The sequence below is a fragment of the Aphelocoma coerulescens genome, chromosome 1 (genome assembly GCF_041296385.1).
Source record: "Aphelocoma coerulescens isolate FSJ_1873_10779 chromosome 1, UR_Acoe_1.0, whole genome shotgun sequence".
Taxonomy (NCBI): domain Eukaryota; kingdom Metazoa; phylum Chordata; class Aves; order Passeriformes; family Corvidae; genus Aphelocoma; species Aphelocoma coerulescens.
The window spans coordinates 82,943,014-83,186,806 of record NC_091013.1 but is presented as its reverse complement, the minus strand read 5'-3'; the positions used below and the strand labels follow the sequence as shown (position 1 = coordinate 83,186,806).

General features: G+C 44.1%; 8 protein-coding genes and 1 long non-coding RNA gene across 12 annotated transcripts; 7 read left to right on the top strand and 2 right to left on the bottom strand.

The window, feature by feature from the left end:
- Window positions 1–2,602: 2,602 nt before the first annotated feature.
- On the top strand, window positions 2,603–37,513 carry HEPHL1 (hephaestin like 1). 2 transcript variants are annotated; one of them, XM_069030874.1, is made up of 20 exons: window positions 2,603–2,772; window positions 11,219–11,463; window positions 12,242–12,454; window positions 14,230–14,409; window positions 15,393–15,647; window positions 16,630–16,798; window positions 17,469–17,605; window positions 17,761–17,892; window positions 21,015–21,226; window positions 21,635–21,785; window positions 22,972–23,184; window positions 25,721–25,934; window positions 27,496–27,635; window positions 28,697–28,837; window positions 31,803–31,909; window positions 32,402–32,624; window positions 33,372–33,511; window positions 34,133–34,292; window positions 35,605–35,694; window positions 35,773–37,513. In XM_069030874.1, exons 1-20 carry the CDS (start codon window positions 2,603–2,605, stop codon window positions 35,973–35,975), a joined length of 3,495 nt encoding a protein of 1,164 aa, XP_068886975.1. In that variant the 3' UTR covers window positions 35,976–37,513. The 2 variants fall into 2 exon arrangements, with proteins under 2 accessions (XP_068886975.1, XP_068886983.1); XM_069030882.1 differs by lacking the exons at window positions 2,603–2,772; window positions 11,219–11,463; window positions 12,242–12,454 and adding an exon at window positions 12,528–12,612.
- A 1,633-nt stretch (window positions 37,514–39,146) lies between these two features.
- PANX1 (pannexin 1) lies at window positions 39,147–64,647 on the top strand. The gene is made up of 5 exons (XM_069015260.1): window positions 39,147–39,398; window positions 48,847–48,986; window positions 58,226–58,449; window positions 59,948–60,618; window positions 62,280–64,647. The coding sequence occupies exons 1-5, from the start codon at window positions 39,218–39,220 to the stop codon at window positions 62,363–62,365; spliced, it is 1,302 nt and encodes a 433-aa protein (XP_068871361.1). The 5' UTR covers window positions 39,147–39,217; the 3' UTR covers window positions 62,366–64,647.
- Window positions 64,648–73,920: 9,273 nt separating this feature from the next.
- On the bottom strand, window positions 73,921–78,306 carry GPR83 (G protein-coupled receptor 83). Of its 2 annotated transcripts, XM_069030854.1 has the most exons (4): window positions 77,758–78,306; window positions 76,772–76,897; window positions 75,626–75,759; window positions 73,921–74,866 (listed from the first exon to the last, which is right to left on the bottom strand). In XM_069030854.1, the coding sequence occupies exons 1-4, from the start codon at window positions 78,142–78,144 to the stop codon at window positions 74,242–74,244; spliced, it is 1,272 nt and encodes a 423-aa protein (XP_068886955.1). In that variant the 5' UTR covers window positions 78,145–78,306; the 3' UTR covers window positions 73,921–74,241. The 2 variants fall into 2 exon arrangements, with proteins under 2 accessions (XP_068886955.1, XP_068886963.1); XM_069030862.1 differs by lacking the exon at window positions 76,772–76,897.
- Window positions 78,307–80,584: 2,278 nt separating this feature from the next.
- MRE11 (MRE11 homolog, double strand break repair nuclease) lies at window positions 80,585–101,315 on the bottom strand. The gene is made up of 19 exons (XM_069015217.1): window positions 101,103–101,315; window positions 100,465–100,597; window positions 97,904–98,064; window positions 97,207–97,294; window positions 96,145–96,286; window positions 94,617–94,731; window positions 93,404–93,589; window positions 92,770–92,941; window positions 91,967–92,047; window positions 91,244–91,370; window positions 89,236–89,336; window positions 87,918–88,091; window positions 86,703–86,765; window positions 85,492–85,708; window positions 84,508–84,591; window positions 83,920–83,975; window positions 83,360–83,430; window positions 82,906–82,984; window positions 80,585–81,790 (listed from the first exon to the last, which is right to left on the bottom strand). Exons 1-19 carry the CDS (start codon window positions 101,120–101,122, stop codon window positions 81,746–81,748), a joined length of 2,115 nt encoding a protein of 704 aa, XP_068871318.1. The 5' UTR covers window positions 101,123–101,315; the 3' UTR covers window positions 80,585–81,745.
- Window positions 101,316–101,333: 18 nt separating this feature from the next.
- On the top strand, window positions 101,334–103,994 carry ANKRD49 (ankyrin repeat domain 49). The gene is made up of 3 exons (XM_069015231.1): window positions 101,334–101,420; window positions 101,927–102,197; window positions 103,029–103,994. Exons 2-3 carry the CDS (start codon window positions 101,940–101,942, stop codon window positions 103,485–103,487), a joined length of 717 nt encoding a protein of 238 aa, XP_068871332.1. The 5' UTR covers window positions 101,334–101,420; window positions 101,927–101,939; the 3' UTR covers window positions 103,488–103,994.
- A 1,283-nt stretch (window positions 103,995–105,277) lies between these two features.
- C1H11orf97 (chromosome 1 C11orf97 homolog) lies at window positions 105,278–109,534 on the top strand. Its single transcript, XM_069015246.1, has 4 exons — window positions 105,278–105,356; window positions 105,913–106,017; window positions 107,632–107,757; window positions 109,447–109,534. Exons 1-4 carry the CDS (start codon window positions 105,281–105,283, stop codon window positions 109,452–109,454), a joined length of 315 nt encoding a protein of 104 aa, XP_068871347.1. The 5' UTR covers window positions 105,278–105,280; the 3' UTR covers window positions 109,455–109,534.
- Window positions 109,535–116,518: 6,984 nt separating this feature from the next.
- On the top strand, window positions 116,519–122,268 carry FUT4 (fucosyltransferase 4). Its single transcript, XM_069015203.1, has one exon. The coding sequence runs from the start codon at window positions 116,519–116,521 to the stop codon at window positions 117,746–117,748; it is 1,230 nt and encodes a 409-aa protein (XP_068871304.1). The 3' UTR covers window positions 117,749–122,268.
- A 43,491-nt stretch (window positions 122,269–165,759) lies between these two features.
- Window positions 165,760–177,614, top strand: LOC138110388 (uncharacterized). The gene is made up of 4 exons (XR_011150909.1): window positions 165,760–165,843; window positions 170,167–170,302; window positions 172,847–172,897; window positions 177,559–177,614. It is a non-coding gene; the product is annotated as an uncharacterized lncRNA (long non-coding RNA).
- Window positions 177,615–182,615: 5,001 nt separating this feature from the next.
- Window positions 182,616–241,316, top strand: AMOTL1 (angiomotin like 1). Of its 2 annotated transcripts, XM_069015173.1 has the most exons (13): window positions 182,616–182,701; window positions 193,716–193,862; window positions 196,328–197,213; window positions 207,226–207,502; window positions 211,525–211,669; window positions 212,735–212,824; window positions 223,148–223,293; window positions 229,699–229,848; window positions 233,330–233,520; window positions 234,806–234,931; window positions 236,171–236,397; window positions 237,087–237,356; window positions 238,314–241,316. In XM_069015173.1, the coding sequence occupies exons 1-13, from the start codon at window positions 182,659–182,661 to the stop codon at window positions 238,415–238,417; spliced, it is 2,802 nt and encodes a 933-aa protein (XP_068871274.1). In that variant the 5' UTR covers window positions 182,616–182,658; the 3' UTR covers window positions 238,418–241,316. The 2 variants fall into 2 exon arrangements, with proteins under 2 accessions (XP_068871274.1, XP_068871282.1); XM_069015181.1 differs by lacking the exons at window positions 182,616–182,701; window positions 193,716–193,862 and having other exon boundaries at window positions 196,374–196,451; window positions 196,556–197,213.
- Window positions 241,317–243,793: the final 2,477 nt, after the last annotated feature.

Here is a 243,793-nt window from a genome sequence, read left to right as displayed (position 1 = left end):
ACATAGCACTAATACTATTTAAATGACTGTAATGCAGTCAGATGCCAGCTCAGAATTGGACACTCCCCCTTCCTATTCCCTATTAGCTTGATGCACTTGTGTTATATGAGTTCACATCTACAGAGACTTAAACATATAACAGAATTCTTAACTTATAAAAAAGCACACGAACAGGAAGTCATAGCAACACTGTCTAAATTAAATTGGCCATGTACCCAGTCCTTAAATATTTCTAATGGCATGCAAATGGCTGATTTAAGCAATTGAACTCCACACAATCTCATTCAAAGTGCAGCAGTGCCCTATAAATAAACATATTTCCTACTCAAATGCAAATGCTTGCTACATTGTGACAATGAATATTTGCATAACAGGCATGAGTTCTTGTAAATGCAGGCGCTTGAGTGACAGGAGATGAAGTTTGTAACTCCCCCGGGCTCAGGAGAGCTCCTCTGGGCAGTGGAAGTATTCCTAGGCCCTGTGCAAAGACGACAGTGGGATCCTGTTAACCTCCAAGTGTCACCTTGGCCTTTTCACAGGTTTGTAGCCCACCAGCTGGCCTGCTGTCCCACCCCAGGGGCATGTTCCAGGGCTGTACCACGGGCTGGCAAAGCTCTGTCCCACAGTCATTGTGTTTTCTTTTGCTTTCTAACTACGCCTTTTAGAATCACAGTACTTTTAGTCATCATCATTTGAGTAACGCAACAAAGTGACACAATAAAGCAGTGGAAAAGGAAGATGATTTTTAAGTGTCAGTATTTTGGAAGAGAGGGTACAGGTTGACATGAGAAGCCAAGAGGCTGGGCGGTGTGAGGTTTGCAGCAGAAGAGTGAAGAGATCAGCAAGGTCTCCAAGGATATTAGGAAGTCTGTAGGTGCTGGCTTTGAGGATCAGGATCTCTGTACAACAGCTCTATTGTCCTATCGTACAACACCTGTGTTGTCCTATCAGCTCTCCTCTTTCTCATTGTTCATCGATTAACTGACATGAGAAAATGAACATCAGCATGTATCAGAGATAATTTGGGAGCTGAGGGACTCCTGCTTTTACAGCTATGTCAAGCTGACCAATTGTAGTTGTCTGACTGTATCCTTAACCCACATATACTGGACTTTCAGTCCTCATAGCTAAAGAGATGCAAAGCATAGCCTAAAACCACCAAAAGCTTCTTTAGCACAATACTGCATGTGTCTGTGTACCTTGTCTCTTAATTTAGATGAGATCTATCAAGGTCCAGGCAGCTGCAGCTCAGCTGCTGTGAACAGCACCTGTTTTTTGAGTTATTCTCTGTGACTTCAGAGACACCTGCACACCAGCGAGGAGAGGGGAGCTCAGCACAGCTGACTGTACGTGTAGCCATCTCTGCCACATACCAGAGGGTGAACCTCACATGACTGCCACATAAAACCTCATTCACATCACTGAGCTATGTCTTGGCGGACAGCATTAAACCTGTGACTTACAAGTCCACTTCTGAAGCTTTTTGCAGCCCTAGTCACAGATAACCATTAGCTTCCACAGGAAGAGATCCCATGGTTCTGGACCTGAAAGGGGAATTTCACAACTGTTTGAGCTTGCAATGGGTCTCAAGAACTGTATTCCAGAACTGCAAATTTTTAATGCCTGTAGTCAGTTAAAAATTAGGAGCAGAGCAGTATGCTTTTGCAAAATGTCTTGTCACCTAGATGATATTTTTGGGGATGTTTCCTAAGTGGTTTAAAATATCCTATCCTATCCTATCCTATCCTATCCTATCCTATCCTATCCTATCCTATATACATTTACACTGGGCTTTGCCAAGATGGTTACATAGATATCCTCTTAGAGGAGGTTAAGCTATAAAGGGAGGGAGTGATTTTCTAGAGAGCTACGTGGGCATGTTAATTACCAAGGTTAATAAAAGGGTGATCTTTGTGAGCCTCAATTCTTAGGTGTCCAAATGGAAAGACTATTATAAGGGCTCTAATTTCCAGGGATGCTTGTAAAAAGGTACCTCATTTTGGGCACCCTAAAACTGAATATATTCAGATCAATTACAGTCTTAATAAATAGATCCAAAAAGGCTAGAAATTGGAGAGGTACTGGCCAATTCTTTTGCTCCCTCTCATAATGCTGGATTATAACTTAGTGTTATGTCATTGAAAAAAAAATAAGGAAGGCAACAAGATGCTATTTTTAGAAATCTCAGACATGACAAAGAAGTTAAAATAAAAATTTTTTAAAAAGGGGTTTTACAAGGATGTCAAAAACACCAACCCCTCTTCTGCCCCAATATGCAACATCACCTAGTTTGGCAAAAGGAGGACTAAAAAGCATTCAAACTTCTAAAAACCACCAACTGGCTCTAGCCTGGACAGGTAAGTGAGTAATTCACTCACTAACCAAAGGATTGGCATAAGTCCTGCCACGACAGCAACCTTCTCCCTGCTCTGCATAGCCCGGCTCTCTGCCTATCCCAGTCCTAACCTCCTGAAAAGGAGGAGCTTTGCTCTGTCCTTCCTTATTTATAACTTGTCGAGAGCTGGGAGGGAGGGACGGGTGAGCTCCCTGTGGTACATCCTGCTGCTGCCTGCCCGTGCCAGCCTCGCAGTCACCACCACAAATGCCTCCCGCGCAGCGCGGTGGCCGCCTCCGCGCCCTGGGGTTCCTCTGCCTGTGGGCAGTGGTGGAAGCAAGGACCAGAACTTACTACCTCGGGATTGTGGAAGAGAACTGGGACTATGCACCATCTGGGAAAAATCTGATCACGGGGCAAAGCCTCTTAGAGGACAAGTAAGTGACCGGGGACTTTGATAAGCTGGAGGTGTACCAACAGCTCCAAACCAAAACTGGTTAATGTGGTAACTTTGCTGCAAATGTCTTAAGACGGGCTTTTCCTTGCTCTTATTCTGATGATGTTGTCACAGGTGGGAATTCAGGTTCAAGGCAGGAGTAGACTTTGATTGATTTCTCTTCCAGTGTGGTTGATTAAGCAAGGTGATAGTTAACATGTATTTGAAGAGGATGTTAATGAATTAATATTGGCCAAGAAAGCAACAGGTATGGGCTCAATATCCCCCACATGAATTTCATAGAGATGCAGGCATCTCTGGGACTTGGTATCAAAAAGCAAACTGCAACTTTGCTGTAACCAAGCACTGCTCTTTTCAGTAAGACACAAAACTGTTTAACTGGCAAAAGGTTTTAAGTATTCTCCCTGGTTAAAATCGGGGAACTTGGTATGATATTGTGAAATTCAGATGTGTATAATACCTACGAATGAGATACAAGTCCCTATATCCATGCAATCCATACCACTGTGGGGACCTCCATTTGGGAAATGCATTTAAATAAGTGCTTAGATACACAATAGTGAATGGTCAGACAGAATTCCTGGTGCTCTCTGAAACTGGGACGTGTAGGTGAGCACTGGGATGAATCGTGCCTTGGCCAGTGAAAACAGGTGTGTCTGTTCTCATGTCCACACTGCTGGGGCTGGCTGTGTTCCTCCCACAGCAGGAGAGCTGGCCTGACATCGGACGGAGATGGCTCCGATCCCTGGTGCCTCTCTAAAGAATGATTTGGGTTGGAAGGAACCTTTAAAAGTCATCTCGTTCACCTCCCCTGCCGTGTTCAGGGACATCTTCAACTGGGTCAGGTTGCTCAGAGGCACATCCAAGCTGAATTTGAATGCTTCCAGGGATGGGGCATCCACCACCTCTCTGGGCAATGTGTGCTGGTGTTTTATCACCTTCATTGTTAAAAACTTTTTTCTTACATCTGAATTGACTCTGTTTTGTTTAAAACCATTACTTCTTACATCATGGGATTCAACTGTGTGGGAATATTTTTAACATTTCATTGATATTTTTGACACACTAGAGGTATTTTGGGAATCCTTCCTCTGAGTCTAGGCTTGGGATTGGAGTGGGAGCTGTAAGTGAAGTCCTGGTCTCTGTACAAGGTTTGGAGGCTCACTGGGAGCTAGATACTGCATCCCAGAAGTTAGAAATGGAAATGTACTTTCTGACTTTTCAGGAAATCCCAAGCCATGCTGGACATGTCTCTAGTGGTCAGTAATTTCAGAATCACTCTCAAATGAATTTCATAAAAGAAATTATTTTGTCACAAGAAGGAGATGAGAAAGAGTTTTATTTTTCAACACAAATTTATGCTTAAGCTTTTAACAGCTAGGGGTCCCAGATAGCATCCAAGTCAATAGGTGTTACCTTTATAGATAGAATTAAGGGTAATAGTTTGTTCCCAGCCCATGAAAACAAGGTTTACTGGCAAAGTTATTCTTCATTTATGTTAAATATTTGAATTTCTCACTTTCCTAGTCTTAATAGAGCAGATAACTTTCTCCACTCACTAAACTAGAATATCTCTCACTGTAGAGTAGTTCAGCTTTAACTGAAGAGCAGCTACTTACAAATCCACTTCAATGGAGAGATATTCAATAGAGAGATACCATAGAGAGATTGGAATCTGTTCTGTAAATTGTACTTTTAAGGCTGTCTGCACTTTGTGCTCCCTGAACACCAAGTGGCACATTTGCTTTTAAGTCTGTGACATAAATGCAATTCATTTTACAAAATGGCAGGACAAGGACAGAAGATAGCTTACATCTTCAGTCACCATGGCAATGTAATAATTACAGAATGCTAATTCCAAAAGGTTTACCCACAGCGGATTTTAATGTAGATGGTACATTCAAAGCTGGGAAGATGTTTGCCATGACTTCCCTACATGCAGCATAATTAAGAGATTTTTGTTATCTTACTCAATTTTTAAACTGTATTGAGTTGAGCCAGGATAAAATGCTGTATTCTGGAATAATAGGGTGTCTGCATAAGCATGTGGGTTAAATAGTGAATCAGTAATAGCTATTTTGACTATTCAGCTCTTTAGGATAATCTCTAATGTAAATTTAAAGCAGTATAATAATGGGCTACTTTTCAGCTAATTGATTGGTTCCTACGGATATTATTAAAAAAGTAGTTCCATAAGCAAAGTTTAAGGATCAGTTTCCAGGTAGGGATAGGAATGCATTTTGAGCCGGCTCTGTTCTGCAAGCAGCAACACTCAGGCTCGCTGAGCCTAGCACTTCTCACCTTGTGAAGCATCCTCACAGCACCCATCTGATGAGGCACTAACCCACTTTTATTGAGAGGGAAGTGAAGATAAAGAGGTTGCAGACAAGCTGATTATCTTTAAAGGAATTGGTGCTTATACAAAAAGGAATGTTCCCTTTGATTCCAGCTAGCCCACAGAGATATAATCAAAACCACTTAGTCTTCAGTACTTAATGAAAATCCTGAATTAGCAAGTGTGCAATGGAAAGTGTTACATTACCTGGATCAGATAGTGACATTTAAGAGATGATTTTCAGTGTTGCTTGCCAAAGTAAAGAATATCTTCCTCAACCTTTAGGTTTTGATAGTAAAGAGGATAAAGGAGGCTTTGGTAGCTGAGGCATGGGGCTGGAAATCAGGTGAGCCGATCCTGGCACCAGACACAGCTATGCTGCTCAGACCCTGCTGTGCTGGTGCTGAGCGAGATGCCTCTGGAGCCAGGAATCCTAGGGCTGCATCAGAACCTGCCTGGGTGTGAGCTGAAAAGACTGCCTCTCATCAGAGCTGATTAGCCCAAATGAGCCCTGAATTAGCAGAACTATTCTGCTTGGTTGATAATTTTTTTGATGCCTTGTCTTACTGCAGTGCTCCAGAGCCAGCCTACTGCTTGCAGAGAATAAGTGTCTTGCTGTACATCAGTACTTTTAAAGTAAAAAGACTAATGAGGCTGTTCACCTCTGCCCTTTGTCTTGTCTAAGCTTGAGGCCTCAAGCTGTTCTAATTCTCTTAATTTGGAGTGTTATGAGTGCAACCAAGATATTTCACTCTCTCTTCTCCCTTCAGAAATTAAACTCAGATTTTCTGAAGCACACGGGGCTTTGGAAATCACAGATCCAAATTATGGCCACTGAGATAGGTGAGCTGTGAAGGTGGTCAGCATCCCTTCCCATCTTATATAATTGGTGGAAGAGCTGACCATTAAACCGTGCTGGACTAGACACACAGGGTGGAAGGTGCTATCAATGCTTCTGGATGTGATGCAGATCCCAGGAAGATTTTGTGAGTTATTGCTGCTGTAGGAGGGTGAGCTTGGATGTTTTCTGCTTTCTTTAATGGTCACATGGGAAATGGCCTTTCAAGCGGAAAATACACCTAGGTGTTGTGGCTTGACATCCACCAGTCATTATTTCCCCACTGTAGCTCAGCCCTCAGGATTAAAGTTTAGTTGATAATCCCTTGAAATTAGCTTGATACTAGTTTATATGATGGACACTTAAATCTTGCTTTGCTGGTGGTAAACGTTAGTAAGTTTTGCCTGATGTAGTAGCTCATCCCTTCTCTTTAGGCCACCAATCCTACATTTATCTGGGCCAAGTCTTGCACCCACCAACACTAACGGGTGTTTTTTGCTACCACAGCATCAAACATGGTTTGTGCAATTTGCCTACGAGGAGATCCCACCCAGAGAAATGACGGTGAAACTGTCGTCACAAATGCTACACTAATGGCTGAGTCATTGTGCGGCCAAATAACCCAATTGCAACAGCAGAGGTGATCATTGTGGGAAGGGTCAACATCAAAAGGGTATTTGAGTTGAAATCCTGGCTCTAATAAAGCCTGAGAGGAGCTTTGTTACTGACTTCAGGGGCAAGTTTATTGCAGGAGGGAAACCATCATACCACACCTGTGACACCTCAGAGCCTCATCTAAGATTTTATGGATTTTATTGACCTCTGTGGCTCATGTGGGTCAGAAAAAGCCTAAAACATCCTTTGAGAGCTTTGTGTCTCTGTCTTTTGAGGACAGTCAACTTTGTTGCTTGACGCTTTGTGGTCAAGGCACCTTTTAGAAAGGTGAGTTGGCACCACTGGTCCCCCTTCACTGGCCATCCCTCAGGCACAGACATTGCACTGGCCTGAGCATGGGAGTCATGGTTTGGTGGAGGGTTACCCTGAACAGGTGACATGACCCAGGGGTTAAAACAATTGCGACATCTGGAGCCCTGTCCTGGCACTGTCCTGGCTTACTTCAGCCACAGGAAAAATCAGGAACTTTGAGGAAATAAAATGGTTATAAACCCAAACACAGAGTATGTAAAGAGGATGGAAAGTAAGGAAGGTTTCATCATCTACAGATTTTAGGGAATAAACCCATAAAGATGGTTGTTTAAATGGTTATGAGTGTAAAGTCTATGGGACTTTAGTGGAATAATGACAACAAAAAGAAGTTTTGCATTTGCATACAGTTGCACCCAGGAGTGTACAGTAGCTATTGGGAATGTCAACCACAGGAGAAAATGTGGGACTCCACATCTAGTAGTTATTCTGAGTGCTGTTTTTTGGCACTTAGTGGTGATTACAGCAGCAAACAAACTCAGGAGGCTTAGAAATTTTATCAGTGAGGATCTGTCTCCAGGCTACTGAAGAGCTGTTTGCTTGGTCATGCACAAGGTGTCTTCCCATTTCCTACTGCTCGCTGTAACACAGTGCTCATGTAAGCACCTCTTGGAAAACATAACCTCTGTTAGGTTGTAGCCTTGAGAGCAAAGATAACAAACACAGTAAAAATTATGGCAAAACACTTCTGTGTGATAAAAGAAATGGGTGTAGAAATTACTCTTCACTCATGGTCCTATCCTAACTCATGGATCTACCTGGAAATGGCAGATTATCTGCATGTCTAGACTTGATTTGAAGTAGAATCTACATGACACTCTTGTTTGACTCTTTCTCTCTGTGGAAGAGTTGTATTACTCATCTTTGCAGGGAACTCGATGTCTGTAATTATGCTTACACTTATTTTAAAGAATGAGAGTTAATTCCCTGCTAATAACTCCCTGTTCCACCCAGGTGCATTGCCAGTCTTTCTTGGAGCTTTGCTACTGCTGACAGGGGTCAAGCACTAAAATGAAATCAGACACAGAAATGAAGGCAAGATTTGCATGGCTTTCTTAGTCTGAACAAGATTTTTTATGCCCTGATTTGCAAGCCTGCTTATCTCTATATGTAACCTCGAGACTGGCCTGACTGCAAGAGATGTAGGAGGAAATTTAGGAAGCTTGCATGGGTACTGCGCCAGAGGATGGAGTATTCCCTATTACTGTAGGAAGAAAGGCTGTCTGAGCATCATGACAGTATGCACATGAAGTGCAGGCTGACAACTGAGTTGGAGAGAAATAGTTAAAATTTAGTGGAGCGGTTCTTACATCTGCACAAGATCAGGAAGATGAAAGAGGTTCAGACAGCAACATCACAAAGCCACCAGGAGGATGAAGCAGTTTGAAGTGAGCAGGAGAGTATGAAGAGGCAGGGAGAAGCTTTGTCTTCTTGTGATAAGAGAGGAATGACAGATAGGAAGCATTTTGGCATTAGGTCCAGTGTGGGTATTCCTTCTGCAAAAGGACTTGAAGAGCTGTAATGTGAAGCACACCAACACTCGTAAAGAGGCATGGAGCTACCAGCTACTTGGGAAGGCTGAGGTGGGCCCCCAAAATTCTCCTGGATGAAATGTGGCAACCTGGGCACCTAGAATGGGACTCACAACAACCAGAGTGCTCTGTTTTCAGGTACTGAGGGCAACCGAAAGGATGTGTGGGAAATATATCTCTGTACACACAGAGCATCACCTAGACTGTGACTGGCTGCAGCTGATACCCATTGCTCCCATTTGAATAGTCCTCCTTTCAGAAAGCTGCCACTAAAAAGACTTCTTTTCCTGACTTCTAGATAGCTTTAAGTAGGAGGCAAGCACAGATCCAGATATTATAGCATAGCTTTAGGCACTGAGAAAGTCTCCAATGCCTAAGCCAAGAGGGTTTTCTCACAGTAATTTCTTGAACTTCTATAACTGGATGTTGGGATCTTGATCTATGCATTTAAAGGAGCTAGGCTCATGTGAAGCATTTAACAAAGCCTGACTAAAACTAGCATTTTTCTGGGGTACAATTATCCTTCTTCAGAAGAGGCAGTGTATCCCAGGGGTGTTATGGGAGAGTGTGCAGTGTTGTCTGGACATAAAGACACTGTCATCATGGCAAAAGCATGGTGCCACTGCACCAAAATATTTGGTGGATGGTGAAATTGGAAAAAAACTGATGAAAAATATCTTCTGAAAATAGAGAATTTCTGAAAAATCTATTGGATATTCTTCTAGAGAATATTTCTTACAAACCATTTTTAAAAATCAACTCATAATTCGAATTAGGGCATAGCCACACAAATACATTGCCATGAGGTAAGGAAGCACGTGCATTTAGATTGCACTCCTATTGACATCACCTCCTACTCTGTGGTAAAGACTCTGGTGGCAGCTCTTCCCCCAGGCAATAGAAGGTATCTTCTCCTAGGTGAATGTGGTAAGACTTGCCAGGTATTGCTATGTGCACAGACAGCTACCACAGACCTGCCAATCCACTGAAAATCCAGATTTCTTGGCAACTCATTCCTTAACCCTGCTTTTGGGGTGTGTTTATCCAGTATACATTATTCTCTGAAGGAGCAGAATGAGAAGCTTCTGTCCCTTCCCCCCATCCTACCCCACTGTTTCTGCCACAGCAGTATTATCGGCAATGCTTTAATTTGTGCCAAAACTTGTGGCTTCTTATAGAGCACACATTTAAAATGAAAAAATGTACTTTTTGGAGACTTTTGTATCTGGATCACATCAGAGGTCTGTGTTAGACAGTGATCATTGAGGTGCAATGACCACAGGTGGGGAGATGTTCTGGGTTATGGTGTCATAGAAATCACAGAATCATAGTAAGGTTTGGGTGGAGAGAGAAGTGGATCTTGTGGTGAAGAACTTAAAGCAAATCATACCTTTCAACTTATGTGACATCCAACACTTTGGTTGCTTGCACTTCACAAAAGAATCTAAATGAAATCTGTTAAGCAAGTGAACTGACCAGTCAAAAACCTCACAATAAATATGAAATTGCTATATTTCTGCCAGTGATATTTCAGGAAAATGTAGTTCAACTTTTGAATGAGTTTTTTAGGAAGCATGAAAGTTCCAACAGTCTTCAGGGGATGAAAAAGATCATGGAGCAGTCAATTACAGTGAAATTGGTCATAAAATCCCCTACTTGCTATGTAGCAAAGGGTTTGATTTCTGCCTTCATTGAGTGTTATAATTAGGGATGAAGATTGTATATCATATTTACCAGCTGTGATATGAAGATAATTAAAAAATGGATTTTATATCATCACAGATAGGATGGACATGGGTCATCAGTATGATGTTATAGTTACAAGGGCAAAACTGATTCCCAGTTATGTAAGAAATATTGACTGGGAGCATCTCTGGCCCTAGGTGGAATATTACTTGCCTATTGTGTGAGTTCTTGTGTTCAGACTTCAACAGAGATAGAGAAGTATTTGCCTTCAAAAGAGAGCTTTGTGAAAGATTTGTGGTGTAAAGAATGTCAGTGTGCTTGGTTTGTCCAGAAGAAGGGTAGGAGGCAATTTAGTCAATTAATTAAAACTTATGCAAGTGTCTGCATAGAAAAGAAGTTTCTGATGGTATGTGGCTCCTTTGATCTGAGACAAAACTTGGCTGGAACCAGTGGTTGGAGTGCGGAGCTGGATGATATTAGACTGCAAATGCAATTTAGGCTTCGAAGGGAGCAGGTGTTTAAAAGCTATAATATCTTAACCACTGACCATATGGTGGGTTCTCCATCACTTGAAGTTGCTATAAACATAGACTCTGGAATGTGGAAGTTATACATTTCATGCAAAACACATTTAATGCTACTCTTCCAGGGAGTTGAACTGGTTGATTAGAATCTCTTTTATTGGCTTTTGAAAAACCTTAATTTGGTTTTATTTTCCTTCTGAACAGTCATGCTTTCAGAGGTGAGGTTTCAAACCTTCAAAAGAGGGAGAAGCTGTTAAAATTGAGCAGCTTGAGGCTTGAGTGGCTGGTCCTCAATGAAGACTTGTAGCAACTGTGCTAAAGACCGGACCTGCAAGTGGGATGGTTGTAACTGTACAGAAAGGGGCTTAGGCCCCTGCTAGTCCTGTCCTGATGTACTCCTGAGCTTTAATTCCACCAGCTCTTTGATGTGTCCCAGGGAACTATTTATCTGCACTGCAAGCACCAGTTATTTGATCAGTTCTTAAGGCAGGTTTACTGTCTCTCAAATTTTCCCTTCCCAACACTAGGTTTGCAAGAGTGTATGCAACAAGAGGAGCCAACCGGATAGGACGTGTGTACAAAAAGGCTATTTTTAGGCAATTCACAGATGACACTTACTCCCAGGAGATCCCCAAAGCAGCATGGCTGGGGTTCCTTGGGCCAGTCCTGAAGGCTGAAGAAGAGGATGTCTTTATCATCCATCTAAAAAACTTTGGTTCCCGCCCATACTCTGTGCATCCGCATGGAGTCTTCTATGACAAGGACTCTGAAGGTAAAAGCTGGTTTGCCTTTTCCTCTCTTTTTTCCCCTGGAGTAACTAATATCATGGCTACAAGTCTGTCCAAGTATTTATTGTTATTGACATTGACATCAGAGGACTGTAGATCACCCTCTCATAAACCCGTCAGTAATTGCAGCTGATGACTAAAACCAGGAACAGCCTCATCTCAAAACTTTTTGCCACAAACTTTCGACACCTGGGATAAATCCAGTACTGAAACAGGTTAGATGGGTCTATTTGCCTGAATTATTGTTCTGAATCATAAGTCATCAAAACATCTTCCCTCCTTCCTTCTACCTCTATTTGAATATATGGAGTTCTTGAAACTAAATGTTTTCCTCTCTTTTGGCCTGTAACAGATATGATCTAATTTTCAGAATCCTGCACCTATGCATATGTATTTTTGTTAGAGGACTGTGTGGATGTGCCTACAGTCAGTACCCTCATCAGTCTTCTGTGAAAAAATACACACTCTTAGATGACAAAATTCTAGATGACTGATAAGAGTAAAGAGACTAGGAAGAAACAGAGCTTGTTAATACATTTTTAAAGCTTTGTCTACCAATAAAAAATGGATTTTAACTCACAATACATTTGTGGTGAGATTGACAGAAATTCTGAGTTTTTTCATAATTTCTCAGTAATTCTGTCTTTGTGAGTGCTGTTATTATTTTATAAATACACATTAAAATAGAATAAATGACACATTTATTTAACAAAAACAACTAAGGGATGGCTAAAATCTTCCTTTTTCCTTTTTATGCATTAGGAGCACTTTACCCTGATGGAACTGGCGGTAAAAGCAAGGAGGACGACTTTGTTGTTCCTGGTGGAAATTACACATACACATGGCCAGTAAGGAAAGATTATTCCCCAACTTTGGCAGACTCAAACTGCTTGACTTGGATTTACCATTCTCACATTGACACACCAAGAGATATTGCATCTGGTTTAATTGGGCCTCTGCTGGTGTGTAAAAAAGGTACTGAGCTAGAAACACTGAGCAAGCCCCTCTGCCAAGCTTGGCATCTTAACAGTCATTTTTGCTTACAGGTATAAACATGATGGTCTAGAGTCTATCCCTACATAGCCCATAAAAAGGGGCAAGGAATAGATGGGCCATTCCAGGAGCATCCCAGGGTAGGTATTGTAGCTCTGGGACAACCCCCTTCCTGCTCCCCTTTGGCTTCACGATAGATTTGCCTCGGCTGGTGGAGGGACTGCAGCATGCTCTGTGACCATCCCGTCGTGGCCAAGACCAAAAATAATACGTTCCCAAACTGGGGAAGTTTCAGGATGAACAAAGGACTCGTTGCTCAGGAAATGAAATTAGAGCTGGGTGGATGACTTTGGCATTAGTGTTTACATATTTGAAGGCCCAATGTTTGTAATTTTTTCCACATACAGAGTATGTATCTATTTTTGTTTACAAGTTATATCTCACAACCATATGGGGATGTCACTGAACAGCCTGTCCTGTGTACTTTATAGCCTGCTAATGTCATGCTGGAGCCATCATGAACCAGCCCTCTCCTCTTTATCAGCTGAGTAATTACCACCTCTCCCCCTGGGCTCATGTAACTCTGCCACCTCTTTTCAGTAACTTTCAGAGTATAAAATCAGCCCTGATTTTATATACAGTACTTCTAAGTGAAGCAAGTTTTACATATGAAGAAGAGAATGACTTCAATGCGGAAAGGACAAGCCTGGTTTCCAGCTTATCTCACACAATTAAAATGTCTCACTTATATTCTCCTCAAGAGCCTTTGAAATCTGCAGAACTGAATATGTGACCCTGAGCTGATAACTATGTGACAACACATGAAGCTAGGAGATAGCATATTCCAAACAATCCTAGCCTGAAAGGCCAAGTTATCTGCATGTTTGGCCTTGAATTCATGAAGGCAGGTATCTACACGATGTTACTTCTCTAGTCCTCCAGCCAGTGCTGGTGGACACAGGACTGACAGCAACGCTCTGAGCTCCCTCCTGTAGAAGGCAGAAGAAGCAAAGGTTTTCATGGGATCAGAGATAGACTGGACAATTGGATGAAGTCTATGCCTGGCAGTGGATAATAACAGACTACTCAGTATCACTGGTCTTATAGTCTCAGGTTCCTCCCCAAACAGACACTAGGATAATGATATTGAACTTGGCTGAAATAGATTCTGTTCATCCTGTCTTCAGCCTTTTTAAATTTACATATCTAGTCCTAGATAACTCTCATGGATTCCTTGTTAGTCTGTGGAGAGTGAGCCACATTTAGAGGGCCACTCTGGGGTTGTGGTTCAGCATTTGCTTCAGTGCAACAGAAGTGCAGGCTACCTCTCACCCCTCCTTAATTCCTTGTCAAAAAAACATGAGTCACTGGTTTCTGGATAGATCCAACTTACGACCTGGCTCACTGTGCCAGAACACAGATGCTAACACTGGCTAAGGGACAGGGTTGGGCTCAATGAGCCAAAGAGGGGGGAAATGGGACAACAGATATTGGCAGGTACTTGTGCTCATATCAGATCAAAAAGATACCAAAAATATCAGCTTGACTTAGATGAACTACCTTCTGGAGGCACTCATCTGTTCAAAGTCTGTTGGAGGGGGGTCAAAATGCCTTAGAAAATCAGGTGAAATTCATCCTGCCCTGCAGACTGTGGGCAAAGAACTGTATTACCTCGAGTGCTCCAAGGTTATTGTCATTTTTAAATTCAATCCTCTCCAAGGCTTTTTTTATCACTTTCCTTTTCGTTTGCGATTTAGGAACTGCAGATGAGACCACAATAGAAGGGACTGGTGCTGCTAATGCTTTTGCCCTGATGTTTAGCATTGTAGATGAAAACTTCAGCTGGTACCTTGATGAGAATATAAATACCTTCTGCTTAGAACCAGACACTGTTGACAAAGAGGATGAAGGTTTCCAGACCAGCAACCGAATGCATGGTGAGAAGGACTTTTGAGTAAATGGTGACCTACAGCAGTGACCAGGCTCTTTTCCCTTCAGCCAGACTTTCTGTCCCCTGTGATGTCTCTCCTTTATCTGTGTGAGCAAGGAATGTGTCAGAATGTTGAAGTACTGTGTTGATAAAAACCTCTCCCTAAATACATCATGACACACTGGTTTGCAGAAAGGAGATTTGGCTTTCATGCCCAGCTCTGACATTTGTTTAGCATTTTATCTTAGGCAACAGATATAAGCCATTTTTTTTGTCCAGTTTTGAAAAGAGCAAAAAAAGCTGCAGAGCACTTTGAGATGTGTGTACTGAAAGAATTCTCAAAGGGCTTGTGGATGATGGGCTGGCTGGTACAACCACTGCTGACCTTCAGAGATATATTGGCCAATGGTACTTTGTGTTATTTGGACATTTGGTGTAAGAAGTTAATTCCAGATATTTCTGTATATTTTGGTTGTTCTGGGGAGCCTAGGAAATAAAATACTGTGCAACATATGAGTCTCATTCTCCTAGCATCCTGATACATTATCAGATGTGGAAGCTGAGGAAGACAGAGCTGACTACATTGATTTGGCTGATATAATTTTCAAATCTAAATTGCTTGAGCCTGGCATATAATGGTATATTTATGACTTAGAATAAGAGGAAATAGATTTCAGCCTTGCTGAATAGCTGCAGAACAAGTTAACTTCATTATCAGGCCTTTTTGGTGATGACTTGGCCTTTGCAACACCTTGATATTACCCAGGAAGTTTTTCACAGACACAGAGAGAGAATTTGGGGCATTTGATCATCCAGAGCAGTAAGATGTATGTTCGAAATGCTGCTCTTCATCAAGAAGCCTGTGAGGGCCTTATTCAGTGTGAACATCCAGGTGGTTTCTTTCCTGGGCCAGGAAAGGATCATCCTTAGAAATGGGATCAGAGGCACTTTTCTTTCACCTCTCATAAAGTCTCATGCTTTTGTTTTTAGCTATTAACGGTTATATATATGGCAATCTCCCCGGCTTGGAGATGTGTGCTGACACTCCCATGTCCTGGCACTTGTTTGGCATGGGAAGCGAGATAGATATCCATGCTGCTTATTTCTACGGCCACACGTTCACTAGCAGAGACCAGAGAGCAGATGTCATCGGTCTCTTCCCAGCAACTTTCATCACGGCGGAGATGACTCCTGGGAGCCCCGGCAGGTGGCTGATAACGTGCCAGGTTAATGAGCACTTACGAGGTACGCTGCTATAGATCTCCCTCATCAGCCTCTACTGTGTTTGGAAGAGAAAACTGGGAGAGGCTTCCAGAGAAAGCAGGATTTGACACCTCTTTGTGACTTTGGAACAATTTGTGACTGTTTCACCAAATAAACATCATGAACATGAGTTTAGTCACCAGCAGAAATTGGTTGGGCCATGACTTGGCCATGTAACTCATGTGAGGAAGACTTGCTAGACTCAGCTCTGTCCCCATGCTTTGTAGGCAAACCTGAGATCTTGATGAGCAGTGAGAGGAGCTTTCATCACCAATTTTTGTTGTAGACAAGTACTTACACATTAAAAAAGTCATGCCAGCTGAACACTTAATAGCTTTTTGCTTTATGGAAATCAGGCAAAACTTGGCAGTGTTTTCAGAAACCATTATGTAGAGGAATTTGATGGTGATTTTGTAATACTTGTGTGGTGCGAGACCCCAAAAGCATGTATCATGAACTAGGTGTCATGGCAGCAGGCAATGTATAATTATCAAAGCAGAGATGAGTTGGGAGAATTCTTACACACTGATTTCAGTGGGATCTGCATCAGGCAAAACAGACTCGATTCTGGCAAAGAACAAATACTTTCAGCAGAAATAACCCATCCGTATTTTAATGAAGTCAGGGGGAGATGATGCCATTTTGCAGATTTCTGGAGGCACTCTGACCTCCAAAATCATTCTACCATCCTTATGCAGATTAAGAAATTGAGTAAATAAGTCCACTCAAGAGTGTCATTGATGTCAGTGGGTTTCACCTGTTGCATAAAGTACCACCTTGCAAAGGAAGGGTGTTGGTATCTGGCCTATTGTAGGCAGAGAATGTCTTTTGAAATAGAAATTTACTGTAGTAATTGTTTCCAATCCACGTAACTCCCAGAGAATTTTGAATGTGCATTTGTATCCATAAGATTGCTGACTCTGCAGCTGGTCAGGGACTGTCTCCAGACTCTTTCTCCTCCCAGGTGGCATGGAGGCACTATATGATGTTCAGATCTGCCAAAAAAACCTGTCTCACTCTTCACCAATCAGTCACAAGAGAAGATATTACATCGCTGCTGAAGAAGTGCTCTGGAATTATGGACCTGACGGTTATGATAAATTCACTGGGCAGGGTTTGAACACCACTGGCAGGTAAGGTTTCTTGTTGTGTTTTAATTTCAGGAGTCTGTGTGACACTGCCCCAGTGATTCACCAGGGCTAGGTCCTGCACTGTCATTAATTTTAATTGAAAGGGTCAGGGAGGAATGGATTTAAACAACCTTGTCAGGAAGCTAGATGCGTAAGTGCGATGCTTCAAGGTGCGTTCTGGAAGCACTTATCTTACTCCATTAAATCCATGGGGAAAGTGAGGCATGCCAAGTTCAACACAGTTAATGACCCTTCATCGAGACTTTTCAGGCAGCTTTCACATTTATAATCAGTGGAGTTCAGAGGTGCCATAGTGGCAGAACTTTCCCCCCTGTTATTACTGATGGAGAGAGACAAATTTCATTATAGTGTCTCCCAGAAAAGCCAACAAGGATTAGAGACACACTGTGCACTGTTCTTGCCCTACGGTAAGTTGATACAGATGTCTCCCTAAGTAAATCAGGGTTAAACATAAAAGTCTAATGCACAATGAATGCCCATTTGTTAACTATTTCAAACCAGTAATATCTTTATTCGTGTGCTAGAAAAGTGTATGCAGATTAGTAACTTGGGGGGTCATTTCTCCTGTGTCTGGAGTAATAACTTCATCTGAAATGAAGGGTTCTGCTTGAACCTTCAATTATTTAACCAGTCCAATTTGCTAATTCCACAGTGAGTCTGCAACATATTTCACACAAGGGACTGACAGAATAGGAGGGCAATACTGGAAAGTTCGCTATGTGGGATATACTGACGCAACGTTCAGTAAGAAGACTTGGTCAGAGGACATGAAGCACCTGGGAATACTTGGTACAGTGAATATTTTCCCCTCCTGTCATTACATCAGGTTTGAATGTAGAACCAGCTGGACTGAGAGGGGAATTTAATGCAGACAGCTCTGTCTTCTTTTGGTGGAAGTATGCTGGAGAGTAGTCCTAATACCTTCCCTCACTCTGTTTATTAAGGCCCTGTTATAAAAGCTGAAGTGGGAGATACGGTGCTTGTCACTTTTGCCAACAAAGCCAGAAGAAGTTATAGCATCATGGCCCATGGTGTAAGCTTCAGCAAGCTGTCAGAAGGTGCTCCCTACTTAGATGGTAAGTTTTGGCTGCACTGCTGCATCCAGAATACTTGAGTCCAAAAATCTGCTGCTGAGCTCTGCAGGTTTGCCCTTTTGGGAGGGGTGCTAAGGCACAAAAGGGATCATTTGATTAGTTGTATCTACCCTTCATGACACAATCCATAGGACTCCACAGTGTGCAAATGTGATGGTTCTTCTCCTTGGGTATGTGCCAGACAAGATATCTATAACAGCTGAGGTCCACATTGAACAAAAGTCACAAGCACAATCCAATTTCTATTCATTCTAATCTAATATTGCTCCATTGCAACCAGCGGATCTCCTCTGGACCTGCTCCAGAATTACGAATCTTAGGATCTGGCATGATGGCCCTGCTGAATCTTTGGCTATAGATATCCATGTGGTCCCAGTTGCTTCACTCCCAATTCTCTAATCCAGGCTGGGCATTGCCCTTGCTTTACTTCAGGATAGTCAGTGTCAAAGGCAGCTTTTATCTGATTGCCCTGGAACATGAAGCACTGATAATCCTTATTAATTCTTATAAATACATAAATGCCGAAATGGAGCATATATTAAATTCTTCCTCTCGTTTTGTGGAAGAACAGGGTCCTTTCACCTAAATTTAACTATTTAATGTTAAATTTCATGTTCAATTGGTAGGCACCTTTTACAGTCAGTCACAAGAAGACCCTTGGGAGATGTGATTCTCCCTCCACCAACAACAGAAGTCTAGAGATTGGGTTAGGGACTAAGCTTGAGATGGCCCAATTAAGGTGAGATGAATCCAATTCATAGCACCAACAGAGATAATGCTGCGGTCTCCAAAAAAGTCTTTGCTGCATTTTCGGCACTGAAAAGTGTTGCTATGACCCAGCCCCCTACTGGGGGCTTCGAGTTCCCCGAAGAGGCAGACTCAGAAGGTGGGTCGAGGGGCGGCTCAGAAGCCTAAGCTGCATCCCCTGGGCGGTGCCCGGGTCCAAGCCGCCTCCCCCTGTTTGGGAAGATTCCTGATTACTCGGTTGTTCACTGGTTCTCTGTTATAACTCCCGCCTCTCGGTTTCCTCCAGTGGTTCTTGTTAAATTGTATCCTCCCCCTGGCTTGTAATTCATTGGTTGTTTTCCCCTTTCGCCGTGGTTTTCAAACTCTCTATAAAACTGAGGACAGTTATAAAGCCTCGGGGAAGGATCCCATCGCATTCCATCCCTTCTGAGCCCGTTCGGGTTGTGAAACTTCTAACAATAAACCTGTTAGGAGCCAGACCAGAACAGCCTCTCTCTTCCTTTGTCTCCGAGCTAACGTGAGCCGATCCCATCGGCTCCTGCCATTTCCCTCTGCAGAGAAGCCAGCTAGCCAGCCCAGCCAGCAGCTCCTTTCCTGATGCCGAAGTCGCTTCAGCGACGCAGAGAAGTAAGGCAGCTGGACTGTCTCTGACCTGCGGCATGCCAGAGCTCATGCCTCGAGCACAAGTACTGCGTTAGGTTGCCATCCAATGTGAGGCAAGAAATGTAGTTTTCTTGTTGCCTAAATTGCTTTGTTTCCACTACAACACATCAAAAGAAACTCATGGGACATAATCCCTCTTTTGACAATTGTGCTGAGAGAGAATTAGGTCAACATGTAAAACTCATCATATAATAAAATCAATGAAAAAGGCTTTATTAAATTGTTGTCTCTTGTTGCTGACCTTGCAACTAAACAAATTCACCAGGAGACAAAACATGAAAAAAACAACTGGCTTGAGTTCAGCCTTGAAGTTATCTGCACAGATCCTAATGCCACCCATGTCAGAGACAGTTCTCCAATGGAAGTGCTTCTTCCCTCTGCTTGCAGAGCTGTTGTGCTTTCATTTAACACTCCCTGGTAATAGCACCCTTCAGCACTGCATACTTCAGTGCGTAGCAAAATCAGCCCAAAATCATGTTCAGCAGCCATGTGAGCTGGCACACCTCTGGGTCTTTGGAGAGGAACCTGACTCCAGATTCATCAATAATCTTTCTGCCCCTTCTTCTCTCCTTTTAACTCTTGTGCCTTGGATTTCCATTACATCTATCTACAAGTGTATACATGCAGGAATCCTGTAGGTATACATGAGGAGGCTGTAGGTTTACGCTGAGGGTAAATAATTTTTCAGAAGTTGTGTATTGTCTGAATGCAGCTTATTCATGGGAAAATTCTGTAAATAAACATACCTGCATCTAGAGATGTCTGCAGACATATGTTTTTTCCAGTTGTGCTCTCAGGAAATACCTTTGCATATTGCATTTGGCACTTGTCGGTCGCAGAGGGTTTTTGACTCCAAATCAATGTTTTTGTTATTGAGCACTGTTGCAGGATGAGTCCAGTAGTATCAGATACTGTGGAAGCCATACTCTGCTTTGTACTGCAGTTTGCAGCAAATAGCTGTGTTCAGATGTAATATTGCTATTTTCACTTGTGTCTAAGTTTCTAAGAAGATTTTCTTGGAGTATTAGAGACTGACTGTGCTGAGAAAATCTAGACAATGGATGCTTAAGTGTTAAACAAAATCTAAATCCACCCTTTGCATGACAGCAGACAATGGCCCAAATCCTTTAAAAGTAGCCTTCAACAAAGAGCAATATCATCCACTCTCTGGAGATGCTGACAGAGGCTTCTGTGCATTGCTACAAAATTGAAAATAAACAATTACCAGGGTCAGATTTGTTCTGAATTTCTAAAGAGCCACAGTTCCAGATCTACTCACTAATGTAATTGATTTGTTGGTGCTTAATGAAAAGCAGAGTCTGAGTTTGTGCCACAGATAAACTCCATGATAGGGCAGATAAGCTACAAACATTTGAGGAAGCCATTTAAGCACCAAGATGAGCTCTGCATCCCTTGTCTGATTGAATCAAGATAATCCAACTTAGAGTTGGATGGTGTCTGAGTGGAGCAGTTGAACTTGTTCTGCGGGGAATGGGCTTGGTTGTTGCCGTGGCACGGGACTCAGGTGAGATGTCCCCATGGCATAACTGCCCAGGCTATGGGATGGTGCTGTGGTGGCAAGGGGGAGCTTCTCCACAGAAATCAGCAGCTATGCCTGACTTCCATCCAACTCTTGTAGTCAGGAAGACAAAGCCTTCCTGTAATCTTGGTGCATCTCAACTTTCTCTCTACAGGCTACCTGAAGCCAGGAGCCCATGTTAAGCCAGGTGAAACCTTCACGTACAAGTGGAGGGTGCCTGAGAATGGAGGTCCAACAGAGAGTGACCCCCCGTGCCTGACCTATCTTTACTATTCAGCCACTGATGCTGTCAAGGACACCAACTCTGGCCTCGTGGGACCTTTGCTGGTCTGCCGGAAGAACACTCTGAATCACGACGGGACACAGGTGCCCAACGTGAATATCTGCTTGTCCCTAACAGCAGGGTGGTGCACTGGGGATTCCCATATGGGCAATTTGCCCAGTTTCCAGGCTCAGTTTACAGAGATTAAACAAATGTCACTCCTCGGGGTAAAAGCTGAGCTAAAGGTGTGGTTAATAAGACAAAATCGTAATTTCCTAATATTCTGGCTCTTCCCTAGCTTTTCTGTCTTTTCCGTGCAATGAATACTTCTTTTCACACCAGGTAATGGACACTTTATTTATCCTTCTGGCTGCTGAAAAAGGTGCCAATCCTTGTCTCCATGTAGACTTAGTGAGAAGGTGGCTTCAGGGAAAAGAAGGCTTTGTTATAAAAACCTCTTCATTTTTATTGAATAGACTTTTTTTATGTCTTGTCCTCCTTCTTGTCTACAGAAAGGAATAGACAGAGAATTTTACCTCCTTTTTTCAATCTTTGATGAGAATGACAGCTGGTATCTGAACAAGAATATTGAGGCATTCACTGGAGACCCTTCAAAAGTAGATGAAAATGATGCTGATTTCATGGAATCCAACAAAATGCATGGTATGAAATACCTAATATCTCTTAATGATACCTTTTTTTCAATCATATTAGGAAGATGGGTTGGCAGGTTTTATCATCATTCACAGCTCACTGCACTGCACGGGAGAGTGAGCTGGAAAGCTGTCAGTCAGATTATATTCAGCTCCTGATGCCCTCAGAAAGCATGTTGAAACCCCAGTCACAGTAGCAACAAATGCATCCACCTACCAACTACACCTGGAGAAAGGGAACAGAGCATTGGTTTTAGATACAACAGTTCTGTAAAAAGGCACAATGCCAGAGACAGGCATCAGCTGCAGAAGAAGCCAATGTTCACTAGTGTTTTAAATTTCACTGCTGGTCTTAGCACTGACTTAGGCAGTAAAGTCCACCTGCTCTGCTCTGCTCTACCATTTGGGCAGTGACCACCTCTGGAAGAGAAGAGGCGAAAACTAGGGGAATGGCCAAAAAGATTTTAAAACATCATTTCTGGATGAAAGTATCTGACTTCAGCATAGATCTCCTCGAAGGTATCCCTGGGATGACAGACTTGAGCAAATCACATAACCTTATCTTTGCTTTAGATACATGTTGTTAGAGAACCCTGGGGCTTTCTGGACCCATCTATTTTATTCTTCCACTATGAGATGGATCTTGTACTGAAGTTTTGTGCTTTAATAGCATCTTTCATACATTGAACACAGAGAACATTTGAGGACTAGGGAGTTTAGCCTCCTAACACCCTTGTAAAAGAAAGATATACATTTAGGAAGTAAAGGTGGAAATCAAAGGTCAAAATCACATAAAAAGGCTCCACCAGAACTGAATTTGTAACTCAGACTCTTTATGACCCTCTCCATAGCCTTAATGACCTAGTTATACATTTTCCAGGCTGAAAGGAGGTACCTAATTTGTACACTTGGCTGGTGCTTGGGAGGCACACTGAAAAGCTTGGAGGAGGAGTGCTCCATCCCTGCAAAGGGCTATTACAAGATTTTACAGGCTAAAACCCAAGAGGTAGAAGTTCTGAGTTTATAGGAATAGCATTTAGATGTTAATTTGGTGTCCTCCAGTGCTACCCTTGCTTCACAAAATGCCCCTTTAGTGACTTGCTGAGTTATGAGTCTCTGGCCAGGGAGGTGTTAGGAGGCTGTCTAATGGGTTTCTGTGGACCTGCTGCTAACCAAGATTTTTCCTTCTCCTCCAGCTGTCAACGGCTACTTGTATGGCAATCTGCCAGGCTTGACCATGTGCAAGAATGACAGGGTCTCCTGGCACCTCATTGGGCTGGGCAGTCACTACGACATGCACGGGGTCCATTTTCAAGGAAACACCATTGACTTGAGAGGGACGACGAGGGACGGGCTGGCCTTGTTTCCTCATTTATCAGGGACAGCACTAATGCAGCCAGACCGTGTGGGTATGTTCATGAACTGATCTTGGTTGTGTGGCACTTGCAGATACCAGTCAGTCAAAATGACAGTCAGTGAGATACTCTGCTCTGCACAAGGAGCATGCTTCCTGAAAGCATGGAGGCTGTGGGGACCTGGCATAGCTGAGAATTCAGGCTGGGTTACTTTTCTGGGAAGGTGTGTAAATCAAATATGCATGTGCACCAAAGACTAGAGGCTCTAATGACCTTGGGACAAGTAGAGCAGCAGGCAGAGAGATAGTTAACAGGATGCTTACAGAATTTCTGGAATTCTCCAAACAGACTTTTTTAGAAAAGCAAATCCACTGCCAGGTGGATAGTCAGCATCATTTAAGGTATTTTAGGACTTCAACAAAAGCTTTTCAATAATAGTCAGTCTTTAGGAGTTTCTTCAGAAGCTTATACATTAAAGGTACTTTTAAATCTCATGGGTGATCCAGTGATTCATACTTCAAACTAGGAGAGTATGAGTTGTTTGCTGGAGACACCAAATAAGCTTCATAATACAGAGTACAACATGACTTTGCTTTACACTGGTGCAACTCTGTTTAGATCAACAGAATCATCAGGGTTGTATAAGGCTGTGCCAAGGGCCGTTCTTGGCCAGAGCACCTGATAGAAATGTACACTGGAGTTGTATTTGTGCCAGGTTAGACCTCTGTTGCAGGTGCCTGTAAGACAGCTGAAAATTTTCTTGCGCAAATCCAAAACATTTCCACCATCTGTCATGAAACTGCACTGTAGAACTCACACAAAACAACTATTCTAAGGGATTACTAATTTTTGGCTAAGCTTCTACCAGCAATAAAGGAAATTGAATGAATTACCAGATCTTTACAATCACTAATGCATGTGATTTTTTAAAATTACATGTTATTTTATCATTTTCATCACTTTTTCCCCTGAAGCACAGGAAATGGATTGAGATCGAGTCTGGACAGAGCTATGCTTCTAATTTTAGTTCTATCACATGCAAAGCAGCTGTGAAAGTGCTTTCCTCCTTCACAGAGTGCTAGCAGGTGGACAGCATCATGGTCAACTTCTGCTTGAGTAAATGGGAAGGAGAGAAGGAGAGTATAAGTACTAAAATCTGCCCATGAATATGCCAAGATATGCTCCCACAATCACTACTGTCTTTGACCACCAGAGCTACCAAAGGAAAAAAAGGCCCATGGTGGCTTGGCCTTTTGTGAAGGGAATGCAAAGGGTCAGAAAGTTGCAGTTTATCTCAACTGTGCATATAAACAAATGGTTATAAGCAGGTATTCTTGTGTAGTGGGTCTGTATCGCTATTGCAAAGAGGCCTCCATTATCCTGATTACAATGGACAAACTGCAGGGGATGAGTGGAGAATCTCTTGCACTGAAGGCTGGTACAGTGGCTCTGTGCTCAGGGACAAGGAACCAGCAGCTCTGAAACACACCCCTTGTTTTTCCATGCTTTTATTGAGCTTTGCAATGAATGCTTCCTTCTACGTCTTCTTGTGTTCCTTATGGGCATGTCTGCAGCACTGGCTTGCTGGCAGTGGAGACTCACTGGCAAGCTTGTTCCTGCTGCCAGACATCTAAGTGCTCTTCAGAGTTTCCTTGGCAAAGCTAATCTAACTCAAATAGTTAGAAGTAATTTACAGTGATTTTTTGAGCAAAGATGGCTAGTGTTTCCTGTGGAGCAAAACAAGGTCAGGTCCTGCTGGGTCCTGCACTTGGTTCACAGTAACCCCATGCAATGCCAAGGGCTGGCGGCAGAGTGTCTGGAAAACTTCTCAGCTGAAAAGGCTCTGGGGGTGCTGGTGACAGCAGCTGAATATGAGCCAGGGTGTGCCCAGGGGGCCAAGAAGGCCAATGGCATCTTGGCCTGGATCAGCAATTGTGTGTGTGGCCAGCAGGACCAGGGCAGTGACTGTCCCCCTGTACTCAGCACTGGTGAGGCCACACCTCCAATCCTGTGCCCAGTTTTGGGCGCCTTGCTACAAGAAGGACATTGAGGGGCTGGAGTGTGTCCAGAGAAGGGCAGTGGAGCTGGGGAAGGGTCTGGAGCACATGTCTGGTGAGGAGTGGCTGAGGGAGTATTAAGCCTGGAGAAAAGGAGGCTCAGAGGGGATCTTCTCACTCTCTATAAGTACCTGGGTGTTGATCTTCTCTCCCAAGTAGTAACAAGTGACAGGAAAAGAGGGAATAACCTCAGGTTGCATTGGTGAGTTTTAGTTCATTGGAGCAGGCTGCCCAGGAAGTGGTGGAGTCACCATCCCTGGAGGTATTTAAAGATTGTAGATAGGGCATTTAGGGACATGGTTTAGTGGTGGACTTGGCAGTGCTGGGTTAAGGGCTGGCTTGATAATCTTGGAGGTCTTTTCCAGCCTGGTATATTCTATCATTCTCTGTAAACATCCCCTTGCTTGACTTTCCATACAGCATCATAGATTAGGTTTGTCTGAGGACAGATCAGAGATGAACATAGGACCTAATTTGCCTACATGCTCTTCAGGTTTTTTAATTGCTTAAATCTCGTGCGTTTTTCTTTCCAGGCACATTCAAAGTGGTTTGCAGGACTTTCGATCACTTTGTTGGTGGGATGAAACATCTCTACGAGGTCAGCAGCTGCCGCAACACCACCCAGGCCCAGCAGCAGCGTGGAGCCATGAGGCTCTACTACATTGCTGCAGAGGAAGTTGAGTGGGACTATGCCTCAAATAAGAGCTCGGCACCAAAGATTTACAACGTCAGCAGCAATGAGGAAAGGTACCCAAACCAAAAAACAGTTGTGGGCACAGGGCACACTTACAGTGGAGGGGAAACTTTGAAGCACCTTTTCATGACACCAGCCTGGTATTTTTTAGGAGGAACTCTTCCCCAAACATAATACAAGAAAATGTATTTATAAAGTCACAGCCTCTCAGACTAGACTAGTTCACACGCACCAGTTTCAAATGCTGTTGAATTCAAGAAGGCTTCCAAGTTTGTGTTCCAGCCCTGGCTCAACCTTACCACGATGCCCCCTGACCCCCTCCTCTCCCGTACTCTCCCCAGCCTTGCCATTCCAGTGCTCTGGTTTTCATAGAGGAGAAACCTACGTACCTGTTCCAGATGTGAGGTCCTCTAGGCAATATAGATGCGTGAAGGGCATGCTGAGCCTGCTTTTCTGCAGCATAGTAGTCCCTGGATCCCCTGAAAAGATCAGAACATAAGTAACCTTGCAAGTGAATCACTGTACTGCGTTAAGGAATAAAAAAGTTGTGAAAAAAAATACACATTCCAGATCATATTGCATAGACTGGCCTGTGAGGACACTTTGGTGAAAGCAAAAAGGAAAATACATCAAAAATAAACCTTAGAAAAGCATGTGGGAAACTGCTTCTTGAACAGAGGAAGAGGAGTCTGTAAAAAATACACCTGAAGAGTCACAGGTGATGATGTGAGTTTAAAGAAAACATAAACTCTAGTACTGTCAAAGGCTGCTGTTGCACACACAGTTCGCTACTACAACAAGCAGTATCCCTGGGGTGTTTTTTGATTTTATTTAGTGTATTGTGGGCCAAACTTACAACTCCCCTGCCAGGGGCACCTTGGAGATGAGCGGCCAGGAGACAGCTGCTCCCGGAAGAGGGTGAACACTCTGCTGCACAGTGGGTTGAGAGTGTCCTCTGCCGGCGACTCAGCCCTCTGGGATCCCATGGGAGCAGCAACAAACTGCGGGTAAACCTGGAAAGCATCCCCTTCCAGGTGCAGAAGGGAAAACACATTTCTCCCTTTATCGTCATGCTGGGAAAGCATCCAACCTGTGCCGTACACAGCAGCAAGAGGGAAGGGTAAAGCAGCTCCCTTTTATCTCAGATGATGGCATTTGTTTGAGAAGGTCAAGCTTTGATTATCATCTTCCCGTGGCTGACTGATAGCCAAGATAGGGAAAGCTGCCATCATGATAAGAGGATTCAGGTTTCCAGGGACAGGCAGTATCTTTTATTGGAGTGAATGATGCAGCTGGAGAGAGCAACTGAAACCACTCTTACCCTGCACTTCATCTCTGCTCTGACAGCTTTGGTGAAGAATTTGTGTTCACAAAGTTTCTTGGAGAGGGAAATTTATCCTCAGCTTTACCTGTTTGAAGAGGGTGTGCATTCAGTGAGGATTATCACTCTTCCTATTTGCTGCTTAAAACCTCTGGCATCTCTCGAGGCCTTCACATTAATCAGAACGTTGGATCAAGCTGTACATTCTCATTAAATCTATTGTGAATAACACAACAGTTACTAGCTCTTAGATATATAAGGTTTAGTGCTTTTATTGCCTTTTTATTTTGCAGCTATGGGCATGTTTTTCTGAGCCAAGCAGAAGACCTGATCGGTTCAAAATACAAGAAGGTGGTTTACAGGGAGTACACAAGTGGCGACTTCACACAGCGCAAAGTGAGGACAGAAGAGGAGGAACACTTGGAAATCCTGGGCAAGTAGATCTCATGTCTCCAGACCAAGCCTGTCATCAGTGAGAGGACTGCTTTCCAAAAACTAAGATGTTTTCCAGCTTTTTTAAGATGGAAAATAAGGAACACTGATGCCTCTTCCGAGTTATCAGTAACTTTAAAAACTATTTATTAAATTGCTGAGTGTAAAGATGCTTTTCCAATTAAAGAATTCATTCTTGAATGTGAATAAGGAATATCCTAGGGAGTGCTATAATGGCAGTTCCAGGATTCACCTTAGCTTCAGAGCTTGTAACATGGGGGAGACTCTTGTAAACAGATTAAGACAATATTAAGGAGCTGGATTTGTATCTGCAATTGGGCAAGGCGTAATTTTACCCATCATAAAATAACCATCAACTCATGTTTTTAATGGGGTGAAAAGCAGGCAACAACTGGTCATAAAATAGTCATAGAATTACAGAATATCATGAGTTGGAAGATCATTGAAGTCCAACTCCTGGCCCTGCACGTGTCACACCCTGTGCCTGAGAGCATTGTCCAAGCGCTTCTTGGACTCTGTCAGGCTGGTGCTGTGACTGCTTCCCTGGGGAGCCTGTTCCAGTGCCCAACCACCTTCTGGGGGAAGAACCTTTTCCTAATATTGAAACTAAGCCTCCCCTGACACAGTTTCATACGGTTCCCCCAAGATAACCTTCCCTAGGAAAATATTCACCATTTCCTTTTTTAAAGGACAAGAGTAAAAAAAAAAAAAAAGTTTACAAAAAAAGGTGGCAATTACCAGCTTAAGAAATAAAACTTTGAAATATTCAAAAACCATCCTCAGGAATTTTCCTTAAAAACCAGCTGTCCAAAGATCTGTCTTCAGAGTGAACAATTCTCTTAATTGACTGAAAAGGCATTATTTATACATATGGAGCTTTTCATCAGCTGAGATAAACCAATTTTGATGGCTTTCCTGGAAGAATAGAAAAGCCCAAGGGTTTTGATAGAGACCTTGGCTCCACTCCTAGGCCAAGCGATTGAAAGGCTGTTGAATTCAGAAAAGCATCATGAATCACTGGCATCTTCTGATTGAATTTAGGGCCGTTACTCCATGCTGAGGTTGGTGACTCTGTACTGATTGTATTTAAGAACAAAGCCAGCAGGCCTTACTCAATAAGTGCACATGGTATAGAAGAAGTGGGTTGTGAAGAAGAGCCTGAGACACCAATTACCCTCCCTGGTAAGGCTCCCTTTTTTTCCCCCCCTTCTTTTCTTTGAGCTACAAATGCTGTATATAAAAGCTTTTTAGCACATGATTGATACTCCCTCTTTCAAGATTGCCCATGTCTGTATGTTCTCCCAGGCATAATACGCTCAACATTTATTCAGCTACAGTTCTGAGTTGTTATATATGTAGGTTCTTGATCAAGTGAGCATGTTTGGGCAGAGAATGAGCCTTTGTTCCTATCATGGGTAGAAAGAGGAATGTAATATCACTGGACAACCTCCAAAAGAGAGAGAAGCAGGCCCATAATCATGGCAAGAGAAATGTGAGCCTGTGCTGCATTTGGCTCCAGACAGACACTCTAAAAATGTTTTAGAAACTTTCAAACTTGGAGGTAAGAATTGCAGATGGTAATATTAACTCTGCCTCTCTGAAGCTACACAGAATTGGCATTTGCATTCAGAGTCACTCATAAAATGCAAAATGTAGCTGTCATGCAAATTAGCAATCTTTGGAAAAGTGTACCAAGTATGCCTCAGTCTCTAATGAGGGAAATAGTTTTTCATACACAAAAATACCTGTTAAACTTTTTGAACATCAATCTTTTTTGTTGAAAATTGAACAATTGTTTTTGTTTCTAAATCCCTTGCAACTTTTTTCACAGTATTTGTGAACTTCAGTGTGAAACCAAATGAAAAGACATTTTGATGTAATAAAGCTCTTTGCAAGCTGAAATTCCTTTCCTGTGAGCAGCTGTATCAGTACAGTAAAGTTACACAGAAACTCATGTCCAAATATGAGCCACCATCTGCCTTGCTGGAGTTTGATGAATGTATACCTGTGGTTAATACATGGGCGGGGGGGGGGGGGGGGGGGGAAGGAGCTGATTTATACATGATTCAGTTGTTTTGTTATTTGCTCCATGATGTCGTTGAAGCTGTTAGGCTGGCAGTTGAAGTGTAACAACGGGAACACACCTGTCATGTCTCCTGTGTCCACATGGGAGCAGGCTCGGGATGAGTTAGATGAGGGAAGGTGTCTGTGAGAGTAAGCCAAAAGCGTTCTTCAGCAAGATCTAAGAAGAGACTTTTCCTTAGGAGTTTGGAAAAAGCAGTTAACATAGAAAACAAATCCCTGAAAACAAGAAAAATTTCTGGGCACCTCAGTCCCCACCACCATCATCTGGAAATCCTCACTGTCTGTCTTCCTAGGCCAGGCTGGAATGCTCACCCCAAACTAGCCAAAGACTGTCTAATTCTACTAAATCCTAAATCACTCATCAGACAAATTTGCATCCTGACAAACTGTACTCCTGAGAGCTCTGCCAGCTCCTAAAGAAACTGTGGGGGACATGGTAAATAGATGCAGAGAGCATATCCATAGCAGCCTAAGTTAAATCAGCTCTCATCTGCCACAGCTTTGTTCCCTCCCTGTCCATTCTTCCATTCATCCATAGGAAGAAAAGGGAGAAAGCATCAGTTTTCCTCATATTTCTCTCTCACTTCAGGGGTTATGCCATATTTGCACTTCAAAGATGGGTCTCCAATGCCTTCTGAAATGTGTCAGCTTTTAAATAAGGTGGAGATTTTTTCCATCTACAGCCTCCAAATATCCTGAGGTGAGGAGTAAAAAGCAAGGAAGGGGAGGAGGACCATGACCAGCCTCCCTTCTCAGATCACACCCTCTAAAAAGAGGTGATGATATGTAGGTTAGATACAGGTGGATGAGAAACTTCCCTGGCCTATGTCTCCATGACAGACTTACTGTCTCCATGACATGGTGCTTATCCTGTAAGAGTAAATGACTGCAGTACTTACATGAGACCCATCTCATACTGTATGAGAGTTGAGAGTCACCATTTTTTTGTTTTTGTAGTTACTGCTGTACAATAAAACCCACTGCTGCATGATGCATGAACAGTGTAGTGGCTCAGTGACACAAAACTGGGCTCAGTCACTTCCCAACCCTTTAGGCTTGAAAACTCTCCTTGTCTAGATGCCCACAGCTATTGGCAGCTGTTGGGTTGTAGCTGTACTAAAACCGTGGTTCTGTGATTTCCTTGTTTTCACCTGACTCGTAGCATGTCCCATGATGCTCTTGGCTGTTGTCACCCTGAAAGACTTTTGGGACAGAGATTGCCTGGTTCAACACTTCTCCACCACTTAAAAGGGCAAGGTGTTGACCACGTCTTGGTCTCCTACCCTTTCCTGCAGTACCAGCAAAAAAACAAAGCAGGGAAACACAGCACAGGCAGTTCATCTGAACACAGATGTTTGTGTTCAGTGGAGAGAACTGATTGTCACCCAAATAGATAATTTCCTCATCCATTCGTTAGGGGTTTTTTAAAATCAGAGGTCAGGGAATTTCTGCTCAGGGAGGATGTGGAAGAGATTATGACATTTGGCAAGGGACAGAGGTTGCTCTGGGGAGCAAGTTCTTATCTGGAAGATGAAAGAACACCCCTGTGTCTCCCAGACAGCAGGTTGGTATATATTCAGCTCTCCTGTCTGGGCCCCCCCCGACACACTTCTGCAGCACCCTCTGCAAAATCCCAATGGCAACTGCCACTTCTTTTTGCCCTTTTCAATTGAGAAGGTCCAAGAAACATTTTATGGGCTTGTCTCCCAATGTCTCAACTGACCTTAAGCACCAGCAGCTAAGATCATCTAATCACTACAAGTTTTGCCAAGGGGAAAGATGAAGAGTCCTGTCTATAAACTTCCTTCTGTGGGATGCCACTTTTGTCAGTATCATTTGCAGATCTTCTTTTCCCAGGCAATCTGCCCTCATTTACACCACTGGAACCTCACTGACCACCTGGAAGGCAGAATTATATCCCTATCCCATTGCTGCATGCTTCCACAGGTAGTTTTGGTGCAGACAACTCTTTGATGAGGAGGGTAGCAGTTCTGAGTTAGATACTATTCAAAGCCTCTAATACCCAGCTGCTCAAGGTAAAATTGTTCTCTCTCTGTTTCAGGGGAAATAAACACCTACAGGTGGAACGTCCCAGAACAATCCGGTCCTGGCAAAACAGATCCAAACTGTATCACTTGGGTTTATTACTCAACAGCAAATTTTGTTAAGGTAACCGTGAAATGGCCATTAAAGCTTGCATTGCTTTGGCTAACACGTCCTGCCTTGTGTAATGTTTCTGAAAGGATCCTGCTTCTTAGCTGGGAGAAGACCACAGGCTAGAGAAACCATTTACAGAGCCAGATGCTTTGTCCTCTGATAACAGTTGTACATGCTTGGGTAATTTAATCTACTTAAATCCCAAGGGATACACCACAGTAATGTGATTTCCTCCTTAAAGGATAGTTGAAGGGATTTGGGGTGAAGACAAAACATTACACAAGATCACAGAATCACAGAATGAGTAAGGTTGAAAGGGACCACTGGAGATCATTGCTTTGGTAAATTAACAGAGAGACACACAGAGAAAGAAATTTTTAATCAGACTGGGGTTTTTTTTCATCTGATAGGAAAAAGCAATTTAAACTTTAGTTAATCTGTATCTATCTATTTCACAACTGGATGAACTGAAAATCTGTAACACATGTATTTATTTTATTTCAGGACACATACAGTGGTCTGGTTGGGCCTCTTGTGGTTTGCAGAAAAGGAACTTTAGATGAAAGAGGTCTAAGGAAAGACATCGATCGTGAATTTACTCTTCTGTTTATGGTGTTCGATGAAAATGAATCCTGGTATTTGAAAGAAAATATTGAAACATACCTTCATAAGGATCCTGATGGTTTTAATTCCACTAAGAATTTTGTAGAAGGCAACTGCATGCATGGTATGTGGGACTTGGTGGCAGCAGGCAAGAGGAAAGAGGTTTATTTTTCACAGCCCTTTTAGGAAGACATTGGACTTAGCCTGCAGTTACCCAACCACGCGACAACTTCATAAACGGCGATGGTGGAAACAAAAAGATTTCACGAGGCCCAGCCAAGATATTTTTCTAACAAGATAGTTTACTCTTACACTCTTGGGAAGAGGCTGCCCTGCCAGAATTCCCCTGTCATTTGGGAGCCGTGTTCCTCCAAGGCTTTTTTTTTAGGAGCATAAGGATGATATTGTAGAACTGCAGCTGTAGTAGCAGCCAGCCCAGGAGCCAGGCAGAACAGACTGGACGGGGACACACACAGCCCTGGCAAAACAAACTTTTCTTTTGCAGCTGGTACACATTTTAGGCAACAATTTTATTCTCTCTTTTTCCATGTGGCTTCTTTTGCCATGTGTCTTCTCAACATAAATCCAATTTGTTCAGGAGTTCAATCTCAACCAGTAAAAGTCCAATTTGATGCTTTTCAAGGCATGATGATGTATAGTTACATGATTTGGAAACTGAAACAAAAGCATGACTGTCTCCTGCAGTGGCAGTGGTCACTATGGACAGCACTTGTTCTGACCACACACGCCTGTCCTCTCTCTGCCCAAACACTCCTTCTCCCCTGAAAGTGCAAAGGGTGCCTGAAGTGGAGGTTATCATCACCCATACCATGGTCAGTTATTAATCATTCCTATTTTGTCATTCTTCCAGCAATCAATGGGAAGATTTACAACAGTCTCTTGGGTCTAACGATGAATGAAGGTGATAGGACAAACTGGTATTTGATAGGAATGGGCAATGAAGTGGATATCCACACAGTTCACTTCCATGCACAGACCTTCATCTTCAAGGTTGGTAAAATAAATCAAAGTAAAACTTTTACAGTGTGATGGGAAATTTATAAGAGAAAAAAAAAATTCTAGATTTCCAGCCTGGTTTTGTCTCTTGGGCACAGAGCCCTGGGCTGATGCTGAGGTTGGTGGGAGTTTTGCATTTGAAGGGAATATGAAATTAATGAGATCCTTGCAAAGCCTCTATTACTCTGAGCCTGTTATAAAATATGAATACAGGGCACTATTAGAGGACATGGTTAGGTGGGTTAGAATATGTGTTTACCCATTGGTATAAGGGAAGATACAGGGAGAAAATTAGAGAGAGTTATGCCAGCTTAGAGTATGGTTTTACACTGTGACAGTTTGCCACCGGCAGGACTACCTGAAAAATCTATCTTTCAAAGAAACACCTTTGTTCAAACAGCAGTTAGAGTCATCAGGAGGGGTCAGCTTTTGTTATTTAATTGAATAAATGAGAGCTGTCCACAGACCTCAGTTTCCCTGGATGATGCTCACTAGAAATGTATGAGAAGCATCTGATCTGCCTTAAGGAGCTGGAAGTCTAACTGGAATATTTCAGTGCCCATGGAGGGGTATTTGAGGCATGACTCTCACAATTCTGGTTTTGCTTTGCCACAGACAGATAAGGACCACAGAGGAGACGTATATGACCTTTTCCCTGGGACTTTCCAGACAGTTGAACTGATAGCAGAAAACCCTGGAACGTGGCTTCTGCACTGTCACGTGGCCGATCACATCCATGCTGGCATGGAGACAACCTACACCATCAATCAATCAGGTGCAGTATCAGCAACATCCTAGGACTCAGAGGTGGTATTGCAGCACAACTGGATGGAAGGCAAGGTGGAAAGGAAGAGAGCTCACCTGTGCACTGGTGGGAAGCACCTATAGTGCCATGGCCAGTTAGCAGTGATAAGAGACAGGACAAACACCCCTAATGACATGGCAAAGGCAGCAATCTTTGGTGCACTTTGCTGCAACTTGAAAGCAGTTGGTGCTTCATAAGTGCCCTTCTGAGACAATGGCAGCCTAGGGACCATTTGTCATTTAAACGTGGTGCAGCAAACATCTGCAAAGCTGTTTTTTAGCCTTTTCACCACAGTGTGTGGGAGTTCCTACAGCCTGGCATGGTGCTGGTTTCTTCCTGTGACCCCTGACTACTCACAGAGCTTTTGGGGCTCCTCCCTGCATAGGCAGACACCAGCTGAGATAAAAGGAGCTCCAGAAAACCTTTGTTCATCTTGTTCAAGAAATAGGTGATCTCTGGAGTAAGAAAAGTTGGCAAACTTTTTGAGTGGTGCTTGTTTCTTCCAGCAAATGTGAGTGAAGCCAAAAGTGTTTTGTGAGCCTCTTCACATCACATAACTTCACTAAACATCTGGATCCAGCATCTCCTGCCTAGGTCCCCACTGTGCTGGCTACACTCCTCTACAAGGGTTGGAGCAGTGCCAGCAGGCACACCTCATACCTCTAACCCTGTAGCAGCATGGTGACAAATGTAGATGCCAAATGTAGCCAAAGTACTCCTTCCTTGGATATGATGAATTTATTTGATTCCACATATTCATGTGGGCTGTGAGATTTCAAATGGACAAGCAAATGCAGAAGTGTATCATGGAATGGTTTGTTTTGGAAGGGACCTCAGAGATCCTCTAGTTCCAACCCCCTTGCCATGGACAGGGACACTTTCCGCTATACCAGGTTGTTCAAGGCCCCATCCAGCCTGGCCTTGAAACGCTGCCAGGGATGGGGCATCCACAACTTCCCTGAGCAACCTGTGCCAGTGCCTCTCCACCCTCATAATAAAAAATGTATTCCTTATGTCCCATCTAAATCTACCCTCTTTCTCTTGAAAAGTTACTCCTTGTCCTATCACTACAGTAAGTAGTGGAGTAACAGAGATGCCTACAGAAAAGGGGGATGTTGCCCATGGAGCTGCCCAGAGGAACAGCTGTGATGATCTAATCACAATTTCTGTTCAGATCAACAAGGTAGAAATAATGAAATAAAGTCAACTCTACTTTTTCAAAAGAGAAAGAATTATTTATTAAGGCTTTCAACTTAACTATGCTTTTTTCATCTCTGAGAAGAGAGGAGAGAGTGGGAAGTTCCTTCAGAAGGAGGACACACAACTGGAGCATACAATACAACTACTGCAACAAATGGAACCACTGCAAAGGGTAAGGGTTTTTTAAAATGCTGTTTAAAACTCTTCAGATTCATGCATAGATTTCTCATTAACGACTCTCTTTTAACAGATTATGACAACAAAGTGGGCAACTTTTTCGGCAAAACTTTGAGTCCTGGAGAAGCCAGCCTGATACTTGCAGCTTTTTTTTTCATTGGACTTGTTCTACTGTCAACAGCATTAATCTTCTTCTGCTTCATCACCCACCAAGGAAGTAGAATCCATTACACAGCTCTGCATGACAAAAGTGCATTTCTGACAGATTCCCCGTAAATCCCCACTTTTAATATCGTTCACAGGGACTCACTGGATTTCACGACATAGAATCATAAAATCATTAAGGTTGGAAAATACCTCTAAGATCACTGAGTCCAACCATTAACCTAATACTGCCAGGCAACATGCTGCTAATAAAACTGGAGCAGGGCATATGCTGACAGTCCTACCCCATGGCCAGTGCTCACAAGAATGAACATGAGCTGTAGGGTTCAGCTCCAAGAGCCATCTACCACCCATCACCATTTCCACTCCTCTGGAGTTCAGCTGAGCTTTGTCAAAGATCCAATCTGGCAGCTGAGCAGAGCAGCATACATCTTGGCATCCATAAGGTTTCCACAGGAGTAAGGAGCAGGCAGCATGACATCCACATGCTCTGTGCAGAAAAATTGGGGTCACACTAGGAAATAAACACCACCAGGGACTGGCTTAAGTTGTCAGCTTCTGAAGGAGCAGGTGCTAATCTCCAAGTCCCTGCAGTTTCTCAAAGTCTGGCTCAATGAATTCACCATCATTCAAGTGATTCTCCCCTTTTTTTTGCTGTTAAATGAGGAAACTGTGTACCGGGGACAGATTTTTGAAGACCTACAAATAAATCTTAGAACCTGATGGGTTCAGCAGTGCCCCTGCTGTTAGTTTCTAACAGATTTTATTTATCTCTAAAAATCTAGCCCTGAGCAACCTCCAAGAGATTAATTGACTTTGTAATTGCTGCTTGTTATGGTCCTGATTCTGTACCTCTTCTTTGCACTGAGCAGCACCTCTCTCCCTACCTGTAATGAAGCCATCAGGAGGGTGATCTTTGTGCTCTGCGAGGCAGACAGACAGAATCAGGCCATGTTTAGTGATACTTGAATGTTTATAGCTCATTTTTAGTTAGATTTTGTTCATTCTTGCCTGCTCATGCCTGCTATAGCTCTTGCAGAGGAATTCCAGAACAAACGCCTTTGTAAAACTGTTTACACAAATTTGATTTTGAATGTAAATTCAAGTTGCTCTTTTGTTTTTTTCTAATTTTATTTTTTCCACTTCTGTATTTTAAAGTATTCAAAGGTAGGAAATTTTACTGTGCAACACTCTTACTGTAGCTTAAATGTGTCCTGCATTGATGTCCAGTCAAACAATATGTTAAAGTTTCTTGGATGTTTCTCAGTAATTTCTTTGTTTTCCTCAGTCATTTGAAAGCACACACATGAAGTAGAAATGCAGGACTGAGCCCTAATAGAATTTACATCATAGCAACAAACAAAACTTCCTTCTCAAAATCTTCCATTTGAGCTGGCAAAAACAGACACTCTAAACTCTTTCATCTTCCTGTTCTGTAAACATTAGAATTGGGGTCTCCTGTTCTGTGCAAAAACACTGACTGTCTGTGCAGAACATTTTTTCTCTGTATACATATAAAATTAAAGCCTTTCACTTAAACATGCACTATTAAGAAAAGATATTATTTGGTACTTCCCTTCTAGGGTAGCTAATGTGCCTGATGTTTTAGAAACAGAGTCGTAAGTATCTTTTGACTGTAGAAACTGGGCCACCAAAGTGATTACATTGATAATAAAAAACCCAGCTATTTGTATGAACCTCTTGGCACAGTTCATTTCCTCTGGCCCTCTCCTCAGCTGGACAATGGCTATGAAACGAGAACAAAGGCTCCAAAGGGCCCCAGGACATCACTGCTACCAAACCAGGTGACACAGCCTGCCACAGAGATCATGAAACATCACAGAAAGGGTAAAGCAATGAGTTTGCCATTGTCTGCCTGGTGCAGGCAGCCCTGTGCCAGCTGTGCCCTGACACCTGTGTTGAAGGACAGCATCTGTGTTGGGCTGAAGCACTGGCAGGAACAGAGTTAAGCAACAAAATGAACAGAAGATCAAGTCACCAAGGCAGGCATGTTCTCCACGGAATGCTGCAGGCCCTCAAATATGAAAAATTTGGACTATAAACTGGGATAGCAGTTGGAAACTGTCCTAAAACCAAAAGCTTTAAAGGTGACAAATGCAAGACCAGTCTTTAAAAATGTTCCAGAGGACTAAGCAGCTCTGTCAGCCATACAATGGGATCTGGCCGAAACTGTTCTAAAAACCAAACCAGGAAAGTGTCCAAAGGAACAGAAGAGAACATGAAAGAATTGATATTTTTTTATTTCCCCCAAAGTAAATTGTGCCTTAGGAAGGTTTTTGAAGGACTCTGCATAGGTAAGAGATGTGGATGAAATAACGTGCTTACATTTCCATGAGATCTTTGAGAAGGTCTTCAGTTAAAGCTTCTTAAGGAAATGAAATCACCATGGGATGAGGAGTCCATGGAGGTTAAATAACTGGTTAAAGGACAGTGAAAAAGCAGTCAGATTTAATGTTGAAAGTCACTCATAGGGTGCTACAAGGACCCTTGCTCTTCATTGTTTTATCTAAATGTTGTGAAAAAGAATGGACAATTTGAGTGACAGTCTTAAGCACACATAGCATGAAAAATCAGTGAAAAAAAGGACAAAATTTATTACTGATACATTTACAGTACTGTGTGTGGAAAAAAGCAATCCTAACCTTATGTGTATCATACTGTCTAAGCATCTCAGAAATGGGATCTTATTTGTAATACTTTAATGACAACATTAGCTCCATTGTTTTTTAGTGGGCAGGAAGGCAATTAAATATTAGGAATCAGCCCAGAGAAGACAAGGCTCTAGAGAGACCTCACTATGGCCTTCTAGTACCTAAGGGGGCTTATAAAAAAGAGAGAGAATGACACTCTACAAGAATATTGCAGTGATAGGAGAAAGAGGAATAGCTTTGAACTGAACGAGGGTGGGTTTAGAATAGATTTTATGAAGAAAATCTTTATTGTGAGGATGGTAGTACAGGTGACACAGGTTGCCCAGAGAACCTGTGGACGCCCCATCCCCGGTGGCGTTTAAGGCCAGGCTGAATATGGTCTAGTGGAAGGTGTCCCTGCCCACAGCACGGGGGCTGGAACTAGATGATCTTTAAAGTACCTTCTGACCCAAGCCATTCTGTGATTCTTTGACCCCGGCACGGCCCTTAGTCCCTCCCCCGAACTGCAAGACACGACTCGTCGCCGCCGCCCCTTCGCCGGGCGGGGCCGGGCTGGGCTGGGGGGGGGCGTTCCCGAGCCGCGCCGGGCGGGGCCCAGCACAGCCTAACCCAGCACAGCCTAACCCAGCACAGCACGGGCCGCCCCGGAGCCCAGCCCAGGCGTGCCGAGCCGTGCCCGCCATGGCCATCGCACACATCGCCACCGAGTACGTCTTCTCCGACTTCCTGCTGAAGGAGCCGCCGGAGACGCGCTACAAGGGGCTGCGGCTGGAGCTGGCGCTCGACAAGATCGTCACCTGCATCGCCGTGGGGCTGCCGCTGCTCCTCATCTCCCTCGCTTTCGCCCAGGAGGTCTCCATCGGTAACTCCGGCAGCACCCCTCTCCCGGTTCCCGGCGGCGAACAAAGGGCTCGGCGGGGCGGGGGGCGGCGGAGCGGGGCTCGGGGCGGGAACAGCGCTCGGCGGGGCTCAGCTGCCGGGAGGGGTTCCCGCTTGGGGCAGGGCGGAGGGCGCCTTTGGGCCGCGGGAGGGAAAGCTGCCTTCCCGGAAAACATTCTTCCGGAGAGCATCCCTAGCAGCAGGCTCATCCAGGTGTGCTGGGCTTCCCGGACAGCCCTCCCCGCGCCTCCCCGTGCCCTCCTTCTCGCTGGGGCATTCCCTGGCCGCTGCCGTTCTCTCAACACCTCCTGAGCAGGAGCCTTGTCCGCCCAGCCGACGCATCTTCTCCCGTGGGGGTGATGGGGAGCGCTGAAGCCTTGCCGCCCTTTGTTTCCCAGTGCAGTTCAGCCTGGAGCAGCCAGCCGGGATGTGCCTCGGAACTGCATGTCTGCTGCCGCTCCCGGCGCTCGGGGTGTTCGGTAGTAGGATCTCGGTGTCGCTCAGCAGCTGTCAGGGACAGGTGCCACGGAGAAGGGCTGTCAGAGCTCTGCCTTTGCACTGCAGGCGGCTCCGTGGGGCTGGTCACCCACAGGACGGGCAGTGGGGAGAGCTCTCTAAAGCTTCCACTGCTCCTCTGCCCTCCTGCAACTGTTCCAGTTCAGTTTTCAATTTCTGCTGTGACTCGGTAGATGAAACTATACTTTACAGGTAAAGGGCCAAGTTTCCTAATTATTTGACTACCTCTTTTTTACCCACCTCCCCAAGTTACAGAAGTGATCATGCAGCAGCCCGTGGCATGAGGAGTGGAACTAAAGGATCTTTAAGGTCCCTTCCAACCTAAGCGTTTCTTTTATTCTGTAAGAATAGTACTACTTGGATGAAGATTTTAATGGTCAATAAGCAGTACTGTCCATTTTGAGACAGGGGTGAATCCTAGGATTTCCAGCCTTTCAGAGATCGTTCGATTTACTGCATATGCCTGTTTATTGGCATTCAGTGTTATATACCTGATCTCTATCATCTACAGGATTGAGTCAGGTGAATGCCAGCAGAATGGAAACTGGACTGGGACTTTGAATTAGTGGTGAATCTGTGCAAAGCCATCATGAATAGCATTGGTCAGATACCAGACTGCTTAAGAGATAAGATTCTCCAGACTGCTGTATTTACAAACAGCTACACACCTATTGCACTGGATGTGGGTTTGACCCAGATCAACGTGGCCTGCAATACCTGAGCAGAGGAGTGAAGGATAAGCAGACTGCAAATGCTGAGACAAGATCTGAGTCCTAGATCTGCTAGATCCTAGATCTGGCAGCTCTGTTCATCCAGAAACTGGATGGATACATCCATATTTCTGTACTCTAACCTGCTTCTTTTAGTTTTAGATCTGCTACTGATAACGTGCAAATTTCTTTCTCTTAAAGTGATGAAAAAGAGGGTTTGCATTTCCATACACTAACTTGTATATGGTCCCCTTAATTCTTCTTTCTACTTCTACTCTAGAAGGGCTGGATCCAGTTTGAAACAGTGCCTGTGTACCAATGTTTCTTTCATTTGTTTCATTTTCCTTCCTTACACAAAGATCAAACACACCGTTGAACTGCAGAGTTCAGTAAAGTGTGCCTTTCTTTCAGATGAGTTAAGTTCTTATCTTTCAATTATTTCAATATTAAAACTATTTTGAATTGAATCTGTGAGTGCAGTAGATTCATAAAGCAAGAATAAAAAGTGGGCTGCATCTTGCTAGTGTTTCTTTTTGCTTATAATCCTGAGCACCTGTTAGAAGAAAACATTGGGTTGAAAACTGAGCTTTTTTTAGTTGAAAAATAGATATGAAAATAGGCCCCGGGCATGGGTGAAACTGCACCACGTGGTATCCATACAGAAAGTGATAGTAAATCAGCCGTGCTGCTGTTACAGCTGTCACCTATTTCCCACACAGTCCTTGCAGCTCAACAGGCTGGATGCTTATGGGACAGTCCAAAACTGCTTCCATTAAAGCATTTGGGGAAACACAGAGGATTTTAGGGGCTGGAAATTCCTGGTTGTCTGAGCTGTGGTGTTCAGCCAGTGATAAAATAGACAGCAAGGTTTGTTTTCAAACACTTCCTGATACAGTCGGGCTCTGAAAAAGCTCAGGAGTGCTAAACTGAGGGAAAATGTTGGGGTCCATTTTTAGGTCTGAAAAAGAGCAACTTGGAGGTGGATGTGAAAGTGTTTGGTGGAAATACCTGCCTCAGAGTACAAGAACTGAACACCCTTTCCAAAAATGAATGCTCAGCTCCTATTTCTGTTGTGATAATTGCATTCTTCCCACATCAGATTCTCTTGGCATCTCATCCTGTCATCTTCCCTTCCTGCTCTTCTTTCCTGTTCTGTTGCAGTGTGGTGTCAGACACCTGCAATTTTCTCCTACACGTGGTTGCTCTTAATTGTGTGCAGTTATTAAAACGTTTACAAAGACTATGGAAGTTTTCTGAAGCTGCCAAGTAACTTTTAGTTTTGGCGGGAGTTTCAGGAAAGAAATGAGATTCCAGTGGAATCACAGAGGATTTGTCTGCTGGAGGTGAGGAAAACCCAGCTGCAGCACCCAGCCAGGAAGCACTGCTGAAACTGTGGGGTTAGTGTCTGCACCCCACTTTGGCATCCTTCAGGGGCAGGAGGAGAACTGGCGTGATTAGAAATCTGTGGTCAGCTGTAGTTTTGTGAGGATTTTAAGCTGGTTCTGGTAGTGCTTAGCAGTGACTGAGCTGTTCTCTGCTGTCCCTGGGAATCTTTGGTGCTTGAAATCCTGCACCTGTTATCTCTTTGCAGCTAGACCTTGTTTTATACAATTTTACATAATTTTATGTAATTTTATATATACTGGGAAAGTGGAAATAGTAATAGGATTGTGAGGATTGTGTTGTACATATATATAACATAGTATGGCTTGGTATTATTATTTTCTTACATTACTTGGCAGTTCTTGGGTGAATATGCTACAGGTGGTCAGGTAGTGTGGTAATAGAAACCATCTAAATATAGCCCATTCTTCTTATAAAGGGGAAATAAACCTCTGAAAGATGGGTCACCCTCAGCAATTTGTGAGCCACAAATTAATAGAATTTTATCTGTGCCATTTTTAGTAAGAAGAGCTCTGAGTCAGGATTGAGATTCCAGTTTCTGAATTCAGTTTGGGTGTATTGCAAGATGTGCTTGCTTACTGTAAACAGCCTGGCTGAAAACATAGATATTTATTCCCAAGGCTCTGCTTGGAGCAGGATACTGCAGATGTAAGCAGGTACAGTTAGATGAGAAGAGAGGAAATTGAAACAAGCTGCTTCATTTTGGCATCTGCCAAAATTCAGCTTAGTTCTGGGTAAAGTATCAATAGCTGTCAGTTGCAGCTGAAAGAAAAGCAGATGTGAGAGCTGTCCACTCAACATCAAATATTTTCATCTTTTTCCATAGGAAGGCAACTGTGAACTGCTCATCTGTGCTTGTCACCAAATGATGTTGTTTGACCTCCTGCATACAACAGCTTCCAGGCACAGCTGTGCAATGGGCAGCCTGTGCTGGCTGCATTCACTGCAGCCTCGTGTGGGAGGTGATGGCTGGGAGGGGATACAAGGAGGGAAGGAGAGAGTGGAGAAGAAGGGAATTTTGTGGTGGCCCCAGCAGCCCTTACTACATGTTCAGTTCAAGTGTTGGTTATGCATGGCTCATCCGAAGCTGGGATGAAGTAATCCACGTGTTTTAGCATCTCTGTTTTATTGTAAAAGAAAACACCTTGTAAACCTTTCCAGGACACAGAAACCATCACATGTTGAGTAAAGAGGGCTGAGAAACTTGGTTGTAATCGTCATGAAGGCTCCATCTGTCAAAATGGAGATTAGCTGCACTAAAACCATCTTACTTCCCACCGGTGCACCTTACTATGCTGGGGGGTGCTCAGAGGTGGCAAGGTGGAGCCTTGCCTTATGCTCTACACACCATGGGGTTAATGTCCTCATTGACCACTTTGGACTTTGCCGGTGGTGACAATCCTTGCTTGCCCTGCTCGTTTTCCACCTAATTTCTGGGCACTTTTTTCACCCAGTTTGGTTTTTTTTAGTTTCTATCCTTGCAGTTGGCTGCCTGTGGGCTTTGAGATGCTTTGGCTGGCAGAAAACACAGAGTGAAGGGTATTAGTGGGGAGCTCTGGGTGCTGCATCCCAGAAGCTTCTGTGGGTGCCATGATGGCAGTAGTGCCCATCTGCAGTGCCCCTTACTGCATGTCCAGCTGGGCCTGTATCTCTCTATATAAGTTCATTATGTGTCTGAAGCAGTCATGAGAATAAAATATATAGAAAGGGGAAAACCCCCCAATATAAATCACAACAAATATACTGAAAAAAACAGTCCTAACTCTTGAATTGGACTCCTTTCCTCTCTTTCTACCCCCTGTCTGGTCCTCCCTGCTGGTGTCTCTCTCCTTTCATGTTCACAAGTTCCTGGGGAGGCTTTTGGGAAATAATCTTATCTTGTGACTTCACGAGAGCTGGGGGCTAAAGTTAGGTTGGGTGTGATTAGGCCAAAGACTATTACTGTGGCAGCTGCTGGCTGAGAGCTGGAAAAACCCCTCCCAGTGCGCTGAAGCCAGCTGTATGCTAATAGTTGACATTTGCACACCTTGCATTTAATTCAGCAGGATGCTGTGAAACCCAGGGCATTAATGAAGAGCTGAGACAACAAGTGTGTGAGTAGCTTCAGTTCAAAGCAGCCAGACAGGCTGAGAACTGCTGTCAGCAGAGGTGCAGATCCCAGAAGGACACACTGTGCTGCTCTTTGGCATGCAAGAAGTGCTCAGGAAAGAGCAGAATTTCCAGCATCAGGCACAGGCCTGCCTGGGCAGTCAGGGCAAACTTGTAAAAACATTTACTTTGGTATCAAGTCTGAACTGTCATTGGGTGAACATCTTCAGCTGTTGGTAAGATTTTTTTTTTCTGTTTAATTCCTGTAGAGCCAGCTTTACATTTCCCGTGGAAATGATGGTAAGCTGCTTTTGCTGCCAAAGTAAATGTAAAAAGCATCATAGGCCTCTGGTATTGCCTGAGATTTGGGGTACCACCCATGTTGACAATGAAGCTAGATGGTCATTGCCAGTGTTTTGTAATGCTTCTCCTTCAGATGAAGGAAAACTTCTTTCGTCTTCCTTAAATCTCAGTGGTGGAAATTTAATTCACGATTCTTCTTCCCCATGAATCAAAAAACTTACCACTGTGAAGGCAATGCTTGATAAATACCCAGCTCTTTTCCCACTGCATGATTTTGAGACTTCTCTGAGGGATAACTTGCAGCCCCATGGAGAGAGAAATATACTTCGTTACTCCTCTGACCCACTCCACTTAACATTGAATCACCCGAGCTTTACATTTTGCTAGCACTCCATTGCCAAAGTACCTTAGGGAAGAGGTTCTTTTTTCCAGTGCACCCATTTGCTCCATACTTCCTTCTTCAACAGGGTGTCTATTCTGTTTCACCCAACCTGCCACTTCAGTCATTCCTTCAGGTGTGCCCCTAATGCATGTGTGTACACCTGTACACCCACATGTACATTTGTTTCTTCTTTGGTATTCATTGGGATTTCTTTTTTCATTTTAAAAAATATTTTTTAATGTTGGTGTGGAGGATGTGACTTGGATGGTGCCTGGCAGTCTGTATCTTGTCTATGTGTGCCTTGATTTTCTTGTTTAGGTATTTCTTTAGTGGCTACTAAAGAGCATAATTCTTGCTAGATAAAATCAGATGTTTGGGTATCATGGCAAGTTCATTTTGCCTTGTGGAAAATTATGGTAATAATTAATGGCCAGGTTTTCCTCCAAGCATATGCAAATCTTTTTGCAGTGACTGCATGTATTAGAATCCAAATAATTACTTACTGAAGGTTTAATCCTGTCAACTGCAATCATTTGATCCTGGTTCAAGAAAAATAGTTAAGCCTATGATTAGCATTGATTCTTGGAAGTCCTCTCTGTTAGTTGCAGTTTCTTAAGTAGATGTGTAAGTCAACAGAGAGGTTTTGAGCCACTGAAGAGGAAACCAGTCTGGCTTGCTGGCTTTACTCTCTCTTTTGTAAAGGATGCAGCCAGAGGGTGCTGATCTCTCAGCACATCCTGCCTCACACACAGCAAAACAGTCCAGTACTGAACAGGGACTCTCCTTTGAACTTGAGATTTCCTTGGGGTTCTGAGAGTTTCTTCTCATATGTAGATTTCCTGTGTAGGAGCTGCAGAAGAGCCACTTGCAGGAAAAAAAGGGTATTCCTGGTACACATGTGGAGGCAATAGCTGGAAGTTTGTTGGCAAAGCACCCATGAAGACGTGCCACAGCTGGGTGGGGTGGCAGCTTGTCCTCACTGTGCACTGGCTGCAGTGACTCAGGCTTGTACTCTGCACTCAGTTGCATGCCTGCAAGTAATTCCTGCTGCCAACGACCAGCTCCATCTGGTAATCTTGGCACTCTTGGAAAAGTGTCATTTTATCATATGTAGCTGCATACCTGTTGCTGCCTTAGTTTTCTGCAGCTCTTTTGGGTGGTCTCTCTTTAGGACAACCATAGTAAATGGCATTTTTTTTATCCTCATTTGTTTGCAAAAGTGTAAGTCAAATCCCTATTACTCCTTCTCCAAAGCTAATTTAGTATCCAGAAATTATTACACAAAAAAGTGCATTGCCAAGTGCAATGATAAATTGGCCAGACTGTTGTGACAACTGCTTAACAAATGCAGTCATTTGTTATTCCTCAGCCTTCTTCTGTATATTTTATCTCCCTTTGTTATGGCCTTGTTTGCTGCTTTTCTCTTTCCCAAGCTATTACTTGCAGGAGGAAAGGGCAGGAATGGCTTCATGTCACCAAGCCAGGAGGCTGTTCCTTTTGTAGCAGAGGACTGTTAGCCTCTCATAAACTAGCCCTGTGCATAGCTATGTACACAGCGGGTCTGTGGAAGGCATGTAGCCCTGTGCCAAATTTCTCTAATAGAAGCTACAGATTTTCTTCTCCACTTCTTCCAAAATAGTCCAACACGAAGTAAATTATCTCTTTATATATACTGCTATTACTGCTAGGAAGGAAGGAAGGAAGGATAGAAAATGATGACCATTTTCTGAGGCATTTAATGATCTGTGTTTTGTATGGATGATGCACTAAAACATCTTCCCTGTACAAGTCTTAACATTACTGCTGTTACTGCATAGTTGTAATTTCAATTAACAAGTGTTTACAAAGAAGACTGCAATCAGTTAAAAACAGTACAACAACTGGAGTGTCCCCCTGCTTGAGGCTGAGCTCTGTCTGCTTGGCTCCCAAGTCAGGTTTCCAGTGTCCCTACTGAAACACTGGGGATTGTAAGGGATGTTCACTGCTCTGCTGCAGCACTGGCATCACTGTAGCTGTTCTGGTATGAAGTTGTGCCCATGACATTTCGGAGAAGGGGGCTGGCTGCCTTTTTCATCCCTAGTATTGGTGAAGGGGCCTGGCTGCCTTCTTCCTCACTCGTGCCTTTTAAACACTCCATCACTTTAAGTGGTGTTCCACCCGTTAATGAGAATGAACACATGGAATGTGTTTCTTTTTGTGGATACACAAACATGAATAAGACAAAGCATCTTTCTGAACAGTCCATTGCTCTTCCTTTGAAAGGGTCACTTGTTTGCTGCTCCACACTGGGCACAGCCACCAGCAGGAGATTGGTTAAATGATGAGAGCAGGGCATGAATGGTCCCTATCCAGTGGAGAGCAGACATTAAATGCCTGCTTTTTTTCTTTGCTTTTTCTCCCCCTCTTTTTTTTTTTTTTTTTCTGCAATATATTATTTCTTGGGTTTCCACAACTAATGGAAATCATCTGGAAAACAAAAACTCCCAAAGCTTTGGGGGAGTGCAAGTGCTTGTCTGGTGCCAACTTTGCTAAATCACATGAGCTCTACTCTGATAAACAGTAACTTGTTTTCCATAAGGGAGGCTTGTGACAGGTCAAACCACGATGATCAAACCATGTCCTTACGATACTACAGCCTTAGAAATAATTATAATAGTGACATATGGAAAGGCTTTTATTCATAAAGCTCCTTGACTATGCTGCATTGTAAAGAGGCCGTACAAGTTACAAGGCAAATGCAGTTGACTCTTTTTCCAAAACTAGTTCTTGTTCTCTGAAAGCTAAACTAGCAAAAAGGCATGACAAATGATACAATCTTATATTAAATACTTATTCCCATAAAACACACAGCAATGCTATTAGCATAACTTAGATGAATATATTAAGGAAAAAATATAGCAATATTTTCCCCCTGTTGGTCTTCTGATATTTGTCTAAGTGTTGGAAGCTGCTTAGAAGAAATGTTCATGGAAGAGCCATCTCCACTCTGTGTATTTATTTGGCGAAATGACTTCCTGTTTCAACATTTATGAAAGTCTGGTGGAAAGGTATGTGTGTTGAGGGGATGTTGCTTTCCTTATCAAAGCTTCAGAAAGATAGTTGAACCGCCTCATCCTGTTTTACTGGCGTTATCTGAGGAGCCACTGATGCTCCATGTCCCATAAGCACTCTTCCCAGTTGAGGTATGCTGTGGGAGGAGTCCCATGGTGCCTGTGGCTGGTCAGAGCAGAATTTAACCTTAAGGCTGAGGCTGGCCAAATAGCTGCTCTCACTGTCACTTAGGGCCTTGATCTTAATTTGAAGCTCCTGAGCAGCTGAAGAGGCCCTGGGAATGAATGGGGATGACAGTGTTATGCATAATCTTGGACACTGGTGAGGAGGGGCCTGGCACGCTTTGGGGGTGTCTGAGGCCACAATTTCTCAGCCAAAAGTTACAGGGAAATCCTTGTTTCTACAGATATAACTTGAACCCCTCAAAATAGTTTGCACTCAGAGGCAGAAGAAGTGGCAGCACCCTGAGAAAACGTGCCCTTCCATCACTGCAAGGACTGCTGGGCTGCAAGAATGGTGTTTGAGATCTTGTTACAACAGACATGTGAGCTGTAGGTTGTGCTTTTGGGAAATTGTGACACAATGGTATGTGATGGCATTTGTTGCCTCAGGCCTGATCCGGTCACACTGTTAGTTCCCCTTTGGCCAACCTGAGTTAAGTGCATGTGAGAAAGGTCTTTAAGGTCACATTCCCCACAAAACTTACGGAAATTGGCCAAAAAGATAGGTGCTTTTAATATGCTGTCTCAACCCTTAGGAGACATCCTTAGATGGATCCCTGTGGGAGTTACGGCCTTTGGGTGCAGTGGGACCTCAGTGACCCTCCTTCCTGCAGAAGTGCTGTGCTTTGTCTGATCACTTAACCTGAGAACTTTGGATACCATAACATCTTAAGTGTGTGCTTTTTTTCCTAAATTTGTTTTCTTCTTTTTTTTAAATCTTTCAAGGGTGCAATAACTTTTGCTTTGTTTTCCCAGGTGCTCAGATAAGCTGTTTTGCACCCAGCTCTTTCTCCTGGCGACAAGCTGCTTATGTGGACTCCTACTGCTGGGCAGCTGTGCAGCAGAAGCAACCATCCCACAACAACTTAGAAAACATACCCCTGTGGCTGCATAAAGTATGTATAGGTCTCCATCACCTGGCAAAGTTATTCCCACACAGAAACCTACCTTTGCCTCACTTGCTCCTCTGCTCTGCTGTAGTCCTTGGCTTTGACTTAACTCTCTATTTTTAGAATGTTTTCTTTCCCTTACTTCCAAAGAGTAGTACTAGAGAAGGTATTTTCTCCTTTTAAATAAAAGGTCACCAGTTATCTCACACAAGAGTAATGTTAATGTTGCCCTGGAGTGATTGTTTCACTTGGCTTTAGCCAGGAACTATTTTAAACCTGGAATACAGGACACAAAACTGCCTTGAAGCTTGTATCAAAATCTTATTTTAGGAAAACAGGGTAATAAAAACATTCTATATTTTGACTGTGTTATTCTTGGCCAGTTGTGCATGCAGGGAGACTTATGGCAGATAGACATTTTGGGAGAGGTGATATTAATCACTGGTACCAACAGGTTTAACCCCTGTCTTCAGCGTGCTCTCCTGCATGTCACAGGCAAACTATGAGCTGGCTTTCACTGCTTCAGGTAAAGCAGCATCATACTGAATGCACAGAAAGAGACTCATTTTATGGGTTAAAAGTGCAGTAGTTTTAAGATACTTGAGCTGGCTCAAAGCAGTTAGCTGAGGTTTGGCAGGAGTTACAAACTGAATTAATGCCATGCCTGGAGCTGACTCAACTCGAGAGGCAGCTTGAGCCTGCTTGAGCAGTGCTGATGCCAAAGTAAGAAATGCTGTTGGGCTCTGCAAATTTGTGTTCTGCCTTCCTCAGCCCTTTTATTACTTGTCCCAGCAAATAAACCCCTGGCATGGGGGCAGAGGAGAATCTGGTGCTAGAGGGAGCTCAGGTATGGGACCTGCAGCACCTGTATTTCTGGCTTTTGCTGCTGTATCCTAAGCCTCAGGTTTTATTATAAAGTCATCTGGTGGTATTTTCTCTGAGAGACTATTCAAGGCTGTCTCTGATTTGTTTTCTGACTCAAATCACTAACTGAGGATTTACTGCTGGCTTCTCCTGTTATCTCCACTAATAACCTTGACCTATTACTAGGTGTGTGTTTCATGAATGTTAAAGCCAGACTTGTTGGTTTCTAGTCCGAACTCTTCCTTGCACAATTAGGGCTCCACTTCAGACCTTCTACACAGGCCAGTTGAAGCTGCTGGAGCATCTCATGGTGCAGGTAGCTTGCATGGCTGGAAACTCCACCTGCAAACCTGGATAGTTTGCTGTCTCTTTCTCTTGAGGGAATGAGTTCATTACCGAAATTCTTTCTGTTGAATTTCATGTGAGAGTCACCTGCTGATAGCACTAAGTCTGCTTGTTTGCCAGCCACAAATAGCTTAAGCACTCATACTTTTATGATGCAACCCATGTTAATTTGCTAACTAGTGCTGTATCAGAAATTGCTGCAGTTCCTCCCATGACAGCTTAATGGTATATGATGTTTCCTTGTAAATGCCCTGCAAACTGTGGGAGTGCATCTGAACAGCTGAGCCAGAGGCTGTAACAGAGGCTGGTGCCTCATCTTAGCCTCCTAGACCCATGATTAGCCACCCACCCTTCTGATCCAGACACTGGGAGCTGCAGATGCTCTTCGGAGGTCAGTGTTAGCTAATATACTTCTGGTTGCTCATCAGCCTCCATGCTTTAAAAGTTTACAGGGAAGGAGGGACGTTACAGCTGTTTAACAGTGAACTTTGGCTCCCACTGTGATATCTGAAGGCTATTCTTTGCATCCAGGGCCAACAGCTGCTGGGTGGCTTGGGATCACTTCTGCAGGAAAACAGGGCTTGCTTGGGTGGTCTTTCCAACCTTGCACTGCAAAGTATGTACAAGCTCATTGCTCTGCGGATTTTGGGTAGATAATAATTTTAAAAATGAGCAGAGCCTTTTGGTAGCACAGTGATGTTAAGGAGAAAAGGGAGACTTCCTATGCTCAGGTCAGTGGAGATCTGACTCTGCAGTGTCAGGGACAGGGATGCACACAGAGGGACAGCAGGGATCATTAACAACACTTAAAACTTTTCTCCTGCTTCCTGGGAAGCAGAGCTTTTATTTGCAGGTTCTTTCCAAAGCTTTGACTCACTTAGTATCTCACTGTATTGGCATGCAGGAAGGCTCCATAAAAAACGCTTAAGGAGGCATTATATTATGGATTTGGGAGAATGAGATTGTAAGCCCATTCCTGATTAAAGTGGATGGATTTCCTTTTGGCATGCTCTCTGTGCTCTGTCAGAAGTACTGTCTCCTGGGACAGTGCTCAGTGTGGTACAGAGAGGAAGCAGGAGCAGGTAGCTCTTTGGTGAAGAAGCCAACTTGTAGCAACCTGCACTGCTTTTGTTCTCAGCATCTGGTTGCTCTGGAGGATTATCAAACCCCGGCTGCATTACAGAAAAACTGAAACCTTCCCATTTCCCTCCTTCCCTCCTATTTCAGAGTTCAAGTTTGCTCTGGGATTTTTGGTTTTTTGAACAGTAAAATGTAAGTTTCAGTTCTGGGCACTCCCCAAAGCTTGGCACCTTTACTGGTTGTCCTTTCTGCACTAGGAGATCTCTCCCAGAGGTTGAATTTATCAGTTTGGAAACTGAGAAAGAGCATACTGCAACCTTCTGGCTTCGCTGACTCTCTGGTAGTCAGTGTGCTCCTAGAGGGTGCCCAGGGTCCCTCTCCATGGAGAACAGGAGTTCTGAAATTTACAGTGATCCTGGAAACTCTTCACACTGGATAACCCTTAGCAGGAAGCAAAAATGAGTTGTGTACTAAAATGCACAATTCAATAAACAAAATACCTGCAGATAGATAAATATAAAGAAGAGACTGTGGTAGGTCCTGCCTGCATTCTTAGTTTAATGCTAAGATTTCCTTCTCTTTGTCAGTGAAAGATCTGTCAAAATGATTATATTGTTGAGTCCTCTGACAAACCTCTTCAGGTTTGTCACTGATGAAACTTACTCTGGTCAGGCTTTACTCTTTTGTTGCTTCTGTTTTCTTATGGCATTTTCCACTCTGGTTTTATTCCCTTAAGAGGTTTATTGTGTCTGTCTGAAGAGTCAGAACAGAGATAGAGGTTTTAGAGGTGAGTGGTAAAGACAAACAGACAGTGGTGATGGGGGATGGAGCAGTTTTGCATTTGCCCACCTGGTGCAGACAGTTTGCTCTCTGAAGATGAGTGCTCCACCTGCCAAGTTACTTTGGTAAAACTTGTCTTGATCCTTAACTGGAAGGAGAAGAGAAGCTTTTGGCCATTGTGTGTGGGCAGACCTTGCAGTCTAGTTGAGAAGGAGAGGGGGAGACTGCACTGTGAAGCCTTTTTAATCCATAGTGCACAGAAAAAATTATAAAAATTCAAGTAGGAGAACAGTGAGCATCATCTTACTGGTTCTTGATAGCAACCAAGCAAGTTGAGGGGTAGTTGAACACTGAGAGACTGACCACTTTATAGTCCTGAAATTTGAATTGCTAGGATGGAGCTGCCTATAATCAAGAATCTTCTAAAGATTTTTTAAATTACTGTATTTTCTAATCTGCTGTTAACTGGGGAGAAGCAAAGAAGATATAGGTAAGCAAAGTAGAAGTTAAGGGAGCAGATGGTTTCTCCGAAGAAGGGGATTTGTACTTGTATGAAATGCAGGGAAACAACTCATCTGAGTGTTGAAAGAAGAGGTCTGCACATGTGGCACAGCCATACAGGAGAAGTTGGTTGCCTGGCTCAGATATCAAAGTGCAGGACGAGTGCTTTGGGACCTGCTGAAAGCATTGCATACAGAGAGTGGGTCTGCAGTCTTTGTATGCGTGAAGTGAAATTACGTCATTGAAAACCCTCACTTTTTGTAAAAGAGGTAAGATTTACCATGAGTTGTTCTTTGAATCACTTGTCTGAGTACACAAAAACAAGCCTTGAGGTTATTCATTATGTTGATGGTACAGTTATAGTCATGATTGTTACCTGGTTCTAGTTACTCATTGTTTGTACAATTTCTTAATTGACTGAGGGCTCCTCATGTTTCACCTGTAAACCCTACCCAGAGAGATTAAGGGCTGTCAGAGCAAGGAAACTCATATGCAGATGCATTTATAAATAAATCTTTGAAAATGTAGTGTTAGAGCTACTTAAGTTTGTTGCAGATGTAGTCATCCACTTCACTCATGAGAGAGAGGCAACAATGTGTTGATATAAAACAGTGAACTAACCAGTTCAGTGGTAAATGTTACAGTGGTTTAACAAGATTTAGTGGGAAGGTACCCTTCATTATTTAGTACATGGAGGATAGAATGAGAGTTGCTAGGGAGACTCTCCTGTTGAGTCATGACGTTCAGAAAGGACTCCTCTGTGTTCTAAACCCCTTCTCAGAGGGGAGTTCAGGTGTGGCTGGGTTCCAGCTTAGTCCCAGACTTGCCAGCAGTTTATGTGTAAAGGATTATATGTGCACTGTCAATCCTTTATATCACTTAGCTAAGATTTCAAGGTTTATCATGCTGTTAATCACTTACAGACAGCGTGCTACAGTAAGGAATCTCTCAGCCTTGAGGAGTAACCTTGAGAGGTATCCCAGCTCAAGGGGAGAACCTGACATGCAGCCTGCAGCTATGCTGGAAAGCTTAGCAGGCCCTGGGCTGCCCACTGCTTTTAGAGTATGATGATTGACTTGTAGTCATCTTTGTACATCAGCAAGAGGTCTGGGTCACTGTTCCAGGCAGTCCTTGACTACCACATTGCCATCTGCCACCCAAAGTCCAGAATAAACTGGATACAGCCATCACAGCCTCCACTGGTGATTATGGCTTGAGACGATTTAAACTGGAGAAATACAGTTTTGAAGCTATATCAAAACAGGAAGTATGTAACAGGTGGGATGAAGGTCACATAGGGTTTGAGATTCACTTGTAGGTTTGGAGATAGGATAGGATCTCAGTCAGAATGATGAGTCACTCATAGCTGTTTCTGCTGAACACCAATGAGACATCTCCCATTGCTGCAAACAGGAATAGAGTCATATCCAAAGGGATTTTAATGCATTTGCTTCTGGAAACATGTAATTACTGTCATTAGGCCTGTTAGGGGCTTATTGCCTTTGCCTGGGCTCTTTCCAGAGACAGGTAGAAAATTGGAGCTGGAGAGGGAGACATGTCACCATGTTCATGTATTTTAAAGTCAAATGAATGAAGGCACTTCAGTGCTTCGTTCTTTGTTGAATATTGTGTGCCAGTTAATTTTCTCAAGGCTGTTATCCAGACCTGTGCAGCTAAAGTTTTCTGCTATTGTACTTAAAGTTACTCTTTGAGTATGGTCAGGTGTGTGGAAGTCAGAATGCTTTCAGTCACTTGTATAGTGCTTGCCCAGAGGAAATAAGGACTTCAGATGCAATAAATTAGAAAACTGTTGTTTTCTAAATGCCATTAAAGTTACATTTATCTTCTTCCAGCCATTTTTATCCAGACCCTGGTAAGCTTTCTGTAGATTAGGTCCTTTAAAATGCCCTTTGCGTCACTCCACCAATTCCAGCTCTATTTGTTTTTGCACGATAAAAGCATATTTGAGGTTATAAAACAGTTATTTTAAATGGCCTTTTAACTTATTTGCTGTGTATTTACTTCATCTTAGCACAGTTGAAGCTGGTAATGACAGACTATTTTGTGTTTTAGTCTGATTTTATCTTTCACCTTTGGGAGAGTGTGCTGCTCATGCATCTTTGATAGAAAGTTTTGTGATTCCAGCACCTTATGTGCTTCTGCAAATGGGCTACTCAAACACCTCTTCTTCTGTACCCATGCACGTGTTCTTGCTGAACAGTAGCTGAGTACTATCAAATTTACTTCGATGGCCTGGAATGTGCACAGGGCTCAAAGGCTACTGCAGCAGTACAGAACAAGGGGCAGCCTCTTGGCTTCCAAATGCTCTGCTTCCTTGGGACCAGTGTGACATCAGACTAAGAGCCAAGCAAGGCAGAAGAACCTGCTTCCATCATCCTTAGCTTTCAGGAGCTCAGCAATACTTAGCAGAAAACATACAGGGCACTGCAGTTTGAGTTCCTGCTTCACCCACCACCCGTTTTGTCAGTCTCGTACTGAATATGTTGAAAAGGAGCTTGATAACTACACAGCAAAGGAAAAACTTGAGTTTTACTTGTGGGCTAGTATCTTTCTCTGGCATAGCTTTGACAATGCAGTTCTTGGGATCGTGACACTTCCTTTTACTTCAATGCTACAAACTATCCAAGACTGAGGTAGCATTTCCTCCTTGCCTATTCGGCACCTTGGGAGCAAATAAACCGTCAAGCCATAAACCGTAAAAGAAAGGCAGATGGCACATGCTCATCTGTGCACAAATACCACAGAGTCCTCTTCTAAACATGGGAAGTCATTATGTTTGACTGTCAAATGTAGTCAGAGGAGCTGGCCAACCCAAGTTTGTTGTTCTGAAACCTAGGACTCATGCCAGATGACTTTGCATTTTCACTTCTGCCTGTCATTCAAGGCCTTACATTTTAATGATTCAAAACAATTTGCTGGTTATCTAAGCCTACTGTTAACAAATAGAACAAGCATATCTTTCATTTTTAAAAAACCCAGGGTCTGAGAAGGATGGAGTTGTGCATCAAGTGCTGTGGAGGAGCTGACAAATACAGGCTTTTGTTTGCAAACAAAAAGAGCTGGACTAATGATCATGTTGCTGCTCTGGTTTTGAGACCATTCAGAAAAGAGTTGCACAGTGTTTGCTTATGCTGCCATAAGCTACGGCTTTGGGAGTGATGAGAGCCTGGCAAGGGAAAGCCCAGCAAATGCATAACAAACATGCCTTTTCCCCAGCAGTGTGATGCTTCCAGGTGAGGACGCAGTGGTGAGGGAGCTGGGGAGAGGAGGAGGTGCAAGGGAAGATGGCAGAGGCTGGTTTCTGTAAGGCAACAGCCTAACAAGGTTGGGGAGAGGGGGACATTGGAGGACATCTGGGACAGAGCAAGAGAGCTGATGCCAGCGTGCTACACAAGTGCAGAATTTTTTTAAGGTATAAAGGAAGACATGGAGACTAACAGTGGAGGTTTTGGGCTGTGACTTCAGTGTGACAACTATCTTGCCTCTTGCCGTGTGTCACATGGGACGCAGGGTAAAGAGATCTTTAGGAATATATGCGATACTGCTGATGACAGTTCCAGTTTTGAGGGTCACAAAGGGAATTCATAAATCTTCTTATGCCTGTAAAATTTGAAATGAGTGAGTATTAAAGCCAAGAGGTATAAACCAATGTAACGAGCTTTGGTTGCTCCTTACTAAATCAGATGTGTCTTTGTTTCTTTTCCCACCTGGCACCAGTGGAAGGTAGCTCAGAGGTGTGTGACACAGGTGTAAGTGAAATCAAACAGGCTTTGCAGCTATACAGGCAGTCTTAAGCATTTGGTAAGACCTACAGAAAATGTGTTGCAGCAGCTTAGATGAGTTTAAGATGGGTTCGAAGACAGATCGTTTCTACTTCTACATAATACAGAATTCAGAGTACTGATAGAGCCTGGATATGAAACCATGAAGTTTTGGGTAAACCAAGGCATCAGGAGTCAGACCTGTGAGGCCTAGTGGCATTGTCCACAGTGATAAATAAGAAGAACAAATTCTTGTGCTGTTGATGAGATGTCCAAAACACGTTGGACATGCCAGAGCTTTCCATCTCAATTGGAAAGGCTAGACCTGGAGGAAGGAAGATGATCTGACAATATCTGTTGTGTGCAAAGAGGAAAGAGAGGCAGTAGTGAGGGCAGAGCTCTGCACAGTTTTTATGGGCTGTTGTGGGTAGGGGAAGTCAGTCATTTAAGATTTAATACATCATATGCATTCCTACTGCCAGTAATAACACAGGATTTTGCTTTAATGGTAGGTGATATTAGAAGTAATTTTCCTGAATAAAATGTTCCATAACAACAAATTATTTACTTTGTGCATGCAGACATTTGATCTCTCTTGATTAATGCAAACACAAGTTAACATAGTAATATTAGGTCCAGATTTTCATCTTGTTAAATACCTACAAATGTACGTGTAGCTTTTCCACTTGCACTGATTAATGACTTCAGTTCAAGCTTGCTCTAAAAATCTCCACTGGCTTTGCCAGTGAGTGTGCATATGCACATGGCTGTAATACTTGTGATGTCTTACATCTGTTTCATATTTGTTCACCTCAACTAATTTAAATTTCCTTAGGAACTGATGCTGGACTTGAGTTTAGTCTGCTTGCTATCAAAAGCTGAATGTGATGAATTAGAGGTTGTCTGAATTTGCAGCACATTTCACTAAGTGCTTATCTAACCAGGTCTTACATCATGTCTCTGTAAGGGTAATGTTATGTATGATTTTATACTTTGAATATCATGTCAGAGTAGATAGAAAACACCATCTTTCCTGCAGCTGGGAGGAATTAGAGTTAAAATTGCATGACAAAAACTACTTGTTGATAAGTAGAAGAAAGAAAGAAAAACTTCAAACTTGTATTTTACACCTGCTTCAGCCCTTTCCCTAAGCAGTGGTGACCATGTAAGGGCTGACTTCTTAGTGCTGCATTAACACCAGACCATTCTGATGCTGGGTGTTGGTTTCCACGTAGATGTTACCTGAAAATATTTCAATACCCTGAAGTACTACAGCCACATTTACATCCTTAACAGTCACTGTATATCACGCACTCTGAACATGTGTGTTTGCAGGCATGGAGAGCCTGTAACAGCTCCATTATTAACCTCCTGACAGCTAATGGAGAGCAGGAGAGATTTTGCTGGTGGCTGGAGTGTTTTAGTTGCTATGAGCAATAGTGACACATCGGGCAGGGAGAGTTAGGCAACGGTATCCTCTTCTTTTGGTCAGCCCCTCTGATAGCTGCTTTGCTTTGCTCTTTGTTTGTTTTTCCCCAGGTTAATGCTGTCTTTCTCAATGTCAGGTCCAGCAGTTATGAATATGCAGAAATTGTTATCAGGATTGAAAATGTTTTCAGGATCATGGCACCTTTATTCTGTGGGCTTTTGTTTTTCCTTCGGTGGGGGGAAGCTCTAAGCAGCAGCAAGGTTACTGGAGCTGTCGGAAAAGAGATTTTGCTTCCCTGTATATCCCAAGTAATCAAAAAATTGGGTTTTACTAGAAGGATTTAAATAAAATTATAGGGATTTGATAGGCTTATAGGAAACCTAGTACTTATGGAGAATGATGATGTTTGACTGACTTACTTCTTATGCAGGTAAAGCCTAATCAGGGTTTTTTTCCCCCTGCAGTTCTTCCCATACATCCTTCTGCTCGTTGCTATCCTGCTGTATTTACCGTGTTTGTTCTGGCGCTTCACTGCAGCACCTCACCTTTCCTCAGACCTGAAATTTATTATGGAAGAACTTGACAAAGCCTATAACAGGGCAATCAAAGCTGCTAATAGCATTCGAAGTGGAGACCCCAGGGACCCTACTGACTTGATTCCAGCTGCTAATGAGAACTTGACACAGAGGTAAGATGTTAGGGCTTGGCTTTCTTTGCTCTTCTCTTCATGTTCTTAACAGATACGATGTCTGTACTCACTTAGAAATTTATTGCAGAGGTTTGAATGGTGACCTGACACACTTTTAAGTTTGGTTAAAAAAAGATGATACCTGAAATGATTACTTTGGCACTTGGAGCTGGAACTTACCGTGTTCCTTTTTCAAAGAAAACATGTAATGAGCTCTTCAGATTACTTACTACCAGAGGTGTTCCAATTTCTTTAGTTGCAGTAGGTGTTAAATAGTTTTGCCCACCACACTGTAATAAAATAGAGATACTGCAGTCCTCATTTCTCAATGTTCTTGACAGTTGCTTGCACACTGTCAAGTTACTTGTCATACTTGTTACTTTAAGATCTAGGTCTGCAAAGCTTCTGATAAAAAAAAAGTATTAAAAAACCCAAACATCAAATGCAACAAAAGCGACCCCCTCCCCCTCTGATCAAGTTGGTGCACTGTTCCAACCAGATCTAGTTTCTGCTTTCTTCTAGGTCAGAATACATGTTTCTCTCTGTATGTGGGGATACAAATAGTGCAGTGGGGACTTAGGTCTCTGCTTTGAAATGTGGAGTTAGGTCTTGACAAGTAAAAAGCCTTCTAGCGTTCTATTATTGAACGATTGCTTGGGGAATCTGCTTTTCCACATGGATTTGCTTACTCTACTTGTTTTGTACTGGAAAAGAACAAAAATATTTTGTTGCCATGAGGGCTATACTTTTTTTTCCATTTTCCAGTGTCTAAACTCTCTCGTTTCTTAAGGAACTTTTCTGTATTAGAATGTTGATATTTTTCATTTATCTGCTATTCTGTTGGTTTTCTATTGACTTCAATAAAACTACCCTTAATTTACCTCAATAAGAGGATGTGAACATGTTGGAGTGGGTCCAGAGGAGGATTATCAAGATGTTTACAGGGATGGAACACCTCTCCTGCAGATGCGGGCTGAGAAAGCTGGGGTTGATCAGCCTGGAGAAGAGAAGGGTCCAGCGAGACCTTAAAGCACCTTCTGGTACCTAAAAGGGATATACAAAGAAACTGAAGAGGGAGTTTTTAGAGGGGCATGTAGTGATAGGACAAGGGGGAATGGCTGAAAACTGAAAAAAAGTAGGTTTAGATTAGGTATTAGGAAAAAATTCTTCCCTGGGAGGGTGGTGAGGCTGGCGCAGGTTGCCCAGGGAAGTTGGGGATGCCTCATCTCTGGAAGTGCTCAAGGCTGGGTTAGGTGGGGCTTTGAGCAACGTGGTCTGGTGAAAAGTGTCCCTGTACATGGCAGAGCACGGGTATTGGTTGGAAATAGATGATGTTTAAAGAACCCTTCTAATGCAAACCTTATTGTGATTCTATGATTTTAAGAGGGTTTCCAATCTTGTATTTCTTTTCAAGTGCTGGGTTTTGTTGATATTTGGGGTACGTGAATGTTGCAGCATCTGATCTACATGATTTGGTGGTTTTTTCTCTCTTTTTCAGTTTGTGGGAAATATCTGAAAGCTTCTTTAAATACCCAATTGTGGAGCAGTACCTGAAGACAAAAAAGAATTCCAAGTGCTTAATAATTAAATACATTACCTGCCGTTTACTCACACTAGTAATTATTTTCATTGCATGCCTCTATCTGGGCTACTACATCAGTCTCTCCTCGTTGAGTGATGAGTTTCTCTGCACTATCAAAACTGGGATCTTAAAGAATGACACAACTGTTCCAGAAGTGGTTCAGTGCAAGCTTATTACTGTTGGTGTCTTCAAGGTACTCAGCTATATTAACCTGATAGTCTATCTGCTGGTGATGCCCCTGGTAGTGTATGCAATGTTTGTTCCATGGAGGTGGAATTCAGGTATTCTCAAAGTGTATGAAATCTTGCCAACTTTCGATGTTCTGAAACTTAAGTCAAAGCATTTTGATGACTTAAGCCTTTACCTCCTCTTTCTTGAAGAAAATGTGAGTGAACTTAAATCATTTAAATGCCTTAAAGTGCTGGAGAACATTGCAGTTTCTGAGAAGTTTGATGTCATGCAGCTTTTGGTAAACCTTGGTACTATTAAGACTGATACCATAGATGGGAAGCCAGGGACCGCTGAGTTGGAGAAGCCTGAAGAAACAACTACAGAAGAGCGGGAAAAAGATGCAACAGAGTTACGAGGTAAGCTGATCTAGATGTGTATCCCTACCAAACACTTAGTCATATATTCTGTAAGATAATGGACCTGCTTAGTCCTTGCTGTGTTGCCTGCTGTGTAAGTGCTATAACCTCAGAAGACTGTGGTGGTGTAGCGGCACAGCTAAACGCTGGAGCGTCTGTTAGGTTGGTGGTCCCTGCTGACATCTCTGCTCTGGCACTAAGGGGCTTCAGCTGTTTGGACTTTTAACTGCTTAAGACCCCCTGCACAGTAGGAGAGCTCTAGGTTGGTCCTACAGTAGGTTGTGCTTGAAGGAGCTCTGGTGAGAAAGCTGGTGTTTTCAGGACTTTCTTCAGAAATTAGCTCTGAAGTGTAGTAACTGCTGCTTCTGCTTCTATTCAGGCTTTGGCAGAAGTCTTCGGTGAATATAAAAATGTCTGGTGCTTAGAAATGCTGCTGGCAGAGGAACAGAAAATGACAAAAGAAGGGAAGTGGGACTGGGGCCAGTGAACGTGCTCCTGTTTCCGCTTTCACAGAGAGCAAGGAAGATTGACTGTAAAGTGATTTTTGCCAAAATGGTCTGAGTCAATCTGGATTGGTGCAATGGTTCTCTAGATATCTCATCAGTCTGCAGACATGGTCAGCTTGAGCAATCACTCTTACATAAGATATAATCTAGGGTTCTGTCCTAAAAGATGTGGCATATCTTAATTGTGAAACCAGTTCCTTCCTCAAGTACAGAATTAGAGAAGCCAAATATCCAGGGTGAGGTATAAACCAAAAGTGATGATGCTTTAAAACATTTAGAAGCTTACCTGAGTATGTGAGCACAATGCTGAGGGCAAGTTAAAGAGCTATTTCAAAGGCAGGAAAAGAATAAATCTATTTTCTCTTCAGAAAGCTATGCCCTGTAATTAATAAAAAAGAAGCATCAGTACCCAGGGGTTAGCTGTTCCTCTGTAACTGGGTCTAGCAGTTGTGGTAGGCTGAGATTTGGAGAAGTCAACAGGAGAATTCAGAACTAGCAAGCAGAATTATTTTTGAACCAGAAGAAGCCCTTTTGGCAGCCACCTCGTGCAGCAGCTTGGAGTAATTCTGACAGAATATAGTTTTCCTCTCAAATTTGTCCCTTTTTCAAATGACAGGTGGGTTTGGAAGTAAAATATAAGAATCTAAGGTGGACATCTGGGCTCAAGGAGCTGAAAAAGTTAATTGAAAATCTGACTCATTTTTATCTGAAAGAGTTTTGGAGATTGTTTTCATCTCACAAAAACACTACAAAGACTTATTTTTGTCCAGAGCAGAACAAACTCATGCTTGAAGTTCTGTTAAGATGCGTTGCAGAAAGAAGCTGCTGTTTTCATGACCAGCTCTGGCTGGTGCAGCCCCTGTCCTTCTGCCTGGGGACAGCTGCAGGCTCCACCACCCATCAGCAAAGCTTTGCCCACAGCTCATCATCTTTTCCTCTGTCTGTAGTGGTGTCAGCATGTTTTAATTAGGGACTGTGTTAACAAGTGGTAGATGCTGGCTCTGGGAGAGAGATGTGCTGCCGGGTGTGGGGCAGTGGAGGCAGCACAGGACAGCCGGCAGTGCAGCACGGCCTTGGCGGCAGTTCCTTTGTACACCACAAGTTGTCGAGTGGTTTGATGGCCCTTTCTCTTCTAAAGCTTTACCTTCTCTTCAGTTCTGACAGACCATGATGCAAGTGGCAGTGTGAATACGAGGGAAGACAAGAGACTTCGCCAAAGACTCATAGATTCTTCATGCTGATGACTCCCAGCTGCAGGAGCCAGCAGCCCCGTTCTGTGGGAAGGCTCCTCCTCTGCCTCTGCTGCGCTCGGCGCAAGGTGCTGCTCTTTGAATGCAACCATCCTCAATCGCCTGACAGTTCCCCAGAGGCCAAACTGGTTTACAGACTACTTGTTATATAATAATCAGGAGTCATGTGCCTGAAAAAGCGTGTTGTACACTTCCATTATTGATCAGAAAAATCAAACCACACACAAGGAGGAACAAGAACAAAAAAATTCGGTTGTAACAAAGTGATGTGCACTGAATGCAGTTGAAGCTGGCAGCTGGACAGAGTTTGCTGCATGCTGTACAGGGATGGGAAATATAACCCCTTAGGTAGCAAAAAGATATGGCCACATTGCATCCTGAAGTGTTGCTCTGCAGCAGTGGCCATCTCAGTTCTGGGGTTTAAGTAACGTAACTTTGGTCTCTCTGTCCTGGAAAAGGTGGGGCAGGGATGGGGTTTTACAATGAATCTGGTTAATCTGTACCAGATGGTGGCTGACACTGATACTGGCTGTGTCTTCGTGGGAAAAATAGAGGTTACTCTGTTCAGCTTGAGATGTCTTGGTTAGTCATCCCAACATTCATGTCTGGGATAAAGTACTTGACACTGGTGGAAAAGAAACTACGAACAGTTTTAGTGTTAAGAAGGTACTGTAAATACTAGGGATTTTGAATTTTCTATGTATTAATAAATTAAAAATGTCTTCACACTTTTTTTACAAAATGGAATGATGTCAAAGCTAAATGTTGGTTTAATTTCTATCTCTCAGTTGTTTTGGTCAGAGTGTCTAACAAATCCACCTTGGAATTTTGGACTGAAGATCAGTGAAGTTGCTTCTGTTTTTGTAATGGTTTGTCGAAGTTATTTCGTAATGTTTTTATGTGTGGAATGTTTCTCAACGTGCTTGTAGTATCAAATGCAATATTAGTTGTGCTGTTTTTTCCAAACCACACTTGAGAAGACAAACTAACTTGTATTACAGTAGCACCCAAATGCCTCAGCAGAGCCAAACACCCAACAGCCAAGGTGAAGTAGATGTAAATGCTGTGAAAGGTCATTCTCCCCCACACACATTGTGACTCTATTTTAATTAAAGATGCTTGGTGTATTGGAACAGACAAAGTAAGGGGGAGTGTTTGTACGTTGGAAAACTGTTGTGGTTCGTTATCAGACCATGTGGGGAAGAGTAGAATTCAGCTTTAATGTTGACCCCCCTGCCCAAGACCTCAACCTTCATTGAGTATTAAAATGACCTTTGTCTTGAAATGGTAGGTGCAGGATGAGGTGGGTGGGGAGTGAAGAACTGCAGTGGTGGTGTATATCTTTCACAAATGTCATATACTGACTTATTTTTCTGTATCGTCCATGTAAGTGAAATGATTTGCCTGTCACCTCCTCCAAGTTGGCTTTTTAAACAAAGGAGGACTTCTTTTATAGCTAGGTAGGACTTCCAGTTTTGTAAGACTTCCATTTGGCAGTTCCTTTGTGTCATCCACTTTTGTGCTCTTGTCTGCTAGCATTCTCCGTATGGTTGTGGATGAGGGGCAAACAGGAGTGGGTGGTGTTACCATTTTTGCACAGAACTCTTTATGCAGCAGATTTCAGAGATTGTGTCCCTATTTGAATCTGGCTGCTGTTGAACAAGTGGATCTGAAAGTGCTGCTGTGCTACGCTTAGGGCTAGTACTACAAGAACTCTTCAGTTTTTATATGGCTTTCAGCTAGGACAAGCCTTATTTTAAAAGAAGTTTTTAAAGCCGTATTTTATGCTACCTCTGCACAGCACAGCTGCAATCCTAATGTCTCTTGCATTACCAGCACAGAACAGGGCTTATATTGGACACTGGTAGTCCAAACTGTTGAATTTTACTGCCATACTTCTGCCACCAAGCCTATGAACCCTCTCACCTTTCCTAGATTCTGTCTGGCTATGCTGATGTGTTGCTGATGGGCCTTTATATGTAGGCAGCGCAGGTACACATTGTGCATTGTGCGTCTTGGACAAGGAGCTATAGTGCAATACTAAGATTTTGTGATGTGGATGTATTTGAACTGTTTGATGTAAGTAGAGTTCTCAGTCTTTAAAATTCAAAGCTCCTGGAAGCCACATGTTCATGTTTCGTGTTGGATATGTACCTAACTTTTTACTTATTCCCCTTTTGTATTTAAAAATGACTTGCTGCAGTGAATCTGTTGTTGTCTTTTAAAGTGTTTAATAAAATTCCTATCAATCCTCCTCGGTTATTAAAATAAAACCAGTTTTGTCAACTACAATAGCATAAGTGTCTGAAGGTTCCAGGAACAGTCATGTGTTGCCATAGTGCAATACATGTGGGCTGATGCTAAACCCTAAGGAAACATTTTGGACAGTGGTTATAATTCTGCTCTTTTAATTTTTGTTCTCCTAAAATTGTCAGAGCAACACGAATTGGTTCAAAATCTGTTTAAATTTGAAAAGCTGTTCAGAAAGTGTCAGCACATGATAAATAGCATATCCATTATGTGATTTACTATCTACAAATTGGCCAGTCTCAGCACATTTGAACTTTTCAGCTGTATCTTCCTGTTTTAAGATGTGTTTCTTAACTGCCCAGCTTTAGTGGCACTGCTCCTGCTGTGTTTTGCCATTTTCAAAAGATGGGCTGAATTCCAGGTTCAGCCTTATGGAAAAGAGTCCATCTTCAGCCTCTTCATCACTACACTCTTTCTAGAAACAGCTACATTTGTCTGTCCTCTTTTAAATACCCCAGAAAATAAAATGGCAGTGTCAAAATTCAGGTTTGGTCCCTGGCATTCTTTCTCTCTCCTTGTCTCTCCACCACTTGGGTGTTAATAATCCTCCAACTGCAGGAGAGTTTCAATTAGCTCCTCTGCACACTCTTTGCCTTAAAGTGGCTCTTGAGAGATTTGAAACTTGTGATTTAAACTTCAGAGAGCAAGTAAAAATGTTTATTCCAGTAGCAGATTGTGTGCCTCTAAAAGCAGTTGTTTCCCACTGGTTTTCTGCCTCTGGATGTTGTCAGTCACTTTTAGAATAAAGGATGAGTTTTGTGTCCATTTTTTTCCCCTTACTGGGAACAGTGGATGTTTTAATAGCAGGTTTGGTGACTATTTTAGTGCCTAAGCCTAGAGCCCCATTAACAAAGGTTGTCCTGCCTGCACTTTGTGAACAGGAAGACAGAAACTGGGTCGTGAGAGGTTTTCTGAAAATGGAGGTGGTAAGAGGGATTTAACCCCCATATCCTCCACCACCACTGTCTGCTGTCTATGGTGGCTTCTGTCTGTCTCAGTTAAAACTTTCGAGGAAGGAAGCCCCTTGGTGTAAATCTTTATTTTTCAGTAATGAATGTCATGTGGCTGATATGAATAATTGAAGTTAAACCGTTGTGCCCTAGTGAATAATTAGTTATCTAATCTAATCATTTCTGTATCATCTGGATTTCCTCTGTAGTATGCACAGCCCACAGGAAGCTTGTCATTCATTATTCTTTGCTGAGTTCCCATTAAGAAGTGTAAGCTGGTTTTATGCTGCTGGATACTGGCTGGATTTTTAGATTGCCTGGAGGGGAAGAGAGCCTTGAAGTCATGCACAGCCCCCCATTTTAGAAGGGACAGCGGTGAAGCCAAGGGACTGCCATGGAGACAGGAGTGGGGCAGCTCAGCCATGAGCTAGGGGTGGATGGGGGCACCAGCAGGAGCATGGAGGTGGATGTGGGAATTCAGGAACACTATGCCACAGGAACCTGGGGGAATGAGCTGGATCACCAGTCTCTAACTGCTCAGTCCCTTATCACCCTTTTGAGCATGTCCATATTGCATCCAATAGCTCATGGAACGGCACTGCACACAGTCTGGCACACTGGCTTCCTGCATGTCTGTGTTTGCAAAATAATCCCTCATTCACAGAAAAAAGGAGCTGCTGGTTGAATAAAATACTGCTGAAAGACAAATAATAGATTGTGTCCCAGTGGCTTGGTTCAGTAAAGGCACAGGTGAGACTGTCACAGAAGCGGGGAAGAGTAAAAGCTGTGTCATTGGAATCAACTTTTCTAGAAATCTTTTCTATGAGCATGACTTTGCACAGACCACATGAGTGTGGCACAAATCAAAATCTAGCTGTATGTCAGGGGCAGTTTGTGTGTTTCTGTCATGCACGCTGCATGGCCAGAAACTCCAGAAGAGTGCTTTCCTGATCATGGAATATTTGACTTAATATACTAAGTTATTAGTATAATGATAAAAAATAATTACTCCTACTAAACATTAAAAAAGTATATTTCTGAAGTGACACAATGTAACGAAAATATTATGGTTTTATATCATTAAATATTCAAACATCTATTTGGTTCATGTCATGTTACCAACCCTCCCCTGAAGGACCATGACAAAGAACTTGCACTATAACACTATTTAATCTTTTTAAGTAGTAAAATTTGTATCCTGTCTTTTGCTTTTTCAGATTCTTTGATGTGAGTCATCTCAAACTTTTTATAATCATTGAGATTAACCAAACACTTTCATGCAAACAAAATTCCTTACCTACAAATGTGCTCTCACCCAACCCAGGGGTTGCTGAGTTAGTCCCCTTAAGTGAGATTCTCGAATCCCCACAGAGTACAGGGAAAGTGCAAGGTGCCCTTGAAGGCATTTGAATGGGTCAGCACTACCTAAAACAACAGCAGTGAAATCTCTCAATCAGCAACAAAAGAATTGGGGGTTTTGTTTGCTTTTTCCCCTCTTATCTGAGCTAAATTGGGATGAGAGAAATACGTGCTGCTGCACAGCTCAGAACAATGCCTCAGTGCTGGGAATCTGAGCTGCAGGAGGAGAAACGGAGCCTAGGGCTACTGTCTGCTTGCCTTGGAATGTGTTTGCACTGCCGAACAGGAATGCCAGGGACCCAGCTCAAGGGTTTGGTCCCTGCTGTCCTCCTCGTTCAAGTATCAGATCATTCTAAGCCCTGTCTCAGGACTTCTTCAAGACAAATTCTGGGCAAATCACTTCTAGAGCAAAAGGCAGTAGGGATGAGACAATAACAACGTGGTTACCACCACCCTATATGTCCCTCCAACATATCCCACCAAGTTTTGTACCTTCAGAGGTTGATGATGTGCTTTTAGAACATCTGATACATGTCCTTAACTTCACGTTATTAAAAACTGGTGACCTCTGACAGACCTGTCACATCATAGTGTTTTTAACTGAAAAAAAGCCCACAAAAATTGTAATTACGTCTTAAATCCTCATACTCCTGTGACCTTAGGGGCTGAGTCAAGCGCTGTGTTCCACCACATAACTGGTCTGCTCTAGCTGGACCTAACCCTACATGCTGCGGAAATAAGGGAGCTGACACCTTAGAGCCAGGAATCATTTGTTAGACCTTCAGTTAATTAATTAACTGGGATACAGTTACTTTTTTCTTAGTAGCTGGCACAGTGCTGTGGACTCAGTATGAAAATAATATCGATAACACACTGATGTTTTGGTTGTTGCTTGATCAGTGCTTACCCTAAGCCAAGGAGTTTCCAGTTTCCCAAGCTCTTCCAAAGAACAGGTGCCCAGGAAGCTGGGAGGAAGCATGGCCTGGACAGCTGACCCAAACTGGCCAAAGGGATATTCCATACCATAGAATGCCATGCTCAGTTTATAAACTGTGGCAGATGGCCAGGAGGTGCTGATTTGTTTTGTAGATAAAAGCAATTTTTCCACAGGATATTGTGATGATGACTGGATTCACCTCTGCCTCTCTAAGTATCATTAAATGACTTTGAGCCTAAGGCAAGAGGCAGGAAGTTTCACCCCACCATGACTCAGAAATCCTTGAAACTTGCAAGCCAGAGGACAGGCTGTGGGGGACATTGTACCCAGAAGAAGAAAGGATGGGCCAAAGAATTTCCCTTTTTCTTTAATTCCAGTCCAAACCTTCTCCCAGGCCCACTGTGTCAACCCCAGGAAGAGCAGGGACTGCCCTTCTGTTGGGCTGTGCAGGATGGGGAAAGCAGGGGAGGATCCCATCCTCATTCCCCTTTGGTGGCACAAGGAACACCGGGAATAAGAGAGCAAACCACCAACCACCAGCACTGGACACCGAGGCTGTGGGAAGGCATGGCACTCCCAGCCAAGCCTCCAAGAGCTGTTAGGTGGTGTAGGTGCCTTCTCAGGTGCAGACTTCTCACAGCCCGGTGGCTTCGACACAATGCTGGCAGACTGTGTCAGCAGGGAGCTGGCTGCGCTCTCTCACCAGCACTCAAGAGCTTTAGGAATAAGGCAGATATGAATAATAGTTAGTCTCCTGGGAAACTGCTATTCTGAATCTCTCTCTGCATGTCCACATGCAGTTTCTAGGTCAGTCTACTTAGAGGAGTAAGACATCACTGGAGCTCTTGAAACAGCTAAGTGCATGCACGGGTCATGGCTCAGTGCTGTGCAGATGGATCTGTTCACATCCAAGAACTGTACAGCTTCATCCAGCTATTGCTGAGCCCAGCACAAGCTCCCTACTCAGTAGCTTCACTGCACAAATGTAGCCTGAAATTTGGAACAAGCAGACAAGTCTGCAGCTGGCAATCATGGTCTTGTAGAGTGATCTGTTAATGACTTCTGTGCAGTTCATGGCCAGACTGTTTTAATCGTGGTCTACTCAAACTGCATCAAACTACATCTTGAAGTTTCACATTCAATATGCAAGTATTTAAGACTCCCTATAACAGAATATTCATAAGATATCCTGAGTTGGAAGGGACCCATCAGGATCATTCTGGCCCTGCACAGGACACTCCAAGAATCACACCATGTGCCTGAATGCTTCTTGAACTCTGTCAGGTTGGTGCTGTGACCACTTCCCTGGGGAGCCTGTTCCAGTGGCCGACCACCCTGTGGGTGAAGAACCTTTTCCTGATATCCAGCCTGAACCACCCTGGACTCAACTTCATACCGTTCCCTTAGGTCCTGTCACTTGTCACCAGAGAGAAGAGATCAGTGCCTGTCTCTCCTCCTCATGAGGAAGCTGTAACTGCAATGAGGTCTCCCTTCTCTAGGCTGAAGAAACCGAATGACCTCAGGATAATGGAGTTCAGTGATTTCTCTCCCTTTGTGGTATCAAAACATAGACAATGGTATCAACCTTTGTCAAGGGCTTTCAGCTCTAGAGATAAAAACCATGTTTGTAACAGCTAGTGGTGGCTAGTTAATCTATTCATTAAAGAAATTGGAGGTTTATGCTTCTCAGAAAACTGTGATTTTGAAATCTCTGGAATCTCCCAGCACTTTTCCTATAAAAAGGGTGGAAGTAAATAAAGATAGCTTGGAGATGGTGTCTGATATCCTTTGAAAATGCCAGACAGACAATGGAATTAATATTCCTGAAGTTACAGGATATTGCTATGTTTTAAGCAGCTGCCTTCTCATCTCCGTCAGCTGAGAGGAGAAATTCATCCCCCACTGACAGGAGAATAGGTGGGCTGCCCTGCAGTCAGAACCAAAACCAACCAAAGCTGAGGTTCCTTTCTTCTGTGCAAGAGAAATTTGTCATCTTTTCCTTGTGTGATCTCAGCGTGCTTCAAAGAGTTTTCTTCCTTTGTAAGAGCAAGAGGCTTTGACTCTGCTAAGCACTCTTAGTTTTGCCTGTACTCTATGAAATTTCCTCTAATGGATGCAGGTACAAGCTTGAGCTATTTGTTGCTTTCCTTTGGATGAAAGAGTCTCGGACTTGGGCTACAGCTTATTATGGCAGGGAAAGCAAAGCATGTGACCCTCCATTTATCTCAGCTCAGGTGGTGGCCCTTGCCATCTTTTTTTGCTACAACAAACTTCTCTGTCACAAAAAAACCCTATGTAGTGGAATATAGTAGTAGATTTTTCCTGCTGAGCACCACAATGTCTGACAGCAGTGGCTGCTGAGACTTTTCAGACTTACACTGAGGCTGATTGTACCTCCCATACTTTGCTCTTGTGAGACCCCACTTGGAGTGCTGTGTCCAGCTCTGGGGTCCCCAACATGAGAAGGATACGGGCATGTTGGAGCAAGTCCGAAGGAGTCCATAAACATGATCAGAGTGCTGGAGCACCTCTCGTATGAAAACAAGCTGAGAGAGTTGGTGCTGTTCAGCCTGGAGAAGAGAAGGCTCGAGGGAGACATTAGAGCACCTTCCAGTACTAAAAGGGGGCTTATAAGAAACACTGAGATAGACTTTTGACATGGTTGTGTACTGATAGCACAAGGGATAATGGCTTTAAACTGAAAGAGAGCAGGTTTAGATTAGATATCAGGAAGAAATTCTGCGAGGGTGGTGAGGCACTGGCACAGGTTGCCCAGAGAAGCTGTGGATGGCCCATGCCTGAAATTTTTAAAGGCCAGGCTGGATGGAGCTCTGAGCAATCTGGTCTAGTGGAAGATGACCCTTCCCATGGCAGGGGGTTGGACTGGGGAGTCAATCTTTAAGGTCTTTTTCAACCCAAACCATTCCATGATTCTATGAAAGAGGCAGGAATGAAAGCTGGAAGCTAAAATCCCGATCCAACATCAAGAAGTGCCAGAAAGGTTTCAAGGATTTGTTTTCCCCTGAGTGCTATTCAGAATAGCACAAGCTGCAACATACAGAGTAGCAGTGCCTTTGTTCCCTTGTGAGGTCTCTGCATAATTCTACACAGAGAAAATGAATAAAACACTAGGAATATTTTTAGAAACTGAGACTTAATATTCATTAATTCCTAGCACTTGTAAGTTAATTTTCTTAGGCCTGTTACAATATTTTTCAAGGAAACAGAAAAATAAGAAAGCAGTATTGTCAATACAAATAACAATTCGCTTTTGAGTAGAAAAACCCAAAACACACTAAACCATAGAAGTTGTAGAGCCAACCACTCAAAATTTTGGAGATGTCAGCATTAACTTTACCTTTGTAACCCTGAGTTCCTTTATTTGTATGCCAGATGATGTATTCTCTAAATGCAGTTCATTTTCCCACAAAATGTCTGTTCTTGGGCTGTGCAGATCCCCTGAACAGCTGTTCAGTGCCTTGTGCCACACCTCCCAAATTCAAAAGATAGCAAAAACTCCAGCTACAGTAGGCAAACACGCACAAAATGGAAAATTAATCTCCACCCTGTACACATTGTGTCTCATTTTATCAACACTCAGATCCTCCCTTTACACCCACCAAGATGGCACCTGAATGCAGTTTGTGCACCAATGGCTGTATTAGCATTTTAAAAGAACCCTTTGGTCTGCAAGAGAGATGGGGTAGAATGAAAAAATACCCATGAAGCCTGGATGCCCAAGTTAAATTGCCCAGGGCAAATATTTTTGGAGTACTTTGTTTCATACTGCACTTTGTGTGTGCAGAGCACAACCCCCCACTGATTTCAGCAGCACTGGTGAATGCAAAATGTCTGTCCAGAATCCCAAATCAGATATGAAGAAAATGAAAAATAGCTAATTATTGGAAATTACCCTGTACCATGCTAAGCACATTGTAGCACACCCAGTGAATGATGTACAGTTTCCAAGGACACCATTTCTAGTGCTTCAACCACGTTCCCCTCTTCCATGCTGTCCGAGTCTCTCTGAGACTTGGACCTCTGCTGGCCACCTGTTCGTTCCTGAACAGGCTCCTAAAGTTCACTGTCCAATCTGCCTCTTCTTTTCCTTTTATCCAGTCCATCCCTCCTGTTCTTTTTAATTAAATCAAACAGCTTCAACTTCTTGCATCCCCCCTTGTGCCCGGATTCAGGATTGATCAGAGCCTGGAGGAGAAAGTTTTGCCACCCAGTGCAGGATTGTAGCATCTGTAGGTGATCTGTAACTGCAGGAGTCCCGCTCAGACCCACCAGGAGCATTTGAGTGGGCATCTGAGGATTTTGTCTACTGGAGTTACAGCAACATTCTATATATGTAGCAGGATGACAACTACACTCAAAAATGGTGAATCTTAAGATGTTTCCTTCAGCTTCAGAAAGAACATCTCACTGAGGTACTCAGCATTCTCAGAGACTTATTTGCTAGTAAAGTGCTGGATTCTGCTGCCACTGGAATAGGGAGCATGGTTCACAAATTCTGCACAACTGGAAAATTAGAACAGAATAGAATAAAATAGAATTAGAATAGAATAGATTAGAATAGAATAGTTCATTTGGAAGTGACCTACAATGATCATCCATAATGACGCCCTGAACAATTCAGGGCTGATGTATTGTAAATGTTGAGGGAGGGAGTTGGCATAAGGGGTCAAAGAAGGCAGGAGGAAAGGTTTGACTCTGCAGATCAGTGATACAAAATACTCCGACTCCAGGGACCTTGATAAAGGGCAGTAAAATAGCACTGGATTCACAGTGAGAGACTGATAACTGCTTGTGCAAGGGCAGGTTAGCTGCAAAGAGTGGTAGATATTTCACTCTTGTTAAATGCTGAGGTGTGAAAACCCTGCACGAGGCTTAAAATTATTTCAGAACTGTAAGTTTATTACAGGACACTGAGAAAAACAGTTTCACTTTTTTTTTTCCATTTATAAGAAAATTTTTCTCACTTCACTGCTGAATGCTGCAAGTTAAATGTGGAATGGGGCACGCTGATGTGATGGTCAAGCTAATTTCCACAGCACAAGGAAATACTGCTCCTCTGTGCAATATAAAGTAGAGGTTTTGGAACAACATTTTTTTTGTTATTTGAACCCGTATTTTCTTCTGCTAAGAACTTTAAGTTCTGAAATCTACTTCAGACACTTGCAGTTGTGAATTTTCTTAGCCACTCCAAATAGGACGCATCTCAGCTTAAATGCACCAAAATTGTGCAGTCATCAGAGGATAACTTGCAGACAAATGTTCTGCTTTTATTACTTTCCATCAGAGAGATTATCTCTTTTCTCAAAGCAGTTCATTTATGAACTGATTCCAGAGAGCTAACTTCTTAGTTGGGATGAAATGTCCCAGATGTCTGAAGTGACAAGTATGCAGATGCTTTACAGGGTAAGAGAGCAACATTCAAAGGCAAGTTAAAAGTCAAACTGTGGGATCTTTTAGCTGCAACTTGACAATGATGCAAAGATACTCTGATAAAAGGTTCTAGTCCAAATCCACAGTAGCACTTAATTATCCATACTCCAGCTGTGAATGGCATGTCCAACTTTTTGTATATTTTTTGGGGTTAGTTATCTATTTGAAGAAAAACTATTTTTCTACTTGAAGAATAGGCATCCGCTTTTCTTCAGATCTTTCTTAGAAAAAGTGCCTGTGATGTAAGAGACTCCTATTTATCAGTGTCTATCATATCCTCCACTTCTCTAAGGGTATTTCCACCAAAAAAAAACCCAAAAGGCTTTGTGGAATACATCTGTTCATTCATTCTGAACAGGTCTTGACTTTTCAGATCCCAGTTCAGAAAGGATGCTTTCCTACCCAGTTGCACTGGATATTAGATAGCAACCTAAAAGTCTACCTCTCAACCATTTCCATGTTGCTACAAGGAGAGTCAGAAGAGGTGAAGGGAGGCCTGATGTGATGAGACTGTTGTTTAAGTACCATCAAAACACACCCACAATCCTAGTAACTAACAAGGCTCAGTCATGCAGGTAACAGCAACACACATGCAGAGAATCCCATCCTGCAAGCCAGTCCAAAGTCACCTTGACAAAGGCAAAAGTTCCTTCCTGGGAAGAGTTTACTTTGTCCCCTCTAGGGGCTCCACACCATTGTCATCAGCCTGTATTAGACATGCAACTCTTTCATACTGCCCCCTGCAGAACCTCCTTTCTTGGTTTTATCACCTGTTGTGTGGCCAGGACTCCACATCTTCCCACCATTTTAGCTCTTGCTAAGTCTATGTGCAGTCCTGTAAGATTTCCCAAGGTCACCGTTTAGCTCACAGCTACTACTGGCTCAACTGCAGAGATGTCTGTCTTTCCTGACTGGATGTTGGAGGATGGTGGAAGGACATGGGAGGCCTGTAACCTCTTGAGGTTGCCATTTTCTGGCCAAGCCAGTCGGTAGGATGGGACAGTGGAGGGAAGCCTCTGTTCCATGGGCCTGGGGGCTTTTCTGCACATATTGAGCAAAGCCTTCAGCTCCGATCGGAAGCTGTCATTGAGCCAGCAGTAGATGAAGGGGTTGTAGCAGGTGCTGCTCATTGCAAACCAGTGGAAGGCGAAGTACAGGGCATTGTTGGTGTGGATGGTCTGGCTGGAGAGGAGGAGGACATAGCAATTCAAGGGGAACCAGCAAACTGCGAAGAGGATGACAACGAGCATCAGCATCTTGATGGTCTTCTTATTCTTTTTGCGAAGGACAAAGTACTGCTCAGTGGTGACGTCCCCGATGACATTGCGCAGCCAGAGTTTCTTTGCCACTGTCACGTAGGCAGCAGAGATGATCAGAAGGGGCAGCACATAGAGCAAAATGAAGGTTGTTAAATCAAGGTACTTCCAAAAGAGGTCGGCAGGTTCAGGGAAATCTGGCAGACACAGGCACCGGGTAACATCCTCACTGCAAATGGAGAGATGGCACAGGATGAGAACACATATGGCCAGAGATGGCACGATAAGTACATCAGAAACAAGGAGGCAGGTGGGAGAGGGCTTCTGCCACGTGGCCTGAAAACAAGCACTGTGTTTATCTGTGACAAATGTTACAGCTGAACAGAGCTCTGCTCTTCAAGGATCTGAGCCATGGAGCAGCCAGTGAGCAATGTGGTGATAATTTCTTATGGGCATTCATGACCTTATCACAATTTTATGAATTTCATCAATTACAAAATTTCCAGCTGCACATACGCAGGTTTTTATTTTCTGTCCTTTGGCAAACAGGTACACAGTCTCTGCACATATTAAGGACCTTTCCCTCATTGAAGCACTTTCCAAATATTAAGGCTCTTGACAGCTGAGGCAGATTTATCTACTTTCCGAGGGCTAAAGAGTAGATTAAAACCTGTTGGGTTTTAGTGAGTTTTTGGTTGGTTGGTTGGTTGGTTTGTTTGTTTCGTTTCTCATTTCTGGTTTGCCCAAAGAGGTCAGATTAATATATGGCATAAAATGCCAGTGTGCAGAGGTAAAGGGTCCAGGCCAGATCCTCTAACTTCTTAGCCTATTTTGTGTGATTAGAGGGGCAGAATAAAGATAAAATATTTAAAAATAAAAAGGACAGGATATCAGACATTGCTAAAGGCTTTCAGTGGAATATACCAAAGTATGACTGCTCAGAGTTTGGCCTCAAGGGAGACTGGAGGAAAGCAAAGCACATCCTTACCTGTATTCAAAGGTAAAGAGCTTTTGGTAGATAGCATGTGGTAGGGAAAAACAAGTTGCCATGATCCAGATTAGAGAGATGTAGATAACACCTTTTCCAGCAGATATGCGAGGTTTCAGAGGGTGCATTATAACCTGCACAAAATAAACCAAAATCTAGGCTTATTACATTTCTGGAAAAAAATACACTTTTTTTCATACAATCTTCCAGCCTTAAATTTATTATTCAATATGGTAATTTAGCATGCAAGCAGTACAGTCTTCACCCAGCTCCCAAGGACTGTAAGCTGTATATGAAAACCTGAATTTTAACACCATGAAATATGGTTCAAGTCAGACCTTAGTCCTACCCCCAAATTTCAGTATTTGCATCTAGGTGGGAAAAACACCAGGAGGTGTTAATACATGTTCATTACCAGGTTCAATTTCCTTAATTGAAAAAAAAGAAAAAAAGAAAAAAAAGAGGAGAAAAAAGTTTCAAACTCTTCAGTATCAGTGACCCAAAGAACTAAAGGGTTTGTGATTTAACCAGACCTCCATGGGAATGCTTGTGATAGCCAGTGCATTTTCTGGAAACAATCTTTCTAGCAGAAAATGCCAGATGTAAATGGTTTTGTGTGGTTGTTGGATGACTCCAAACTGATAATACCCAACTGTCCCCAGTTTTGAGCCCATTATCAACAGCAAGCCACAGCTCTGTGACAAGCACCAGTGTACTATAGTCAGATCTCCAGTATTCAGGGTAACAGGAGGTGGGACATCCCAGAACATCAAGAGATAGAGCTGAGAAAGCTAACTAGGATGTCCCTTACAACCCTAGTGCTGGCCAAGCCACCCCAAAGGAGAACTGTCCACATAAATTCCTATCAAGATCTTGAACTTTCTCCTTGTTTGAGAGCTACTGAATTATCTACTGCATAAAAGATCCCTTTACCCAGCTGGAAGAGATAGCAAGGTGATGGATACCTCCTACCTTGCTGTGGGCTCGAAACTATTCTGACAGCAGGAACTGCCCCCCTACCCTGTCAGCTCCTCGTGCATCTTATGATACTCTGGGAACTGAGGGGGAAAGGGCATGGGATCATCCTTTCTCAGTTTACTTATGCTCTCCCAAGCTTTCCATCCCTCTGCTTCAAAGAGGTCTCACCTGGTGCCTGTCCACAGCAATGGCTGTAAGGGTCAAGGCAGAGACGTGGAGGGAGCAGTACTGTGCAAATCTACTGACATGGCACATCCCCTTCCCAAAGATCCAGGTACTGTTCACAAAACGAGCCTAAAATAAGATGAGCATTAGTTTTGTGCACCCCACAACTGCTTATAAGCATAGCTCCAGTACACAATTCCTTGTGCTGTGTAAAAGATACTTTTAAGATACCAGTTTTTTTGTATAATTGTATAAATTTCTGGCTTCTGAACCCTGAAGAGGCAGGCTACTGCTGCTCAGTGGCCTGGCAATATCCTCCAGGACAACAAAGCAGTCCAGTATCAAAGATATTTGTTCTCTTTTATTTACAGTGAGTGCTTCTGCAGCCTCACTATTGAGTCAATATATTTGCTTTTCCTTTTAAGCCCTCCTTTATGTGATACGGTGACCTGTACATCTTATCTCACTTCAAGCAAACTACAGCTTTTCAAAACAGCTTGTTAAACAATGGTGAGCAGTAATCTTTTTCAAGAGTTTTATAGCATTACTTTGGGAATACTTTAGAAAAGAGAAGGGCAAAATGGATCAGATGCTACTAAAATACTAAGCAATCACTGCAAGGTTATTATTGTTCAAGTACTATCAGGGCCACATTTAACAAATGGGTAATTTCCAATCTTCAACTAGATAGCTGGAATCAGAGAAGAAAAATACATGCGGAGTTTTCCAAAGGCAACTCCAATGGCTGTAATTTGGAGTGGACAGATATCTGCAGAACACCTGCACACTGCCTATAGCAGTGTAAAGCAGGAAAAGCCACCAGAGCACCTTTATAGCACTGTAGGGGCCCAGAGAAATTGACTTCAGTTATGGGGTGGACTGTGGTGGTGCATCCCCCCACCTCCCAGGCTGCACCATGTCTGTGAAGTGCTTAGGTGCTTCCTTTCCCTCAGGGGTGGGTCGTCCCAGGCATCTGTGCCCCCTCTTACCAGCGTGAAAGGTGTGTTGAGGAGCGTGATCATGATATCGGCTACAGCCAGGTTCACAATGAACAAGCTGGTGGCAGAGTGGACGCGCTTCGTCTTGATGACAACATGACAGACCAGGACGTTGCCGAAGAGGGAGAAGACAATGATGAAGGAGTACGCCGCGATGAGCAGGGCTTTCACCGTCGTGCTCTGAGACTCTGCTCCGTACCGGCTCCTGTTCACAAAGCTCTGCCAGTCGGCCAGGCTGTCATTATCCCAGGAAAAGAAACCCGACACGTTCGGGATTACAAAAGTCTTCTCCAGGCTCCCATTGAGGGGCAACTTTCCTGGGGTCACAAAGGCGATAACCAAGTCGGGGAGGCTGAGCCAGACAAAACAGGACAACATCTCTGGAACGCCGCTCTGCTCCCCCAATTTGGGAAGAGCTCATTTGGGAGAGCAGAGCTCGCTCCGTGCGCCGGGAGAGCCGCTCTCCCCTCGCTCAGCCCCGGCGCGCTCGGGGGCTGCAAACACGGCACACGAGCAGCGGGAGCGGAGGGATGCTCCTGCCTCCCGCAACGTGCTTCTCTCCCGCTCGGCTCGCCGCTACTTTTGCGCCTCCAGCCAGCTTTATATCCTCAGGCGAGCCCCGAGCCGGGATCTTCTGCAGTCATTGGGCTGCATGACATAATTTGTGCGCTGACGTGCTGCTTTCCCACGCAGCTGCGCTCCCCCGGGCGCTACTCCGAGGTAAGTACATCTGCGAGAAAGGCAAAATCAATCTCTTCAGATGTCAGAATCCTTTTTCTCTATCATAGCCCAGCTCAGGCAAATTCTGTGCTGTTTATACACCGGCAGCACATGTGTCAGCTCTGCTCTCTCCCAGGACAGGGCAAATCTGAGCGGTTTTACAGGTCTGGCAGGCAAGTTTAAGCCTATTTCTTAGCATGATTAGAACAGAACAGAATGTAACAGATGAACTGTAAATAACAAGCTGCCTTATTGTACTCACACTATTTTTCCAAAGACCTTTTTTCTCTGAGACATGGAATACTCAAGTTTTCCCTTGGCAGGTGTTTCCTCTCAACCAAAGGAATAAAAAATCAGATGTGAAACTGCTTTCTAAGGTTTGTAGAAATAGAGGTAGTTACAAAGATGTTGATTATACAGGACAGAGAACAGGAACTGTCCCAGCACAGTGAGTCCAGCATCCAAAGCAAAAGGCAGCTATATGCAGGTCCCAAGCACTGATGAGATGGCAGCATGTGTTCCCTCTGCCTTCCCCCCAAAACACAGCAGGAAATAGAAAATCAGGACCAGGAGACAAAGACCCACAAATCTTACACAGAAAGATGTGCCACTTCCCAAATGCACAGGTACAGTGCTGCACCTCTGCTGGGGACAGATCTGCTTGGGCAGTGTCAACTATCCCCAGCCAGAGCTAGTTTTGTACATAAAAGGCTTTATTTAATCATTAATTAAATGACCACCACCTGAAAAGCTTGTATTATAAGCTGGTCACTCACTGATGAAAGTAACTCTTCCAAAAGATGTCTGTGACAGCCTCAGTGAACTGCTTGGGCTGCCTTCTCTTCGCCACTCCTCAGGAGATGGACAGAGTAGGACAAGCAGAATGGACAGCCCACAGTGCTACCCTGCACTGTCTGTTTCTTCCACAAAATTGTCCAACTTGAGCTCTTTAGGCAATTTACCTGTTTCAGAGAAAGCTTTCCAGTGAACCTGCTGGAGTTGCTAAGGCGGCAGTCACCCCTGACCACTCAGAGAGAAGAAACGTGCTGTCAGGAAACAAGTCTCAAATAAAGGCCCAAGAAAATAGTACAAAGTAGGACAGAACAGCATTAGAGGTTTGGGATAAGAACAGAGGGTCAGTGGCATATGTTCCCCTTCTTGCTATGCTGCTCCAGCAGCTCCCAAGTACCCCTCCTTTCCAGTGTTGCTGGCCAGAGCATAAGGGCATTCTGTCTTCTGACACTCAGACTCTTATCTCGTTTCATATCTACCAAATTCTGTTCCCCTGTACTATAATCCGTATTCCAGCAAAAATTATAAGCTTGGTTTATTTATGCTCCTTGATCTAATTCTTAATTTCTAGCAGGGTACCCTTGCATACGTAGTTAGAGCTGCCATTGCCTTTGAAGACCAGGTGTATCCAGGAGACCGGGATATCTTCTCACCTCCTAAGCCAGGCTGCTGGTAGGATGGGAATCTTCTCCCACTCAGCTCAAGACCACACTTCTCTGAGCTGGATTCTGTGTCTTGTGATCCAGAGGAGGTGGTCCAACCACACACTGGGCAGGCCCACCCAAAATACACACAAAGGGTCACGGAAAAGCCTAGTGGAAGCTCTCTGTCAGGTTTCTCCCATGTTGCTGGTGTGCCTTTCTCTGCTTCACAACACCTTTCTGATTTAGTTTGTATTTGAACATGCTCCAATAAGAGCTGTTTAAGCAGCTCACCTACTTGTAGTTGTTCCTGAAGAACAGGCTATGGTAGATTTGGCAGCTTGGCACCTGCTCCTGCCAACTTCACCCTTGCTCCACAATCCCCAGTACCCCGCTGACAGCAAAAGAAGCAGCTGCACAGGAATGTCAGGATTTAGCATGCTGAATCTGTTTCTTGTAAAAGGTATCTGTGACATGATGCAATTTCTTAAGTGAAAGGTAATGTTTGAAATAAAGCTATATGGATGGACCATGAATTCAGGTAATAAAAAAAAGTCATCAAAAGCCCTTGTGCAAGAGTACTCTTAACAGGATAATAATAAAGTAGAAAACAGGCCTGGTGGGAATAAAAGATTATAAGAAGAATATTTATTAAAAGTCAGCTAGACATGCCAAAAAGTTTGGAAGCATTCAAAAAGAGGTAAAATGCCTTTTTTTCTTTTTAAACACACAACAGAGTGTGCTTTTCTCCCTGCCTCCTGCTCCTGGGAACAATCTTTCACTACCATAGCTTTAATGAAATTTTGAGCTTTGCTGAATTTCTGAGCTTTTCTGGGGCAGGGGAACTGAAGTTACATGGGTGAGAAGTGATTTTTCAAAAACTAGCCAGTGTGATCTCTGAGAAATAATGTTGATTTTCTGAGCATCCTACCCCCTCATCTAACCAATCCCATTAATGTTCAGGACAAACACCTCTTTACAGCAGAGTCTTTCTCCACAGTTACAAGTTTTCCCCTGAAGTGAGGGCTGCTATTATTTATCTTCCATACAAGTCAATTTTAACACAAAGCCACTGTGAATTTGACAGCTGACAGAAAAAAAAATTGTGAAAAGGGAGAAAGAGCCTTTGATATGATTCCTATTATTGTTATATACTTGGCTTAAATATTTTCCTAGGATGTGTGTGTAACATCAAAATAGAGAGTCCCCTTTGGTACTTCCTGAATTACAGAGCTGAATCCACTCCCATATACTATGATGTTTAATAACAGTGCAATACTGGGTTTAAGTTCTCTTGGTAGAGTTGAAAGCATTAAGATATTTTACAGCTTCAATACTGAAAACTGTATTCTTGCGTCCAACCATGACTCCGAATTCAGAGTTTTCAACTGTATCCACAGCAAACTGTAAGTACAACTGCCACTGTGCTGAGACTGTGTCCATATTCATATCTGCATACCACTATAAATTTACTTCTCTGCAAAATTCAAACCAAAGAGATGGAGTTTTCTACAAAAGACATAACTCATTTTTATTATCATCTCAAAAAGAAAACAGAGTTTGAGAGTTTTAGAAAGAACTTGCACTTTCAGGCAGTATTTTAAAATATCAGACCCTCTAGTCTAGTGCATCAAGCAAGGTAACAGACATATTATACCAAATTTGGTGCTGCTGGAAAAAAAAAACCAAACCAAACCATTTCACAGAAGTGAAAATAGAAGGCAAGCCATCATTTACAGAGAAATATCATATAGAGAAAGCCTTGCAAACTGCTTTCCATTTTCTTCACAAACTTCCATGGTCTCTCTTGCATAGTGAGCCAGAAATCACTTAGTTCTTCTTGATGTTACAGGGCTTATGAATGGATCATCCTGCAATTTGCAAAGAGATACACGTCACTAAAACCAGCAGGCATTTCAAGTCATAAACAAGTAAAGTCACTTTTAGATGAAACTAGAAAGCCTGGCCATATGATTCCATGCTTTCTGACAGACCTGGTTTTGTTGGTTTTGATATGCAAAGGTCATCTATTGACTTAAAACACCCTGTGACATATGTGCAGAGAATAGAAGTTTATGTCAGTATGACCAGAACAGCTACTCTGGAATAAGTAATAATCTATATTTCAGTTGTTAATAAGCAGCACATATCTCAATAAAATTATGTCCACATACACACTGCACATCATAATTTACTGATATTTGCATGAATCAAAAATACTGTTTCTTTTTGCATATTCAAGCAAACATGTAGTATTTTATTTCGGGTACAAGAAGAGATAGCACAGTGGGGAGAAGGGACAAGAATGTAGTATTTTCTCTGAAGTGGCCAACGTCTGACATTGTTAAGGAATGGATTCTGACCATGCATGTCAGCCTATAAAAACAAACTGCACAATGCTTGACAAAATACAGTGTATTCTATTCAGTGCTAACCTTTGTAAAAATTTCTACTTGTTTACTTGTGGAAGAAACCATTTCCTAGCAGTTCAAAGATATACTGCAAGAACAGACATACTAGACTCGAAGACAGTGTTTTATATTTTTTAAGAAGTGTACTTAGATAATTTACAACAATAAAATGCCCTGGAAAAGAGCTGTTTCTAACTGCAACAACAACAAAAAACCTTCCTTTCTAAAAGAATAAAATATATAATTAAATGAAAGGATATAGCTAAGCACACTAGAAGAGATTGTAATGACTTTCTCTCCCAGGCAGTTCCAGGTCCACATTTCAGTAATGACAATTCACTGAATAAAAATTGAAGGGAAAAAGGATTGGATATTTTCCTGAGGTCCCTTCTAGTCTTATTTTTGATAATTATGCAGGTAGTCTAATTAAAGTTGGTTGCAATAATCTAGCCCTGTTAGTGAAAAAAATAATAAACTCAATTTTACTCTGAAATGATTTATTGAAATAGCCGTAAAACAGTGAGATATAGAAACTTATATGAAATAAAACTAAAAAATAGTACTATACACCATACCTCATCTGACTCAAAATCAACTCCTCTAGATGCTTGGCTTTGTGAACCTCTTTTACTAAGTGAAGACTTAGTTGGCAACCTTGAAACATATGAAGAGAAGAAAAATGGCATCAGCATGTTCTCAGTTACCAGACATTCCAATAACTTCCCCCTTAACTTAAGAGTTGGACCACCAATACACAGAGTAAAAATAAATAGAAATAAGTAAAACAATACAAATTCTTAAAATAACATATTAAAACTAAACCTCTGATCAAGTTTACTTCAATCAGTAATCTAATTTTTTTTGTTACAGAAAGATAACCCACATTAACAAGTAAAAATTTATATAAATTTTCTAAGGAGTGCTATGACTTTCCTAAAAATCTGGTAGTCAATCAGATCCTCGGGCTCTGCTGACTGCCAGTCAGAAATAAGGCACTCATGGTTGCATTCATGAAGCAAACATACTGACCTTTGATTTACTTTGGATGAAGGAGGAACAAAAGAAGTATCTTCTGGATCAGAATCAACATCTATAATATCCTGAAAAAGAAGTGTATTAAGGTCTTCCATGGAATTTATTCTTACAGAGAGAGTGCATAATGCTTCAGTACTATAGCACAGAACCCCTGATTTTTTCCAACTATACACCTATTTAGTTAGAATAATATACATTTGAGAGAGCTCCAGGCTAGAACTGCACAAATTTGCAAATACAGCACAAGTTTATTCTTTACATCTTTGAACCTGCAGAACCCACCAAAACACTCATGTGTTATATACATGATATATATGTGATATATACACCTCGTATCTTAGACTATGGTCACAAATAAAACCTGGCTTTTCTCAGGCAAACACCATAAAAAAAAAAGGATACAAAAGGTCTCCAAATTAACATGCAGAAACTTCATGCTGGAACCGATCGCTTGGGAACATCTGCTGATTTAGGCTAACATTTTTACTGTGCATTTATTTTTCAAATCAACAGTAAAAGACAGCACAACTTCACTCTTACAAGAAGCTGCTTACCTCAGAGTAAGACTGGAATGAATTTAAAGAGTGGTCTGTTTTTGAAGACCTAAAGGCTGGAATAAAACATATGCAATATTTTTTAAATGCTCACACAATTAAATGCAAACAACATTATATAGTTCTTTTTATTTAAGACCTGCCTAGCACGCATTTCCACTGCAAAATACTGTAAAACAAACAAACAAACCAGCCCAAAACATAAATTAAAGTTTACTAACTTGTAAACATCAGTCAAATTTAACTTTTTATCCCCTGAGGAATATTCTGCCTAAAATGTTCTTTCTATACTTATTCCTTAAGAAACTGCACACAATAAAATGCTTCCTATTTCCAGTTCTAGCCAGAAGTTCCTAACACATTTCATTTTACCCCATGACAAAAGAATATTACTATTCTTTTTTTCCTTTTCTTTTTTCTTTCTCTCATCACTGTTAGTTATTCTACTTCATTAGCACTGAAAGAATCTCTCACAGCTGAAATGGACTAATAGGAAAAAAAGGCAATTAAGACACTTCATCATTAAACAAACACCTTCACTACAATTTGAGAGAGCAGATTAGAGTAACAGACAGATCATGGGCCTACCATCCACGATGGACATATTCTTGGCAGGCACAGATACAGGCTTGTAGGATCTGCTGCTAGAAGCTGATTCTTGGCTAGTGGTTCCTGTAGAGATAAACAAAATGCAAATCTGTTCAGCAGTTATTTTTTCTCCTCTTTAGTCTACCATTACTGAGTGGGAAGTCACTTTAAAAAAATCTATATACAATCCTCTTTCCTCCTCACTTTCTCCTTGAATCAAAGGCCTCCTTACATGCAGAAGAACTGCTCTGGGTCAAGTACTCAAAGACAGACACAACCTCTTAACACACAGGGCCCTGCTCTGATGGGATCACAACAGTGTTGGAGTACAGGTTCACAGAACTAGTTTAAAAGCACTAACCAAACCAGACCCAAGATGACAGCCTTTGCTTCAACTCAACGTGCTCTAAGACCTTTGGGCATATTACTGAGACAAGTCAAAGGAGTTATTTATTTATATATATATATACACACAATGAAAGTACATCTATAATGGAAGTACGACTACCACTGTAAAGTGCACAACCACACATAGTCAAGAAGCTATTTAACTCGTTTTGGTTAGGAAACACTCCCCATTGTTTCAGTCACTAGAAACATTAAAGTCTCTTGCAAATTACATTAGGAGAGAGAATCTGTACCTCCTCTTTACACTGATCAAATGCATTACCTTTAGCAATGACAAAGGGCTATCCATGCACTTCATTGCACAGACCATCCCAATAATGCATCTTTTAGGAGTCTACTATGTTTCCATAGCTGGGAGGCAAGATATTTTTCTATTAATGACAGTGAAAAAGACACAACTTAAGCCTTGTAAGGCAGTCAACTGTATGTAATAGGATACCACAAGTATTTGAGAAGAGTTTTTATTCCAGTAGTTCTTAAGCAACAAATTCCCACTTGATGGAAGCATCAGAAGAGTCATCTTTTAAAGAAAAAAGGCCAGGAACTGCAGTACAAAGACTCTGAAGTTTTTCTTACCTCTTCCTCTTCGAGACGAACCTCTTGCTGTTGAATTTTGTCCTCTTGCACCTCTTGCCCTACCTCTTGCCCGACCCCTTCCTCGGCTCAGTGTTGAAGAGAGGCCATCACTTGGATTACCAGTGCCTATCATCTCCATGTCCATGGAATCTTCATCACTGGAGGCTGCGACCAGAACTTCATCCTCAGATCTGTGGGCTCTGGCCCTGATCATTGCCTGAAATGGAACAGTAATTACTACAGGAAAAAGAATCCTAACTCATGACACACACCATTGTTAAATCCTAGTTGTGTACAATAAATATACAATATAACTATAAATAAAAATGTATAGTTCTAAACCAGTGAGGCTTAGAAGACACAAATCCAGTGTTATGGAAGGCAAGGACATCTGTGAAAATGCTGAGTCTATTTAATTAGATGTGTGCATATTCAGTAGTTAGCTAAGCTCTGATAACAGAATGGAACTTGTTAATGTGACACACTGTCAGTGGAGTTTGGTGAACAGCTCAGGTCATCCATCCTGTGTCAGCTGCATACATCTGCTCAGAGCAAGCACCCTAAGGGCTTCACTGACTTGAACTTTACTGATGACAGTGGGTGCTTAAGATAACTAGTTCAGGTGATGATATCCCAGATTAGCAGAACTGAATCTCACCCCAGGTGTCCTTTCTCTCAAAATTTCATTCCAGTCCCACATGACTTACAAAGACAAAGGAGCACCCATGCTATCAGTAGCTGGCAATTCTCCTTGGAAATACATATGCAATCTAGGTATGAGTACCTGGGAGATCTAAGATTTAAGATTGTTGATAAGGACACAGCACCTAAAGGTCTACCAATACTCCCAGTTGGTTCCATTAGTGCCACCCAATACAGTCCATCCACATGTGATGGTGAGATCACAAATAGCTTAAAGCTGAAAGATCTTTCAAAGTCACCTGCCTGGTCTAACCTCAGTTAAAAGCAAAAAATAATGCACATTCAGGTTCACAAATTTGTACAAGAGACCTCAAAAGCCAAATCAAGCAGTAGCTTAGGTACATATTATCCCAAGATTTAAAATAGACTTACAAAGCTTTAAAGGCAGACAGGCACTTTTTGGCAAGGATAATGGTGAAGTAGTGCTGAAGCATTGCTAAATGACTGCATTTATATGCAGAAGTCACGACTCCATTTTTCAGCCTATGTTCAAAATTCAGAGGAATTACCTCACGGACTTCCTTATCCTCTTCTTCAGTATTCTTTTTTCTACTCTCTCTGAATTTTCGCACCTGAATAAAAAAAACAGTTCCTGTCAAAATAACAGTTCATGTCATACAATAATCAAAACACAGTAAGTGCAAAGCTTGAATCACTGAATCATTAAATCAAGCTCATGTGAGAAGAGTGCAAGAATAACTGAACAGTTTGTCTGGGGCCCTTTCATGCTGTCCTATGGTTTAAGAATCTCACATTCTGTTAATAACTCGAGCTACATCACTGGGGTGGAAGAAAGCTCGGGACATGATGGAGATACTGTTTAAGAGAAGAAGAGTATACAACAATTTTGACAATAACAGACGTTGAAATATGAATAACTGGAAAAAGGGAAAGAAGCAAGACAGAAAATAACTATTATGAGAAGAGACAATGTTACAGTACATGTACAACTAAGGAAGCTCAACTTGACAAATATGGAAAAAGCTATGAGGTGTGACAGAAAGAAGGCATTAGTTCTGAAGACAAACAACAACAAAAAATCCACTCTAAAGTGTCACAGAAAGCCTGCAGGTACTGATTGTTTATGGTCTCTTTCAATCCCTCATGAATTAAAGCTATCAGTAAGAAAACAGGTAGATGCAGCCTTCCTCCCCCATCAAATTCTTCTTTAAACAGTGCACAGATAAGCTGAACAACTTCTACAGTGTTGAGTATTACTTAATACATGGGCTTGTGTGGGAGCTCGACGAGATGACAAAAATACCTATCAAAGGTTGCTCAATACACATAAACCAGACCTATCTCTGGGATACCCTGAGCTGTAAGCAGTCAAGCAGTTAGAAGCAAGTAGAGCATCTGAAGGATAAATTTCCTTTGTGCTTGTCCTGTTCTTGTACTCTTCCCCAAGCCAATATAGAAAAGCTATGAAGAGATTTTATCTATCATCTTTCTCACAACAGTGGAAATATGTAGTTTTACATGTATTAGACAGATTTTTTTCTATGTACATGTGTGCAACCTAAACCCCATTTTCAATACACGCTTTGAAATCATATACTTAAAACTTCCTCATAAATTAATTTTTCATTTATTAATTGCAGAAAGTGACTAGAGGCAAGTGTTGCACATGCTCCACACACAGGCAATCTATTAAACCATGTTTGAGCACTGATTTTTCTACTGTCTTCACCTCTCTTGGGCAATCAACACTAACAGAATGTTACCTCCTCATCTATTTTTTCTTCGTCTGCATCGGTGCGACGCTCCTTGAGAAACCTCTGTGTTTTTTCTAGTTGAAATTTCACCAGCTCTTCTATGGCATCTTTTTCCTCTTTGTCCACAAACTCCTGCACTGCTTCTCCCATTCCTCTTTCAGTTAGAAGTGAAAGCTGTACTTTCTTCAGAATTGGGGAAAATAATTTGTTAAGGAGCATTTGCCGTTCGAGAAAGCAAGCAATATTCCAGCTGTTTCAGATAAATACTACATAAAGTTGGTTGCAAAAACAGTAATGTGCATTGAATATTTCAATCAGAGAAAAGCACAACAATAAGCAAATGTTACTTGTCATAAACCAGTTACAACTTTCTTGCTACTAGCATGTCACACCTACTTTACAGAGAATTTTCCAAATTAGTCAAAGCAAAAATCTTTATGAACAGTAAAGAAACTGCAATGCTAGTTAATATCTAAAATAAAAACTTCCATGAAATAATGCTGCCCAGAGGAATAAACTTTCTAGCTATTTTAAAACGTTTAAATAAAATAAGCATAACAAAAGAATATTATTTATGCTGTCCTGATACTGACACCTAGCATGTGTCTAAGGTTAGGCAGGATGATGTAATTTGAAGGATCTTTACCTCAAGAACTCTTGCTCTAAAATTCTTGCTGTTCTGAAATAGCTTCTGCAAGTTATGCTTGATCAACTACATAAAGCATTTGGGCACCTGGCTCACTGATTATTTTTTTATCTCTGAGATGTTACTGCATTGGTATTGGGAAAGGGAAATATACTAGATTTAACAGCAGGGTGGGAAGAAGGCAAATGATTCGGGGTCTCTCTTCCTTCTCCCTGCTCTGCTTTAAATAAAATGTGGAAGTGCACTACAGCTGAGGACACAAACTGCAAAGTAACAAGTGACTCCAAGCCAGCTGGTAATAGTAAATGCTACAATCTCACACTAGCCCTAGAGTAAACTAAGGTAGCTCTTCCCTCAGAGCATGCTGCCTCACATTTTCCTCCTGTACCTGAGTAGGTGACACGTCACTCAGTACAGGGCAGACACTGCACGTTCACACGAAGAGCTACCACCCTCTCAAACCAGCGCTTGCTCACATACCTACACAACCTATACACAACAGTTACTTGTTAGTCTGAGACACACACACTTCATGTGGTAATTCTCAGACAGTTTTACGGGAAGTACATTCACTTCTTGGTGAATGTCAGAGTCTTTTCAGGGCACTCTACTTCCATTAAGAAAAAAAAAAAAAAGATCATATGACATTAAAAAGGGAAATTATAAAAGGTAGAAAAATACCTTCTCTGCTGTCTGGAAATACTGCTTTACAAGGTCTTCCACCCTCAGTGTCATTCCCTCAGCAGGTCTGCTAACCAATTTTCCAAAATTAAGATCAATGTCTAGAATAGGAAAGCACAGTGGCATCATCCACATTTGCAGCTTTTAATTATTAGCATCCCACTGACAATAGCAGAAAAAAAGGTTAATGCAGGCCTCTTAAGAACTGTGGTCCCTTTTATATGTAAAGCTTTTTGTTCTTTTTAGAGTCTATTGATTGGAAACATAGTATTTGTGCAGACAACTCCACCTCTAGCAGATATAAAGAGTTCTTATAACTAACACACATCTGGAATTATATTTTGAACACTATGTTCTGAAGGGTATTATAATTGAACTCTAGAAGATAGAAGAAAATAGAATAGAAGAATAGATAGAAGAAAATCATGGGAGCCATCAAAGCATGAAAATTTTTTATAAGTAACCCATTTACAAGAAAAGAAATTTTCCTCCTCAGCATGCTGACTGATTTTCAATAGAAAATGCTCATAGCTCATCCCCCATTCTCAGGCAGCAAGGTAGGAATGGCAGAAGAATGAGAGGGATAATCATCTAAGGTTAGCACATACCACACAAAGTAACATAAAGTGCCTACAGACTGCTTTAAGATGCTTACCACATGAAAGGACAAAACATTGCTTTGTTTGAGGGGTTATACAAGCAGCCATGACAAAAGAAACAGTAACAACTTCTGAATTCCTGAAGTCTTAACATCACCTGTACTGAACCACAGTGTGCACATGCCATGAAAACACTGAGCCCTCCATTAGCCATTTCCCTTGTACTGGAGGCTATCTAACACGGCAATGCAAAAGCCATGGTATCATTTTTATATTCCCTTCCTGAAGCTGACATGCATGCTAAGTAGGAAAAGTAAAATGTATTGGTGAAACATGGTGACAGATGTGGTAGCTAGTGTGTATTCTGAAAATGGTAATGAGATTATGCAACTATGAAAAGAGAACACCAAAGAAAAATAAACCAAGACCTATACAGTATAATTTTTAAAACACCTCACTAAAAGCAGTTTTTATTCATGAAATAATGTTTTGAACTTTATAGAACTGGCAGTATTCATAAAAACTGTCACGGGAATTAGACAATGCACTTACAATGTACTGATATGAAGCAGTAGAAGTTTTTTAGCACATTGTGTTCCTGTACAAGCTGACTCTTCATTAGCTACTATTACAAATCCAGTATTTGGACAATATCTATTAATCATTTATTAAAAATTCTAGGCACGGTGAGAAATGCTGCAATAGTAACAGCTATTTATGTGTTATAAATTTATTTATTTATATGTTTTGCACAAATATTTGAATAGAAACATACCTAGAAGAGACAAGCCAAGAGCACCTCATACACATGATTAATTAGGGCAAAAAAGTGCCGTCCTACATTTGGACCTTTTTTAAAAATATATGAACATCTCTTAAGCTCATACCCTTCATTACTATTTTAGGGAAAAACAAATGTACTACTACAAAATAAAATTAAAATACAAAGGGTAAAAGAACTATACCCATCTCTTTTCCTTCAGAGTGTCCAAACCAAATAATCTTATTCTAAGAAGTCTCAGGAGTGAGCCACTTAATGTCTTTCATGGTAATTGTCACAAAACCATAGTCTGTGAACCAACAGACCAATCACAGACCCAATTCAGTCTGGCACAGGGGCTATATGTATTACTATAAGCAACTGAGTAAGGTCTGAGGCCAAAGGAAAATGGAACTCTTTAAGAGTAACTGTAAGAAAATGCTGTGCTGAATATCAGAATTTTTTGACAAACCCAGAAACAGAAGAGAAATAATTGTACGATATACACACTTAAATAAGATAATGCATCTTTACTCCTCCTATAACACATTAGGGGGTAGATACCAAGCCTTTGCAAGTGCTGGGCAACAAAATAAAGAAAGAAGAATGAAAACAAAGGCAAGCCAAGGATTGCTTCTTTCATAATCACCTTTTTTCTCTTTTTGTTCACGATGCCTGAAAAACTGTATGATGTCTTTTGGGTTAGCCACCCTGTGCATGTACTTCTGGCTGAAACGATGGACACTGAATGGTTCAAAGCCACCTGCATAATTAACCTAAGAGAGGAAGGACAAATTTAAATATGAAACAAACAGAAACAGAGAAGTCACACAACTCAAAACAAATCTGTTATGCTTCAAAGGAAAAAATTAGAAGAAATAAGTCAACCTAAAACTAATGCCTTACTATGCATTAATAGTTAGCTAATAACAGCTAATAATAACATTAACAGCTAATAACAGCTCATATTTATAACTTGTTCCCAATTTGTTTCATTTACTAGCCTTCACAACGGTTTCTGATTAGGTTAGGAACACACAGAGGATAATTTGATTTTAAAAAAACTTCACAGTAAATTGCCACTTTTGATGCCTTTACTCAGACCAGCAGTGAAGTACACTTATGACCAATCTCATCCTTTACCTTAGAGTACTAGTTACACAGGTAAATGGAAGCATGGTAGGTGATTTCTATTTGCCTGTACACAGCAAAAAAAAAGTATATATTATACAAGATATATATTATAATATATATATTATATATATATATATATATATATATATAAGTATATATTACACAAGAAGCATGACTTTGCTCTGAAACCCTTCACAGTGACCTCTAAAAACAAAGCAATCCAAGCTGAATTTCTTACTCTTAATCTTATGATAGGCTTCTCTGGCTGGCGGGGATTTCCCAAGCGTTCTCTTTCTGCGTTGTCCAGCATCAATTCCACCTGTGACGGAGAATTAGAAATTCAGTTTTATTTTGTTCTCTTACAGATTCCTGAACATTTCAAGTATAACTTAAAATACATCCAGTTGCAAGAGGAGCTATCAAAATAAATCCTTATATAATGTGCTCTCATTCCTGAACACGTATGTAACAGTATCCAGCCAAAAGCCATTAAAAATGACTGAGAAAAACATGACAACGAAAGGCTTATTCTTCAGATACAGTGTAGTCCAGCAGTATCTACACCACTGGTCACTCATATTTTATAGCCATTATGCTTTGCTAAATTTCTAATTCCAGGGAAAAGCAGGAAGAGACTTAAATAAACCTAAGAACTGAGTAATTAATAAACTTGCTTAGTTACTTCTGCCACTTCAGACTGCACGGCCAAGCTCTCAGAGTTTAGGTTCATGTATTTATGCTGGTTCCAAAGTGCACATCCAACACTGCCCCACTCTTAGGCACAAGCTTTTGTACAAAGATGATATGGACACACAAAAAACAGTTCCAGCCTACTTTAGCAGGTCATCCAAATCAAGGAATCTGGAAGCCAAGGCTGCAGAGTGAATGTCATGGAATTAGCTTCCTATGGAAACACTGTCTGAGTTTGTTTTAATATGGGGCAAGACACAAGATTTCTCATCTTCCAGTCTCAAAACCAGTCACAGATCCCATCCCCTGTCCACACACTGTTATCCGTAAACTGTTAGCACCACAAGTTACCTTTTCCATGCAGAACGCCTGTATTGCCTGAGTAACATTAGGATTGTCAGGATTAAAAAGATCTGGATGATCAGCTAGAACAATATCCTCTATATGGAAAGTTCGCACTGTCTCTAGAGCAATCTTCTCCATTTTCATTTTTTTCCCTTTAACATGCAGCAAACCAATGTGTCTAGAAGGAGAAAGGTAACTTACTAGAAGATAAGAGAACTATGGTATAAATATTTGTTTTCAAATTCATGCTTACTTCTCAGGGACAAAATTCCAAAAGCTATAGGAAGATCTGTACTTCAAGGTTGGCCCTACCAAATTTCCATTTTATTATATTTAGATTGTGCTTGTTGCATACACAAGCACCTGCACTCAGCTCCTTGTATTCCAATTTGTCAGGACGTAACTCCTCTTAGCTAAATTCCATTTGCTTCTAATGTTAGATTAAATTGTAAGCAAAGTAAAAGTTATACCAGGCACTCATTCCATCTACTTTGCTACTTTAAGAGTCATACTCTGAAGCTAATCCACACAGTAATACAACTCTTTCCATACTCTATACAAGTATTTTTCTGTTCTCAACACAACACCTGAGACATGTAAGACAAGGGATAAACAAGAACAAAAAGAAAAGCTCACGCACTTCTTCATGGCTTCTCCGGGGGACAGAGATGTCACCACTGAACTTCCTGGCTGAGAAACATAGAAACGTTGCTGTTCATTTTGGAATGGAGCTATTTTGCACTCATGTTCATGACCCCACACAACAAGATCAATAAAGTCATCTAAAAACTGCTCTGGAATGTAGTTGGTAGCTCCATGTTTGCTCCTGTTCAAGAAGAGAAGAGTAATGGATGGGCAAGGGAAGAGTAAAGGAGGAGAAAAACATCAGAGTGATTTAAAATGATATAGGAACTCCAGCAATAATATCGGACATACATGTCAGGTCTTCTTCACATTTATTCCTCACACAGTTGTTTAGTGTTTGGTTAAACAAAAAGGCAACTTACACAGCTCGCTGTTTTACATAGTTCACTGTTTTCTGCTCCCTTCCTTTTATTTGGATCTCTGTTTTCTCCTTACTTGGCTTACAAGACTTCAGGTTTTTTCTATATGAATGCTTTTATAGCACCTCATGGCCATCAGTTTTGGTTGTTTTTTTGTTTTTAAATGGTGGGGTAAAACCCACTGAATTAAACAGACATGGGACATGCCATCCCCAATCCCTTTCTGGAAGACAAGGGAGATGGGGGAGTGAGTTCCTTCAGCCTACTGATGGGCATCAGTACGCAGGGTTATCTGAGCTGTATTTGTTTACATCTGCCTCACCGTTATTTGAACATGAGGACTGCCCTCTTCTTCAGGAAAAATTAGAAGAAAGTATTTGGAAAAGAACTCTGCCTGTTCCTACTACCACTGCTGGGAGAAGCCTGTAGGCAGACCAAACACATTACCTGTCTGCAAAGCACAGCAGTGCAAGGGAACATAGGATTATTGTTGAACTACAGCTCAAACAAACAAGGATAGAAAATACAATATGAAGTTTGATGTTCGCCCAGCTCTAACAAGCAGAAAGGACTTAATTATAAGCATATTACACTACAAACCCTCCACTGCCCCTAACTATAAAAGTTTGGGATGAAATTTCCCAACTCCTCTAACTCATTTATTTCATTTTCCTTTACAATTCTTCTCCAAAAAGAGCTGTAAAACAATGTTTTCACTAGTGAAAATCTTAAGAAACCAGCTATTCACAAGAAGCATGAACTAACACAGCTGGCTTGCTCACCTATCCTTTTCCAGGCAGTTTAATGAAGTAACACAGTAAGTCACTGTCATTCATTCAAGACTGTTACCTATTTTGATGAATCACAAACAAGTTAAACCAACTATCTTCATCTTCCTTTGGTCTCAGCATGGTTACTTGCTTATTGACAAACATACGATACAACCTCTCATCTGGAATAGCTCCTGAAGTGGACAAACAACAAAAAAAAATATTTTTGTGTGGTAAACAAGTCTGTATTTTATACTATTTTTACCAGAAACTCTATCAAAAAAGCCTGAAGAACAAAATATAGTAGCCTTCCAGTACCTAAAGTGGGCTTACAATAAAGCTGGAGAGGGACTTTTCACAAGGGAAAGCAGTGATAGGACAGGGGGGAATGGCTTTAAACTGAAAGAGGATAGATTTAGGTTGGATATCACAAAGAAGTTCTTTACTGTAAGGGTAGTGAGGAACTGGAACAGCTTGCCCAAGAAAGTTGGGTATGTCCCATCCCTGGAAGTCGCTGATTATTTCCTTGATGTAACTATCCTTAGCCAGGCTCATGATGCATATCAATAAATCCCGTACGGAGTGTCCGTAATTTGTATGAGAACAAAAGCTCTCTGAATCAGAGAAAGTCAAAAAGGTTTAAATAATTCTGGCACAAACAAAGACTCATGAACATCTTCATGCAGCAACACTGGTACTTTAGAAAGTTGTTGCATTTCTCAGTAACAATTTTGTTACTGAAAACTTTTATATTGTGATATTAGAACATTCTACTAACTACTAACCCTTCAAACATCTAGCAAGCTTTTAAAGTATATCATTAAACACACAAAATCATGGCAAACTAGGACTTAATTTATAACTATAAAAGTTGCTTGGAATTAAGTGTTTAAGCACTCATAACTGGACAAAACATAAGGGTGAAAAAATAAGATCTTAATAGCTAACTTCTCTAGACAGAAAGCAGTCAAAACCATTCTAAGTAAGAAGTGAGGGTAGAGGGGAATTCAGCGGAGAAAATACAAAGAAACAAAAGTGAAGTTGAAAAATCTATCATAGAACCATTTTAAAGTATGAAAATCTTAAGTTTCTTTAAAGAAACTGAGATTACCCATGGCCAATGTTACTTACGAACCACTTCAGACAGACACGTAAGACATTAGGTTTCTGCTCAGACACCTTATGTTTTTAAATATAACCAAAATATAACCAAAATGGCACATGAACACAGGGTAAGTTTTGCCTAAGTAGGATGAAATAAGCTTAATACACAACAGAGAGAATTTAAGAGGCTGATTGCTCTGACCCGATACACAGGCACTGTCTGTGGTTAACTTAAGCACAGTTCATTTAACACCAATAAAAGTACAAAAATCAAGTTTAGGAAGATTTATCTAAATGAGCAAAAAACCCCCAACCCTGTCAGGCAGTGACACACAGCAGGAGGAGAAACCTGACACTGTCACAGAATTGATATGCTTTAATTTAGATTATGTAGAACTTCATGTTTGTTGCAGCCTTATAAGTTTGTTCCAACTTTATTTAGACCTATTAAATTTCAGTAATACATGAACAGTCTAGTCACAGTCTGGCAGACAAACACTTACCCAAGCCATACAGAGCAATTTTTGTTCTACCCTTACGCAGTAAAATAGGACTAATATCTATTTTCTCCACAGAGGTTGAACGTCCAAAGTGATTCAGCAGTCCTGCACAGCTTAAAATATCCAATGCACACAGTGCATCTGCCTATAACAAATATTAAGAAACAAATATAAAACTTTGAGCAGAACATTTAGTGTTTAATGTCTAAATGAAAGTCTCAAAAGTAAGAGTGAATATCTTTCCTTAAGTAACTTCTGCAGCTGAAAAACCCCATCACATATGCTAGGGGTTTTGTTAGTAGTTGAGTACAGAAGCAAATCCCTTTTCCTTACAAGTCATGCTTCATTTGAACAATGTGCAATTAAATATTAAACCATTCAAAAAAAAAAAGAAAAACCCCACAGAAAAACACCCAAACCAACCCGTCTTTAAACTACTACAAAAATTATCTGGTTAAGCTAACTACCTCATAATAAGTTCAAAGTTAAACTCCTGCTAAAACACTCATCTCCATGATACACTGCTATTTCACATAAAATGCAAAATTATTAATTCAACACATGCAGTTCAATGCTTTCTAAACAGCCTCTTCCGGCTTACTTTCAGTAGCTTGTTTTTAAGCTACCATTTCACTATTATTAGATTATCCTCCTTGAAAATGGATGATGCATATCAATCACATATGCAAAAACCAAAATATCAAAATTCTCCTTCTTTAAGAAAAAAGCTTTCAGTCACTACAGATGGAATGTTTCAGAAACTTTCTGAAAGACTGCCACTTCTTGGCATGAAAAGTCATTCTGTTCTCAATGACAGAAACCTACATAAATTAAGAAATTAAACACAGTTCATATGGATCTCTTAACTTATTTCCATTTGCTTTTTAATGTCACACACTTAACCTGTTGTCACTTATTAACAAAATTCCTAAAGATACACAAAATATTCACAAAGAGTGGAGCAACTGACTAAAACTAGCGTGATCTCCAAGAACTTTATTTCTATACAAGTCTCTCTACTGCTATATCTTTGTAATGCAACAGTACAATTATGATAATAATTACCCCTGTGGGATCATCATGATTGCCATGAATACTAAAAACTGGAATAGAAATGTTGAGATTTTCATCCTGGTAATTCACCCATGGAAACCTGTACAAAAAGAGGAAAAGAAGTTAAACTAGATCTGCAAATTTGTGTATGCTTCTCAATATTCTCCTCAAACTAACTTGATCACAAATAGATCATGGCTGCAGAACAAATGAGAATGAAGTGATTATGAATAAGCCTAAGGTTAGTCTTAAGCATAAGAAGATTCTTACTCACGGACTGGAATGACACTTCCCATGGGGAATAGGGTAGCAAAAAACCCTATTTTTTTAGAACAAGCCATGAAAAGAATTGTACAAAAAACTGTGTGGCAGTAGTGGATTAGGCTGTGCAACCTGTGCTTACACACAGGAAACTCTGCTGGTTTTACCAAAACAACTCATGTGAATTGGTGTACTTGTACTTGCAAAATGGAAACTATATATTACATAAATACATCAAGAATCACAGGACATTCAGAAATTTCTCAAAATATTGTATGCATTCCTTTACAGACTTGGATGTCAGGTGAAGTTATCCTGTAAACTGTCCCACACAGACAGACCTAAAAATTCCAGGTTCCAGTCATGGAGGACATAAATTAAAAATCACAACAAACTCACCCAATACACAAACCAAGCCTTACATGATAATTTATAGTAACATACTTACTTGCTGTGATGAAAATTAACTGCCTGATCACTCAAAATTTCAAACTGAACAGGACGATCACCCATGCAGTATTTTCTTAGTGACTCCAAACAAGAGTGTACTGTTTTTCTGGAGGGTTTGTTGTCATGAAAAAGGTCCCCACCTAATAAAATAAAGTCCACCTGCATGTAACAAAAAGTTTCATTATTTTAATACAACATTTTGTATTACCTTGAAAGACTTCTAAGCAAATTGTTTAAATTATTTCTTCTAGCAAGTTCCACATACTTCCTCATATCTGAGGAAGTATGCTTCTAGCTAAAAGGAATTAGTAGTAGTAGAAACAATACTTAACTTCCTTATTAAAAAAAAATAATTAAATTATTAATTAAAACAAAATCAAACCCAAAAAGACCCATTCATGAAGAGCCATAGGAGAAAACAACTGAGAGTGGTAAAAAAAAAAAGGATCAGTGTACTATTGTAATAAAGGTCTCCAAATTGGCTCCTGAACATTTTTTGACAGGCATGAAAAGCTACTTTATTTTTTCACTGCTGCTCTACCTAGTGGGAAGAAATCAGTAGCTATCACCACATTATTTTGAGAAGGTACTAGTTGCAGTTTCTGCATATATTGCATATATTTAGCTTTTGGAAAAGTATTAGGAAAAAAAACCCTCATCAAAATTACAAAGAATCTGACTAATAAACATCCAGTCCTTAAAAATGGAATCATAGAATCATTTAGGTTGGAAAATACTCTAAGATCATCAAACCCAGGTGTTAACTCAGCACTGCCAAGGCCAACACGAAAGCATGTCCCCAAGTTTTAAATACCTCAAGGGATGGTGAGTCCACCACTTTCCTGGGCAGCCTGTTCCAGTGCTTGACAATCCTTTCAGGGAAAAAATTTTTCCTAATATCCAGTCTAAACCTTTTCTGGTGCAACTTTAGGCCATTTGCTCTAGTCCAATTCCTTGTTCCTTTGGAGAAGAGCTCAACTCCCACCTGGCTACAACCTCCTTTCAGGCAGTTGTAGAGAGCAATACAACTCTGAGCCTTCTTTTCTCCAGGCTTCCTCAGCCACTCCTCATCAGACTTGTGCTCCAGACCCTTCCCCAGCTCTGCTGCCCTTCCCTGGACACGCTCCAGTCCCTCAATGTCCTTCTTGTAGTAGGGGCCCAAAACTGAACACAGGATTCGAGACTGCCAAGTACAGGGGGACAATCACTGCCCTGGTCCTGCTGGCCACACTATTGCTGATCCAGCCCAGGATGCCATTGGCCTTCTTGGCCACCTGGGCACATGCTGGATCATGTTCAACTGCTGTCAACAAACTCAGGCCCCAGAGATGCAGCAGGCTTCCCTAAGAAGTGAATCCAGTCTGCATAGTGGGCCTTCTGTTCCCATTAGAAGGGAGTCTCCTATAACAACCCATCTTTTTTCTTCATGGAAGGAGTTTTGATATTGGGCACAGGCAACTTAACCTCAGCAACACCTCTATGCTAGATGAACCACTGTTCTTGCTCAGTTTCACTTGCAGAGCCTCAAACCTGTTATGCCAGGGCATGTGGAGATGTGGGGCAGTCACGGAGGAGATGCACCTGCTGTTGCCATTGCCCCCTCTCCCTTAATTCAGTGAGTTCATCCAGAGGGAGTGAGGACACGGAATCCCCTGTATCATGTGTCCTGTCTGCCTGTCAGGCCTGCCCCAAGGAATGCAGGGTGTGATTCCAGTAGTCTCTCTCACACACACTCCCTGATAATCCTCAACCGGAGCTGTGTCTGAACAGAGAGCTCCATCTGGGCAGCTCTGTCAGTCGTGGTGGATGCAGAGAAAGGCCATGGGTTTCTGCTGGATAGACACCACTGCTCCCTGGTGGAGCTGGCAGGGCTCAAGGGCCCTTCTTGCACAAAATGTCATGCCACGGCATGTGTGTTTGCCATGTTGGAGGTGCTCCCGCTTGCTGCCACTCCCCAGGAGCTTCTTTCACAGGTAGGGGGGGAGTACTTGGCTGCCACTGCTCCTGACCCCACCCAGGTCCCATCAGCCGCTGCGGGCTCCTGGAAGCTCCCGGCTCCAACTCTCGGCTCCCCCCGACGTTGCCCCGGTTCAGGAAGTCCCCCTGTCCTGTCCACCACACTACAGGATTTTGCTGCCGATTGTGCAGGCACCGGAGCTGCTCGACACCAGAGCTGCCCACTTCAGCGACTCAGCACTGCACAACACTTCAAAAGCTTCTAACAAATCTCTACTGATTTGTCAGACTGTATATCACTACTCTCACTCTCCTCAATTATTTTTCCTCCTTGCAGTGACAAACCCTCTCTAAATACCACTGAAACTGGTGCAGGCAATCCCAAAACACTGTTAATGCTACCAAAGTCACGATTCAGTAAGAATGCTCTAACAGAGAAACAGGCACTCCTTTTACTAAAACAGAAACGAAACTGAATGTAACCAACAGTTCACCCATTTGATTTGGTGTTACTAGAGACTGTACCAGGACTAAGCCTTACAGCTTCTGGCAGATTAGACCATATTTTCCACAGCCCCAGTCCTCCCCTCTCTTAGCACTTACTTCATTTTTTCGAGCGTGGTCCAGGATTTCATTGAAAGTTACAAATGTATCATTTCCACGCACTGGATCCTTCTCCAAATAGCCAAGATGAATATCAGTAGCAACGAGTATTTTGAAGGTATCTTCATCATCTCTGAAGAAGACAGGAAAACTTGTGTCAGAGAGCAATACACATAGGGAATTTCAACACAGTCTTCAATAAGGTACCTTGATCTGTCCAAAGTCGTGAAACGCCGAGATTTGCCATCAAACTCTACCAAGTATCAGTCCTATAAGAGTGCCAAAGCATTTCACTGTTTGTATTGCAAACAGCACATCGCCAAAACAGCCAATTGGAAGATTTGTTTATCCCAGTCATTCTGCTCTCGTAAAGAGCTGCAAGCATTCCCCTGAAATATCTAATTAAAAACGAAAGAATCCTTAGTATGCTTTTCGCTTTAAAAAATACTCGTTGAGCAGTCTAATTCTCTCTTTGTACTGGTAATCTACACGTGTATGAAGGCAAGCATGGCGATCATTAGGACCTGAGGGAAAGCACAACTGATGGTCCCAGCTCTTCTTAACTCACCCCAGACATACACAACACTTGCTGTGTGATGTGCCAGGACGGCACGGAGCTGCAGACAGGGGGAACTTACTGTGAGTTGACGGCGCTCATCCTCGTGCCAAGGCTCCTCAGGGGAAGGCTCTGGCACAGCGCAGTCAGTCAGCTCCTCTCTTCACAGACGGCACGCGAAGCGCAAGAGACAAAACCAGGCACTGGGTCAGCGCAGGGAGCACAATGAAATGCGATCACAGTGAACGATCACGGACCCAGCTCTATCCCCCGCCCCGCTCCCGCCGCTGCTCCGGCCGGGCACCACCCCGGCCCTTCCGTCACGTCCGGCGGCCAGGCGGCCCGGAAGCGCTCTCCGGGCCCCGCCTCCGCGGAGCCGCCGGCTGTGCTGGGGCCGCAGGTACCGGAGCAGAGCGGGGCGGATGGGAGACCTGCGGGGCGAGCGGGGATCGGTCGGTCTCTTGCGGGGTGGTGCGGCCTGCCCGGGGTGATGTGGGCCCCGCGGAGAGAAGCGGGGCCGGTGCTGCGGGCCGAGCCGAGCCGGGCCGGGCCGGGCCGTTGGGGCGGAGCAGAGACTCTGCCCCAAAGTCCGGGCTGCTCTCCAGACGCTTTGTTAGTAAAGTGAGCAGCGTTTGGAGTGCGGTCAGCAAACCCCCGCACAGTGTTGCACTGCCAGTCCGAAGGTGGTGCCGTTCGGGGATCGGGTTAACACGGTGCTTTTCTAGCATGGATATTATCTGGGAGTATTGGCGGACCTGGGAAAGCCCGAGTTAGTGGAGGAACACTGAGTTGGATCTTGAGTTTTGCTGTTTGTTGACGTCCACATCATGCATCAGATGGTTTTATTGACAGTTAGTGCACCGATCACAGTTACTGTAAATATTGTTGTACATCTGCTGCTCACAGATCCTGACTGAAAATGAATAAAGACAAGCAAGCTGATGAAGATGATGATGACAACGAACTGTTCGAAGACTTCACAGAGCATTTTAACCAACTTGAACTGCTGGAGACGCACAGGCATTTGATTCCTGTAGGAACTCAGAGCTGTTGGTCAGGACAGTCTGATGATGACGATGATGAGCAAGAAAGAAGTGAGGAATGGTACGAAATGCAAGAAAAGAAAATGGAAAAAAATCCAGAGAAATTGCTACTCTGGGCAGCTGAAAACAATCGGGTAAGGTGCTTGCTCTGTTCATATGTATCATTTGCAAGAATGTTATTTTGAGCACACATTTATAATCTCATCCAGAAACAAAAGTTTACCTGTACTTTCCTTTCTTTCTCTGAGCTGTTTTGATCTGGTTTTGCGAGCCACTGTATGTAAAACATCCCCCTTTGTAGCTGACACACACTAAAACATCTCTGGATCCACTGGCTTTTAGAACAAAATTTTGATTTCAGTTCAAAGTTCAAGTAACAGCACTTTGCTTTAACTTCTATAAACTGAAAGCATTCTAGGCCCTTCATGGCAAATAAGCCTTTTAACTGGGGTGGAGAGTATCTGAAATTTTATTGTTTCAGAAGCTCCATATGCAGATAACAAATGACTATTTTTATATATTTTTATGGACTAAAACCCTTCAACTTTATTGTTGAAAGTGAGGAAGAGATGACCAAGATTGCTTTTTTTGTAGCTGACTACACCCATGTGTACATTTGTTTTCATTAGTTGCCTTACTTACACACAAAAGCTCTATCTGCAGTTCTGTGGAGGTACATATGTCTTCACAGTAAAGAGGGGAGGCAAAGAGGTGTAAGGGAAGGTACTCCTAAAGGTATATGATGTTCATGCTGGGGCTCTTTAAAACAACCCGTGCAAAACAAATGAAAAAACCACAAAATCCTCCATCCTAGTAACAATAATTGGTTTCATTTTAAAATCCCTTGTAACACTTCAGTGCTTTTGACTCTGACAGAAATTGCTTTTCCATAAAGCTTCAGGACCATGAAAGCCATACATCTTGTTTCGTAGAATCACATGAAGTTCCCTGTTTTCTTTAAACAGCTGAGTACTGTGAAGAGGCTCCTGAGGGAAAAGCTGGCTCCAGTGAATGCTCGTGATGAAGATCAATACACTCCTCTCCATCGAGCTGCCTACAGCGGGCACTTGGATGTTGCGCACGAATTGGTGGCCCAAGGGGCCGATGTTCACGCACAGACCGTGGATGGCTGGACGCCCCTGCACAGCGCCTGCAAGTGGAACAACACCAGCGTGGCCGCGTTCCTGCTTCAGCAGGGCGCAGACATCAACGCACAGACAAATGGTCTGCTGACACCCCTGCACATTGCTGCAGGAAACAAAAACAGCAGGGAAACCCTTGAACTCCTGCTGATGAACCGCTATGTGAAGCCAGACTTGAAAAACAACTTGGATGAAACTGCCCTTGACATTGCAAGGAGGACTGATATATATCACTACCTTTTTGAAATTGTAGAAGACTGCATAAATGCAGTGTCCCCATAAAAGCTTGTGAATGTGAGGTTTTCTGCCTCTTTCTTGTTAGTGTTCTGCATGCCCGTCGGTGGTGGTCTGTCTCTTTCAATGAGGTTTTAATGTAAGATACTTCAGTGTTTTCCTCAGGCAAAATGTCACTTTCTGCAGCGCAGCCCAGTGGTCACGCTCGTGCTTTGAAGCGTTACTGCTGTTAGTCAAGGTAGTCAGAAAGTCTCAGTAATTTCTGTGACTTTCCATTGAATTAGTGCAGATTTGCAGAGGCCTTTGTAAGTTGTCTCTAGTGTCAAAGCAGGAGGGAAAACTGGAATATTTACTTGATGTGGAAAAATTCTGGCTTGGTTATGCAGAGTTTATTTAGAGTTTATTACAGCTCACTTGAAAATTATTTTTTGAGAAATTTTAACTTTTTTAAAACTGCATGAAAGCTCAGAATGAATGTAACTTATTTGGGTGATACACAAAATGTTAAATGAACCTGATGTAAGGCTTATTATAAAATAAAATATTTAACCCGAAGTATTTTGTCATAATTTTAATTGAAAGCCCATTTATCAATGCAATTGCCTGTTCATAAATCAAATGCATTATTCATAGGATAAGAAAGTCGTTTTGGTTTATTTTTTTTTCCTGGTGCTTTTCAAGGAAGTGACCTTCAATCAAGATCCTGTTTACTTTTCCCTTGCAATTAAGTTGCCTAAAGACTTAATGGCAAGAATGTGGCATTAGTTGGAAAAAATGAGCCGCAACCCTGTGAGAATAAACAACCAGCATACTGTTGTGTTTGATTTAGTTACAGCTTATTTAGTATTTCTCTTTCAGTTTTCAGTTAGTACACTAAAATTTCCCTGTGGTAAGGGCATGCTGTATGATTTTCAACTTCAACTTTACTATGTGTAATTTAGAAGTGGAGAAAGTTGCTTCTCTGTTAAACAAATTGACCTGAAAATTGAATGTAAGAGCTGAAGTACTGTATGAGAGCTGTAGTAAACACTTCACTGTCCCATGCAGATGCCTTACTGAGTGATCCCAAGCTCCTTCCACTAAAACATATGAAGCACAATTGTAGCAGTAGCAGCAGCAGCAGCAGGTTTGGTTATGTTGGCCCATATTTGGTGCTCTGATGATGCTACTGTGGAGGGTGTCTCAGTAACCTGCCTTTTAGAAGCAGTGTGTAATGTTCAACACTTGTTAGATAACGAAGCACAGCCTCTAAGCTATGAATGGTATAAGATGATTTTAATGCCAATTATCTTTTAAAGTTTGGTTTCAGAACATCTGTGGAAGATCAATATACCTTGAAATGCATCAACAAATAACAGAGATGTGGATTAAGGCCACCTCAGTCCAATAAGCAATGTCTGAAGATGCCTCATTTTATGACCAAGCTAGTACTTTTGAGTATCAGTAGATCTACATCGAAACTGGACTCTCTGTCATTCTTCCCCTCAGTCCGGCATTGCCTCGGGCGAGGGTGACACAGCATCCTTCCTTCCGTGGTGACAGCCCACAGGGGTACAGAGTTCGTGATGTGCGTGCCCCGCTCCCGTGGCCATGCTGAGTGGCACAAAGGAGTAGCTCTTACTGGTACCCAGAGCTGTCCCGCACCCCGTGCGCCGAGCGGCGGCCAGGGCCTGCTGTCCCTGGGGCTGGCGGCTGCCGCACCCTGCCTCGGGGGCCGCCTCGGTCCCTCGGGAGCGGGCAGCCGCCGAGGCGCAGCCCCGACGTGGCGGCCCCGCCTGCCGGGCAGCCTGGCAACCCCCGCGGCCGCAGCCCGGCCCAGCCGTGAGGGCGCGGCGGCGGCCATGAGGGCGGCGGGCCCGCAGGTGCCCGCGGCGGCGGCCGGGGAGCCGGGCGGCGATGCCCGCGGCGAGCAGCCCTGTGAGCACGGCCGTCCCCGGTCCCAGGCCGCCCCTGCCCCACCCCGCGGTGTCGCCTCGGGAGCAGAGCCGTTCCCCGCGGCTCCTCACTGATGTCCCCCAGCACCGCGGCAGGGCTGCGAGTAGCGCGCTGGCTGGCAGAGACTGCCCTGGTGCCTTGGGGTGCCCGCATCCCTCTTCAGCGCCTTGGAGACTTCCTGCAGCAAGGACATCTTCTTGGGTGCCTCTCCATCCACGGCCCTGCCTGGGGATGTCTGCCATGGGGAGGCACAGTGGCCGTCTCCCCGAGTGCTCTGGGGTGACTTTGACTACCAGGACACCCCATCTGGGTGTACCCACCAGGGTCCTGTCCTGTACCATCCTCGTATCCTGAGGAATTGCTCGAGGTTGGGGAGAAGGGCCAGGCTGAACACTATCATGTATTTGTAAATGATTGGGTTCATAGTGTGTTGAAGACAGATGCAGAGCAGCGTAACTTGACTTTGCACTCAGCAAAGCATGTCAGCATTCAGGGGTTTTACAATAACTGGTTGTTTTGTACTATGTTTTACTAACAGGCCAGAAATGTGTGCATGTGGAGCTACCGAGGAGAGTTAAAGAAATACTTGAGGAGCATCTTCATTTTGAGAAAGAAGAATGCAATGTTAAACATCCAGCTGCAGGTACTCCTCCTTATCAGCAAATGGCAAGTGTTTGTCAGGACAAGTGATTGTTTTGAGGAACTATAGCAAAATTATTATTATGAAAAAACCAACCCAGAACATTTATGTAATAGCATGCAAAACATTTAGAAAGAGTAGAATTGCATATAGTCTTTATTACTCTTTTATTTTTTTTGGTCAGAAATTATGAGACCAGAGAGAACATGGATAATTCTATATGATCTATCAGTTTAATAAAACAGAAACAATTGCCAAGCAGTAGGGAGGTTTCATTACCTTTTTCTTTGAAAGAAGTGCTGTAGTTATTAGAATACTGTTTCTCTTGTGTAGGATTGAAACCCAATTCTAAACTCACTCAAAATGAATTTAAAACAGTTGGATTCACAGAAAAAAATGTACATAAATTAGGTGATGTAATCAGTACCCAGTAGACGTAAAGCCCATTTGAGCCTGCAACTCTTATTACTGTGATTAGCCTCTGTAGGGAATTACTTAGGTAGCCTCTGTTTGTAGTAAGCAGAGGAAAAAAGGCACTTTGGACATTCTTTTGATCTGTCCTAGATACCTGTCATTGCACGTGTCATGCTCTAAAAGTGCCTGTTATTTTCCTGTTGACTGAAAAGGGATTCTGAACACAGAGCTGAATTGCAGATGTTAACACTGGTCTGCTCAATCCGCTCATGTGGCTAAAATTACTGAGAGCTGAGCACAACTATTTTTTCTGCATCCATCTGCCAATGGATCAAAATTGTCTGGAATATTTCAGTCTGGTTGAATAAATGGATGCTACCTTGTATGTTCGCATGACTTTTGAGGAGTCTCCCAAAGAAATGTGTGTTACGAAGGCTTAAAGTACTAAAGATAATATAGAAACACTACACAAATATTTATTACAGGACTGTATAATATGGATTTATAGTAAGCTCAGTACAGAAATTATATGTATAGCATAATGATATAGGCATAGCATAACCATGATAAATGATAAATATGATAAATACAGATAGATGCTGGTGTACAGATTATTCAGTAAGTACTGAATTCCTTTTTCAGCTGTTTGTAGAATTAGAAATGCTTACTAAGTGACCTGGCCTCTGATAGACAGCAGTTGTCAGGTTGGATGGTTACCTATGTACATAGTTTAGACTACTAAAGTATATTGTTTAAAATAAATTAGATACCAGTAAATTGTGTCCTTTCCACAAAATAAATTAACTTTTTATTTTGTTCTGGTGGTGATGGCTTTGGTTTTTTGTTAGTTTGGTTTGGTTTGGTTTTTTTGGGATGGGTGTTGTTGTTTTCTATATTTTTTATGAGGACATTTGCTATTCCAGAATGACCAAAAAAGGATGCTGGATGCATCAGTGGTATTACTGAGGTTTCTTATATGTTATAGACAAGTTATATCTTGCTTCAGTTAGGAGCCTGAGTAGTCCTAAGCTGTTCTACAAGCAGTAGAGAGCATTGTGGACCTTTAGCAATCTGAATTGCTCTCTAAATACATCAATCTCTTTTCATTAACTGTGGAAGAATATTATGGTGTTGTATTATATTATTCCAGAACAAACTGAAGTAATCAGTTATAAAGCTATTCTTCTGCCAAATTGTTAACAGTGGCTCTGGAAGGAGTTTGGAATGTGAAAAACAATTTCTCCATTAGAAGCCTGAAACCAGTGTCACAGAACAGAAACGATTTACTTTTACAGCCTCAATTCTACTCAAGACATGCAAGAATGAAAAGTAAGAGTCAATAATAAGAAACTTTTACTGTAATACCTCATTTTTAAGTTGCAGGGCATCTTTCTGCAGAGCTAACCCATTTCTTCCTTTAGTAAGTAGGCAACAGACTGAAATCTTTGCATAAGAAATCTGTTCAGGACTGCTGTGTTGAATCACCTTATTTCATATTCTGAAACCTTTCGTAAATGTGTGGAATAATCACTTGTTTCCTACTGATAGATGGTGAGTGTTGGTTTCATGTTCATTGTGAACCTTACTGTTCTTAGTGTCCAACCTTAAGAAATTCAATTGTTTGGAAAAGCACTCCTCCAGCACACCTCCTGAAAAGAGCTTGATCTAGGTATTCTTCCAGGCATTTTAGTAGTTGCCTGCAATGATCAGCTGGTGCTCTGGGAAATGCTCTCTTTACAGTCTGTGGAGTGTGGCTTTTGTGGAGCAGACCTGTTCTTCATAGATTTTAGTATAGTGTGTGCCCACATTCTCTCCTAACCTAACTCTTTTCCAACCCTAAGGAAACAGAGTTTGTTAGCTTGTAAAAGGAATATTTTTAGTGCCATGAGCTTGCAGAATATATGAACTCAGCATATTTTGTCATTACATGAAGCTCCTCCCCACATTCTCGGGGGATAGTGGTTTAAAAATACAGGAAGCTGCATGCGTATCATCATCTTGTGAGATCAGGAGATAGTGGCATCTTACTTACAAGAGCAGCATGGATTAAGTTAATACTGGTATAGGAAGTGTTTAACTAGTACAGCCTTCTGCCAAGCTGCCTTTACTTTAGAGTTACTACTTGTAGGAACCCTTCAGTTATAGAGCAGACCTAACAACTATAGAATAATTCAGAGTTTTGAGATGTTGGCATCATTTTAAAGCTCATGTACCTCAGGCTTTTAGTGAAGGCAAGCAGAGTTTTCAAAGATCATGATCTTCTCCATTTCCTGTTAAGAACCATGAAGAAAGAAGAGCTTTAAAACAAGGCAGTTTATTCAGATTTATGTAGGTGCTGAAAATCTGTTGATTTTCCTTTGGGAATTTGGATGTACCTTCATTCTCAGGGACTGCTGCTAGAGACAAGTGTTTCTCTCCTCACTAGCTATGCTACCTGTTTTGCAGTGGGCGGGCAGGCATCGTGAGAGAAGAGGTGGCAAAGATACATAATGGGAGAAGCACTGGGAGCAATCTGGCTTCAGCTCCTATATTCACCAAACCAGCTCCATTCACGCACTCTTTTCTGTGTAAGGATCTGGGGAAGAAAAGAGGCACTAGTGGGGAACAGGCTACAGAAATGGACAAAAGGGAAAAGACATTTCTAGAGAGAAGGTGAGCCCACTGTGTTTAGTGCCAGAAGGACGGGAACTAGCGAAAGGAAAAGGAAGAAGCACTGATAAGAGGAATGACAGAGGAGACATACTGAAAGTTAGAAATTCCTGAAGGAAACAGAAAAGAGGAGAATACAGTTCAGCAACACAGAGATAGAAACTGTAAAAAATGAAGGGAAAATATGCAGGAGATATAAACAGAAGAGAGAAAAAGAAAAAAAGATATACTCATATTGCTGAACTTACTTAAGTTAATGCATTTTTTCGTCTTCCTTTTACTGCCTTTCCCTAAAAGTGACCAGTGGTTTGGAGGGCTCACTATGTGGTGTCTCATCCATCCTTAGAGCAGATGTTGTCTTTTTTACAGATAGCTGAATGTCAGTGCTGTGAAGACCTGAGCCTGCTTTGACGTGTCAAATCAAACATCAGCATAACTAGCTACCTTTGGAAATGTAGATCTGTATTTATAGGATTTTGAATAAAGTTCTCCTTGAATATGGAGCTATTTCCTTTTTGTTGTTTTATTCATATCTTCATGCTACTTTTTAATCTGGTAAGTAGCTGAATCTGATCCATATTTCCACCAGTGATGAAGATGTCACAATCCAAAGATTACAAGACGTTCTTGCTGACAAATGTGCAACTGTGAAAGTCAACATTTTCATAGTCTTCTCTTTTTCAAAGGGATTCTAAGTTCCAGCAGGTGAATGTAATGTAATTGAAGAGATGCCTTATAATGCTTTAGGCTGAGTTCATCCATTAAACTGAGCATTTCAGAAGGCAAGAATTCATGATTTGGTATCTAGCCTGATTTAATGAAAGTTTAGCATAAATAAGATTCTCTCTATATAAGAGCTATCATAGTATCAAAGAACCACAGAGACATCATGGAACCTGAAATAACTTGCCACTCTCACTCTTAAACCATTATTACAGTGAGGTAACACCAAATGAATATTACTTTGCTTTGTATTATCATGCCACTTATGAAACAAATGCAGATCCTTCTAGGTACTGCATAAAACCAGAAAAGAAATGGGGTCCTCCGAGGCTGTTTCACCATGGACTCCCCTGTGCTGCAAGGGCACAGCTGCCTCACCATGGTCTTCCCCACAGGCTGCTCTGGCTCCTGGAACATCTCCTGCCTCTCCTTCTCCACTGACCTTGGTGTCTGCAGGGTTGTTCTTATATATTCTCACTCCTCTCTTCTCTGGCTGCAATTGCTTCTGTGCAGTAACTTTTTCCTTCTGAAATTTGTTATCCCAGAGGCACTACCACCACTGCTAATCGGTGCAGCCTTGGTTAGCAGCAGATCTGTCTTGGAGCCAGATGGTATTGGCTCTGTTGGACACAGAGGAAGCTTCTAGAACTTCTCGCCGAAGCCACCCCTGTAGTCACCACCCTGCTATCATAACGTTGCCTGAAAGGTGGAGATGGGATTTGTTTCTGGGGCTCTCAGCTTTTCAGGAAGTATCTATAAAACACTAAATATTTTTAAAAAGGAAGTCTCACTGACAACTTTATGAAAGTGGACTTTGATTTCCTTTGAGGTTTTTTACATTTTTCTGTGAATTAAATTAGATGTTTGTTCTTTGATTGTCTGGAACTCTTCTCTGACATTAAAAGTTTGATTTTATTTTTGTATCAGTGAGAACAGATAAAAGAAAAACCAAAACCAAAACAGCCCCTCAGCTGGCTTCAAGTCAACTTTTTTCAGTGTTTCCATTTGACTTCTAAATGAAAAAAATTATTGGCACTGAATATTGTACCTGAGGCACTAGAGTAGCTCCTTTTGAAAATACTGCTCCCACTTTTTAGATGCAAATTTGATCATGAATCACACAATAACATTTGAAAAATGCTGGATTTTCAGAGGCTTTGATTAGGCTTGTTGCATCTTGCTTCTGCTTCATTTTATTTTTATCCTACTCCCCTCTCCTTGCTTTCTCATGCTCTTTCATAATCATGTTTTAAAGTTTTTCAAATGAAAATATTTTCTGGCTCTATCTTGGATTCCTTCACTAGCTCAGGTTTGGTGCACCATTTGGTGCACATTTTTTCCTTCTTCCCTTTTGTGCGACCTTCTACAAGAGAAATTCCTTTTAGACCTCTTCCACTGAATATATTACCTCAATTATGAGGCTTGGGTAATTCTTACCTAGTCTGATATATTCATGTTCATGACCTTTTTATTTGTCTCCTCTTATATCTGAATAAAACATAGCAATTTTTAAAAATACCATATTGTGTAATATTAATAGTATTAATATTACTGTAATATTTGTAATATCTTTATAATATTTCATTAAATAGGGTGTTGGGTAATTTCAATTAACTGTGCTCACATTTTATCCTAGTGACTTTTTACTGTCTAACTGTTCAGCTCTCCTTTTCTCCTTTTCTATTTTATTATTTCATTGCCAAACTCAACACTACTGTTTTGAAAGACAATTGTTATCATTGCTTATAGGATTACATCATTGCATGTATTAGTAACAGTGATTAAACACTACATTTTTCCAAGGCTACATCTACATTATTAAGTAATGAAGCACAACAGGAGGGGGTCAAGTTATTAAAGCAGCTGGTATTGAGAGCCCCATAACTAGATTACATGTGGTTTAGGAGATATACTTCAAATTAGGGCTAGTTTTGTCTCCTGGAGTGAGATATGGCCCTGATCCCTGATGTTCAAAGATGTCCAAAGAGAAGTTTTGCCACATATCCTCACCCTCTGTCCTGGAAGACACTCACTGGGTAAAATGAGAGCATCAGTGCTGGTTGCACATCACTGTCTCTTGCCACTGTGGCTGCATAAGATGAAGTCCAGTGCTCAAAAAACCTAAGGAAGATTAAAATTACTGATACCTGCTAACCAATATCCAGAGAGCCAAATTCTGGCTTGCTGGTACCCACATGTGTGTCAAAGTGTCTGAGGATCATGTGGGACTGCTAGGAAAATTTTCTGCTGTGATTTTGCCTGTGGTCTACACTGGTGAACAACAAAGTTGTGTGTTTCCATGGAAGATTGAAGAGTGTCCTGGACAGGATCCTTCATTCACAGTGTGCACAGCACATTTGTTCATGCCTGTGCCTTGACCTGGAAATATCAACTTCACATGGTTTTAATCCAACATTGCTCACAGTCACAAGTGTAGCTGGGCAGAATATTTTAACATTGCCTTTGCTGCATATGCAGAAACATGAGTTTGTCTGTCCAGAAACTGTTCAGGCATCAACTTTCAACTGAATCTTTTATCTCTGGTTGTATTTCTGAATTTTAAACTTCCAAGCAGAAAGATCATAATCCTAAATATGAAACACTAGGTAATCAAATTACAGGCATTTAAACTTCACGCTTAAATACAAAGTGTGCAATTTATACAGAACAAAACTTTCATCACTCCTTTTCATACAGAATTTATGTTCTTACTTGGCAAAACTTGCATTGAAACCACGGGGAGTATTTATGAAGAAGGAACTTCAGCATCATTCTTAGTGTCGTTTTGGTACCAGACAGCATCCTGCTATGCTTTGAACCTGATCACAGTTTCTTAGGATGAAAAACTCCACAAGGTTTCTCCAGCTGACAGAATGTCTGGGTTGATAGATGTGACTGAAAACACAACCATGTCTTGCAGTACCTTTTAAACTGCCTTTGTAAAACAGTTGACAAATAACTTCAAAGACTTTTCTAGGCTTAAATATTTCTAAAGTGTGACAAAACAGAGTGAGTCAGAGTAGAGGAGGAAGCCAGTTGGGAAGTTCCAGACGAAAATATTTCCTGCTGTTAGAGATGGCAAATATTCAACCTTCAAATAAGCAAAATATATTTTATTTTGCAACAGCTTCATTACTAACATACAGCATTTTATTTTAAATTCATGACTATCAGCAACATGAGAACTTGCTGTGGTTTCCATGGAGCAGTTAAAGCACTCCCAAGTTGCATATACAGTGCCAAGAAGTCTGTGTGGTCCTCAGTCCATGGGGCTATCTCCTGGGCTGGTTTATTTCCAAAGCAGACAAAACTAGATGTGCTCCCTGTGGGAGGTCTTCAGGCATCTGGCAACACTGCTCAACCTTCATCGTGTTGTACTTCTCAGTGATGTCCATGGAGTTTTTCCCGAGTCAGAGTGAACAAAACCGCTTGACAAAACGCTCCCAGCACAGAGTAGCTGATGTGATCGTGCCATGGACACGCTGTGTGTTATGGCAGAAATGAGGCAAACTGAAGTTTATATAGGTTACTGCCAGGCTGGTATTTATTCTCTAGACAAGAAATGAGACATTAATAAGGGGAGAGAAACATCTCACCTACACACAGATCTGAGGACATCTGACTTCTAACCTTGGTCCTGACACTGAGGTCACTCCCTGTATCCCTCACTCTACAGCAACACATCACATCTGGCTTTCAAATTTACTACACCAAGGTTTCTAGGAGGTTGCTAGACTTATAAATGAAGGCACATCTATCATTACTTTCAGTAGTGACTATGTTGAATACCCAATTAAAAATGTGTTTCTGGTTTTTTTTCATATGGTGAGGATTTGAAGACAGCAACAACAAAGCAGTCAGATCTGTAATTTGTAAAAATTCTAAAATATGTCTTAAATATACATTTCATCTTGCTCTAGATATAAATTCTAAAAAGATTGGTGAACTAGTGGACTACCTACAATGTGTAAATATAAACATGTATTTAGTTTCCACAGAGCCAGGTGTAACATGAAAATTAATTTAAGGTATTACTCATAGAAACAATTTAGGCCACTGTCCTCTCATCTTGAAATGATTAAATTCTTATTTGCCATAATAAACCAAATATTATTATAATTCTGGATATCTATGTTGTATATACAACCACAACTTACTGTGGATTTCAGTAATAGCTTTTTTTAAGATGCAGTGTAGATGCTGTGTTTAGGAATGTTTAGCTGATGTTGTGCTGAGGAACACAGAAAGCCATGTCTTGATTTTATGCTAAGTAATTCAACAGATTTGTCTCCATATAACAATAGTCTTAATATGGATGCCATTGCAGTGTGGATGAAAGACACACTGAAGTTTCCCTGTGAGATGGCAAAAAAATCAAAAGTAACTAGGCAACTCTTGCTATGAATCGTCATAATGGAAGTTGGTTTTTTTTTTTTTTGGTCTTTCAAATTTGCCACTATTTGGCTTATAAAGATTTCCATGTTAAGTTGTCCTGAAACATTTAATAAATGCTGAATTAATGCCAACATTTTTGTTGACTTACCATAGGCAGGGTCAGGCCTTACATCATCAATGTAACTGGTCAGGCTTTGGATTTGGAATGCTTAGCAGCAAATCTTCAAGCCATGGAAATGAAAACGTGACTAGATAAAGACTCCTCTAAAGTCACGTATCAATGCTGAAAGCTCCTGAAGGAAAATAAGAAGTCATTGCAGCTGATACGATCAAATTTATTGAGTGAATCAGAATTCTACGGAAGCCAACTGAGTTCTCCCACTCACTTTCACAAGTCTCAGGTTTCTCATATTATCTGAAAGAATGTCTGAAGAAACAAAATAACTAACAGTTGTGCGTTGTGTTCATTTTATGTAGTGTTCTGTGTATCGGGTGGGCTCTGGATTGAATCTACGTACAGCTTAAGGCTTCACAGGATTTTACGCTCCTTGGTATTGCATTTCTGTATTTTTTTTCCAGTTTTCTACTGTAGTAAAGTAACTTTCCCATGTTCCCATTTTGTGACTAAAATCAGTGTTATTTATCAAGAGAGGTTCTAGCGCCGGCAATGACTCCCCTCATCCACTAGGGTGGACTAGTGTTCCTTGGAGATTCCTTCCAACCAACCCTGTATGGTGAAGCACAGGCAGCCAGATACCAACTCCAGCCACAGCTGTTGGCATTTCTTACACTTTATGAGTGCTTGCAGCATGGACTATGGCAGTACTATGTACATAGTATGGAAGGACTATGTACATAGTCCAAGTACCACTTGGGCTATGTACAATAGGTTTATGAATGTACATAACTTAGTTACTAACCTAACAGCACCCTCACACACAACTGTGCTTTATTTTTTAGAGTAAACAGGCTTGAATCACTTCTCTTACTAATACAGAGTCAAGTTGTAGCGCCTTGATGTATGTGGTATGTAAAATCTATGCTGAAATCCAAACAGTCAGGGAGAATTTATGCCTGGTGTAACTCTGTTGCCTTCAGTACATATATAAGAGAGGATCTTGGTTCTACAGTTGTTGGATATGAGCATGTGCAATGTCAGAGCTGGAAACTCGTTCAGTTTTGTACAAACACTGTTAGAACAGTGTGAGTCAAGAATCTCTCAGTTCACTGAAGCAAATTACTTAGGAAAAAAGTTTTGAGCCTATGTGATGTACTTTTTCATAGCAACTCTGTGAAGCAGAGCTGGAAAAAATTTTCTGGTAACCATAATATTTTGTAGTTTTTAAATAATTGTGAGATTTTAAAGTAAATATGTATGATTATAAGAAAGCTGTAAAGGAGCAAAAAGAATCCTCTTTTACAATTTATTTTCCTTTAGTTTTCCAAATGGTTAATCCGCCTAGAGGTGCTTGAAACTGATTGAATTTGACAGGAATTCAAAGCTACTGTAGCAGCTGTCACTTCTTTTTTTTTTTCCTTTTTTTTTTTTTTCCTAAATAAGTGACTTATTCAAACGTGAGGAGGAAGGAGCAGCGGAGACAGCATGTGATGAACTGACTGCAGACCCCATTCCCCATCCTCCTATGCTGCCGTTGGGGAGGAGGCAGAGAAACTGTGAGAGAAATTGAGCCTAGGAAGATGGGAAGGGTGGGGAGAAGGTGCTTTTCAGTTTTGGTTGAATTTCCTATCACCCTACTCTGATTTGATTGGCAATAAATTAATTTTCCCAAATCGGTTTTGTTTTGCCCGTGACGGTAATCGGTAAGTTCTCTCTCCCTGTCCTTATGTCGACCAGACAGCCTTTCGTTAAATTTTCTCTCCTCTGCCTTGCTGATGAAGGCAGTGACAAATCGGCTGTGATAAACACCCAGCACCAAGCCAGGGTCAACCCACCAGAGGTGCCAGGGTGCGGGCGCCCTGAGACCCCTTGAGAGCGTCCCCACAACCCTTCCCGTGCGTGCTGGGGCCTGGGCTCTCACAGGGGGTCCCTCCCGAGTGCGGGGACACAAACTCCTTCTGCGGCCCCGAGTCGGGCATGAGCAACAGAGCGGCCCGGGCCGGGCGTCACCTGCACCGTCACTCCCGCTGCCGTGGCGGAGCTGCCGCACCGGGGAGGGGCGAGGCCGCGAAACCCCGCCGGGAGCCCGAGCATTGCTCTCCCCGAGGGCGGAGCGGCAGCGGCCGCGGCGGGCGGGGCAAGGCGGCAGCCAGGGGCGGGGGGCGGCACCCCGGCCGGGAGGCGGAGGGCTGAGGACGGGCCGGCATGGCCGGGAGGGGGGGCGGCGGCGGCGGCACCTCCCCGCCGCCGGGGCCGGGGGTGGGGGCAGAGCGGCGGCGGCGGCAGCAGCCCCAGCCCCAGGATGCGCTGCCCGGCCCCGGCGCCGCCGGTGCCCTGCGAGGGCCAGAGCGGCGTCAGCGGGCGGCAGGGATGGATGCGGCCCCGCGGCGCTGCCCCAGCTGCTGCTGGCGGCGGTGGCGGCGGCGGCTGCGCGGGCGGCGGTGGGCGCTGGCGGCCGGGCTGCTGGGCGCCGCCACCGCGCTCGCCCTGTACTCGGCGCTGCCCGAGCCGGCCCGGGCGGACGGCGAGGTGGTGACCGTGCTGCTGTGGTGGGAGCCCTTCGGCCGCCCGCGGCGCTTGCCCGACTGCCGGCGGCGCTACAACATCAGCGGCTGCCGCCTCAGCGCCGACCGCAGCCGGTTCGGCGAGGCGCAGGCGGTGCTGTTCCACCACCGCGACCTGGCGCGGCACGGCGCCCAGGGGCTGCCCCGCGGGTTCCCGCCGCGGCCCCCGCGGCAGCGCTGGGTGTGGATGAACTTCGAGTCGCCGTCGCACTCGCCCGGCCTGCGGGGGCTGGCCGGGCTCTTCAACTGGACCATGTCCTACCGCCGCGACTCCGACGTATTCGTGCCCTACGGGTACCTCTACGTCCCGCCGGCGCCCCGGCCCTTCGTCCTGCCCCGCAAGACACGGCTGGTGGCCTGGGTCATCAGCAACTGGAACGAGGAGCACGCCCGGGTGCGCTACTACCGCCAGCTGAAGGAGCACCTGCCCATCGACGTGTACGGGGCGCGGGGGCTGGCGCTGGCCGAGGGCGGCCTGGTGGAGACCGTCTCAGCCTACAAGTTCTACCTGGCTTTCGAGAACTCCCAGCACACCGACTACATCACTGAGAAGCTCTGGAGAAACGCCTTCTCCGCCAGCGCCGTGCCCGTCGTCCTGGGACCCCGCAGGGCCAACTACGAGCGCTTCATCCCCCCCGACTCCTTCATCCACGTTGACGACTTCCCCAGCCCCCGGCTACTGGCCACCTACCTGAAATTCCTCGATAAAAACAAACCCAACTACAGGCGGTACTTTGCCTGGAGGAAGAAGTACGAAGTCCACGTCACCTCGTTCTGGGATGAGCATTTCTGCAAGGTCTGCGAGACTGTTCGGGCAGCTGGGAATCAAATCAAGACTGTTCGAAATCTGGCCAGCTGGTTTGAAAGCTGATGTTCCTGGCGGGTGAGGCTTGCCTGGGCCGGCGTCAAGGTGTAGGGGACGATGGGTCTCACAGACATCAGTAGCCAAGGTAGTCGGTATTAGCCACAGAAGACTGGCATCAGTGAGAGAAGCGTACAGGTACAGGAAAACAAGCTGTGAAAAGCCTACAAAAGGAAGATTTTTATTAAGGAGAAAATTATGAAAGTACAAAGAGACATTATGCCAGATGATTCCTAAAGAGCAAAGTTAAATTTCCAAATGTTGTACAGTTACAGAACTTTTAAAGTTCTGCACAGCTCAACATAAATATCCGATGCCAAGTTCTTCAGCCGTACAGCTGAAACCAATTTGGGCGGCTATGACAACTTCCTGGACTGTGAAATTTTCCTCTGCTCACAGAGGATACATGATCAGTGCTGGTTTTCTGTGATACTAGGAAAAAAATGAATGTTTTTAATTGATTTTTATGCGTGTGAAAACTATTTACAGTTCTGAGCCGCAAGTGTTGAATGTAAGAATGTAATGATATAGTAGCACCTTTTAGCAATGCTTGAAATTAACAGCCTGCTAATAATGCTTTGAACCAAATAAGTGTTTCATTCAGGAAAAAGCATATGGAGGGGACTGAATCTGAGTGGACAAACAGCTCACATGATGTAGGGTATTTCTGCTACTACCTGCTGAAACCATAGGCAAGTTTATCATGTATGAAGGTAGAGAAGAGCTTTAAGTACAGGAAAAGACAGACTGTAGGGAAAAAATTTGGAACACTTCCACCCTCCCTTTATTCAGGAATTAGAATATGTTTACAGGTATCTGCATGTTTTTCTCTGCAAAATTATTGCCATACAGGGAAATGCGGGGAAAGGCTCAGAATGGCAGGGGTTTTATTACTGTATTGAGTATATATACAGAAAGGCTAACTTATTTCTCAAGTATCAGTAGACAGTGCCATTGTGTAGCAACTGTTTTGGTTTATGGCATGCATTTTTAAAAATTCTGCTGGGGGACAGACTAATCAGAATGCTGTTTTGTTGTTTGTAAAATAGTTGTTACCAAAAAAACCCCAAACTCCCAAATCATTCCTATTCAAAAAGAAAATTACTGTATAGAATAAGATCTATGCTGTTGGTAAAATACAGATTGTGTGAGGAAAGAATATAAAAAGGGAAGGATTTACTATTTTATTTCCTTTGGTTTTGAGGTCCTTTTTTGTCTCAGTTTTTTAATCCATAAATAGGTTCTTAAGGTAGAACTTCCTTTGCCCAGTGCCTGTCAGGAACATTTACAGTAGTTATTCCCTTTTAGACTCCCACATTTTGCTGGAGACATCCTAGCAGTCGATGTGTTGGTACTTTTTGGTTACATGTAATCTTGCTCAGAAAGAAACTTCAGTTACAATTCCACATCCTTGCCAAGCTGAGCCTCCCTGTCTTTTGCAGCTATGAAGTTTGGTGGCAAAAAAATTACAACCTACGAGAGACCTGCCCAAATGAATAAGGTATTCATTCCGCTCCTTTAGAAGGAGCTGGATAATCCATGGAGTTACTTGGAAACTTCATTCAGAATAAAATCATGGGCACAGGACAGGTGGGAAAAGAACAAAGTCAGTTGCAAATAAAAGATGGGCATCAGAACAGGCGACTTCACTGGCATTTGTGAGTCATATTTAGGTTAGGAAAGGATTAGATTTCATTTAAGCAGTATGGGATATTGGATGAGTGCTTTTAAAATATATGAGCTGGCAGTTTACTGTGATTTATTTCTGGTTAGATGTTCCCCATGATTAGGTAAGCATGGAACCAAGGATTATTGGAAAAAACCTAATAATAATGAAGTTCATTAATAATTTGCATAGTTTTACCAGTTCAGATCTTGCAGGCTTCTGCAATTATTCCCTTCTGCTTTTGTGCAAGGAGGGATGGCTGAAAGTACTTGATGAACCTTTCTGTTGTCAGTGCCAGAGTTGCTGCAGAATATTTATTGGGAAGGGAGTGAAAACAATCTGTGCAATGCAGGGTGTAGTAGGGATGGTTGCTAATGCTGCACTTTCACTTCAAGAGGTATAAAGTGATTGTTTAAAGTAAAAGTGTGTTCGTCATGGCATGGTCATTTATTTCTCTACCAGTGGTTACTATTCCCATAACACTGGGTTTGATATTTTTAGAACTCTAATTTAGGTGTTGCATTAACAGTAATACCTAAGTGTTGGGATGATAGGTTCTCTCTCTCCCTTTGAATTTATAATATCTTTTTTTCTGTTCAGTTTTTATCACAGTTCATATAACTGTATACAAAAAAACCAATCTTAAAAGTGATGAAACAATATTTAAGATTGCATTACTTTTTACCAGTCTGATGAAACTAGTGCATTTTTTCCAGTCCTCCTAATTTTTTTTAGCATTTTGTGAAAGTTTCCAGGCACACAGTTCCTCTGTGTAATTATTAGTAATGCCATGGGCAGATCATCAGGCTACAGGAGCATGGGAATTTCCAGGGATCGCAAACATTAATTTTTTTTCTCAGCCTCTCTAAAAAAAAAGAGTTGAAGTCTTTGATGAAATATTTTTGTAAAATTCAGAAAAGAGCTGCAAAGCAATTAAAGCATCATATTTGTGTAAAGTGATCAGAACTGCACCGTATTTGTAAATTCTGCATTGAGGGTTTTCAAGAACTGTATGGTGAAAACTGCAGATTTGTAGTAATTATTGCAGAGCACTTGCACTGGGAGAAGAGAAGCCTTTTATAATTTCATCATTCTTACATGGGTGTTGCATACTTGTCACTTTCCATTTGGGAAGAAACTCAGCCCAGGCCTAGAAGTGCTGAAGTCAGTATTACAATATCTCTGTAAATCTCTGGGTTTTGGCTCATCCACACCACGAGCTAATAGTGTACTGTTACAGGCAGAGGACCAGCTTTTGTAATGCACTTGGTAGAGCCCCAGTTCAATGATAAATATAAAGCTTGCCTGAGCGAATTGATTTGTACATTGGGTACCAGACTCCACAAGGCATTGCTGATGATGTATACAACCCAGTTGTAAAAATTGGGGAAAGTTATTTTTTATTTTAAGTAGAAAAGTTTCCTTGAATACATTTTGAAAAAGTTTTTATTCCATGCCTTAAAATATGGGGGTAGAGGGAGAGAAAGGAAGATCATTGTCTTCTGGGTTTTATAAAGAGAAGAATTACCATTACTTTTTGATTATGATGTAAATGGAATAGAGAATTATGTGATCCCTCAAATTGCATATTGTATCTCAGGGAATTTTATATTGTAAGCTGTCTTGATCTTTATAGAATGAAGTAACTTTATATTAATTATATAGATTGACACTCAATAAAATTAAAGCAAGTAGTGCAAAACAACCCTATTTTTTATTCTGTTGCCTGTGTTATGAAGGCTGTAGAAAACTGCTTTTTAAAGAGAATGAATGTCTTTTAATGTTTGTTTAATAAATAAAAGTGGCTGATTGTTCTCAAAGTAGTCAGACCATCTGAGGTGAGGCATGAAACCTGGTTCTGCCAGGAGAAAAATATTTTCATAGGAGAGGCTGTGCCGAGTTATTTTCTATATGAAAAGATGCATTTATTGAAGTTGGGAGTTGGAAAAATGTCATTTCAAACAAAATCAAAAAACAGACTTTCTCTTGACCTAGAGAGAATTTGAATGTGGTTGGATTCTTTTTGCCCCCCTTAAATTTCAAAATGAGACTATGTTTATTTTGGTGTTCAGCATGTAGTGCTACATATACCTTTTCAGCTACAGCTTTTTTCATGGTTGTTCATGGTTACCTCTCTCCTCGTCTTCTGAGCAGCTTGGTGCACAGTACTGAGAAAGCATTTCTGAAAATTCCTGCCCAGCCAGGATGGGGGCAGAGCTACAGTCCTTGCTTTTCCCCTAAGGTGATTGATGTTGTATCATTATCGCATTTAACTTTTTTAAGTACCGCTTAAACTGACTGCTTGCTTACTCCTACCTGAGGGGGGAAACGTTTTTTTGCTCATTTTCCAGATGGCACTGAACACTGGATTGGGGAAACTGGTGTAAATATTTTTCTGACAAATATTGGGTACCATTTGTTCAAGCTTGTTTGGTGACTCTTAAGCGAGTTATGCCTGATTAAGCTCACACAGCTTTCTTTCCAGCAGTCATATAAAATGGTGTTTGTTTTAAGAGAGTAAATAACCCTTTGTAGGGCCCACAGAGCTGACTCAATCTAAAATCTGTTGATGAGAACACAGTGTCTTAATGTGAATTTAAGTGGTGTTTAACTAAAGATAACTCAGGATCCAAGTGTAACAGCCGGTTTTTAATAAGTGAAAAAACCTCATTATTTGAATAACTTGCCTGTAACCAGCGTGGTTTATGTAACCAACTCAGTTAAATGATTTGCATAATTAATGTATTTTCTTCTGTGCGGTCATTTTAAAAACAATACCCAAGGCCAGAATTTCTATATCTTCTTTGCATTCTGCAGATTTTTTTTTTTTTAAATGATCTTGAGCTAAATACTTAAGCTTAATTTTGACACAATGGCAGCTGTTCCTGAGAGTCTCACCTCAAAGATTATCTGAGATAAAAAAGTTGAAGCCTGTTTTTCAGGAGTGCTTTGAGAGCTGCAGGGATTTCTCACTGCTGGCAGTAAGGTGCTCAATGTGTTCAGGAAGCATTGAGAAGCTATGACCCCCTTTTAATTGAAAAATTTTCTCTAAAGGAGTACATACTTTTCAGAATTCCTTCAATGATATTAGCTCCTTATAATTGCATGGGTTTAATTTTTGCAACGGAGTTAAAACTGGACTTTATTTCGGGAATGCTCAATATTTTAATAATATTCTTTTGATAACTCTGAAAAATGGTCTCACATTTGGAACTTCAGTTTTTCTCTATTTGTCAAAACATATTTTGAAGTTAATCAGCCCACAGGTTGGCTGTATGCATTTGGAAGAAAATTCTGCATTTGCATCCTTGAATTTGCCGTTGATGTAAAAGACGCTGTAGATATTTTGGATTATGAGAAGCTCAGTCCAGGAAAACACAGAGGACTAGGAATGCCCAAGCTGTGGCCTACTATGGCTCCAATCACATGAGTGCCTGTGACTGCAAATTGGCCATCTTGCTTTTGAGCAGAAGGCAGAAAGATAATTGCAAATAGAAAGCATAGATTATGGGATTGTGAATATATTTTGGTGCATTTATAATGCTGCCAAATAACTTTGTGTTGTATAAAGATGATTGATTTATTTGAAGCAAGCACAAAAACACTACATGAAATACAGCAAGTATTGGATACAGCAAAGCTGGGTTCAAAATGGAAAAATGATACGGAAATCTAAAAAAAAAAAAAAGAAAAAAACCCCTATGCAATTGTGGGAAAGCATGGATAGACATTTTAAATTGTTAACTAGGAACAAACAGAGAATGTTCTCAGAACTGCTGAGTCTAGCCCAAATTGAAACCAGAAAACATAGGTTCAGAGTCATGCTGGTGCTCATGCTTACATCTACTTTGAATAGGAATGGCCTCCTGAAATTAAGGCAGAGCTCTGAACATTTTTATTCCCCTTCCAGTCCCAAGTGTATGTTTTGCTTGCCTTGTTGCTGGTTTCCCCTCTCTGTCAATCAGATGTTGCTCCTCAAATGTGCACAGACCTGAGGCTTTAATGGCTTCTCACTTTAGAGAAGGAGAGCTAAGAAGAGGTAAGTTAATACATGGATGTTTGCTGAGAATTTAGGTTGCATTTTGCAAGCGTCCTGGGGTAAGTGCAAGTAAGCAGTAGAGGCTGAATACGAAACCGAGAAGCATGTTTTATGGCAGTCTCTTGTTGGAGACCCCAGCCTGGTCTGAAACATCTAATCAGATTTTAAGGGTGAGACTTTTTGCTGTAAGTTTTCTATTAGCATTGAAGATTATTGTATTATGTATCCCCAAGTAGTCCCACTGATGTATTATCTCAGAATCATGGAATCACAGAGATGGACTATGAACACAAACACTTCATTCAGTATGTCTGTGCTGTGAAAAAAGTTGTCAGGTTAATTAGAGGAGAATTTGTCCTGATTTCCGGCTCTGATAAAGCAAATTAATGAGAATCCTTAATGAAAAAAAACAGATTCAGCACACTTTCTGTTACGGTGTCTGTGGTGAGGAATGTCTTCTGTGCTGTCTTTACAGTTGAGTAATTTTTGTTGCTCCTACTAAGGCATTTATTAAAGTGAGGATTAATCCACAGGAGTTCTGGAGTTTTTAGTAAAAAAATTTTTATGGGACTACTGATACAGAGGAGATGAAATCTGGTCTCCTGCTCAGAGTCAAGGAGAGAGGAAGACCCATGTTCTTATAATAGCTCTGCTTCATGGTGGGCTGCAGATCACTGAGAAGCAAAGGTGGGATACCACTAACAACTGTTTTGTGAGGAGTGGTTTGAAGTCCAATGAACACCTCAAAATCATCTTCTTACCCCATTCAAGTTGCTGACAAATCCTGCCCCAGCCCTTGCAGCAGGATTGTGCAGGGCTTTGGAGATGTAACCCGGGCCTGCTCTCCGGTGGGTGGCAGCACTTGGGTAGGTGAGACATAGCGATGGGAGGATTCTGGTCCGCGCAGCCCATGCAGTACATGGGCAGATGCTGAAGGCATCTTGGAGCATCTTTGGTTGCTTCTGACTACTGGCTTAGGGCATTCTGGAGCAGCCCCAAGGCACCATCACTGCAGGTAGTATGAGTGAGTAGCAGACCTGGGCTTGACTCCATGTTGGAGATGGAGAAGATAAACAAATGTCACCAAGGTGGTGGGGTTTTAAAAAAGTTACTGAAGTACTTTGAACCTCACTGCCTAAAGAATTTGAGAAATGCAAGGAACTTCACAACAAAACACAAAAGGAGACCCTCTTGCTCAGAGGCACAGACTTTGCCATAGTCTGAGAATGTTCCCATGGCTAAAAGGTGCAGAAACAAGCCATAAGCTTTTTCCCATGTAAGCAGCCTGAAGAGAGCAGAAGAAAACAAGGCTGTAAAAGAAATACCTTAGTTGAAAAGTTCACAACAGCCCGTGAGGGTGACTGGCAGCCCCAGTGACCTGACCAGGACACGGGCTAGGGGAGGTTTCCTCTTGGATTTCACATCTGGGAGTAACTTTACCCTGAGCATAGAAGAAAGATATGTGATCCTTTCAGCTGAGTTGAGTATCATCAATAGGGCACTGAGGAGCAAGTTAAGGTACCTCTCCAGTGTTTCACAAGAGACTAATCTCACTCCTCCTCTTGTAGGTGTGTGAGGCAGAGGCATAAGCTGCATTCCTTGCACTGGTTACTGACTTGTGACATATTGTGGGAAAAATCTTTCCCAACATTGCCTCAAGGGTAGAAGTGGTTTTAGCCAACCTTTTTTTTATAACCAATGGGCTTAGAACTTGACAAGCTCTCAAAAACTGTCCAACCTCTCCAGCTGGCTGAGCTATGGACTCTTTAAACAGTGTCTTCTGGCTGTGGGACAGCTAGACATGCTATTTAGGCATCTGAATAAGCTTTTTACAGTTTTAAATGCTTGACTTCTTCCTGCTGTAGTGGTTGATGTGTTTCCCTGTCACATTTCTGCTGTGGATCAACTTCCACATCTTGCTCTCATTTCCCTCTTGGTGGACTGCTGGCCAGCTCAGCTGCTTGGGCAGGTTAACCTGGTCTGGTGGGTTTTGATACTTAACAGAAAAGTAGCGTCATGAAACAACAGGTATGTATGTTGTTTTCTATTTTGGTGGCCTTTTGGGATTGTGGGTAATCAGGCTGGGACTGTAGTTGGGCAGAGAAAGAAAGTGAAATGAAGAACTGAATGATGCATCTTCTTGCTTTAACTAAAGCTAATTATACGCAAAGAACATAAAAGCTTCTAGAAGATAAATGTCTCCAAAAGCCAAATTGAGGAAATTCTTTCTATTTGCCCCGTAATGTTCCCCATGACAGTGGTAGAAATGGGGATGGAGAAATCTCCATTTGTAATTTTCTGAACAGCTGCTTCTCCACAAATTCAGGTTTGATCCTTGGCTGCGTCAGAGCACTCCCTCATCTTGTGCCATAGCTTGTTCACCTGCTTGATCCCACTGAACTGCGAGGGGATCTGGACTGTTTTAACCTGCCCTTGAGGCCATTTGCTTTCCTCTGGCAGATGTGTAGGGCCCAGAGGGGACAGTAAGCTCTGTTTGTGAGTGCTGGCATCTCAGATCCCATGCTCACAGGTACCTGGGGGATGCAGAGACAGACCTGACCGTAATGTTCAGTTCCTCCCACGTCTCCCTATGCCCCTGCAACTTGTAGCTTGTCTAAATACTTGAGTAGTGTTACTTGTGGCTACACTGGCTCTGCACAGAAAAGCCAGGAGTACAACAGCAGATCGTATCTTGGCCCCATATCCTCAATCAGGTCCACAAGCCAAACCCACAAAGTAGTCTGGGTATCTCTAGGTGCACCTTTTATGAGGCATCGGATACTTCAGAAAGACTGTTATCTAGGCCATATCCTGTGTGTTTTCTCATTAATAACTTCATTTCTTTTGCAATGCTACTTTAAGAAGGCACAGTATTATACTGACCAAAGAGAAGGTAGTCTCCTTTTTTTTTCCCCTGATGTTAACTACTGGAGTATGTGCAGGCTGCCAAAAAATTCTGGTTGCTTGGCATATTGTTCAGCCCCATGCTGCTTGCATTGTTCTGTCAACATCCCCATATCCTGTGGATTTCACACGTGGTTTTGGAGTATATAAAGTGTCATCAGCTCTTACGCAAATTTCTGCTTCTTATTGGTCTAGACCACAGTATGTTCTATGAAGCCAGCAACTGGAGCAAGACTTTTTAAAAGAGATTAAGTTTCTCTATGTCATGTCCATCTCTCTTGGTCTAGATTGGGATCTGTGTTTTAAATCATGCTGGGACAGTACACTTACTGCACTGGTACTGCTACTTTTGCATATCTAGCATGGTCTAGCAGCTTTAATGCTGCCACAAAAATATGTGCAAATGAGAAAACAAATAGAAGAGATTTCATCAGTTCAGATTAAACTGTCTCTATAACCCTTAGGTTAAAACTTAAGAATGAAGGGGGTAATTTCAAATGGTTTATCTGAAGTTACATAAATAAAAGGCAACTTTGGGACTGGGAACCTGTTATCTCGTCTTAGAGTGAATCACTGTCACTTCCAAGTAGCAGTCTGAATCTGACCCTTTCAGCTTCAAGACAGACTGGATGAGAGCCCATATGCTAAGTCAGGATTGATTTGACAGAATACAAGTCAGAGGTGGACAACAAATTTAATCACTTGCTCATTTTTGCTGCTTTTCAGATAAAACCAGAGATCCTAACCAGTGCATATTTATTTTCAGCTCTGATGTGTCATATTGATGCATATGTGGATTTCTTATGACTCAACTACAGACTTCAGTCTGAAGTGTGATATGAAAGAGTAACATGGATATAATTTTTACACTTTACAACTGATGCTTCAACATCAGAGATCCTACAGGCAAAGCAGACTGTTGTACCACTAAGGTTTGGACCCAGAAGGACTTGGGCATATCACTTGATACTGAAATTAAACCTGATTTGTACATCTGTAGGATTCTGTATTTAGATTAGAAGCCTCTGTGTCAAGTCCTGTTTCTGTGCATCCCTACTACATTCACCAGGGTGTTCTCAGGAATACTGAAGTCCTCTCTTAGACTTGCAATCGAGATATACCTGTGCACATGTAAATACTGAAGGAATATGGCCTGGGTGACTGACAGGTGCATAAGAGAACAAAAAGATACCACTGCAAGGGAACACTGGCTTTGTTCTCACTGAATGATCTGACCGTGTAGTGCCTCTTGTTTCTCATGATGTTTACAGCACATTAAAGCCTTCTGTATTGAGCCTTCTGAAATGCTGCTTCTGCATCAAAGGGAAAGTATCGATTTGTTTCTGTGGCATCTCACCTGTCTGGTTTTACCAGAGAGTTGTCAATCATCTGATTTTACAGGCACGTCTCCATTCTTTTAAAAGAAAACTATTTCACTTGCATCTCAGGTTACTTTGTTTATATGATAAAAACTCAGCATTATAATTTAGCTAAAGGAAGGTCTGGCTTTAGTGAAAAGTCACAAAAATTTACCTTTGTTTCAGCCTCCACAAAGTCTGATATAAACCAAGAGAGAGGTATCTGAGGGATCCTAAGTCCTGTGACCAGACATGGAATCTTTCCTGACCTTTGCTCTTAGGACAATATTCTAGATATTTTATGAGTCTATGTCTTCTGTAAGAGGTAGTCCAGAAGGCACAAGTGGATTTCATCTTTTTCTGAAGTCTTGCATATTCCTAATTCACTGGAAGTCATTTTAGCCTGACTTTCCTGGAGACAGCAGTGCTAGTTTCTAGGATGATACATTCTCCTGCATTTACCTCCTCCTTCAGACAGTGACCCAGTGTGTGAGTTGTAGAGGTGAGTCTCCACTCAGCCTAACATCTCAGGTCCATGTGTGTGCTTACAGCTGTCCTTCACACAAAACAGTGCTCAGAATAGGTAGATGTAGCTCATGTAGCTTATGATCAGTTCTTATCTGAGCTCAGGGATGGTAGATGGTGGTGGGATGCTGGTGTGTTTGGGACAGCCTGATTCTTCACCCTAAGAACACTTCCGTGGAGTAAGACAGGACCTGCCCATACCATTCCTTGTTCTCGTTTCCCCCCCCACACACTTTGATTACAGTGAGCTGCAAAGAATCCCTCTGTTCATAAATGCACCTAATATCATCCTTATTTTCTAGGGACATTGTGAGGTATTTTCCCCCATTAATAAAGTACTTTGAGATCTATAAACAAAAGTTACCACAGTGGTATGAAGATGCTAGAAACTAAAGGAGTGCAGTCAATAAGATGAGAAGATCGCTGTATTAAAGCAGCCTGGACCTGTGACCTCTATGGGATAAGTCACTTTCATCTTTGCTTAGCTGATGCTCTAGTTGGAGTTGTCACTTCTGCTCTGAGAATGCAGAGCATTCTTGCTCCCATCCCCATTTCCACCCCCACTCCCATCCTCATCCTTTGCATATTGTCTTTGAGAGGAACATTGTAACATGGTGGAGATGGGAATGTCTGCTTTGTGCCAACACTTCCCTGCAAGCTGTTTTGTTAAAGGTGTTCACCCATGTCCCACCAAAGCACAAGGGAAATCTCTCCAGAGGCTTTCTTGGTGTATCACCCTACATGTTAGTGCTGTATTTGCCTACATGGCCACAGGAACTATCACAGGAGACACAACAAAAGGGCTGCTCCAACACCAACCAGAGTGACTATACTGATATGATGTTTATTCTGAAAGCAGAAGAAAGTGAGATAAGGTCAATCTGTTCTTTCCACGAGCACTGTTTACACTGCATTAGTGTAGTAATGTGTTTATATACCCCTGGTGGTTTGCATCTCTTTGATCTTTGCAATCTCACAAGTTACAGCACAAACAGAACAGAGTCTGCAGGAAGCAATAGTGCTTTGTGTGCCTTTGTTTGCAGTGAGCATGACCTCGTGGGTTGTGTTTCAAAGTTCCAGAGAAGCCCATAGCTTCAGAGCAAAAGAGAGGTTTCTACTCTTCACCACTTAGACGCACTTCTTTAATAGAAAGGAGAGGTGTCAGATGGTCATGTCTTGTGTGGTTTGATTTTCAGGGGAGACACCATGATTTTCAATGACCTGATGCTCTACCCATCACGTGCTACATTTCCTTTGCCCCTCGTGGGACACACACAGGCAATGGGGGATGAACTTGTGTCTGCACACAGCAAAGTGTGTATGATCTTAGGGGCCATGGGGAAGAGGAGGTGCTGTATCAGAACAATGAGCCATTGCTTCTTGGAGCAAACAGCAACAGTGATGGTAGCAGCCACTAACATCCATCCTTGGCCAGGCTACTACACACTTTGAGTAAAATGAGGGGATTTTCTTCGTTTTTGAAGGTAGTGTTCCCTATTCTCTTCAAAGGCTAATAGAAAATTAGTTTGCTCTCACATGCATGGTATCCAGAGCAGAACCTCAAAACAATGGGCTAAAGTGAACAGAAGAAACATGACCTACCAATAAAAGAACAACTTTCCTTGATCCTCAGCCTAACTCTAGAGATAAAAGCACCCTGGACAGTAATACATATACCATCTAATGGAGCTCACTGCAGGCAATGTCCCTTTAAGAAAGGGTGGGCTTCTAGTTCAAAAGCTGCTGCCAATTTTAAATAAGACAGCATTGAGCAAAAAGAATCACAGGCTCATTGGTAGCCCATGAGGTCCCAAAGACCATTCTGGATGTTTTGAGTAAAAATTAATGTTTTGGATTTTATCTGTGACTTGAAGTGTGTCCTAGGACAGAGGGGTGAAAGATACAGGTGTAATTCAATTGTAGAAGTGAAATTCAGGCCCATGGGATCACCTTGGGAAAAGTTTGGAGACCACCCTGGATCTCAGCTGAGCAGGTTTTCATACTATGGCCTGAGAGCAATTTTCTGGCCTGGCTATGTATTGCCTTCTGTTGTTGTGATCCAGTCCTAAAGTAAGATAAGCACAGATAACAGACAAAGCCTACACAGAAAATGTCCTGGTTGGAAAAATGCCTAGGTACACTGAGCAGTCCTGCTCCAGGAGCAGGTCAGGCTACCACAGTGCTTCTGTTTTGTTATGTACTTATATTACAAGTGGCAGCTGATTCCCATCAGTCAGGCACATGGATATAATTGTCACTTTTGCTTCTGGTTCCTTTCCAGGAATGAGTTAGGCTATATCTCAGTCCTTGCTGAGGCATTGCCAGGTGGCTCTCACCTGAGGCCAGGACTCACCTGAACACTGAATCCTTTGTTCCACTGCCCTTCCTTGGTCAGACAAGGAGCAAATAATCAGATCACTCTTTACTGACAACCTGTTTTCCTTAGAACATACACAAAGAGACTGAGATCAAAAGGTTTGTCACCTGGGGCTTTTTCTTTATCAAATCTCCATCTAGCCACCAACATTTTGGTATAATTAAAGTGCTAAATGGAGACAGCCATACATGCAGTTAACTGCATGAGTATTTTATTCTAAATAGAATGTGTGTCCATGGAGAAACACACAGAAATATTAATTTCCTTTGTTTTTCTTCTCATTGTCACAGTGTCACCAGTGAGGATAACTGGAGTATGCATGCTCTTGCAAAAATAAGGGTCTCAAAAGATATGGCTTCTCTCTGCTGTGTCTGTTGATAAATGCACTTCACTTGCTTATCAGTTCTCTAGCAGGGTAGCTGTGTTGTGGTTAAACTGGGCAGGCAGCTAAACACCTCCTAGCCATTTGGAAAAAAGGTAAAACTAGCGGGTTTTAGTGGGTTGAGATAAAGATAGTTTCATAGAACAGAAAAGGAAGGGAAAATAATAGTAATAATAATAATAATGCTGGTGATGATAGTAATGTTAAAAGAATATGCAAAACAAGTGATGCACACTGCAGTTGCTCATCACTCGCTGAATCATGCCCAACCAGTCCCTGAGCAGTGATTGGTCTCTCCTGGCCAACTTCCCCAGTTTTATTATTCAGCATTATGCCATATGGTATGGATTGAGCCTTTGGCAAGTTGGGGTTAGCTGTCCTGGCTGTATCCCCTCCCATCTTCTTGTACACCTGCAGCCCCCTCACTGGCAGGGTAGTGTGAGCAGCTGGAAAGTCCTTGACTTAGAGTAAGCACTACTTAGCAACAACTAAAACATCAGTGTGTTATCAACATTATTCTTAACATCATTCTCATCCTAAATCCAAAACATAGCACTGTACCAGCTACTAGGAAGAAAATTAATCTATCCCAGCTGATATGAAGCTGATATCTTGTACTTTGAAGCCCTCTGTTACCTATGTGCATTAAGAGTTATAAAAAGAGTGAAGGGTTCATCTAGGACAGCCTCTGTTTGACCTCTGTTAACAACATAAGAATTGCATGTGTCAAACAAGAAGATATACAGACTTCCTTAAACCTAAAATAAGAAAAAAAAAATCATAATTACAGCAGCCTTTCATGATGAGCTCAGCTTGTTCAATTGTCCTTAAAAGCCCAGCAACTGAGATGAGCATGACAGCAGGCTCTGGATGTTACAAGATTTGAGTCATTTTGGTTTTGAGAGGTGAGGAACTGACTTCCAATGTCAGATTGCAAAATGCACTCCACCATCACCTGCCAGAGCTGTTAAAAGAGCACTTTCTCTGCCATAACTCTTCCAAGATGGCTCAGAGATCTCAAATTTCAGGTATTTCAGATTCAGTAGAAAACAGCTCAAACTCCATCTCCTAATCTGCATGCCATCAGTACAGAGTATGGCATCTGGGGTTTCCTGCAGCACAATGATGCTACTAATTCCTGTGATCCAGCCTGGTGTCCTGTGTGCCTCCACGTGTATCTACAGAACCCTGTGGAGGGAGAGTCACCAGGTTGCAGGCGGCAGGGTGCTAAAATTGCTTCTCATAAAGAAGCATGTGTTGTCCTGGGTATGAGGAGTAGGTGGGACTGGATAAGGGCATTGGGTTCAACAGGCTTTTGCGAGTGCAGAAGGGAGATTGCAAGAGCTTAGCAGCCTGCAAGTAGTAATTAACATCTGTGTGCAGCTGAGGGAGGACAGGCAAGAGAGGAGTTTTTAACCTCTTTCCTCTTGCTATTGACTTCCCCTCTTTGAGCTTGCTGGTTTAGCTGAAGTGTTGTGTATTGAACATCTGCTTTGTTGCCTCTGTCATGATGCTGCTTTTACACTCTCTTGCCTTTGGAGCATTAAAGCTTTCAGTGAAGAGAAAGGTAAAGCTGGGCTTTGATGGTTTCATTGCTCACTGCTCCTTTAGTGTCCTGTATCTCCAGCTAGAGTGTGGGAGTCTGGCTGGGAGATGGAATCCACTCACGTGTATTGGCAGAAGGCAACAGCAGAGCCAGCTCTGCTCCCCCACTTCTCCCTGCTACAGCAGAAGCCAGATCCACATAGATAAAGCAAGAACAATATGAATTAGGATGGTGTAAATACATAGAAATGACAGCCCTAATTAATTCTACTGACATGAAAATGTCTACTCTACATTCCTCTAACTGCAAAGAAAAAAAAACAACAAAAAAAAACCAACCAAGAAAATTGATCTATTAATTTGGGGAAGACTTGTTTTTCTTGTAACTCTTGAAAAACATTACTATACAGAATATACAATGAATACTGTGTATTTTCTGTGCTGCACAAAAATGTATATGAAGAATGGTTATTTCTCATCTTTTAGCATCATTTATCCATGCCTCTCTAGCCAGTTATATTTAGGATGAAATGAATCATGGACTGTTTCTGCCCAGTGACTATAAAAGGAGTCATAAATGACCATCTCAGATGCAGATATCTTTTGTAACCATTTTTGCTGTACTATCCCTCCTTAATTTAGTTTTACAGTTTGGATAGAAGAATATGTTGGTAAATAGATATCAGATCTGTTATGCCAAAACTAAACACAAAACTGATTGATTTTATATAAAAAAATACAATCTGAAGGTTATAAAAAAATGGTAGGTGATGAAGTAACCCACACAAACTTCTCCAGAGCCATGGCTTGCTGAGGTGGCTGCTTTGGCATCTCTTGTGTGCAGTGGGTGGTGTGTAGGTGCCATGGCTCTCCCTGCCCATCGCCTTGCCAGCAGCAAGCCTTCCCACCCCCAGCAGAAGACACAGTGTTTTTCAAACTCTCTTCTTCTGGCCTGTGTTAGGCATCTGTGCTGAGGTAAGCTGAAGTTGCTTGGAGGGCTCGCTCCCTGCCTCGGGGCTCCTGCCGCAGCTGGGGTCCCTGCAGGGGTGAGGTGTCTGCAGCCCGGACTCCTGTGAGTGTGATGGGCCCGGTCACAGGTGGCATGAGGCAGGTGTGGCCACAGCAAGGCTGCGCCCTCAAGGAGCTCCCACGGGGGAAACACGAAGAGCAGCGTGCTGGGGTGGTGCTGGCGGGAGGCTGGGCACGGCACGGCACGGCACGGCACAGATGTGGCCGGTTCTTGTCTGTGGTTTCACAGACGGATTAACAGCGCCTGCCGATGTGCTGAACCAGTGGCTGCTCGGGTCCTGCAGCCTGAGAAAGGAGCTTCCACCTGCTCTGGCCACAGGGGAGCATCAAACCTGGCTCCAGAATGGGAACGTGCACCCTGCTGCCCTGCTTTGTGTAAGCAAATGAATGGTAAACAGCATTAAAAGCTCACTAGGGCAGGGAACATCTCGTTTGTTCTCTCTCTTGTTCTCTGCCTTTTTTCCTATATTGTCATAGTAGAGATAATAATGCTGTTATTAAATATCTAACAGGATTGGTGAAACATAGCATTTTCTTATAGGTATTGGTATGTCTGAGCTTTAGACAAAGAGTCCCATAAATAAATTAATTTCAATGTGTATAAAAATGAAACACTTTTTGTTTTGTAAAATAATTTACATAAATTTATCAAATAATTTATTATTATTTCATAAAACTTTGCAGTGTTCTGCAAAGTAATTTGTCTTTTTCATTTTTTGGAAAAAGAATTAATATATTTTAATGCCATACTAGTCATTAAGCCAATTGGGACAAATTTAGTAAGATTAATTTTGCATTCCAATGCTGAGTACTCTGCTGGGCAAATAAAAAACAATTAACTATAATGAACCTTCAGACTTGCTATTCGTTTTGCAAACCCAGGAGAAACAAAAGACAGCAATACCAACTGTATCTAAATTTCATCAATCCCACTGGAGCCATTAAAAAAGAATAATTTTAGGTTTTTCTCCATATTTCTATTTTCCCCATGCACTTTTTCCATGCTGCAGGAGGGAGGAGTTTCCCAATGACAGAGACAGGGAGGAAGGCTCACTGTAAGGTTCAGGATTGAGAAATAAATACCAGGAAGACAGTGTCAGATGGCAGAGGTCATAAACTGGGTAGAATAAAGACATTTTTATTGCATTTCCCTGCATTTGCGGGATGGGGTTTGGACAGTGGCTGGGCATTGGAAGGAGGTAACCTCGCTGGTTTTGCTGTTAGTGACTCATAAATGACTCAATCTTGAAAACACAAAAGCACTCTTGTGCAAAGTTCTCATCTCCGATCATAGGTAGTCATTACCTCTGAGAGGGTGCTCAGAACACGTGTAGGAGTTTTCCTCTGCCAAGAGAGTATTTTGAGGTGTCTGGTTTTTGACAACCCAATTTTCTTTCCATGCTTCAACTCCTTCCTGACAAGACAGTTGTAGGGAGCATTTGCAATTTTTTTGGTTCAAGGTTTTAGTAAGTCTAGGGAGGGCAAAATCTTGTTTAAAAAGTAGCAGAGAAAGCTTTCTTTTTTTTTTTTTTTTGGTGTCAATATTATTTGTATTTTTAAAATACAGATGTTAAATACAAATCTAATTTATTTTTTTTTAAATTTACATTCACAGCTGCTTGTCATTTTGGCTGTCTGCTAGCATTGCTCAGAATCAGAATGAAATACCAGGATTCCTCAGACACACAACATCAAGGTGATTGATCCCCTGTGTGTCACCCACCTTTCCCTGGCAAACACCAAGCACCTCCCGAGTTCATCAGGCACCCTGATACGTTAGCCCATGAGCAGCCTCTTTGCTCCATAAAAACAGATGCTTCCTGTGTTCCGTTCACTATGAACATCCTTTTGCTTGTCTCTTGTAATGGGTTTTAAATCTGCTCAAATTATTTGGCAATCTTTAGAAAGACTGTGGTTGGTTTTTTCACACTGGTATGGTGCAGAGGGAAAATGCAGGGCCTATTGCTCCATCGGCAGTTACCTGAAGGACATTTTGGGTTCGATCTTTGTGGGGAGATTCGTCTACAAATCACAGTGGGGTGCAATGGGATCACGTATGGAAGCTGGGCAGGCTGTGTTCTGTTGCTGACTTTCAGCGGGAGCTGTTGGGATGGGATGGCCCCTCTGTGCCTCTCCTAATCCCTACTCCAGGGATTATGGCATTGTGCTTCCTGAGGGGCACTGGTGGATGTAATCCACTGCTACGTGTGAGACTGGCCGCAGGATGATGCTGAAATGCAGAGCAGTGGTTTTACTCGGAAGATGCTGTTCTGCTGCAGCCAGCCCATTGTGTTGGAAGCTCTGAAAGATCCGTGATGGTGTGTGCTTCTTACAATGCCTGTCAGTGGGAATCTGGTTCTGTGTTGAACTCTTCAGTTCAGCCCCAATTCTCTGTTATATTCTAACAATGTTGAAAATAAGTATTTTACAGGCATCTGCCTCTTGTGACAGAGATTTGAAGGGCTCTTTGTGTTTGCTTTAAGTGCAGTTGGTTCTTAATTCTGAGTCTTGTTTCCACAGTCCTTCAGAAGGCCTCTGAATGTTAACTCAATGTCAATTTATATATTTAATTGTGGGTTTAGAGTTAATTTTTTTCCCTTACTTTTGCTGTCTTCATAATTTCCATAAGGTAGTACATATTGATGGTGGAAAAATAATTTTTTTATTCTCACTTCAGGCTTCTTAAATTTTCTTATGCATCACCAGGGAAGATACTGTTATCATGGATCAATAAGAACTAAGATTTTCTACCAACAATGTCTTAAAACAATTTTTTTCATTTAAAACTGACTTCTGTAGTGGAACTGAAGGGAAAGCTGACACAAGCCTCTCTAGTGTAAGTTTTGCCAAGGAGGCTGTGATTGTATCAATACCACATAATGATAGACTCAAAATTGGCTTCAGAGTGCCGGCTACTTGCTTGGTTTTACAGCCTGAATTTCATAGGAAAGCAGGAGCACCTGGTGGTGCTGTCACAAAACCTAGAAGCTTCTAACCCTGCGGAAGAAGATAAATAGGCATGCAATTTTGCATGTATGTATGGCAAGAGAAAATAGAAAAAATTATTGCTTACTTGCTTTGTGAGCACCTTAAATATTACACTTTCTGGGCCTGAGTGCCTCTTCCAACATAAACCATTCTATAACTCTACCTTTTTCAGAAAAAGTGGGACCCACAGTGCCCATGCATCTAAAACTGAGGACTTTGTCAGAAAAAGCACTTAGTAAAGTCTAGGATGAACAGAAAGAAGAGGGAGATGCACTGTGCTCTTCAGTGCTAATATTGATGTGAACAGAAGTGGAATGTTTCATTTTCAAAGTCAGGTTTGATTTGGTTTTTTCTTATTGTAGCAAATTCATGGGTTTACTGGCTTTTTAAAAATAATGTTTGTTTCAATCATGTTTAACCAGTCTAATCCCTCATAAAGTATTTGATTTTGTAAAGCCCATACTTAGATTTATGTATAATCGGTACTTACTGTGGGCAACAAGCAGGGAAAATGAAGACTGGAGTAGCACAACACGTGGTAAAACCAAACGAAAACTGAAAAAAAAGAGTGTGACGTAGCGCAGGTAAAATAGGGTTAAAGAGCTGTGGGACAAGTGAGTTGTATGGGAAAGGCAGGGAGATGCATGTTTGGGGCTGGAACAGTGGTTTTTTATCCAAAATCAGCGCCCTTCTCAGCTAGCACTGGGCTGCCAGCCGCACGTGCCTCTTGACGAGCTGAGCCGTGGCTCAGTCCCCTAGATGGTGTTAGAGCTCTGTGATTACCGGCTGCCTCCTGCTGCTTCATCTGCACTCTGAGGGGACCAGCCGATAAAACAGGCAATATCCTAAGAGTGTCTTTGGAGGGGTCACATCGTGTTGGCAGCTGCCATCCAGTCTAATCAGCCAGTCCTGGGTTGCTTTTCTCAAGTAATTGTGTGAAATACAAGCAGATTCTTTAAAAACGAAAGCTTGCTTATTTGATAGCTGTTTCTCAGTTATGTTAGTGTGCCCTTAAATTCTTGTCTTGTCAAATAAAATGCTTCTGCAGAAATAGAGGCTTGTTTATATCTGACGTTGCAGTTTGTATGCCAAATTTCTTTGAGGGAACAAGCTCTCACAAGTGACAAATCTTAGAAGAGCAGAGAGTAAATTCACAAATTTAACTTCCACCACAAATTGTCTATTTCTGTGTGTCTCCACAGTCTGGAACTGCCCATCAAGTGTTCTTTATAATAACACATCTGGGCTTTCAAAACATGGGGAGAAAATCCTGCTACTGGAGAAAGGACAGCTATGTCCTTGTATCAGTCATAAAGAAAATAAAGATTATCTTTGATTTAATGTAGGGGATTGCTATTCAATGTTACACAGTTTGTATCTGCGGTGTATGCTTCCATGAACAGAAGGTCCTTGGCTGCAGGAGCTGCTTGAGCTGCTGCTGCTCTGTAGGGAATGACACTGGATTGTCTCTTTACCAAGGTGCAGGAACTCTCAGGAATGACAGCTCCTGTCTGCTGCTGGAGGAGGTTGTTTCTGAAGAGAAACTGTGCTGATTGTGGAAGTGTGGGGAGGCAAAGGAATGGCATCAGTAGGTGCTGTGCTGGCATCTCTCTGCTTTGCTGGTTCTCATTACTGAGCTTGTTTCACAGGTTCAGCTCCTGGTAGAGCTGGGCTTGCTTGGGGTAACTGCTTTGGACCACAGAATCATCAAGTGGTTTGGATTGGTTAAAGGTCACCTAGTTCCATCCCCCTCCACGATGGGGAGGGACACCTTCCTCTGGACCAGGTTGCTCAAATCCCCATCCAGCCTGGCCTTGAAGATTTCCAGGAATGGGGCATCCACAACTTCTCTGGGCAGCCAGTGTCAGTGCCTCACCACCCTCACAGTAAAGAAATTCTTTCTAATGTCTAATCTGAGCCTAAACTCAGTCAGTTTAAAACCATTCTGCCTTGTTCTATCACTGCATATCCTTGTGAAAAGTCCCTCTCCAGCTCTTCTGTAAGCCCCCTTAAGGTACTGGGAGGTGCTGTAAAGTCTCCTCAGAGCCTTCTCTTTTCCAGAGTGAACAACCCCAGCTCTTCCAGCCTGCTCTTATAGCAGAGGTGTTCTCTCCTCTGAACTCCTTTCAGCACATACATGTTTGAACAAGGCATATATGTCTGTAGAGAGTCATTTTCCAGGGTCACAGTGGCCAAAGTGATTGCTGCCACCTGAAGAAGCTGCTGTCGAGCATGCTAAAACATGCAGGTATTACTGCAGCATCCTTTATAGACTCATCTTGGAAGCAATTGAACTAGTTACCCCAAAAATTCAGATTTTACGAAAAAATCCCCAAACAACCCAACCACAAAACTGGGAGTTTTCTGAGAATTACATTTGGTAGATGTGGCATCACACTCGTGACTGGTCCTCATCTTGGAAGATGAGCAGCAGACTGGTATTTGTGAAGTTAGCACACAGCTGGATGTGTTCACTGCACATGGTTTTATTCAGATTACAAGGGTCCAAGTGAAGGGTGGCATTCCTGGGGCAAGGCAGCAGCACTCGAATTTGAGGCACAGCTGGGGTTACTGCCTTTTGTTTACTCAGGCATGCGTTTGTTTTGCACTTGAAGAAAATGCAGCCTGATTTCTGGCCCTTAGGGAAGAGAGTTGGAGAGGGAAGTGAGTGTTGACAGTGCAGAGATCAGAAATCTTAGAGCAGTTATTTTGGATACTGGTACCAGTATGACTGCAAGGGAGAGGGGTTATGTTCTGCCCTGCAACGTGCACGGGAGATTTGCTCCCATGGCTGGGCTGTGATGGGTTTTAGAGTAGCTGATTGAAAGCTATATAAAGCATATTTGTGCACAGGGCAGTAATTTTTGTTTTTTAGGGTAGATGTGAAGAGGCTGAGGAGGGGGCAGGATGGAAGTGCAGTAGGTGCAGGGTCAGCAGCTACAGGGACACTATGTCCTGCCCTCTAATGAAGTACATTGGCTTTATTTCCCTCCCAGAAAAGGGTAAGAGTGAGCATGCGACATTTTCTTCCTGGTCTGGAAGCATTGCCACTGCAGAGGTCTCCCCTCCAGTGCTTTCAGCTTGTTTGATCCTGACAGGATTCAGTCTGGAGCTGTCACCGGTTTATTCAGCACAGTCCATTTGGGCAGATATCTTCAGCTCTGCTACATGGATCTTATTTACCAGCTGTCATCTTGTATGAAAAAGAAATTTGCAGAGTAGCCAGATCAGTCAGAATTCATAAATTCTTCCCATTTCATGAGAAAAACTGTGTGTGTTTAAAACAGTGGAAAAACCTTGCCATAGGGAGGTGTGTGGAAGCAGAGCACTGCATCACCACCTCCATGTCTCCTGGGGAGGGACATGGGTTCTGTGAAATTTACATCAAGATTTAATGATAATAAATAATAAACACAAAGGCATCTGCGTGTGTGGGGTCTTTCAGCTGGGTGACGTGAAGTAGCTGCCACAAGAGTATACTGTAAAACTAATTAGCTCTTTCTGTTCACCAGTAGATCAGAAGTCAATTCTATCTCCTTTTCTAATTGGTCATTTAAGGGTGGATTAGGCTCACATTAAAATATTGCTTGATCTTCAAAAGTAAGCAGGCGGTTTAGTTAGGCAATTAGACAATTATTTAGACAATATTGTATTTTTTATCAGTGTATTAATAATAGGAAAAGTTTGCCCCTATGTTGTATGCCCCTAGACACATCAGCAGGAAAACTGTCTTTCTTTACTGTTTTTCTCCCCCATACTAATTATTTCAAAAACGTTTGTCAGCACTGTAGAAGTCCAACCACCAGTATAATTGGGTCCCACCTTTGATTTGAACTGACACATCACTGTGAGTATCAGCCTCATTATTAAAATCTGCCCATTTGGTTTGACTTCTGTGCACGGGCATGTCAGGGGCCAACTCCAGTACTGGCAAGATTCCCTCCTCAGTTACAGATATAAACTAAATTATTTCCTTCAGAGCCTCTGTCAGCACTCAGGGATTGTACAGGGTGCAGGAAGTGGCATGAGACATTATAAAAATTGTAATTTAGAAAATGTAATAATGCATTAGCAGCTCATCAAAATCAGTTTATCACTAAGTCACTCCAAATTTAAATATGTTATTTCACAGTTCACATCACTCCTAGTGATGGATGCTGGTAAAGATCCCACCAGTGCAGAAGGCTGGGTAATGGGCTTGGTGGCCCACCCTAATTCCAGCACCATGAGGTAAGGGTTTTGCCATCTTCCAGTTCAGTGATGATCTGATCTGTCTGAGGCAGTCCAAGGAGAAATTAAACCTCAGACTGCCCTAATAAGGAAGGCAGACACAGCAATAATAGCAGCAGTGTTAGCAAAGGCATAACACTTGCAGCTGACCCAAACTTCAGGAAATGGGTAAAAGAAGAGGGAGCATAACCTGTGGATGCCAAAATTACCTCCAGCCACAGCCGAATTCTTGCAGAAAAGCAGGAGGCAGTGACTCATCTGGTCAGCCTGACTATACAGCATGGGGCTTTGGTCCTGCTTGAAAGTGTGTGGCTTTGGGAAGGAGCCAAGGGCACCTCCAGAGCCCACAGGAAGGGCATGGACGAGCCCAAATCAGGCTCTGCATGGCGGTGCAAGGCAAGAGGATGAGAGGCAATGGACAAAAGCTAAAAAAATATGTGAGGTTTGGATGGGCATAAGGAGAAGTCTTTTCTCTATGAGGGCACCCACCCCAGCATCCAGAGAGGCTCTGCAGCCTCCTTCCTTGGAGGTTGTCAAGACCTGAGTGAAGCTCTGAGCACCTGAGGCAGATCTTGGAGCTGACCTCCTAAAGTCCCTTTTAGCCTGAATTTTTCTCTCATTTTATGGAAAAACCCAGTGCTACCAAGGGAAATGCAGGCAGGCATGTATATGTGCAGGAAAATATCCAGTAGATGAGCTAATGCACCTTCTCATTTGGCAGTGTTGTGGTAATTCTTGAGGGGATGGTTTCAGTAGTCATCTAACACTGAGACAGTTTAGGGGTGAGTCACAGATTTAATGAAGTATTGGGAAAAGTGCCTTTGTTGTGAGACTCTCAATGAGCTCATTTACTTAGCTTAATGAAGTGAGGATTGAGACCCAGCTTTGATCCCTGTCACTGTTTATTTGAGGAACAAATTGGATTGTGGAGTTTCCAGTGTATTAGACAAAGCCACAGCAAAATCCAGTGGCTGAAGTAAAAGTTAGATGGATTCAGGAGAGAGGCCATTAATAATCACTAATAAATCATTTTAATAAATTTCTGATTTTTGGAAAAAAAGTTGCCATGGGTTATGATCAGTCCTCTGCTGTGTTTAAATCAAATACATGTATTTGAGTGATATGATCTACCTTAAAGGAGAGTGCATTCAGGTGAGTCCTTTGCCCCTCCTGATGCAAGTTGAATGGGTGAACCTGAGCAGCAGTGCTGGCCTCATTCCCTGGTCTGGTCCAGCCCAGGGAAGGCACACAGAGCTGCATTCAAGAGCCTGGAACAAAACCACAGCTTTGTTTCCAATGATCTGTTTCATCACTTGGGCAGAGATTCAGCAAAATACTTAGTCTTCTTGTAAGAGTGTAAATACTTCCATCATCAAGAAGGAGCTTAAATTACGCTTGGTTCCTGTGTCTTGGTCATATGGACAGTCACTCTTCACTTTTTGCAACTGTCAGATACAGACAATGGTTCACTAAAATGCAGCATTTCATTACTCACCTCTCTGTCATTCACAAAATGTGAAGCACTTTTGATGAAAGCCACATACGAGCGTTACGGTGTTGCATCTAATTGACAGTCACAGGCGTAACCTTTATTTCAAATGAAGCAAACTTTATGTGAGCTCACAGTAGAAAATACACATCCTTTGTCCTCAGCATGTTTAGCCAGCACTCGAGATTACTCCACTCAAAAGAGCAGTTTTCATCAAGAGGTTCAGATATACTTAAATGTTAAGTAATTGACTGCCCAGCATTTTTATGAGAAAAAAGGATGAGGTAATGGTTTGATTATAAGAGCATGTGCTGAGGACCAGCAGTACACTGAGCATAATTCCTCATGGTAACACTGGTCTTTGCAGCCCTAGGCACCATTTTTCAAGATTTTTTTTTATTTAGAAAACTATTTACATTTTCATCTACCTAGTGTGATGGTCCTCTCACAATCCACCAGTTCTTACAATCCAACTATTACTGCCTACCCCCCTTGGAATGAATCTTACATTGGTGAAGAAATTACTGCAACACCATGACCTGTACCAACTCCTAGAATGCATTCCTGTGTAAATCACTCTAGATTGATTCTAAACTGATTATTCTTCATGTACTTCACCTATACAGTAAGTAATACAGTCAACCTTGCCATTCAGCTTTGTTTCACTTTCCCAAATTTTTATTAAACTTCTTGTGCTAATACCTTCGACAATAATTGAGTGGTTGTAAATCATTGTTACTTGGTCAGAGCATGGTGCTAATAACACCAAGGTCGAGGGTTAAATCCCTGTATGGTCCATTCACTTAAGAGTTGGATTTGATGATCCTTGTGGGTCGCTTTCAACTCAGACTATTCTGTGGTTCTGTGATTCTGTGAATACAGCCAGCTAGCGGTTGTCAGAGTGCTGCCAGCTGAGGTGTGAATGGGTATTGAGAAGCACAGATGGATAAGCAGAATCACGAGAAATGACTCATCTAGAAGTTGTGGGATCCAGAAATACAGCCCTAACAGGGAATCAGACATCCCAGACCACCCAGGATTTCTAATAAACTGAGAGCATGACATCATCTTCAATTATGAGAATGTCTTAAATATCATATGTAACAGTGGATAAACTCACCTTGTACACCCATTCTGTTCTTTATCCTGATAGTAAAATCAGCCAGAGATGGCCATAGATGTTGAAGTTCCCCAGCTGCTAAACTTCACCACAGGATATATGAGATTCCTTGGGTGTTTTTTCACACTCTAGGAACCTGAGCAGGTTCAACACTTACACCTACTCTGTGAGAGTTTGGGTTTTTCCCCAAAAAACATATATACAAAAATTTTGAAGTCTTAATGTTTCTTACCTCTCTAAGGAAATCGGATTTAGAGAGAGACTGCCTAGTTTTATATCACCAGATATCTTCTTCCATGCCCAACAAATTGCTGCATTCACAGTGAAGGTGTGTGGTTGCTGTAGGCTGCACTGTTTGACAGTGAAGAAGGCCAGGAAGCTCCTGGAAGGAAACCAGACCTTACAAGGTCTGAGCCCATCTTCAGTGATGATCAACACATGCAGCAGTTCCATAGGGATCCTGGGCCAGGACAGGATCCCAGGACTTAGCTACTTCAAGTGTATGTGAGATAAACCTGAGCTTAAATTCACTTATAATTAGAAAATATGTGTATGTAAGTGCCTGGATATGTGGCCTTTGTTTTCTCTGTTGTTTCAAGACCCAAAGTGTCACAGCTGTGGTCTGGGACAAATGCATCCCTTGGTTCTGTGCATACACCCTGAATGCCAAGGAGACATTTACACCCTCCTGAGGAAATATTTGGCATCTGCATACTGCCCAGTGCAGAGAGCCAAGCTGAGGGGGAATGTGTGACTCAGGGGGTATCTGCCATCACTCAGCATTTTGAGAAAATATTAAATTCAAAACCAGACCATAAACCTGAACTGAATGAAGCAGTATGTGACTATTTTTAGCATCTCTTCATCTAATAAAACTTGCCTTGCCTTAACTATTTTACAGAAATTCTCATATTTTTAAAACTACAGATATAAATTAAAATTCCAATATGGAACTTGCTGACAGAGTCACTAGTTGCATTGCAAAGGGTGCATAGCAATCCATATTAACTTTTTTATTGCTTTAGGATTATCACAGCTCATTAAAAATAGAATATGTTGCATATAGAACAATTTCACACATGTAGTCTTAGGTTTTAAAGGTAATTCCTAATATATGTTCCTTCTAGAAGAGAAAAATACAACTGCAGGGTTTCTCTTAATATAATCTATATTACTTTGCTTAAATCTCATTCCACAGTTTCTCATAGCAGTTCTGCATTGCTGCCAGTACAATTTTAGAGTGAAGTGTAATAATAGCCTTAATGGCCAAGTAACTGTATTAAATAGGTATTGTAACAGGTAATATATTGTGAAATCGTGCATGGAAGAAGTGTGTATTTGGGTATTTCATAACATTCAAAATCAGAAGATGAGGTATCCTGGAGAAGAAAGACTTTCCTAGACAATAAATGGGAGGGTTGCCACGGAGGTGAATGTGGAGGCAGAAGCAGAGACGGAGGCACTCTGTGTGTGACACTGTGACCCTTCACTGCATGGGCAGCCTCTGCATCTGAGGCATTTCATGCTCATAGGCACAAAATGCCCCTCCACCTCCTGCAGCACAGGTCCTGTGGGCACAAGCAGTGCTACCGGTGCTGAAGCTCCTTTCTGGCATCCAGGGGGCCCAGGGGAGCCTTGGGGCAGCTGAACAAGGCACAACGTTCTTTATGAGGTTCCTGGTGAATCACTGAGCTCATCTGGGCTATGGGACAGGATGCTCTGTCCAGGCTGGCAGTGGGCATGGGGAAGGGGGACATTCCCAGGCACTGCAAAGTCTTCCCAGAAAGCCTGTGACTGCTGAAAAACTGTGGAATGTGCTCGTGGCCTGAACCTGTTGTTAGTGTCCCTGTGAAGGGCTGCTGGCTGTGAAGAGCATCACTGGTAGTTGCAGGAGAGAATCTAAGCTAGTACCTTCTCTTTCTCTGCTAGTGTTCAGGGGAGACTAAGAGCCTTGGAGAGGGCTGGCTGGAAGCATGGCTGTGGAGCCTGGGCCACCTGGGACCGTTCCTTCCAGAACTAGACAGAGACTGTAAACAAAAAAATTTAAATGCATTTGCATATCTACACACCGCACACACACTCATGCACTGTGGTGGAGGAAAAAAAATTACAAATATTTAGATGCTTGATCTCAGTTGCCTGGAAAGATGGCTAAATGTAGAAGGCATCCCAGCAGGCATCCCACCATGGTGCCTCAATGTGCATCAGAGCTGATGTCCCACCAGGCACCACCCCAGTGGCACCGCAGGCACCACTGCAGGCATCACTGCGGGCATCCCACTGGTTCCTCTCTGCAGGCAGAAGAGCAGGCAAAGCAGCAGACATCTTTCCACAGCATCTCACCGGAACATTGCAGCAAGAACCACAACAGGGTGTGCTTTGCTGCCAGCCCTGCTTTTGGGCCCGATGGGGGCAGCTGGATGAGGAAGCAGGGCTGTTCCCTGGGCAGACACAGGCAGTGCAGGTGACTGATCACCCACAGGTTAGCCGGGGTGGGATAAGGAAGGGCTCAGGAAGGGAGAAGCAGCAGCCTCCAAGAGCATCCAACAGTTGCTGGTGGAAAGAGGAATCCTGCAGGTGTCATGCCTGCTCTTCAGCCGAGTTCTAAGGAGCTTTAGGCATGTTTCATCCAAAAATGGTAAAAATTGGCTTTCCTTCCACCAACTATATATATATATATATATATATATCTCATGTCCAAAGAATACAGTGTTCATTGTGAAATTGAGGCTCTGGCTGAACACGCAGAATGTGACCTTGGGTGGTCTATGGCCACCAGTGATGGGGAGAGCAATTCCACAGCAGCACTGTGTACAGGGAAAAAAGAAGACACACTGGTGCAGATAAGAAATGGCCATTTACTTTCACAAATACTTTTTTCACAGGGTCTGCTTGGCCTGTGAGCATCCCATGCCCAAAAACAGGGAGACAGAGCAGCCATGGGGAGCCAAGCCTGGAGCTGCCTGACTGGCTTCTCTGCCCAGTGAAATGAATAATCTCATACTGTAAAAATGATTTTCTGAAATGTTGTTGGAATATCAAGGCTGTTAATAAAGTCTTGTTCCACATCTCTCATTTCCCCTCTCATTAGCGAGGGGAAAACATTTGGGTTTACATTTAAAATGAGGAATAATCTATTCTCTGAATTAGGACAGCTGCAGACTTTTTTGTGCCCAGGGTAGCTGCATATCAGGAATGATGACATTTAAATACACATTCTGGTGTCCAGGGGCAAACCCCCACTAGTGCCCTGAGATGTGGGGCATAAATAGACCACGTCTTACTCTGCAGGCACACACATTTGGCTTCTGGGTTCCTTTTCAAGGTCGCTTATCCATTTACAGAATTTATTCACTGTCTGTTTACATGAAATTTTAAACAGTTCTTAAGAAATAAAGTCTCATTGCATCATAGGAATATTTTTGATACATAATATGAACATTGTATTACTAAAATATATTATGTTGAAGATTTTTCTGAACTCATTTTGTTGTTAATCTGGATACCAAGGTAAGGAAACAGGCACTGGCACAGATGTTTTGGAAAATGAACCCTGATGTCACTGCCATGCAGTGTAGGAACAGATGAACATATAAAACCCACTCACACATGGGCTGGAAATGGAGGAAGTGCTCCAGGTCTTGCTCTGGTCTCAGTCTGTGAAAATCAAGTGTTTATATTCTTGCTGTGACCCCACCATGGTGACTTGAAGAAGGGCTGTGCTCAGGCAGTGCCTGCTGTGCAGTTTTGGCTCCCAAAAGACATGGCTTGTAAAGACAAACTCTGACTCAGCCTTTTCTGCAAGAAGTTTACATACTTCCAGTCCAGCCTTGATGGACACAACTGAATGTCCATCCAAACTGCTACCTCACCTACAGCACAGCCTTTGGCCATGCAAATGGGGCACTGCAGAATGCTCCTAGTGGGGTTTGGATTTTCTGTACTATAAGCCTTGAAGTTCAGGTGATGAATCCAAGGAGATGAAAAGATCATGTCACACATTTCAAATGGCAGTACTTTGTGCGTTTCCTGCTTCTATTTCAAATATTAGGAAGGTAACAATTTGGTCATTTCATTTACAGATAGTTTGGCAATACTGGCATCCACATTTTCCCACCTCTGCTGTTCCCTGTATTTGTCAATATCCCTGTGTTTTGTCCACACATTGGTCCAAGGTCTTTCCCCAATTACTTTCCACAAGGTGGTTATAGGAGAACGTAACCATATGTGACTGTGAGTTTAAATACTGCCACATGAACAGCTGATATGCTCTTAAATAGTAAGAAAATTTTCTGGAAATTATTTTCAAGAAGGAGTGAAGGGGAAAGGATTGCATGACTTTACTGAGAACTGTCAAGGCCAAAGATACCTGGTGTTAGTTTTACATCAGTAAAAGATCTCTCAAAATCCAGAGTTAGTTCAGTTCTTGCTGTCTTGCCATACCCAGCTGGATCACACTTTTTTTAAATGAGCGGTGCTATTAAAGACATACAAGTATATTACACTTCCTGTGCAATACTTGCATACTTTCTTTTAAAATTCTTTTCAAATAAATAAATTAATTTCAAAATAAGAGTGGGAGCTTTAACGTAAAAGTGATTTTGACTCAATATTTTTATTCCCTGATAACATTGCAGCAGAGTAATTTGTGGGTCAAGGAAAACTATGAGATCTTCACGCAGCAGTATCCAATACTCTATATTTTTATTGAAATAACTTATCTTTTCAGCAAACAGCTATCTAGCAGAGGTGGTGAGGACCAGGAAATGAACATCACCTTCCAGTATCTCACCTTGCATTTTATCCATGACCTGATCCAGACTCTGTCCTGGCAGTCCCAAGAGAAGAGCTGGCTCTAGAAGCATCTGACTTCTGGGGACTCCCACTCCTGCCTGGATCAAGCCCTTGAGCACTTTGGCTGTTGGAGCTGCACATGGGCGTGGCCACAGCAGCCGCTCTGCTTCTGACAGCATGTTTCCCCATGCACTAAACTGGCTAAAACCAGAAAAGTTTCAAAAGTCTTTTAGTTAACCATAGGGGATAAAAAAAAGCCAAAAAACAAATGTGGGAATGGTTTTATTCAGGTTTGAATCCAGCACCTAATTTAGCTGATATACTTTGAATTATATATAGATTTAACATTTGCTCTTCAGAAGTTTAAACTTCCTTAAAAGGTCATATTTCATTTTGTATTAGAACATGGTGTGTTGGCTTTCTGCTTGTGGTTTTTCTGCACATGAGCGCTTAAGGTAAAATGCTTTCTATCTCCAACAGCAGCAAGTGTATGGACACTTAATAAAAAAATTATTTCTTCAAGCCCATCTTTAGTCAGTAGGAATTTTTTTCTCTATCAAGTAGCAAGATAGAGGAATTCTGGCTGATTTCTTCAGGTTTCCACCTCAGATCCCCCAGAAATTGATGAATATCATAGTAATACAAAATTGCTCTTCACGTTCAGCACCATTCCCAAATGATTTGCCTCTCAAACTCATCATGCCAATTGCAGCTGCCTGCTTTGTTTTTATGAGTTCTGGGAAATCAAAAGAGAAACCAATTTTGATTTAGCAATTGTAACTTCAACTAGACAAGATATGCATGTGTGAGCTTTTCTCCCTCCGTCCTCAAGCTTAGAAGAGTGACTGAAGTTAATGGCGTAACTACCGTGATATAACTACCAGAATAAAACAGAAGAGAAAAGGCCCATGATATTTACTCTAAATTTTATGAGAGTGGTCTGGTTTTGACTCTGTTAAACTGAGTATGGACCCAGCTATGTCACGTCAAATGTTCAGTGCTGAACTGAAAGACGTATCTGCTTAAACATGCAGCATTACGCTGGTTTAGTTAAAGCAGCACAACCCTGGGTGTGCACAGCACTGACAAGAGCGGCTGTCATGCAATTTGTGAGTCAAATAGTAAAACTTTAGCAATCTCACCTGTTTTGGTTCAAGTAGCCAAGGACATCTGCCTGCAGGTCCTGACTGCAGATGTAGAAGGCTGAGCTCAAAGTAGGGCTCTCACCCACGCTGTTTCTCCAGAGGAGGTCATCTTTTGCAGATGAGCTACAAAACTGCAGCTCCTGTGTTTGAAGCAACCCTCTATGAAGCTCCAAAGTAAAGTGTCACGAAAAACTTGTATGGTCCCTGCAGTCATAGAGCTGTAAAGCAAAAATAACTCTGAAGCAGAGAAAGCATTGTCTTTGAACTGAAGCCACTGGCAAAATGTAAAAACAAGAATTGGAGAAGGGAGAAAGATAACAAAATGCATGTGTGTGTGTAAGAGAGAGACAGAGACACATCCATCTATGGAAAGAGATTCTGTGTTTCACCTGATCCATCATCATCAGATCTCTTTTTACATGAGTAGATATTGATAGGACAAAGGGGTGTGGCTCCTAAACAGGGAGCAGGTTTAGATTGAATGTAAGGAAGAAGTTTTTTATACTGAGTGTAGTGAGGCACTGGCACAGGTTGCACAGAGAAGCTGAGGATGGCTTATCCCTGGAAGTGTCCAAGGCCAGGCTGGGGCCCTGAGAGGTCTGGTCTAGTGGAAGGTGTCCCTGCCCATGATGTGGTGGGTTGTAACTAGATGGTCTTTAAAGTCCCTTTAAATCCAAAATATTCTATCATTCTATGCTTTGGTGACTTCAGGTTTATTAAAATCATCTGCTAATTGCAGCCCAGAGAATAGCCACAGTGTCCTGCTTGTTTCCCTAGAGGTTTGTGGATGACTCAGTGTGATATTTTTGTTTAACAGCAGGCAAAGGCACATTTTTCTATCACACCAGTCTGCAGGGAAGCATTTCTCTCTGGAGCTGGCTGTTGCTTTGTCCAGATGCATCTCCGCATGCAGTATCCCTCTGCCATGCTCAGTGACACATCAGTCTGCCTGAACATGCCAGCAGCAAAAACAGATGAGAAAATACCCAAAGGGAAACCACAGAGCATCTAAAAATGCCAGAAGAAAACACAGTTTGCAGAACATCATCTCTTCCTGAGAAAACCTTCATAGCTCATCAGCACGCCTCACCTAACAGGCACAGGAGGGACATGTGCATGCCTAATTTAGCTTTGCAAGTATGTCACTGGGCACTGGGATGGAAATCTACCTAAAGTTTAAGACATTATAAGAATTTAGAAGATTGCAGCCTTTAAACACAAGAAATACAAACCAAAGCTGACCACAGGTGCCCCACCTCCAGCCCTCTTGGGGCACAGGGACTGCAGGGAGTGGCCACCTTCTCCCAGCTATGGCTTATCTCAACTGTCCCTCTGAGTGCTGGTGTCAGTGAGATGAGCGAGGGATGCAGCTTTTGAGGGTGAATTAAATCATCCCAAGTCAGGAACTTGGTATCATTAATCTCATCCTGAAAGTAGGCTCCTCCATTCTCCTGGGATGAATTTTAGAGCTTAAAACAGGTAAAGCTAACCCCATCTGTGTACCCTTTCCTGTTTAAAATGATTTGAAAGTAGTCTTCCAATGTAAATTCATTTTTTTTTTGAAAAAACCATTTTGGTCCCTGCTTTAGGACATTCAGAAATCATATATTCAAGTCTAAAGTAGTTGCTTTAGGCTCTCTTTTTAATCAGAGAGCAGAATGGGCACCTCTGGTGGGACAGTCATCTGTTTTGGGAGAGCTGGTGGGCTGGTTGGCTGAATCATCCTTTGGAAGTGCTCATGCCTTCTGATAAGGCAGGTCACTGTTAACAAAAACTTTTTGAAAATAAGAAAAAAAGGTTTTTTGGGAATACAGAGACTGTTTTATGAGCTAGAAATGCAGGGGTTTGCTAGCAAGGGGAGAGTCTGGGGCTGGCTTTGTAGCTGCACTGCTGAAAGCCCTGGACAGAAGTGCAGGGGAAGTGAGCCCTGAGCTAACTGACACATGTGGCAGACAAATAAAATCACAAAAGTTCTCTGATCTTGGGTAAAATAAGGAGTGTGACTCCCAGAGTAGTCCCTGAGGATGGGACTTCAGACACTGTTTGATCAGGGTATTCATGCAGCAGGGGACATTGGATGCAGCTTCACAGGACTGACACCTGAGCTAAGGTGTTTACCTATGAGCCAGCTGTCTAACCCTGGATCAGGGGAAAGAGAGAGAAAATGAGAGAATGAGAAAGATTTCTGTCTATACCCACGCACAGAGAGACATCAAATGAACTGACATGGAAGGAGCTGCTGAAGCTCACTTTATGCTCCAGCACACAGGTTAGAAGAGGAAAGAGCTCAATATGGTTGCACAAGACAAACTAATTTTCTGGACTGAAACATCATATTGCCAGTTATTACAGGCTGAGGCTGTGCTTGTGCACTCAGAGTTAGGAATTCATGTTGGTAAAAATAGCAAAGCAGTTTTATCTGAAATAGGTATTTCTGTACCAGAAGTTCACTGTAATGCAGAATAATAACTCAGTTTTGTGCCCAGGTACTGTGTAGGTGAAGCTGGTGGTAAGTTTTTGTTGCTCTAACACTCAGTAAATTCTAAGGGCTAACCCATATATGGGTAAAACCAGCACGTTCTACTTTTATGCGTGTTAACTTGGCCAAAATTTTCTTAGCTTTTCATTATTAAGTTGCATGCAAAATCCATGTATAGCAATCAGAAATGACAGAGTGCTTCACACTGAGCAAGAAGGAACTGCTACCATTAAAGATGCAGATCCTTTGTCGTCTTGGCATCTTGCTGGATGAAGGGTTTTTCTGAATGAAGGGTTTTGGTTTTGCTTTTGTATTTCTCTTAACACAATATCAGTGGAAAAGCACTTCCGCTTCAGAAATGCTTGTGACATCTTTTAAACCAAAGTAATTGCATTAATTTGTCATAGCACTCTGTAATTTCATAATGAAAGAAGACAAATCAAAGGATATTAATTTCTCTTAACCGAAAAGTCATATTATGATTCTTTTGAAAAGCAGAACATACCTTTTAGATGCAGAATACACATAGATGCAGCTAATTACAAAACCAATATTCTTGCAAAGTTATGTTTCATTTGTTTCTGAGTAGTGTCTTCATTTTTGCTAGACCTACATGCTAGAATAAAATTAAACGATGAATGTTTGCATGTCTGAGCCTTAGGGTACCAGTATATACCAGCCAAAATGTATAAAACAGCTTAGTGCTGTATATACTGGTTGCAATTGCTCTTTTAAAATTAGATTCCTGGGTTAGAAAAGGGAATGGGACCAAACTATTTAAACTAGAGGAGAGCATGGGTCTTAGAGCAAATGGATATAAACTGCCCATGAATGTATTTAGACTGGAAAAGAGAAGAATGTCCTTAACCATCAGAAGGTGAAAACATTCTTCAGAGAGTAAAAATGGTTATAGAGGATGAAACTAGCTGTGAGATCTACCTCAGCTGGTTCAGCACAATCTCCTGATGTGGTTGCTTGTGGCAGACAGCAATGGCGGATGATGGCACAGAAACTCTGCTCTGGCATTATCTGGTTCTAGTATAACACAAGGAGTACCTTTTATGTTAATAACCACTGTGACTCTTCACAAGGTGTGCTTGGATCTACATTAATCACCATCAAGTTCATTATGTTCAAACGCTGGGACATGAAAGCTGTGAGGTAGAATCAGGTGCCCTTTGGCAGAGGTAATGGCCCTGGTGGAAACGGCTGATGACGCTCAGGGACTGCAGCGGGAGGTGGGAAGATGAAGGTGCTTGTAACGTGTCCCTGAGCAGCGTCAAAGAGAACACATTAATCAAAGTGGGAACAACAAAGGGCAGAGGGATGACTGATCTGAGAACAACACTAGGTCTTTCTTGTTGGCTGGAGAGTCAAATTGCAGCAGATGTCCTCAGTGGTCACAGACTTTGAAAGCCTGGTGATGCACGATGAAAGTGGTTGTGAAATGCGTAAATGAATGTCTGGATGCACAAGAAGCAATGTTGGGAAGAGAATGAAAGTGATGGTACCTGATCCTTGTAGATGTCAGATGTTTGTATCCCAAGAATGAAACTTTTGGACTTTTCTCTGAAAAGCATTTAAATTTTGCAACTATTCGAGGATTAGGAGAAACGCATCATCCCTGATGCAGGGAGCATAATATTCCCCTCTACAGTGCTGATAAGGGCCTGTTTGGGCTCTGCTGTGGAGGGAATACCCTGGACTTGAACCTTCCACATCCCATAGGCATGGTGCAGCTTCACAGGCTGAAGCTATGGTGATGATTTTCCTTGAGACAGAGAAATTTGGAAATATTCTCAGCAGCTCTTCCACCTATCCAGTAAATTTGATTAGGAGCTGAAGAAGATTCCATTATACTAACAATAAGGTCTACAGATTATATTAGTGTACTCTTAGGCAGCATTAATGTCAGAAACAAGAGGCTGGAATTGAGGGCCATCAGCCTGCTGGGCTCCACTGCCTTTTGCAATTAGCACGGGCTAGGGACGGGTACCAAGAAAGCTATTAAGGGTTCTCTTGTTTCTCACAGTCTGGCTTGGAATCAGGTGCTTCCTGTGGCTGTGGCTTCACCGTCTGTTTGGTGGTTGCAGAGCTACTCCTTCAGGAAAACAAACAGATGTTCTTTCCTCACACCCAAAATACTCCAGTCTCCATTTTTCAGGTGCCACAGGACTGCAGTAAAACAAGGCAGTTGCTCGTGCAAGATGGAACACTCAGAAACAGAGCGCTGCTTCTTCTGGTCATCTTGAATTGGATGTCTCACAATCTCCATGTAGAAGGATGTGAAAATTCAAAGCTCTTGTTGCAACAGCTTTCTGGTATGTGCTTCACACAGAGATTAGAGACGGCTTTGCAAGAATCAGCAAAGAATAAAAAGTAGAGTGTCTATGAAAGACACCATAAACTGCAGAAACCATCTTCTGTCAGGACTGAGGTTGCCAAAACCAACCTGAATTGCAATTACACAGCTACAGCTTCCACCCAGCTCTACAAATATCTGACAGACTTGGGGTTCAGAGTCTCCTCGTGGGTTTTTAGAGTTTCCTCTTCACCTTTTGGGGGAGGCTGCCTCTATTGTGACCTTTTCCCATTCCTTTTCTTTGGAGGTACTCTTCTCTTGTGGCTGCTCCAGTCAGTGAGAGCTGCAGCATCCCCTGGGGTGGGGATTAGCAGCTGCACGAGGTGTTGGGGGGTCCATGGGCTGGGACTTGCCCAGCTTTACCTCCCCTGCCATATCCCCACCATGTGAGGGCACTTCTGTCCCTCCACAATCTTCTACCCTCCCCAGCAGAACAAGGACCAGCATCTCCATGGGGCTGTGGGATTTCTGGAGGGGTACCTTTGTCCATGTCATGGGGCAAGCCTGAGGAGGCTGTCTGCTTTTGTGCTGCAGCAAAGCACAGTGCACCTGGAAGGGGGCTTGTTTTTGAAGGGGTGATGCAGCATGGTAGTGGGGCTGGTGTAGAAACTCCTGGCTCCATCCTCTGCCCTGTGGTTGGGTGGGAGGTGGTTGAAGGGTGTTGTCTCTCTCTTGTCAGCCTGGAAGTAGCTCCCCTCCAGAGCATTTTAGGACTGTGCTAATTCCCTAAATTTAACCAGTGATGTCAAAAGCTCATGTTAGCTCCCTGCACGGTGTCCTGTGCCCACACACACTGACATGAACCAGGAATAACTCCACCACCACGTAGATTTGAGTCCTGTCCCAAGCAATGGCACCCAACGCCCAGTTTCGTAACAGACACCCCTAAGCCTTCGCTTGAGCCACGCAGCTGGGGGGAAGGAGATGCTGGGGCTGGGAGAACTCACAACAGGAGAGGTGGATACAGCTGGCAGTACAAGGAGAAACCACTCAAGGTAAGCTGGAAATGGAGTGCTGTTACTTATTGATGCAGTGGTGGTCAGAGAGCAGGCATGAGGATAGCTGTGTTTGGTTTGGCTGATGAACTGACAAATTGGAAGAGGAAAGGAAACAAACTCGGGTGTGTATCTAAATCGATGTTACTTTCTGTCGTCAGCTTTGTCAGTAAAATGGCAAAGTAAAGAAGATAAAGTTCTGTTCAAAACAGAATGTTGGATGGTGCTGGAGATGCCTGTCTGACTTTCGGTTCTGGCTAAAGGAAAACAAGGGAAACAAAGCGCTCATTTCACAAAAATGCTGGATGGGTGGCAGCCCCCCACCAGCTTCCTGTCCACCCCATTCCTTCCCTTCCTGATCCCAAGAGGCAGCAGTACAGCACCCCACCAGTGTTCAGGATATGGACCAGCTCCCACCCACCTCCTCCCTGAGAAGTGAAGCCCAGAAAGGCTTTGTTAGGAAAAAGTGTCTGTTTTTAGACAGAATTTGTCAACAACATTCTCATCCCGTTGCCTGGTGCGACCCTCTCTCTCCATTTGTCTGCTTTTTTGGAGGAGTGCAGTGCTTGCAGCTGGGCAGATGTTTAGCACAACACCTTTCCCCCACCAGTTCAGAAGAACTGGTGAGCAGGACAAGTTGTGTGGAACAGGAGTTTTGCCATGAAGATGTTTTGGTGGGGCATTGTTGTTTGTGAGGATCGACTCACTTGGCGCTAGTAGAGAAAAGCAGTCCCAGCTCTATGTGGTGTTTTGCTGCCTGGGCAGGACATGGGTGGGCAGAAGGGCTGAGCCAAGTTTGTACAGAACATCCATCACCTCTGCACTTCAGTCTGGCTGCAGGCTGTTGAACACCCCCTGGAGCCTGGAGCCCTTCTTGTCTCCCAGAGCTGAGCTGCAGAGGGTGTGGATAGTGCAGTCTTGGCTCGGGACATGCAGCATCATGAGAAACGTGTAGAGAACTTACCCTGGAAATAAAACAGTCTCAGCTAGGGCTGGGAGGAAACACTTTTTGAGCTTTATATAGCTTCCCCCCACATTTGGCCCTCCCCTCCCCCAGCTTCACAGGAGGATCAAATCTCATCTTTATGAATTTTGATTTATTAGTTTTGTTGGACGAAGACTTAGAGCCCAAGATCATAACCAAAAGGGTTAAGGATGTAGGAAGGTCAGGTCAGAGACCTGCATTGAAACAGGCCAGCTTAGGTCCCACCATTGTCCTGCCCTAACTGCTGATTGCTGCTGCCTCCAGGTGGTTTTTCCACATGTAGACTAAAAGTTCCAGCCTAAGAAACTTTCCTGGTGGAAGTTTTGTTGAAAATGGTACATTCCTGAAAGGAGGAAAAAAAAAATTATTAGCTGATATTTTCCAGGAAAATGTTGATTTCTCTGGCAATTGGGAGGCAGTGAGGTGAGCACAGGGGCCACAGGAGCTGCTGCTGATCCTCACGAGTCCAAGTGTTGGGTGGACAAGGCACTTCCATGGGTAGAGAGCATCCCTGTGATCTCTGTGTGTCCTGGCCACTGCAGACACAAATGACATGCCTTTGGAAAACTGCAGAGACTGGTGGGCAAGCTCCAGGGCCTGGGAAAAAACCAGCAGTGGAAAACCCACTGGCACAGCCCAAACCACAGACAGCCAAGAATGAGCTGTTACAGCTTGCTCATGGGGGAAAAGAGGTGGATTTGGTCTCCTTTGGGCCCCATCCATGGAACACATGCAATGTTTCATCCGTCATGAAAATATCTTGAAGGAAAAGCCTAAATTTTGGTGTTGCCAATAACCCATCTGTACATTCAGTGTGGTTCCGTGTCCCCACAGGGGAGGAGATAATGGGCTTGCAAGGATGTTTGCTGGGGGGAGACAAGACTGAGGAATGGAGGGAATCAAAGACTGCCATAATTTTTTTGGGGAAGCCTCAATGTAGTGGCTTACTGGAACGAAGAAAAAGGGAAAGAGCAGCCTCTGTCACACCATCTTTTTGGGAAGAGACATGGAATTGCTCCATACCCTAGAAGAAAGTGCCCCCAGTCTGCTCAGACCTACTAAGAATGCTTTCAGCATAAGAACAGAAAAAGGCTTGAGAGCAGTTGCTTTCTTTGCGGGAGCAGGAGTCAGGAAAAAAATAATGTATTGAACAGAATTTAAAGCTTATTCTTCATTTTTTTGTGGTAGCAGAAAATCCCCTCAGCAACCCTCTGAAAAGAGTTAATATCTATGATATTTCTGATTAGAGAATCGTAGTGGCCAGTGTAGGTAGGACTGACTGCTACAGTGAAGTGCCTGTTAGAGCCACAGGAAGGTTTTTTAGTTTATTTGCAACATCACAAACATGTCACTAATGATGGAGGTGTCTTCTTGGCTGCTAAGAAGTGTAGGGAAGGTATTGTGTACCATATAGTAAAAAAAAAGAGTTATCCCCATTCATTTACTTTGTTGCAACTGGGGGGTCTGCTCCATCATTTCTTGAAGTCAACAGGGAAAATATTATTGACCTGATGAGGTCTCTCTTTGCCCCACACCTGGCGCTGTTTCCATTTGAGAAGTGCTACCACCGATGCTGGATTGCTGATGAATTTTTCAGTAATGTGCGTGTGAAAGTAATACTACCTCAAGGGATGATTAAATCACCGGGTGTCTCAGTCTCCAGGATGCAGCTGGACACATCCTGTCAGATGCTGTTCTTCCATAATTGACCTGAGCAGACTTTTTTATAAGGTTATTCCTCACCAATAGCTCATACTGGTTCTATGGCATCAGTGTTCGTCAGGCTTTCTTGTGAATCACCAAACCAGGGGGTGGATAACTGTTACTTTGGTTCCTTGCTGAGAGTGTAAATAACAGGCACAAATCGAAACCCCCTTATTGATACAAAATAAAAGTCTACGGAGTACTCAGGAGGTAACCTGAAAGGAGAGGAGATGATGTGCTTCACATTTCAGCTGGAACAAATGCCACTACAGTGCTGACATTTTTCTGGTGGAGTCAGTTTTTTTCTCAAGTAGCAAGTAGAACGGGCTGGAAAATGGCATTTCTCTTTAGTGAGATACTTAGAAGTTTCAACTTTTGGGTTTGTTCTGATGTGGAGCATCATCTCATCTTAATGAGATCCAAAGAGAATGAGGCAGGGACATGGTGACAGGGACTCATCCACCACCATGCCTTAGGTAATACTGATGGCCAAAATCTTGCTCAGTGTAATTAGCAATTAGGATTGTAATTGTACCCTCCTCATACCCTGGGGGCATCCCTGGCTCCCCCATGCCAGTGGGTAGAGGGAATCCTGCATCAGGTGGAGCTCTGCCCTGGATGCATCCAGATCCTCCTGCAACTAGAGAGGGAACTTGCAGAGGATGTGAGGTGGGAAGTGACCACAGCATCCCACCACACAGTTCACAGGGAAGAGCAGGCAGTCAGGGGAAAATCAGGAGAAAGAAAATGTTGGCTACATTTCTGTGATCCCACTGGCAAGATATTAGGTATCTGTGTTATGGCTGACTCCACAGAGGCAGAGAGCATCACACCCTCATAAATTGTCACCAGACTCTTGGGTGTAAAGATACAAAAGATATTAGTTTCTCTTCTCCCCAGCACCACAGCAGGACTTTCACATTCCATTTTATGTGGAAGACACAAGCAAGTTTGCAGCTTACTGTTATCTCAAGGTCCTATTTGGTCTGCTTTTTAATACTGCAGCCTAGCAAAGGAAGACTTGATCTTCCCTCGTTCACCCATGTGAAGCCATCAATGAGCATCCATCTGTGTGATTGGCCCACAAAGTGTGCCATAAGGCCTGCTAGGGAATCAGCTGGGAACCAGGACCCCAGGGCCCCCACACCAGCACCTCCTGAGAGCCAGCAGCTTTCACTGTCAAAGCTGGGGTTGGGGTGCCCAGTGCTGGGCTCCTCCAGGGGAGGCATGCTGGGTGCTGGATAAGCAGGGAGTGAGCGTGGGTGTGCCCTTGGATGGAAAAACACAGGGCTGGGGGAGATTAGAGCTGTGCATTGGTGAGTCATAGGAAGTGAAGGTGCTGGGTCAGTCCCGAACTGAATGAGGAAGGATTAGGAGCCAGACCAGGTGCAGGATGCCATAACCCCTATGGGAAATCAGATAAGGAAGGATGGACAATGCATCCTTCACACATGCTGCTGAAGTCTGGTTTTGCCATCAATTCCTCCCGTAGTTACCAACATCACCACCACCTTACCAGCCTCTTTTCTGCTCTTAGCTGATCCTGGGGAAAGCAATTCAGTGAGAGGCAGGTTGGATTCCCTCTGTATTTTTCTCTTCAGAGTTCCAATTCTGTTTAGCACAGAAAGATAGACCAAAAAGCAGGTTTCTCTGAAGAGAGAGCTGTAAATATTTTATGTCTAAGTCAGTCCTCTGGAAAATACTACAGCTTAAACAGAAAGTGTTTCCTACCTGCCAGCAGAGATCCTGCCTGAGCCTCAATTGCATTGAAGGATGTATGTGGATATTTGAGCAAAGAAGTTTCCTCAGCCTGCCCTGTCCTTCACCAGGGAGAAAATTATGGTGATTATGGCTGTGCTGTCTGTCAGGGTCTCAGTGTGACAGAACTCTTCCTCTCTGACTCCCATCACTGAATAACCCAGGCACTGCTGCCCATCTCTGCCTGCCCCACAAATAACCTGAGACTCCCTACTGCCTGCACCTGGCCTGGGACTTATCTCCTTTCGACCACCAGTCACACTTTCCTCCTCTCCCTGGCAAAGGTAACCCAGCACTCTCTCTGAATGAGAGAGCATTATAGGCATGGCGTGGTCTAGACATGGCGATGGGGACAAACCAGCCCTCAGCCAAGAAACTCCACTGCTCCTCGAGACGCAGCTGTCCAAGACCTCACCAGTGTTCAGGATATGGACAATCTCCCATCCAACCTCACTCATGCCTGAGCTGCCTTATGAGGAGAAGCCCAGAAAGGCTTTCCTAGGAAAGAGTGTCTGTTTTCAGACAACTTTGCAACAACAGAGGGATGGCCTCCCTCATCCTGTTGACTGGTATGATCATCTGTCTCCATTTGCTCCACTCTTTTGGGGGAGCACCATGTTTACATCTGGGCAGATGTGTAGCAGAAGACAGGTGCCATGGTGAAGACTTTTCTCCCACCAATTCAGAAGAACTGGTGAGCAGGATGATGAGCAAGGGATGGGAGTTTTTATATGGGCACCCAGGGACACAGCTCAGGTGATGTGGCTGGAGAAAGGGCAGGAGGCTGGTGATATCCAGCACCATCCCTTGTCCTCAGCACAGGGTAGGAAGAGAGGAAAGAGTGGGTTTACCCACTTTGTGGCTAAACCTTTCTGCAGCAGACGCAATGCAGTGCAATGACTGCTCAACTCTGCCTCGCCCAGACTCACCTGGGAGCTTGGCTTGGGCTGAAACCATCCACTCCATTTGTGTTCGAGGCAGATCGGTGCCTCTGGCTGTAAGTCTCCTGGGAATCTCATGACTCACAGCATTAGAGCCATGGAGTGCCGTGAATTACACAGCACCAGCTGCTCACCCTCCTGAAGGCAGTTTTGGCTCCCCAGGATGTTTGTACAGGAGTGGATGAGCCTGTGCCATGGTGGGGCGACCACAGCCCCGCACAGACATGCCAGGAGGAAGGTAAGAACGTGCCCTGAGTCAACAGGCCTGGAAAAGCCATTAGGACTTGGTATCCCTGTAATTACGAGCCTACTATGTAGGTTTTTGTTGTTTTTTTTTTTTTTTAAAAAGCTTAACCCAAAGTCTCCACACAAATGTCCATCAGTTGACTTCTATCCAACCAGTGATTTCTCCAAGTTTCTCCCATTACAGAGTTGAAGTCTGGTGGCCTCCTCATCCTCCAGGATGGATCCCGATGCACCAGAACCTCAGGGGCTTGGTGGGAGAGCTTTGACACTACTGGTGCTGCTCCTGCTGGTCTACAGCTGCGGTGAGTGAGTCAGGGTGTGAGGACAACCGTGGAACACACCAGCACAGCCAGGGCTCTCTCAGCTCCTCCCCTGTGCATAGGTGGTGGCACAGCCAGAATCGTTCACTGCTCCAGACTCTGGCTGCCACCACAGCCAGCACTGGTTGGCGCCGTGCTGGCAGTCCCCAAAATGCCTCTTGGTAAGAGCTTGAATGCTCTTTCCTTTGTGGCCAGAGCTATGTCATTGGAGAAGGTATGGGAATGCAGGGTCTGAGGGTCTTTGTTCTGTGGCTGATATCTGCTTCTCCTGGACCTCCTGGCTTCCAGGATACACAGGCAGTCTGCAACCCACCTCATGCCTGGCAGCATCCCAGCCTGCTTGCGCTGCATGAAGGTGCCAAGCACAGCCAGATACTGACAGAGGTCTTAGGCAATGCTGGCTAAATCTGGAACTGGGTGATAAAACCAAGCCTCAGAGTTGGCTCAAATGCTGCACAGCACATTTCTCTTTGTCATCCAGTACACAGGGCTGCTTGAAGCCCTCCTGGCCCTGGGAATGGGGGCTGTTTGCCTCCTAGGTGTGAGGTTTTTTCCTGGTAGCTGGCAGCACTTAACAACCAAGCTCAAAATTTTATATAACCTCCTGAGTACCATAAGCTGTCAAGAGACATGATGGACGGTAATGGTCATTCAGGAGATGGAGCAAAAACCAAGATCTGTTCACATCTGCTGCAGGTGTGTGGGCTGCCTATGCTCAAGTGAGCTTGTGGAGGTCATGTAGGATTTGGAGGTTCACTTCTGGGATGTCCTTGTTGTAAATCATATGGGAAAACTGGCCACTCTGAAAAAGGATTGCAGAGTTTGAACATCTGCTGGAGCCATTCTCACCATGGTAAGACCATATTTTTCCTTGCAAGAAGGTGGGGTAATAAAGGCCTCCTTCACTGTTTGCTCTTCATTGTCACCCTCATCTCTTCCCATCTACTTGGTACAAGTGGCTTCTCTGGAAACTTACCTTGCATGGTATCCCATTGTCTCATGCTATTTATTCCTCTTCTGAGACTGCCTGAGGTGCCATTTGATCATGGCAGATATGCCTTTCCTGCTATCACTTTCCCCAGGTGCTTCTGACTCAAGGGAAAACCCAGGAAGACACCCACCATCCTTATCAAGATGTAACTAGCCCAGACACCGCTGCATCACATCATTTTTTCGTTCCGTGTCACCGATGACTCAGCCTTCATTAGCAGCAGTCATCAGGGACTATTTCACCTACATTTCCTCCTGGCTAGAGGCCATCCCATAACCTGTGCAACCCAATGAGCTTCAGATTGTCTCTTCCAGGGCTGTGGCTGATTTTGAGACTGTGCTGCTCCTTCTCCTTGGCACTTTCCACATGTGGTGCTGCAAACTGCTGAGGAAGGTGGGAAGCAGACAGTCCAGCATCTCCACTAGCTTTGGCATTTTGGACATAGGAATTAGCAAATCCCCTGTTTGAGAACATCTCCTTGCAGGGCTACTTCTGGCTGTCGAGGGATTTAAACAGCCCATTAGGGTTTTTTTCCCCTCTGCTGTGTTTCCACAGGTTACTTTCCCATAGATAATTACGTGACTCAGGAAGACAGACACATACCTCACATACTTGTGGGAACCATAATGCGATAGGTGGTGTAGAGCATTTTGAAGCTCTTTGAACACACAAGAGCAGCTGAATTCCCGTGACTTACCTACCCAAACCAAAGCAAGTCCAGGCAATGGCTACATAGTTTTTGTGGAGCTCTTACCCAACCAAGGACAAATATTTCCCAGGAAAGGTTTGGTCTTGCAGCACCAAGGCACAGACGCTTTTTGTCACCAGAGAAATCACAGGTGTTTTGTCAGGTAAGGTTTACCATTTCTACTTTACCATTTTTTTTAAAATGTCTGAACTGAGGCTGGAACAGGAACACTTCCTTCTATGACTGCAAAAAAAAGGCAGTCGTGTTTTCTGAGAGGTCAGGGAAACAGCAAAGAGAAATTATCCTCTCTTAAGCAGATAAGTGATTGTTATGGCTAAAATATCCTGGCAGCTAATTGCCTGTGAAGATAACTGGCAGAGCTGAGGCGTGGTGGCATTTGGTTCTGCTAGTTTAGTACAGACAGCTCTGCAACAGACACAAAAGGAGACACAGGCTTTGCTTCAAGTGCTTTAACATTTGAATTGTGGAGTTGCAATTCAATTTGCTGACTTGGGAAGAAAACCAGAGAAGTAAGGAAGAGAAATTTTATTCCACATGGTGACTTTGAGGACCTTACAGATCTTAAACTCACCTCAAATCTGTATTGATATGTGCATCCAGCACCTCCTGTACTGTGTCATCAGAGCAGTGGTGCTGCAGCACTGTGAAGTGAATCCTGGTGTCCGGCCCTACCTGTGGGATGGCTGGGACAGGTTTGTGAGCAGCTCCATTTGGGGGATACCCTTGCTCAGGAGTGAGAGTAAGAGTTTGGCTGAAACTAAGGATTCTCTTTTCAAAGGTGTTCAACACTTTGGTTATCTGTGTAGCTAGAGGTGAGCTATTTAAATGAAGTCATGACAGGTAAATAGGAATTTATTTCTTGGTTTGCCTCCTACCTTTACATCCAAAGGGATGTAGAGGATAGATAGGAACTTCTAGAGCCCATCCCCATCCGTGTAGGTGACTTGAAACTACCCACCTGCCATTATGTCCCCTAAGACCAGATTGGTACATGAAAAAAGGGCTTTGTCATACAGAAAGCTTATCAAAAATGTTTTGGGGTTCCTGAGCAAAGCTGGGATTCTGTCCCCAAGCCCCTTCCCTCTCTGGTCATCCTTGCAGCCCTGAACTGAGTCAGGGGGATGATGGCTGTATTTTTGGGAAGGTTCCCTTTGGAGGAGATTGTGTGTTTCCTGGCTTGTGAATGTTTTTGTTTGTCGGGGTGAGGGGAGCAATACAACTTGCAGCTTGCCCTGACATGTGCCTGCTGTGTGTAAACCTGCAGCTTTTATAAAAAGGGCTCCTGTCTTGAGAACTGTGGAGTGTTCAAGTGCTTCTTGGCTCTGGGCTTCTCCTTTAGCTGTCGTAAGATCAGATTAATGATGTATTAGTTCAAGATAACTGCCATGAGATCATGTAATTAGTTTGTGATCATGCTCTGTGCCAGTTGGCTGAAACTGATGCTTTTAAAAAAGCGTCTTTCAGACCAGCTACAAAAAGAGCTTTTTGATTGATGACATTAACAAATAGCTCATTAGTTACCTTTTGGGCTAATTAAAGGAGAGCACATCCAAGGCAGTAAAGAACAGCTGTGGGTGATTAAAGGCAGCCATCAGGCTGAGCTCTGGGGTACATGAGAAGTAGTTTATCACCTTGTGCCTTTCACTGTGCCCATGCTGCTCCAGGTTAAGCGAATTTGTAATGTCCCCCTCAAAGTCCTGATCATGCCCTGCTCAGCTCTGTAAGGCTCAGTCAGACCTTCCCATTCCCGCTCCTATTGCCTTTGGGCAGATGAACAGCTGCAGGAAGGCAGTGCCTTCGCAGGGCAGTGATACCTGCCCAAGAGCAGCTGCTGTTTGCCCAAGCGACAAGACTTCCCTTTGGCACTGCTCCCACATTCCGAGTACATGGCCTTTTTGACACAGAAGTTGTCAAGAAGTTTTTACTCAGAGCAAAACTATGAGTCAGGAGATACTTTAACTTCTCTGGACTCATTGGGTTTGAGAAGAATCTGGGTTATTGTGTAGGCACCATAAGGCCACTTTGGTGAGCATGGGGAGAGAGGTTCCCAGTGCATCCCTGATGAGAAGGCAGCTATCCCTGTGTAACTGCAGGGTGCTGGCAAGCATCACTGATAAAGGGATCTGTCTCATTGCATTTAATCCCAAGTGTGATTGCTGCAAGGCTGCTGCCCGAGACCTTCTCCCACAGTCTGGCCAAGCTCTTTCCTTCAGTCCCTGTTTCTTGTCTCAGCCTCAGTTCTACCTTGGCTGCCCACATCATCTCTTTGGTGTGGTGAATACAGATCCCAAACACCAAAAGCTGTCCGGAAGCACGTGTTGGGGTCAGTGCCCTCTCTTGCTGGAGAACACACTAGTAATGGCCAGCCACTCCTGTAGGGTTTGCAACATGAACAGAAACAGATTTTTCTCCCTTGTTCCAGCCTCCCTCTCCAAACTGATACTGAACACCACTCTCCATGGTGTGCTCCCTGCTGCCCCATCTACCAGACCTCCTATGACTTGTGACCACCTCAGCTGTTGTGTAGCCTTTTCTCTTGCTGCAGTCCCTGCTCATGCTCACTCTTACACGAGGCTGCTACAGGCTGGTGGTAGCTGTGCAGTCACTAGCCCTGGCCTGGCAATGGGCTGATGTGGCTTGGGGCTGCCCTGATCCCAGGAACCAGCTGTGTGGACCCCACACTACCTGGCTCCCCCAGGACAGATGCTACTCAGAAGGGATCACACATGAGCTCTTCTTAGGTGCTACAAGGTGTTGGAAAGGTTGCTCATTAAATCAATCGTTAAATGCAAAGGGCTCCACTGTGCTATTCTGGGGGCTCAGACCAGCAAGGTGCTGTGTGAGTATCACCAGCCCTAAGTGATCACCAGCCCCAGGTGGTCACCAGGCCCAGGTGGTGATCTACCTGGATCAGATTGTATTGAGTATCTCAGGAAACTGTGCCCTGCTTTGTCCCTCATGGGGAAGAGAAGTAGCTGAGTTTGTGTCTTCTGGAAGAGCCACTGAATTTTACTCCCAGTCAAGTAGGTGGATGCAGTTAGAGCTCTAAACCTGAACCATATGCAAGGAGACATGATAGCTCAAAGAAATGTGAGCTCCTTTGTACAGCATCTGCATCTCCACTCAGTAGCACTTGAGCCATGTGGATGGAGCCAGTTTTGAGGGCAGTGTTTGGGCAAACACTTCCAGCCTATACTTGTCCACCAGATCAAGCCTCTGCCTGCTGTAGCATTTAGGGTTTGACGCTTTAATCTCTTGTCTGTCTGGGTTAACCTCAGGTCATTGACTTTTATTTTCCTGCTGTTTTGGCCATGTGAATTCTACAGTTTATGGTACTAAAAAAATATCCCCGTTCAGTTGCTGAGTTCCCTGAGAGGCTGGCTGTGTGGCAGATTGTCTTGAACTGGAAGTGCTCCAGAAGAGGAGCTTAACTGGGGCTTGTGCTCCAACAATCACTCCTGACGGATTAGAGGGATTGTAAAACTTTGCTGAAATGGTCATTCCAATATTATGCTATTTTATTCTGTGGTTTGGAAGATTGAAGGTTAGATTGAAAACGGACAGTGCTTTGTGATCTGCATTGTTGTTATTGAGGTACAGTAAAAGCTCTGGAGTGAAAGGACTCTTAATGTATTCAGTCCCTATCATTTTTAAAATACTGTATCATGATATAGGAGGAATGTGAGTCTTTTCTCACCTTGTTTTTCCTCAGAGGAATGGTGGAAGCTATCAGTGTGTAAAATGAGCACCCCTTGCCCTAGGTGAAGACTGCACACAGAACCTGAGTGCAGGCCCTTTGAAAAATCTCACATTTTATTTGTCTTCTTGAAAGATGGAGGTAATGGGTGTTGATTTTTGACCATAGCAAGGCTGAGCCCTTCAAGCAGCTGGAGCTGTCATCCCAGCCCTAGTGAGACAACACCTTGAGCAGTGATGCCTCCTTCTCCAGCTCTGCATTTTAGCAAGAGGTGTATTGCATGAATATAAATGCAGCTAGTGGGCCCTGTCCTGTGTTTTCACTCATCCCTTTCCCTCCCATCCCATCCTGTTGGGCAGCCACAGCGATAGTGGGCACAATGCATGCATTGTGGTGAGACAGGGACCACAAACCCATCGCTGATGCTGGCACTGAACATCCAACACCAGCAGCCCGTGCTGATAGCAGGTTCTGCTGCGCAGGGAAGAGATAGATGCCCCAAAACTATAGCTTTGGGTAAGCTTAGTCCTCAGTAAGGACTGAGGTTTATGATCATCTGGGTGTTTCTCATTGCTGGTGTTATTGACCTAAATAAATTTTGACCTTTGCTTTCTCTAGTGTAGGTTAGATCTTATGTGTCAGTGAAGTCAGAAGGTTTTACATCTGCAATTAATCTTCTATGTGATGAGAGCTCCGGACTCGTGTCTATATGATTTCATGTCTATATGATTCTGAGCAGAGTGGGTCAGCAGGCAAAGAGCTGAGGTTCCTTCTTTCAGAGAAACAAGTTAATATGGAAAAGCCATTTTATCTTCTATGCTATGCTGATAAATTGCCCTTTTGTTCTTTCTCTCTTATACTTTTATTGAACTTGCAGACAAACCCCTCCCTTGGCAGGTAGAAAGAAGAAATTGCCAACAGTACACACTGAAGAGATGCCTTTCAGTAGTGTAGCTGTACAAATAATAGGTTTTTCATTTCAGTGGCTGAAGGGAAAAATTGAAAATACTTTTCGGTTTGGATCACCCCCTAAAGGAGAATGTTTCTTTTCTTCTTTGATTTCTTTTCATAAGCATAGCATGAGACATTCTGGTTTGAGATTATTTACTGCTTTTCATAACTTAAAAAAAATAAGAAAAAAAAAGAAAAAGCAAAGTAGGTCACTTTCAAACCAAAACCAGCATTTGAAAGAACAAGAAAAAAGTTTCATTTTTTAAATGTCAAAATGGAGCCTTGCTGCTCTTCTCAGGACTCTTTTTTTCTCTTTCAGCTTAAACTAATTACATAGTCAACCCAAATTTGCCTGAAGTCTCAGTACCTCTTAATTGCAATTCAGGTGAATTTGCTACGTCAAAAAACTCCAGTCCAGTTCTGCCTGTGCGTGCAGTGACCTGTCCTGCTTGCTGCTCGCCAAACGCATATGGACAAGTATTTAATCCTACTCAGTTAAGGTGTTGAGCAAGAGAACATGTGAAATGACTTCTTGCAGGTCTGGCCAGCTGGGGAAGAACCAGCACACTCCTGGTTCTTGCTGGTGGGGTCTGGCAGTGGGCTGAGGTAGGGGCTTTGGCTGTGCTGTGCTGGGAGCCACTGGGAGCCAAATATGTCAGTGTGGAGCTGCTGCCCCTTCCTGCAGCTCCCCCCAGTAAGATGGTAGCTGAGAGGTACCAGTGCTTGAGAAGTGCAGTGGGATGGCTCAGCCGTGCTTTGCTTCCCTATGGAGACAGGGCCCCATCCATCTCTTTCTTGGCCTCATTTGCTAAGGAGATGGTGCTGATGTGATGGTGTCCCTCCATTGCTATCTGCCTGCCTCTCCCAGGAATGCCTTCAATTAGGGTCATGACCGCATTAAATTACAAAAAATTCCTACAAATAATGATGAAGAAAATCAGAGACCGAGTAGAGATGATCAGCTGCCAGTGTGATGGGGCTCGTGGGACACACCTCGCCATGAAATCAGCTCCATTGCTGCCTTTTGGGGTCTGGGTTTGCCTCAGACACTGCTGAGGAAGATCCTTGTTGTCACCTCCTTTTCAGCATCTTCCAACAGAGGCAAAAAGTTGTTGCATCACAACACTTGTATGCTTCCTTAATAAATTAGAGGTTGCTGATACTGGAAGGACTCTATTCCCTTCCAAATCCATGCAATCCTGAAGGCTTAGGGGTGCATTAAATGCCTGTATGTGCTACTCCACCAGGGATCATAGAACCACAGAATCACAGAATTGCTTGGTTTCGAAGGGACCTTAAAGATCACCTAGTTCCAACACCCCAGCTGTGGGCATGGGCACCACCCACTAGCCCACATTGCTCAAAGCCCCATCCAGCCTGGCCGTGAAGACTTCCAGGGATGAGACATCCAGAACTTCTCTGGGCAATCAGTTCCAGTGCCTCACCACCCTAACAGTAAAGAATTTCTTCCTAAAATCTAATCTAAATGCTTTTTATAAGCCACCTTTAGGTACTGGAAGGTGCTATATGGTCTTCCTGGAGCCTTCTCTTCTCCAGGCTGAGCAACCCCAGCTTTCTCAGCCTGTCCTCATAGGGGAGGTGCTCCAGTCCTCTAATCATCTTCACGGCCCTCCTTTTGACTCACTCCAACAGGTCCATGTCCTTCTTGTGCTGAGGACCTCAGAGCTGGATGCAGCACTGCAGGTGGGATCTCACAAGGGCAGAGCAGAGGGGCAGAATCCCCTCCCTCACCCTGCTGGCCACTCTGCTTTGGATGCAGCCCAGGATGAGGTTGGCTTTCTGGGCTGTAAGCACACACTGTTGGTTCATATCCAGCTTTTCATCTGTGAGAACACCAAGTCTTTTGCAGGGCTGCTCTCCATGACTTATTCTTACAGTCTTTGCTCACATCTGGGATTGCCCAGATGCACAGGTCCAAGGAGTAAAGGGGAGATAAAGGTCTCCAGGAAGATTCTCAGGTGCAATAAACCTGTAGGTTTCCTGACTGATAGTCAAGAAAATAATTTAGTGTCTACACCAGAAAGGAACTTTTTAGGGTGGAGAGCTCTCATGTTAACTGCTCAATAATCCCCATCCTTCCCTGGTGGCTCAGAGCCACTACTCCAGGGCTGGGACGGCTGTGAGAGCCAAGTGGCCAGTGGTAGCATTGCCTTGGAATGTATAAATTATTGTAATTTCCAGCCTTCAACTCCTGTCCTTGGAGGAGCTGGGATGTGGGAAAAAGGGCCAGCAAGCCTGCCCACTCCCCTTGCTTGCCAGGACCTGACGGCTGGGCATGTAAAGCCAAGACACACATCCCCGATGGATGTCCTTGTGAAACATCACCTCACTCAGAAGTAAAACCCCATCCCTGCAAGTATCATGACAGATTAGGAATTTCTCGGTGTTGGTCAGACTGATAACAGAAAATGGAAGATGTCCAAGTGTTGGTGGCCTTTTGATGCAGTAGGGAGGCCTGTTGATGTGGTAAGTCGAGGCGCGGTAGAGTCAGCAACTCCTTGGTCCAAGAGTTCCCTGTGAGCCATGTGGGTTTTTTCTCAATTTTTTTCTTAATTAATTTTCTTTTTTTCTCCTGAAATATTGACAAGATTTTCCTCTGCTGAGGTGAGCTTCTCAGCAGCTGGCTATGGTCTAGCAGCACGACAGATTCTCAGTGTATCTTTTGGTTATTCCCCAGAGAGAGCAGCAGGAGGTATTGCAAGCAGATCTTTGATGCTGCGGATCAGAGATGGACCCTGGTGAAAACTGGAAGCTGGATGAAACAAACTGGTTGTCTCGTGGTGGGATCCACCCCTTTTCCAGTGTGAAAGGAGGTAGGATGTGATTGATGATTTTTAATCCACCCAGTGAAAGTGCTGAGAGCCTTCCCAATGCGCTGCTGCCCTTCACTGTGCTTGCAGTGGTCCCAGGGGTTTTGCTGGGCTATATTCAGAGCCAGGCAGTACTTGGTATGAAGGTGGGAAAGGTCTGACCCAAACTGTCACACTGACACAGGCACTTGGTCTGCAGCTTCTTTTCCCTCTTCAGAGTGGACTTTCAAAGAAAAAAAGAGAAGAAAATAAAAGAAAGAAAAAAGGCTCCAACACCCATCTTTTGGCCAGTTAATGTGCCACTTGTGCTAGATGTAACCACCCTCACTCTCCACAAGCAGGACTCTGCAGATGACCATTGTTGGGAAGGAGTGACAGGAGAACTGATAAAATATTCTCTTCAATCACATTTGTGTGGGATAATTTAGGATGGCTGCAGGATACATGCTGTCCTGGCAGTGACAGGGGGGCTGCCCCAACTGGGGCTCTGTGTGCTAGGACTGTTCAAGGCTTCAGCCCACCTTAGCCGGACACAAGATGTCCCACCTCAAGGCTAGGGTTCATTGCTCTCTAGAAATTGCCTGTTTCAGGAAAGCACCCAGGGCAGATGCAATGACAAGTAGCCAGCAGTTCTTTTTCCTCTATTAATTAATCTCTACCTAATTTCCAGTCAGCTGCTCTTACTTGCTTTTTAATCCCCATTTGAACATTTGGCAGGAGCAGCCACAAGTGCTCCTTCCTCAGCCCCAGGTCATCTTTGTTACCAGAGGTCCCTGTCCCCTGGGCCAGCACAAGCTGTCCCTTCCTGGGCAAAGTTCCTTCTTTGTCTGGGATGTGCTGTGCCCTAGACTAAAACCAAAATAAACCTACAGCCTTCCAGATGGCAGCACCTTGGGAACGGAAACACTTTGCTTTGGTAAAGTGCTCGCTTATCTCCATCTGTTTCCCTTGGCTTCCCGCTGGTAGCCCAGATGCTGGGGGAAGGGAAAGGGACAAACCAAGAAGCAGCATCGCCTCCTTTTCTGTGAGAGCTGAATTACATAAGTAGCTTTATCCTTTTGAGCCCATAGGTAGATTTATGCTTTTGAGCCTTGGGTTCAATATCACCAGCAAAGCACCACTGGGCAGCATCCTTATGATAGAACATCTGTTGCTTTTCCAGGTACCCAGCCCAGGGTGGCTCCAGGGGACCAGCACAGGGATGCTTCCTGCAGTCCACTCTTTTTTCCCATTAGAACAATCTCTGCTTCTGTCATTTCTGAAAAGTCTTTCCTATGTGCATGGTCTGTGTTATTGTTTATAGCTGTATTGGTTAAATGCCCATTGACTTCAGGACTGCAATGTACTTGTGTCTGTAGAGGATGGCAGAGTCACTGCCATCACGAGTTCAGAAAAGTGCAAACCAGATGAACAATTGAATGTGGATGTACATTGGCTTTTGGTTTTTTATGCAGCCCATTGCTATCCTAAACTAGTGGCTCACGGTGTTTTCCAACTGTTGGGCCTAAGAGCATTTTATAACAGGGGGCAAGATCTCTTAGAAAAGGCACAGGTATGGATTGCTGTAGGGCATCATGCCCCTGCCCTTCTTAAATGCCCTTCTGGAACCCCTAGGAATACAGCGATCCACAGATTCCAGACCAAAAGTTTTTTGAGTCAAGCCCATTCATTGAAAAAATGCCATGAATCATAAAGGGATAAAAAACCAACACGAAGCCCCCACCCACTGCAATTTAATTTTTTTTAAAAATATGCATTGGGTTTTTCAATTTAGCAACACTTTTGACATTGCAAGAAATGTTTGAAAATAGCAAAATCCCCACCAAATACAGGGCACAAATGGAATTCAACACTTGGCCACATGTTCCTGTGTGGTTGTGGGTCTTACTGGCAGTGAGCGATCTGTGTGTGTTGTTCTCTGCAGCTGGGACCAGACAAGAGTGGGTGGGCTCATTTATGGGATGCAAAATAAACCCCTACAAGTTTTTGATGAGAGATGCCACCAGCTCAGGGATTTCCAGAGACCGTGGCCTAACCCGTCACAAGTACTGAGTTACTGCGGTGCTGTTATCAGATGACTCAAAGGTTTGGTCAGCCTCTGAATAATTCTTGCTCCCGCTGGTTAAACCTTCTCCAGCTGCTGTTGTTGGAGGAGACTGTAGCATACAGGAAAGCTTTGCTGCAGGCAGGGTGCTCCTGGCCATGCCCTAAGCACCGGGTAAATTGAAGAAAGGGAGTGAAAAGCTGTGGTACGGACAAAAAAGGGAGCACCGCCAGGGATCCCAGGGAGGGCACAGATGGGGCAGTGGAGCTTCTGCTCCTCAGGGCTCATCCTGACAAGTCTCTGTCTTGAGATGGTTCTGAGGTTTTTCAATAACAGCTGAATTAAAAGAAAACCCACAACATGCACATGAAACCTGTCAGGGTGAACTGTAAGCAAGCTGAGCAGGGGCTTATCAGAAGTGTGATGAAAACAGCATTGTTACTCCACCTGTACTCATCTACCTCTCCAGCTGACTTCCTGAGCATTTGTTCTTCTTCCCTCAGACAATGAGCTCTCCGAAGGTGCCCCAGCCCTCTTTGCTCTGGATCAGCTGGGTAAGTCCATGCATGACACATTTTCCTCTCCCTGTTTTTTCTATGTTGAGTAATTAGGAGATGACTTAAACAACAGGGCAGCTGCTGAATGCTTTAAAATTTATCAGCAGCAGTGCCTCCTTTCTGTGTTGTTTTTTAATGCCATCCATCAGAGAGATGGAACAACTTGACAGTAGATGTGTTTGATACATTTCTGTGTTAAATCGATGCAGGGTTTTTTCCCCTGGGAGAGAAGCTGTTACCTTTCTGGTGCAGAGCACTATAGGATGCTGTTGTTTCTTGGCTGGGGGTTTGAAGCTTAGCCAGCAGGTGGTACTGGAGTTTATGTGACTTTCTGGCACCTTGCAAAATGATGAGGGATTTTTCTTCACCTGGGAGGCAGAAATAGAGATGTGTAAAGCAAGAGTGAAGAGTAACACACTCAGAGAGAAAACAACCTCAAATGGACAAGGGAAGCTGAAGGCTTCAGAGGCTGAATCCATGGGGGAACCTCATCTGGCAGTGATCTCCCCTGAATCCCAGGGTCAAGGTCAAAAGAGGTGTGATTCTCAGGATGAGTTAGAGATGTTCTAGGTGGGGTGGGGTGAGGACTTGAGCTGCAGGATGGGAAGCTTCTGAAGGAGGACTTCTGGGCACCCAGCACTGGAGGTCTGATGTGCATGGAAAGGGGAAAATCACAGAATCACGGAATGGGTAAGGTTGGAAAGAACCACAGTGGGCTCATCTGGTCCAACCTTCCCACTCAAGTGCCATCAATTGCACAGAGTTGCATCTAGATAGCTCCAAAATATCTCCAGTGAGGGAGACCCCCCAATCCCTCTGGGCAGTCTTTTCCAGTGCTTGGTCACCCACACAGTAAGGAAGTTTTTTCTCATATTTAGGTGGAACTACCTGTGCACCAGTTTCTGCCTGTTGCTGCTTGTCCTATTGCTTGGCTCCACTGAGAAGAGCCTGGGTCCATCCTCTTGACACCCTCCCTTCAAATACTCATTGATAAGTCATCTCTTCATGAGGCTGAACAAGCCCTCAGCCAATCCTTGCAAGAGAGATGCTCCAGTCCCTTAATCCTCTTTGTAGTCCTCCTCTGTATCTGCTCCAGGAACTCCACGTCTCTCTTGTACGGAAGAGCCCAGAACTGGACCAGCCCCCAACCCCTCCTGAGAAGAGCATGCTGGAAGGCATGAATAAGAAGTGCTGGGAGATATGCCAGTCTCAGGACTGGGTACCCTGCCTTGCTCTGTGGCAGCATGGTGGGACCGTTCTGGCACACTGCAATGTGCACCACCTTGACACAACTGAGCACTGGCCCTTCCCCACAAGGAAAAGGCACCCTCCTCTTCATTTTCAGGGCAATACATTCTCCATACTTGGAGATATTCAAAAGCTCTCTAGACACAGACCTGGGAAATGGGCTGTAGGTGGCCCTGCTTGAGCAGGGGATTGGACAAGATGAACTCCAGAGGTCCCTGCTAACCTCAACCTATCTGTGATTCTGTGACTACCCTGCCACTCTTGGAACCCACCCTGACCCCAGTAAAGATGATACACATGCATTCACAGGGTACTCACCATGTATGGCACTGGTGGAAACTTGAGATAGGAGGGTAACACTGCAGGAGCCCAGAAAGTGGTTTTTGTCAAGTATAGCCATCTCCAATGTATATTTCTGCTGCTAGGAGACAGGTTCTTGAAAAAAAATCCTAGAAATACAAAAATGCTTAAAAACTGTATGATGCCTCACTGGTTCTGGAATGGGTGGCATATCAAGTGCTTGTCCTCACTTCCAGTGAGGATATATACTTGATCACATTTTAAAGTAGTCCCGTGTGAGCTCTCTCCACTTGGTGTCAGGATAGAGACTGCCCTGGCATGCATTCACCCAGAAGAGTGTCTTAACAGGGAATGGGAATAAAACCAAGAGCCTTCTTTTGGCTGCCTCATTCATTACCTGATTCTGTTTAAAACATGTAAAATAACTTCAAAATGCATTTTCTGTGACAGAACTTGGACCAGCTCCTTTTATATTCTTGGTTGTGCTTGTCTTATCCCTTGAACAGAGTCTTTCCTCAGTGGCATGTGCCCACCTCTCCTAACCCTGGTATTTAGTGACAAAGAAAAAGCTCCCTCTCCCAAATAACAAGTTGTGGTTGATTTTAGGAGGAACTCCTCAGATATAACTTTCCTCTGCACAGCAACTTAGACATCCCTCAGCCTGGAAAGGATTATCCAAACCAGTGCTTATATCACCTTACAATTCCACTCTCCTTTCCAAACATAGCACAAGACGTGATTACTCCATCCAAGGTAGACAAGACAGACAAAAGATATGAGATAGCAGAACAAGTAATGGAAATACAATCTCTCCTCTTGCCTTCCTCCCAGCTGGTGAGTTTTCAGCTGGATCAGTCCCCTGGCCCAAGTCAGGCACAGCTGTCTAGTCTGCAGTGCCAGGCAAGACAGACGGTAAGACCAAGCACAGGTTGGAGAGAGAGAGGACAAGACCATGCCGGTAGCAGCTTGGATTCATGCTGTGAAGTGATTGTGTAACCAAAGAATACCAGGTCAAAAATACTCATCTCTGGTCAAACCAGCCACCTAAACAGCAGGAGTTATTAGTAGAGGAGCAGCAGATAAAAGAGTATTATAATAACAACATTCTGAGACAAACCATCAATATTTTAATAATCATCAGGATAAAAATCACAAAAAGGCAGGTCTGAGCAGGACTTCAGGGAGACAGATACACCCCACTTCTGCCTGGAGGCAGGGATAGTGGCTCCTGTTCACCCATCACCCTGTGTGCAGGACCAACTCATCCTAACAGCCTTCCTAGGCAACTCACCCCAGTGCTTTGCTGCACTGGAAGGGTTTCCTCAGTGTCTAATTAGATTTCCATAATTTCAGCCAAAGGCAGGCATAAACACGAAAAAGGCCTTCCATGGATCAGACTGAGAGTTTCTTGCCCACTCTGCAGGGGCTGAAGGGGGCATTCAATGGAGGATCAGTGGAGTGTATCCCTTTCCTCCTGCTCAACATGTCTTCCCTGACCTCTAGTCCTGTCTCCAGTTTTCTGTCAGCTTGTCCCAGCTTGCTGTCAACTGCAAATGTGAAAAAACTGTGCTTGGATTTTGTGTTATTTGTGGAAATGCTGATCAGGACCAGATTCATGAGAAGTTTTTTTGCATCACATCATACCACAGGCAACTAACCTCTAAGAAAAGTTTTGACCAGACATGCACCCACCTTTTCATATTTTCTTGTAGCCCGTGTGTTCCTATCTTGCGTAGAGTGACCCCATATGACACAGTACCACAAGCCACACTTACACACCAACACATACAGCATCTGCACCTCCTTCTTCACCTACCTGGTTTATCACCTCATTGCAGCAGGTCAGATGAATCTGACAGCTCTGTTCTTGCTGAATGTGTGCTGGATGTTACTCATACTCTCCTTTTCTCCATGTTTGCAAAAATTTTAGTGATTCCAAAGCTTCCATGATTCCAAAACTAACCATGATTGGGAAATCCTTCCTAACTCTTCTTTCCCTCTTTGTCTTAACGATTTGTGGTCTGCTTTGTCATGCCTGACCTTTGAAAACCTCTCTGTGGTCTGCTGCTGTGCAAGTCAGTGCATGGCTCACCTGTACCTTGTGCAGTAAAAACATTTCTGACATTCCCTGGAGAAGTACCAGGCAAGGGAGGCAAAAATGACTGAGGGAGAGAGCAGCTTCTACGAAAACATACTGAGAAAACTACTGCTGAATTGGGTGGAAAAGAGGTGCTTGAAGGAAGGTACAGTAGAACTACAAGAATTATGAATTGGCATAGAAGTAAATAAGTGCAGGAGAGACATGGACATAATGGACATGGTCCAGCAAAGGGCCACAAGGATGATGAAGGGATTGTGGCACCTCTCCTGTGAGAAAAGGCTGAGAGAGCTGGGTGTCATCAGCACAGAGAAGGAATGGCTCTGGGAGATCTCATCGATGTGTATAAATACCTGCAGGGAGGTTGTAAAGAGGTTGTAATCAGGCTCTTTTCAGTGGTACCCAGTGCCAGGACCAGAGGAAATGGGCACAAACAGAAATACAGGAGGTTCCCTCTGATTATCAGGAAACAGTTTTTTTTCTATGAGGGTGACCAAGCACTGGCACATGTTTCTCAGGGAGGTTGTGGACTTTCCATCCTTGGAGTTATTCCAAAGCCATCTGGATGTGGTCCTCGGTAACAGGCTCTATCTAGGTGGTCCTGCCTGAGCAGGGTGGTTAAACCAGATGACCTGCAGAGCCCCTTCTGACCTCAACCAGTCTGAGATTCTGTGAAACAGGGAAAGGCTTAAAATAACCCAAAGGAAGTGTGTCTTCACTCAGCACGTAATTCCTCTGTGCAACTTGCTGCCACAGAATGTCCAGGGTGCCAAAAGCATGAATGGGCTCAAAAAATGATTAGAACACATCATGGGAGAAAGGTCTATGAAGGGCTCTCAAACTTGATGATGCAGTTAAACTTCTGGCTCAGGAAGGCAAGTGGGATCATGTACTAGAGGAAACAGCACTTGTAATGTTCTATGCATTTTCTCTGCAGTCATCTACTGGAGAGGACACTTGGAGCTCTTAAACTTTGCAATAATCCAGTGTGGTCCTTCTTGTCTTTCCTTAGGTCCACAGTGACTAACCAGAAGAAAAAAACCCAAAGCCACACCTTCTCTTCCTTTCCCTTCTTTGCCTGTCTCTCCTCTCCCACAGCTTTGGCTGCTGGATTTCAGCAGATATGAATCAGACGGTGACTGTTGTGTTCCTTTTGTTCTGTAAATGATTAAAACAGAACATTTCACACTTGCTTTGTGGCTCAGTAGAGAAATGCTCCATTTTCTCCTTGGCAAATCCTGAGGTGGAACTTCTGGCTATGGAGAAAGTGAGATCAGGGAGAGAAAAACTATCCCAACAGAGGAACATGTGCAGACTGCTTTTCTGTCTCTCCCGTGCTTGGCATATCTTCTCCCCATTTTCCATTTTCTCATCCCTCCTCTCTTTTCCACCTCCTTCCCACCCCACTGGCATTTTTTCTGCTTGCTGCTTTAAGATGATTTAATTGAATTTCAGAAAAAAAGAAAGCAGACTGAATGAAAAATGCAAGGTGAAAGCCCCCAGCGCAGAAAGCCCTAGGAAGAGTAATGAGAATGTGATGAAACGGAAAAATAAAGTGGGAGTAGGGAGTATGAACCTCACTCTGCCAAAATCAAGATGAATACGTATGGGAGATGCAATATCTCAGTGGAAACCCCTAGGACCTGTGCCTCACATTTCCTGACAGCCAACCAGAGGAGGAATTAGCTGGTTGTACTATTTATAAGTGCACCCTGGGCATGGCCAGCTCGCTGGAGGAGGCTCCCCACAACAGCGGCTTGCAGGAAATACTGCTTTGGTGATACTGACCGCCTGGGGAATAAACACGCCCAGAAACGAGATCTCATTGGATATAAAAGGGAAGAGAAAACCCTGGTCCCTGCCCTGCTTCTTCCCACTGCTTCACAGCCATCCAGCTGGTTTTTTTTTCTTTGTTGTTCTGACCTCATCCCATACTGAAGCGCATCCAGAGAGCGAGTGCTCTGCTTAGCTGTCTTCTGCCAGAAACCAAAGAGGTCAAGTTATTAGAGAAAAATGAAAGCTCTTTGGCAGAACTGGAAAAACAGATGTGCAGAGATATTTCTGCTGCCTCCAAACACAATGCTGCCTATGAAATGTGTATCAGAGGCGATCTGAAAAATATGCACAGTTTTTGCAGCAGAAATCTTAACAGTGGCTAGTTATTTAGCAGGATGGGTTTCTTTGGGGCTCCCCAAACCACTGAGTTTACTGGCTGCTAGGTTACAAGATTACTTAAAAACCTTCTGCAGATATAGTTTAGAAAGTCGTGCTCCAGTGCTGCAGGAGGATCTGCCTCTGCCCAGTAGCTAGAAGTCATTTGGGGATGGTGAGAATGGGGAGATGCGTCTCTGCAGGGCACGTAAAGCCTGTGACTATCAAGAAGAGATAGGGTATTCTGCACCTGAGGTATGGTAAGGACATCTTTCATGTCAAAGGCTTTGTGGCTTTTATTTACTAAATTTGCCTGGGTGGAAGTTTCTACGCAGTGTATTCTGATTTCTTGATTCAGCTCTTGCTGTGGTCTCAGCATTGCAGGGCAGCTATGTGGGCCATCCCCAGAGGTGGTTTTAATGGGGCTGGAACCCTCTGGCTGCCCATCAGCCACTGCTAAAAGCAGCAGCGACAGCAAGAAGTGGAATTGTGTGCAGGCATTTGGGGTTGCCGCAGTGTCAGGCGGAGCGGGACAATTATTTGTTTGCTTGCAGCATTTGGAATCTGTGGGATTACACGCATGGTTGGCTGCAAATGCAGCGAGCATCAATACCCGGGTGCGCCCGTAGCTTGGGATGGCCACATCCCTGCTGCAGGGTCTCAGGGGTCCGGCCCCAGGTCTGTCAGCAGCAATTCCTTAGAGCTCCCCAGCTGGCAGGTGTTTGGGATGGTGCAGGGATGCTGAGTGGTGCAGGGGGCTGCTAAGGACCAAGCCATGATGGCACCTGGAAATGCTTCTCCCTCCCCATGGAGCTCACCAAAGTGCTTGGGATATCCATAAGAGGTGTTTGTTTTCCGTGGCAGGGTATGAGACATGGGATGTGTGGATAATGTGGGTCTCCTGAATCCATGGCTACCAGGGAGAAGCAGGAGGGAGGCAGTGAAAAGAGATAGCATTGTCATATCCACTCTGCAGACCTGACAGCTGGAGTTATGGTGGCACTTGGTCCTGGCTGAGCAGATTAGAACTAAAAGGGGTGAAAAATTAACTTCTTTCGTTCCCCAGATTCCTTTGAAGAATGACATAAAACAAACAAACACACAAAGAAATATTAAAATATTGGAGCTATTCCCAAATTGAGAGAACAATATGTTTTAATAAAATATATAAATAAAAAAATTATTAAGTACATGTAAAACATATTAAAATATTGGAGCTGCAAAGGGGAGAAGCTTGAGTGGCAGTTGCCTTGCCCTCCTGGGCAGACACAGCTCCCCAGAGGTTATCTGGGGATAACTTCTGAGAGATGTAACAAACCAAAAGGGGTTAGAGAACTCCCTCTCCAATCTGTCACCCTTTGTGGCCACTTGCCAGTTATAAAATCAAAATGGAATTGAACAGGAAAAAAGATTTTGGAAATCATGTGCAAACACACACCAGAAAATTGATTACATGAGAGAAAATTGAAACAATACCTTTACTTCAGCAGAAAAAAAGGGTCTTTTCCTTGGGAACATAACAGCATGGCTCACCAGGTATTTGCAATGCTACTGAAAGACAAGATGGCAGATAATCTTTTTTCCTGATATATTTGTTCTTCTAGCACCAAAATCATCACTGATCACCATGTAGGAGTAGGTAAAAGGGGAGCACAAACTCTGGGGCCAGAATGAGAAACAAAATAAGCCCTTGAACAGGATGGATCTGCTTGGCCAAGGGCAGTACAGCCAGATGGCCCCCATGACACAGACTGGGAAGCAGAATAACCATAATAATGTGTCCCATTTTGCCCAATCAAATTATAAAATTGGAACATGACAAAAAGTACCACTTGAATTGCTACTTTGAACTGGACTCATGGGACTTACTGGACAGCAGTGCCCTCATCCCATTTCATCTGCCACAGTGAACAGGCACTTAACAAGCAAGGGCAAAATTTCACCTTCATTTTACAGCTGAACTGGTTCATGGTTCACCTGCGCTTATAAGCAAAGCTAATATTTATCTCTGGGAGAGGTAGGAAAATCTGAAAAATCCAAGGCAATTCCTCTTGGGGACTCAGGTGTCTAACTCTATTGTCAAGGTTCCCCATGACTTTGCAAAGGCAAATTTGAATTTGAATTTAGGCATTCAAAAACCTGAATTTGGGCTTAATCTTCTCCCACATTTTCAGGGCACCTGCAGGTGACAAAGGAACTGAACATCTATCTCTAATACAAGTCTGGTACCCTAAGCACTGGCCTGTAGTTTGTCTCCCAAAGAGGTCAAGGGTGTGATGATTCCCCTTGTCCCCCACCTCAAAAAGCAGCATATTTGCAATTCGCTTCTCCCCTGTTTGAGCATAACCCCAGCCTGTATTAGATGACTTCAGGGAGACAGGTAATAGATGCTTCAGTTTCAAAGCTTTAGAGAGACACTGCAGGGACAGCACCTGACTGGCACCTCACCTTGCACACAGGCATGGAGGGAAGGGCACCTCTGAGGATGCCCAGCTCACATGGCAAACATTCTGGGGTAACTTCTGTCATGGGAGATGCACAGATGCAGGAACCGAGGAACCTGATTTCACCACTGAATATTTTTTCCTCCTTTGCCTCTTTCCCATATCTTATAGCTTCCCTGTGTGTTGCATCTGAGCAAAACCCAAAATGAGCAAAGCTGGGTTTTGTGATGCAAAAAAGCAATGCCTCAGACTGCTGTGAACCACAGCACCCTCACAGTGCCTGGAGGTACCAGGAGTCCTCTCTGCATCCATACAGTCCTGTGACAATGGCACTGGGGCAGCTCCTGTGTGCTGTGCCCCTTTATGGGGCTGTGGTGGCAGTGAGTGGGTTCTTCTTCAGCCTGTTGCTGCATTTCTTCCTACCTGCCTTTATACATCTGGCACAGTACTGAGGAGGGAGAAGCCTCCATCAGTTCCTAGGAGAAAGTAAAAATACAATGGACAATCCTGGCATCAGTGGGCAGCTTGCTGGACTGAAGGAGGTTGAAGCACTGAGATGGGGAAACCCAAGCAGTGTCCTGGCAGTGCCACTCATCCCAAAAGATGCCTACCCTGTGGGCCAGTGCTGGGAATAGAGTGTGGTGGGACTGCCCAACCCAGTCTGTGCCCATATGTCTGCAGGGATGGGAATGAAGTGCTGTGCAACACCAGAGGAGCTGTCCTACCATGTCCCCTCTGTCAGACCCTTGGCAGAACGGCTGGAGTGGTCTGGGGAGATGGAGTAGCGACTCACTCCAGCCCTAATGAACACACCCGTGGAGCTGGTGTGCCAAACCACAAAGACACCTGAGCTGGCAAATGTCCTGTCTTCCCATTACCGCAGCGCTTGCACTCAGCATCAGCTGTAAATCCCTTGACATAAAGGGATATGTGCACCCACCACTCATGTGAATATGTGTGATGGAGCAGGTGGGCAGCAGGGCAAGGAGCTGCGTTCAGGAACGGGGCGCTGAGTTTAGGAACGGAGTGATATATGGCCCAGTCAATCCCCAAACAGCCATCCGCTCCTCCATGCACAGGGAGCAGCTAGAGCTCTGGGAGACGAGGCGGATGCCCAGGGTTAATTCATGGGATTGGGACTCGGGGTAACCCCCACCAACTGTCCCTCAAGAGACCAGGGAGCATGTGCCGGTACCTAGGTCGGGATTTAGATCCCGAGCATCCCCAGACATGAGGCGGGGCAGCCGTGCTGGCACACAGGCTCACCCCAGGCGTAGCCAGCTGTCTTTAAGCGGTTCCGTGTGGGGCGGCGACCCTCCAGCCTGTCCCCCCAGCGTGCCGCCCCCACATACCCGACCGGAGGGGCGAGGGGCGGGCAGCGGCCGCCCCGCGCCGGGAGGTGCCCGGACCGCCCCCGGGCCCGCCCCGTCGGCTGCCCCCGCCCCCGGCTGTCCCCGCCCCGGCCCGGCCCGTGGCGGCCGGCGGAGCGCGCCCGGCGGCGGCGGGGAGCGGCGCGGATGGAAGCGGTGCTGCCGGGGGCGGCGGGGCGCGGAGCCGGAGGTAAGGGCGTGGAAGGGAAACGGTGTCCGTGTGTCCCCGCAGGGGTGCCTGTCCGTGCGTACATGTTTGCGCACACGTGTGTCTGTGCGTGGGGGGGTGCGGGTGCCCGTGTCCACGTGTGTGCCGGGGAGCGCGCCGGGGTGTGCGGGGGTGCCGCTGCGGGATGTCTCTCCTCATGCCCACCCATGAGTGCTGTCGTGACCCGACGCCCTCCCGGGAGGATGCGGGAAGGCCTGGGCAGCCTTCTCCGGCTCCCGGAGCCAGCGCACCCCGCTGCTCCCCCGGGCTGCGTGGAGCCCGCACGCTGTGCGGGAGCGGGGCCGACTCGGCGCTAACCCGGCCCGCCGCTCCGTTAGAGCCGAGCCGCCAGCCCGGCGGCCGCCGCTGCTCCCGCTCCTTCGCCCGTGGAGTCCTCCCCGGGTGCTCCCGAATCTTCCCCGCTCCGGGAAGGCAGAGCAGCGCGGGGCGAGCCCCGAAACAGCCCCGGTCAGAGCGGGGTGTCCGCAGTATGTTCTGAAGGAGGAACGCGCCGACGGTCCTCCGCCCCGGCGCTCCAGGGAAGAGCGGAGCGCCGGCCGGGAGCGCGGGGAATGTTTCCAGCGGCACTCGAAGCGGCCGCTGCCGTTTCCGCAGCAGCGATCGCAGCGTCCCCGCGGGTCCCCAGCGCTGGGCTGTCACTCGGAGCGGCCCGGAGCACCCTCCGGGGACACCGGCCCCGTCCCGTCCCGTCCCGCGGGTGCGTGGGGCGGCAGCGCCGGCCGCCGGGGACACGCAGGAGGGGCCTCCCACGCCGGGGGAGCGCTTTCTCATGTTGTTGTTGTAGGGGGATGGTGAGAGGGAACTTTTTGATATTTAACCTTCCTACCCGTTCAGGAAACAAAGATAAACTCCGGTTAAACAAAACAAAACAAAAAAAAGGCAGCATTGAAAAAAAAAAAAAAAAAAAGCCGCGACGTGAATTTAACCCGAATCCTTCTGCCAGGTTTTGTGATTCATAGCTTTAAGTACAGGAAGGTCGCTGCTTGGGCTTTTTCCTCTTTCGATGGAAAGAGGTTTTTTTTTCTCTTTCCTGGTGCTGTGTGAGCATCCCGGGAGCTGTGGGCAGCTGCTGCCAGAGACCAGGAGCTCGTGAATGAGAGTCTGCAAGGCCCTTATCGTGCATCCACTGAGTACAGGTTATGCCTTTTTATGTATAAAAATAAGCCTAAAAGCTTCCTGAGAGAAGGGTGGCAGTGAACATGAGTCCCATGAATTTTCCTGAGCACAGCTAGCTGGCAGCGCCATTCCTGCTAACAGGTGTGCATGTATATAGTTATATATAGATATTAAATACATATATTAAAAATATATGTAGATAAATGTTTGTGTATTTTTCTATATTTACATATATATAGAGAGATATATGGCTGCATATATTATATATAAATAAAATAGAGACCATGTGTATATATTTATTTTTATACATATATATGTGTATATATTAGATTTTTGCTGTACATGTAGTCATTTCTAATGGCCAGAAAAGCTTTTCTAAGAGTTCTATAAATACCTTATCAAGAAATGTCTGAGTGATGAGGGCAGGGAATATTGGGTGGGCAAGAGCCCATAATAAAATCCTCTCTGGGGCTGTGCTGGGTGCATGCTATGGCCCTGCATGGAGAGTCCGAGTCCTGCCCAGCCTTCCTCATCCCCAGCCATGACTGGAGCAGTGGTGTGAGGGGATGAATTTGGGGAGGCTGGTTTTAGGTTGTTAAATAGGGGAGGTATGTGCCCCACAGTGTTTCTGGGGCTGGCCCTCCCAGTTTCCCCAGGCTGTTTGGGGCCAATAGGATCACCCAATCACCTGCATGTCCATTCTCCTCTGTCCTGATGTCCATTGCTCCCCTTTTCTATCAGCATTTCACAGGGGGAACTTTGCTTTCCCTCTTCTTTTGGAAAGCACTCAGCTTCAATCTACAGGGGCACGTGTCGCCTCTCCTAAATCCAAGTATCTGCAGGATTGGTGACAGGCCTGAGGGCAGTTTCCAAGTCTTGGCCTCCCACAGCGATCTGGACCAAAGCCTCTGCTCATTAGTCCCTGGATGGAGGGATGGGTGCACGGATAGAGCTCTGTTGCTCCTTGCAAGAGCTCCTCTGTGAGGAAACGTCAGCACAGAGCCAAAGGCAAAGAGACACCTAAGGGGGTTGGAAGGGATCCCAGCTGCAGCCCGGGGGAGGGTCAGGCACAACCGAACTCTGCACAAGGGTGTTTCAGGATTATGTGGCGATGTTACTGCTGACCATTGCAGCTTTCCTTCAGGAAACGAAAGCCTGAGCCCACAGTGCCTTTTTTTTCTCACTGATGGGCACGTAACTCGCTTTAAAGGCCAGATCTGGTATAAATGTTATTTGGCGCTAAGGCAGAAGTGTGTGCCCTGTGCAGCTTCCTTGTCCTGGAAACCATTAGGAGGACGGCTGCATACTTGGATTTTCACACACAGACTATCTGCTAATGTAATAGTCCCAGTGGAAAGTTTAGTGCTCGGGAATATTTTGTGGATTTGAGAAAAATCCCAGGAGGATTTTTGGTTTCATACAGCAATTGCTTTTTGGCAGCTTTGGGATAGATGTAATCTGGTTCCCATTTGTGTCCTGAATATTTAAATGGAACGGCCTGCCTTCCACTCAGGGCACAAGTAGAAATAGATGGAAGTAGAAAATAATAGTAACAAGAAAAACATCACCTCTAGAAAAAAAAAAAATTTCTTAGGGCAACTTTTCTTTTCAGATGTTGCATTTAGGAAATGTATATGTCAATTTTTGGTCCTTTTAGTGACTTTTTGAGTAGGTGAGATGCTGCTGTGGGTGTAAATCTGAAGTAAACCTGTAGAAGCTGGTGAAATTGCTCCAGGTTTGGATTGGTGCATGTGAGAGCAGAGTTTGGCCACACAGTAAGGTGTATCCCATTAGTGGCCGGCAGTCCTGCAGCATTTGCTGGCTTTCAGTGGCCTTGTCCAGCTCAGATGTCCCACCACGGTGTGTGGTTGTGGTTTTCCTGATTTGTGTCTGTCCCACATCTTGAAGGTGTAGCATGTCATTTTTGTGCAAACCAAGCCATGACAGCCAGCACCTGTCAAGGCAGCACCAGCTGAGGAGCCGGGTGATCTACAGGGGGATGCCACATCTCAAGAAAACACAGCATGGGGTTAAATAATTGAGCAGCACTTGGGATTATCTGCTCTGACCATGTTGGCTAACACAAATATTAATGTGCTTTAGACAACAGTAACTCCAGTGATCAAGTCTCGGGCTGGAAAATAATGACAATGTTAACTTAATGAACGATTTAAGGAATTAAAATGCTTTTAGTGAAATTCTTCCCTGTGATGGCTACCTGGGATGGACAGAGGGTCCCTGCCAGTGACATATCCTGTCCCCTGGGGTGTGTCCCTCTGCTTGTAACCAGCACCATTTTGGGGCTGTTTTTGATATGATGGCTCCACACCAGTGGCTGTTGCTGTGATTTTCCCTGTTTTAAATCTGAGCAGAGCCATCTGGGAGCAAGAACCACAGGCAATTATCTTGTTAGCACTTCTACGTATAACACCTTTATTAAATTTCTGCATTTTAAAAGTAGCTGAATATAAATTGCTTGTAATGATTTAATAATGGAAGGATCATAGTTGTAATATATATTCTGGTGGGAAGAAGGTTTAATTTCTTTTTGCTTTAAGTTATGACACTTAAGAATTGTGCAAAGGCTCTGCTTAGAGTAGGGTTATCACAAGCAGTTCTTCACACAGATCATGTGAAGAGCTGTGGATCCTTAGGATGGTTTGTTGCTTGCATTAAAACAAAAGGAAAAACTCTAGAAATCCATACGATAGAGTTCAATGCCTGCCTTTTCAGTTAGAGAGCACTGTACAGCCTTTGTACTATTTTTGTTCTGTCCTTATCCCAGGCTCCTTTGTACGCTGCAAGTTTGTGGGAATGACTCAGGGAGAAAGCTATTTAACCTAAAGGACACCACTGGCAAAAAAAAAGAGATGGATAAAGAGCAATGTCCGTGACTGTGAGTGGGAACCAAGAAGAATATTTGTGTGTGTCTGAGGAAGAGAGATCCCAAAACCTCCTCCAAATGGGGAAAAAAAATCCTCTTCTTCAAGATGCTGTTTATTCAGTTCAAGAAGGGAATTTTAAAATATACTTGCTTGAAGTAACAAGGAGCTAAGACTGAATGATCCACAGACCTAGGTCCTATTTCACTTCTGGTTAATTAATGGAAGGGCTTAAATATCCAAGTGACACGGATCGTGCCAGTTCTTTTCTGTAACGTGATCATTTTTAAAGGCAGTAAGTACAGCAAAATTTATCATGGCTTAAACTCCTGCTCTACAAGTGTCTTGTCTGTATGTTGTAGCTGATTGATGATTTTTCTTTTTTCCCCCAGTGGAAGAAAATTTCCTTCCCTAAGAATTTATGTGATGAATTTTTATCTTGGAGGTTTTTTATTGCTTGGAAATCAGAATTTATAGTGTAGTGAAATTGTCTGCAGACAGTTGCTGTGCTGATAAGCAGTGTGGCTGTAGCAGAAGTGTTGTCTCACTTGCAAGCTCCATGTCAGCCTTCGTATTTCACTCTTTTACCGGGAGTTTCTTTCCCTACTTTCAGCTCTGAATAATACTTATCCTTTCATCTCAGAGCAGCAAGGCTGACATGAGTCATCATTGTGCCACTGGCACTTTGATCAAAGCAGGATTTTCAATTATTGATTCAATTCTTCGAATAAATTTGGGCTGGCTGTGTATTGTAGACTCAGTGTTATAGCTGCAAAGGCAAATGTGTAGCTTATAATATAGAGAGACCTTAAAAATGCACATATTTGTGCAAAGCCTAGTGCAGCTGCCTAAGCAATATGCATCTCTTCCTCCGTGGGGTTAATGCCCAGGTAACTGTTTGGCACCTGGAGGTGTGATGAGAATGCTCTGCCTGTATCCTGCCTCTCCTCTGGGGTGAGCTTGGGACGGGGGGAAAAACCAGCATGTTTTTCTAGCATTATAAAACCTGTTACCATCTGAGATGAAAGAGTGGTGACGGGCACTGTTTGCCCCTACATGCCAGCACACCTGATTTCCATAGGGAAGGCGGAGAAGTGCGGGCATCCGAGGGGATCTCCCGGGTAGGCAGGCTTGGCTCCGCTCTTTCCTGTATCCATCTGATCTCATGCCAGCTTCAGGAGCTGCTTTCAAAGCACATTTGCTTTGCTTCTCTCATAGGTTTTTTTCTCCCCTGCTTTGCTTTTTGCTGAGGGAAAGCATATATGAAAATAAGCATGTGAGGCTGAAGTTTCGTGGAGAATGCTCATCCTTGTCAGCAGTTAAATTTGGACGTGTTAGCACGATTCCTTGGGAGAGATGGAGTTTGGCTGCCTCCATTGCCTATTCACATTAGTCTTGCTTGTGTTTTCTTGGACAATGCACTTTATGGAAACTGGAATGACAGTACCAAGGATGGGTGACTCCAGGAACTCTTCTTGAGTAAGGGAATAGCACAACATGGATCATGGAGCTGATACTGGGATGAGAATTTCTTTCCCCAGAGTGGTGAGTTGCGGAGGCGTAGCTCGGTCTGATAATCCTGCCAGGCACAGGGGTGCAGCTTCTCCTGGCTTTCATGTGGAAAATGAGAGGTGCTGCTTGCTCACATCTGGTGTGCATTATGTGTGTTGGATTTTAGTCCTGCAAGATATTGCTCTGCTCCTGTGAAAATAATACTAGTGATGCTTGTTCAGTCCTCGCAGGGCTTGGGAGCCCTGGCAGTGGATGCGAGGTTCACAAGCAGAATTATGGGGTGTGAGGATGAGTCAGCCACCCCAGAAGTGACCTGGAAAACTTGTGCATTGACTGGGGAGCTGCTGATGGAAAATGATCACCAGTGGCTGCCTGAGTCCCTGCACTTCATCGGAGCTGTGGCTGCAAAAGAATCCCAGCGCTGCTGAAGGAGAGCTGCTGGAGGTACCAAAAACATGCCTTGTGACATTGTTAGGAGTCCAATTTTTATACCTAAACCAAGAAGTGAGACACATGAGTTATTTTTTTCTGTGCTAAAGGAAACTCAAATCTTCTTCCCAGCTTTGGGAGAGTGGCATGGCTATGGGGCTGGGGTATGGCAATCCCTGCTGTCACAACTGTGCTAATGCTTAGGAGAGGAAGTAGGGTTCATGGGCCAGGATGCACATGGAGGGGTGTCCAGCCTCAACAGAGGGTCCCTGTGACCCACTGCAGGGACTGATTGGTCCGCCCTGGGCAATTCATGGCACAGCCTTCGTGCAGCCCCTGGAATGTTGGAGTGCTTTACTGTCCTTTTATTTTCCTTAAACAATTCTCTTCCTTTTTTGACCTGAGATTTTTATGCAGCAACAGGGCAGAGAAAATATTTTAAATGTGGAATAAGGTATTTATACTCCTTTTTGGCACAGCTATGATACAGAAGGACAGATGTGGGCTTGGAAACGATGTAGTTTTTGTTCTGTCTTTTTTGGACTTCCCTTACATACTGTGGCAGGATTTAAAGGAAAGTGTAAAGCTGCCTTACTTACTTTTTAATTTCAGATGATTGCTTTGGATGATATTTGAAACACCTCAGTTTCTGTTGAACTACTCGGTCAGTAGGGTACAGATTAAAAGGATTTTTTGGAGGTCAGCTCTGTGGTTTTGTTTGGCTGGGTGGATTTTGGGTGGTAGAGAAGGAGTTACACATGCCAGCAGCATGGACTATGCTGTGGACAGCCACATTATGTTACCTGGGTGGGCAATGGGGTGTGATGCAGAAACTCATTAGCTGGACTCTGCTGTGAGGTGTTGCCTCTAAATAGCACCAAGCTGTGTTTTCACAACTGGCATCATTTGGTGTTTTACTGAAGATGAGAGTCCTAGTACAGTTTGGCTGTAAGAAAATCATCTTCTCTGACTGTTTTTGTAAATTTGTTTCTTGGGGATGCTGTTATTACTCTAAAAGCATGGCTTTCCTCTCATGTCACAGCAATGAGCTTCCTATGTGGTTTGCTTTAGATCCTTTTCAAAACCAGACTGAAACCACATCAGAAACAGGAAATATTTAAGTGTTGCTCCACTGTCTCTGGGTCCTGGCTGACTGTCTGGTGTTAATCTTAGCAACTGATTCATTTAAATAGTTCTGAATCTTCAAATGAATTGCACTGCTGTGCAGTAACCTCCAGGATAATATGTCTGCTTCTGTACAATGGAATGTGTGCTTATATAAAAGAAAAGGAAAACAAGTGAATTGGTGTCAGGCAGTCACTTAGATGTAGGAGGGTCGGTAGAGATGCAGAAATGAAGGCCTGGAGCAGCTACCCAATTTAGCAAGGACTGAACTGGGCCAGAAATGTGGTCATGTCTTACAGAGCTGGCTATAAGAGACACTAGATGTATGGCAATTGAAGGCATGATGTCTATGGACTGGGCTGCATCCTGGCATTCTGGGGCTGAGGGGGCTGGGCTGCCCTTGGGAGCAGGAGAGGAGAGGGCACAGCACAGCTGCCAGCTGCCTGCAGGCACCTACAGACATGATGAGGTTGGTTCTTCTCAGCAGTGGCTGTCACAAAACATGGGGCAGCAGCTGCAGCAGCTGTGGTTTATGGTTTGTTTGGGCTAGATGTGGGTAAAAAGCCATTCCCCAGGGACACGTCCCTGGAGGGGTGATAATCTTCATCCGAGGTTGCCCTCAACTGGCTTCTTACTCACAGCTGCTGGGCACCACTGCTCTGGCACCAGGAATCAGTTATAGGGATGAAAATTGCTCTTTTGGTGAGCACTGTAGAGGAATGCGGAGGTCTGGGAAAGGAACAGATGCCTGAGCATTGGATGGGTGCCTTGCACCATGTCAGAGCTGGGTGTAATAAAGCCTTTCTCTTCAGAGAGTGGAGCTGGGAATTGGAAGGCTCCAGTGACAGCAAGGAGGGAAAGAAAAAAAGGCTTGTGCTTTGCTCCAAATGGCTTGGGAGGTTCCACTAAGCTTTCAAGTGGTGCCTTAGTGCCCATGATCTGGATTGTGGTTATGTGCCAAACACTGATCTTTTGGCAACTATCTTCTGTGTTACACAAAAACTGGTTTTCTGTGTCAGTTACAGCTGACATTTTATTAAAACCTACTGTGAATGAGCATAAAATATTGTTACATCATTTTTAATGTCATAAGACATCATGACATCATTTTATAATGATAAGACATCAACGTGGGTGCAACACAGTCCGGTAGTTTCTGCCTGGATTTGGGCTACTTGATTTTGACTCTGATATAACAGAGATCAGAAACTGAGCAGTTTGGCAGATGCTGGTATTTACCAATCCTGATTTTAGTAGACTATTGCTCTGCCACAACTACCAGGGACAAGGGGTTAGGTGAGAATTTCTGATCCTGTTAAAGAAAAAACCATGTCTTTGTTCTCGATCTTGTAAAATTTGAAACCATGACCCAAGGGTGCCTTACAGACTTGAAATGCAGAAGGCAAGGGTACAGTTTTACTAACAGTTTATTTCTTTTGAACTCTCTTTGGTTAGTGATGAGGCCAAGCCAGTATATGCTTGAAGCTGCTTGACTTCTTCCTTGGGTGTGCAGATTTTCTTTGCTTCACCCCAGCCTACCTTTTATTCATAAAACAAGCTTGGGGTTGAAATGCACTGGTTTCATACAGGATTCCAAATTCCAAGGCAGAACTGTAGGTGTGGAGGAGCAATGAAGGGTGTCTTTAATCCTATTCTCTACCAGAATAGGCCAATAATTTTGGAAATTAGTGTACTTGAGATTTTTCTTGGGTCTGTGTTGGCATCAGCACAATTTACAGACCAGTCTCCTATGCTTCTTTTCACAGACATATATGGTTTAGATCTACTCAAGCAAGCAATCTTTCCCTCTTGCTCTCTAAATATAGATAACTGCCATACACATTCATGCATAATATGAATGGTAAAGTGATGAATTCATTAACATTTTGCAGAAATGTCTATTTCTTTTCCTCTTGGCACAGAAGAAAATAGTATCTTCATGCCTGTAGAAAAGATAGGCTGGATCCTACCCCCTTGTTATCCCCCTGCTGCCTTGCTCCATGCAGTTGCATGGGGTTAGCAATGACCTGTGTAATATATGCAGAGAGATGCAGTTAACTGAGCACAAACCAAGCAGTCAGGATTAATAAATCCGGGTCATTTGTGGATGACTCTTTTTCCTGCAGAGCGGGGTGCTGCAGATCTCTGTGTTTGTGGGCTTCCTGCCCCACAGGGGTGGGCAGATGCAGCACTGGTGCCACTTTGAGCATTCCACCTCCTGCTCAAGTGAGTCCTTGACAGTGGCTGGTGCTAGAGGTTGATGACCATTCCTTTTGCTAGAGGTTGATGACCATTCCTTTAGCCTAAAACCTGTGACAACCAGTGGGGTGAGTTGAGAGTGAGTCTTCTGTGTCCCTGCTGTGCCAGGGTACTTGCAGCCAGGAGATGCTAATTTCCAAGGTTTGAACCTCGAAGAGCCTCTCTTTACAAAAATGATTAAGTTCTCAGAAAAATGAGAAAGTGAAAACCAACAAAATCATAGAACAGACCAGGTGGGAAGGGATCTCAGCAGATCACCTGGTCTAACCTTTTGAGGGAAGGAGACAATTTAGATGAGATTATCTAGGACAGTGTCTAGTCACATCCTGAAAACCTCCAGTGATGGGGAGTCTGCCACATCCCTGGGGAGGTTGTTCAGTGAGTGATTGTTTTCACTGTAAAGAGTTTCATCCTGATGTCGAGATAAAACATCTCTTAGTGCAACTTGTGCTTGTTGCCCTTTCTCACGGTAGCTCCTTGTGAGGAGAGGGCCTCTTTCCTCTCAGTAACCTCCTTTTAAATACTGCAAGACTGTAATGAGAGCTCCCTCACAGCCAGGGAGAAAGGACCTAACTGCTTCAGCCTTTCCTCACAGAACAGTCTCTACAGCCCACTGATGATCTTTGCGGCCCTCCTTTGGACCCTGTACAGTCTGTATCTTTCTTGAATTGTAGGGTTATGCCAATGTCATTTGTGGCCTGAAATAACAGGGTCAGTCCAATGTCATTCCTGGCTTAACGCTGCTGTGATGCATTTTGTATCAGCTTGTTAAAACAAGCACCCCTGAGAATAGATTTAGGATGAGCCCTGTTGTTTGCCAAGTTGCAAGCAGAAAAGGCCTGAATGCTGTGTAAGTTCTGCTCAGCAGAGACTAAAACATCCCTGTGTTATCAACAATGTTTCCAGCACAAATCCAAAACACAGCCCCGCACCAGCTACTGAGAAGAAAATTAACTCTACCCTAGCCAAAACCAGCTCAGTCCAGCCATCAGTGTCTGTAGCGTGCTGGGGCTGGGGCATGCAGCTCCTGTGCAGTTGATCTGCCAGACGAATTCCCATGGCCCTCCAGCTACATCCACTCCTTACCATATTAAGAACATCTGGACAAAGTGATTTATAAACTCTCTCCCTTGATAGCACTGGTTGTATTTTATGTCTCAGCAATTTTCTGTATTGCTAAACTATTACTCATGGGCAGATTTTGTGGTAAGGCCTTTCCCAGACTATAGCCCTATTTAATGTGCGGCTGTGTCCTCAGCTTTCCTTCTTTTTACCTATTCCCTTGTTCAGTTTTATGCGGGCTCTGTTGGTTTCATGTCCTGGGGCTATGCCCTGATTCGTGAGCTCGTGACTTGTCACTGCTAGCTCTTACAAACCGTTCTTTGTACCTGGACTGAGGACCTTGTAGCCCAGGGTGGGCCAATGCATGAAACAGCATTGGTGACTTGGTGTTTTGCCTCTCGTTCCTCAGAGCTACTGTGTTATTCGGGAGGTGTGGACTGAAGAGGTGGTTTGCTCACTGGCCTCAGAAGGGCTCCTTGGCACCCAGCCAGGCTCAAGAAAATCTTTTTTGACTACTATCATAAGTCATGGCTTCATATTTTGTCATTCATGCGGTTTCTTTACTGGCATTCCATTTGTCTTTCTTCCAGGCTCCACATCTGTTTGTTACCAGCCTACCAGCCCAGTCCAGGTACTGGAAGACACTGGCTTTCTTTACCAGGATCACCAGTTATTTGCTGGCAGGCATGAAGTGTCTCCACTAACGGCTGAAGTGATCAGTGCCAAAGAAAAAGCTGGTAAGCGCATGGCCACACTTCCATATGGACCCACTGCACTTACTTCCAGGTTTTCCCCAAAGCATAAATCGAGCAGTTTAAACCATTTACAAATAGTATTTACAGAGTTGAAGGCCAGCTTCTCATTCTTGCTAGAGTCAAAGTTACCTTTGGCTTGTGTATTGTGACCCACCATTGCTTGTTACCTGTACTTGTGGAGGATGCAGCATTTCCACTTGTCCTTCAGGACATGGTTGCTTTTCACTGCACAGCCAGACCAATTTCCACAGCTCTTTTGCTGACGGAGCAAGACCACAGGCACTGTGGAAAGCTCACTGTGGTCAATCCTTCTGGACTTCAATAACAGGCAATTTAAAGTACATCTCCCAGATATAAGGATGATAACATGACTAGTACAGAAGTGGAAATCCTGGTGTGTTATAAAGAACTGCCTTGACTGTGTGATGTTGGCTTTGTCCCCTTTCCTCAGGCTTTTCTCAGGCGTTGTCTTGCAACCTAGACTGGAAGCTTTCTGGTGTGTTAGGGAGACGTTATTCCTTGTCTGCAAAAGTGTCCATTGTGGTGAGGCTTCTGTGTGCTGTGATAACATGGATAAAGCAGCAAGAGCTTGCTGTAACTGCAGGGACATATAAAGCAGATGGATACTTGGCTGTTGAGCAGACAGGTAGATGGAGATGTGTGTGTCTGTGCATCTTCCTGGCTTAGACACCATCCCGAGGAGCTGATAGCCCCTCTGAGAGGTGGTGGCCAGGCTGCAACCCCAGCGAGTGAGGCTGGCAGGCAGATAACATTGTTTCAGGGAAAGCAGGAGAGGTGTATCTCCTAGGGCAGGTGTGGAGTGAAACAGCCTGGGAATCTTCTCTCCCTCTTGAGCCCCACAATCATCTTTAAGGCTTTCCCACAGAAATGTTAGTGGAAATGACCTCATTGTTAAAGGCTTTTCTTTCCCTCTTGCATCTGGGTTGTATATAAGTTATCCCACAGCATGTGCAGTAACTGGTGAAACCTCCGGGAAATGACCAGACCTCAAGAGAAAGTTTGTTTTTAAACTGCTTTTAAATGCCAAAAAACAAATGTAATTCCTGACAAACTCCTCTGAGAATTGGAAACAGCAGGAGAAAGAAAGTTGCCAAGAACAACCTCAAAAAACCAAACTGCAAACATCACCTCCTTCTTACCTAGGGACATTGGAAGACTTCTCACTTTTGTCTGCAGTGGAATCTTTCAGGAACATTCCTCTGAGCTCAGACAGTGTTCAGATAGACAGCTTACAGCACTTTTGGGATAGGTGTGGAAGAAGGGCTCCAGGAGGGAGGGATTCCAAACCTCTCAGCCATGGCTGTAACACAATATGCTGAGTTGAAGGGGACTCATTGGGATCATCAAGTCCAGCTCCTGGCCCTACGCAGGACACCCCAAGAATCACACCACGTGCCTGAGAGCATTGTCCAAATGCTTCTAGATGCTTAGCTCCAGGCAAGCTCCATTCCGTATGCAGTGCAAAGATGGTGCCATTGGCTCTGAATGACTTCAGTAGCCTGTGTTAGGGTTGTGTAGCTAATCTGTGTTTTTTTTTTAAATGCTGGCATTACATCTGTGACCATAATGCCTTCCTTGTGCTGACCCAGCAAAATTACAACAGTTAGTATTGACTCCCTTAGAAACAGCGTTATCAGCCAGAAGGGAAATTGCAGTTTTAGAGGAACATGCCGGAGCACAGACTATTCTCAGACCTTTAGGGTCACTTCATTTTCAGTTCCATTTCACAGTTTTCCTGTGACACATTTTACATTTTATTTTGTCATGGCACACAGTACACTTGAGACTTTGACCATCAAAAATACAGCAGTTGGTATTGCCATGCAGGCTGCCTCTGTAAGTTGTGCAAGCCATCTCCAGGGATAGGTCAAACACTGGAACAGGCTTCTGAGAGAGGTGGTCAATGCCCCAAGCCTGTCAGTGTTTAAAGAGTCATTTGGACAATGCCCTTAATAAAATACTTTAACTTTTGCTGAGCCTTGAATTGCTCAGGCAGTGGGAGGAGATAATCACTGTAGGTCTCTATCCCATCCCATCTCATCCCATCCTATCCATTTCAGAAAATACCAAATTTCCCTGTGATATGGAATGTCCCTTGTTGACTTGGAGGGGGGTTCAGAGCTGTGGGTGTGGGATGCATAGGATATTGTGGAGGGGAAGGCCAGGGAGGGGATTGGAATGTGTTCCTTGGGGTCACTGCAAACAGAATTAGGGGTGGGGGACAAAGAGGGAGCAGTGCTCCGCCTCCTTTGTTGGCTTCCAGCCATGTCCCCTGTGCTGCCTGGGGAATCCTGGCAGGGCACTGCCCATGGGGTGCATCCTGGGCACAGGGTCACAGTTGTGGGACGTAGGAGGGGAAAAAAGAGCAGGGGGAATTAGACCTCCTGGACAGCAGAGCTAATGGCCACCTCTCTCTCCCTGCCCAGCTGAGGACACCCTCTGCACCCTGCGCCCACCCAGCTTCCGCCGTGTGCCAGAGGCGGAGATGCGAGGGGCAGAGGAGGTGGCAGCCGGCACCGTCCTGCAGCGCCTGATCCAGGAGCGGCTGAGGTATGGCAACCCCAGCGAGAACATGAACCTGCTGGCCATACAGCACCAGGCGACGGGCAGCGCTGGCCCCTCCAACAGCACTGCCAGCACTCTCTCTTCCGCAGAAAACCTTGCTCCCGAAGACCTGCCAATGGTCCAGCCGTCAGGGCGGCAGGAACCACAGGGGCAGGAGCACCAGGGGGACGGTGCTGCTATGGAGAAGCAGCCCCGGGCCCCGCAGCCCCCGCACAGCACCGAGGAGCTCCCCACGTATGAGGAGGCCAAGGCCCAGTCTCAGTTTTTCCGTGGCCAGCCCGCACCACCAGCCACCACTGCCACGCCGGGTTTTTATGGCTCCTCCAGCCAGAAGTCCAGGACGGAGGGGAGGCCGACAGTGAACCGGGCCAACAGCGGGCAGGCGCATAAGGATGAGGCGCTGAAGGAGCTGAAGCAGGGCCACGTCCGCTCGCTGAGCGAGAGGATCATGCAGCTCTCGCTGGAGAGGAACGGGGCCAAGCAGCACCCCCCAGCCCCAGGAGGTGGGAAGGGTTTCAAGGCAGCCCCACAACCTGGCAAGGCCACAGACCCGCGGGGCCCGCCACCCGAGTACCCCTACAAAGGCAAGGCAGCAGCCCCAGGCAGCAAGGCACAGGAGCACGGGCTCTTCTATGGCGAGCAGCCGGCACAGGATGTCCTCAAGGCTGCCTACGCCACCCCCCAGCCCGCCCGGGCAGAGCTGGCCCTCGTCCGCTACCAGCCACCCCCAGAGTATGGGGTCAGCAGGTAATGGCCATTGGGGGTGGGTCTGCGGGGCAACCTGGTCCTGCCCTTGTTGGAGGAGCCAGTGTCTGTGGGGCTTGGGCCTTGTATAGACATGGCCACAGTGAGCTGTAGCTCCAGGCACGGTGGGGGACATCACACCCTGCAGTGGGGACATAACATCCTGTGGCTGGGATGGCAGGCCTGGCTGGTGGAGGCACCTGCATCTCCCCGAGCACTCTATAAAGCTTGTATGCCACTTATGTGCTACTTAAACCTTCCCATAGAGCTCACATGGGGCTTTCACGGTACAGGGCCCCTCGTGCCAGGCCTCCCCGTGAGCACATGTTTATTCCAAGCGCATTAAAAACAATCCCGTGTTTGCTGGCTGTGTGCTGATCCCTACGAGCAGTGCAGGTCCTGCCTTCAGTGGTGAGGTGGTGTGTTAAGGGCTCCTTTTCCTTGCTGTACCTTAATGCAAGTGTTTCTCTGTCTCATCCCAGTCTCTTTGACTTCTCAGACAGTTATTTTTCTGGGTTTGGAAGTCTTAAGTTGTTTGGTGTGAATGTGAGCGGTTTCTGTGTTGCAAGCTGCCTCATTGGGTCCTTACTGATCCCAGAATCCCCAAAGGTTTTGTTGGCATCACCTTAAGTTGCACACAGTTATTTTACCACAGCACAGGCACAAAGAAAAGTTGATACAACTGACCTGGCTCTTTCTGTCCAAAATGTGTAAGGCATGAAATGCAGGAGGGAATGCTCTGCTTTTCCATGTTTGCAGAAAGGATGGGTTTTGTGTCAAGACAGGTAGAAACTCAAAGTATAGCTTCAGTGACAGTGGCAAGGTGACTGTGACAAGTGGTGGGCCTGTGCTGAGTCTTTCTCCAGCTACATCTATGGCCACTGTGTGGAGTTTATGCAGTTTTTTCAGAGCAAGATGGTATTTTTAAGACCTCAGCAAAAATGCCTGTTTATGCAAAGAAAGACCTATATGAATGTGAGGGCACCTGGGGCCATGCTTTCCTGCAGTTGTTTATTATGCTAACAAACATCTCCAGCACCAAGCAGAATCATCCCCACAGAAAAGGAGCTGGTTTGGGTATTTTTATCACTCTTGGAAAATGCTGGTTTAATAGCCACAGAGTGTTCTGGGTCTGTGCAAGTGAGTGGAGCTGTGTGCTGCATTCACTGCTTCAGCTAACGGGGAACTGGGAAACCCTTTGGGACCACTTCCAGAGCTTTTCCTAGTTGCCTGATCAGCAAGGTTAATGCTGAGAAACCCTTTGATTCAGTGCAGATTTCCATGCCAGTCCTCAGCAAAGGCTGGATCACCCCAGCAGCTGTGGGGAGAAGTGCACTGGCGGTCACTGCTCATTCCTGGCAAGGCACCATAGTTTACCCCCAAATCACACTACAGGGGGGGATGTGTGCTGTTTTCTTTGCATGGTGCTGGAGCAATCTCCCTTCTGTCAGGTATGGGGTCACGAAGGGGAGGGATATGTGCTGCAGCAGAGGACTGGCAGCGTTACAGAGCAGAGCTGCTATGGTTTGCACACTCACTAAAAAAATCTTCAGTGGTATCTTTCTTGCAACTCAGCAAGGGCCTTAATACGTCTCAGTCTGCATGCATCCCTGCTGGCTATGCCAGGAAGCTTGTAGAGATGTAGGTTAGGAGGTTGGCATGGCCGGGGGTTGTTTCACCAAAGCTAAGTTTGCTCTAAGGTCTGTGGTGTCCCTCGTGCTTTATTTAAGGCAGTTCTGGGTCCTGATGTGCAGATGGTTATTTTCGGGTCCTTCTTGGCTCCCTTCACATGGTGCCTGGATTTTGGGGAGGTTTCCTGTCAGTGAATGGGGGAACGTTTGGCTGTGCTCAGATGTCAGAGAGTGAGCCTCTGGGTCTCAGCAAAGCAATGGTCTTCATCCTCATCTCAGGCTTCTCTATATTTTTTAACACAGGAATGTCAACCTTTCACTTTCCTTGGGTGCACTGAAATATTCATTGCTGGCATTACCTGGGCTTGTTCTCAATTTTTATGAAATAGTGTCACTAAAAACCAGGAAATAAACTCACTTAGTTTATTCTCCTGTGCTTATCCCAGTTTATAGCTGGTCCCATGGTCTGTAGGATCCCTGTATGGCCCTGTCACCCAGGGAGATTTGATTGACAAAAGCATTTAGGAGGTGACTGTAGTCCTGTGTGTTTATTCATCACTTGTCATTTCTCTATCTCCAGCAGCTGTGCTCCAGTGCATCCTTGCATGCATCTTGGGCTGTGCTCCAGTGCATCCTTGCATGCATCTTGGGCTGCATGACAGGATGGGCTTGCCCACGTCTGGGATGGTTAAAATGCAATTTCACAAAGTAGTCTCTGCACCAAATATTCCTGTCTTTGGAGAGGATAAAGGCAGTTTACCTGCTCAGGGATGTCAGCCCTGTCTTTACTAGAGGATTTGTCTGGGCAGCAGTCCCAAAGCACTGCTGGAGGAGGCAGCGGGGGCTGTGTTACACTCCTGGGGTGCTCCCAAACACAAACCTTCCTGTGGCTCTGCACTTGCTCAGTGCTTCTCTCCTTACCTGGGCTCTGGGGAGACTCACTGCCGGGCATCTGGCTGGGATGGAGGACCTTGTAGAAGAGGCTGAGATAAGGGACTACCTGGTTTCATAAGGTTAACAGTAGGGGTAGGGTTTGGAGAGGCTGGTTTTTCTGTTAGAGGAGCAAGTGAGGTGAGGAATTTCAGCTTTCATCAGGAGGGTCTGGGAAAGAAGCTGATGGAAACAGAACTTTGCTTATAGTCAGATGGGAATCTCATATACCCTAGCATCTCCTTCCCTCTGTCTTGGTCATATCAGTTCCCCAGCCCATCCATCCTGGCATCCTCTGGATAGGGACCACGCAAAAGGCTTCCATGTTCCAGAAAAGAAGAGAAACACAGAGTGCATCAATACAGGAAAAGCACTAACAGATACAAGGAATGGAAAAGACCTCTAGGGTCATTGATCCCCACTCCCCCCCCACTCCTTTGACAAGGGAGATGTGGCTGGAAATGGACCAGTGCTGGCAGGGAGCTGTTGAAGGATAATGGAATAACTGTAGCTGCTGCTTAACTTCCTTTTTTGGTTTAACTTTTTCTTTTGCACATGACTGGTTTTAAAGGAAGCATTGCCTTTATAATCATCAGGGTTAAATATTGAAATTTATTGTAAATTTCAAGATAATTGGTGTTGTACTGAAGAACTCCTAGAGTCATATCATGTTGTGGTAGTCTCAGTATTTCTATAAATTAGACTTAGTGACTTCTGTTTTATGGACATCACAACTGCAGAGCAGAGCTTGAACCTTGAAGCTTAAAGGACAAAAACAACCAGAAGGCAAATAAAAATGAACCAGTATTTTTTCCTTTTAAAATATCAGTATTTTTAAGCCAGTTGCTTGATGCTTGGGGCCCTGACTCACGACTTCTGAATGCTTTAAGTTGGCCAAGTATAATAATCTTCAGAAAACGTTTCCTTTCCTAGATATGCAGCTATTCCTGAATGGTGTCTTTGCTAACTTTCCTTAGGTGCAGGTTCAGAAAGTCACAGCTTGTTAGGCAAAAGGGCTTGGAACTAATCTAATTTACTTTTTTGCACAATGCCATGAATTAATTCCAGTTTGTGAAACATTCAGTCCTGGAGATTATAACAGTCTCCATCTGGAGAATCCATCACGGCCTTTACAGCCTTGTTCCACTAGCTAATTGCCATCTCTGGCATAGATCTCCATCTTAGTTTCAGCCTGTATTTTCTAGTTACCAGGCATTTTGCAAAGTCTTTGTCAGATACAGTGAGGAGCCCTGTGCTATCAGTCCTTTAATATGTTTAACAGATGGAGCCCGGAGCCCTGTACTTAATTCACTGTTGTCAAAATCTGTTTTTCTCACTGTGGAAAGCTAACCTGAACACTGCTTCAGTACCAGCTGGACCAGAGGCTTATCAGGTGTAGTAACACCTCTGATTTGACTCAGTGTTCCTTGTTTACATAGCTCATTAACACTTGCAGTTGGCACCCTGGGATCTCCCCATACAGCTTGTTACCCGGTCAGGCATGTGAGGGTTGTCACAGCCCAGGATAGTATTTTCCACCCTTTTACTCTAGCTTGCTGTATTTATTCCTGGATGGATGAACTTGGACCAGCTCAAGTCTGTATTGTTTCTCTATGTCCTGCTTAAGCAGTGATCCAGATCACTCGGTGCAATGAATCCTCTTCATTGATCCCAGTGGCCCTTGTCAGATCCTGGTGTCTTTTATTCAGAATGATTTCTTTCTCTGCACTATTAATAAAAAGTGTGTATAATGCAAATGAAGCCTTGAACTGGAAACTCAGCTGCTCACTGAGGGGAATTAATTTGTGGTACATGCATGAGACAATCACGCAGGCACCTTTTCATTCTGATTTAATCCATGCATTTTGAAAGACAGCATGCAGAATCAATGAAAATAATAAATCTGGGCTGTTTTTAAATACATCCCATTTTTTATGTACCTCATAAAATTCCACCCTGCCAGGATGTAGAAGTCTATAATTAACTGCTGGAATAATCTGCTACTTCTCCAGTTATTTGTGTATTTATTCCCCCCACACATATTACTGCTGTTTTCAGACAACCTGTTGGTATTTACCGATTCGACCACGTCTGTGGCTGCTGACAGGACACAAGGAGCTTGTTTTCTTCCCTGAGACAGCCCAGGCAGGCAGGTTTGCTGGCAGTGTGGATGAGCTGAAGGATGTTACGCCCAAACTGACTTGTCCTGGCATTTCTCAGCAAGGATAGCCCAAACATGAGCGTGGGTTGGAGGCTGCGCTTCCATCTTACGTGGATGCTGGCAGCCCTGCAGAGGAGCTTTGCTCTCTATCCTTTTCCTTCTGGTCTAATATGCCTTACATTAAACTAAATGAAAGGGAAATGAAGCTGTTTCCACAGCTTGGGTGATCCCATGTCATTTCTCCTTACCCTTCTCTATTACTATCCCAGCTGGTTCTTCTAGAAGTGCAGAGGCTGAGGAAGGCACCTTTTCCTTATGCTGAGAGCCTGTTCTGAGTGTGGATCTCTGAGAGGAAATACAATATCCTGTCCCTCTCTTAACTACCGAGGATATGTTTGATACAGCATATATCTTTTTAGATTATAATTTTGACCTGCAAAATCTTTATGTAATCATGCCAAAGAAGCTGGGCCAAGTCTTTCCAGAACTAACAAATGTCACCAACAAAACAGTGAATTCAAGAGATGTGAGTCCAAGTCTGCAAAATGTTTTCTGAAACAAACACTTGTGTTCACAAGGTGCTGCAGCTATTGCTGATTCCATAAGACAGAGAATACCATGAGGGCCCTGTCTGGGCTATGGCAAATGTTCTCCCATTTCTTTCTGTAGCACCATTTAGTGGTGGATCTATATAGTTGTGTTTCCTTGCACCATGACCATCAGACTGGGCTTGCTGACTTTGCCAGGATCCTGTTTTTTTCCTGCGTGATCATAATACTGTTTCCTCCATGTTATTCACAATGAGACAGAAGTGTTTGAAGTCTGCTTTGTGACTGCAGAAGTCATAATGAGATCAGGTAGACACTTGGGTTTGAGGTTAGTAGCTAGACTGAACGCACCCAGTAAATGGGCAGGAATAAGCGCATCTCACACACTTTTTTACTCTCATTGTAAGGTAAAAGCCTAAGGCAACTTCAAAGAACTGCACCCCAGAAATGCCTTATTCTCATCGCTGACTCAGCCAGAGCATCCACAGTAGGTGCATGAAGTTGTGAGATAAAGTGCCTGGGGAGAGTCTTTGAAAGATGAAATAGGCCAGTCTGCCCTAGAGGCAAAGGAAGGCAAAGCATTCACAGAAAGATGAGCTAAATAGGTTAGAGGAGGGCATTTTAATTATGAATGTAAATGCCATGGTGTGTTGGAAACAAAGTCCTTGCTCCACCGGCCCCTTTCCATCCCTAGACAGAGGAGAGCTTCACTGTACCTGTAGCAAGGCAGAGGTGGAATTTCCTTTTTAGGACATTTACAGGCATTTTCGTTTTATTACTAATGCTGCACTGCTTTATCCAACAACAGCTCTTCTGTATTTATGATTTCCTGGTCATCAACAGCAAGTGGACTTTATAATTAATTTTCCTTTCCAGGTTTCTTATTCCTACATAAAGCTACAAATTGTCCCCAGATTCCTCTGTCTTGGTAATTCTTGCTCCCAGGTGGGCCAGTAGAAGAGGAGTATTAAGACCATGCCTAAATCTGGGGGCTTGGGCAGCCCCAAAATCTTGAGGGACTTCTTATGAAAGTGAGGTCTGAGGTCAAGTATTTTGCTGAAGACACTGTATTGCAAGCTGTAGGTAGTAAGCTATTATATATGTATTACAAGCTATACATTTGTGAAAAGAGAGAGAGTGCTTAGTGACCCCAACACAGTAGCCCTTGAAAGCCTTACTGCCTGCTGGTGCTCCTTAATTTTTTTTCTTTTTTTCCTTCTTTAGAATACATTGCAGAAGCTTATGGGGGCACTACTTCTAGAATAATATTAACAAAAAATATGCTTTTAATAGAAATGCAGCTGAAATGTTGCAGAGACAGCCAAAACTCATAATGTTCCACAGTCGCATGCTTCTAAGAAGGATGATTTTCACCGAGAATGTGTTTGGCTGAAAGATTTTAACCTGCTCTAGTGCAGAGTAAGATCAACATTTAAAATACAGTAGAAGCATTGTGAGAATGTCATTCTTTACTAAGCCCAAAGGATCTCAGGATAATCCCAGTTGCTGCGTTTCTTTGGAGCTTTATATGAGAATTTGTATAGGAACTAAGCTGATGTTATAATATTCCTATTTTTGCAAATGTTGATTTGTTAATATGAATTGCTGTGTTTATTTTATTCAATATATACTCAGAGATTTTGCAGTTGGCCAAGTCAGAACTAAATTGGGACAGATTAAACAAGTAAAAAGAAAGTCAGAAGCGTTAATTTGGTTGAACAGCTGTGTATCCAGAAGTATAAAGTCAATTGTACCTGTTCAGTTTCCAAGCTGGAAAAAAACTGGAGAATCTCTCCTGTAGCCATGGCTGCTGAGACTCTGGTGGCTGGCTGCTGCTATAGGGTGTAAATCTTTAGGAGCTCAAGAAGTCATTTGCAGTTCCATAAAATAGAGATTTCTGTGGCCTTTCCTTCCTCTGTATGTAAAGATAGACAGACTAAAGTGACAAGAAAGGATTAAATTGATGAAAGGGTAAGATTTTCCAGAAGTACAGTGTCAAAAGTTCATGCAAGGGTCTAAAGGGTGAATCTATGGACAAAGATTGCTGTGCTTCATAATGAAATAGAAAGATTGCTGTATCTCCACTGGTTTAGATTCAGAGATCAATTTAATTCTATTGCTCTATGCTATTCCCTTAAAGAAGTGAAAAAATCTGTACCTGCATCAAATCTTCCAAGTCTTCTACTTTCTACTGAGTGTCTTTGTAGGGGCGTAACTGTATCCAGACAGCTGGGCTTTTACTTGCATAAAACCAGCTGTGCCTTTTCTTTCGGTAAAGACAAACAAGCTCACACTTATCTGAATTCATTGCTGTGGTAAAACATGTGAGCACAGACCGGCTGTCAGCAGCGTTGAGGTGGTGTCGCGTGCTTGTCTGAGTTCGTGGTCACTTGTGCAGCATCTTTTGCACTGTGAGTGACATGATATTACTTACTGTTCAGATTTTTGAGCAAAAGAATATTCAAGTCCCACAATGGGGATCAGGTCCCCTGCCAGGTTTGCACACTGGAGCACCAGAAGGAAAGGGGGAAGGAAGAAATTTTTTATGCTGAGGGTGGTGAGGCACTGTAACAGGTTGCCCAGAGAAGTTCTGAATGCTCCATCGTGGGAAGTTCAAGGCCAGGTTGTGGACAGTGTTCATCTAGTGGAAAGTGTTCAAACCTTTGGCAGGGTGGCTGGACTAGATGGTTTTTGAAGATCACTTCCAACCCACACCATTCTGTAATTCTGTGAATTCCTATGTGTTTTGTTGTGAAGTGTCATACAGCACCTCCAAGACTTCTTGTCTTTTGGAAAGTTTTATCCTCTTTTAGTTGACATTTAGCACCTTAGTTATTAGCCTACACCTCTGCCAGAGAACTAACATGCCTGGGACTGAGAGCAAACCTGTCTGGCCCTGGGAGCTGCCCAGGGGGAATGACCCCTCTCCTGTGCTCCTGAGCTGCCTCCATGGATGTTTAATTTACAGGAGAGACAGAGCCTTAGAGCATGTCTATGCTAGACAGGTAAAAGCCATCTCAAGACCAGACTGAGCTCAGCGCAGCTTTCCTCGATGCTGGCTGCATGAAGCTCTGCTGGGATCTTCTTCCCAGGGGCACTGCTCTGTACTTCTGGCCAGGTTAGCAATGTGCTTGTGTTTGGTGTTTCCTCCGTTTCAGTACCTTCAGTGCCAGAGTGGATGCTCTGGGCAAAGCTGGGATGGGAGTGTGGGACTGTGGGACCGTGTGTTTGCTGTGTCTGGGGGCCTGCAGAGCCCTATTTGCTTTCACTCTAGTTTGAACAGAAGATTAAGGCTGAACTGCTGGCTTGCTTTGCTGTCGTGTGGCTTGGCGGAGACAAGTTTGTTAGAGCAGTGCTGTTCATTTTCTAGGGCAGGATTTTAAAATTGCCTTCACTTTTGAGCTTTGTTCTGCAGCAGTTGAAAGAAGTGGTGGGTTATTGTCAGTAGAATTAGGCCAATACTCAGGGCTTTTGAAAACCCTGTTTTGAGAAGCTGTGTAGGTGCTGAAGACAACAATAACCACAATTACTATGCCTTTATATAGCACAAAATTGTCTGTCTAAGAAATAGCATTCATGGATCTTTGAGGCCCAGTGGATTAAATAGGTCTGTTCATTATGTCTTGTGCCTTGTGTAGGGTATAGAAATAAAGGTAATGATATCAACAGCAAGCCTAATAGCTTGTAGTTAAGTTAAAATACAAATTCCAGAAGGTGCTTGATTGCCGACTTCAGGTGGAGTCCGGCAGCCAGCTTATTTTCCAGCCAGACTGGGCCCTGACACTGTGGTACCACATGGTCTGGGTTGAGTCTCTTAAACAAGATCAGTGTAGAAATTCCAGAGCTTTGGCATCAGGGCTGAGGAGTGGCTCAGCCTGTGCACAGTGAGATTTTGCATGGGGCTGCTTCCCCTGGCTGAGGCTTTGAGGCTGCCTGTGCAGTGGATGAAGGGATGGAGATAGGTCGAGCGAGGGACTCTGATCCCACCTGGCTGCCAGCTGCAGGGTTACCCTCACTGCTGAGGCATCCTCCTGGATTATCTTCCAGCCATTGCAAATTATGATTCAGGTGTATTAAAGAACTGCCTGCTGACAGCAAGTCTAGCTCACAAGCTCACTTCTTATTCTTCCCTGATATGAGTCTGGTGGGTGATGGATGCCCTTAATCGGGGAGTGACACAATGAGGTCTCCCACTGGAAGATGGCTTTCATGGCTCACCGTGATTGAACAGGGCTGTGCCTCCAGCAGTTCCGCAGCAGCCCTTCCCTCTTCCCCTTGCTAAAGCCACTCAGGGATGCTGCTTTGCTCACATCACTTCCTCTCGCCTCCCAACTCGGCTGATCTGCTGGTCTTGCTCTGGGCAGGGAGCGGTGTTTGAAGGGTGAGTAATGCATCCCTTGTGTTTTCTTCAAGCCTGCCAGCTTATGCTTCTCAGTCGTGGCGTTTGTGGGAAGGGGAGGCAGGGAGAGGCTGGCTGCTGCTGAAGTATTAGCTGCACACCTAGACAAAAATGCTGGTTTTGAGTCAGTGCTTCCTTTATCCGTTCATGCCAGATGTGTACGTCACTGTCAAGGGCAGGCAAGGAGACAATTTACCCAGTCTCTGCTGTGATTGTTGGTATTTAGGAGTCGTGACTGTCCAGTTATAGCACTATTAATAAACCATGCAGTCATTAGGTGAAAGCTCCCGTGAGCATTTCGAGGGTGTGCGGCTCTAACACTTCCCCCATGTGTGCTTTCCCACAGCCGACAATGCCAGCCGCCCTTCCCGCCGCCGCCGGCCCAGCAGCACAGCCCCATGTCCTCGCAGGCCACCGCTGGCCCTCTGCTCCCAGGCTCCTTGCCCCCGCTGCCGGCCCCTGCGGCTGCCCAGACCCCAACGCTGCCAGGCCAGCAGCTGACGCCCGACGCCTTTGCCATCGTGGAGAGGGCGCAGCAGATGGTAGAGATGCTCTCCGAGGAGAACCATGTGCTGCGGCAGGAGCTGGAGGGGTACTATGAGAAGGCAGACAAGCTGCAGAAGGTAGGTGTAGAGTCTGGGATGGGGCCTGGCCAGGGCAACCATCTTGGTGCTTGTGCCTTTGGGCAGCTGTTCTTCATAGCTGTGTCACTGCAATGGGGATGCACCAGTGGCCATCTCTAACCAATGCCTCTCCATGGTGGTCTCGCAGAAGGGTAATCCTGTGCCTTGTGGGTTCCTGCAAAACAGGGCAGCCCATCAGACATATCTCAACTGGATATTTTCCTCTTCCATCCTTCCATGCTGGCCTCACTGGAGCTTTCCCTGGAAGTGTCCCATGGGCAGTATGTTCCTGGTGCAGCTGGATCCTGCAGCATGTGCACAGGGGTTAGAGATGCAGGTGAAAACCATATGAAGAGCACATCCACATCTGTCCTAAGCACATCTTGTCCACCACAATAAGCTTGTGTGGTGCTCCACACTCTTTGGAAGTGTAACAGCCACCAGTGGGGTTGTCCATTGTTTGGAAATGGATTAACTGGGTTGTCTTAGAGGCTTTCAGTGACTGCTCTTTGAGTTTCTAAGAACTGATGTTAGACATCCATTTGAACATGTTGGTTCTGAAAGCACTGCCCCCTTATCTGAAAGAACCATTTGGTAAAGATTTTGCTCAAAACCCATTTTTATAGGAGATCCTGCATCCTCTTTTTTGTAAGCATGCAAGTTTTTTCAGTGGAGAAGGGTGATGTCTTGCACACTGCCTGGGGTGAGAAGATGAAGGGTCATATCAAATGAAGTAGAAATTGCTTAAAACTGAGGCTCACTGAGGGCAAAGCAGAGATGCTCCCCAGATCTGCTGGCTTTGGGTCCCAAGGGCACGGATCAAATAACTGATTTAGGACCCTGCACTACTGTTTCATTGATGTCTCCCCACCACTTATACACAAATGAGCTTAGACTGCAGGTCTTTTCTTTCTGAATTTAGGAGTCTATATAGGAGTTCAGTTTTTTTCTGTGCTGTGCAGATCAGGGTGTTCTTGGAGATACCCTTCAAAGGAGAAGAAGCAGATCTGAAAGACCATGTCCCAGCCTCATCTTTGGGAAAAAATTGTGACAATCTGTTCAAACAGATGAGAAAAAATACCAGGTGTTTTGTAGTTGCTGTCTTTTCTGCCTCCTTCTCTGCAACAAGATGAGTTGAGTTTATTCACACCATTTCCTAAACTTAGTTAAAAAATCTTTGCAGCAACATCAACTATTCCTGAAGAAGTCTGCAAAAACTTAATATTAACTTCCCTGTGGCCTTTGTGGGCAAAAAGAAATATTCCAGCTATTAATTTTACAAAAGCTGCATTGTTCAGTAAAAGGTATTTAAGTGTAATGCCCTATAAATATTCCAGTTTTCTTTCACTCTTGGAAATGGCTCTCTCTTTATCTTGGATGCCCTGCAAGTCGATTGCATCAGACACCAACAGAAAGGTATTCAAGCATGGGCTGAAGTCTCACTTCAGTCAATAAAGTGTGGACTTGAGTCCCATTGACTTTGGGAGAATGTAAGCAGAGTATTACAGTAAAACACATACTCAAGTGCATTCTTTCTTCAGGAAACCAAATTTCTAACACATGGTATCCCTCCCACGCTGCTTTTGCTGTGTTTGAGCACAAGGTCAGGGCAGGTCTTCCTCTGTTCCCACAGTTTCAGCTGAACATCACCGCTGAAAATGTGATTCAGTTAAATTACGTACTTTAGATGTGAAACTCTTCCCTCTTGTTTCAAGTGGAAAGCTTAGGAAGGAGTACTTCTTGTTTGTGGGTAACAATTTTATTCTAGGTAGCACCACCTTCCCATCACTTTTATTCATTACAGAATAGGAGAAGAAGTTAGAGAAAATCAGCCTGACTAGCAGGACTCTCTGGGCATTTGTTCAAAGAGATCACAGCTCTGAAGGTTGTCATATTCTCAGTTGTGTGTGAACAGACTTTTCTGTAGAGACGTATAAGGTAGTGATGAATCCCTGTGCTGTTTGATGAGTTGTTTTCTTACCTAAAAAGAGTTGGAAGAGGAATTGTGTGCATTTAATTTTGAGCTTTTTACATGATTTTCCCTTTTCTGTGTGGCGTTACCTTGCCGAAGTTTAATTGCCAGGCTGGGCTGGCTCTTCCCCGTGCCACATGAGTGGGTTGTTGGAGTGGGTTGGCTCCAGGAGCTACCAGGCAGAGAAAAGGCTGAATTGTTTTTTTCTCCTCCATGGAAGAAGGAGAAGGAAATCCCAGAGCTACTGAGAAACGCCAACACAATTTGTGGCTGTTCTTCTGCTCTCCTTTAATTTTGTTCAGTGCTGATGGAGCACTTGCTACAGGAAGTTTTTGCCTCCGGGGTGCCGTCTGTGTGGTGATGTGATTTGGGAAATACCAGCATACAGAGGGCCAGGCAGAGCCCTTATGGTAATCAGCAGCATTGGGCCAGGCTGTGGAAACCCACTTCTGTGCTGGCAAATCTGCTTTGCTGTGGTAGGAGCTCTCTGGAGAAGGCATCTTCTCCTGCAGACACTGGCTTACCAGCTCCCTGAACAATTCAGGGTGAACCCAATTAAAGCATCTTGCTAAGGGCATTGTTCAAATGCCTCTAAAGCACTCAGGCTTGGGGCATCAACCACCTCTCTAGGAAACCTGTTCCAGGGTTTGACCACCCACTCAGTAAAGAAACGCTTTGTCATGTCTAGTCTGAACTTCCCCATTTGTTTCAGCTTTTGTGCTTGTGAACAAGCTGGAAGCAGAAATTGGGGAAGGTAATCAGGTTTCCCCATCATGGCTCTGCCAGGCTTTCCTTGGTGCATGGTTTGGAGGTGCTGCCTGCCCATGGGCTGTATCTTGACAGAGTGGCTCCAGCATCATGGGAAGTGCAAGTCCAGGCTGCTGGAGCCTGGCTGCAGGTTCCTACACAGACAGTGGGGTGACAGCTCCAGCGTCCCTGTAGCTTTCATTCTGCAAGTGCTGCAGCTGGAAAATCACACCTGAAGCTTACTGAGAGGGACCTAACTCTACAGCAAGTGGAGGTGAGCTCGCACCCTGGCTTTAAAAATTGTGAATCTGTCCCACCCATGACTCAAGAGGCCAAAAAAGTGCTAGATTTAGAAAGGTATGTGGGAGGCTATATATGTATGTCTTTTGGTTTTCCAGCTTGTGCGCATTCTCAAGACTTTCTCCACAAACACAAGGGCCAGGCACGCAGGAACAGATTCCCATGTCAGTGTTGATCATCTCTGCAGCACTGATTTTACTTAACATGACATTTTCTTATTAAAAGAGTTGGATTGGATTGAGCAAAACTCTACCCAGGACTATTCTTGTGTCAGTCTTTTGAGCTCAGGTCTTAAGATGCAGGTTCACCACTAAGGGATTCCTCTGCATACCCTGCCTGCAATTTGTCAGATTTCAAGGAGATGAAGTTAAGAAGACTGAAAACCCAAAACAATTGATTCTGTCTGTTATGGAGAGTTTTTCTTGTATAAAGCAGTCTTCAGTCAAGGATGGAAAGGAATGGATCACAGTAGTTTAAAAGCAACATGAGGCCAGAGCTGAGCCTAAAATACTTCTGGTGGCATTCAGAGCTCAGAGATATAAGTTTTGGATCAAGGACTTGTTGAATAATAAATGTTGCCTCCTACACCCTTTCTAGGAGAGAATACAGCCCACACAAGTACACCATTTCCTGTTTTTTCTCCTCTTGGATGGCATTAAAGCAGTCACCATGGTCATAGACCAAAGGCAATCAAGCAGTTCCATCAAGTCTAGCCCACCACAAGCTTTTTTGGGAGCTGCCAGTGGGGTGTCATGGGGCGTTGTAACATGGTAAGCTGCCCCACAGGGTGTTTACAGGTGTTCCCACTGCAGGAGCCGCCAGCATTGCTGGGGCTTCGTGCCATCCTCTGCCAGGGAGATTGGTCATTGCAGAATTGGTCGTTGGCATGACACTGGACATGAGCATTGCCGTGACCCCTTGTGTCTTATTGGAATGTGCTGGGCAAACACTGGGATGGGACACATTCCTGCAGGGCTTTAACAAGAGCTTTCTCTCCTTTCAGTTTGAAATAGAGATTCAGAGGATTTCAGAAGCTTACGAGGGTTTGGTCAAGACCACCACTAAGAGGGAGTCTCTGGACAAAGCGATGAGAAACAAACTCGAAGGAGAAATCAGGAGGCTTCATGACTTCAACAGGGATCTCCGTGGTATGTTACAGTTGCTTGTGGTTTTTTTTCCCTTCTGGTTGACATGGTGTTTCACTTACAAGCTCCAGAGCAGCAGGCTTTAGAGGAGTGGCTTCACACAATATTGAGATACATGTTCATGAGAAGTCAGACCCTGGTCATTGGCATAAGACAAAACTGCTGTCACCCCCCTGGTGGCAAAAAAAACCTTCTGGCAAAGTGTAAGAATCAGCTACAGATGGTGCCTTTGTGTTCAGCACTTGAAAATATGGATACGACAGCAAGGCCACCAGTCACAGTATCCTGTCCATTCGTAATGAGCTGAAGGGCAAATTGTAATGTAGAACAATGCTGTGTTACCCATAAATCTCCAAGGTCAGTGGCTTCACAGATCAGTAGCAAGTATCAAAGGGTATCTCTTTTTTAAAACACTTAAAATTGAGGGTGTATCCTTTTAAGAAAGGAAATGGAGGATATGTTGGGTCACTATTGCCCATCCGGGTTCCTGATGGGGGGTACTTTGGTACTCGCTGCTCATGCAGTGAGGTGCCTTCTGACTTATGTGTTTTGCAGTGGTGCAAGGTGGGTCACATGGTCTTTTTGAAGCAGGGGAATTTCTGTAGACAGGACCTTTCCAGGGAAAGCTGTCCTTGGCTGCAGAAAATGCCTTCTTTCCCAGGACATCCCCAAGGAGTGGTGTCATTGGGCTGGGGGCTGCCTTTGCCCAGGACATCTTGCTGCACCAGGGGCAGCTCTTCACTGCAGGAAAGGAGCCATCCCCTCGCAAAGCTGGGTAATTCAGATTACAGATGCCTTGTGCATTTTGAATAGTGTGAGAGATGACTGCCTGGGCACATCAGCTGTGAATGGCAGAGGCTTTCCCCCCAGTTTCTGTGAATCTGAATAACACAGCTTCATGGAAGAGGTCAAAGGCCTCATCTTTTATGTATGTGTCAGCCTCCATTTTAATGTCCTCCTTCAGAGAGTCTATTTATACTGCTCTGCTGGCATGCATCTTATTTTCTTGGTTGGCCTACAGTTTTATATACATATATTTATACTTGAAGTATTTCCTGTTTTTTGCAGAACGACTGGAGACAGCCAATAGGCAGCTGGCCAGCAGAGACTTCGATGGGCACGAGGATAAGGCAACAGAGGGCCTTTATGCCACTCAGAGTGAGTACTGTGCTTATCTGTTTGGAAGATGCAGATAGAGAGATATATATATATGCATACACACATGCACACATATATACATGGTGGAGTGGAGGTGAATACTTTGCTCTTAACTGTTATCTTGCTTGTAGCTTGGTTTTACTCAGCTAATTCATCACATACTCTTGTTTAAGCTGCAGACTGGATTGTTTAGGGTTTTTTCTCTCTGAGCACCAGAACCAAGCAGTGGGAGTTAATGGTAACACAACTTAGCTTATTTTTGATAAATATTTATCTGAAATTGTGAAGCATTGCTTGCAGAGATAATCTCTAGGGATGAATGCTTTCTAGAGAAGCCAGATTCTTCCCCTGGCTGGGAAAAGCCCAGAGCAAGCTCTGCTGACTAGTTGTCAGTGCCATGGTTTGACTAACTGCAGAAAGAGCAGAACTGGACCACCCTTTTTACAAAGGACAGGAGGGACAAAGATTTTATGACTTTTATTGCTATGAAAGCATCCATTCCCAATACATAGTAGGCTCCCATAATGACTGGCCATAGTGCTGCTGATTTCCTTGCCATGCACTGAGGTATGTGTGACCATCTGATGTGAGCATCTGGATGCTGTGTGGCAATGTGTGGCTTCTTTTGTATCCTAAGCATCTTCAGCATGCTTCCAGAAGGGCTTGGCCACCTGGAAGCTGTGCAGTATCTTGTGAACTTAAATCCCATTGACGCTCAGTGCTGTGTACAGCTAATCCTTCTGTTTTATCGCACCAAGAACTTCCTTGGAAGATGAGCTGCAACTGCAGTGGAGAATTATCCACCTCCGTTAGCATTGCAGAGTTTGGTACTACTCAACATGCCTTACTACCAGCCCTGTAATGTCCACCAGCTGCTCCAAATGCTGGAGAGCCTTCTCCTGGCTCCCACCAGCAGCGAGGAGCCCAGCAGGGCTGATCATTTGGTACATATGTGCACAAACCAGAAAAGAATTCCGTGATCTTTTCATGACATGTTAGCTTTGCCATATTAGCAAACGGCATAAAGGGGTGTAGATACTGCTGTGAATCCAGCAGGATGATCTGTTAAGGAAATAGCATTGCTGTATAAATCTTGTCATCCTTGGGAAGAGTTCAAATGGGATAAGCTGCTCAGTGGAAACTGGAGACTGGGATCTGCTCTCTTTGTATAGAGACAGCCTGGCAGTGTTCCTACATGCTATTAGCTACAAGGAGGAGTTAAATCCCCAGGATGGAATCAATTTATTTTCCAGTTTATGGAAAATAAACATGCTCTGTGCTTCTACTGATAAATATCTAGCAGTGAAACTTTGCACTGTGCACTCAGCGTACTGCTGCAATCAATTCACAGCTTACAAACAAATATAGCTTTTTGGATCCTGTCACGTAAGAAGGTCTGGATGCTTGGAGTGTCTCCTGGCTAGGCCAGAGAGCTAAATGTTACTAATGCAATGCAGAGTGCTTCCAAGAATAGAAAAATGGGCACATGTAAAGCAGGTCCTCTTCAGTCGTGTTCTTTGGACTGCTGGGACATGCACAGTACTGACCTCAGTATCAGGGTGTCTGCCTAAAACACCCCTCTCAGAGTCCATAAAAGGTTCTGCTTGGAAATCCTCTGTTGCTGACTGCATTTATACACTGATGTTTTTGTGTTTGGGAGTCTTCCACAGGGGCAGACTGTGACTGGGGTTCAGTTGCACCTCACTGCTGACTTGGGGGTTTTTGCAAGCACAGTTTGTATCTTCCTCGTGCCTTTTAATGGGATGCACAGGCAGAAAACTGAGAAGAAGGAAACTGAGTTTTAGCTGCCTTATATACACTGAGATTGAAATAGTCATTTTTAGAAGACGAGAAAAAAGTTTGTTGTGGGACTGATGTTTTGGTTTTTTCCTAAGAGTAGCAGGTTATTAAGTAAGTGCAGATTAGTAACTGCAAATCTTAATTTTCATTAGGAAAGCAAAAGCAAATTTCTAGTCCCTATGTTTGTGGAAGACAGCCTGGAAACATTATAAACAAGTTATATAAGAAGACTCCAACATCAGCAGTTTCCTAAAAGTTGTCATTTTTAAGCCACTCTGGTGATGAGCTGAAGAAAGAAAGATAAGATTCTTCAAGTTGGTAGTACTGCACACCAATTTTTCTATGGTAAAACTCCAATAATAGGAAAAATTCCCTGAAAAAGAAAAATGGCAAGGCAGGATGTTCAAGGATCATTTCTCAGTTCCTCGCAGAGGTCTCCATTAGCAGTGCAACAGTGCAGAGCAATCATATGCTCTGAGATGGAGACCAGAGGTGACAAAAAAATCTTATTATTTGCAGTAATAATAGACAAAGCCAGGCCACATGCCTCAAAGTATTGAGTGCTAGGCATTTGTGCCTAAGGGAAACGTTACTGTTCTATCAGGGGCTGGAAATTACTTACACCAGATTAGTTTCAAGATAATTAGGTGATGTTTTGTCAGGGAAAAGGGTTATTTTAAGGAAAGCCATGAAGTAGCAACTGGTGAAGGCATATGGACCCATACAGGCAAGAGAAGAGATACTTAGGAGGAGGCTAAGAGATGCTGTGGAAAGGGAGAGGCGGGAACATTGAGGATGGTTACAAGGGCATAGGGCTGAGAGAAAGCTTACAATGTCATATCTTGGGAAAAATATGTTTTGGTGGAGTGTGAGAATTTTGTGTATTTTTTGGGGGGGATTTCTGAACTGTGGGAGCACTGTTTTTTCAGGTGTCTGAGACAGATTGAGGTCTGTGCCCATCCATATGGCTCTGCATCTGTTAGTGGGGATGCATGGACAGTTCTAGCAGTGTGTTGATAGAGCCTTATGCTTTGTGGAAGTGTTCAGTTCATGTGCCACGAACTTGTGCATATATCTCTGTCCCAAATATCCCAGGCAAAGAAATATTCCCATTTCCGGACAGGAAATAATCAGGAAATAATCAGGAAATAATCTGCATTGCTGCTCCAGGCCTCCCTTCGCCCAGCTTTGTCAGCATCAAACCACAGCTGTAGGGGACTGACTGAGGCTTGGGCAGATGGACAGTATCTCTGCTGCTCTTCTGGGGGAACACCTCAATGTCTGGGCCTGGCAACCTGGCCTTATTTAATGTGCAGAGTATTTAGTAAAGCTGTGTAAAACCTTCTCCTGTTTGGCTGCTTGGAGTAAATACTGATTCATTTATTCTGCATATTATTATGGAGTGGATACCAGCAGGCAACAAGGTCCTGTCCTCATTTCAGATTCCTTCTGACAGTCAGTCTGGGGAGACTGTCAGAGCATGAGGGCCCATCCTGCTCTTGATCCCCTGCCTCACAGCCATGGTACTTAGCTGTTCAGGAAGGTTGGGCCACTGGAGTTGGCTGGGACACAGCTTGATCTAGGTGAGCACAAGAGGTGACTCTTGTGCCCCATCCTGGTACATCAGCTGGTCCAAGGTGACTGGCAGCGGCTGCCATGATGTACACCTGTGACCAGGGACAGCAGATGGCAGAGCTCCTCCACACACTTGCCATGTCAGGAGCTGCAAGACTGACGAGAGACTAAAGTCCTTCAGTTTTCACTGAGGAAAGGCATGGTCACTGGAAAGCATCTGTGGAATTAACAGCTGTGAGTGAAGAGCCATTGGGAAATGAAAACCTGCTAAGAGAAATTGTTGGAAGTACTGCAAGGGATGTGGTATGGGAGCCACTCTTGTTTGCAGCAAATCTCCTGCAGTCAAATAAGTCTCCAACTGCTGTAATTTGATATATTTTCTTCTGCCAGCAGTGGCCATTTTGTAGTAGCAAGGACTGTCTTTTAAATATGTCTATGTTGCCACTGCAACATCAGAGCAAGGCAAAAATCAGCTTGGGATGTATTGAGATGGTCATTAAATTGGTCAAATAAGTTGATACTTTGATGTAATGTGCACTAAAGTGGGAGTCACATCTGAGTTAAAGGCATGAGATGACATAGATGTAGTGTATCTTTTTGTCTCAAGTTTCCATTTCAAAGCAGATTCAAGACTTGGCTACTTTTGGTGTACTTGCCCATCCTGACAACTCAGAAAGCCGGTTTGAAAGCCACTAAATTTGTGCTGGTTTGGCCAACTTTAGAAATATATCCTCTGAGAGAAGGCAGGTTACAAAGCACTCTTCCCCCATCAGGTTTGGGAAAAAAATGTTTTCCTCGAAGGAAAGTGAAAGAGATAAAAACTATTTATTTAACAAATACACAGGGGAAAAAAAGATACTAATGCCAAATAATGAAACCTCTCGCTGTAGAGAGAAAACCTGGGAAAATTTCAGAGTCGCTCTGTAGTCTCTCTCTCTCTCCCCCTCCTTGGAGCTGGGACGGGGTGGTGGGCCCACCTCCAGGGCCAAGGCCTGGGTGGAAACTCCTCCCAATGTATTCTGATGTTAAAACAGTCCAGCAGAGAAAAAGGAAAAAAAATGAAGTCCCAGGAAAGCAAAAGTTCAACTCTTCGTCTCTCTCCAGAGAAAAAGAAAACTGAAAACTGGCTGGACAAGCAAGCAGGGTGCTTCTCTGCTCCTCTCCCACAGCCCCTTTGCTTTATCCCCTTTTATCTACCCAGCCAGGGTACAGGTGTCACATGCACAGTGTGTGGAGGTACAACAGTCAGAGGCAGTGTGTAGAAAGCTGTGAGATTACAACTGTGAGCTGCAATAGTGAAGCCTTTTGGGAGCTGTTCTGTAATGGGGTGTGGCAGTTACCCACCAGAACATAGAAATAGTTATTAATTGGAGTCCTCTAATTAAAAAGGTGTATGCAAGGGTAGTGTAGTAAAACAGTATTTCTAGACTTTAAGGATACCTTGTTTGCACTTGAAGAGAATTTAAGGTATGTTTGATTAAGTCCTTCTTCAATAAAAATTAATGCAAGTAAAGTACTTATATACCTCCAGGATTTTACAGGATGAAGCTGATGTGGAGAAGTGTTGAGAACTGTTCAGGAAATTTTTCTTGCCAGCTTTCTAGTGGTGATTATTTTGTGTATTTGTTATAATTTGTCCTCTTTTGGTGGGATAGAAAGCCCAATGCAGCAGTGTAGGGTGAGGGCTTCAAGTTCCCGATATGGAAGCTGAAAATGAAGATCCCAAGTCCTGTTTTACTGTGTGTTATCCCCATGTGTAATGTGAAACATGGGTTTCAAATCCAGAGCAGAGCACATGTGGTCCCAGCATGAGGTGGTAGAGTGCAGGGCTGAAGTAGCATTCATCTTCCAACTTCCTCACCCTCTAATGACATTAGCTCCCTGATAATTTGCTCAGATTTACAGTTCTCTACAATAGATATTAATGTTCCTTCTGGCTAATCTGATTGAAGTAAATATTTTTGCATTGAAGGAAGAGGTCTGCATGTCTAATATAAAATCCCTTGCCAACAAGGGAAGAAGGCCACCATCACACTAAGATGGCTCATGGTGGCAATGGTGCGGTGTCCGCGGCACTCACTGGGCTTTGCTTGTGGGCTTTGCAGTGACCACCATTATGGTGTTGCTGCCAGGATTTTTTGTTATGAGGTGATGAGTTCCTCCTTTTAGGATAAGTGGGAAGACAGCTGGCTGGGCTTGGGCTCATCTCATCCACTTTTGCCTTGTTCCATATGACTCAGCTTGTGTACATCTCACCTTGCCACTGGCACCTGCTGATGGTGTGTGAATGAAACCTGTTCTCATCCCACCTGACATTAAGGAAGAATGTGGCCCTGCTGGGGGTAGTTCAGGTCTGAAATGGCATGGCTTTGGCTGTAAGTTTTCTGACCCTGCTTGGAGGAAGGCAGATGGTTGGGCTTCCAACTTGAGTGGTCACATTTGGGTGGGATGAGCTATATGTTTGGGGCAGTGTTGCATACCACTGTGGGGAACTGTGAGAAATTCTTTTAAAAATGGATGGTCAGGAATGAAATTAAGCCAAATGAGGCAAATGTTGTGTGTGAGAACCGTTTATCGGTAACGAAAAACAAAATGAAAAGGAGTTACATTATGAAAGAGGGCTAGAAAAGACAAAGCAAGACTAAGGAAAATAGGAACGGAATGGGGACAGAGAGAAAAAGAGGGCATTACCACCAGCGACTCAGGGAAGTACAGTCAGTGTCCAGGTAACAGGGGATGCGCACACTGCCTGCCTGTGCATGGACTGCATCTGACCGAGCCTGCGCGGCTCCCAGAAAGGTGCGGCTCCACAGGTGCGGCTCCTGTGGCGACGGCCCTGGACACGCGGTGAGTGGGCAGTCGGACCGGAGGACCAGGACCCTGGGCAGGGTCACGGTGACCGGCTGAATCAGGGTGGCAAGGTTGGAAGCAGGCAGCCCAGGCAGGGACGCAGGGTGAAGTGTCAAGGCAGCGGTCAGGTGTCGGGTCCCTCCCCCTGCCATGTAGCCCTGGGAGAGGGGCCCTGGGCAGGAGACACGGGGTTTCCTGAGCCCCTGGTCAGCCTCGTTCCCCATTGGTTGTTTTGTGTTCCCTGCGCGGGCAAGGACCCTCGGGTCCCGTGATTGAGCAGTTCCTCGGCAGAGCCCGGCCATGCGGCTGGAGAAATAAACATCTCTGAAACATCTATCAAGAATCCATCCATATGTATTTCTTTCCCACTGGCCTCCTTGTTTGATACATCGTGTTACAGAATCTGCACTTCAATGAATGGTGGAGAATTGCAAGCAGAATGATCCCCAATCCCTAAGGACAGAAAATTTGTGAGTAAAAACCACTCTAGATCTCTCTCTTCTCACCTTGGTTTGGATATTCTCTCTGGACTAGGGAAGAATCGTGGGAAATGAGGCTCTCTGAGCCACAGAAAGAAATGTATCTAGAAGTTAAAGGAATCCTTGAACAAGAAAACAAGAAAGTATTTGTTCTGGGAGATCTAGAACAATTTTTAAACTGGCTTTTCAAAAATTTCTTCTGTATTTCTTGAGACTTACTTTTTGATATTGATCCTCCTGGAACTAGTCTCGAGTGTTTTTGGTACAAGATCTGGGATGAGATAAGGGATCAAACAAAACATATCTCCATGGATCCATTGTAATCACTGAAGCTCTTCAGGAGCATTTGTATGGCCCCATACCCCTAAAGCAGAGGATGGCTGTAATCCCATGGCTGAGACTGTGCGGCGGCCATCCCTGGGGCGCGTGACTGCAGTTGTGCCGGCGGAGGTGCCCGGCCCCCTTGGGAGCTGGATGTGCCCGGCCCCCTCAGGAGCCTGCGCCTTATTGCGGACCCCATCCCTGTCTCGGGGTCCCCGGCCACGCGACCACGAGTGAGGGAGCGATGCTGCAGGTGCCACAGGTGCCGTGGGCCACGAGCAGCCGCGTGGAAGCCCGCTCTGAGCATACGGCTCGGAGAGCCCTGTAGAGAGAGAAGCAGCGGTTTCCATAGCGACACGAGAAGCTATGCAGCGCCGAGCCGAAACGAGGCTGCTCTCCAAGCAGCGTGGAGTTGGCAGAGCGGAACCGCTTGGAGGGCGCGGGGCGAGCAGCGATGACAACGCGGGGCTGCGCAGAGCCCAGAGACGCGCCGGAGCAGCGCCGCTCAGAGGGCGCGGAGCAGCCTCAACGTGGGGGCCCGGCCGAGACACTGGAGTCAGCAAGGTGGTGGCCACGTGGGACCAGCAGCCACGACAAACACGCAAGCACGTGATAGGAGAAGTTGTAGCCACGAAAATCACAGGAACTGTGAAATGGTACAATGTCAAAAACAACTATGGATTTATAACACGAGATGATACAGGGGAAGATTTATTCATCCATAGAACTGCCATTAAAAGGAATAACCCTAAAAATTACCTGCGAAGTGTAGGAGATGGGGAAGTTGTACAGTTTGATATAGTGCAAGGAAAGAAGGGTTTACAAGCAGCAAATGTTACTGGGCCTGGAGGTATTCCCGTCAAAGGCAGCCGTTATGCACAAAATTATAAACAATATCCATCCCAGCAACTTCCCTACCCACAACCTACTTTCCCCTTTTACCCTATACCCAATATGAACCCTTTCCTAAGTTTACCCTATCCCCAGTTTATTCCTAATCAGTTTTTCACCCCATGGCTTCCCTATACAATTCTGTTTCCCTACAACTCCTCTCCGATGCCGAGGGGGGGATGAAAAGAGGGAGAGAAGAAATTAAACCCTCTCCTGCCTCAGTTTCCCCACAAAGCATGCTTGGAGAGTCCTGTCTCCCTTGTGTCAGCCTTAGGATGTTCCGGAGAATCTGTTTGGACATTTAAAGACTCAGGAAGGTGGCTTGTTTTGTTTTGAAACTGTTCTTGTTATGTTTATCCAGTTGTTTTCAATGTTAGGTTTTTAATCTCTTTTTGTTAAAAATAAATGGGTGAAATGTCGGGGTCCCTTCCCCCCTGCCATGTGGTTCTGGGAGAGGGGCCCTGGGGGAGACACGGGGTTTCCCTGCCCCTGGTCAGCCTCATTCCCCATTGGTTGTTTTGTGTTCCCTGCACGGGCAAGGACCCTCGGGTCCTGTGATTGAGCAGTTCCTCGGCAGAGCCCCGGCCATGCGGCTGGAGAAATAAACATCTCTGAAACATCTACCAAGAATCTGTCCATAGATATTTCTTTCCCACTGGCCTCCTGGTTTGATACATCGTTTTACAGAATCCCCACTGTAACGGGCAGGGGCACAGGGAGGCAGGGCAGGTGCGAGGACAAGCCAGCGAGGCCACGAGAGCCAGAAGGCAGGCTGGGGCCAGGGCAAAGGAGGGAGCAAGCGGCAGCAGTGAACAGTAGCGAGCAGCGGGGAGCCCTGACGCAGCTTTTATACCCCCTGGCCCCTCCCAAAGTCCGACTGCTGGCAGGGGACCATTGGTCCAGTCCAACCTGGGCCGTCCATTGGTGGACACCTTTTCACGACCTGATTGGAGAAGCCCCTCCACAGTGTCTCCTACTGACTGCCTCATTGGAGGTGGTGCCAGGTGAAGTCTCCCAGAGAGGAGGCTTTCCTCTACCCCTGGTTGTCTCCTGCAAGTGGCACGTGTACACTCCCTCTCGCCACATGCCTCTGACAACCATTGTTGAGGCATAACAAAACTGAATTGGCTCCTCAAAGGCAGATTTCCCGTGTTTCAGTGTTTTTGAAGCAACTTTTCATTTCAGTTAAAAAATAATAGATTATGTAATGCTATGTTTTAAAAATCAAAAATCAAAACAAAGATTAATTGATGCCAAATAAATTTTTGGAGGAAATTTCCTTCCTGGAGGCTTTCCAAGTACTCTATTTTTGTTGTCATTCAGAACAAAGGCCAGATTTTGAAATCTCAGATGTCACTGAAGGAAACCTTGATCCCTTGCTCACTCCAGTCTTTAACTTTGTGTTCTGACATCAGGGATGCAGTGATTGGCCTGTGACACTCATGTTCCCAGAAATGGCTTCTCAGCACTGTCAGGGCAGAAGCAGATGGAGCCAAGCATTTCCCAGGCAGCTTGCCAGCGAAGTCAATGGTGGGCCTGCAGTTTGTTGCTGAAGACAAAGATCTGAGCAGAGCTGACTGAATTTAGCCAGTTTGCTTTTTTAATGTTTAAATCTTACCCCAAAAAAGGATGATTTTTCAGCACAGAGATTATCTACATGCTTTAGTATCGCTTGTGATGCTTAACAGGAGGGAGCACTGATCACTGGATCTTTAAGTCCTGCAGGTCTGGAAGGTCACCCAGGATCTCCATAGGGCTGAAATGGCTCCCATGGCGCCTCCCTTTTCTCTGCATGGTCAGAGAAAGCCTGTGCAGAGGCCTCCTATCATATTCTTCATTACTGCTTTCCCCTCTTTCCATTTTCAGGCTCTCCAGCACAGATTTGTGTTTATTATTCAGCTCCTTCAAATTTTCTGTATGTCACGATCTCCATCCTTGTAAATAAAAAGCACGAGGCACAGCACAGTCCACATCCATGGGGCTGAGGTTTCCTGCCCATTACAGAAGGGCAGCAGCATTGAAGCTGGCAGCTATAAGCAGCCCTTGATGTAGAGTGTTGTTTAAAAAAGGGGTAGTTGGTGCAAGCCAAAATTTTACTGTGGGATGTGCTAGCAGTTCAGCAGAATGGAGAGCTGTGAGGCAGTGCTGGGGTCCACAAGCTCTGCTAGTGCAGATGCAGTCCAAGCTGCCACTTGTTTCTGCTGCTGGTGTAAGGCTGGGCACTGAGGGGCTGAGCCCTGGCAGTAGAAGCTTCTTGCCCACTGTGTCTCAGCACTGTGTTGTAAAGGCCCTACTCGCTGCTGCTTCACATAATTTTTGCTTTCCTAGGGAGGTGGCAGCTTACCTCTGGTGTGTGGCCTGGTGACCTGTGCTCATGGAGTGGCTCTTGTTCTTGTCTTTCTTTCAGATAAAGAGCACTTGAAGGAGAAGGAGAAGTTGGAGATGGAGCTGGCAGCTGTGCGTTCTGCCAATGAGGACCAGCGGAGGCACATCGAAATCCTTGACCAGGCCCTAAACAATGCACAAGCCAAGGTTATCAAGCTGGAAGAGGAGGTGAGGCATGGATGATATTTCTGTGCTCTGGGGATAGACATGGCTCATGGTTAGGCCTTTCTCCATCCAAGTCCTGGCTCTCTTCTACCCACAGGGTGCTAGGTCTTCCTGTTTCGCTTGCACTGGCCCTTTTATAGAGAACATGTGTAGTTATACAGTACTGAGCCAAACAAGCAAGCAGAGGAGACCATAGATGTGTGTAGAGCAAATCCTTCAGTGTGTAATCAGGAGCAAGATCAAATTTAACTAGCTGGTGGCTGAGGCAATGGTAGGATTTAACAGAAAAATTGAATTAAAAACTGACTACTCACTGTCCTGGACTGTGATACAGACATGTGGTGTTACTGCATCCCATTTCTTGCCAAATAATACCAGGAAGCTTTTGAGGTATGCACAACAACACGGCAGTGCAGGGTTTGGTGACTTCGCATCTTAAAAAGTCTTGCCGATCTGGCTGGAAGCAGACTGACCAGGATTTAGAGCTACAGGTTTTATTTGAGAGCTGAAGAGAACCTGTCATACTGAAGTCCGAAACTCCAAGAGGTCTTTAAGCAATAATCATATAAGCCTGATAATGAAAATAGGTATTCAGATAGGAAGAGAAATCCCAGGCACAGGGGGCTCTTTAAACTGACAGACAGAACAATACCTAGTAGGTGGAAGCTGAAACCGGGCGAATTCAAAGTGGAAATAATGCTCAGTTTTAATTATAACTGAGTGACATTATCAGTTCTCCATTACTGGTGAAGAAAGTCTCAGTTTGTTGTATTCCTTAAGGATCTTCAAATCAGGAGGTATGGCTCTAGTAACTATTTGAAAGTCTGTGCATTCTTGCAGATCGGTCAAGACTGTCAAAACAGGCCTTTTTGACCTTTTAGACCCCTAAAATCTCTGTCCATGGGACCAACAGAGGGAGAGTGTTTCATGGGAAGTAAAAGAAACATAATCTTTACTACCTGAGTGAGCAGGTCATTGGTGAGGGGGAAGGCCATTGGTGAATCATTACCCTAGCAGATTTGGTAGAGGTTCAGGCTCTGGCACAGTGTTGGCATGATCTTGGGCAGCTCTGTTCCCCTTCAGAGCCCCATTTTCCACCTGCACCCTCCCCAGAGCTGGCACAGGGCAGGGGGGAATCCACAGGAGTCTGCTGGGTGCACAGATGCAAAGGGTCTTGTGAGGAGCAGAGAAAGCCTTTCCCAAATACCTGCAGTTAAATTCATTGTCTTGGAAAGATGAAGGGACAATTGAGCTCAGTGAGTTTTGAATGTTTTTTGCTGGGGTATCTAATGATACCGCAATAACAGACCCCCTGTTAGGCTAACCAATGCTTACTTAGAGTCTGGAAGATTTAAGGTGCTATATGTAAGAGCTGATGGCATTGCTGCTTTGTACCTGACCATTGGCCCATTCCAACTCCCTGTTTAGAAACATTTTGAAAACTCCATTTCCTTGGATGGATGCACTCGGCAGCACGAAGAGGATCACATTAAGTTTAACTGCTCCCTTGTTAGTTAGCCTAAAGCCTGCTCACCATCCTGGTGTATTTGGGGTAGTCCCTTTAGGGTAGCTGCAGGAGCCAGCGTATCTTGAATCTGTACATAATTCACTTGATACTGTTTGGCTTAAAGGCTACCTGAGGTTTTATATTTGCATTTCATTACAAAGGGCTGAATAAAGGAATGTTTTAGGTGGCAATATCTGCTTCTACACTCATGGCATCATGCAGGGGAAGAAATTGTGTTTAGCTCATGTCTGGTCCACAGACTGCCAGTGTGGTATGGGCAGGTAACACTGACTTGCTGAGCAGAGACTAGTGAAGGCAGAAGCATATACAGTGATTTCCAGGCAGGTGGTTCAAGAACCTACCTTATGCCTGCTGTGTTGTAATAAATATGTTTGCAGCCTTAGGGCTCTAAGAGCTTGGCAGCAGTCAGGTTTTACTCTAGTCATCCAACAGAAATGTGCCTCTGCTGGATCCTGGATTGTGGACTGGTAGAGCTGAGGATAGGTTAGATGCTCCCCTCTAGGGAGCTCCTAACCTGCCCAGGGCATGGCAGGTGTTATGGAGGTGGTAACTTCCTGCCTGGGGCACTGTAGGTGTTACAGAGGTGGTAATCTCCTGCCTGGGGCATGGTAGATGTCAGAGGTGACATATATGAAAGTGATGCAGTGGTATTTGTCAGAGTATATCAGAGTCCTCAGCCTGACTAACCCATGTTGATCTGGTACCTTTTAACTTATTTTTTCATTCTATGGGCAGTTCAAATGAATTTTAGCCCAGCTGCTGTGTTTTAATTGTTCAAGGCAGCGTCAGGCAGCTTGGGTGAAGTGCAGTTAATCTGAGACTGCCAGCATGTGCCCAAGTTCCATCACTCACTTTCCCTTTTGTCTTGTTTCATGGCTGAATCAGAGCACCTTTTCAACAGTCTCCAGTGTTTCTGGATCTTAATTAGACACATGCAGAAGATAAGCAGCAGTGTTAAACCTTCATTTTAAAGCAGGGATTTTTACTATAGTTGGGAATATATTGAAGAAAACGCAAATTCAGTCAAATCAAAATGACTGTTATTATTGTTAACTGAGCTCTAGCTCATGCACTGCTTTGTAAATCCATCCAGATTTCTTCTACCACCAGCTTGTAATTAACAGCGTTTTAAATCAAGCCCTGAGAAATAAGCAATAGCTACTAAGTTGAATTAACATAAGATAGTCTGCTATGTAAATCTGCATTATCCTGAGTGCCTGCTAGTAGAAGGATTTAATTCAACATGTGTAGGTGGTATTATCACCACATGTCATTTAGCAGACTGCTGCTGGAATCAGTGTCTGTTCCATGCTTTGAATAGAAAACTGAATAATTGGAGAGGACTCAGAAAGCAGCTGTACAATTTATTTGGGGTCCAGAAGCTGTTCTTTACTGGGAGGAATTAAAGTGAAAAGTTGGCTGAGCTTCGGTCCATGCACATGAACGTGAATCACTGAATGGGTAAGATTAGAAAGGACCACAGTGGGTTGTCTGGTCCAGCCTCCCTGCTTAAGCAGGGTCATCCTAGAGCACATGGCACAGGATTTTGTCCATATGGTTCTTGATTATCTACAGTGAGGGAAATGCCACAACCTCTCTGGTCAATCTGTTGGAGTGCTCGGTCACCCACATAGTAAAGAACCCCCAGGTCCTTTTCTGCAGAGCTGCTTTCCAGCAGGTCAGCCCCCACCCTGTACTAGACTATGGGGTTATTCCTCCCCAAGTGCAGTGCTCTGCATTTGCCCCTGTTGAATTTCAGATGGTTCCTCTCTGCCCATCTCTCCAACCTGTCGAGGTCCTTCTGAAGGGCTGCACAGCCCTCTGGGGTATCGGCAGCTCCTCCCAGCTTTGTATGTGCAGGGAACTTGCTGAGGAGGCATCTACCCTTTCATCCAAGTCATTGATTAATTGGTTAAACAATGCTGGGCCCAGTACTGAACCTTGGGTGATGAAACTAGTGACTAGCCTCCAACCAGACCCTGTGCCACCCTCTGGGATCTGCTCTTCAGCCAATTCTCAGTCCTCCTCACTGTCCACTCATCCACAGTTTACCGATAAGGATGTTGTGAGAGACAGTATCAAAAGCTTTGCTGAAGTCGAGGTAGACTGTGGGGTATGCCCAGCCTCTGCCCTGGAGGGAGGCCTGCTGAGATAGGGAGATTGCATAACCTCCCCGGTTAGAATCCCCCCGGAAAAGGCAGCCACCTTTCAGTTATGGCGAGAGAGGACACAGACCCATGATCCTCTTGGAGATCCTATGCAGATCCTTTGTAACTCACTGGCTTTTACCCTCTCACACCCACCCCTGTACCCCTATAAGATCTAGCCCTCTGCCTTTGTGAGACCGGAGAGCTCGTCCCTGGCCTCCCCTTCGCGGGGTGTGGGCTAATAAAGCTGCCTCACGTGGAACTGCTCTACGAGCCTCTCATCTCTCCTCCTGGTCCAGCCTGGGGTTTGCCTCACAGAACAAGAACTGAAATCACTAGCTGGAAATCACTAAAGAGCTGACAGCCTCTCTGCAAAGGCACTCCAGTGGCTGAAGGAAAACTACACGGGCCCTGGGAAGACGGTTCCTCCCGGGACCATCTCTCCGAAGTGGTTATGGTTTCCTGGGTCTGAGCTACAGACCCCACACCAGCCACCACAGTAGACAATATCTGCTGCTCTCCCTTCATCCGTCCAGGGATGGATGAAGAAGGGCTTGTTGTCAGAGAGATAAATACTGCTATTTAATGTAAGAGGAAATAATGAGATGCAGTGTTTGGAGGTTGAAGCTGAGCAAGTCAGGCTGGAAATAAAGAGTTAAGAGTAATTAACACGGAAACAATCTACTTAGCGTGATAGTGGATTCTCCATCTCTTACAGTCTCATAATTCAAATTCATTCAAATCTCATATCTATAGACTTTGATTGTTCAAACTGGAGTTATGTTTCTAGCACAGATATTTTTCCAAGACTCGCTCATCTTTACTCAAATTTATTTGCTTGGATCATCCCCTTTTAGCCTTAGCTCTTCTTTATCTTTATTTTTCTAATCCCTGGGACAAGGGCAGTGTTCAGGCAAGTTTGCTGATGTAGTGAAGAAGTGAATTGTTTAATTAAATGCTTCTTGCTCTAATAGATCACAGTTTGGAAATAGAACAAGAAGGAATTTGCTTAAATTGCATAAGGGAAAGCTAGATTAGGCATTAGGGTAAAAGTTTTCTGGCAGTAAAGGAAAATAAGCTGTGAAGTAGTTTACAGGGATAGGTTGTGTAGTTCCTACCCCTGGGTGATTTCGTAAACAGCTTATACAGATATGTGCCAGGTTTTATGTACAGTTGATCCTACCATGCAGTGGGAGGATAGATTAGTACCTCTCCAGGTGCCATCCAGTTTTGGGTTTTTTTGGAGTCTGTGTGTCTGTGAGGTGTTGGAGCTTATTGTCACATGTCTCCGATTGTAGTCACCCCTCCCTTATGGATCCATGCTTCACTGGCAACCCAAATTAATTTGAATTACAACATTTTCTATGTTGTGTTTTAAATGCATGTGTGATTTTTTTTTTTTTTTTTGCTTATGAATCTACATGCAGAATAGAAAAGTCAGAATTGGCTCGAGAGCCTCCCTATAAATTTATGAATGTGAGAACTGCCTTGTTGCACATCTCCTGCAGAATTGTTTTCGAAGGCAGTGGACATGTGAGCATCGCCTCACCCACAAGGGCAGAGGTGTGTGAGTGTGTGAACCCTGGGGCTTAGGGGACTGCTCCAAAGCCAAGTTGTGGCTGCTGTGATACAGATGGACCCTGCAGCATTTGGCAGGACATGGGAGAGCAGATGAGGTCTGCTGCCAAAGAGAGACCCTGGGGGAGCTCACCATCCCTCTCTGATGCATACTGGTGTGGCTGGAGGTGACACAAACACCTTCCTACTGCCAAAATAGCACATTCAGCTAGAAGCCTCTCCTCTGTGGGTCTTGCCAAGTGGTGAGCTCCTGTGGAATGCAGTCTTCATGCTGCTGCCAGAGACTAGTGGGGATTATAATCTCATTAATTTTCATGGAAAGCCCAGGGAGCTGTAAGCATTAGCCTAAATTGCAGCAAGGATAAGGAGGTCACTCTGGCAGTTGTTGGTGCCACTTGTTAGGGAGGTTTGTTTAGACCAAGCTGTGCTTTTGCTGTGAGCAAGCCTGTTTCACTTCACCTGTGACATGGATGGATTTAGGGTGACAGAAGAGGAATTCATACCCCTTTTGGGGTATGCTGCCTGAGCAATCTCTGGTTGTAAAACCCTGCATTGCACAATCCTTGTGTCATGTTTTGCCCTTCAGTAATTGCATTATAGAGGTAAAGAGGGCCTGGCTTTAGCTGCCTGGACATACCATCTCCAGATTAGCATGGACAAGCCTGTGAGCAGGATAAAGTAGGTGAAGAGCTTCTGGCTGCTGGCACTCCACTTGTTCCACCTATGTTGAGCAAATATGCAGGAGTGAAAAAAGAACCCCTCTGGGTGCAGGCAGTGTGCCAAGTGTCACCAGTCAATAAAACCCACGAGGATTCCTCTTAACTGGGTCCAGCCTGTGTGTTTGCCCAAATAGTATCCACCAACATGACAGCTCTTGCTTAGAAATGGCCAGGGGGCTTCATGTTTAGCAGATTCCCAGTGAGTGGAAGATCTGGGCAGCATTCCTTCCAAAAAGGGTAGATCTGCCCCAGCAATGCTTGCTGTGCACATTCCCTGCCCATCAAAGAGGCACTGTCCTTTCCCTAGAAAAACTCTTGGAAGCAAATGACCAAAGCCATGCTCGAGCTCAGTGCAGGCCTGCCAGTGCACAGGGGTCCCAGTGGCCGAGGGTGGGGTACAGTACCCTCCAGACTGCTGACCCCCTGTACCCCACAGCTGCGCAGGAAGCAGGCCTATGTGGAGAAGGTGGAAAAGCTGCAGCAGGCACTCACACAGCTGCAGGCGGCCTGCGAGAAGAGGGAGCAGATGGAGCGGCGGCTGCGCACACGCCTGGAGCGAGAGCTGGACTCGCTGAGGATGCAGCAGGTGAGGACAGGGTGATATGGGCAGGACCCCAGCATGGGGCCTTTGGTGTTGATTTTAACAGAGATGGTCACTTGCATCCCTGCCAGGTGCCACCTTGCTTTTGGATTCAGGTTGTTGGGCTTTCCTCCAAACCATTCATTTGGATAGGGTCCTGGATCATTGGAAGTGTTCAAGGTCATGTTGGATGGGGCTTTGAGCTTGTGACGTTTTCCCTGCCCGTGACAGGAGGGCTGGATTTAGATGATCTTTAAAGGTCCTTTCCAACCCAATCCACTCTATGATTCTTATTCCTGATCTTCAGCAGAGCATGCGGCCCTTCTGCTGTGGGATTCTGGACACAGTTGAGCCCTGCCTGCTGCTGGGCTGGGATGTCCTGGCTCCCCTGCCCAAGGGCAGGCAGGGGAAAATGTCCTTCCACGTTTCTCTCTCTAGGAATGACAGATTGTGCAAAACTCAGCTCCACACAGAAGGAGGAGAGGAAAGGTGCAGTACACGTGAGATTTATCCCAAAAATTTTAGCTGATGTTTCATTGAAAAGGCCAAGTGGGATGATGTGGGATCTGGTAGGAGCAAGACCTAGGCCCTTTTTTGTCCTGTGCAAAGCTTGATGTATGTGGTTCACGGAAACCTCAACCCATGACAGATCTGGAGCCAAGTGATGGCATCTCCAAGACAATAAATTATTTATGTATCAATCCAGTCCAGAATGGGCTAGGAGTATAGATTGGCATTTCTGTGTGTCCCCTTGTTTTTTGGCAGCCCTGTGTCCTTAGAGGGGTATTGTTATGCTTATATTTTATGCACAGTTATTCCTTTGTTATAACACCTTCATCCCTAAGTCCCAAAGTCCAGTCATCTTTGAAAGGGAAAAAGATAAAGCATGAGGAGGTTGCAGGGAGAATTTCCAGGCTGCAGCCTGTACCAAGTGCCAAATACATGGGCATTGGCTCTGGAGGAGAGTGAGCAGATACGCTAAATGTATCAAACTACAGCTTGGGGAAAAACCAGCAACATAAGCAAAGCATGATGCTCCTGGAACTCCTGAAGGGCTCATTCGTATCTGTCATCACACGCATCTGCTACTATAACCTTTCCTTATTTATAAGCCATTAGTGGACACCAAAGCAGCTGTTACACAGAGCTTGTGCTGCCAGAAAGCAGAGGGGCTGATCCTGCGGGCGGTATGCCATTGGCAAATAGCTCTACGGTCAGGGTCAGGGTCAGTGGTTTGCAGAGTCATGAGGTGGCCAGACCTGAGAGCATCCCCTTCCTTCTAGCAGCCCCAGGGCAGGGCAAGCCCCCCAGCAGCTTTCCCAAGGTATCACTCTGCTGCTGCTCCCTGCAGGCCCTTCTCATTCATCTTGGCTCTTTCTTGCTGCCATAGAAGTGTGTTAAGTCTTTCTTGCCCAGTCCACCCTGGGCTTGGTGTTCCAAGTCTTCTCAGTTCCCCCTTAGCCAACTCTCTTCCTGTTTAACAAAGGAATTACATAGGGTATGACATGCTAATACCATTTGAGAAAAGAACATCTGAGAAAAATACAATTAAAATTCAAGTGAAGATAAAACTAGAACTAAGAAAGGCTGGGGATACAGAGACAAATTGATATATTAAGTAACAGAGATACACTGTCGCTGAAGTCCTTGTCTTGGGAGTTCAGGCTATGTCTGTTCTCTTTGGCTGAAAATTCCTCTGTAACTTACAGATTCTTTAATTTTAAATTTTTTTTGGCAGTGTAATTAGCAACTGGCTTTTAGGTTGACATAGTTTTCAAATGCCAGCACTCATTCCATCTAGTAAGTTTTAAGAGGAAAGATACTCTTCTTGTCTCATGTATCAGCTTTGAGAGAAAACTTTGGGGTGTTTTTACTACTGTTATCCATACTGTTTGTTTATGAGCCACAACACTGCAGAGAATCATGTGGCATCAAAATACCCCAGGCTTTTTGCTTCAGAGCTGTCTTCTTTGAGTTATCAAAGTTATAGCTACTGAAATATTTTCTCATTGCAGAGAAGAAAAGGAGATTTTCTTTTCTCATTTTTACCAGAGTCAGCAGAAGGGACCCAGCACACAAGGAGACAATGAGCCAGAATCTCTTCTGTCCCTGGCTTGTTGGTAGCTGAGTCCAAATGGCAAATCTTCCTTATCACTGATACCACTGATGCACAGATTGGGACCAATAAACAAACTCTTTCAGTCAGCATTGCAGGCTCAGTGTTCAGGGCTGGCAGATGTTTTTGACTCAGAAGATGACAAGCACCCCTGATGTCCCAAGATACCATTTGTAGATCAGGACCACACTTCCAAAATAGTACCTTCCTGCCAGAGATTTGACTATATTTTTGCAGGAGCAGAGTTGCAGCCATTGTTTCCAAGGGCCGATTCATATTGCATTTCCAGAAAGCATCTCCCAAACACGTTATTACTGCGCCAGAGGCAAAGGCTGCAGCCCTTCCCTGGTATCTCTAGTTTCGGTGGTACAGCTTTGCCAGTGGAACTCCAAGGTGCAGCATGAATGAGAAACCAGTGCTCCTGAGACATGGTTTCCTCTTTAGCACAATACTGTTCACCATGGAGTATAACAAATCTCTTGCATTTTTTATTTAAAAATGAATTTATTTCTACTGAGTTCTCCCAGAGGTTCATGCCTCTCCCCTCAGTGTGCACTCATCCCTCTGCTGAGCCAAGTAGTGGATCTCCATCTGCCTCTGCTCTCTATCAGCAGTGAGAGAAGCTCAGGGTAGCTACCCATGCTGCTTAGGTGACTTAATTAAGTGCTGTAACTGGGTGGAATAAATCCTGCCTGGACAAGCACTTTCCTTGCAGCATAGATGGAAAGAGTTACGCACCCATTGCTGCTTGTCAGCTCCAATGGGAGCCACTCCACAGTGCCTGGGGATCTTCTGCCCCTCTAGTTAGAAAGTTAGCTGTTACACCACAGAAAGCATCCCCTGAGGGCACAAGAGAACTAATGTGCCAGAAGGGACAAGCTTAAATGCATGTCTGGGGTATTCTCCCAGTGCTGCTTTAAATGGGGTGCCGTGTAACTAGGTAACAAGGTGCTTTTTTTTCAGCTTCAATATATAAACCCTCTGCAAATAACTGCCTGTCCATACTAAGCACTGCCCAGCCATGGGCATGAAGTCCTAGCAAGAAGAATATATCTTTTAAAGCTTCATTGCTTCTTTTTCTACCAACTTCTTTTCCCCTTGGCTTGGGGTATCCCAGGAAGCCTCTCCACATCCAGGGTAGCAGCCAAATCCCTGCTTCTGTCAGCATGGTCTGGGGAAGCGTTCTAGGGTTGCACATATGGTCAACTTGCCTGTTCTCCTGCAAGCTAAAGGGTTTAGCCTGGGGTTTTCACCTGCCCCTGTCAAAAGACATGGCGATGTCTTTGTATGTGCCAGAAAATTGAGGAAAAAAGGGTCAGCATCTCCCATGCTTGGCAGGGCATGAATATCTGTCACTGTTTCCACTGGCAGAGGCAGGGCAGCTACCAGGCAAGCAGCCTTCCGGAGCATAATGCCCCAGCCCTCATGGAGCTGGTGCGGGAGAAGGAGGAGAGGATCCTGGCCTTGGAAGCTGACATGACCAAGTGGGAGCAGAAATATCTGGAGGAGAGTACAATCCGGCACTTTGCCATGAATGCTGCAGCCACAGCTGCAACAGAGAGGTAAGATTACCTCGCTGCAAGCAGGCAGCTCTGTTCACCATGGAAAGCATGGGGAAATAATACAAAATGGGTGTTTTCTTAAGGCTGGATGTTTCTTGTCTTTCCCTGCTGAGTCACACTGCCAGGGTTAATGCACTTGTCCAAGGTGTCATGCCAGTGAAATACAATAGTTGGTTAAGAGAGGATTTATCCTTCTGACCAGGTCCAAAAGTTTATCAGATCTAGGTACCATATTCAAGCAATGGCCTCTGGCAGTCTGCAGGTGCCAAATTACACAGCACAGGTAAGGCAGCTCCTCCCAGCACACCGGTGGAGTGAGCAGGGACATTGTATATGGCTGCACCCATCCCATGGCCTGCAACAAGGTTGTTTAGCCTAGTTTTAAAAACCTGTAATAAGGGAAATTTTGTTGCCTAAATCTCCTTTTTCGCTACTTCATTAATCTTCAAACTAAAATGTTTTTCCTGATAGCTAAGCTAAACTTCATTACTGCAAATTACCTCCACTGATTCTTGTCCTTCCCAGGCATATAGGATGTTCAAACAGCCTTGTATATATTGGAAGACAGCCCCTGTTGTATCTTCCCTGGTCTGAACTAACTTCCTCTCTTCAGCCATTCCTCACATGTCCTAGTGTAAACCCTTTCCCATTCAGATTGCATATGTCTGGACTATCTCTCTCCAGTTTGTCTGTGTCAGAGCGTGGTGACCAAAAGCACAAGAGGCAGTGAGACTTCCCAGTGATCAGGAGGATGGGATAATTAACTTCGCACATCAGTTTCCTAGGAACCAAATCCCCAGAAAACACCCTAAAATGAGTTTTCCCTTTGAAATGTGTTTAGGTGTGTGACTCAGGATGGAATTTTCTTTTGCACTCCAGTCTAGGCAGCAATTCCTATGCTGTTTTTCAACTTCCAAAGTGTAGAGCTTTGTTACTGGTTCATGATGTAGTCTTGTTGACTTGGGATCTGGTGAGTGAGTCCCTCTGATGCCTGACCCTGTCCTTCTGGATGGCTGTTAGCCCTATATGGGTCACCCATGACTCCAGCATGCTCTCTGTTCCTTTAACCCAGTTAAATTAATGGCATTAATGACCCAGCCCAAGCCAAGAGTAGCCTGCAACAGGATGCCCCGATGCCAGATAGCCATCCACTTGACAGGCAACCGTCGCTAGCTTGCTCCTTGAACCTGGCCTTGGGGTTTTCTTTGCAAGTTTCAATCTCACTTGCAAAAGCCACCCTCACAGTCTCAGGAGCCTGACTCACTGTGGTGAACCTCTTTGCCAGGGATGCCTCGGCCCCGAGCCACTCACGCAATGGCAGCTACGGCGAGACAGCGCTGGAGGTGAGGGGCTGGCAGGAGGAGGAGGAGATCGTGCAAGCCAACCGCCGTTGCCAGGACATGGAGTACACGTAAGGGATGCTGTGCCATTCCTGCTTGTTGTGGGGGTGGGGCTGGGTTCAGATAAACCAGGATGCCCTTCTGTTCCTTCCTACGTGCCCAGAAAGAATGGGCTTGGCTTCACTTTGATTTAGTTTTGCTCTTCAGCATTCAAACAGGGATTAAAGAGTTGTTGTCATTAGATAACTTCCTCCCTGTCTTCTTGTTAAGCCTTCTGTGGCAAACCCAACATTTTTACAAAACAGAGGCTGTTCCACTATTAAAAGTAGTCTGTCATGCAAGGACACAAATGTGCAGACACTTTTATAAAGAAGGTGTGTTTGTTGCTTTTGGAAAACACCAGTGATTGTTTTTACCGTGTTTGGGTTTTGTTTTTCACTCACAGATGCAAGCTACTCCTGCTTCCAGGGAAGTAGTGGAGTTTTGCCACTGGCTTCATAAATATAGATTAGCATCTTATATTTACATTGCTAATTAAACATGTGATGATGAAAACTAATGCTTTCACTGCTTCACAAAATGCACCTGCATTGTATTATATATTGTGCAGCACAGTCAGGCTAGCCATTTGACTGTCACAGTGTACACATTTTTGAAAAATACCGTTTGGTAGTTGTTCAGTATGATTTGGTGTTAAACATTCCTGGAGAAGAGTTCAGATAATCCCATTTTTTTAGTGATTTGAGAGTCTTCAGGGTCTGTATGAGAGAAGTAGCAATCTTTGCTCAGCTCTGAACACCATGTGCTGATTGTTTGTGCAGCAGTGAGGGAGAAGGAAGAGCTCAGACCATCTCTTAGAGAAACCAAAAGGAACCTTTCCCCTCACTTCAGCAGATCTTTACTCCAGCTGACAACAGACCTGAATCCTGGGGTTAACTCAGTCTGCCAAAGCATAGTTTCCAGATTTGGCCCTGGGTGAAATTTGCCTGTGTGTTTGTAATGTGAACGTAGCAATGTGCTTAAGACACTGCCCACTGCTCCTGCTGGGTTAGTAAAGCCATAGCATAGATGGGTTCAGTTAACCTTGCAGAAAAGTTTTGGCTTAATAGCTAGAAATGCTGTCTGTTTTGAAGTGCATGGTTATCCTTGGAGGAGCTGCTAGGAGCTGCCTTGTCCAAGTATCTCAAAACCAGAGAGGACAGAACAGCAGGGCATCTGCCTGGAGGCCTCCCTGCTGCCCCTGGGTGTGGAGACCTGCCCATACGAATGTTTTTTCCATTCCTGTAAGCAGAGCATTCATATTTTGGCAGAATAAAGAATCTCCATGCCAAAATAATTGAGAAGGATGCCATGATCAAGGTCCTTCAGCAGCGGTCACGAAAGGACCCTGGGAAAGCTGACAGTGCCAGCCTGCGACCGGCTCGGTCCGTGCCCTCCATCGCCGCTGCTACAGGTGTGCATTCGCGCCAGACCTCGCTCACCAGCAACCAGATAGCTGAGGAGAGGAAGGAAGAAAAGCTCTGGAAGGGAAGCATAGGTGAGTTCAGTTTTTGTTTAAGCTTTGGCTCATCCATTACTTTGTCGTAATCCTTCTGCTTGAGCTTAGCAAAAGTGCCTTGGCACACATTACCCTGACAGCTCATTTCCAGAGCACTTTCCATGGGCAGAATGTGCGTCCTTGTGCTTAAGTCAAAAATCAGTCATTCTTTAACCTTGCATTGTATCTAAATTACATTTTTATTCATATTAAATCATTCTGCACTGATTATAGAAAGCCACAGTTGAGGGAAGTCCTCCCAGATACAAGCACATAATGTTTGCAACTTCATGGGAGTAAATAACAAATTTGGGCTAGAAATAAAGCCTGACTAAAGTTAATCAAGAGGGTGAGCATCCCTTTGGATGGGACAGCATGATGTGATGTGGCAGATGAGATGTGAAAATCAGTGTAGGACTGCCCGTTGTTTGGGGCCACATAGGATGGGGGTGTGGAGGTGTGCAAGGCTGTGTCAGGAGTAAGTGCCACTAGGATGGGATGGGAAGCTGCTTTCAAAAAGCTGTTTTGTAAGAAAGTACATATGGATGCCAGAAGAAGCAGCATCAAGGGGAAAAGCTAAGCCAAACTAAATGAGTGGAGACATACCCAGTGTCTTATAGCTCCAGGGTGGGATGGGGGACAGCACATGCGTTTGAGCCAGGATATGACTGACCTCTATGTGTTTTCAGGGCTGCTCTTGGGAAAGGAGCACCATGACCACCCATCAGGCTCTTCACAGCCTCCTCCTCTGCCCGCCTTGTCTTGCATGCCCGTCCCAGTGCCGGCAGCCTCCCACGCGAAGACGGGCAGCAAAGACAGCAGCACCCAGACGGACAAAACTGCTGAGCTCTTCTGGCCTGCCACCGCCTCCTTCCCTGGCCGGGGACGCCTGGGTACCACCCCATCACACAGCCCAGCCCCACGGCCCCTGGGGACACGAGTGGCCAGTGAGAAACTGGGTGAGCTCTGCCAGATCCCTGTGTCAGTGCAAAATGTCAGCACCCCCAGGGCTATCAGCAACCCCCAGAGACACATCAGTGTTAATGGGGGCAAGGTGTGTGTATGTGATACTGCCACAGTTTGTAAGGTGCAGTGGAGGTTTCTTCAAGGAAACTAAAATGGTTGAGAGAGAACTTTCTAAGGCTGCCCAGAGTGGCTTTGCAGAGCTTTGTGCTTGGCAGCTTCTGTAGGGCTATGTTCACCTGTGGCAGGCAGAGTTTGCAATTATTCATGCTGCCAGATATAAAACTGTAGAGTTTCACACCATGAAAACACTCCACACCTGCTCACATACTCAGACTCTTCTCTTTTTTTCCAACTGAAACCGTGGTTAGTTAAAGCACAATTTTCTCCCTAATTTCTAAAGGAAAGCTGAGGGAAATAGTAAGGAGAAAGTGGAGATCTTTTTTTTAGGGGGAATGGAGAAGTAGAATTTTAATTATTTTTGAAAGGTGGGAGCTGCTGGTTTGCAGCCTAGCAAAGGAGACATTTATTTTACAGACATTATTTTGAAAAAGTCTGTTTCTTACACATTCATCTCCTCTCAAAAGCAAGCTTTCCCTCTAAAAATGTGCTATGTATTATTAAAAGGGCTGACTGTCACAGAACTAGATGGTCTTTAGCATCCCTTTCAACTCAGGTCATTCTATGATTTTAGCTAATGAGGTTCTTTGGTTTATATCTCTTAAATACCATCTTTGTGCCTGTCCTCGGGGTCTGTGCACACTGACACCTGCTGCCATTGTGCAGGGAATTCAGCATCACACGTTCCTAGTGTCCTGAACAAATTTGGCTTTCAGTATGTAGGATGTACAGGTAATACATGTCCTACCTTCCAGGAATAGGTTGATATTTGCTTTGAACAATTTGCTATTGCATTTGAGATGAAGACTAACTTTCCCTTCTTTCCATTACAGAGAACTCCAGCCACGGGAAGCTGCCTGACAGCAAAGGCAGAGTGAGCAGCCTGCTCCACAAGCCTGAGTTTCCAGATACAGACATGATGGAAGTCCTCATCTGAGCAGAGGACAGCATCTCTGGGGTTTTGTGTGTGTACAGCTAGGCCCAAGATGGTCCTCAGTGTGCCAACCTTAAAAACTAACCCTGAGAGTGTGAAAAAGATGGAGTTTATGCCCAAATTGAAGCTAGAGTCTGATATGTTGAGACTTTTGACCGGGCGAGAAGTCAAGAGCACTGAAGAGGAGCAATGAAATGAATGTCTGGGATTTTCTGAACAGAAGGGGTCGTTGAAAATGGAGAGTGGTGTGAGAAGGGGATCGTTGAGGAAAAAGGAAACTGTGTCTTCTGGCATAAAGAGAAAGTAGTGAAGTTACAGACTGGTTGCATGCTGCCGTTCTGTTTTCCTGCCTCTGCAACCAGGACAGGAAGCGAAATCCCATCTCTTTGGAGGCCAGAGTGAGTTTCTGAGTAATCCAGGAAAAACTTGCATCTTCCTCAGTATCGATGCATTTCTCAAAAGTTTCAATCTCAAAAATTTCACTTGTCAATTTTTGTGAATAATTGGTCTGTAGGTGTAAACGGCAGGTTCTTATAAGTATTTGTTTGAGTGACATTGGTGTGGTTTTCCTGGGCAGGCAGGTCAGGTGCCTCTTTCCTGGCTGGCCAAGTGTTTCTCTTGGAGCCAAATTTACAGTACAAATATTCATGTCTCGCAACCTCAGAGCTTGCTGAGACTTCTTTTTTTGGTAGGAGCAGTTGTTGGCTGGAATTCTCCTGGTGGATGAATGTAGAAGAGGGGGGAGGGACCCTTCTGAAGCAAACCCTGTTGTAACCATAGGAAGGTTTCAGGAGGGAAAGTTGGGGGAGTATCCCAGCAGCTCCCTAAAGGGGCTGTGCACTATAGAGTTCCTTCAGAGGGGAGCTGCATGGATGTGTTTTTAGAGGAGTTAAGCTGGGTTTGCATGTGAGATCAGAAGATACCTCTTTCTGGGCACTGGTTCATAGTATTGGAAGAATGAGTGTGTTTGTGGTAAAAACAAGATTTTTCCTTACTTTCAATTCTTATAGCCAAATCCTACCTTCCTTGAGCGTACAAACCTGCTGTTCAAGCTGATGTGGGACTGGACATTAAAGGGTGTAGGAGCAGGCTGGGAAGGGTTTAACTGAAAAGCAGTATGTGAGCATCATGTGTTTTCTGTGCTGAGCTGCACGTTTTTTTCACCTTATTTTACCCAGGGTGGAACATTTCTCATTTTCAGCTTTGTCCCTGAATTCAGTAAGAGGCAGCCAACTCACCCGCTGTGTTACTTGTGGCTTCGTGCACTGCACATGCCGATAGGGAAATTTTCCTATGTGAGGCATTTCTGTATTGGCTCTGTGATTCCTGAGCCTTGTGGTGCACCATAATGACTTTAAGGAGAGCTTGGCTGTGAGAAAAAGAGCGATGGGATCTAATGTGAAGCTGCCTAGAGTGGAAAAGTGATGGTTGCTAGAAGTAATCATGCACTCAGGGCTGGCTCAAAGTCACTTCTTTCCATAGGTAACAAATCAGAGCCCTTGTCTGTTGAGAACACCAGGCATTTTAAACTCTGCTTTCACCGAAAACTGAAGTCCTTGTGAACTCAAAGCCTTCACAGGCCAGAGCCTTGTGCTCAATATTGCCTGGCTGATAACTTTTTTATGAAAAAGAACAAAATTGCTATGTTAAAGCTATGCACTTATTTTTGTGTGTACCTAGAATTAGACATATGTTGTTGTCACCCTCTTTCTGAGTTTTGCACTTGTTAAACATAGTGGTAGGTCAGTTGTGCAGGAAGCAAACTGTGTGTTTCAAGTATTAGCAGCTTTGCATTGTGAAACCAAAGGTATAAAACCCTTGGAAGATGTTATGCAGCTTAATATATGCCTTGTAAGATAATTTTACTTTTTTCTCTAGAGTTAATTTAAACATTGTAATTGTTTGCATAAAAGCCGGGACCGCGTGTGACATCACCACGGACCCACCTCCATGGCCCTTCCTCAAGTTTCTGTGGGAAGAATGGGGCAGGAGAAAGACAAATCAAGGGAATACAAGTAAAATATTGGTGACTATTTAATTGCATTACTTTTTATCCAAGAAATAAGGATACCCAGGTGCTTGGATGTCCCTAAGCATTTTATTACCAGCTGTAATATTTTTTTTGCTGAAACTCTTTAGTAAGTTGTGTACAGGCAGACAGTGAGGCATCCAGGAGAAACAGTGCTGGATCAGCATGGATCAGCATGGATCAGCTCTTAGTTATGTTTGGTAGTGGTTCAGCTCGATTTCTCCAAGTCAGCTAGAGTACAGCACTCCTCCTTGTGGAGACCACAGTCTTTCCAGTTTCTGCTTTCCAAAGCTGGCTTTACACTTTATGCTGCCCCAGATTCATGGTCACATATAGGAAACTGTTAGAGACAGTGTGTAGGACACTCTTGCTGTAGGCAACAGCTCAAATAAACCAAAAGGTTCATTCTCACCAATTGTGTTGAAATCAAAAGATGTTAGTTTTCCTGGAGGGAAGGTCTGGAGGGCCAGTGTGTCTCCCTGCAGCCCAGGTGCTAGCAGGACTTGCATGGAGTACTACTGCCATATGTCAGTCCCGCTCAGCAGAGCGGCGCAGCTCCCTTTGTGCTGGCTTTCCCAGTTCTTTGAACTGTTTTGTGCTTTTGGGAAACTGTGCTGTAGCCATTCCAGGTGATGTTGGTGGTAACTAGTTGTAAAATACTGTCATTTTTTATTGTTGTTGGTTGTATAGAGAAGTTTGTATACAGTGTTGTACAGCTGGAGGGTTATTTGTACATAGGGGGAAAACAAAGAATGTTATGTGTCACCCCCAGTAAATGTTGATACTGTTGGTCAGCCAAAGATTTCTTATTCTTTGCTGTTTAAATTTGTGCCTTACTATTGTATATAATAAATGTATAAACATGTTTATTTTCTCACTTTTCCAGTGTGAATACATTCAGTCCTCTGGAAGAAAGGACTTAAAAAAAAATCTTTAAGCTTTGCAAACAGTGCGCTAAGACTAAGATGGGATACCTCAGGGACTTTTAAGGTTGCATCTTCTTCATTTTTGGCAGTTTTTAATGAAAGGCCCCACAGCAGGTGACACCAGTAGGTGTATGTGGGCATGAAATCAGTGGGTCTCCAAGGCAGAGGATCAAACTGAGAGCTTGCCCAAACAAGAAGAGCATGATTTTAGTGAGATCATCTTCACTGGAAGGAAAGGAGAGTGGAAAGTTAATGAGATACTTTGGTGAAGATCTGAGTATTTTTTAGCCCTATGTTCCTGCTAAGCATAGAACTCCCACTGATTTTTTTGTACTTTATTCTTGAGGGTCTGGAGCTTCTTTATCTGGCAGATGTTGGATCAGTGTGAGTGAGGTACCTAAATACCTTTTATATGTAGATGTTCTTGAATGATATACTCTGCTCAGCAAGGAATAAAGATCAGATTCCATTTCATGCTGTAGTGCAGGCAAGGGGAATGCTCCAGCCTGGTGGAAATATTGTTCCTATGTTTGTTTATGGAACTGAAATAAATGGGGGGAAGGGAGCAAAAGTTAGCTGAGTGTCTGGCTTTGAGTAAGGGAGCTTTGCTCAGCAGGCTCTCACATGCTCTTTAAAGTGTCTGTTAAAAAATTCCTGAATCAGGTCCCAGGGAGCTACAGGCATGAAAGGCATGAATGCCACTAAGGGCCTCTCTCTCCTGTGAGTTTTTCTCTGCCTGTCCCAACCTTCTCTCCCCAGATCCTTGCACATGTTGAAAAGACCAACCTGTCCAGAGCAGGAGTGTGTCAGCAAAGATCCAGGGGGGCTGCAGAAGTTTGAGGAGCAGTTTGCTTCACCCAGATCCTGGCATGGCGTGTTCCCTGTGCAAATGCAGGTCAGTCTGACCCATCTGGTCACTGCATCTTCAAGACATGGCAGCCAGAAGTATTTCTTGTGCCAAGAATGAAAGTTTGGTGACTGTTGAGCTTGTGGCTTTTGAGCTTCCTTCAAGTCAAGATTTGACAGTAAAATTTGTTACATATCTTGTTTTTCAAGGTCATGGAAGAAAAGAAACTAACAGAGGCCAAACCAATATTAGGATGGGAAAAGCCTCATGGCCAGCTGTGTTCAGGTATAACAAGGAGGGGCTTATTCCATTTTTGGGTTGTGTCTTCACCCAACCCAAATGCTCTGGCCAAAAAAAAAATGTCACTGTAACACTCTGCAGGTTAAATACATTTTGCATATTAACGTCAGGAATAAACATGCAAAGAAGCCAACTTCGGGAGTCAGTTTGTTTAGACATTAAAATCCAGGATTCCAAAAGTAAGTAATGGACTTGCAACATGTAAGGAAAGAGCTCAGAAGAACTAAAAATATTAGCAAGAGCCATTTAGAGGTATTCAAAAGTCTAGTCCCACCCAAAATGACCAGACCTTTTCAGGCTTCACTTGGATTCAGTGCACTGTGCAGCTGTGACATCTCTTCTGTGCTGGTTACCATGTTCAGGGCTTTCTCCTCCCAAAGTTTGAGAGGGGCAAATGTACAAACAGCAGTCAGGTGCATTCTTGGGGAAAAGCTGTGATTTCCAACATCTTTAAATACCTTCTGGGTCTGGACTTAAGGTACACTGCAGTGAAACGTGTGAAAAGTTCAGATCTCACTCCCTGGAGGGAAGGATGCTGCCAGGTGTCTGCTTGTCATCAGAATCCCCAGTCTGGGGTCTGGATGCAGCCCAACAAACCGGGCTGTGTTCCTCGACCACTCTGAGTCAGGTAAGTCAGCCTGAAGGTGGTAACTCCCTTCTCTGCAAACCAAAGCAAGTGGGGAAAACAGGGCACAACGTCCACAGTGCAGTCCCACCTGAGAGAAGGGTAAAACACGAGCAGCTGTCATCGTGCCCCTGTGATTAATGTTCATCCAGACCTTAAGCTGCGGCTTCGAAGCCTTGTAAAACCAAACGCAAGTGCCCAGCATTCCTGAGCTATAAAAGGCCCAGGAATTCATTGACTCGAGGTATGAACACCACAAGCTATTTTCTTTCATACCGACCACTTCAGCTTTAGATGAACAAAGTATCAGTGTGCATATTTTCCAGAGTAACCCTGCATGCCCCTGCTGCAGTCCAGAACTCAGTCATGTGCCAGTACCCTCCAGTTTGACACAAAGCAGGGCAGCAGTTAAGAGATGAGACCCAGGTCCGTGTTGGCCTCCCATCCTGTTAGAGGCTGAGGACCTGCAGCAAGGTTTAGTGCTGAAAGGGAACTTTTTTCCCCAGGTACCACGCGATGAGGCAGTGATGGAACTTTTGGCAAGTTAAAAGTTGGAAGATGGCAGTGCCACCACCTCTTGGGAGGTCATACCCACACCTGACCATTGTGGTGGCTCCTCCAGCTGCTTGGTGGACTCATTAACTCCTTCTTC

Excerpts from the sequence above, each read along its gene's own strand:
- HEPHL1 (XM_069030874.1), top strand. The coding sequence starts at position 2,603 with ATGCCTCCCGCGCAGCGCGGTGGCCGCCTCCGCGCCCTGGGGTTCCTC. Across the intron at positions 21,227-21,634 it reads TGAATCACGACGGGACACAG|AAAGGAATAGACAGAGAATT; the intron begins GTGCCCAACGTG and ends TCTTGTCTACAG. Across the intron at positions 32,625-33,371 it reads AGAAGGCAACTGCATGCATG|CAATCAATGGGAAGATTTAC; the intron begins GTATGTGGGACT and ends TCATTCTTCCAG.
- PANX1 (XM_069015260.1), top strand. The coding sequence starts at position 39,218 with ATGGCCATCGCACACATCGCCACCGAGTACGTCTTCTCCGACTTCCTG. Across the intron at positions 39,399-48,846 it reads CGCCCAGGAGGTCTCCATCG|GTGCTCAGATAAGCTGTTTT; the intron begins GTAACTCCGGCA and ends TTGTTTTCCCAG. Across the intron at positions 60,619-62,279 it reads AGATGCAACAGAGTTACGAG|TTCTGACAGACCATGATGCA; the intron begins GTAAGCTGATCT and ends CCTTCTCTTCAG.
- GPR83 (XM_069030854.1), bottom strand. The coding sequence starts at position 78,144 with ATGTTGTCCTGTTTTGTCTGGCTCAGCCTCCCCGACTTGGTTATCGCC. Across the intron at positions 75,760-76,771 it reads TTGCTGTGGACAGGCACCAG|GTTATAATGCACCCTCTGAA; the intron begins GTGAGACCTCTT and ends TATTTTGTGCAG. Across the intron at positions 74,867-75,625 it reads CTCTTTACCTTTGAATACAG|TGAGGATGTTACCCGGTGCC; the intron begins GTAAGGATGTGC and ends CTCCATTTGCAG.
- MRE11 (XM_069015217.1), bottom strand. The coding sequence starts at position 101,122 with ATGAGCGCCGTCAACTCACA. Across the intron at positions 86,766-87,917 it reads AAGAAAAAATAGATGAGGAG|GTGCGAAAATTCAGAGAGAG; the intron begins GTAACATTCTGT and ends TTTTTTATTCAG. Across the intron at positions 85,709-86,702 it reads AGGATAAGGAAGTCCGTGAG|GCAATGATCAGGGCCAGAGC; the intron begins GTAATTCCTCTG and ends GTTCCATTTCAG.
- ANKRD49 (XM_069015231.1), top strand. The coding sequence starts at position 101,940 with ATGAATAAAGACAAGCAAGCTGATGAAGATGATGATGACAACGAACTG. Across the intron at positions 102,198-103,028 it reads GGGCAGCTGAAAACAATCGG|CTGAGTACTGTGAAGAGGCT; the intron begins GTAAGGTGCTTG and ends TTCTTTAAACAG.
- C1H11orf97 (XM_069015246.1), top strand. The coding sequence starts at position 105,281 with ATGAGGGCGGCGGGCCCGCAGGTGCCCGCGGCGGCGGCCGGGGAGCCG. Across the intron at positions 105,357-105,912 it reads TGCCCGCGGCGAGCAGCCCT|GCCAGAAATGTGTGCATGTG; the intron begins GTGAGCACGGCC and ends TTTTACTAACAG. Across the intron at positions 106,018-107,631 it reads TGTTAAACATCCAGCTGCAG|TGGCTCTGGAAGGAGTTTGG; the intron begins GTACTCCTCCTT and ends AATTGTTAACAG.
- FUT4 (XM_069015203.1), top strand. The coding sequence starts at position 116,519 with ATGGCCGGGAGGGGGGGCGGCGGCGGCGGCACCTCCCCGCCGCCGGGG.
- AMOTL1 (XM_069015173.1), top strand. The coding sequence starts at position 182,659 with ATGGAAGCGGTGCTGCCGGGGGCGGCGGGGCGCGGAGCCGGAG. Across the intron at positions 207,503-211,524 it reads AGGCAGACAAGCTGCAGAAG|TTTGAAATAGAGATTCAGAG; the intron begins GTAGGTGTAGAG and ends CTCTCCTTTCAG. Across the intron at positions 211,670-212,734 it reads CTTCAACAGGGATCTCCGTG|AACGACTGGAGACAGCCAAT; the intron begins GTATGTTACAGT and ends TGTTTTTTGCAG.